The sequence below is a fragment of the Mastigoproctus giganteus genome, chromosome 14, assembly GCF_048544385.1.
Source record: "Mastigoproctus giganteus isolate SK-2022 chromosome 14, ASM4854438v1, whole genome shotgun sequence".
NCBI classification, from domain to species: Eukaryota; Metazoa; Arthropoda; class Arachnida; order Uropygi; family Thelyphonidae; genus Mastigoproctus; species Mastigoproctus giganteus.
Genome location: NC_143588.1, coordinates 67,971,838 through 68,220,530, shown reverse-complemented (window position 1 = coordinate 68,220,530; position 248,693 = coordinate 67,971,838). Strand labels below are relative to the sequence as shown.

At 37.3% G+C, this 248,693-nt stretch overlaps 3 protein-coding genes across 4 annotated transcripts; 2 read left to right on the top strand and 1 right to left on the bottom strand.

The window, feature by feature from the left end:
• Positions 1-27,236: 27,236 nt before the first annotated feature.
• LOC150075199 (cytochrome c oxidase subunit 7C, mitochondrial-like) lies at positions 27,237-49,778 on the bottom strand. Its single transcript, XM_090388692.1, has 3 exons — positions 49,630-49,778; positions 34,323-34,483; positions 27,237-27,332 (listed from the first exon to the last, which is right to left on the bottom strand). Exons 1-2 carry the CDS (start codon positions 49,717-49,719, stop codon positions 34,367-34,369), a joined length of 207 nt encoding a protein of 68 aa, XP_090244818.1. The 5' UTR covers positions 49,720-49,778; the 3' UTR covers positions 27,237-27,332; positions 34,323-34,366.
• A 29,701-nt stretch (positions 49,779-79,479) lies between these two features.
• On the top strand, positions 79,480-236,768 carry LOC150075197 (WD repeat, SAM and U-box domain-containing protein 1-like). 2 transcript variants are annotated; one of them, XM_090388648.1, is made up of 11 exons: positions 79,480-79,582; positions 85,636-85,779; positions 90,913-91,194; positions 103,136-103,281; positions 126,323-126,522; positions 143,092-143,269; positions 157,742-157,775; positions 172,011-172,051; positions 202,399-202,715; positions 224,378-224,536; positions 236,573-236,768. In XM_090388648.1, exons 3-11 carry the CDS (start codon positions 90,922-90,924, stop codon positions 236,716-236,718), a joined length of 1,494 nt encoding a protein of 497 aa, XP_090244774.1. In that variant the 5' UTR covers positions 79,480-79,582; positions 85,636-85,779; positions 90,913-90,921; the 3' UTR covers positions 236,719-236,768. The 2 variants fall into 2 exon arrangements, with proteins under 2 accessions (XP_090244774.1, XP_090244773.1); XM_090388647.1 differs by having other exon boundaries at positions 143,089-143,269.
• Positions 116,929-117,839, top strand: LOC150075198 (choline kinase alpha-like). The gene is given in 2 exon segments (XM_090388992.1): positions 116,929-117,698; positions 117,752-117,839. Coding segments are annotated over 2 exon segments (858 nt in total).
• Positions 236,769-248,693: the final 11,925 nt, after the last annotated feature.

Sequence of the window (248,693 nt, the reverse complement as noted above, 5' to 3'; positions counted from 1 at the left end):
TTTTGTTAAAGTTATAATTTATACTGGTATTTTTAGGGAATATGGTTTATTATGTTTTCGAGATTTAGGGTGTATTTTTTTGACTTCATTGATTTTTGCTGAAAAAAGCATAATTATTTATAGTTGGATTGTGAAATGGACTTTACTGTCTGCAAAAGAAAGTATCATTATCAGACTAAGTGATTATGTAACTCTTCAGTGCTGCTGCATAAGCATGTCTCATTAGTAACACTTAGTGCAGCAGTACATATGTAATACATAACTAATAAATACTGGTGTACCTTTTTGGTCAAGTCCCCAAGCAGAATGTTTTGCACTAGGATATAGATAGAAATTTAAATCCTTTGTTTGAAGGGTTGATATGTAATGGATTTCATGGGGGGGGGGGCATTTAAAAGTAATTATGAAAGCTTAGTTCCCCAACTCCGTTATAAGATAACTGAAAAGTTTTATCTATTAGAATTAGCGTTTTTCTGGATGTTAATTTTTTTTAAGTGTTTAGAAAGGCATCCACATTCCATTGTTTCCTGTAATGATGAATAGGCACTATTTAATTTATGATACTGAAAAACACAGAATTGGCATGAGCAAAACTAATTTTTATTCATTCAAAATCCTTTATGATGTGGAAACTGCAATATTTACTACCCTCATCTGATGAGAAAGTCTTCCACAGCTGCTCTGTCATTTTGTCATTACTCCTCATGGCAGTTTGGATATCTCATCTCTTGAGTGATATACAGGTTCTGTTGATAGACAATCCTTCATAAATTTCAGTAAAAAATCATCAAGAATTTACATAAAGTGGATAAATGACTAAGGATAGTATTATACAATTACCAGCATGCTCATAAAAAAAAAATCTAACAGTACTTTCAGCATATGGGACCATTCTCCATATTAGTGAGAAAATATTTCCTCAGTCAATTCCTAATCCATGTATTTCACATGAATTTTGTGAGGTTCATATTTGCACATTATCTTTGGGGGAGAAGTGTTCCCCTTCTGTGAACCCAATTTACTTAAATAAGAATTCTGATTTACAAGCGGTAAAATTTCATTGCTGAAATTCAGTTTCTCTTTATTGCTGTTCATCAACTGAATTTTGTGTTAGCTTAATTGCGTATCTATTTCATGTCATGTTACATTCAGAATAACGGCACCTTCAGGGATTCAAGGTGCCATTATTTACATTTTACCGTTATCTGTAAAGTTTTATTTTTAATATATTTAATGCAGAAATAATGAGGCTGAATATAGAGAGATTAAGAATGCAACTTCATTAACTGCAAATAAAAATATAAACATGTTGATGATCCAATGTTATATTCTGCCATTAATACACTCCTACTTATGCCCCATTCTTTTTTTTTATTATTATTATATCAAGTTTTTAGTTTTATCAAGTGCACAGGTAGCACAGTGGTATTGTCACCATCCTCCCCCACGCTAGTTGGAAAAGGCCTGGGTTCAAATCCCGTCGATGATGCAAGTAACTTTTATGGGCTTTTTTCACTCCGTGGCTAAGTTAGTTGGTCTCAGGTGTAAATAGCAAGCTTTTTTCCCCAGAAACTGGGGTTTTTCGTCCAGCAAAACAAGCAAATTAACCAGAGAACACACAATTTACAGACACGAACACGAGTGTATGAATTAACTTTCTGGGTGACACTAATGTAATAGTTTGGATTATATCAAGTTTATCACTAAGCTTTAATGTTGTTCTTCTTTTTTTCTCTGTATGGGGTTCATTAACTTTAGGAACCATAGTGAGAGGTTTTTAATTTAAAATAAATGTAAAACAGCAGTATAATCCATGATATCAGTACAGGATTCACTTTGAAAACAATGAACGTAAACAAATGCAGTAATCACGTGACTTGGCATTTTATTTTTCCAGCACTGCACGATATCTGCGCTATATATAAACATCCGATCTCAATGTGCTGTTAGCTCGAATGTTCTCTTATTTGGGATCCATTATTTTGACAGTCTACTGTATTTAATTTTTATTTAACTGTTTGTTATAGATTTGCTTTGAATTGTCATATACTTTTTTTTTTACTAAATTAAAAATTTTGTGCAAGTCATATAATAAACTTGCACAAACTGTCAGTTTGGTAAAGAAAATTTTCACTACAGAGTTATTACAAAGTAATTAAAAAAGTTGAAAAAAATTTTGCCCACCCACAGACACTATGTAGTGATGTATGGGGCTGCATCAAAGATCACATTTGATTCTCCTCTGTAAAACATTCTGCAGGAACTGAAACACAGAATTTGTCAAGCTGTGAAATTCATTCAAGAAGAGACTCTAAGCAAAGTATTAAGTTCACATATCATTTAGGTACTATTGGTTACCAGTGGAACCTGCATTAAACACTTATAGGTTAGAAAAAAAAACTTCTTTACTTATCTTCTCGAGAAATACAGTCGATTCCGGTTATTTGGGACACATCGGGATAGTGCATCTTGGCCCAATTATCCAAAGTTTCACTTAAAAAAAGTTAAAAATACAATGGACCCCCGCTTTACAATTGGTTCACTGTACAATCAAATCACATTACGATGGAGTCACCATAGTAAATTGCCGTTCACTATACAATGTGTAGTAAGCACTGGTCATTATGATCACGTTTGTGAATTGAATTTTAATTCTATAAACAGCGATTCTAATTAGCAAAAATAGGAGGAATATTATCCACAGACTATAAAAGTGAAGCTATATTAAGCACAAATTTACCCTTTATTACCTTACCAATTAAAAAAAATTAAATGATACGTGAAAATTGGAAGAATAGACGTGATAATCGAAATAATTAATACGTACTGTAATATGTACATACTAACTAGTTGACATTTCTGTTCACTGACATTTGTGGGTGGGGGTTAAAATTTAAAACAGTAAAAAGATAAGAAATCAATAAAGTACACGGCACACACAAATTGCAAGTAACACGATACGCGCAAGCGAGAACAGAGTAACAAGTTATGAATCATTAAAAATAAGAACGAAGAGAAGATTCTGGAAATTAATTTTTTTTATGTGATTGAAGATTTCATGGAAGTGTAAACACATTTCACCATAATAACCTGCAGAATTCCAGCTGTCGGTATTATCACAAATTCAATAAGATCGAGTTTACTATCCGTTTGATAGATTGCATTAACAGAAAAGCCCAATAAACAGGTGACTGCTAATTGTTTTATGGTTGTGACCTCCAGAAATCAGACTGAACCACGTGGTATGGTCGAAGACAATCGTAGGGTAATCTCTAGTGCTGCATCTTCTGCCCAGATTAAATGGCATGTTGTCCCAATTAAGCGAAGTAAATCCTGGCTATTTTCTTGATTGGGTTCTGTTTTTTAAGATTTGCCCGAAATAAATGGATGCCCCGATTAACTGGTGGCCCAAATAACTGGAATCCACTGTATAACTTTTGTTTCATTACAAACTTATTTAGTATTACTCGTAATACACTTTCAAAGTGTTTAGTTCTTTTGTAAGAATGCCATTTTGTTAACTATTTCTTCTGCTTGGAGTTGCACTGTATTGAACAAACTTATGGCATTGCCAAACAATTAGTAATGTGTATTGTTTTTGAAGTCCCTGTATAGTTATTATTACAACTTTTTTATCCTGTATAATTAACCATTATGTCATTTCTAATACTATATACATCTGTTTTAATATTTCTATATGAATCTGTTAGAAATTAATTCAGAAGAGAGAAATTTCTAAATAGAGTAAATTAGAACATTATGGAATTATAGAAGGATTTTTCCTTCTGACAGTTAGAAATTTATCCATATGTTTAAAATTTATTCTAAATTTTAATCTAAACTGTATTACACATCATTAAAATTTAGAATAAATTTTATGATATGTAATAAAATTTATGTTCGCTTGCAGGGTGTAGTGCTTCATGCTGTCTTTGGATTCTGATATACTGTTTTTGTTATTCATTTTTGGAATCAACCTGCCAAGCATGCTTTGTCATAAGTAGAAGTAACTCAAAGTGACTGTCATATTTGTCTCTATTACTTAATATAACCTGAAATGATTATTATGCAACGTATCAAGAGAGATAACATTATATAAGTATAAACTTAACTTGCCATGCTGCTGGGTAAGATTTAAAGTACTTTCTTGCATGTGAAATTTTGTAAAAATGAATACCAGACTTAACTATAGTACTAATTCTTAACATTTAATAGCACACATCCTCAAAAATCTTTCAGTAAAATCAAATTGAATTTTCAGAAATATTTTATCAGATTAAAGATATGAGTAATAAGTAATAAAAGGTCAAAAATAAGGCTCCAGTTTAATGTTCAATGATTAATTTACTTAATTAGTAAACTCCCTTCCTGGTTATGCTTTTTTATTTCATATGTCACCCATTCAATTTTTCAATAAAAAGAATCAAGGAATAGTGGAGGGAGAGGGGGAATGCCTTCTGATCAAAAGTAATCCTCTTCCCTTTCTCTCATTACTGATGAACATGAGCAGCATTATAGTTACCATATTAAAATTTTGCATCCAATATAATAGAATGGCATTTCTCCGTATCCCTATCATGTCAACGTTGACTGATTTAAACTAAAAATGTCTATTTTATTAAGTATACTTGCAACACTGGCATACAAAGTAAGAGACAGTCTTTTTGCATTCTTTGTATTCATAAGATGCAGCTGTAGCTAAAAATGCAAGTTACTCAAAATCCACAGCAGATTATTAAGTTTAATCAATGCCAAGCAACAGATCAATTAACCTCTGCATCTGGTGTGTGAACATCATAAGGCATCAATAACCATACCATGCAAATAACACAAAGGATCACCATGGGAGTAAGAGAATAAAGTTGCTCTGTTTGTGCCAAGAATGCAAAAGGATGGCTGAAAGAGGACAGGAGGCAAATCATATGGTCTGGCAAATCCTGATTTATGCTTTATAGCATCAATGGAAAAGTGCACATATGGAGTAAACCATGAGGCACTGGAATCATCTTGTTGTGTACCGGCAGTACAGGCTGCTGGAGGAAGTGGAATGATGGGAGGCATGTTTTCATGGCATATCTTTGATCGTCTCTTCCCACCGGAGGGGAACTGCAACTCCAGAAGGCGCACTATAGCCACAGCAGCTTGTGTGCCATTAAACTTCCATATCACACACACACACACACGCACGCGCGCAACTCCAGAGCATTTCTAAACAATTGCAAATCAGGAACACCCAGCAGCAATGATGCATGTTTACCATGTGAATAGGTACTTTCATGAAGACAATACAACCATTCACTATAGTTTCATAAATTTGGTGAAGTGCTCTTTCACCAAATATATGAGAGTGCTTTGAGCAACACAGACTTCAAGAATCTGTCCTAGCTCGGTCAATCCCCTGAGTGTGTGTAGGATGATCGTTTGCTCATGAGGATGGTTTTATTACATGAATGGCCAAGTATTCCTATTGTTGATTCCATGGCACATCATGTTGGAGTGAAAATTTGGGCCAAAGGTGGTTTAATATACAGTAGACTTTCAGAATAACGGCACTTTCAGGGAGTCAAGGTGCCATTATATCGATTATTCTGTTTTCTAGAAAGTTTTATTTTTAATATATTCAATGCAGAAATAATGAGGCTAAATATAGAGATTAAGAATGCAATTTTATTCACTGTGCATAAAAAAACATAAACATGTTGACAATCCAATGCTATATTCTGCCATTAATACTCTCCTGCTTATGCCCCGTTTTATTTTCTTTATTATATCAAGTTTAGTCTGCGGGTAGCACAGTGGTATTGCCACCATCATCCCCGCATGGGTGGAAAAGGCCCGGGTTCAAATCCCATTTATGATGCAATTAACTTTTATGGGCTTTTCTCACTCCGTGGCTGAGTAAGTCTGTCTCAGGTGTAGATAGCAAGGATTTATCCCAGGAAACTGGGTTTTTTCATCCAGCAAAACAGGTTCCTTAAACTTATGTTTTTTTTTTTTTAATTTATATATTTATTTCATTATAAAACGGTGTACGGTATTATCTTTTTAATTTTGTGGTGATCTTTTATTGATGTTTATTTAGTACCTCTATATAAAGAATAAAATTATATAAGTATATATAATTTGTATTATGAATTGTAATTTTGTTTATCTGCAATTTACAGATACATACGCATGGGTATATGAATTAACTTTCCGAATAATAATCCAAACTAATGTAATAGTTTGGATTATTATTATTATAATTAGCCATATGGTGCAAGGAAGCCTGAGGCTCTTGCTGCACCAGCCAAAAATAAATTTTTCTGAGTTACTCCTGAAAGAGAGAGAGAGTCAGAAATAGAAGGGAATCACCAAGAAAGAAGAATGATGGTATCCAACTTAGCACCCTGGGTGTGCCAAGCCCATACTCACCAGATGTGAGCCCCTGAGTTTGTCACTAAGCTTTAATGTTGTTATTTTCTTCTCTGTATGAGGTTCATTAACTTTAGGACCCATAGTGAGGGGTTTTTAATTTAAAATAAATGTAAAACAATGGTATCAGTGTTTTAATTGTAATAATATTGTATAATCTGTGATATCAGTACAGAATTCACTTTCAAAATGGTGAATATAAACAAATACAATAATCCTGTGACTTGCTATTTTCTTTTTTCGGCACTGCAAAGCACCTGCGTTGTATGTAAATATCTGATCTCATTGTGCCGTTAGCTCAAATGTTCTGTTATTTGAGGTGCCATTATTTCATCTGTCTACTGTATATATATATATATATATATATATATACACACACACCTAATAAAGTGGTTTTTGTAATACATGTATTACAAAAACATAATGTCCAAGGAAGCCATATGCCATTAAAACCTGTGCAATATTAGACCTTATTTATTGTAATAGCAGGTACTTTCTCTTTTATTTGCAACAAGGCAACTAAATTTACTATTCATCAGTATAATAGTGTCTGCAAATTGCACTTATTCCATGGTTGGTTTTTCAGAATTAAAAGTTTTTGGAGAGAAAAAACCATGCAACCCTTGCCAGACACCAACTACTAAACCATAGTATAAAAATAAACCTGCAAAAGTTCCAGCTTGAATTGAGGCTGTTTCTATTCAGTGCAAAAGGACATGAAAATAGTCCCTATGCTACTCATAAGGGCATGTGGGCTATAATGAAATTGGGAGAAGGGACACCAAACTTCTCAGTATACCAGAAACAATCCAAGGTCAGCATATTTGGTGTAGTTCCACACCACAAAGTAATCTAGTGCTGCTGGTTCACGCAGACTCTTTTGTATCCCTTAGTTATATGGCAGGCCCCTACATTAAACAGCTTGTTCTGCCTCATCCCATAGATGTTCAGCTGAGCCAAGATCCAATGACCAGAAAGGCCAATGTTATGGCTAAGTCACCCCATAGTCCTGGAACCAAATACTATGTGCCTTGTGAGAGCTCTTTATTCTACTGGAAATAACTTATTAGTTGGATAGTGTGAGCATGGAAGAGGTACCTTTTCATAACAATGTTCAAGTATGCTGTGGCATTCAGACTGATCCATCAGTATTAGGGGGATCTAACATGCCACAAAAACATTCCCCACACCCCAGTTCCACCAACTTGAAGTGCACAGTAAGTTTGATTCATATCACCACAGAACTGGGGTTTATTAGATTTTTTCACTCCTCCAATGGCCAACTGGTGCCCCTTTGTTTGCTGTATCTTTGTTTTTAGCTGATAAGAATGGAAACTGGTGGCATCATCTAATGCTATCTCTTATCCATTACAGAATTTGATGCATTGTGTATACCAGTGGTTTTCAAATGGGGTGCCGTAACAACATTCCAGGGGTGGCACGTAATTTGGATTTAAGTTGCTTAAACTTATGTTTTTTTTTTTTTTTTAATTTATATATTTATTTCATTATAAAAAGGTGTACGATATCCATTGTATGGTATTATCTTTTTAATTTTGTGGTGATCTATTATTGTTTATTTAGTACCTCTATATAAAAAATAAAATTATTATATAAGTATATATAATTTGTATTATGAATTGTAATTTTGTTTATAGTTATAACTATCATATAACATATTTTTTTATAATATTACACAGAGAGAGAGAGAGAGAGAGAGAATCTGATCTAACAGGCAGAAAATGGAGTGGGGGACACAAAGCAAAATAAATTACTTACGGGTGCCATTATAAAAAAAAAAAGGTTGAAAACCACTGGTGTATACTGATAATATCCCTTTGCACATTACTGTTGTGACTGAGTATGGCCTATTTGTTAAACTACTAGATATTCTTTTTTAAATCCTCCAAGCTTTCACATGAAAAGCTGTCTCTGGTCACAGGTTGGATATTTTGTGTGTGCTAGATCACTAGCACACACAATCAAACTCGGTATGCCCCTGATACTTGTGTGCAAATGTCTAGCAGGGCAGCAACAGCATCCACGAGCACTCAAAGTGCATGGATGCTGTATAAGTGCACTCCACGTAACTTATATTGTAGCTATTCATATTATGCCTGTATAGAAATAAAAATCATTCTCTTGCTGATTTATATTTCTGGTATAGCATGTTCTTGTTTATAATTCTGATACAGGCTGTTTTGTGTATTTTTGGGAATGCAACTTGTTTGCTAGACAGATAAGAATACTACTTAATGCTTGAGCTTGAGTATTTTTCCAGAATTTAGTATTTTTTGAATCTTCTGAATCAATCATAAAATCAGTGTAAAAAGTGTAATTAAAATAAAGACAAAATTATGTAAATTTCTCAAGTTAATTTTTTCTGCATTAATGAAAAACCATACCAGAGAGTAGTTGTTTACATTCCTGCCTGGCTAACAAATAAAACTACGATTCATAATTGATTTTGGAATATTAACTTTCAAATACAGTGCAACTTTTCAGCCCATCTGTTTCATTTTTCTGATCTAGCAAAATCAGATTGGCTGAGAAGTGGCAACTAAGGTTAAACAATGATAAATGCAAGTAACTTCATATGGGTAGCAGTAATCCCATAATAACATACCAATTGAGTGGTACTGCACTTAAAAGACCTGAGGGTAAGTGTAGAGTCTGTCATGAAGTTCTCTGAACAGTTCAGAGGCTGCTAAGACAACTCATGGGGTTCTGTCAGTAATATTCAGGAAATATAGAGTCTGTCGTGTAGAGTCTGTCATGAAGTTCTCTGAACAGTTCAGAGGCTGCTAAGACAGCTCATGGGGTTCTGTCAGTAATATTCAGGAAATATAAGGCAATGGTTAAGCTGCATCTTAAGTGCTGCATACAAGCCTGAAAGCCTCATTTTAGGAAGAGTGTGGATCTATTGGAATAAGGTATGAAGAAAAACACAATTAGTCAATGACACAATAGGATATTCTTACCAAGGAAGAATCCAGTCCTGCAAACAGGTACCTAGAAACTAGGCATCTGCAAGATCTGATTGAAGTGTTTAAGGCTATAAGTGGATTGAGTAAACTAGATGCTGATGGTATCCTTACTCTTTAGCTTAGGCATATGATGGAAGAAAGCTTACACAGTATCAGGCCGAAAAAAAAAAAAAACCTTCCCATTTCACCCATCCACTTGCTCCAAACATCTGTCTAGTCCTTCCTTGAATTTATGTAAGCTATCAACTTCCACAACAGATGGAAATTTGTTCTAGCAATCAATTACTCGCTGGCTAACGGGTAAATTTCTGCACATCTATTCTGCAACAGTGTTTCCTTAATTTGAATTTATGTCCCCACAGGTGTGTAATCTGAACAAGAGGAAGAATCCCATCAACAGTGAGGTTGCTCAAACCATTCAAGGCCTAATACACCTCAATCAGATCACCTTGCAGGTGCCTAATCTCCAGATGCTGTAATTTACAGAACTTAAGCCTTTCTTTATAAGAGCAACCCTTTGTTCCTCTCATCAATCTCCTTGCCCTTCTCTGCACTCATTCCAGCAGCTCTCCATCCTTCCTAAAATGGGGTCTCAATACTTGTATGCAGTATTCAGGTGTGGCCTGACCATCACCTTATATAAAGTGATAATCACCTCCTTTTGCCTGCTAGCAAAATTCCTGTATATCATTGACAAGACCCCACGACTATTCTTGCAGCCTGACAGTACTTCTAAGAAAACTTCATATCTGGTTCCACAATAACTCCCCCCCCAGGTATTTTTTCATTCTCCACTACCCTGAGTAGTACCGTGCAGTTCGCATGTTACTATGGGGTTACTGCTACCCATATGCAGTACTTTGAATTTGTCAATGTTAAACTTCAGTTGCCACCTCTCAGCCCATCTGCCCAACTTTTCTAGATCTTGCTGCAGTAGTGTTCTGTCATTAGCAACCCTGCCAACCTTTGTATTGTAGGCAAACTTGGACATTACACTTGATGTACCTTCATCAGTATCATTGATAAATACAGAAAACAAAAATGGGCCAAACACTGAATCCTGGGGGGACAATGCTAACATTACTCCCCAAAGAGCAGTGTCTATTGATCACCACTCTGTCTTCTCCCACTCACCATCCCTTTATCCATAGCAGCAACTTGCCCTTAATGGCATACTTCTCCAGTTTGTACAGCAGTCTTTTATGTGCAACAGCATCAAAAGCTTTCCTGAAATCAAATGTATATGATATTAAAATTATTTTTTGCATTCAGTTCTTTTGTGACCACATCATAGTATCCAATCAAATTAGACAGACAGGACATCCCCTTAACATACCCATGCTGTGTCTGAGCTATAATGCAGTCTTCTCTAGATCCTGCAATGTTTCTTAACCAGACTCCATTATTTCCCCAAAAGAGAAGTTTAATAAACAGGTCTGTAATTACTCGTGTCACCTTTTGATCCCCTTTTGTGAATTGAGGATACATTTGGACAAATTTAACCCCAGGGGCTCACATCTGGTGAGTATGGGCTTGGCAAAGCCAGGGTCCTTAGCTGGATATCATTCTTCTCTTTCTTGGTGATTCCTTTCTACTTCTCTCTCTCTCAGGGTAACTTGGGGAAATTTTTTTTTTTGGCTAGTGCAGCATAAGCCTCAGGCTTCCTTGCACCGTATGGCTCATAATAATAATCTCCAGTCCACGGGGACCTCCTCCAAATCCAAAGATGCTCTCGTAATAATGGCTAAAGGTTTGCTTACATCATTTGCTGCCTTCTTCAATATAACTGGATAGATCCCATCCACCGCAGGTACCTTTCTTATGTTTAACTTCAACAATTTCTCCTTCACTTTGCTCTCAGTTATTACAAAATGTTTTAGCTCCCTGTTAAGAGTTTGATAAATTTCTGGCATTCCCCTCCCGAAATAGCTCATGTGTGAATGTAGATGCAATACTCATTCAGTTTGTCAGCTACCTCAGCAGGAAGTCAACAGTCAACCCACCGATATCAAGCGGACCGATCTGATTCATCCCCTTCCTTCTAGAGTTTACGTAAGTAAAGAAGTTTTTGCTGTTTCTCTTTGCATCATTTGCCGGGGATTTCTCGTAATCTGCATTCACTTGACTAACGTCCTTTTTGAATTGATTACAGACTAGCTTATATCTACCATATACTTATATGCCACCTGATAATTTATATGCATCCCATGCATTTTTCTTCTCTGCCATGAGTCTCATTAGCTCATCTGACACTCATTTAGGTCTAAACCTTGTACAGTATTTGTTATTTTGTACAAAAAAGCCTAGTAGCTTCCAAGATTATTTCCTTGAATTCTTCCCATTTAGAATTTGCTATTGGTCCCACCATACAGAATTTAAAATCTGAGACCATTGTCATAACTGTTATGAAAGCAAAAATCCTTTCCTTTACCCTAGATGGTAGTTACACCTTTAAGTAAATCTCAAATACACTGTGATCACTACCATATGCTACCTTTCTCTGCAGATTCTTAATGCATGAATAATCTCTGCTGAGAATCAGATCCAGATTATTACTCTCTCTGGTTGCCTCTCAAACAAGCTGTATAGAAAACAGTCATCCAATAAATCCACAAAAGCCTTGATAGTGTGAGAATAACCAACCCACAAGTTCCAGACAATATCTGGAAAATCCCCCATTATAAGACATTCTGATTTACTGGCTCACTATTTCTCTGTACAGTTGTTCACTGTTACTCATCAGAGTCATTAGGCCTATAACACATGCCTACTCTCAATTCAACCAAACTGAATCAGCACTGCACTGTCCACCCATGTCAGCTGGATGTGTACTGCCTTAGATTTTGTGTTTCTTAATTAACAGCATAACCCTTCCTATCCTTTCTGTACACATTGTATTTCCCAAATTTCAATTCTGCATGCCTTATATGTGTGACACCACATCTCTGATATCCCAACAATATCCGCTTTCAATTTCTTGATCAGCACTTCAAACTCATCAAATTTATGTTCTATTCTCCCAGCATTGGTGTACATTGGTCCTTGAGGTTGTCACAGACATTCTCTCAGATATTCCAGAAAAGCTCTACTTGCTACCTGGGAGTCTAAAACGCTGATGGAACTAATATTCGGGTGACACTCAATTCAAGTGGACCCAATTTCGGCAAAGTCAGTATGGTCTGTGACAGCCAAATCCTCTGCTTCCACCTTCACGATGGTGGGACTGTTAGTAATCCTGGGTAAAACCACCACGCACAAGCAGACTGTAGGTGACCACCCAGGTGTGAACAAATGTAAGCAGGGATCGAGGTGTAATGCCCACACCACACAGAGGAGTGCTGCCCCTCTGTGTTACCAGGCAATACTAGGTGGTAGATGACTCATCAACTGGTGCAATAACACCACTTTGTTTATTGATGGCTTGAAGTGGTTGAACCCATGTTTAGTCTCCAGAGCTAAGTTCCAGTCAACCTTTCCCCATCTCTTCAATCATTCAGTATCACTGTTGAGTTTTGAGATTATGGCGAGATCCAATCTTCCTTACATTTCGAGGGTACAGCTCTAAAACTGTGTTTGCAGACCGGCCGCTAGTTAGTACGCCGGACCGAACCTATTCATAACTTTTTAGGAGGCTTCCAGATCAGATCAGCTAGTGCATAATCTTGCTACCTCTACTCTGCCAGACAGTGACTGGAGGGAGTCCAAGTAGTGTGTATACGTGCGGACATTGTCAAGGCCACATTATGTCAAGGATGTGAGTATATTCTTACCGTGTGTATGCCATATCCAAAAATTTCATTACTTCATACAGCATGTCCCCTCCCCACTTTTTCTTACTATTGAATACACCATGAATTGTCAAACTAATAGATCTTATCTGCAAAAAGATCTAAACCTCCCAAACACTTCCTAGTTAGTTTCTCAAATATACGCGGTCTCAATTCTAATCTCAATGATGTCCATTTCCACTTGCAGTCTGCCAAATCCCATGTACATTTTCTGACAGAATCTCAGTAATCGGTTGCCCAAATTATTCACTGTATGATTCCTTTCACCTCAAAGGTGGTACTTGTGCATATGTCCATTCCAATATTCCCTGTCACAGACTTAGTAATTTGGAATCTCCCCTTTTCGATCTTCTCTGGCTTAAAATATCTCTACCTCATTCTGCCAAATTCATCTGTTGTCTCTACCGTTCTCCCAACTCCACTAATCACTTGGAGCTCTTCAACTTCCTCTCTTTGCAACTTGACTTTCTCCAGTCCAACTTTCCTAACAGTGAGGTAATTTTAACGTTCACAACTCCAGCTGGCTTCCATTTTCTAGTCACACCGACCCAGCTGGTCAAGATGCTGAGGCTTTTGCAAAAAACCGGACAGTCAGTCCTAACCATACAGCCAACATGCTTGATTTTTTTCTCACAAACAACCCTTCTAAGTACATGGTCAAAGTGAGTGGTCCTTTAGGCACCTCAGATCACAAGTTAGTGATTCTCTTATCCAATAGAGCCTTAATCTCATGGCTATTCCCAATCTCATGTTGTTTGGCATTACAAGAATGCAAAATGGGATGACCCGCGAGATTTCTTTTCCTTGGTTGGACTACTGTTTCAGAACTTCTGATGTCAACGTTTGCTCAGATCATGTCAAATTATTCTTGCAGGAATGAAATCCTTTATCCCACACTCCACTTTAAAATCTTGTTCTTTATCCAAACCTTGGTTTTCCAATAAATGTGCTAAGGCCATTCAGGAGAAGAATGTTGCATATCGTAATTGGCTTGTTTCCAATTTTTCAGTTTCATTTTCTGCCTATACCAAAGCTCACTGCAATTGCAAAGTAGTTATTAATCAGTCCAAACTAGATTTTGAACAGGCTAAGTAGAAAATCTGCTTCCTGACTTAATGGTAGCTGAGCATTCTGGTCTCTTGCCAAAGTTATTGGCCGCAACTTTTGCCCAGCTCTGCTCCCACCTCTGTCAAAACCAGATGGTTCTGTTGTCGCTTCGGCCAAGAATAAAGCTGACCTATAAGCATCCCATTTTTCTTCCAACTCATGTATTAATGATCTTGATAAAACACCTCCCACCATTCCCAACCTGCTCCATGTATTAATGATCTTGATAAAACACCTCCCACCATTCCCAACCTGCTCCATTCAATGCTTCCTGTGGTCTTCCGTCAAAAGGATGTCAGAAGGATTTTGACGAATCTTGATGCTAAGAAAGCTCCAGATACTGATGGTATTTCTCCACTTGTTCTCAAAACCTGCAGAGGAAGCAATATTTCTATTGCTTCCTCTGCATCTAAAAAACTTGGTTTTCTCTTTCGCTCTTGGCGTTACTTTTCTTCCAAACAGCAGTTCACTCTGTACAAATCGCAAATCCATCCTACCATGGAATGTTGTTCCCACATCTGGGGCGGTGATCCCAAAACCTCTCTCAGGCTGCTAGATTCCATTCAGAAGAGGGCAGTTAGGTTAACTAATGACTCATCTTTAACAGTCTCTCCACTCGTCTCATAGACACTGTTTCTGCTGCATGCCTTGTCTACAGATACTTCCATGGGCACTGTTCTTCTGAATTGGCTTCTGTAATTCCCACTTTGAAAGAGTCTTTCAAAACAGTCCGAAAACGTGCTGCCACCAGGCAACATCCATTTACTGTCCAACTTCAAACTCACAGAACCAACTTTTCATCTTCCTCATTTATTCATTCAACTGCTGTTTTTTGGAACAACCTTCCTTCATACTTATTTCATGAAAATTAGTCTACAGAAGTTCAAATCTAATGTCAACAAACATCTTCTCAACCTAAGTACTATAGGTTTTAATACCACTCGTGTTTGGGGTTTCATAAAAAAAAACAAAAAAAAAAAACAACATACAAGTATATATGCACCTTTTCTTACTCTTAGTTACCCCAACACAGCCCTTATATTTACTTGTTCCGAGATGACTTTCAGCATTTCTTGAAATCCCCAGCCCTTGTTTTACAGGCTACTGCTTCTTCCAATAGAAACAGTGGAAGAATTACTTTCACCTCTCTAGTGGCTACTGTTAACCTATTAGTCCGCGAGTCCCCCCCAAGCTAGCAGTTTTCTGACACTGCCTCGATAGCATCAGCGAATATTCTTGCACTCTTATTATTTAAGTGTACCCAATCCCTGTAGAAGCAGTCTCTCCTGTTAACAAGCATGGACTACGATGAGAAATTCTACTACTCGAGCCTTACGCAATCTCTCCAGGGCCAACTTGATTGACAAGGCTCTCATCATATACTTCCTCCTGTCGTGTCTGGGCAGAATTGCAGACACTTAAATTCATTCCTAACTCACGACTTTTTTCAACATTGACCTGTACTTGTTAAGTAAATCCGCAGATGTCATTAGTGCCAACGGGTACAACGTCGCCTTTCTTGCCGTTAAAAGATGATATTTGCTCTACTTCATCAACTTTTGCCAATGGCAGATGTACCCTGGTCCTATTCCACCTATCCTTTTTAAACAATATATTTCCCTGACAATAGGGTCACCGATAATAACTAGCTCTTGTTAGATGAGCGCATTCTGCCTTGGCGATTGCTGTTGTGTTGGCTGATGCACAGGAGTGAGCTCTGACAAGTTCAGCTGCTGAGAGCTTGATGGGCCGACATTTTAATTCCTTCGAGGGCATCAACCCTGCTCTTCAAGCTCTCAGAGATGCCAAACAGAACATGATTAGAGCCTAAATTCTTGACACTCCCTGCACCTAGCATACAATGATATCCTTAGGTAGGTCATTTGCAAGAATATTTGCTGATGCTATCATGGCAGTGTTATGTGTTGGAAAATTGCTAGCTTGGGGGGGGGGGTACACAGACTAAAAGGTTAACGGTGGCCACAGGCAGAGGCAAAAGCGATTCTTGCACTGCTGCTATTAGAATGAGCAGCTGCATGGAAAGCAAGGCAATGGAGATTTCCAGGAGCGTTGGGAGTCATAGTGGAACAAATAAATACATGGGATGTGTTAGGGTAACTAAGTAGAAACAGGTGCATGTATACTTGCATGTACAGCAGTGCTAGGAGTATAGTTAATAAATTTGATGAGCTTGAAGTGCTAGTGCTTGATGTGCACAGAAAGGACAGGAAGGGTTATGCTGTTAGTTAAGAAACAAAATCTAAGGAAGTGCATCCAATTGATGTTGGTGAGCCAACATCAATCGGGTTAACCAGTGAATCAGAATGTCTTATAATGGGGGATTTTAACTTTCCAGATATTGATTGGAACTTGTGGGTTGGTCACTTGCACGTTAGCAAGACTTTTTGGATTTATTGGATGACTGTTTTCTACAGCAACATGTTCAAGAGGCAACCAGAGGGAGTAATATTCTTGAGCTGATTATCAGCAGTGATTATTCATGCATTAGGAATTTGCAAATAAAGGAACCACTGGGCGACAGTGATCACAATGTACTGATATAGGAATTACTTAAAGATGTAACTACAATCAAGGGTAAAGGGAAGGGCTTTTGCTTTTGTAAAGGTGATTACAGGGGTCTCGGACAGTTTTTAAATTCTGTACCGTGGGATCAACTGATGATGTTACCAATGTTGAATTCTAAATGGGAAGCCTTCAGGGACTTTATCTTGGAGGCTACTTTTCATTCCAATTAAGAAATACTGTTAAGGTTGAGGCCTAAATGTCAGATGAATTAATGAGGCTCGTGGCAGAAGAAGACATGTATGGGATGCATATAAATTATCAGGTGACACAGAAGCCTATGGCAGATATAAGCTTATCTGTAATCAAGTTACAAAAGAGGTTAAGTAGGCGAAGGCAGATTATGAGAAAACTTATGCAAAGAAAAACAAAAGAATTCTTTACTTATGTAAACTCTAGAAGGAAAAGGATGAATCAGATTGGACCACTTAACATAGATTTGGATGATCATGCTCAGGTAGCTGATAAACTGAATGAGTATTTTGTCTACATTCACACGAGTTATTCAATGAGGGAAATGCCAGAAGTTTATCGAACTCTAAAAGGGAGCTAAGTGATTTTGTAATTACTGACAGCAAAGTGGAGGAGAAATTGTTGAAGTTAAACATAAGAAAGGCATCTGGGGTGAACAGGATCTATCCAGTTATATTAAAGGAAGTAAGCAAACCCTTATGCATAATTATGAGAGCTTCCTTGGACTCAGGGGAGGTCTCCATGGACTTGAGGTGTGCAAATGTATCACCAATTCACAAAGGGGGTTCAAAAGGTGACCCAACTAACTATAGACTGGTTAGTTTAACTTGTGTTCTGCAGGAAATAATGGAGTCACTGGTTAAAGAAACATTGCAGGTTCATCTAGACAAGACTGTAGTAATAGTTAAGATGCAACATGGGTTTGTTAAAGGGAGGTCTTGTCTGACCAATTTGAGTGGATACTATGATGTGGGTCACAAAGGAACCAAATGTCAAAAATAATTTTGATATATATAGTAGAGTTGCAATTTTCCACGTTAGCCGAGGTAGCTCTTAGCTCAATTTTTGCATAAAGGCTAAGTGATGTCTTAAAGAGTTGTTTATGTTCATATATATATGAGAACAGACAGTGCTGTGCTGATTCACGGCATTTCAATGACTCATCTCCCTCCACCCACTCGCCACAAAACTTCATTATCTGTCAATTTCAGTTTGACATCTTGTTCATATGATTTCGCTTGTGATTTAAAAAAAAAAAAAAAAAAAAATTTCTGTTTATACTGCGGCACAACAACCAGGTCAGTAGAGTTTACAATAAATCGTGAATACAAATATTTATCGTATTTAGTCATGGTCTTAAACCCTGGTCCACACAAGGAACGTGTACTATGCACTCCCACTCCTGACCACTGCTACATCAGGCCTGCCACTAGTTTATTGGCTCCACGTGGCTTATTTTTTTTTTTTTTATGTATGATGAGTATAAAACGGAAGCGTGCCGTGGTTTCAATAGACTAAATTTGATGCCATGAAACGAGTAGACAGGGGCGAAACAAAAAGCTGGCTAGAGAGCTAGGTGTTGGTGAAGTGACTAGGAGATTGGGTGAGAAATCGATAGGACATTGAAAAATGGTGTTCACAAAGATCGTCTGAGAAAAGTGAAGAGCACATGAGAAAAAAAAAAAACAATGTAAAAGGGAGAGTTTGAACAAACATCTGAAGTACTTTTTTTGTGGTTCACGCTAATGAGACAGAAAGGAAGCCTGATTTCTGTACCGATTCTACAAGCAAAAGCTCTACAATTTCAAAAAAATATTCTTGATGGTGACGAAGAATTTACAGCTAGTGTGAGATGGTTAGATAGATGGAAAAAGGTATGGAGTAAAACATCTCAACATCACTGGGAAAAAATCTGCTTGTCAGGAAGAAGTGCAGTCTTTACCAAAAAGTTGGTGGAAGTCATAGAGGAGGAAAGTTTAAGTTTTAATCAAATTTACAACTGATGAAACAGATTTAAATTATCGAATGTTTCCAACCAAAACGCTCGCATCACAAGAAGAAAAAGCAATGTCTGGGTATAAACGTAGTAAGGAGAGACTGACAGTGTTGGCATGTTCAAATGCTTCAGGAAGTCGCAGGCATAAGTTGCTACTTATTGGAGAGGCTAAGAAGCCAAGAGCCTTCACACACGTACATGTGGAAATTCTTCCTTATAAGTATGCTAACCAATCACGTGCGTGGATGGATTCGTGTTTGTTGAAAAAATGGTTCCATGAAGACTTCATTCCTGCAACAAATTTTTGGCAGAAAAGAAACTCCCAGAAAAAGCAGTTGCTTCTGGCCAATGCACCATCTCATCCAGATGAAACTGAACTAGTCTCTGGTAACATTAAAACTTTTTTTTTTTTTTTTGCCTCCTAATGTAACATCTCTAATCCAGCCACTAGATCAAAATGTCCTGGAGACTTTGAAACAGAACTACAGATGACGACTTTTAAAACAACTGGAAGATCTCGAAAATGATGGAACTGTTGTTGAAAGCCTTAAAAACATAAATGTAAAAGATGTCATTTACTGGCTGGCAGAATCGTGGGAAGAAATAAAAATGTCAACTCTCGTGAAGTCCTGGAAAAAAATTCTCAGTGAAACTGAGGAAGATGATAAAGATAATCTTCCACTTGTAGAGCTAGTGAAAAGTCTTCCAAATTCAGAACCTATTATGGTAGAAGACATTCAAGATTAAATGAATGAAGTGAGCAACAAGAGATGACCGATGACTTGATTATAAATTTAGTGAGGGAAAACAAGAGTGAAGACGAAGATAACGCGTGTCCAGGAGAAGGCTCAAAAATTTCACATATGGAAGGCCTAAATGCAATTGAGACTGCACTGCGATACATCAAACAGCACAATGAGAGTATGCCCGCCGATCTACTGTGGTTGAGATGCCTGAGAAACACTGCAGCAAACAAGCTAGGAACTTCTTTAAAACAGAAGACAAAGACTTTTTATAAATCCTGATGCTGTAATCACGATTCATGTACAGTACAATACTATGTAAGTAAATAAACACAGGTAAAGAAAGCCCACATGAGAAGCAAGGAAAATTTCAGCACAGTTTAGCCGTGAAAGTTTGTTTTTGGATTTTTATGAGCATTAGTAACTAAGGCCATATTGCTCCAGGGATATGCAGTGGTCATTCCCTGACCTTTCCGCATCGTCCGTATTTGGTGGTCACTGGCTTGAACCCCGGTCTAATCAAGAAGCGTGTACTACGCGCTGCTGCTCCTGCCCACCTGGCTATGGAGGCGCCAGCCGTAAAAGTACAGTACTGTATATTGTACTTTGCCATACCACACTTGTAGTGTTGCTTGCTCAGTAAACAGACGGTGGATGTTATTGGTCTGTAGTAGAAGTTGAGAACGACATATTGATTGACAGGTAGGAGTGACAAACAACGTACTGATTGGTGCATGAACAGATAACGTCGGTTTAGTCATTGGTTGGCATTATGTGTATTAATGAATAAAGAACGGTGCATAATTAGTTTGGTAATGAATGGCATACAGATAATACTAATGAATCTTTTAAAGTTGGAAGGAATTTGTGGGGAAAAATGAAACAGCTTCACCTTCCTTGATTTTTTGATGAAATCTAAATTAATAAGACAAACTGTACTGTTTATTTTAAACTAATTGAATCACAGAGTCAAGTGGAAAGTTCTGGCATTGTAAAATATGTTCTGCGTGCATGGGTCTTTAAAATTAAAAAAAATTACAAAATAAAAATACAGTAATAATAAACAAATTATCCTCTAGTCCACCCATGATCCTATAGAAAAAGGTTAGGTTACTCCCCTCCACTTTGGGAGGGGTTCAAGATCCAATGGGATTCAATTTCTACTCCTGACAGATAACACCCAACGTGGGTTTACCAAGTAAGCAACAATACAAATGCCGTCACAGCAAACTAGTTCCAATGGTAAACCACTCCGAAATTTAACGTACTTGTCACGTGGGCTTTCTTTACCTTTGCCATAAACACAATTACAGTATGTAATTACATACATACATTCTTTTTCTTACAGTACATATACTTCCTTAATGGGAGGAATGAGGGAGATCCTAGAGGGAAGGGAACATTGTCGCAAAGTCAGTATATGAAAATTTTCCGTGTTAACTGAGTTTGACTAGCCGAGCTGTTCTTGGTCCACATTAGCTCATAATCTCTACTGTACTTGGATTTCAGGAAACCTTTTGATACTGTTGCACATGGAAGACTGCTGTACAAATTGGAGAGGTATGGCATTAAGGGTAAGTTTCTACAATGGATAAAGGGTGGGAGATGACAAGAGTGGTCATCAATGGACACTGCCCTTCGTGGACAAATGTTATTAGTGGAATTCCCCAGGGTTCAGTGCTGGGCCCATTGTTGTTTTGTGTATTCATCAATATCATTGATGAAGGTATATCAGAATTAATGTCCAAGTTTGCAGGGTTGTTAATGACAGTAAACACAGTATGCTACTCCAACTGGATCTAGATAAGTTGGGCAAGTGGGCTGAGAAGTGGCAACTGATGTTTTAACATTAACAAATGCAAAGTACTGCATATGGGTAGCAGTAACCCAAGAGAAACATACCAACTGTGTGGTACAGTACTACACTCAGGGAAGTAGAAAGTGAAAAAGACCTGGGGGTAATTGTGCAGTCAAATATGAAGTTTGCTGAGCAATGCAGATGGGCTGCCAGGGCAGGTCATGAAGCCTTGTCAGCAGGGACAGGGGGGTGATTATCCCGTTGTACAAGGCAATGGTCAGGTACTCCTAGAGAACTGTGTACAGGTCTGGAGGCCTCATTTTAGGTAGGATGTAGAGTTACTAGAACGAGTACAAAGAAAGGCAACAAGATTGGTGAGGGGAACAAAGGTGGGTGCTCTTACCAAGAAAGGCTTAAGTTCTGCAAATTGCAGCACCTGTGAAGTGATCTGATTGAGGTACATAAGGCCTTCAATGGGTTGAGCAGGCTGAACGCTGACGGGATTCTTCCTCTTGCTCAGATTAAAAATCTGAGAGGGCATAGATTCAAATTGAGGAAACAGTTGTAGAATGGATGTGCAGAAGTTTGCCTTTAGCCAGTAGGTGGTTGATTGGTGGAACAGACTTCCATCTTTTGTTGTGGAAGTTTATAGCCCAAATAAATTTAAGGCTGAGCTGGACAGGCATTTTGAACGATTGGGGCAGTGAAATGGGAGGTTTTTTTTGCTGATGCTGCATAAGCTTGCTTTCTTGCATTGTATGCCCCTACTAATGCTAATATCCTTTTCCAGAAAGTGTGCAAACATTAAACAAGTTGTAAATTTTTTATGCTGTGATGCGTTGGAGAATCATCCCCTTTGGTTCTCCCCAAGCCATAGCACTCTTGCTACTTTGTGCTCATTGCTTTGCTGCTCTAGTCTGGGGCATGTTTTCTGTTTAATTTAATGTAATTGATTACAATGAAAACTAATAAGATTAATAAAGTTTATTGATTAATTTGCAATACTACACTAAGCTAATAGTCCTAAATTCCTCTTGCTCAGGCAATGCACATAGGGTGCCAAATTTAAATTGAAAGAATGGTTGAAGTATAGATGTGCAAAAATTTGCTTTCAGCCAGATAGTAATTGTTTGAACAAACTTCTGTTGGTGTTATGGATGGTTTAAATAAATTTAAGGAAAGATTGGACAGATGATGTATTAGCATTAGTAGAGGCATATGATGCAAGAAAGCAAGCTTATTCAGCATCAGCCAAAAAAAAAAAAAACCACTACTCCCATTTCACCCCTCCGTTCGTTCGAAATACCTGTCCAGCTGAGCCTTAAATTTGTTTAGGCTATCAACTTCAACAACAAGCGATGGGAGTCTATTCCACAAACCAACTGCCCGCTGGCTAAAGGCAAATTTCCGCACATCTATCTGACATCCGTCCTTCCTCAATTTGAATTTATGCCCTCTCAGGTGATTATTCTGAGGAAGAATCCCATCGGCATTGAGCATGCTCAAGCCATTCAAAGCCTTATACACCTCTATCAGATCACCTCACCGATGCCTAGTCTCCAGGCTCTGTAATTTGCAAAACTTAAGCCTTTCTTCGTAAGAGAACCCCTTTGTTCCATTCACTAATCTTGTTGCCCTTCTCTGTACTCGTTCCAGCAGCTCTACATCCTTCTTGAAATGAGGCCTCCAGACCTGTATACAGTACTCAAGGTGTGGCCTGACCAATGCCTTATACAAGGGAATAATCACCTTCTTATCCCTGCTAGAAAAATTCCTGTATATCATTGACAAGACACCATGAGCTACACTTGCATCCCATCTGCACTGCTCAGAGAACTTCATATCTGCCTGCACAATTACCCCCAGGTCCTTTTCATTCTCCACCACTGTCAGCGCAGTACCACAGAGTTGATACGTTGATCTGGGGTTACTGTTTCCCATATGTAGTACTTTACATTTGTCAATGTTAAACTTCATTTGCCACCTCTCAGCCCATCTGCTCAACCTTTCCAGATCCTGTTGCAGCAGCATAGTATCAGTAGTGTCCTTAACAACCCTGCCAACCTTGGCATCGTCTGCAAACTTGGACATTAAGCCTGATACACCATCATCAATATCATTTATAAATACAGAAAACAACAATGGACCCAACACTGAACCCTGAGGAACTCCACTAATAACATTAGTCCACGTTGAGCAGTGTCCATTGATTACCACTCTCTGTCTTCTGCCACTCAACCATCCCTTTATCCATAGCAGCAATTTGCCTCCAATGCCACACTTCTCCAATTTGTGCAGCAGTCTTCCATGTGCAACAGTATCAAAAGCCTTTCTAAGATCCAAATATATAATATCAAAGTTTTTCCAGGTGGTAGATGACTTTCATCAACCGGTAAAATACCACCACTTTGCTTATTGGAGGCTTGAAGTGGTGAAACCCATGTTTAGTCTCTAGAGCAAAGTTTCCGTGGATCCCCCCCCCCCATACTTTTCCTTCAACCCATGCATGGTACTAAGTACTATAGGTTTTGATACCTTTCGTGTTTGGGATTTTCATAAAAAAAAAAAAAAAAAAAAATTCCCTGCATCCAGTTCTTTTGTGACTACATCATAGTATCCAATCAAATTGGTCAGACAAGACCTGCCCTTAACAAAACCATGCTGTGTCTGAGCTATAACTGAATTCTTGTCCAGATGATCCTGCAGTGCTTCTTTAACCAGTGCCTCCGTTAATTTTCCTGGAACCGAAGTTAAACTAACGGGTCTATAATTGCTTGTGTCAGCCTTTGATCCTCCTTTATGAATTGGGGTTACATTTGCACATCTCCAGTCCATGGGTACCTCCCCTGAGTCCAAAGAAGCTCTCATAATTATGGCTAGGGGTTTGTTTACTTCCTTTGCTGCCTCCTTTAATATAACTGGATAGATCCCATCCACCCCGGGTGCCTTTTTTATGTTTATCCTCAACAATTTCTCCTCCACTTTCCTCTCAGTTATTAGAAAATCATCTAGCTCACTGCCAATGTTTACTTCACCTACGACATTCCCCTTCCTGAATAACTCCTCATGTGTGAATGTAGATGCAAAATACTCGTTTAGATTGTTAGCCACCTGAGCTGGATCCTCAACTGTTGAACCATCAACATCCAGTGGACCAATCTGATTCATCCCTTTCCTTCTTGAGTTTAAATAGGTAAAGAACTCTTTTCTGTTTTTCTTTGCATCCTTTGCCAAGGATTTCTCATAATCTGCCTTTGCCTGCCTAATCTCCTTTGTGACTTGGTTACAGACCAACTTATATCTATCATAGGCTTCCATGTCACCCATTAATTTGTATGTATCCCATGCATTTTTCTTCTCTGCCATATGTCTCATTAGTTCATCTGACAACCATTTAGGCCTGAACCTTGAACAATATTTGTATGTGTGGTTTTTTTGCTAATGCTGCATAAGCTTCCTTCCTTGCATCATTTGTCACTATTAATACTAACCTAACCTCTCTGATATCTAGTCTATTGATATTTCTTGTACAGAAATTTTTTTCTTCTCTTTTCTAACCCTAATTGACTAGCTTCATAGCTCATTCCTTAAAATTATTTGCTTTTTCAAGTTAACTCTTTTCTGTCATTTGCATGTCGTGCAATGCAGCATTTTTTTCTTTTACCTTTTTTTTTTTTTGTTTCCTTCTCTCCCTTGGCTATAGTTTTCCATTTGTTGTTTGTGAACTATGATTAGGAGAGATTTCTGCATTTATTTTTATATATATTTTTTATTCTTTATACAAAGGAATATTTCAGATTTTTTCCCCTTCAGGCAAATGGGGAGAATATGTTAAATTTAGTTCTCCAATCAGCCAGTCATCTAAGCCAGCAGTTCCCAAACTACTGAGATTTATGGACCCCTTCAAAAATCAAAAGTTTGTGGATCCCTTAAAAAATCAAAACATATTTGCGGACCCCTATGTGTGTGTGTGTGTATATATATATATATATATATATATATATAAAAAATAACTTTATTTTATCATCAATTTGCTATACATAGAACGAATAATTGAAATATGAATAACAATTATATATACTAATCATATCGAAAATAAGTAATGTTGTATAATGAAATTTGTTGTGATTCTATCATATATTTTTTAAGAAAATAAACACATATTACTTGATACCTTCTGAAAGTTTTGCAGATCCCTAGGGGTCTGCGGAGCCCAGTTTGGGAAACACTGATCTCAGCAATGCACCAGAACTGACTGCAGGGTGAAAATTTCACCCTGGTATTATAAGTTTTTACTGAGCTGAGATCACAGCAGGAAATTTGTTAGGTCATAAGACTTGCTATTCCTAAACAAGATTGGTAGCTCACTGATAATTAGTGATGGATAAAGCATTTGCTAAACAACTTTTAGACTGTCATTTTTAAAAACAACTCTGACACAGAAACCTTCATCCAGTTGTACTTGTCTAAAAGAAAAGCAAGCAGAGGACCATGAGTTTTTCAATTAATTGCAAATATTCGTTATTATATCTAATATATCTCTCAATGGGGACTCTTCTTAAGCAATGTGAAATTGTTAGCATTGGTTTTTCAACCATGTATATTTTAAGAAGGGGAATTAAATATTTTTTACTGTTTTATAATACAATATACTACTTTTCCATGTCCTCTACTTTTTTGCTCGATGCAGGATGCATTTGTTACAGTACTATAAACAATTTGAAGTATAGATTTTTTTTTTTTTTTGTATTACTATAATATGACTGGCATCCATAGCCAAGTGGTCAGGAGCGAGAGTGCAGTAGCTGTTGTTGTTAATTGGTTTTTAGGTGCATTAGCAACTAAGGCCATATTGCTCCGGGAATATGCGGTGGTCATTCCCTGACCTTTCCGCATCCTCCGTATTTGGTGGTGACGGGCTCGAATCCCGGTCTAATCAAGAAGCATGTGCTACACACTGCTGCTCCTTCCCACCTGGCTACAGAGGCACCATGAGTGCAGTAGCACATGCTCTTTGAGTAGACTGGGGTTCAAGCCTCTGACTGCTAAATACATTTGCCAACCCACTAAGATTATAGTCCATTTTCCTCGAGATGAATTGTTGAGGAGGCTTCCATCCTGTAGTGGGTTGATAATGGCTGCAGCTTACCTTTTACATGACTGACTGAAATCCAGAAAATTCCAAGACCCTGCAAAAATTGGGTCAAGGTGCAAGAGGTTTGACCATATCAATCTTATCTATTTAACATTTATCAACAAATACCCTTTTGGCTATTCATTGATACATCTACAGTAAATGTTTTTCTTGATCTGGCTTCAGAACACATTGAGCACAATATGCTTCTGTACTACAATTCTGATTGTACTGCAAGTTTCTTGAGACTATTTGAAGGAGACTACTGCAAAGTTCCATCACTTCATCCACTTTAGTATCAGTCAAAGCAAACAATCTTCCTCTTTTTCTTGTCACAAACATTTCCACTTTAATTTATAACCCCATAAATCAGTGGTTCTCAAACTTTAATGAGGATCCCCTTCAGCTTGAAAAATTTCCTGCTTAGTAAAATTGTTTGTGTTGTCAATTCCTTCAGCTTTTACACACAAAAAATTTCTGACACTATTAAAGGATCCCCTGTAGTAACTTTTTTTTTTTCAAACTGTGGCCATCCCCTGGGGTTTGCAGCCAACAGTTTGAAAAATGATGTAAATGCTTGATTTGAAATGATATATTAAATAAGAATTTCACAGTAACTGATTCAACTTCAGTATGTATGCAATAAAATGGTATTACCCGTCCATTTCCCCGTTTTTTTGGTTGGTTGAAAAATAGCAAATGAAAGAAAAAAATATTTTTCTGTACTATTTATTTCCAGTTTGTTGCTTCTCCTACAGAGTTGAAATGTTTCATATCATATAATGGTATCTTCTGAATGTTAAACAAATCTGAAAAATGGAAAATAATATATTAAAAAACATAAGGAAAGCATTCCAAAAATTAAAATACTAATAATGTGTGTTAAAAAATAGTAGCAAATTCTCTAAATCTAAGGAATTGGTCTTAATTCTTTTCAGCTGCTGTAAGTTTTTACTTAATTTGCATTATTTTGATTTATTTGTGACCTAGTATTTCATCTTAGTTTTTTATCTCACTAATCACATAGCTGAATTTATTACTTAAATGGCAAGTATTTCAGATGATATATTTGTTTGAATTAACAGTTGTTGATGGCAGTGATTTTTAGGACTAAAATGAATCATCACAGTTACAATTCTTTTTGGAATTACAAATAGTATACAGTGGTACCTTGGATTGCGAGTAACTTGGTCTGTGAGTGTTTTTCAAGACGAGCAAAAATTTTTAATAAATTTTAACTTGATAAACGAGCGAGGTCTTGCAATACCAGTACAGTCAGTCCTCGTATAACACGTGTTTAAACTACACGAATTCGATCATACACGATTTATAAATACGGAACGATATCTTATATAACATGAACCGAATTCGCTTATGCACGATTTGCCTTTGTGTTTACAAGAAATGGCAGTCGAACGCAGAATCACCCCAACAGAACGAACACGATAGGAATGAAGAGAAGATTCTGAAAATGTATTTGTTTTTTATATCAGTGAAAGGGAAACACATTTCACCATAACAACGTAAAAACCAACACAATTCCAGCTATCAGTATAATCGCAAATGCAATTAGATCGAGTTTACTACCAGTTTATAACAGATTCCACTAGCAGGAACGCAACTGGAAATTGTTTTTATTGTTTTATGGTAGTAACCCCTAGAAATGTGCTTTAGTAAAATGTGAGGTGTTAATAGTGTATTTCTGCCTTTACGGTGTTGTTTATTCAGTTGCTACACGCGCGCAGCTTTGTTTATGTGTATCAAGCGTGCCTCCTCATTTTGTAATAGTGCGAGTGATGAATCTGTTTAATGACAATGCAATGTCATATTTCCATGAAATCCTCAAAAGGAGGCAAAGGCAAGTGTCATTGGATAGGGTCTTTTCTTTTTGTTAAAGTCACAAAAAGAAAACGTCAACAGATAGCAGTTATTCTGTTAGTGACAGTGAAAGTTGTCCTACCCAATAATTAATAAATTTGATTGCTTTATGTATATTAAATTTAAATATTAAAAGGTATGTATTTTGTATTAATCATTTTTACAGTATATGAATATTTTTGAGTTTTGGAACAAATCATCTGGGTTTCCATTATTTCTTATGGGGAAATTCGCTTTGATATATGAGTGCTTTGGATTACAAGCACGTTTCCGGAACGAATTATGCTCGCAAACCAAGGTACCACTGTTAACTGAATATAACAGTACTGTAAATTAAATTATAATCCTAATATAGGTGAGATTTTTTTATAGCTCAATATTTAAGAGTTACAGCTTAATTCATAATGCCTTTGTTATTAGTAACTTTGGAAGGAAATATGTAAATCAAAAGTAAGAATTCTCTAGTAGAACTTTATTTAGTGCCCTATACAGTATAATTCATACATGTACATACACAAGGAAATTAACCCATTAATGCCTATGAAAAAACTACCTATCAAAACTCATTTTACTCAATATTAGAGTGAGATAAGTCAAGGAAACAAATAATACCAAAATTTCAAAGAACATTTTATGTCATTTTCGGAATAACATTTCATCGTGCACAGCGCTGTGGGCGGAGAAAGGTGGTGAATGAATGTGGCCATCAAATGTCTGTCTTGCATTATTTCAGCCAACCAGAGAGCAACAGTGGCACAAATCACTGCCGACTTCAAGGGAGGTGCCAAAAACATCTCCACCAAGACCATCAGGCGATCATTAGCCGCGATAGGTTATGGGAGCTGGCGACCCACCAGATTCCCATTGTTAACACCATGCCACAACTAGGCGAAAGAACATCGGCACTGGACCTTGGATACTGGTCTCCTACTCTGATGAATCCTGTTTCCAGTTATTTCGAGGGGATGGGAGGGTGCGTATCTGGCAAAAACTGCATCCATGACATCAACAAGGAACCGTTGAGGTAGTTGGACAGTCGGTAATGGTCTGGGGCATGTTCAATTGGCACACGTTGGGACTTCTGGTGCATCTAGACACGTCTCTGAATGGTCCAGCTTATGCATCCATCCTTGCACACCATCTGCATCCCTTCATGGTCACCATGCAGCCACAGGAAAGACGCTTCCAGCAAGACAATGTGCTTCCCACAGAACCACGGTGACTAGAACATGGTTGGAAGAGCATTGGCCAGTTTTAACCACTGTGGAATAGCCTCTCCATTCACTGGACATGAACCCTGTGGAGCATCTTTCGGATGCTGTGGAAAGGCCTGTTTGAAGTTTGGATTTCCACCCAGGAATGCAATGGAATTATGGACAGTGGCGCAGCAAGCATGGATGGAAATACCTGTGGAATGCTTTTGTGCACTAGCAGACTCAATGCCTTGCTGTGTGACTGAGTGGACAGAAATCATGGGATACCATGATTTCTGTCCACTCAGTGTATATTAGTTACAGGAAATTTCAAAATTACACATGCACATTTCTGCATGTAATAAAAAAATATATGTATACATAACACACATAGGTCACTATATTATGTTAGTCACTTCCATTTTGAATCCTTAAGTGTTAAAACCATTAATCATAAAATCTTAAAATTATGCATACAAACATACACCGATGAGCCAAAACATTATGACCACCTACCTAATATGATGTTGGTCCTCCACATGCAGCCAAAACAGCGGATACCTGGCAAGGCATGGACACTACAAGATTTCAAAATGTGTCTTGTGGTATCTGGTACCAACACGGAACCAGCAGATCTTTTAACTCCTGTAAGGTCCGTGGTTGAGATGGCGCATATCGGAGTTGCTGTTCCAACACAAACCACAGATGATTGATGTCTGGGAAATTTGGAGGCCAAGGCAAAACCTGGAAGTCTTCCTCATGTTCCACAAACCAGTCCCAAACAATCCGGGCAGTGTGGCATGGTGCATTATCCTGCTAAAAAACGGCACTGGCAGAGAAGAAGACCATTGCCATGAAAGGGCGTACCTGGTCAGCAATGATGGTTAGGTAGGTGGTAGATGTCAAAGTGACTGGCACATAGATGACTGGACTCTGGGTATCCCAGCAGAACATCACCCAAAGGATGACACTGCTGCCACCGACTTGTTTTTGTCCCACGGTGCATCCAGATGGCATTACTTCCCCAAGTAAATGACCCGACCGTCAACATGGTGCAACAGGAAATGTGTTTCATCGGACCAGATGACCTTCTTCCAATCACTCAAGGTCCAGTTTCAATGCTTGCGTGCCCATTGTAGGCACTGTTGCCAGTGAACTGTGATTAGCGTGGGCACTCGGAGCAGGCTACGCAGCTCCATTTTCAGCAGGGTTCGATGTACTGAGTTCTGACACAGTACTCCCATCACCAGCATTCCAGTTACCAGCTGGTTGCACCACAGTTGCCCTTCTTTTGGCGCATACTATCCAGGAGAGCCTTTGCTCAGCTCGAGTATTGATGAGCCATGGTCATCCAACAACCTCACCGGCAGTTTGTGGGTTTTTCCTCCTCGAATCACTTTTGGTAGGTACTAACCAAGGCTGACCATGAGCACTCCACCAGCCGTGCTGTTTCGGATATGCTCTGGCCATTGCAATTTGTCAAACTTGATTAAGTCCCTTGCCTTTCCCATCTGAAGAACAAAAGTAACACTGATTAACAGAACTCAGTATCAGGTGTTTTTTTATACTGTGTCCCGACCTGTGCAAACACCGTGACCTGCAGTTGCATCGATTTTCATAACGACTCGCTGGTCATAACGTTTTGGCTCATCGGTATATTTCTGCTTATATATTATGTATCAAAATTAAATTTTAAAAAAATACAAACACATACTTTTATAATTTTTTTTAGGGAAGCACTCTGTGAAGTGCTACACAACTAAACAAGATGCAAGAATAGTTACGTGGCACCCCACAATGCATTTACACTTGCTATACAAAAGGTGTAAAATTTTACAGCTTTGTAAAGTTTTACTAACCTAAAATTACATTAGTAAAACTGCCTCTATAGTTAGGAAGGCAGAGAAAATTTTGGTCATTAACCTTAAATCAATTTTGGTGGAAAGGTTATTGTTGCATGGCTCCTGTGCATGGTCCAGTGAAACCAGTTCCAGGTTAGTTTGCTTATATATAATTTTATTTAATTTTTAGATTCACACTATTTATTATTCACATCAGAGCCAGAACTAGGGTGGGGCAAGCAGGACACCAGCCCCAGCATTTTAAGTGCACATCCGACCAGTTATATATTTTAAAAATTGATTCAATTTTGATTTAATTACAGTCGGACCTGTGTTTAACAAACTTCTTTATAGTGATTTTTTGAATTCCTTTTGGTAAGTGCATTTATTTCTGTAGAATGAAGAAAATTGCCATATAAAGAATGGATTACAAGAGACTTAACTTTGTATGCTTTGTTTCCATCTCTGGCCTTTAGGTAATTTAAGCAATTAGAAAACGCAAATTAAGGGTTAAAGGGATTACCGTTCCAAAATGTAAGTGGAACGTAAGACTTATGCAGCCACCTACCCACATACTGAGAAGTCATGCTACTCAACTGCTTTCTATAGCCAGTCAAAAGATTAAGGTGTATTCCCGACATGGATAACAGCTTCTGGTCAACTTGTGTTCTTTGTTTAAAATAAAAATTTTATTAAAAGAAATATCTTTGTATTATCTTTAGAAATATCATTATTATCTTTGTACGTGCTACTTATGATTCCTGAAAAAAAAATTATAAATTTGGGATTTATAATCACTTAAAAAATAAGAAAAAAAAATATCAGGCGGGGACAGTGTTTTTCTTTCGAAAATAACAGAGAAACTCCAATTAAAAACCTCTACAAAGTATGGCTCGTTTTGTGACATCACACCTCTGAGCTTTTTGGTTTGGCCTCCAGTGCTAACCACTGGAGGGCAAACAATTTTTCAAATATCTGTTGATATTTCAACAATCGTGTTTTATCAATTCTGCAACCCCTTTAAAACTTCTCCAATTCGTTCATGAGTATTGTGTAATAGAATCTTATCTAAATATAGAAATAGTGCTATGAATTTTTCTTACCCTGCCTGTAACCTTCTTGTGAAAGATCCTTCAAAGCGAGAAAAATTCAATTAAAATAATACACCTTCATTACATATTTTTAGTTTATGTTATAATATTAAAAGTACTATATTTCAAATTATTTTGTTTCTATGATTTTATACTAGATATATAAACAAACTATCTGGTTTTCTAATTTCTTTGTAGTTATATTTTTGTTGTTATATTCATTGTATTATTTAAATTATTTTATTAATAAAGATATGCAAATCATAGACTGCTGCAATAGTAATTTTTATAAATTCATAAAGTTTGCAGAGGTATAGCAAGGGGGTTAATTTTCCACCGGCGCCGAGCTTCAGGGGTGCAAACTGAAGGATTATCCATCACAATCAGGGATGCCAGGAAAATGTGTTGTCCCCGGGCGTCGATGACTCTAGTTACACTACTGAAAGATTGACTACCTGCATATAATAGGGGCATATTTATAACACTTTTACCCCAGGTGTAGGATTGCCTAGTTCTGGTTCTGATTCACATATTATTTAGTGGTTCCTGACTGGAGATCCAGACACAAAGTTGAACTGCTAAGTGTCCATGGCCTCTCAGTTTCGAACCACTGTACTAAGTACTGTATTTCAATTCCATTTTAATGAATACTTAGTGCATCCTCTTCAGAGGAAGCTGAACTGCATTTTTGCTAGGTGATAAACTTCAGATATTAAGAAAACATAATATGTTAGATTTTTAAAGCAAGGTTGTTAGTTGATGTGCATAGTTCTACCATTCCCAGTAATTGGATTTGCATCTTGCAAACAGAGCCAGGTTGTTTAGGGCCATTTGCCAAATACAGTAATGCAATTTTTAATCACCTCTTACTACATTATTCCATAACTCACTCCAATTCAAGTAATGTTTTTAATGAAAAACCTATCAACAGCTTTCCCACCTGTAACATTTATAACATTTTATTGGCCCCCTCCTTGAATTGAATAATTTGTGAATGTTCCTTTAGGATAATCAAAAACACCAGTGGGGGAGCATGGACCATACATTAAAAACCTCTTTGTAGATCTTTAGTAAAGTAGGAGAAAGAAGAATTTGCACAGGAATAATTAAAAGTTACTTACCTAATAAATAGACAATGAAATTAACAACATAAAAATATAAGATACAGTGAGCCAGCTATATATTTGTTATCAGTGCAAAAGTAATTTTTTACACTACTGAAAGATTACCGCCCCCCCCCCCAAACTAACAAAGAAGACCAACAAAGTGGCATCATAACATGTGGGTCCCCCAATAACTGTACATAAATTCTGATCAGTTAAACTTTTACAATGCAATGAAGCATTCACTTATTTCGACTACTGAGCACTTGAACCATGTCTTTCAACTGTCACATAAGAAACATCAGCATATCATGTCCATATTTGCAGGGGAAAAAAACTAATTAAAACTGCTTTAAAATGTCTGTAAAAGTGTTGGCTTGGCTGCAATCCACTAACAAGCAAACCCTCCCCTGCATCTTAGAATACATGTGAAACCTATACAAGTATGCTGCCAATCAATGAGCTTGCAAAATCAAAAAGAGAACAATCGCACAACTAATTGTTCTAAATAACAGGCTCCTATCGTGGTCTACACAGTCTCAAATACAAGATAGTTAATCTTCTCAATAAAAAGATCTTCTGTTCAAATATTTTAAGTTGTACACTGATTTTTTATTTGCACATTTTTCTGTTATCTGTGCATTATACAAATTGAAAATCAATACTATACTTCAATGAAAATAGCTTACTTACATCTACATAATTCAAGAAACCTTAGCTGAACTAAATGGAATTCCTCATTTCTTCAGCAGCTGATGTCTCAAAATCAGAAAGGGAATAGAAAATCCAGAGCCAAAAAATGCTATAAAATATGCTGTCAATTTGAAGCGGTTGTCTATTGAGAATGGAAGATTCTAAAGAAAAATAAGTAAACAATTCATTAAGTGAAAAAACATGACAAGTTACATTATTTTGATAAACAAAATATTTTTACAAATCATTTAAAAATGATTAGTATGGATAATACAAACTACTATTGCTCAGAACTGAAGCTCTCAACATGTACAAAGCCTTTAACTGTTCTATAGTACTGTGAAACAAGTATTCAAACAAATAAAAATCTGGCAACTGTTCAAAAAATGTTCTGTCCACATAAGATATATTATAGACAAATGCTCTGTATATGAATTACACTAGTTTTACAATTTGCATCAGTTCAGTTTGCCCTGTTTTGAAACTGCATTTTTAAAACTGAGTGGTGTTGCTTTTTTTCTGGAAATCCCCAATTTTTCTGCCAAGTGTGCATGCCGTAGTAAGGGAGAAAAAACATTACTGTGATGCTGTGAAAATTAAGGAAAAAATGCAATGGAGAATACAGACTGCTTCTTAACAGAAGCAGTCTTGCACTCTGTGGTGCCTTATGCTAAGGATTCCACTGCTGTTCCCAAAGAACAACTTTTAAGTGAAAAACGCATATCTCAAACAACTCAGTTAGTTGGAGAGGCTCTGGTAATAATTTCTGAAGCTGATCAAGACAAAACAAAGTTCCAAGACAGCATGGGCTGACGACAAACTGCTACAAACAAATTTTTATGTGGAGCAGAAAAAGGCAGTCTACGATGTTTTTTGTTTATGCTTGTTCAGTTGATAGTTGTTCATTTTTCTTTGAAATAATATGTTTATTTTCATTTAGTAATTTGTATTATTTACTTTCTTCAACTCAATAAATGTCAGAGAGCAGTTGTTTTTATGACATGTTTCTATATTATTAAAAGAACTAGTCTGGTATTTTCGACTTTTAATGTGAAAAATGGTATGCTTGATGTGTGTTGTCATTTCACTTGGAGTCTTGGGATACTGTTTTCTACAACAGCATTTCCTAGTTATGATAACATTAAGTATCCCACCAGCCGACTGGGCTAGCCAGGTGGATAAAGTGCCTGCCTGGCAACCCAAAGGTCGCGGGTTCGAATCCTGCCTTGGGCTTGGATCAGAGTAAAATGCAAAAACTTTGGGAGGTGCATTATGGCCACAGAAGCCAATGCACCAACAACTAACAAAAAAAAAAAGTGTCCCACCAAAAGACGTGTCTTCTGGGACCACCTAATTTCTTAACCAACGGCAGTTGTGTGGTGGTCATTTTGACTTTTATTTAAAGCACTAGAACTATTCTGTTCACTCTGGTAACTCTCGGTACTTTCCAAGGTAAGTTTTTCACCACAATTTCTCTACAAAAAATTTGAGAAATTAATTGAATAGGGTCAAAATGACTTCCCAAAGTGATATCTTTATGATTTAATATGAACATTTTGTAAGGCAGAATGCACAAGGATCTACACTATTCAAAATGACATTTTAATGACTTTTGGTAGCTTGTCAGCACATATCAATATCCTCCTGCACCAAAAAATGCAATTAAAAGGTCACTTAACTGATATATCTTTATGAAGAAAAAAAAAAGTTTAAAAACTTTTTTTTTTTTTAGGAATGCACTAAGTTCAGCTTATTCATTCATAGCCTGCATAACGAAAAATATTCTGTCTTAGAGGACACTATTAGATGTTTAAAAGAAGTAAAATTTTTGCATTTTAACTGTGAAATTCATTCTAAATAGGAATATATTTTAATACATGGCAAATATTTCATTAAGGAGCTGAAGATTCCTATCAGATTATAGGAATCAGAAGATTTCTATAATTATGAAATTAATAAATAACCTGATTAAAATAATAAATTTCTTCTGCAACAGTACGATAACAGAACTTAGTTTCAAAAGTAAGCATGCAATGGGACAGACCTTGGGTTAAAACAGTTGTAAGGAACATTTCAATAACAAAAATTTGTTAAAAAAAATTACCAAAAATGTAGTTTTACAAAGACAAGAGTCCTTATGCCATTCCACTGTAGGAAGCAACAATTGTTACTGGTGTTACAGTAGAAACAGACTAGCAAACCAACTATTGCACTGAAAAAGACAGTACTAAACTAAATACAGTGCACGGAATGAACCTGCTTACAGTGACAGGGATCATGTGAAAGAAGGTGTTAAAACATAAGATGTTTATTAACTGTCTTAACTGTTTATTTACTTGTCTCCAAAGATGATACAAATTTCAGTAAGTTATCCTCCTTGATCCATGGAGTGTGGAAAAACAGTGTCAAGTTCTCATTATCAACACTAATTTTGTCACTTTTTTTATTTTATCAGATGTAGCTAAAATTAGAACAGTTTTTTTTTTCTATTTTCTCAATTCATTGGTTTCTTCTTTAGACATCATAACGAATGGATGGGCAGATTTCACATAAGATACAATACTTCACGACTATAAACTAAATACAGTAAATGAAAAATATAAGAATTTAATTTTTATGACTAGGAGAAGCTTATAATTTATTATTGAATTGCTAGATAACATAGCTTTTATTGTATATAAGAAAAACAATTTGCAAATATAAGCAGTTTCACACATTTTAAATTCATTATAAAGCAAATGGAAGTAGATATTTCATGTTGTGCATGTGGGGTTATGGTTTTTTTTTTTTTTTTTTTTTTACGGTTAGCAATACTGCAGGTTTTACAAAAAAATATTATAGTACAGCATAACTATTTACAGTTCTTTTTCACCAATAATTTTGTCTGATCAGGCACAAGACATAATGGTCATGTAATATATGTTTCCTTACAATATTTGCTATGAATAATTGCAAGATTTATGAAATAATGACTTCTTTCAAAATTGTTGAGACTAGCCAGAAATAACTATTATAACCATGTTATTCTCCACTGTCAGAGAAGGTAAACATTGTATTGTTTTGAAAACAAATATACAGAACTTTAAGGCACCCAAGATCTTAGCAAGCTACTCAGACTATTGCTATGCAATTACTGGATGTGAAATACAAATTTTAGCCCCTGCACTTAGAATGATGTTAGAGGATAGAGTAGAAACCCTGCATAGCTTAGCAGTTGCATTTGTTACTTTTGAAATTGTAAATATATAGTCAGATGACACCATATTCAAACAATATATGCATGAAATTGCCATAAGTGTAAATTGCACTATTGAAAATGCATACATTTCCTTTAGGTAAAATGCTAATCAACCAGGAATTACTATGTGGATTGGCCTTTCCTCACATGAAATAATTAGACCTCACAGTTTCAATAGTGCTTAGAGAGCAAACATTTTTTTTTTTTTACTTTTTTTTTCTTTTGCCAGTCTACAAGGCCTGTGGCTTCCTTGCAATATATGACATATACTATTACTACTATAACTTACATTAAAAGGTAATGAATAATGCAAATAATAAACATGTTTCTAGACATACTTCAGCAGGGTGGTACACTGCCATCCCTTCACACTAACATCCATGTCTACTCATCTATGAGAGCTTCAGACGTACGGTAAATGCCCTCGAAGAAATTAATATGAGGGGTTCATCAAGCTCTCAGCTGCCCAGCTCAATGACAGAGCTCACTCCTGTGCATCGGGCAAAACAGAGGCAATCTCCAAGGCAGAATGCACTGGCCCCAAAGGAACTAGTTATTGTTGGTGACTATTGTCAGGGAGACGGGGAATACACTATGCAAGAAGGATAGGTGGAACAGGACCAGAATATGTCTGCCAGGGGTAAGTTGATGACGTAGAGCAGGTATCTTTCAAGGACACAAAAGGTGATGTTGTTGTACATGTTGGAACTAATGACATTAAGAGTAAGAGATCTGCAGATTTAACCAAATACAAGTCAATGTTGAAAAAAAGTCACGAGTTAAGGTTGAATGTGAAAGTGCCTACAATTCTGCTCAGACACGATAGGAGGGAGTATATGATGAGAACCTTGTGGATCAATTTGGCCCTGGAGAGACTGTGCAAGACTCAAGGGGTATCATTTTTTTCAGCCTGGTCTGTGCTTGTTGACAGGAGAGACTGCTTCTACAGGGATGGGGTACACTTAAATAGAAAGGGTGCAAGAATATTTGCTGACGCTATCAAGGCAGTGTTAGGTGGGTTGGAAAACTGCTAGCTTGGTGGGGTTACACAGACTAAAAGATTAACAGTGGCTGCAGGCAGAGGCAAAAGTGATTCTTGCACTTTTTTTATTAGAATGAGCAGCTGCCTGGAAAGGAAGGTAATAGAGATTTCCAGGACTGCTGGGACTAATAGGAGAAAAAGTAAATACAAGGGCTGTGTTAGGGTAACTAAGAATAGGAACAGCTGCACGTATACTTGCATGTGCACCAATGCTAGGAGTATAACTAATAAATTTTATGAGCTTGAAGTGCTAGTCAAGACATCAAAGGCAGATATTGTTGGGATATTAGAGATGTGGTGTCACACAGATATAAGCAGTACAGAATTGGAATTTGGGGAATACAATGTGTACAGGAAGGAAGGAGGGGTTATGCTGTTAGTTAAGAAACACAAAATCTAAAGGAAATGCATCCAATTGATGTTGGTGGACAATGCAGTGTTGAGTCTGTTTGGTGTGAAATAAGCATTGGGAAAGGAAAAATGAGTGTGTGATAGGTCTAATGAATCTGAGTATAATGACCAATTGAGTAGAGAAATAGAGTGGGCCAGTAAATCAGAATGTCTTATAATGGGGGATTTTAACTTTCCAGATATTGACTGGAACTTGTGGACTGGTCACTCGCACACTACCAACACTTTTCTGGATTTATTGATTGACTGTTTTCTACAGCAATATGTTCTAGAGGCAACCAGAGGGAGTAATACTCTTGATCTGATTATCAGCAGTAATTATTCATGCATTAAGAATTTGCAGATAAAGGAACCACTGGATGACAGTCATCACAATGTACTGATGTGGGTATTACGTAAAGATCTAACCACCATTAAGGCTAAATGGAAGGGCTTTTGCTTTCGTAAAGGTGTGCAAGAAAGCAAACGTAGCTTATGAAGAATCAGCCAAAAAAAAAAAAAAATTTCACACAACCATTCCCTCTAAATATTTGTCCAGTTCCTCCTTAAATTTATTTAACCTATCAACTTCCACAACGACAGATGGAAGTTTGTTCCAGCAATTAACTACCCGCTGGCTAAAGGCAAATTTCCGCACATCTATTCTACATCTGTCTTTCCTTAATTTGAATTTATGCCCCCTTAGGTTCGTAATCTGAGCAAGTGGAAGAATCCCATCAGGATTCAGCATGCTCAACCCATTCAAGGCCTTATAGACCTCAATCAGATCACCACGCAAGTGCCTAGTCTCCAGCCACTGCAATTTGCAGAACTTAAGCCTCTCTTGGTAAGAGGATCCCTTCATTCCCCTCACCAATCTTGTTGCCTTTCTCTGTACATGCTCAAGCAAATCTACATCCTTCCAAAAATGAGGCCTCCAGACCTGTATGCAGTACTCAAGTTGTAGCCTGACTGCCTTATACAGAGGGACAATCACCTCCTTTTCCCTGCTAGCAAAATTTCTATATATCATTGACAAAACCCCATGATCTGCCCTGGCAGCATTGCCCAGAAAACTTCATATCTGACTGCACAATTACTCCCAGGTCTTTTTCATTCTCTACCACCCTAAGTGTAGTACCACACAGTTGGTACATTTCTCTCGGGTTACTTCTACCCATATGCAGTACTTTGCTGCATTTGTCAAGGTTAAACTTCAGTTGCCACTTCTCAGCACATCTGCCCAAATTTTCTAGATTCTGTTGCAGTAGCACACTGCCATTACTGTCATTAACAACCCTGCCAACCTTTGTATCATCTGCAAACTTTGACACTAAGCCTGATATACCTTCATCAATATCATTGATAAATATACAAAACAACAGTGGACCAAACACCAAACCCTGTGGGACTCCACTAATAACATTAGTCGACGAAAAGCATCACCCATTGATTACTACCCTCTGTCTTCTCCCACTCAATCATCCTTTTATCCATTGTAGCAACTTACCCTTAATACCATTCTGCTCCAATTTGTACAATAATCTTCCATGTGCAACAGTTTCAAAAGCTTTCTTGAAATCCAAATACAGTGAAACTTCCCTTTAACGGACAGCCATGGGGAACGAAAATGTATCCGTTAGAGAGAAGTGTCCGCTAACAAGAAGTCTGAGGGAGAAAAAAAAAAAAAAAAAAGAAAGAAAGAAAAATCGTTAAACGTTTAATGTTAAATTGAAATATATACAGATTTTGAACAATATTTTTGTAAATAATATACAATTACATACACAAGAGATAAAGAAAAATCGTTAAACGTTTAATGATTTTTCGTAAAATTAAATTAAATTATATACAGATTTTGCACAATATTTTTGTAAATACTGTAATATACATACAATGGTGCTATGCATATTATGACTTTATCTTAAGAAAAATGTATACAGTAATCACTTATTTTCTTCTGCACCTTCTTCCGGCTGATAATTTTGTTTTCAACATTTGTTTGGAGTGAAGAAACCATCGAAAGTCCTTCAGTATCCTTTTCAGCAGCGAAAAACATTTTTAAATGATTGATTTGTATGAGCGCTTCTTCTATTTTCATCGGTGGTTCGTCGTTAATATGTTCTTCGACAGAATGACCTCCTTCCATTTCTTCATCCTCATGAGGAACTTCTTGAAAAATATCGATGATAATGTCGTTGATATTTAGAGCACCATCTTCTGTAGTGAGGTTCAAGTCTATATATTTGTAGCCAGGGTCACTTGTAGCTGAAGTATCGTACATTATCAATAGATGTTGAAGTTCTTGTTCTTCTTGGTGCTCCAACATTTCTGTTCACAACTTCAATTTTTGCGTTTGAGAAGCCAGACTTTACAAAACAGTTCAAGACAGTTTGTTTTCTAATTGCGTTTACTGAAGAGGAAATCCATTGAATCACATCTAGGATGCTGATTTTCTTTGCAAGGTCACTCGCACATGTTATATCGTTCATGTTTGCAATGAGATGTCTTAAAACACGTTTTCTGTAGTGAAGTTTAAATTTTTTTATTATCCCTTGATCCAAGGGCTGACACTCTGCAGATGTGTTTGGTGGCAGAAAAATGATTTGAATGTTGGCCAATTCAATGTGCGGGTGACATCCAGCATTATCCATGAAAAGGATAATTTTTCTGTTTTGACGAATCATGTTTTGGTTAAATTGACATCCATTCGCTCATGATATCTCGTGTCATCCATGCTTTTTTATTAGACTTCCAGTCAACATTCAAAAGATTCAACTTTATGCCCTTGAAACAACAAGGATTTTGTGGGTTTCCTATAACAAGAGGTTGTTCAAAGTCTCCCAGCATATTTGTACACAATAGTACAGTCAAGCGTTCCTGAGAAATTTTTCCACCCTGGCACTTTTTGTTTTTAAGACTCATTGTTTTTTCAGGAAGAACTTTAAAGAAACAACCCTGTTTCGTCACAGTTGTAAATATCCTTAGCTTCAAAATCACGACATAAATCTTCCAATTTGACGGTCCACTCTGTTACAACCCCAGTATCAACAGATCCACCTTCACCACTTACGGTTTTCCAAGAAATTTTATGCCGAGTTTTGAACTTGTCTAGCCATCCCACAGAAGCTTTGAACTCATTTACTCCCATAGATTTCGCAACCTCCAAAGCTTTTTCCCTAATAATAGGCCCATTAATGGGAATTTTTTTAGAACGTGCGCAACAAATTTGAAGTCCAACAGTTGTCGGGAATGATTTTTGAACCTGATCATTTCCGTGTTGCCAAAATTGTTTGAGCAGTTCCATTTTTTTTCATTAGGATGTCGCTTACCTGCGTCTTCCCAATTTTGAATTTTGCAGCGAGATTGCGAACATTATTTTTTTGCCGATCATACGCGTTAATGAGTTCGACTTTATCTTTTAAAGTTAAATGTTTACGAGAAGACATTGTGCACTTCACACGACACTGAATAAAACTGAAATTCAAATGACGAAAGGCCGACCATATCCCCCCCCCCTGCACGCACCGAATTCATCAGAAGTTTTACATGTGCCTTAAAATTCTTGAAAAAGGGTTTAGAACCGCGATGTAAACCTTGATAAAATTCAGAGAATCGGAAATAGAAAATAAACACACGATTGAGGCAATACGTGGAAGAAACGTTCCTATAAAAAGGGCCGTGAGCTCGCCCACTGTCCGTTATGGGGAGATCAAATTAAGTGCTAATCTAAACGAAACAGTGCAGATTGCCTGTCCGTTACAGAGAATGTCCGCTAGACAGAAGCTGCAAACACGTTAAAACCAATGGAGGTGAGTTGGGGAATTTGAAAATGTCCGTTGTAGAGAGATGTCCGTTAACGAGAGGTGTCCGTTAGGAGAAGTTTCACTGTATATGATATCAAAATTATTTTTTGCATCCAGTTCCTTTGTAACCACATCATAATATCCTATCAAATTTGTCAGACAAGACTTTCCATTAACAAACCCATGCTGTGTCTGAATTATTGCTGCAGTCTTGTCTAGATGATCCTGCAATGCATCTTTAACCAGTGACTCCATTATTTTACCCAGAATAGAAGTTAAACTAACTGGTCTGTAATTACTCGTGTCAACCTTCAACCCCCCCTTTGTGAATTGGGGATACATTTGCACATCTCCAGTCCGTGGGGACATCCCCTGAGTCCAAGGATATTCTCATAATTTTGGCTAAGGGTTTTCTTACTTCCTTTGTCGCCTCCTTTAATATAACTGGATAGATCCCATGCACCCTAGCTGCCTTTCTAATGTTTAACTTCAACAATTTCTCCTCCACTTTGCTCTCAGTTATTACAAAATCATTACGCACCCTGCTACAAATTGTTAACCTTCTGGCATTTTCAAACCTTAACTCCTCATTTGTAAATGTAGATGCAAAATACTCATTCAGTTTTTTTGCAATCTGAGCAGGATCATCAATAGTCTATAACCATCGATATCAAGTGGACCTATCAGATTCATCCCCTTACTTTTAGAGCTTATATAAGTAAAGAAATCCTTGCTGTTTTTCTTAGTATCCTTTGCCAAAGATTTCTCATAATCTGCCTTCGCCTGCCTAACCTCCTTTGTTACTTCATTACAGATGGCTTATATCTGCCGTAGGCTTCTGTGTCACTTGATAATTTATATGCATCCCATGCATTTTCCTTCTCTGTCATGAGTCTCATTAGTTCATTTGATAACCATTTAGGCCTCAGACATTTTTTAAATTCTATACAGTGGGATCAACTGATGATGTTATCAATGTCAAATTCTAAATGGGAAGCCTTCAGGGACTTAATTTTGGAGGCTGCTAGGCTTTTCATTCCAACTAAGAAATACTGTTCAAGGTTTAGGCCTAAATGGATGTCAGATGAATTAATGAGGCTCGTGGCAGAGAAGAATGTATGGGATGCATATAAAGTATCAGGTGATACTTCTGTTAAGTGACAGAAGCCTATGCCAGGTATAAACTAGTCTGTAATCAAGTCACAAAGGAGGTTAGGCAGGTGAAGGCAGATTACAAGAAATCTTTGGCAAAGGATGCAAAGAAAAACAGAAAAAGAAATCTTTGGCAAAGGATGCAAAGAAAAACAGAAAAGAGTTCTTTACTTATGTAAACTCTAGAAGGAAAGGGATGAATCATATTGGACCACTTAACATAGATGGGTTGACTATTGATGATCATGCTCAGGTAGCTGATAAACTGAATGAGTATTCTGCATCTACATTCACAAATGAGGATTCATTCAATGAGGGGTGTGCCAGAAGTTTATTAAATGCTAACAGGGAGCTAAGTGATTTCATAATAACTGAGAGCAAAGTGAAGGAGAAATTGTTGAAGTTAAACATAAGGAAGGCACCTGGTGTGGACGGGATCTATAAAGTTATATTAAAGGAGGCAGCAAAGGAAGTAAGCAAACCTTTAGCCATAATTATGAGAGCTTCCTTGGATTCAGGGGAGGTCCCCAAGGTCTGGAGGTGTACAAATGTATCACCCATTCACAAAGGGAGTTCACAAAAGGTGACACAACTAACTATAGATCTGTTAGTTTATGTTCCGGCAAAAATAATGGAATCACTGGTTGAAGAAGCATTGCAGGATCATCTAGACAAGACTGCAGTAATAGTTAAGACACAGCATGGGTTTGTTAAAGGGAGGTCTTGTCTGACCAATTTGGTTGGATACTACGATGTGGTCACAAAGGAACTGAATGCCAAAAATAATTTTGACATCATATACTTGGATTTTAGGAAAGATTTTGATACTGTTACACATGGAAGACTGCTGTACAAATTGGAGAGGTATGGCATTAAGGGTAAGTTGCTACAATGGATAGAGGGATGGAGTGGGAGATGACAGAGTGGTAATCAATAAACACTGCTCTTTGTGGACAAAAGTTATTAGTGGAGTTTCCCAGGGTTCGGTGTTGGGGGGCCCATTGTTGTTTTGTATATTTATCAATGATATTGATGAAGGTATATAAGGTTTAATGTCCAAGTTTTCAGATGATACAAAGGTTTGCAGGGTTGTTAACGACAGTAAAGACAGTATGCTACTCCAACTGGATATAGATAATTTAGGAAAATGGGCTGACTGAAAATGGGCAACTGAAGTTTAACATTGACAAATGCAAGGTACTTCATATGGGTAGCAATAACTGAAGAGAAACATACAAACTGTGTGGTACTACACTCAGGGAAGTGGAAATTGAAACAGCCCTGGGGGTAACTGTGCAGTCAAATATGAAGTTCGCTGACCAGTGCAGACAGGCTGCCAGGACAGGTCATGGAGTCTTGTCAATGATATATAGGAATTTTGCTAGCAGGGACAGGGAGGTGATTATCCTGTTATACAAGGCAATGGTCAGGCTAAACTAGAGTACTGTGTACAGGTCTGGAGGCCTCATTTTAGGAACGATGTAGAGTTGCTAGAATGAGCACAAAGAAGGGCAACAAGATTGGTGACGGGAACAAAGGGGTGCTCTTACCAAGAAAGGCTTCAGTTCTGCAAATGGCAGTGTCTGGAGAGTAGGCACCTGCAGGGTGATCTGATTTAGGTGTATAAGGCCTTGAATGGGTTGAGCAAGTTGAATGCTGATGGGATTCTTCCTTTTGCTCAAAGAACCTGAGGGGGCCAGTTTCAAATTGATAAACAATAGTTGTAGAATAGATGTGCGGAAATTTGCCTTTAGCCAGCGGGTAGTTGATTAGTAGAACAAGCATCCATCTTTTGTTGTGAAAGCTAATAGCCTAAATAAATTTAAGGCTGAGCTGGACAGGCATTTGTTTTAAATGCCTGTCCAGCTCAGCCTTAAATTTATTTTATTTAATTTAATTTAATTTATTTATTTTATTTAAATTTATTTTAAATTTATTTATTTAAATCACAGCAATGGGAAAAAAAAAATAGTGGTATATCAGCCTTTGATACAACTGTATTAAAGGCTGATATACCACTGTTTGATACAGTTGTATCAAACAGTAACTCGTTGGGGGGGGAGAAACTTGCCTTCCAAATTTTCAATAACCATTATCCTAAAAATATAAATTATCCTAAAAAAAATAACCATTATCCTAAAAGCAAACTTATGCGGCTGATGCTGCATAAGCTTGCTTTCTTGCATCATATGCCTCTACTAATGCTAACCAGAGAGACAATTTTCAGAATGACTAGGTTACTGGGGAAGCAATCACGAATACTCTCCAAGATTTCCAAATTATACAGCCTGGTTTTTTTTTTATTTTGTTATTAAGAGATATCTCCTAAAGTTACAATTAAAACCTAGAATCTAGATGTGCAGATATTAAAACAGTTATAATAAAATCACCTGTGTGCCGTACGTCAAGCTGACAATAAAAAATCCTGTTCATGTTTGCTGGAGCAAACGAGCATTCGCTTTGAATATCTGCTATTTTATTTCCATATTCACTGTGTAAAAATGTAAACATATTTTTAATTAATAAACTTGTAGAGGTATTCATACACAATTTGAGTTGCCCTGTGTAACAGCAAGAAACAATTTTTTTTTTTTTAAATCACAGCAATGGAAAAAAAAAAAAAAAAAATAGTGGTATATCAGCCTTTGATACAGTTGTACCAAACAGTAACTCGTGGGGGGGGGGGAGAAACTTGCCTTCCAGATTTTCAATAACCATTATCCTAAAAATATTTCTTGACAATGTCTAAGAGCATGAAAAAGGTTGTTTATGCAGAGGTAATGCACTTCAATGATTTCTACTATGCAGGTAGTATGCATCATTTAATTAGCATTAGCAGGGGGCATATGATGCAAGAAAGCAAGCATATATAGCATCAACAAAAAAAAAAAAAAAACACCTTCTTCCCATTTCACCCATCCATTCACTCCAAATGTTTGTTTAGTTCTGCCTTGAACTTATTTAAGTTCAAGGCAGAAGTTTATTCCAACTATCAACCACCCGCTGGCTAAAGGCAAATTTCTGCACATCTATTCTATAATTGTCTTTCCTCAATTTGAAGAATCTTACTGTTATGGGAAGAATTTTACTGTTATGTTACTAATGTTACTGACTAATGTTAAGTAACATTTGTCTTCTCCACTGGTGAAGTGTTACTTATTCAAAGCAGTGCAATACCACGGAAACTAGTTGAAGGTATTCACAATATGAGATATAAATAAATGATGCATGAATACTACCTGGGCAGTACAAATGATGAAAGTGCATTACCCATGCATAAACAACCTTTTTCATCATTATCTTCATAATTTCTCCATAATGGGTCAGGTAAATGTGCCAGATTCTCTTTCTAACTGAACATCAGCCAATATTATCACATAAAATAATTTTTTAAAAAAAGTGGGCACTTTTGGTTGCATACACATTACTACATAATATTCGATAAAGTGAAACAAAAAACATATAGTAGTTAGGCATGTGATGCAAGAAAACAAGCATAAGCTTATGAAGCAGCACCCAAAAAAAAAAAAAATTTCACATATCCATTCCCTCTAAAAGCTTGTCCACTTCCTCCTTGAATTTATTTAAGCTGCATCTATTCTACAACTGTCTTTCTTCAATTGGAATTTATGCCCCCTCAGGTTTGTAATCTGAGCAAGCAGAAGAATCCCATCAAAATTTAGCATATTCAACCCATTCAAGGCCTTATACACCTCAATCAGATCACCTCATAGGTGCCTAGTCTCCAGAAGCTGCAATTTGCAGAACTTAAGCCTCTCTTGGTAAGAGGATCCCTTCATTCCCCTCACCAATCTTGTTGCCCTTCCCTGTACACGCTCAAGTAAATCTACATCCTTCGTAAAATGAGGCCTCCAGAACTGTACGCAGTACTCAAGGTGTGGCCTGACCATTGCCTTATACAGAGGGACAATCACCTCCTTTTCCCTACTAGCAAAATTCCTGTATATCATTGACAAAACCCAATGACCTGCTCTGGCAGCCTGTCTGCATTGCTCAGAAAATTTCATATCTCACTGCACAATTACTCCCAGGTCTTTTTCATTTTCTATCACCCTAAGTGTAGTACCACACAGTTGGTACATTCCTCTGGGGTTACTTCTACCCATATACAGTACTTTTCATTTGTCAATGTTAAACCTCAGTTGCCACTTCTCAGCCCATCTCCCCAAATTTTCTAGATCCCATTGCAGTAACGCACTGCCGTTACTGTCATTAACAACTCTGCCAACCTTTGTATCATCTGCAAACTCTGACATTAAGCCTGATATATCATCATCAATATCACTGATACATATACAAAACAACAGTGGGCCCAACACTGAACCATGGGGACTCCACTAATAACATTAGGCCATGAAGAGCAGGATCCATTGATTACCACTCAACCACTGTTATCCATTGTAACAACTTACCTTTAATACCATATTGCTCCAATTTCTACAGTAATCTTTCATGCACAACAGTGTCAAAAGCTTTCCTGAAATTCAAGCATATGATATCAAAATTATTTTCTGCATCTAGTTCCTTTGTAACCAGATCATAGTACCTAATCAAATTTTCAGACAAGACTTTCGCTTAACAAACTATTTATTACTGCAGTCTTATCTAGATGATCCTGCAATGCATCTTTAACCAATGACTCCAGTATTTTCCCGGAACAGGAGTTAAATTGGTCTGTAATTACCCATATCACCCTTAGATCCCCTTTTGTGAATTGGGGATATTCACAAAATTGGCATCTGTACATCTCCAATCTGTGGGAAATCCCCTAAGTCCAAGGATGATATCATAAATAATAATAGCCAAGGGTTTGCTTACTTACAAAGTACTGCGTATGGTAGAAGTAACCTCAGAGAAACGTACCAACTGTGTGGTACTACACTTAAGGTGGTAGAAAATGAAAAAGACCTGGGAGTAATTGTGCAGTCAGATATGAAGTTATCTGAGCAATGCAGACAGGCTGCCAGGGCAAGTCATGGGGTTTTGTCAATGATATATATAGGAATTTTGCAGCAGGCTGAAGGAGGTGATTGTCCCTCTGTATAAGGCAATTGTCACGCTGCGCCTTGAATGCTGCGTACAGGCCCGGAGGCCTCATTTTAGGAAGGATATAGATTTGGTTGAGTGTGTACAGAGAAGGGCAAAAGAAGACTGGTGAGGGGATATGAAAGGATCCTCTTACCAAGGGAGGCTTAAGTCTGCAAATTGCAGTGGCTGAAGACTAAGCACCTGCACGGTGATCTGATTAAGATGTATAAGGCCTTGAATGGGTTTGAGCATGCTGAATTATGATGGGATCCTTTCCACTTGTTCAGATTACGAACCTAAGGGGGCATAAAAGGGGGGGTCAGATGTGCAGAAATTTGCCTTTGGGGCCGGCGGGTGGTTAATTGCTGGAAACAAAACTTCCATCTGTCGTCGTGGAAGTCGATAGGTTAAATAAATTTAAGGAGGAACTGGGCAGGAATTTGGAGGGAATGGTGTGATTTTTTTTTTTTTTTTGGCTGATGCTGCATAAGCCTTCTTGCATCACATGCCACTACTACTACTTCATTTGTCGCCTCCTGGATAGATCCCATCCACCCTAGGTGCCATATTACGCAAAATACACTGAAAAAAATAACAATAAAAAATAAACCAAAAAAAAATAAACCAAACCTCTCCAGGAACGCCTCCATGACCGGATCTACGCACGCTAGATGTAGAAAAGTTTCTAACCAGTACACCTAATCTTCCAACTGCAGACATTTTCGCAACTTATTTAACCTGCTAAACGACCTTATACAATTTCTATTTTGCGATTCAATTATAACTATATAGATGGCGCAATATTGCCTATGCTATGGGATTTAAAAAAAAAAAAATTAGGCAATCGTAATTTCCCTTCACATAGTCAAAAATTGCTGTTGCTAACAAATTAACCATTGATTATAGAATAGTTATGCTATTATTTATTATATATTTATTTATTAATTAAAAATAAATAATACATTTACCTCAGTTATTTCTTGTAAGACGAGGTAACCTGTTATTCATTTTTAATTAATTAATCTATAACGTAAAACACATTGGGCTTGGCTACTCTTACGCTTATTAATTATATACAGTATGTATGTAATTAATAAGTGTAATAATAATGTTGATTTTTTCTTCTCGTAATATGGTTTTGTATTGTTTTTCTTTCCGTTCCGCGACTGGTACCGATACCAGGTGCGTGGAGTGGCTGTTATGTCAAGTTATTATTGCTGGTCACTGAACTCTGTGACTGCCTTACAAGTGCTTAGGATCACCACTTTCTGTAGTTGCTTGTAGGTGTTTTTTGGGAGGCCTATTGCTGCTATGTTCTTAGGTAAACGCTTCGGCACCATGTCAGTGGTTGACAGGCGATCGGAATGGTCTCGTTAATTGCTCCACATACCATATCTCTCCGAACTCCAGGGGCTCACACCTGATGAGTATGGGCTTGGCACACCCAGGGTCCTGAGCGCTGGATATCATCATTCTTCTCTTTGTTGGTGATTCCTCTCTCTCTCTCTCTCTCTCTCTCTCTCTCTCTCTCTTTCTCTCTCTCTTTCTCTCTCTCTTTCTCTCTCAGCTCAGATTAACTCTGGATTTTTTTTTTTTTGGCTCATGCAGCATAAGCCTCAGGCTTCCTTGCACCATATAGCTAATAATAATAATAATATTATTATTATTGTTATTATTAATAAATAATAACTCTTTCGGTCTGTGTACTTCCTATCAGGTAGGTAGTCTTTCTTTCTTGTCAGTAAAGGGTATTTCTGGACTGTTATGTGGAATTATTTTGTCTGCTTTTATGCATTGTCCCAGGACAACGTGTAGGTAGATACATCTAGTACGGCAATACGGTATAGTTTATTTTCAACTGGTATTTCTTCGCTAGCTACTGATGTATTATCCTGGCGACCGGGATAATAATGGAGTCACTGATTAAAGATGAATTGCAGGATCATCTAGACAAGACCGCAGCAATAATTCAGACACAGCATGGGTTTGTTAAGGGAAAGTCTTGTCTGACAAATTTGATTGTTTATTATGATGTGGTTACAAAGGAACTGGATGCAAAAAATAATTTTCATATCATATACTTGGATTTCAGGAAACCTTTTGAAACTGTTGCGCATGAAGTCGACTGTACAAGTTGGAGCAGAATGGTATTAAGAGTAAGTTGCTACAATGGATAAAAGGATGGTTGAGTGGGAGAAGACAGAGGGTGGTAATCAAATGTGCCTCTCTTCGTGTACTAATGTTATTAGTGGAGTCCCACATGGTTCGGTGTTGGGTCCACTGTTGTTTTGTATATTTATCAATGATATTGATGAAGGTATATCAGGCTTAGTATCAAGATTGGTAAGGGGAATGAAGGGATCCTCTTACCAAGAGAGGCTTACGTTCTGCAAATTGCAGCGGCTACAGACTAGTCACCCGAGAGGTGATCTGAGTGAGGTCTATAAGGCCTTCAATGGGTTGAGCACGCTGAATTCTGATGGGATTCGTCCACTTGTTCAGATTACCAACCTAAGGGGGCAAAAATTCAAAGTGAGGAAAGACAGATGTAGAATAGATGTGCGGAAATTTGCCTTTAACCAACGGATGGTTAATTGCGAAAACAAACTTCAGTTATCGAGGCAGTGTTAGTCATATTTTTAATTAATAAACTTGTAGAGGTATTCATACACAATTTGAGTTGCCCTGTGTAACAGCAAGAAACAATTTTTTTTTTTTTAAATCACAGCAATGGAAAAAAAAAAAAAAAAAATAGTGGTATATCAGCCTTTGATACAGTTGTACCAAACAGTAACTCGTGGGGGGGGGGAGAAACTTGCCTTCCAGATTTTCAATAACCATTATCCTAAAAATATTTCTTGACAATGTCTAAGAGCATGAAAAAGGTTGTTTATGCAGAGGTAATGCACTTCAATGATTTCTACTATGCAGGTAGTATGCATCATTTAATTAGCATTAGCAGGGGGCATATGATGCAAGAAAGCAAGCATATATAGCATCAACAAAAAAAAAAAAAAAACACCTTCTTCCCATTTCACCCATCCATTCACTCCAAATGTTTGTTTAGTTCTGCCTTGAACTTATTTAAGTTCAAGGCAGAAGTTTATTCCAACTATCAACCACCCGCTGGCTAAAGGCAAATTTCTGCACATCTATTCTATAATTGTCTTTCCTCAATTTGAAGAATCTTACTGTTATGGGAAGAATTTTACTGTTATGTTACTAATGTTACTGACTAATGTTAAGTAACATTTGTCTTCTCCACTGGTGAAGTGTTACTTATTCAAAGCAGTGCAATACCACGGAAACTAGTTGAAGGTATTCACAATATGAGATATAAATAAATGATGCATGAATACTACCTGGGCAGTACAAATGATGAAAGTGCATTACCCATGCATAAACAACCTTTTTCATCATTATCTTCATAATTTCTCCATAATGGGTCAGGTAAATGTGCCAGATTCTCTTTCTAACTGAACATCAGCCAATATTATCACATAAAATAATTTTTTAAAAAAAGTGGGCACTTTTGGTTGCATACACATTACTACATAATATTCGATAAAGTGAAACAAAAAACATATAGTAGTTAGGCATGTGATGCAAGAAAACAAGCATAAGCTTATGAAGCAGCACCCAAAAAAAAAAAAAAATTTCACATATCCATTCCCTCTAAAAGCTTGTCCACTTCCTCCTTGAATTTATTTAAGCTGCATCTATTCTACAACTGTCTTTCTTCAATTGGAATTTATGCCCCCTCAGGTTTGTAATCTGAGCAAGCAGAAGAATCCCATCAAAATTTAGCATATTCAACCCATTCAAGGCCTTATACACCTCAATCAGATCACCTCATAGGTGCCTAGTCTCCAGAAGCTGCAATTTGCAGAACTTAAGCCTCTCTTGGTAAGAGGATCCCTTCATTCCCCTCACCAATCTTGTTGCCCTTCCCTGTACACGCTCAAGTAAATCTACATCCTTCGTAAAATGAGGCCTCCAGAACTGTACGCAGTACTCAAGGTGTGGCCTGACCATTGCCTTATACAGAGGGACAATCACCTCCTTTTCCCTACTAGCAAAATTCCTGTATATCATTGACAAAACCCAATGACCTGCTCTGGCAGCCTGTCTGCATTGCTCAGAAAATTTCATATCTCACTGCACAATTACTCCCAGGTCTTTTTCATTTTCTATCACCCTAAGTGTAGTACCACACAGTTGGTACATTCCTCTGGGGTTACTTCTACCCATATACAGTACTTTTCATTTGTCAATGTTAAACCTCAGTTGCCACTTCTCAGCCCATCTCCCCAAATTTTCTAGATCCCATTGCAGTAACGCACTGCCGTTACTGTCATTAACAACTCTGCCAACCTTTGTATCATCTGCAAACTCTGACATTAAGCCTGATATATCATCATCAATATCACTGATACATATACAAAACAACAGTGGGCCCAACACTGAACCATGGGGACTCCACTAATAACATTAGGCCATGAAGAGCAGGATCCATTGATTACCACTCAACCACTGTTATCCATTGTAACAACTTACCTTTAATACCATATTGCTCCAATTTCTACAGTAATCTTTCATGCACAACAGTGTCAAAAGCTTTCCTGAAATTCAAGCATATGATATCAAAATTATTTTCTGCATCTAGTTCCTTTGTAACCAGATCATAGTACCTAATCAAATTTTCAGACAAGACTTTCGCTTAACAAACTATTTATTACTGCAGTCTTATCTAGATGATCCTGCAATGCATCTTTAACCAATGACTCCAGTATTTTCCCGGAACAGGAGTTAAATTGGTCTGTAATTACCCATATCACCCTTAGATCCCCTTTTGTGAATTGGGGATATTCACAAATTGGCATCTGTACATCTCCAATCTGTGGGGAAATCCCCTAAGTCCAAGGATGATATCATAAATAATAATAGCCAAGGGTTTGCTTACTTACAAAGTACTGCGTATGGGTAGAAGTAACCTCAGAGAAACGTACCAACTGTGTGGTACTACACTTAAGGTGGTAGAAAATGAAAAAGACCTGGGAGTAATTGTGCAGTCAGATATGAAGTTATCTGAGCAATGCAGACAGGCTGCCAGGGCAAGTCATGGGGTTTTGTCAATGATATATAGGAATTTTGCAGCAGGCTGAAGGAGGTGATTGTCCCTCTGTATAAGGCAATTGTCACGCTGCGCCTTGAATGCTGCGTACAGGCCCGGAGGCCTCATTTTAGGAAGGATATAGATTTGGTTGAGTGTGTACAGAGAAGGGCAAAGAAGACTGGTGAGGGGAATGAAAGGATCCTCTTACCAAGGGAGGCTTAAGTTCTGCAAATTGCAGTGGCTGAAGACTAAGCACCTGCACGGTGATCTGATTAAGATGTATAAGGCCTTGAATGGGTTGAGCATGCTGAATTATGATGGGATCCTTCCACTTGTTCAGATTACGAACCTAAGGGGGCATAAAAGGGGGGGTCAGATGTGCAGAAATTTGCCTTTGGCCGGCGGGTGGTTAATTGCTGGAACAAACTTCCATCTGTCGTCGTGGAAGTCGATAGGTTAAATAAATTTAAGGAGGAACTGGGCAGGAATTTGGAGGGAATGGTGTGATTTTTTTTTTTTTTTTTTGGCTGATGCTGCATAAGCCTTCTTGCATCACATGCCACTACTACTACTTCATTTGTCGCCTCCTGGATAGATCCCATCCACCCTAGGTGCCATATTACGCAAAATACACTGAAAAAAATAACAATAAAAAATAAACCAAAAAAAAATAAACCAAACCTCTCCAGGAACGCCTCCATGACCGGATCTACGCACGCTAGATGTAGAAAAGTTTCTAACCAGTACACCTAATCTTCCAACTGCAGACATTTTCGCAACTTATTTAACCTGCTAAACGACCTTATACAATTTCTATTTTGCGATTCAATTATAACTATATAGATGGCGCAATATTGCCTATGCTATGGGATTTAAAAAAAAAAAAATTAGGCAATCGTAATTTCCCTTCACATAGTCAAAAATTGCTGTTGCTAACAAATTAACCATTGATTATAGAATAGTTATGCTATTATTTATTATATATTTATTTATTAATTAAAAATAAATAATACATTTACCTCAGTTATTTCTTGTAAGACGAGGTAACCTGTTATTCATTTTTAATTAATTAATCTATAACGTAAAACACATTGGGCTTGGCTACTCTTACGCTTATTAATTATATACAGTATGTATGTAATTAATAAGTGTAATAATAATGTTGATTTTTTCTTCTCGTAATATGGTTTTGTATTGTTTTTCTTTCCGTTCCGCGACTGGTACCGATACCAGGTGCGTGGAGTGGCTGTTATGTCAAGTTATTATTGCTGGTCACTGAACTCTGTGACTGCCTTACAAGTGCTTAGGATCACCACTTTCTGTAGTTGCTTGTAGGTGTTTTTTGGGAGGCCTATTGCTGCTATGTTCTTAGGTAAACGCTTCGGCACCATGTCAGTGGTTGACAGGCGATCGGAATGGTCTCGTTAATTGCTCCACATACCATATCTCTCCGAACTCCAGGGGCTCACACCTGATGAGTATGGGCTTGGCACACCCAGGGTCCTGAGCGCTGGATATCATCATTCTTCTCTTTGTTGGTGATTCCTCTCTCTCTCTCTCTCTCTCTCTCTCTCTCTCTCTCTCTCTCTCTCTCTCTCTTTCTCTCTCTCTTTCTCTCTCTCTCTCTCTCAGCTCAGATTAACTCTGGATTTTTTTTTTTTTGGCTCATGCAGCATAAGCCTCAGGCTTCCTTGCACCATATAGCTAATAATAATAATAATATTATTATTATTGTTATTATTAATAAATAATAACTCTTTCGGTCTGTGTACTTCCTATCAGGTAGGTAGTCTTTCTTTCTTGTCAGTAAAGGGTATTTCTGGACTGTTATGTGGAATTATTTTGTCTGCTTTTATGCATTGTCCCAGGACAACGTGTAGGTAGATACATCTAGTACGGCAATACGGTATAGTTTATTTTCAACTGGTATTTCTTCGCTAGCTACTGATGTATTATCCTGGCGACCGGGATAATAATGGAGTCACTGATTAAAGATGAATTGCAGGATCATCTAGACAAGACCGCAGCAATAATTCAGACACAGCATGGGTTTGTTAAGGGAAAGTCTTGTCTGACAAATTTGATTGTTTATTATGATGTGGTTACAAAGGAACTGGATGCAAAAAATAATTTTCATATCATATACTTGGATTTCAGGAAACCTTTTGAAACTGTTGCGCATGAAGTCGACTGTACAAGTTGGAGCAGAATGGTATTAAGAGTAAGTTGCTACAATGGATAAAAGGATGGTTGAGTGGGAGAAGACAGAGGGTGGTAATCAAATGTGCCTCTCTTCGTGTACTAATGTTATTAGTGGAGTCCCACATGGTTCGGTGTTGGGTCCACTGTTGTTTTGTATATTTATCAATGATATTGATGAAGGTATATCAGGCTTAGTATCAAGATTGGTAAGGGGAATGAAGGGATCCTCTTACCAAGAGAGGCTTACGTTCTGCAAATTGCAGCGGCTACAGACTAGTCACCCGAGAGGTGATCTGAGTGAGGTCTATAAGGCCTTCAATGGGTTGAGCACGCTGAATTCTGATGGGATTCGTCCACTTGTTCAGATTACCAACCTAAGGGGGCAAAAATTCAAAGTGAGGAAAGACAGATGTAGAATAGATGTGCGGAAATTTGCCTTTAACCAACGGATGGTTAATTGCGAAAACAAACTTCAGTTATCGAGGCAGTGTTAGGTGGGTCGGAAATCTGTTAGCTTGGGGGGAATCACAGACTAAAAGGTTAAAAGTAGCCACAGGCAGAGGTGAAGGTAACTCTTGCACAACTTCTATTAGAATAAGAAGCGACTTGGTGCGAGGAGTGGTGGGGTTTTCAGGGACTGATGGCAGTCATCGTAAAACAGGTGGGTATTTGGGATGTGTTAGGGTAACTAATAATAAGTATAGGTACATGTATACCAATGCTAGAAGTATAGTAAATAAATTTGAAGAATTTGAAATGTTGGTCAAGACAACAAAGGCGGATATTGTTCGTATAGCAGAAACGTGGTGTCACACAGAAATAAGGAATGCAGAACTGCAATGTGGGGAGTACAAGGTGTACAGAAAGGATAGACAGGATAGGAAGGGAGGAGGTGTTATGCTGTTAATTAAGAAAAACATAAAATCAAAAGAAGTGCATCCAGTTGATATAGGTGAACAGTGCACTGTTGAGTCAGTTTGGTGTGACATAAGCACTGAGAAAGCGAAATTAAGAGCAGGAGTGTGTTATAGGCCTAATGACTCGAATGAGTACAATGAACAATTGTACAGAGAAATAGAGTGGGCTAGTAAATCAGAATGTCTTATAATCGCAGATTTTAACTACCCAGTTATTGACAGGAACTTGTGGGTTGGTCATTCACACACTAGTAAGATTTTGTGGATTTATTGGATGATTGTTTTCGGCAGCAGCATGTTTGAGAATCAACCAGAGAGGGTAACACTCTTGATCTGATTATCAACAGTGTTCATTCGTGTATTAAGAATTTGCTGATAAAGGAACCACTAGGTGGAAGTGATTGCAGTGTACTGATGTGGGATTTACTTAAAGTTATAATTACCATCAGGGGTAAAGGAAAGGGTTTTTGCTTCAGTGAAGGTGAATACAGTTCTCTCAGACAGTTTTTTAAATTCTGTACAGTGGGATCAACTGATGATGTTACCAACAGCAAAATCTAAGTGGGAAGCATTCAAGTAATTAATCGTGGAAGCTACTAAAAGTTTCATACTTATTAAGAAACCTTGTTCAAGATTTAGGCCTAAATGGTTGTCAAATGAACTAATGAGACTCGTAGCAGTGAAGAAAAATGCATGGGTTGCTTATAAATTATCAGGCAACACAGCAGCCTATAGCAGATATAAGCTAGGCTGTAATCAACTCACAAAGGAGGTTAAGCAGGCAATGGCAAAGAATGCTAAGAAGAACAGCAAGGATTTCTTTATTAATATAAACTCTAAAAGGAAGGGGATGAATCTGATTGGTCCACTTGATATCGATGGTTCGACTGTTGCTGATCCTGCTCAGATAGCAAGAAAACTGAATGAGTATTTTGCATCTACATTCACACATGAGGAATTATTAAGGTTTGAAAATGGCAGAAGGTTAACAAATTGTAGCAGGGTGCTTATTGATTTTGTAATAACTGAGAACAAAGTGGAGGAGAAATTGTTGAAGTTAAACATTAGAAAGGCACCTAGGGTGCATGGTATCTATCCAGTTATATTAAAGGAGGCGGCAAAGCAACTAAGTAAACCCTTAGCCATAATTATGAGAGCATTCTTGGACTCAGGGAGGTCCCCACGGACTGCAGATGTGCAAATGTATCCCCAATTCAAAAAGGGGGCTCGAAGGGTGACATGAGTAATTACAGACCAGTTAGTTTAACTTCTGTTCCGTATAAAATAATGGAGTCACTGGTTAAAGATGCATTGCAGGATCATCTAGACAAGACTGCAGCAATAATTCAGACACAGCATGGGTTTGTTTATGGAAAGTCTTGTCTGACAAATTTGATAGGATATTATGATGTGGTTGCAAAGGAGCTGGATGCAAAAAATAATTTTGATATCATATATTTGGATTTCAGGAAAGCTTTTGACACTGTTTCGCATGGAAGACTCTTGTACAAATTGGAGAATAATGGTATTAAGGATAAGTTGCTACAATGGATAAAAGGATGGTTGAGTGGGAGAAGACAGAGGGTGGTAATTAATGGGTGGTACTCTTCGTGGACTAAGGTTATTAGTGGAGTCCCACAGAGTTCGGTGTTAGGTCCACTGTTGTTTTGTATATTTATCAATGATATTGATGAAGGTATATCAGGCTTAGTGTCGAAGTTTGCAGATGATACAAAGGTTGGCAGGGTTGTTAATGACAGTAATGGCAGTGTGCTACTGCAACAGGATCTAGATAATTTGGGAAGATGGGCTAAGACGTGGAAACTGAAGTTTAACCTTCACAAATGCAAAATAATGCATATGGGTAGAAGTAACCCCCGCGAAACATACCAACTGTGTGGTACCACACTTACGGTGGTAGAAAATGAAAAAGACCTGGGAGTAATTGCACAGTCAGATATGAAGTTTTCAGAACAATGCAGACAGGCTGCCAAGGCAGGTCATGGTGTTTTGTCAATGATATAGGAATTTTGCTAGCAGGGAGAAGGAGATGATTGTCCCTCTGTATAAGGCAATTGTCAGGCCACGCCTTGAGTATTGCGTACAGGTCTGGAGGCCTCATTTTAGGAAGGATGTATATTTGCTTGAGCGTGTACAGAGAAGGACAACAAGATTGGTGAGGGTAATGAAGAGATCCTCTTACCAAGAGAAGCTTATGTTCTGCAAATTGCAGTGGCTGGAAACTAGGCACCTGCACGGTGATCTCATTGAGATGTATACGACCTTGAATGGGTTGAGCACGCTGAATTCTGATTGGATCCTTCCACTTGTTCAGATTACCAACCTAAGCGGGCATAAATTCAAATTAAGAAAAGACAGATGTAAAATAGATTGTGCGCAAATTTGCCTTTAGCCAGCGGGTAATTAATTGCTGGAACAAACTTCCATCTATCGTCGTGGAAGTTGATAGGTTAAATAAATTTAAGAAGGAACTGGACAGGAATTTGCAGGGAATGATGTGATGATTTTTTTTTTTTTTTTGGCTGATTCTGCATAAGCTCATACACTTACTTTCTTGCATCACATGCCACTATTACTACTACTTCATTTGCCACCTCCTGGATAGATCCCATCCACCCTAGGTGACATATTACGCATCATACACTGAAAAAAAAAAAAAAAACACCAAACCTCTCCATGACCGGATCTATGATGTAAAATGTAGACAGAGGTTGAATAGATGTGCGGAAGTTTGGCTTTAGCCAGCGGGTGGTTAATTGCTGGAACGAACTTCCATTTGAATCCCTGAAAAAACGAGTGCTTGCCCTCGAAAATAATGCTTCTGGGAGCTCGTCAGGGACTCAAAACTCCAGCAATCTACCAAGTGATGCACACCCGATTCGAGCCTCAAAACAGAAAAACCAAGTGCAAACTACCCTGGTTAAAAAGGACATTGTTTTATTAGGAGACTCCATTGTCAGGGAAACGGGGAATATTTTTTGTAATAAAGATAGGTGGAGAAGAACCAGGGTATGTCTGCCGGGTGCAACTATTGATGATGTCACGAACAGACTGTCAGATTTTAAAGGGGGTAAAGAAAATATTATTATTCATGTGGGAACAAATAATATTAAACGTACACGATCTGACGATTTGTTGGAAAAATACAGGACCATGCTGAAGAAATGTCGCGAGCTAGGCCATAATGTCTATGTGTCTGAAATTCTGCCCAGACACGATAGGAGGGATTATATGTTAAGAGCCTTGTGGATTAACTCAAGACTTGAAGGAATCTGCAAGGCTTTAGGGGGTAAATTTCTATCAGCATGGCCCACACTTGTAGGTAGAAGGAATTTGTTTTGTAGAGACGGGATACACTTAAACAAAGGTGGTGCAAAAGTTTTTGCCAGTATTATTGAGGATACCTTAAAGGCTCAGGGAAACTGCTAGTTAGGGGGGATGTGGGTAATACTGACACGCGTTTATCTGATAATATTGGTCAATGTAACTCTTGCACATACCTTAAGAGTAATTATCTATTACTCCAACTGGACGTATTATCTAGATGTTCTGGGGCCAAAGACGTTTCACGTGAGCGGGTAGCTAATATCAGGGAAGAGAGCCTAAAAAACTTCAAGGGTTGTGTTAGGGTTGTTAAATATACAAGAACAGTAAATCTTAATTGTTTATACAGTAACGTTAGAAGTGTCGTGAATAAAATGAGCGAATTCGAACTGCTGGTTAAAACAAGTAACGCGGACATAATAGGGCTTACAGAGACGTGGTGCCACCCGGAAATTGGGGATGATGAGTTTCAGTACGGCTTGTATAATGTATTTAGGAAGGATAGAGTAGATAAAAGGGGTGGTGGGGTAATGCTTCTTATCAGAAGCAGCCTGAGTGCGACGATAGCTTTCCCGGATTCAGACATTTCACATGCTAGTATAGAGTCTGTATGGTGTGAGATAGTTGGAAACAAAGGTACAATGCGAGTAGGAGTAATCTATAGACCAGGTGATTGTGAAGACTATGACAAAAGCCTCTACATGCAAATGGAATGGGCAAGTAAGCGTCAATGTCTTATTATGGGTGATTTCAATTTGCCTCTAATTGATTGGAGTAAATGGGAAGGAAACTCGACATGGGGAACAAAATTTTTAAATCAACTAGATGACTGTTATTTGTATCAACATGTCAGGGAAAGTACTAGAGAAAAGAATATTCTAGACCTCATTATCACACATGAATCAGACGACATAACTGGGCTGACAGTAGAGGAACCAGTAGCAGGAAGTGATCATGGAGTTCTACGGTGGATGATGACGAGAGAGGTAGCAGAAGTAAAAGGCAAAGGAATGGGTTTTAATTTCAGAAAAGGAAATTACGATGCCTTAAGATACCACATGGCCTCTATTAACTGGGTAGATATCGCGCAGAGAATGAATACAATTGAACTGTGGTACGCTTTTAAAACATTAATCACAGATGCCTTGAATGCGTATATACCATTAAAAAATACTCCACGAGAAGGGTTCCAAGTTGGATGAATAGTGAAGTTACCACATTACTTGAGCAGAAAAAGGTGGCATGGAAAAGTTACAGAGCAATAAAAAGTACTGAAGCCTATAACAGCTACAAGGTGATGTGTAACAGAGCCACAGAAAAGGTTCGACAGGCAAAGGCAGTTTATGAGAAATCACTAGCAAACAGAGCAAAGAGGGGGGATAAAGAATTCTTCACATACATAAATGCCAAGAAGAGCAGGACAAACCAGATCGGACCTTTACGTAAGGGAAAGGGGATAGTAATAAATTCACCAGCTGCCGTTGCAGATGAACTCAACAGTTATTTTGCATCGATATTTACAAATGAAAAGCCTTTTGTGGCAATGGGAAATTGTGGGAGAGAAGTTGAAAAATATGTAATTAATGATATTGAAATTTCGCAAGATTATTTAATGAAAAAACTTTCAAGCCTACAGACCAGTAAGGCTCCTGGAGTTGATGGAATATACCCTATAATCTTGAGAGAGGCGGCAAGCGAGTGCATTGAACCACTGAGGCTGGTTATGCGAGCATCACTAGATTCTGGGGAGATTCCCTTGGATTGCAAAAGTGCAAATGTATCTCCCATACATAAGGGTGGCTCTAAAAGTGAAGTGGGAAATTATCGACCTGTCAGTCTGACTTCAATAGTAGGGAAAATCATGGAGGCAATGATCAAGGGTGGAATTCAGGATCATTTGGATCGAATTGAAATTCTCAAGGATACTCAGCACGGTTTTGTAAAGGGAAAATCATGTTTAACAAATCTGGTTCGCTATTTCGAAAGGGTCACTCACGAGCTGGATTTAGGGAATAATTTCGACATTGTTTAATTAGATTTCAGCAAAGCTTTTGACTCAGTCCCACATGAGCGGTTGCTTTATAAGCTGGAACAGGTTGGAATCACTGGGAAAATCCTTAGATGGATAGAAGGATGGCTTCAGGGCAGGAGGCAGAGGGTTGTGATAAATGCCTATTCCTCAGATTGGGTTGATGTAAGAAGTGGGGTTCCCCAAGGATCAGTATTAGGACCACTGTTGTTTTTAATTTTCATAAACGACATTGATGAAGGGATAGAGGGCGTGATGTCTAAATTTGCAGATGATGTTAAAATTGGTAGAGTAGTTAATGATCACTGTCAAGCTGAGCTTCTTCAGAGAGACCTCGATAGACTTCAAGAATGGTCAGAAAAATGGCAGCTGTGCTTTAATCCAACAAAGTGTAAGGTATTACACCTGGGAAACAGTAATCCCAAAATAACTTATTCACTTGGTGGAGTTCAACTAAACCCAGTACTGGAGGAAAGGGACTTGGGTGTTACGATACGGTCAGACATGAAATTCTCTGAGCATTGTAAACAGGTTGCAAGGAAGGCCCATGGTGTCCTATCGACGATCTATCGAACTTTTTCAAGTAGAGATAGGGACGTGATAATCCCATTATATAAGGCTTACGTTAGACCACACTTGGAATACTGTGTTCAAGTATGGAGACCGCACCTAAAGAAAGACATCGAGCTTCTTGAAAGGGTGCAAAGAAGGGTAACTCGCCTGGTGAGATCGGCAAAAGGGCGTCCTTATGAAGAAAGACTTCGAATATGTGGGTTGCAGAGTTTGGAAACTAGACACCTTAGAGGAGATTTGATTGAGGTGTTTAAGGCTCTGAGAGGCATCAGTAAAATGAATGAGGACAAAATTTTCAAGATTATAAATGATGCTAGAACTAGGGGACATAAATTCAAGTTACGGGGGGAAATGTTTAGATTGGACTGCAGGAAGTTTTATTTTAGCCAGCGAGTTATAAATTACTGGAATAAGTTGCCTTCATGGGTGGTAGAGGCCGACAGTTTGGGGAAATTCAAAGGTCATCTGGATTGTACTTTCGGGTAAGGGAAGCGCATAGGATGATAGGATTAATTTCCTTTTTATTTATTTTTTATTTCATTTTATTATTTTTATTTATTTATTAATTATTATTATTTATTTATTTATTAATTATTATTATTTATTTATTTATTAATTATTATTATTATTTATTTATTTATTAATTATTATTATTTATTTATTTATTTATTAATTATTATTATTTATTTTTATTTTATTATTATTATTATTTTTTTTTTTTTTTTTTTTTTTTGGCTGGTGCAGCATAAGCCATAGGCTTTCTTGCACCATACGGCCGTTACTAATACTAATACTAATACTAAATATGTCGTCGTGGAAGTTGATAGGTTAAATAAATTTAAGGAAAAAGTGGACAGGCACTTGGAGGGAATGGTGTGATTTTTTTTTTTTTTTTTTTGGCTGATTCTGCATAAGCTCATACATGTGCTTTCTTGCATCACATGCCACTACTACTACTGCGTCTCCGTGATAACTCTTTATCCGGCAGTGATGTACTGAACTGTTTCTGGGATACGTTGGCATGGTCGACATGTGTCGTATGTCACGCAAGGGTCTATGGCGATGTATATTCTATAGCTTCAGGTGTTGATTACCTGATCTTGGACGGCGAGAATGAAAGCTTCGGTCGCAGGGAAGAGAGACCTCTTAAGAGAAGTCCAGGACAAACGAAAAGCATTCCAGAGAGCCAGACGCTCCTGGCCTGCCCCTGAAGTGGATGCACTACGGGAAATCTACAAAGAGGCCAGAAACCAGTACACCTCGCTCATACGCAGAAGTAAACAACTCTCGTGGGAAAATCTGGTCGCAACCACTGGCAACACTGACCCCTGGGGGGTGGTCTACAAAGTAACCACTAATAAACTTCCCAGGGGAGAGGTAATTTCAACCACCATAACACCACAGGGAGATGCTACCAATTCTTGGGAGGCATCTGTTAACAATATTTTGGATGCAACCTTCCACCCTCATGTAGACCCACAGACACCCCAACAAATCAAGATGTGCACAGAGAATGACGACTACCGAACAGAAGACAGGGAACCGGATTTCACAATAGAGGAACTACAAGCGGCTGCGCACCTTATTAAAAGTAAGAAATGTCCGGGTCCGGACCTCTTGGAGCCCGAAATCATCAGGAAGGTGGTGGAGATAGCCCCTGACATGCTACTGAACCTCTTCAATCTATGTCTCCAAACTGGAACCTATCCGAAGGACTGGAAAAAAGCAAATATTAAACTCATAATTAAAAACCCGACAAAACCACCAGACCAACCAACTTCCTACAGACCAATAGCCCTACTAACAGTCTGCAGTAAACTCTTGGAACGACTCCTGTTAACCAGAATACAGGCTCACTACCTACAGGCAAACCTAATGTCCCCAAACCAGTACGGCTTTAGACCCGGAACGTCGACTGTAGATGCCCTGAAGAACGTCCTTGCACGTGCAGCTGCCACAGAAAACAAATATTTCCTGGCTATCTCTATCGACTTTGCTGGGGCGTTCGACACCCTTTGGTGGCCGAGCATCCTGGCCCGGCTCCGGGGGAGTGGGATGCCAGGCAACCTCTATCGAGTAATCCAAAGCTACCTCTCCAGTAGACTCATCATGGTGAATGCTCCATATAAAATACTCACCAGAAAAATCAACAGAGGCTGTCCACAAGGCTCCGTTTTAGGACCTACGTTATGGAACATCGTTTTGGATGAATTCCTAAATACCGATATTGGAGAGGCGTCTTCACAAGCCTTTGCAGACGACCTCATCCTGATGATAGAGGGAAACAGCAGAATCCAGCTGGAAAGAAAGGCAAATCATGCCCTTAAAATCCTACAAGAATGGACCAATATCCACTTCCTTAGGATCTCAGCAACCAAAACGGACTCCATTCTCCTCAAGGGTGCCCTAGATTACAGGAGACCCCCACAGATTAAGATTGATGGTATCACATTACGACTGTCCAAGGAACTTAGATACCTGGGAGTAATACTGGACCCCGCTCTCTGCTTCCAGGCACACTTGAAATACATCCGTAAGAAGATACGGGGATATACAGCCCTTGTTACCAGAGTCGCAAAAAGGGATTGGGGATTGAAAAAGAAGACCCTCAAGCTGTTTTACAAAGCCGCCTTCCTGCCGATAGCTACCTATGCTTCCGGAGCTTGGTACCCCAAAGTCACCATGGCTGTAAATCGCAGAATCCTCGACTCTATCCATAGAGCCATGCTGCTCGCTATAACCCGGGCCTGCAGAACAGTTAGCACCCACGCGCTGCAGGTGCTGGCGGGAACCCTACCTTTAGACCTCGAAGTAGCTAAATGTGGAGTATTATATGAACTCTCCAAGGGAAGAGCCTGCACCTTCGCCGGCTTCGACGCAGATCCTACCACAAATCGTTTGACTGAGAAAAAGAGACTTGCAAATCATCTCATGCAAACCTGGCAAACCAGATGGGAGAATTCCCCAAAGGGAGAAGTCACCAAACGATTCTTCCCCAACGTTGGAAAACTCTATCCAATGGCTCCAGCATGGTTCACGCCGGGACTCCACGCGACCTTCCTTCTAACAGGACATGGTGCCTTTAAGGCTAAACTTACAGCCCTGGGCATTACAGATGACCCTACTTGCTGCTGTGGAGAGCTGGAGAGCTGGCACCACCTCATGCATGAATGCCAGCTTTATGATGACCTCCGCTGCCAACTCATCACTCGGATCACTTTTTTGCCCAGAGATAGAGAACAACACCTCCTGGATGGGAGACAGGAATATATTGCCTTCTCAAAGTTCGCTGAAGCCCTGTACAGAAGAAGACGGGACCTGAATGCACATTAGCCACATAATGGCTAGAAGCCAAAATGTGCATAACACCAAAGATGGACTACTAAGCAACCATGAAGATAGACAAAAAATCTGAATGAAGGACGAATAGCAGCTGTTCTGGCGGCCTGAGCCAAGCACTAGCCTGGCTCTCCTTTAATATCCCTTCCTGGCAGGAGGACGAGATGACCAGTCGCCTCGCCCCCTGCTACCCCACCTTTCCTTCTGGTGAGGCATGGGCATGCCTCACTGACCACCTGGGGGAATCTCTTCTGTGTCCCCCATACTTCTGCCTTTTCCCCCCCAACCTTCTTCCTCCCCTCCCCTCCCCCACTCTATCTATACACAACTCGAGCGCCCTACACACTAAATTTAATCTAGCAAAAAAATAATCTTCGCCCAGTCTCGGCCTAATTATCCTACGCAATGCCCTACTCCTGCCATATGAATGCATGCACACGTGCTGTATGCAAACATCCAAAGTAATTACGATTGCATGGATGCGTATATATTATGTATCACTGTTGTGTATATGTGCATATATGTGTATGTGTACATAAGTTTTTTTTTTTTTTTTTTTTTAGGTCCTAGCTGCCGAAATCTCAGGAAATTAAGCGGCAGGACCTGCCAGAGTAAATCTTAGTCTACTGGTGTTTCCTGGTCTGCCTCCACGGGGCGAAGGTGGGGCAACGCTGGGCTCCAGCAGGGGTCCAGCGGCTAAATGACCAGATGAACAACGGTACACGACATTACACAGGCGCCTCCGTAGCCAGGTGGGAAGGAGCAGCAGTGCGTAGCACACGTTTCTTGATTAGACCGGGGTTCGAGCCCGTCACCACCAAATACGGAAGATGCGGAAAGGTCAGGGAATGACCACCGCATATCCCGGAGCAATATGGCCTTAGTTGCTAATGCTCCTAAAAACCAAATAACAAACAACAAACAAACGACATTACACAGGTACAATACCCACACACTTTTAAACCTCTGGCATTCCCAGGAAACTGGTACACCCACAAAGAAAGCAACGCGGAGATGGGGGAAACCCCTGGGGCCGCATGACAACAATATACCTTACACCTTACACCTTACACCTTAATGAGCCATGTGTTGGAAGCCTCCTTAGCTATGTAGTCTTGATTGCGGTCATTATAGTGCTTGCCATGGAATGCCTTTTTGTCCATTTTCTTTGCAGATGATACAAATATTCTCTGTCTGTTTTTTCGTATGTGTGGGCGATGTCTCGTTATTGAGGTTAAGCGGGGTGTGCTGTTTGTCCATTTTCCTTATGGACAAACAGCACACCCCGCATAACCCGGTAGATTTGCCCTCTGTTTTTCTGTAAGTAATCCTCGTGGTTTTTAATTGCATTATTCTATTCTATGAGGTCTATCAAGCCTCGTCGTCCTTCTTTCCGAGCTATGGTCAATCTTTAGATTGCCGCCTTCGAATGGTGTTGGCGGCTCTTCGTTATCTTTCTCCTATATCATAACATGAGTGTCCTCAGCTCGGTGTTAGCCCCATCTACGATCCGGAAAGAGTACATTCATACTCATTCAGAATCATAGCGTTAGTAGAGGCATATGATGCAAGAAGTCAAGTTCATATAGCATCAACCACAATAAAAAAAATAATAACAAAAATTAATTAAAACATTGTGTACGAGGTGCATAATGTGTCCTGCTGTTAGCATATTTAATGTGTTTTACATTTAACAGTCATCGGCAGACGCCAAAAATGTTTTAATTTTCAGATATTAATACAATTCATGGATAATAATATGATAATGTTTTTGTTTTATTAATAATCATTATGTATTGGTTACCGAAAGTATTGGTCTGTGATGACTAAAGTATGATATATAATTCTAACATTAAAGAGATTTTAGTTCACGACTAAATACATTAGTTAGTTAAACTAACGACCAGTTAGTTTAACTTCTGTTCCGGGTAAAATAATGGAGTCGCTGGTTAAAGATGCATAGCAGGATCATCTAGACAAGACTGCAGCAATAATTCAGACACAGCATGGGTTTGTTAAGGGAAAGTCTTGTCTGACAAATTTGATAGGATATCATGATGTGGTTACAACAGAACTGGATGCGAAAAATAATTTTGATATCATATATTTGGATATCAGGAAAGCTTTTGACACTGTTGCGCATGGAAGACTATTGTACAAATTGGAGCAGAATGGTATTAAGGGTAAGTTGTTACTATTATTATTATTATTCTTAGCTATATGGTGCAAGGAAGCCTGAGGCTTATGCTGCACCAGCCAAAAAAAAATTCATTCCCGAGTAACCCTGAGAGAGAGAGAGAGAGAGAGAAGTAGCAGGAAATCACCAAGAAAGAGAAGAATGATGATATCCAGCTCAGGACCCTGGGTGTGCCAAGCCCATACTCACCAGATGTGAGCCCCTGAGTGCTACAAGACAGAGGGTGGTAATCAATGGGTGCTGCTCTTCTTGGACTAATGTTATTAGTGGAGTCCCACAGGGTTCGGTGTTAGGTCCACTGTTGTTTTGTATATTTATCAATGATATTGATGAAGGTATATCAGGCTTAGTGTCGAAGTTTGCAGATGATACAAAGGTTGGCAGGGTTGTTAATAACAGTAATGGCAGTGTGCTACTGTAACAGGATATAGGTAATTGGGCATATGGGCTAAGAAGTGGCAACTGAAGTTTAACCTTGACAAATGCAAAGTACTACATATGGGTAGAAGTAACCCCAGAGAAACGTACCAACTGTGTGGTACTACACTTAAGGTGGTAGAAAATGAAAAAGACCTGGGAGTAATTGTGCAGGCAGATATGATGTTTTCTGAGCAATGCAGACAGGCTGCCAGGGCAGGTCATGGGGTTTTGTCAATGATATATAGGAATTTTGCTAGCAGGGAAAAGGAGGTGATTATCCCTCTGTATAAGGCAATGGTCAGGCCACGCCTTGAGTACTGCGTACAGGTCTGGAGGCCTCATTTTAGGAAGGATGCAGATTTACTTGAGCGTGTACAGAGAAGGGCACAAGATTGGTGAGGGGAATGAAGGGATCCTCTTACCAAGAGAGAGGCTTAAGTTCTGCAAATTGCAGTGGCTGGAGACTAGGCACCTGCGCGGTGATCTGATTGAGGTATATAAGGCCTTGAATGGGTTGAGCACGCTGAATTCTGATGGGATCCTTCCACTTGTTCAGATTACGAACCTAAGGGGGCATAAATTCAAATTAAGAAAAGACAGATGTAGAATAGATGTGCGGAAATTTGCCTTTAGCTAGCGGGTGGTTAATTGCTGGAACAAACTTCCATTTGTCGTTGTGGAAGTTGATAGGTTGAATAAAATTAAGGAGGAACTGGACAGGCATTTGGAGGAATGGTGTGATTTTTTTTTTTTTTTTTGGCTGATGCTGCATAAGCTCATACATTTGCTTTCTTGCATCACATGCCACTACTACTACTACTACATCATCTATAATTGTTCCATTACGTGTAGTATTTATCGAAAGGTCTCATTACATATCGAAGTTGAATAATGTTTTCATAAATGTGCAGAACTCTATTCCAGCCTCAGAGTTTAATTCTAAAGAAAAAAAATTATATTCAAACTGAAAACACTAGATGACTTCAAACCAGATGCGTTTTTGAATTAAGGCATTTCCCAGTTTTTTTTTTTTTTTATATCTTAAAACCTTAATATTTCTGTTTCTAAACGCCTTAGCTTTCCAACGATAGGCTATACGTCCATATTTTTATTATTATTAGCCATATGGTGCAAGGAAGCCTGAAGCTTATTCTGCACCAGCCAAAAAAATTCCTAAGTTACCCTGAGAGAGAGAGAGAGAGAGAGAGAGAGAGAGAGAGAGAGAGAGAGAGAGAGAGAGAGAGAGAGAGAGAGAGTCAAAAGTAGAAGGGAATCACCAAGAAAGAGGAAAATGATGATATCCCGCTTAGGACGCTGGGTGCGCCAAGCCCATACTCACCAGATGTGAGCCTGAGGTGATATCCTGTTTATTACGTGAGAAATAAATAGAATATCACCTCACATGTTTATATTTCCCACAATATGGAAAAACTACTGCAATTTTCAGAGGTTTGAAAGTTTTTTCCTCTAGTAAAGAACTAAGATGAAACTCCGTGCAAATTCTCATTAAATTTGATACAGTAGAAGATAAATTAATTAATAAATTATTTAATATCTACATCAATAAAATTCTTAACGAATGGAAACAAACAATTAACAATGGAATACAGTTGAACAACAAGAATAAAATCCAAATCATATTATATGCTGATGATCAAGTTATAATTGCAAAATCTGAAGATGAACTACAGATAGCAGCAAATGAACTGAATAAAACAGGTAAAAAGTACGACATGAAAATCTCCACCTCAAAAACAAAATCAATGGTATTATGTAGAAAAAACATACAAAGAGACAAAATTGTTATTGATGATAAAATAATAGAACAAATATCTGACTTCACCTATTTGGGAAATTTAATATCAAATGAAAGGAAAGTCATCCACACTAAACTACAAAAATATAATAAAACGAATGGAACGATTAAACGCCACTTCGGAAAACAAATGACAACTGAAACAAAATTACTACTGCACAACATTACTTCAAAACTAGCCCTCTTCTACAGCTGTGAGACTTGGGTGATAAATAAGAATAATGCACACAAACTAGAAGCAACACAGATGAGATTTGTAAGACCATTATTAGGCTTTCCAAGACTAGATTACCAAAGAAATTTTGATACCCGCAAGAAATTCAAAGTAGATAACACGGAAAATGACAAAAAACGGTATCAGGAAAAATGGATCAGCCACAAACAAAGAATAAACCCAGACCGGATCCCAAAATTAGCCTTTAACTACAAACCTACAGGCAAGAGAGATGTTGGTCGACCAAGACAACGATGGCGAGATCAAGACCATCTCCAAAAGCTACAACGGAACAGGTCTTAAAACGCCTAAGCCGGACCAAATTCATGATGATGATGATGAGATAAATTAAACTAGAATAATTGTTCGTAACGCTTTTCGCATGACGGTTCTTCGTTTCAAAATTCGTGGAACAACGCCAGTAGAAAAGTTTTTAACGAAAAATAAAATAACTCCCGTTTCACATATCCATCCACTCCAAAAGTTTGGCTAGTTCAGCCTTGAATTTATTTAAGCTGTCAACTTCCGCAACGACAGACGGAAGTTTGTTCCAGCAAGCAACCACCTGTTGGCTAAAGGCAAATTTATGCACATCTATTTTACAACTCTTTTTCCTAAATTTTAATTTATGCACTCTCTGGTGCGAAATCTCATCAAGAGGAAGAATCCCATCAGCATTTGAGTCTGCTCAAACCATTCAAGGCGTATACGCCTCAATCCGATGACCTCGCAAGTGCCTAGTCTCCAAAGGCTGCAATTTGCAAAACTTAAGCCTTTCTTGTGAACAGCAACCCTTTGTTCCACTCACTAATCTCGTTGCCCTTTTCTGTACTCGTTCCATCAGATTTGCTTTTTCCTAGAATGAGGCCACCAGATCTGAATGAAGTACTCAACGTGTGGCTTCAACATTGGCTTATACAAAGGGATAATTACCTCTTTATCCCTGCTAGCAAAATTCCTTTATATCATTCATAAGACTCCATGACTGTTCTCGCAGCTTGTCTGCACTGTGCAAAATCTTCATATCTGATTGCACAATTACCACCATGTTTTTTCATTCTCCTCTACCCTGAGTGTAGTAAAGCACAGTTGGTATGTTAATCTGGAGTTACTGCTAGCCATATGCTGTACTTTGCATTTGTCAATGTTTAACTTCAGTTGCCGCTTCTCATACCATCTGCCCAACTTTTATAGATCCTTTTGCAGTAGCATACTGTCAATAAAAAATCCTGGCAACCTTTGTGCCATCTACAAACTTGGACTTTAAGCCTAATATATTTTCATTGATAAATATCATTGATAAATATATAAAATAACAATGGACGAAAACCCTGGGGGACTTCACTAAAAACATTAGTCTGCAAAGAGTAGTGTCCAATGATTACCACTCTCTGTTTTCTCCCACTCAACCATCCTTTCATTCATTGTAGCAATTCGTACAGTATCAGATGACCCGGGATCATCGGCTGGTAGTCCAGTATCATAACCATTGGGTCATTGCGCCTCTTTATTATCTCGCTATACCTCTTGGTGATATTTATTGGAGACAATGGGAGAAGAGGGCGGGGCCAATTACGTAACTACAAATGAATAGGTAAATAATTACATAGACCATTTCCCGATTAGACTTCGATCAGTGCATCATAACGTTAGTATATTAGTATAATGTTATTATTATAAAAATAATAACATTAAATAATACAAATAATAACATTATACAATACAAAACTATACAGATAGTTACAAAAAACTAAAATATTTACAAAATACTAAACTATTTACAATCATACCTCTATGTTGATGAACGTTACATGGAAGGAACACAAATGGTTACTGGGTAGAATCAGACACTTGCCTAAATACATCACCCCATCCCGCAGTGATGTGTTGGATCCTTTTTAAGGCCCTGTGACATCGTCGATATGTGTCATCGAACACTCCGAGCTCCTTGGCGATGTATTTTCTATAGTTCCTAGTGTTGATTACCGGGTCTTGGATGCGAGCATGAATCCTTCAGTCTCGGAGAAGACCGTCCCGCGTGCCTGTGGGGAGCTTGAGTGCTGGGAGCACATTATGTATGATTGCACCCATTATGAGGACCTCAGGTGCAGACTGATCACTGCAATACACTACCTCCCCAAGAACTTGGAATCACATCTATTGGACTCACTTGAGGAATACAGGGAGCTAAAGGAATATGCCCAAAAACTATTTGGTAGGCGTAAAACATTGATAGCCATCTACAGAAGGTAAAAAAAAAAAAAAAAAAAAAAAACACAGAACATGCGTGGAGAGGACTCAAGGAGAACCTCTCCCAGGAACCTGCTTACTACTAATCATCTAAAACCAGCGATCGCAAGAATAACTCCATGGAGCTGCGGATCTTCCCATGATGAAGAGAACCACAGCCATAGCTACCAGACCAACAATGGACCTGACCAGTGTTCATAGCTGAGGAAAAATATGGCTACCAATGACAGAGAAGACCAACGAAGATAGAGAACTCCAAGTTGCTGCCTCAACGGAGCCATATTGGCTCTATGCTCTGCACTCTCTTGTGCAGTGCAATTCTTTTACTCCCACACCCGGCAGGGGTGGGAGGTGACTGCTTGCTGTCGCCCCTCTTCCCTGCCACACCATTTCTTCCCTCTGGTGGGGCATGGGCATGCCTCACTGAAAAATTGGGGGTTACCTACCCTATCGACCCTCTTCTTCCTATTTCACCCACCAGCCTTCATTCTCCCCTCCCAGCACATTTTCTTGCACAGCGTATAGCCCTACACGTCCAAATTTAAATACACCAAAAAATTTCGCCCAACCTTTTAGGCACTTCAGAAACAGGCTTTCAGCGTCAACCCCATATTAGTGCTTTAATGTAAGTGATTTAAAATCAACCGCGGTCGTTCCAATTTTATTTTAGGTCCTAGCCACTAAAATCCCAGGAAAGTAAGTGGCAGGACCAGCCAGAGTACAATTGACTCAATGGTAACACCCGGCTAGCCTCCATGTGGCGAGGTATGGACAACGTCTGGTCCCATTAGGGGCCTGGCGGCCAATAAGCCGGATAAACAATGGGCACAACATATAACACTACTCATGACCCACACACTTCTAAATCTCTGGCTTTGACAGGGTACTGTCACCGATACATAGAACATTCGCGGAGATGGGAGAAATCCCAGGAGCCGCTAGACCCTCAATATACCTCATACCTCATACCTCATACCTCATACGTAAGCCACTTAACCTGGGAAGCAACAATTGGCATTACACTAGCAACAAGAAACCTAGAGAAATATGTAACTGACTGGACTGTTCAAAATGAATGGACAACCTCGGACCACAAAACTACAACTTACAGTATCAGAAGAAATCTTGCAAGAGCGCCAACTGCAAAGCACATGCTATACAGATTTAATGTCCAGAAAGCCAACTGGGATGAATACAAGAACAACCTCCGCATACAAGAACAGCAACACATCGATATTCAAACAACTAAACAAGGGGGATGGGAAACCCTGACCAAATGCAAAGGAAGGTGACTAAAATAATTACCACAGCGGAGGAGACCTCCATGAAAAGAAAAATCCCCTTGGTAGGAGCAACGCCCTGGTGGACCCAGGAGCTCCATAGAATGAGGAAATTAGTCCAGGAAAAAAGAAAACAATTCCAGAGAGCTCGAAGGACCTGGCCGCCGGAGGAGGTGAGAGTACTGAAAAATCAATACAGACAAATCCGAAACCTATACAGAGACAAGATCAGAAAACCAAAAAAGAATCTTGGGAAAAATTGGTCCAAACAACTGGTAATGAAAACTCCTGGGGAGTGGTGTATGGGATCACCACAAACAAGCTCCCCAAGGGGGAAGTAGTAATGTCAACCAAAACTCCCCAAGGCACCATTACCACGACCTGGGAGGAATCTGTAGGAAACATACTCGATACCATTTTCCTGGAACCACCCGACCAGCTGTCATTGAAACAAAGAGATATATGCCAAGGCAATAAACAATACAGAAGTAATCAGACAGAACCCCCATTTACAGTGGATGAAATGCAGGAGGGAGCGCAAACAACCAATAACAGGAAATGCCCAGACCCGGACATTTCCTGTTCCGGGAAAAAGGCCATTGAATTCGTACCAGATCTTCTGCTCCGCTTCTTCAATACCTGCCTGGCACAGGACCAATTTCCAGTCCAATGGAAAATTGCAAAACTCAAACTAATCATCAAAAGCCCAACCAAACCTCTGGAATTACCAAACTCTTACAGACCTATAGCACTGCAATCCACGCTCAGTAAGATCATGGAAAGAATGCTACACAAAAGAATAAATCAACATTACCGCAATGCCAAGCTCAACACACCCAAACAGTTTGGCTTCACTCCCGGAATGTCGACGGTTGAAGCAATCCGAAATCTGCTCTGCAAGGCAAATCAGTGCACCAAAAAATATTTTCTGGCCATCACAATTGACTTTTCTGGGGCGTTCGACACGCTGTGGTGGCCAAGCGTCCTGGCAAGGCTCAGAGCGGTGCGACTCCCTCAAAACCTTTTCAATTGTTTAAGATCATACCTACAAAATAGAAAAGTCCAGATTTTTGCTCCTTATGCCAGCACCTGTAGAACTGTCCGCAGGGGGTGCCCCCAGGGTTCTGTTCTGGGACCGCTCCTGTGGAATACTGTTTTCGACGATTTCCTCTCCAAAGATCCCGTGATGTCGACGCCCAGGCCTTCGCAGACGATCTAATCCTGACGACTGCAGCGGACTCGAGAACCTGCCTGGAGACCCAAGCTAATCGGGAACTTCAGATACTTCAATGGGCAAATACTCATACTCTTAGAATTACGCCAGAGAAAACTAATTCTATCTTACTTCGGGGTACCCTGGACCTGAGGAGGCCTCCTCAGATCAAAGTTGCGGGAACCACAATCAAACTGTCCAAACAACTCAAATACTTGGGTATAATACTGGACAGCAACTTATCTTTCACTCTCCATATCACCAATTTAAAACAGAAAATAAGAAGCTATACGGCCTTAATTGCAAAAGTAACACGTAGGGACTGAGGGCTCAATAGGAGAACCCTGTCCCTCTATTACGAAACGCTTTTTACACCAGTCATAACCTACGGAGCCCCTGCCTGCCTGGTTCTTGAAGGCAGGAACCGCGGTCAACAGATGACTACTAGAGACAACCCAAAGAAACATACTCCTCACGATCTCCAGGGAAACAGCACAACAAGCACTGCGGCTCTTCAAGTCCTGAACGGGGCTCTCCTGCTGGACCTTGAGGTGCTTCGGTGTGGATTGATGTATCACCTTTCACGGAAAATTCCCATAACAACGAATGGATACACAATGGATATGACTAAGGAGTATAAAAAATAAAAAGCAAGAATATCGAATCATCTGACGCAACAGTGGCAGACTAGGTGGAGCGAGACAAGTAAAGACGAGATCACCTGTAAATTCATATACAATGTCACGAAACTATGTCCAAAGGCTCCAGAATGGCTTTGCCCAGGACTGAACACCAACTTCCTCCTCACAGAACATGGGCCCTTTAAAGGTAAGCTCCACAGTATGGGTATTATTGAGGAAAGTCACTGCCCCTATGGCGAGATAGAAACCTGGAAGCACGTTATCCATGAGTCCGAATTATATGAAGACCTAAGAGGAGAACTCATCACGAGAATAAGATACACTTCCATAAACCAAGAATACCGCCTACTTGACTCCAAGGAGGAATTTGATGCCCTCAGCAAATTTGCACAGGCATTATTCAGTAAACGAAAAACAATGATAATAATTTATCAAGAAACGCACTAAGAGACAAACATCAGATGTGATGTTGCGACACCTGGACATAACTATTGAGATGGGTGATCCCCTAATTATAGCAATCGAACAAGGAGTACGCTAAACAGACAAAACTGACACCCGGATATGACTGGAAGACTAATGATTCCCCAATCCCCAAAGACAGCGAATCAACGAGGAATACTTTAAAAAGACTCATCAGATCTGACGAATAGCCATATGGCTAACTGGACTGGACTGGATACCCTTGTCTCAGCCTGCTTTCTTTCCCCCTCCCTGGCAGGCGTTTGACAGCCCTGCTGTCTCTTTCCCATCCTGCCGCCCCCACTCTTCCCTCTGGCAGGGCATGGGCAGAGGGAAGAGTGGGACCTCCCAGTCTTCTGTCTTCCCACCCACTACTTTCTCCTTACACAAAGTAAATTTCTTTCCCCACAGGCCCAAATTTAAATACACCAAAATTATTGCCCGACTTATTAGGCTTCTAGAACACGTTTTTAGTGAATAACCCCACGCACTGCTAAAATCAACAACCGCATTTTGAAGAAACCGGGATCTAGTTTTTTTTTTATTATTTATAAATCAGGTCCAAGCCACTGAAATCTCAGGAAAGTAGGTGGCAGGACAGCCCAGAGGTACTATACAAAATACTGGTAACACCCAGCTGGCATCCCCGTCGGCGAGGTGTGGTAACGTCGGGTCACATCTGGGGCCCGGCGGCTAACAGGGCGGAAGAACAAGGAGCACAAGACACTACACAGTACAAATCCCACACACTTTTGAAATCTCGGGCTTGTCCGATACAACGGACACAACGGCGGACATAGGGGACACCCTGGAAACCGCCAGTAAACTACAAAAAATACTTTGAACTTTGAACAACGGACACAGGCGGAGATGGGAGAATCCCCAGGTGGCGCTAGAACCCAAACACACCTCATACTTCGTGAGCCATGTATTGGAAGCAATTTTATCTATGTGATCTTGATGGAGATCATTGTAGTGTCTGTCATGGAGTGTCTTCTCTACCCATCTTTCTAGTCTCCAACTTTTCAGCCGACCCCTCTGCCTAAGGCCCGAACGCGAGTGACTTTTTTTCCTGCGCCACACTCGATGCAGTATGAATAATATTTCTCTGTGACATCATCCATCTGTGGACGTGGACTTGTTTATCTTCGGATTATGTCCAGTGGTTTATTTTAAGTCATTTCAGTTCTCGAGACTGACTCCAGATGGCGCCACTATCTACCTCAGCCGTTACTCCGACCTTGGGGTAACAAGTCCAATGGGGTAACTTTCGCGATGTTTTTTTTTTTTTTTTATCACCATTTAATGTTATTATTATTATATCGGCCTCCCAGTGTAATAGAGCCGCGTTCGCTTCGACCAAGGCGGGATTCGAATCCGTGTCCATCAGGCTGGTAGTCCAGTGTCTTAACCACTGGGCCGTCGCACCCCTTTTTTATTATTAATATTATTAATAATAAAAAATCGCCAAGAAAGAGGACATTGATGATATTCAGCTCAGGACCTTGGGTGTACCAAGCCCATACTCACCAGATATGAGCTCTTCGATTGGCGCAACAAATAAACGGATAGTTCTTTATTTGTTTAAAACTTATTTCGCACACAGGAGCAAGAATACCTTTGCTTGGGCCTGGGAGAATATGTATATATTGTAGTGTTTGTAAATTGTGTGTGTTTTGTGATATTTGGAGTGTGTAAAAGGCGAACATCACGGAGCGGAAACCTATGATCGCAACGACTGACTCATCAAACGCCTGAAAATCCTTCAGAAGTTTCAAATTGCAATAAATCTTCATTGGTTGTCGTCGAGAACCGAACTACAGTATATGCTGTAATACCTTTCAAAATTGGGAGCAAACTAAAGAACCATCTGTGGGTGTGTTATTATTATTATTTTCCCGTGTTAGCATTAGTATTAGCAAAGGCACATGATGCAAGAAAGCAAGCTTATATAGCATCAGACAGAAAAAAAAAAAAAAAAAACTTATTTCACCCGTCTACTCGCTCCAAATGTTTGTCAATTTCTGCCTTGAATCTATTTAAGCTATCAACTTCTACAACGACAGATGGAAGTTTGTTCCAGCAATCAACCACCCGCTGGCTAAAGGCAAACTTCCGTACATCAATCCTACAACCGTCTTTCCTCAATTTGAATTTATGCCCTCTCAGGGATTATTCTGAGAATCCCAGGGCTCACATCTGGTGAGTATGGGCTTGGCACACCCAGGGTTTTGAGCTGGATATAATCATTCTTCTTTTTCTTGGTGATTTCCTTGTAGTTCTCTCTCTCTCTCTCTCTGGGTAATTTGGAATTTTTTTTTTTTTGTTGGTCCAGCATAAGCCTAAGGCTTCCTTATACCATATGGCTAATGATAATGATAATAACGAATCAGCTGATTATTCTGTGTTGCCATCTATCGTTGTTTCGCGAAATCTTTGTTTTTGTACTGTATTTTTGTCACATGTTTTTATTGTGATAATGAATCGATATGGTTTGTGCAGATGCCTACTGTAAATTATTAAAATTTTATCGTGTTTTCTTCATTTCCATTGAATATTTTTACACAAGGTATGTCCTAAAATTTACCTCATATTGAGCTTTTTTGTATTTCAAAGGATATTTATTTTGTGTGACCTTTATTATTATCTTTTACTATGAGTTTATTTATTTTTTAAATCATATACAGAAAAGAAAAGAAAAGAAAAGAAAAGAAAAAAAAAACTTCAGTACCAGAATTGAGAGCAGGTTTGTTGCAAACTACAACAAGGTGTTTAACTGTAAATAAATAAACAAGAAACAAATAAACAATTCCAAAATAAAGACTCGAAAAAATAAAATAAATAGTTAAATGATTTGGATAAGAATTTGACTTCAGAAACAAAACAAAAAAAGAAAAAAAAAGTTAAAATTACTTCACGTTAAAGTAACAGTATTTTCATTTTGTCTGCGACCCGCCTTTATACTGTCGGGGCATTTCTTTGGACAATATTTCTGAATTATAATTATTGAGCTATACAAACCATGATCTGCCTTTTATTCATATATACTCAATATATTATGTTATGATTAATATGCCATTAAAGCTTGCTTGCTTTTGTTTCTGTCAGGCTCTTGAACACAGCAAATCTGAATCTCCCATAAAAGTATTAAGTTTACGAGGAACCATTAGATTGATGAAAATGTGATTCAACTGATATGCAAGATTTCATAAATTGTAAATGGTTTAATGTTGAATTATGTTTTAAGTAAGTGAATGGTACAAAGGCGTTTGTTGAAGCAGTGTTAAATATTGTGAAAAGGAGAAAATAAAGAAAATACCTTTAGTTGCTTCTAGTTTGTCAACTTTTGAACATATGCATTTTGTTGTCTAATGTAAAAATTCTTCTTTCGATTTGTTATGAAATGCAGGCCCAGTACTTCTGTGTATCTAAATTAAGACAGGAACTTCTAATGTTTTTGAAAAAAATTATACTAAAGTGAGATCCCCAATTTTGACCAAGGATCTCCCAACTTTCAAACTATAACACAAAATAATATAGACGTGTGCTTATTTAATGATATGGGTCAAAGCAATACTTATATTAAGCCTTTGTTTTCTTGTCATAGCCATACGTCGACAATTTGTCACTGGTAATGATGGAAGAAACAAAGTGTCAGTACATAGCAGCACGTTGACAAAGATCTTGACATGTGAAAACTTGCTGCTCTCTGAGTTTTTTCATGTCAGAATCTTTATCAACATGCAAAAACTCCGGCTCACATCTGGTGAGTATGGGCTTGGCACACCCAGGGTCCTCAGCTGGATATCATCATTCTTCTCTTTCTTGGTGATTCCCTTTCTCTCTCTCTCTCTCTCTCTCTCTCTCTCAGGGTGACTCAGAAATTTTTTTTTGGCTGGTGCAGCATAAGTCTCAGGCTTCCTTGCACCATATGACTCATAATAATAATAACTCACTGCTCTCTGTGATCATTAGTAAGGATGCAAGACACAAATTTAGCTTAAACACATTGCATTCCCAAATATTTTGTTAAAATTGAATGACATGCCCCATAAGAAATATCAGTTTTAGTAGCATCTTTGTTGATAGTTAAACATTGATCACTCCGATCAGGTCACAAACACGAACAATGGATCATTAGATTTTGAAGTACAGCCAGAGCAAGGATCATTTTCTGCAGATAAGTGTACTTATTTAAACTCTGTGAACCACAGAAAATCCTTCAAAACAACACAACATATTCTCTGAAAGCTGTTTTTAATATTTCATCGGTTCTGTTACACTTTTCTTTAATTTGAAATAAAATTTGAAGCAAAATTGCTGCTCAGTAAAATCACTCATTTTAAAATGTGACACAGAACACACAGAACATCTATTCAACATATGCTGATTCAGACAGACTGGAGATAAAGGGGCAATTTATGCATTACTGAGTCTAGATGAGTCACCAAATGCGTGAAAAGTTGCAAATTGCAACAATGTTGCAATTGATTATGAAATTTCAAGATACAAAATTTCGGGGACTGACTAAAAGTCATTTCCTTGAACTTTTTAATCGCACCTCACTTCTATATGTATATGTACTGTGTGTGTATTAAAACACAAGTGCAGTATATAAATTAAAAACGTATTAGCAGAATGATAAGCAAGGAAAAAAGCGTATGTACCCAAAAAAAAAAAAAGCTATTTTCACATTACCTGCCCATCCCCTTTATTAATGTCTAGCTTTCTTTCTTAAATTTATTTCAAATTACCCACTTCCATAACAACAAATGTAAATTTCTTCCAACAGTTACCTGTTTGCTGGCTGAAAGTAAATATCCACACATAACCCCGGGGGCTCACATCTGGTGAGTATGGGCTTGGCACACCCAGGGTCCTGAGCTGGATATCATCATTCTTCTCTTTCTTGGTGATTCCCTTCTACTTCTCTCTCTCTCTCTCTCTCTCTCTCTGGGTAATTCAGAGTTTTTTTTTTTTTTTGCCTGGCGCAGCATAAGCCTCAGGCTTCCTTGCACCATATGGCTAATAATAATAATAACATTTATCCTATAACCATCCTTCCTCAATTTAAATTTATGCACTCTCATGTGTAATGCTTGAGCAAGAGAAAGGATTCCATAAACATGAGCTTACTCATTCCATTCAAAGCTTTAAACACCTCAGTCAGCCACACAATTTGTATATTAATCTGGCATTAATGATACCCATATGCAGTGCCTTGTATTTCTCAATGTTAAACTTCAGCACTGGCCACTTTTCAGCATATCTGCCTAATTTTTCTAGGTCTTGTAGCATACACTGATTGCTGTCATTAAACATTCTGCCAACCTTCATATCATCTGAAAACTTAAACATTAAGCTTGATATCGCTTCATCAGTATCATTAATAAGTATATAAAACAATAATGGGTCAAGCACTGCAATCTGGGGGATTCCACTGATAACATTAGTCGAAGAAAAGCAGTACCCGTTGATAACCATTTCTGTCTTCTCCCATTTATCCTTTTATCCATAGCATTAACTTGCCCTTAATGTCATGCTGCTCCAATTTATACTCAGTCTTTTATGTGCAACAGTTTCAAAAGCTTTTTTGAAAACTAAGTGTATAAAGTCAGAATTATTTTTTGTATCCAGTTCCTTTGTTATTGCATTGTATTATCCAATCAGATTGGGCAGATAATATTGTCCTTAAAAAAAATCATACTGTGACTAAGTATAACTGAATTCCTGTCTAGATGGTCCTGAATTACTTCTTTTACCGGTAACTCAATTATTTTACCTGGAACAGAAGTTAAGCTAACAAGTTTGTAATTACTCATGTCACCTTTTGATCTCCCTTTGTTAATTGGGAATATATTTGCACATCTCCAGTCCATAGGGACCTCCCCTGAATCTAAAGATGCTCTCATAATTATGGCTAAGGTTTGTGTACGTACCTCCTTTGCTGCCTCCTTTATTCATATTTGGATAGATCTCCTTTATTGGATAGATCCCATCCTTTATTCAATTTCTCTTCTGCTTTCCTCTCAGTTATCACAAAATCATTTAGTTCTCTGTTATATTTTGATGAACTTCTGTCATTCCACTCTCTAAAAAACTCCTCATTCATGAATGTAGATGCAGAATACCTATTTAGTTTGTCAGCAACCTGAGTAGGATCACCAACAGTTAAACTATTGACATCAAGTGGACCAATGTGATTCAATCTATTCCTCTTGATGTTAATATAACAGCATGGTTTTGTTAAGGGGAAGTCTTGCCTGACCAATTTGATTGGATACTATGATGCAGTCACAAAAGAACTGGATGGAGGGAATAACTTTGATATTATATACTTGGATCTTAGAAAGGCTTTTGATACTGTTGCACATGAAGACTGCTGCACAAATTGGAGCAGTTTGGCACTGGGGTCAAATTGCTGCTATGGATAAAGGGGTGGTTGAGGGGGAGAAGACAGAGTGGTAATCAATGGACACTGCTCATCGTGGACTAATGTTATTAGTGGAGTCCCTCAGGGTTCAGTGTTGGGTCCATTATTGTTTTCTGTATTTATAAATAATATTGATGATGGTATATCAAGCTTACTGTCCAAGTTTGCAGACGATACAAAAGTTGGCAGGGTTGTTAAGGACACTACTGACGCTATGCTGCTGAAACAGGATCTGGAAAGGTTGAGCAGATGGGCTGAGAGGTGGCAAATGAAGTTTAACATTGACAAATGTAAAGTACTACATATGGGAAACAGCAACCCCAGAGCAATGTATCAACTCTGTGGTACTACACTGACAGTGGTAAAGAATGAAAAGGACCTAGGGGTAATTGTGCAGGCAGATATGAAGTTCTCTGAGCAGTGCAGACGGGCTGCAAGAGTAGCTCATGGTGTCTTATCAATGAAATACAGAAATTTTTCTAGCAGGGATAAGGAGGTGATTATTCCCTTGTATAAGGCAATGGTCAGGCCACACCTTGGGTACTGTATACAGGTCTGGAGGCCTCATTTCAAGAAGGATGTAGAGCTGCTGGAACGAGTACAGAGAAGGGCAACAAGGTTAGTGAATGGAGCAAAGGGTTGCTCTTACGAAGAAAGGCTTAAGTTTTGCAAATTACAGTGTCTGGAGACTAGGCATCGGCGAGGTGATCTGATAGAGGTGTATAAAGTCTTGAATGGTTTGAGCATGCTCAATGCCGATGGGATTCTGCCTTGTGCTGAGAATAATCACCTGAGAGGGCATAAATTCAAACTGAGGAAAGAGAGATGTAGGATAGATGTGCGGAAATTTGCCTTTAGCCAGCGGGTAGTTGGTTGGTGGAACAGACTTCTATCACTTGTTGTGGAAGTTGATAGCCTAAATAAATTTAAGGGTCAGCTGGATAGGTATTTCGAACGAACGGAGGGGTGAAGTGGAAGTTTTTTTTTTTTTTTTTCTGGCTGATGCTGCACAAGCTTGCTTTCTTGCATCATATACCTCTACTAATGGTAATAAGCAGCTTTTGCTGTTTTTCTTTGCATTCTTTGCCAAAGACATCTCATAATTGGCCTTAGTTTGCCTAACCTCCTTCGTGACTTGATTACAGACTAGTTTATATCTACCATAGGCATTTTTCTTCTCTGCTACAAGTCACATTAGTTCATTTGACATCCAGTTAGGTCTAAGCCTCGAACAATATCTCTTAGTGATTCTAAAATTTATCAATTTTCAACTCACTGGCTAAAAGGATAAATTATTGGTTATAATTAAATTGCATGGATAAAGTAGAAATTAAGTCAGACATGTACAAGGAGGGTTAAGATTTTAGTAAGAAGGCCAGAAATTTAAAAATGAAGAATTTACATGGGATGTTTTAAAACAATAATGTACATTAATACCATAAAGAATTAAAAGGGATAACTTATCACACCAATATTTATGGTCATCTTTAGAAAACCACAGACATCATAATCAACCTGAGACATAGTGTCTCAAACCTCCATACCAATGTAGATACTAAAAGGCTATAGTTGATTAGCAAATGGCTAGCAAAAGAATTTAGCATGTCATCAATATACAAGAGGAGGGTAGTTCCAAAGCTATATGAATGATAATAGATTTTATTTTATTAGATGTGACTATAAAAAGTGTACCAGAAAACTTATCTATGTGATTATGCTTGCTCACTTAGCCCAGCGAGTTGTAGACTGTACATCCAATTGGTTTCCATCCTTGCCATGGAGGCAGGCCAGAACTATTTAGCAATCCTTTAAAGTAGCATACTGATCTTTTCAAGATCGTATATTATACCAGTGTATATATGATCCCTGTAACATATTGATCTTTTCAAGAATATATATACCAGTGTATTCTACCCTCTGGACACAGGGTCTGAGGGAGGGGAGGATCACTTAGGCAGCACGATGAGCCACCATTTGAGAGAAATGAAAAAAAATGGTTAAACTATTTTTTATACTTCTTTTTAGTTTTAATAGCCAATACAACCCCTTCCCCTCACAGAATTCACAGAATTGTCCTCTTCCTTACCAATGTAATATATATATATATTTATATTCTTTTTTTTTTGTTTTCCTAAATAAATTTAGATTCCTTCCACAGAATGAAAACTTTAATCTCTCTCTCTCAACAGGGACATGGTATTGATTTCTAGCAGGTTGAATGTTTATGCTTGTGGATAGCAACTGGTTGTCCTTAGTAACAGAAATAACATTATTTTCTGAAGGTAGCTCTGAAAAGAATCAAGTTGTAAGCTGTTTAAATGTAAAGTATTGAGGTAAGTTGCTTGCATTTCTTAAAATTAAATTTTACTGTTTTTGTAGAAACATTTACTTATATCTTGCTTTATGTTGCAAGACATTAGAAACCCTCTTTCTCTAATGTATCTTTTGCTTTAAATTTTTCATTTCAGTATTGACAAACCTTCTCCTATATTTGTAAGAAAAGATTTTTCTTCATCTGTATATTTTTATGTTATCTATTCATGCCTACTAGATTACCTACCTAGTAATCTATTCATGCTTTGTTTCAGGTTGTAAAATTGTCCTTTGATACAATAGCCCTTATTATAATCTGCCTGATTAATTATTTTTGAAATGTTGCTGCTTTATTATTATTATGCTGCTTTTGCTGCTTTTGCAATTAAATTGTACTTTTAACTATACATATAACCACTTAGGTTACGGAACATAAATAATTAGTAAAAATAAATAATTACTACATAACTTGATACGGAAGTTATATAAAGGGACTTCGTAGATAACACTCGTTACTGAAACGCGATACAGCATATCCGGCATTCGATAGCATTAGCTTTATATAGTATAGTGCCTAATATAATATTGTCAATTAATCAGTAGATCTATTAATCTTGTTAAACTTCATTGTCAATTAAATTGTTCTTTTAACTATATATATATATAACGACTTAGAGTACAAACGTAACAAATAATTAACACATACTTGATACTGAAGTTATATAAAGGGAACTCGTAGATAACACTCGATACTGAAAAATAAATATAGCATTATAACTGTGTTAAGATACAAGTTTAAGGTTTTAATTTTGTTCTGAAATTGTAATTTTACTGACATTTAAATCGAAATCATCACTCTGACCAGAGCAGCAAAGCAAAAGGCTCAAGCTAATGGGAGTGCTGTGACTCAGGGGAGAACTGAGGGGGGGAAGTTGCCCTCTGAATCACAGCCTTTTAAGATGCACTGTTTGCTTGATGTTTGCGGAGCAATCGGGTACGGGACATGATACTGCCATGGGGGATGTCTTTGTGTGTGCACGATGCAAGGAGTGCAAGGAAATTAGGCGACAACTCGGTGTTGTTATGGGCCTATATGAGACCTTGAAGGACAGGGTGGATGCCCTCGAAGGAAATAAATTGAGGGGCCCATCAAGCTCTCAGCTGCCCACATCAACGCCAGAGCTTGCACTTGGTCATCTTGCAACACAGAGGCAGCCCCCAAGGCAGAATGCGCTGGTCCCACAGGAACTAGTAGTTGTTGGTGACTCTATTGTCAGGGAAACGGGGAACATGCTTTGTAAAAAGGATAGGTGGAACAGGACCAGGGTATGTCTGCCAGGGGCAAGGGTTGATGACGTTGTAGAGCAGATATCATCTTTTAAGGGCACAAAAGGTGATATAGTTGTACACGTTGGCACTAATGACATTAAGAGTAGGAGACCAGCGGAATTACTTAACAAGTACAGGTCACTGTTGAAAAAAAGCCGTGAAGTAGGGTTAAATTTGAAAGTTATATATTTATAACTGCAATTCTGCCCAGACATGATAGGAGGGAGTATATGATGAGAGCCTTGTCGATCAATTCGGCCCTGGAAAGATTGTGCAAGGCTCAAGGGGTAGAATTTTTTTCAGCCTGGAATGTACTTGTTAACAGGAGAGATTGCTTCTACAGGGATGGGATACACTTAAATAGAAAGGGTGCAAGAATATTTGCTGATGCTATCGAGGCAGTGTTAGGTGGGTCGGAAAACTGCTAGCTTGGGGGGAGACAAAGACTAATGGATTAACAGTAGCCACTGGCAGAGGTGAAAGAGATTCTTGCACTGCTTCTATTGGAATGAGCAGAAGCCTGAAAAACAAGATGCAGGATATTTCAGAGACTGCTGGAAGTCATTGTGATACAAGTAAACACATGGGTTGTGTTAGGGTAGCTAAGAATAGAAACAAGTGCAGGTATACTTGCGTGTACACCAATGCTAGGAGTTTAGTAAATAAATTTGATGAATTTGAGGTATTGCTCAAAACATCAAAGGCAGATATTGTTGGGATATCAGAGACGTGGTGTCACACAGATATAAGGAATGCAGAACTGGAATTTGGGGAGTACAATGTGTATAGAAAGGATAGACAGGACAGGAGGGGAGGAGGGGTTATGCTATTAGTTAAAAAACACATAAAATCCAAGGAAGTGAAGCCAGTCGACATTGATGGACAGGGCAGTGTCGAGTCAGTTTGGTGTGACATAAGCATAGGTAAATCAAAATTGAGAGTAGGAGTGTGCTATAGGCCTAATGACTCTGATGAGTATAATAAGATACTGTACAGGGAAATAGAATGGGCCAGTAAATCAGAGAGTCTTATAATGGGGGATTTTAATTTCCCAGATATTGACTGGAATTTGTGGGTTGGTCACTCACACACTAGCAGGGCTTTTGTGAATTTATTGGATGATTGTTTTCTACACCAGCATGTTCGGGAGGCAACTAGAGGGAGTAATACTCTTGATCTGATTATCAGTAGTGATTCTTCATGCATTAGGAATCTGCAGATAAAGGAACCACTGGGTGGCAGTAATCACAGTGTGCTGAAGTGGGATTTACTCAAGGAGGTAACTACCATCAGAGGCAAAGGGAAGGGTTTTTGCTTTCGTAAAGTGACTATGATGGTCTGAGACAGTATTTAAATTCTATACAGTGGGACCAACTGATGATGTTACCAACAGCAAATTCAAAATGGGAAGCATTCAAGGAACTAATCTTGGAAGCTACCAGGCTTTACATACCAACCAAGAAATTTTGTTCAAGGTTCAGGCCTAAATGGTTGTCAGATGAACTAATGAGACATATGGCAGAGAAGAAAAATGCATGGGATACATGCAAATTAATGGGTGACATGGAAGCCTATGATAGATATAAGTTGGTCTGTAACCAAGTTACAAAGGAGATTAGGCAGGCAAAGGCAGATTATGAGAAATCCTTGGCAAAGGACGCAAAGAAAAACAGAAAAGAGTTCTTTACCTATTTAAACTCAAGAAGGAAAGGGATGAATCAGATTGGTCCACTGGATGTTGATGGTTCAACAGTTGAGGATCCTGCTCAGGTGGCTAACAATCTAAATGAGTATTTTGCATCTACATTCACACATGAGGAGTTATTCAGGAAGGGGAATGTCGTAGGTGAAGTAAACATTGGCAGTGAGCTAGATTATTTTCTAATAACTGAGAGGAAAGTGGAGGAGAAATTGCTGAGGATAAACATAAAAAAGGCACCAGGGGTGGATGGGATCTATCCAGTTATATTAAAGGAGGCAGCAAAGGAAGTAAGCAAACCCCTAGCCATAATTATGAGAGCTTCTTTGGACTCAGGGGAGGTACCCATGGACTGGAGATGTGCAAATGTAACCCCAATTCACAAAGGAGGATCAAAGGCTGACACAAGTAATTATAGACCTGTTAGTTTAACTTCGGTTCCAGGAAAATTAATGGAGGCACTGGTTAAAGAAGCACTGCAGGATCATCTGGACAAGAATTCAGTTATAGCTCAGACACAGCATGGTTTTGTTAAGGGCAGGTCTTGTCTGACCAATTTGATTGGATACTATGATGTAGTCACAAAAGAACTGGATGCAGGGAATAACTTTGATATTATATATTTGGATCTTAGAAAGGCTTTTGATACTGTTGCGCATGGAAGACTGCTGCACAAATTGGAGAAGTGTGGCATTGGAGGCAAATTGCTGCTATGGATAAAGGGATGGTTGAGTGGCAGAAGACAGAGAGTGGTAATCAATGGACACTGCTCAACGTGGACTAATGTTATTAGTGGAGTTCCTCAGGGTTCAGTGTTGGGTCCATTGTTGTTTTCTGTATTTATAAATGATATTGATGATGGTGTATCAGGCTTAATGTCCAAGTTTGCAGACGATACCAAGGTTGGCAGGGTTGTTAAGGACACTACTGATACTATGCTGCTGCAACAGGATCTGGAAAGGTTGAGCAGATGGGCTGAGAGGTGGCAAATGAAGTTTAACATTGACAAATGTAAAGTACTACATATGGGAAACAGTAACCCCAGATCAACGTATCAACTCTGTGGTACTACGCTGACAGTGGTAGAGAATGAAAAGGACCTGGAGGTAATTGTGCAGGCAGATATGAAGTTCTCTGAGCAGTGCAGATGAGCTGCAAGAGTAGCTCATGGCGTCTTGTCAATGATATACAGGAATTTTTCTAGCAGGGATAAGGATGTGATTATTCCCTTGTATAAGGCATTGGTCAGGCCACACCTTGAGTACTGTATACAGGTCTGGAGGCCTCATTTCAAGAAGGATGTAGAGCTGCTGGAACGAGTACAGAGAAGGGCAACAAGATTAGTGAATGGAGCAAAGGGTTGCTCTTACGAAGAAAGGCTTAAGTTTTGCAAATTACAGAGCCTGGAGACTAGGCATCGGCGAGGTGATCTGATAGAGGTGTATAAGGCTTTGAATGGCTTGAGCATGCTCAATGCCGATGGGATTCTTCCTCTTGCTCAGAATAATCACCTGAGAGGGCATAAATTCAAATTGAGGAAGGACGGATGTCGGATAGATGTGCGGAAATTTGCCTTTAGCCAGCGGGCAGTTGGTTTGTGGAATAGACTCCCATCGCTTGTTGTTGAAGTTGATAGCCTAAATAAATTTAAGGCTCAGCTGGACAGGTATTTAGAACGAACGGAGGGGTGAAATGGGAGTAGTGGTTGTTTTTTTTTTTTTTTTTTTTCTGGCTGATGCTGAATAAGCTTGCTTTCTTGCATCATATGCCTCTACTAATGCTAATGCTAATGCTAACGAGCACTGCTACCTGTCTTGTTATGCAGTTCATCACTGTTGATATAAAAATGAAATATTGAAATGAAAGAAGTATAAATTTTTTCGAGGTGTATCAAAGCACATACCTGGATGTTTTTAGTATAGCGCAGCTTTTTATTAAATATGTTTTTGAAGTTTCTAAGCAGAAATTTTTATTCAAGAAAAATATGTAGGATGGGATAAAGAGAAAATTTCATTTGAATGTTTCTAGTGATCTGTGACTCTTAACTCTATATATTAATAACCGTCAGATCTTTAATTTTAAAATTTTAGCGCAAACATAATTATTTACAAATTTATTTTTTTAGAATTTTGAAATGTCTGTGGAAGGTGCTACTTGCATACAAGTCCTGGAAGGGCATTCTAGTGATGTCACATGTTGTGACTTTTCAGGATCGCTTTTAGCATCTTGTTCAAATGATAAAACAGTTCGCCTGTGGAATCTTAATGAAGATGGAAAGTATACAGAATTATCATTTTCACCTCTCATTGAACATACCTATGGTGTTAATTGTGCTAGATTTTCACCATTTGGCACTGTGGTAGCATCCTGTTCAACTGATGGAATTGTGATATTCTGGAGTGTTCAAGTAAGTCCTATAATGCTTATTTCAATGTTGACTATTTGTAATGGAAATATGCAGAATACATGACTGACCGTTCTCTAATTCATTTGTCCAAAGTTTTGTAATATTTATTCTTAGTCAGGAAAATTATTTGCAAATAAAATTTTTCTTATGTTCAAATGATTTCTAAATATATATTGGTGTCTTTTGATAAAAATGAAATGGTGGTAGTGGTATGTATATGCTATAGTAATAGCCATATAGTGCAAGGAAGCCACAGGTTTTTTGCTGTACTGGCTAGGGGGGAAAAAACATGAGTAGATAAGAAAATACAAATTATTTGCTTCCCTCCTCACATAGATAACTATTATCCATTTGATCTTTGAATTTATTCAAATTGTCAGCCTCAACTACCTGTGAAGGCAACTTGTTCCAGCAATCAGTGACTTGCTGGCTAAAAGAAAACTTTACTACAATCTAGTCTAAACTTCTTCCCCTGTAATCTGAATTTATGCTCTTGTGTTCTGGAGTTCTCTATAACAGTAAAAATTCTGCCTTCATTCATTTTCTTCATTTACTAACCCCTCTCAGAGTCTTATAAACCTCAATCAGGTCACCTCTGAGCTGTCTGGTTGCCAAGCTCTGTAGCCCACATATACAGAGTCTTTCCTCTTATGGTTGCCCTTTTGCCGATCTCACCATGCATGTTGCCCGTCTTTGAACCCTTTCAAGAAGCTCAATGTCTTTTTTCAGATGAGGTCTATATATTTGAACACAGTATTCCAAATGTGGTCTTACAATTGCTCGGATAATGCTCGATAAATCATTGGTAGGACACCACGGGCTTTCCTGGCTGCCTGTTTACACTGTCAGAAAACTTCATATCTGCCTGTATTATAACTCTCAGATCCCTTTCTTTCTCTACTCTTTATAATTCAACCCCAACAAGCATGTAATTTATTTTGGGGTTGCTATTCCCCAAGTGCATTTTGCTGCATTAAAACAAAGCTGCCACTTTTCTGACAGTTCTTGCAGCCTGTTCAAGTCATCCCGAAGGAGTGCTTCAGGATGACGTAAAGATTTGTAGAGGACTTCTCTACAAATCTTTACATCATCTGCAGATTTTGACATCAAGCCTTCTATCCAGTGTCCTAACTAGAAAAAGTGGACCCCAATGCAAAGTTCAGTGTGGGCCCACTGAAAATATTGAGTAATACTATACTCAGTAATAATGACCCCCAATAAGTGTGCCCCTATTTGACCAAAGTCAAATAGGGGCCCACTTATAAGTTACTCAAAAGTCACAAATCCTTAAAAATTGCCCTGGAAGCAGCAGCTATGCTAATACCACTTCACCTCTATTCACTGCAGTTTTGCTTGTGTTCTGCAGCTTGCTAACAATAAACATTCTTCATGTGAAAAAAATTATTGTTTGTAGACAGTAAATTTTATTATAAACATAACTAAAAAACTTATATTTTTACTCAGTTAAATTTTTTTGTTTTGGGCAGGATGGCAGTGGGCCCCTTTCAGTTGCAGGCCCCATTGTACTGCATTGGCATAGTTATGCCACTGCTTCTATCCCATCACCGATATCATTTATGAAAATCACTTCAACCGCTTGGCCTCCGAGTGGCACTGCTCCTGCCTCCCCGTGGCGGGGCCGGTAATCTGGGGGAAAAGTTATCCCCCAGGGCTAAAAGGAGCAACAATGGATAAAAATGACTCTCCAGCTCTAGAGCCTTCAAACTCAAGGCTAGATAAACCAAATGATGAAGACCTGAACCAACCAAAAAAGCTCCGAAGAGAAGTGCAGTGCAATGAAATGCCAAACTTTCTGGTGATACACTCTCTCTCCAACCAACCTGTTGGCAAATTATCACCATTCGTCATCCAAAGATTTTTGGAATCGATTGCTGGAACACTAAAAATGGTTAAACAACTGCAATCCGGAGACCTATTAATTGAAACAGCCAACTCTAAACATTCCGAGTGGCTGCTCAAAACAACGATATTCGGTGGCCTGCCAGTATCTATTACTCCACACAACACCTTAAATTCCTCGAAAGGCATTATAACCAAATGGGACCTACTTACAATATCTGAAGAGGAATTAGTTCAAGAACTGAGTAATCAAAAAGTAATCAACGCCAAACGCATAATGACTAAAAAAGATGGAAATCTCGTCCCAATTAGGTCAATCATTTTAACATTCAGTACCCCAGATTTGCCATCCTTAGTAAAAGCTGGCTATTTAAACTGCTGAATTCGGGCTTATATCCCTAATCCCATTCGTTGTTTTAAATGCCAAAAATATGGACATTCCCAACAAGCATGCAGAGGAGAAGCTATTTGTCCTATTTGTGGTTCCAAGGAACATACACAAGCAGACTGTTCAGTATCAAGTCCCATTTGCCCCAACTGCCAAGAAAGTCACCCAGCATTTTCAAAATCCTGTGAAATGTGGAAAACAGGGAAGAAAATTCAAAAATATAAAATTGAACACAAAGTCACATACCCTGAGGCACGCAGACAGGTTATGTTGACCATGCCCAGTCATTCATATGCATCTCACACTCGAAGCTTTAATTCAACAGCAGTACAAACAGATGTATCAATACCCCCCCCCCAGCACATCTATGGCTAATTGGGTTAAAAATACATCATCTAACTCAGGAAAAGACACACATCAAACTAAAACCAGTGAATTGACCAACACTCCAATCAGCATCCCAACTGATACTCGGACAGTCTCGCATGACAAAGAAAAATTAAAAACTACTAAAGACATCAAGAAACCTTAGTCATCCACCAATAGTATGGAAGTAGATGTACACTCAGATCTTGAAGAACCCATACTAGAACTTCATGCAAAGGACACTATGGATCCTGGACGCCCCAGCTTCCCAAAAAAAGACCGGAAAAAGTGCTCAAACAAAAAACAGTCTGATGAATCATCCTCAACTAAACCTAAATGAACCACAGTATCTTACAATGGAATTGCAGAGGTTTTCGTTGCAACACTGACGATAATCAATATCTAATTAACCGATATTCTCCAGTTGCCTTCTGTCTACAGGAAACTTACCTGACCTCAAAAATTTCTCCTTTGATAAAGAACTGTTGCCTTTATCGAAGAGATCGAAATACCGCTAATGCTGCCCATGGTGGTGTAGCAATCCTAGTAAACTCAAAGATCCCAACTAAACATATCCCACTCCAAACTGAAATAGAAGCTGTTGCTGTTAGTATAACTCTCCATAGTGCAATAACACTTGTCTCAATCTACCTACCACCAAACCGTACTTACTCTTTAAAAGATCTTGAAGATCTCTTCATACAGATACCTCCACCTCTCTGTATATTAGGGGACTTTAACGGGCACCACCCATTATGGGGCTCTCCTAAATTGGATAGACGGAGCCGACTAATTGAAAGCTTTTTAGAGGCACTAAATCTCACTATACTCAATACTGGTGCACCAACATACATACAGCTCCCAGCAGGACACACTTCAGCAATAGATCTCTCAATTTGTTCACCAGTATTAGTCCCAACCATAGAGTGGCATGTAATAAACGATCCCACGGGCAGTGACCACTTCCCAATAGTATGCAACTTCCTGGAAGCAAAGACTCTTTCAATTCAACCCTGCAGAAAGTGGAAATTTGTCCGAGCAGACTGAGCAAAATTTCAATCATCAATCGACCTTGATGAGGAAAAAATCCGCCTCCAGCATATTGATGATGTGACAGATTACATCACGTCACATCTTCTAAATGTGGCTAAAGACACAATACCACTATCAAATCCCCCGGGCCGAAAGCATTATAATTACTGGCAGAATGACAAATGCACCACAGCAAAGAGAGCAAAAAATAAAGCCTGGAATTTGTTTCGGCAATGTCCGAGCACAGTCAATCTCATTAATTATAAGAAATTAAGGGCAAAAGCATGCTTCATACAAAAGCAAGCAAAGAAAGAATCCTGGACCCGTTTTGCATCCAGTTTTCACAGAAATACTGATCCCAAAATAATATGGAAAAAAATTAGACAGCTGTCTGGTAAGTTTTCTACCATACCTTCTCCAATCCTCTCCTGGAATGGGAAAGATCTCTCTAATCCTGTAGATATAGCTAATGCTTTAGGCAATACTTTTGCCGAAATCTCAGCAACATCAGCCTATACTACCTCATTCCAAAGAATTAAAAACACTAAAGAAAAGCATGCTATTCATTTTCAAACTGCCCGTCTTCTCCCATATAACAAACCTCTGCAATATTCTGAACTTTTACATGTCATTAAAACCGCCTGCAATGGTGCTGCCGGGCCAGATGGGATTTATTATATCATGCTACAACATCTTGATGACAAAGCTTTGCACTGCCTCCTGGTCTTTTACAATTGCATATTTTTAGAAAATGTTTTTCCAGCTTCTTGGCATCACTCAACAATTTTGGCATTCCTGAAGCCTGGAAAAGATCCATCCAACCCCAATAGCTATAGACCCATATCTCTCTCAAGCTGCCTCAGCAAAATTCTTGAGAAAATTATCCACAGAAGACTCATCTGGATCATTGAATCGGAACAGCTAATGAGCCATTGTCAATATGGCTTTTGTCAAAACAGGTCATGCTTAGATCTTATGGTCAAGGCTGAATTTGCCATCCTTTCTTGTCAAACACGAACATCTAGTAATGGTTTCAATAGACATAGAGAAGGCTTTTGATATCACCTGGCGGTATGGTATACTTAGTGATCTTTACCTTCTCGTACGAGGCAACCTTCCTATATTTGTACAGAACTTCTTACATACTAGATCATTTCAAGTTCAATATCAACATGCCCTTTCCGCAATTTTCATCTAGGAAGAAGGTGTTCCACAGGGATCAGTACTGAGTGCCACTCTTTTTGCTCTGAGAATAGATTCCAACACTAAGCAGCTTCCAAATACAGTTGAGACTTACCTTTATGCAGATGACCTTTCCATCAAATTGAGAGTAGGAGTGTGCTATAGGCCTAATGACTCTGATGAGTATAATAAGAAACTGTTCGGAGAAATAGAGTGGGCCAGTAAATCAGAGAGTCTTATAATGGGGGATTTTAATTTCCCAGATATTGACTGGAAATTGGGGGCTGGTCACTCACACAGTAGCAAGGCTTTTGTGGATTTATTGGATGATTGTTTTCTACATCAGCATGTTCGGGAGGCAACTAGAGGGATTAATACTCTTGATTTGATTATCAATAGTGATTCTTCATCCATTAAGAATCTGCAGATAAATGAACCACTAGGTGGCAGTGATCACAGTGTTCTGAAGTGGGAGTTACTCAAAGAGGTAACTACCATTAGGGGTAAAGGGAAGGGGTATTGCTTTCGTAAAGGCGACTACAATGGACTGAGACAGTATTTAAATTCTATACAGTGGGATCAACTGATGATATTGCCAACAGCAAATTCAAAATGGGAAGCATTCAAAGAACTTATCTTGGAAGCTACTAGGCTTTACATACCAACTAAGAAATATTGTTCAAGGTTTAGGCCTAAATGGATGTCAGATGAACTAATGAGGCATATGGCAGAGAAGAAAAATGCATGGGATACATACAAATTAACATGTGACACAGACGCCTATGATAGATACAAGTTGATCTGTAACCAAGTTACAAAGGAGGTTAGGCAGGCGAAGGCAGATTACGAGAGATCCTTGGCAAGGGATGCGAAGAAAAACAGCAAAGAGTTCTTTACTTATGTAAACTCTAGAAGGAAGGGGATGAATCAGATTGGTCCACTTGATATCGATGGGTCAACTGTTGATGACCCTGCTCAGGTAGCTAACAAACTAAATGAATATTTTGCATCGACATTCACACATGAGGAGTTATTCAGCGAGGGGAATGCCAGAGGTATATTCAACTCTAGCGGTAAGCTAGAGAATCTTGTAATAACTGAGAGCAAAGTGGAGGAGAAATTGTTGAAGATAAACACAAGAAAGGCACCTGGGGTGGATGGGATCTATCCAGTTATATTAAAGGAGGCAGCAAAGGAAGTAAGCAAACCCTTAGCCATAATTAATTAGCCATAATTATGAGAGCTTCCTTGGACTCAGGGGAGGTACCCATGGACTGGAGATGTGCAAATGTGACCCCAATTCACAAAGGAGGATCAAAAGCTGACACAAGTAATTATAGACCTGTGAGTTTAACTTCTGTTCCCGGAAAATTAATGGAGGCACTGGTTAAAGAAGCACTGCAGGATCATCTAGACAAGACTTCAGTTATAGCTAGGACACAGCATGGTTTTGTTAAGGGGAAGTCTTGCCTGACCAATTTGATTGGATACTATGATGCAGTCACAAAAGAACTGGATGCAGGGAATAACTTTGATATTATATACTTGGATCTTAGAAAGGCTTTTGATACTGTTGCACATGGAAGACTGCTGCACAAATTGGAGCAGTGTGGCATTGGAGGCAAATTGCTGCTATGGATAAAGGGGTGGTTGAGGGGGAGAAGACAGAGAGTGGTAATCAATGGACACTGCTCATCGTGGACTAACGTTATTAGTGGAGTCCCTCAGGGTTCAGTATTGGGTCCTTTATTGTTTTCTGTATTTATAAATGATATTGATGATGGTATATCAGGCTTAATGTCCAAGTTTGCAGACGATACGAAGGTTGGCAGGGTTGTCAAGGACACTACTGACACTATGCTGCGGCAACAGGATTTGGAAAGGTTGAGCAGATGGGCTTCGAGGTGGCAAATGAAGTTTAACATTGACAAATGTAAAGTACTACATATGGGAAACAGCAACCCCAGAGCAACGTATCAACTCTGTGGTACTACACTGACAGTGGTAGAGAATGAAAGGGACCTGGGGGTGGTTGTGCAGGCAGATATGAAGTTCTCTGAGCAGTGCAGACGGGCTGCAAGAGTAGCTCATGGTGTATTGTCAATGATATATAGGAATTTTTCTAGCAGGGATAAGGAGGTGATTATTCCCTTATATAAGGCAATGGTCAAGCCACACCTAGAGTACTGTATACAGGCCCGGAGGCCTCATTTAAAGAAGGATGTAGAGCTGCTGGAACGAGTACAGAGAAGGGCAACAAGATTGGTGAATGGGACAAAGGGGTGCTCTTATGAAGAAAGGCTTAAGTTTTGCGAATTACAGTGTCTGGAAACTAGGCACCAGCGAGGTGATCTGATAGAGGTGTACAAAGCCTTGAATGGTTTGAGCATGCTCAATGCTGATGGGATTCTTCCTCTTGCTCAGAATAATCACCTGAGAGGGCATAAATTCAAATTGAGGAAAGACAGATGTAGGATAGATGTGCGGAAATTTGCCTTTAGCCAGCGGGTGGTTGGTAGGTGGAACAGACTTCCATCCCTTGTCGTGGAAGTTGATAGCCTAAATAAGTTTAAGGCTCAGCTGGACAGGTATTTCGAACGAACAGAGGGGTGAAGTGGAAGTGGTTATTTTTTATTTATTTATGTTACTTTTTTTTTTTTTTGCCTGATGCTGCATAAGCTTGCTTTCTTGCATCAAATGCCTCTACTAATGCTAATGCTAATCTCCTGTCATTCTCAAAACATGAGGTCTATTGAAAGACAGCTGCAGATATCACTTAATAAAATTCAACAATGGGCGAGCCTCAACGGCTATCGGCTCTCGCAGCAGAAAACAGTTGCTGTCCATTTCTGTAGACAACGCAAACTTCATCCAGATCCTGAACTTCAAATTTTAACGTCTTTGTCCCGGTCACCAGCAACATCAGATTTCTAGGATTAATCCTTGACAACAAGTTAAATTTCCTAGATCATATTAAAAATGTACGGACTTCAGGTCTAAAAAAGTTAAACATACTCAGAGCTTTATCTGCCCAAACGTGGGGTGCAGATCGTACCTCCCTTCTTCGGTTATACAGGGCATTAATCAGATCCCGTCTCGATTATGGTGCTCCAATCTGTGATTCTGCCAGAAAGAGTGCATTACGCTGGCTTGATCCCATTCAGCACAGTGCTTTGAGAATTGCAATTGTTGCATTCAGAACTTCGCCAGCACATAGTCTCTACATTGATGCTTACGAGCCCCACTAACTTTACACTGGAAAACACTGTTACTGAAATATGCTGTCAAAATACAAAGTTATGCCTCTTGTCCCATTCAGTCATACCTTTTCAACCCACCATTAGAAATCCTATACAGAAACAAACCTAGCATAGTAAAACCAGCTGGTCTTCGCCTTCTTGAATTGGTGCAAGTTTGGAATATTTCCATCCATTCCGTAAAGCAGGTAGCAACCTATACTCAACCACCATGGACTCCTCCTCCTCTTCCAACCTGTGACACTTACCTCTGTCAATGGAGAAAGAATACTTTGCAAGCATCAAATGTCAACCAAATTCATGCAGTTCACACTCAAAGATATACTGATTTCTCCCCAATTTATACAGATGGCTCTAAATCTAATTCAAATGTTGGAGCAGCTGCAGTGTTTCCGAATACAATTGTATCAGTTTCCCTTCCATCAGAATTTAGTATATTTTCTGCTGAATTATATGCAATCAAACTAGCTTTAGAAAATCTCTTTAGATGAAATCGGAAGCTTATTAGTGCAAATTAAAGAATGCAACCAACTGGTCACTTTTTGCTGGATTCCAGCCCATTCCGGTATTTTAGGCAATGAACTGGCCGATAAAGCTGCAAAAAATCCAACTACCTTAGATTTAACCAACATCCCTGTTCCAGCATCAGATTATGCACTAGCCGTTCATTCTGCTTGCCTATCACAATGGACAGCACTCTTGCACTCTCAGACTAACAATAAACTCTTTCAATTTAAACATAATCCGAAAATTTGGCACTCCAGTATCCGTACATCGAGACGAGAAGAAGTAGTCCTTTCAAGGGCAAGAATAGGATATACCCATCTGACCCACCTTCATTTACTCACAGGAGATGATCCACCACAATGTACACATTGTTCTAACAATTTGACTGTAAAACATATTCTTATTGGATGCCTCTATTATAAACAAGCCAGAACTTCATCCTTGATCTCACTGGTTAATCTTCATAAACCAATAACTCTTGAAAATCTCATTGGTGATAAGGCAAATATTTCTGAATTTTTTGACTTTCTCAGGCAAACTGGGCTTTTTAATTATTTCTGATTTCAGATTTTCTTCTGATTTATGGAAAACTCATGTTTTAATATAATAAGTGAATAGGCACATTATAGCCTTAGCAGCTTATGTGCCATTAAGCCTCCAGAACAACAACATTTATGAAAATCAGAAACAACAGTGGTCCAAGAACTGATCATTGGGATCCCACTTCTGATTTATACCAATCTGAAGAATATCAATTAATCACAACTCTCTGCCTTCAGTCTTGCAGCCACCCAGCAATCCATCTTAGAATTTTTCCAGTAATTCCGACATGTTCCAGCTTATACAATAACCTCTCATGAGGAACTGAGTCAAATGCCTTGCTAAAATCCACTATGTCAAAATAGCTTACTAAGTTAGCTAAACATGATTTTCCCTTAACAAAACCATGTGTTATTCAGAATGCCAAAACTATCTAAATGTCCCTGAATTTCATTCTTAATCACTGCTTCTAAGATTTTTCCTATCACTGAACTAACCAGTCTGTAGTTACCAACCTCACTCTTAGAACAACTTTTATGTATTGGTGATACTTTGGCACTTCTCCAATCCAAAGGAATCCCTCCCAAGTCCCAAGATTACCCTCATAATTAACTTTAATTGCTCAATATACTCTCTGGCAGCATTCCTCAAAATTATTGGGTATATGCCATTAATTCCAGGAGCCTTACTTGCCTCTATACTCGAAAGTTTTTCTAATAAACAGTCATCTGTAATTTCACTAATCACTAATTTCATATGATTCATCTTCATTTACACAGCCTCTTAAGCATGAAGGGTCTTTCTTCAGTAAAGACAGATGCAAAGTACTTTTTCTCTTCATCTACAGTATCAGTTGGGTTGTCCAAGACTTTCTCATGCTCGGCGCACGAGAGTCCATTCTCATTCCGTTTTTGCTTCCTTGTATTCACATACATGAAAAATTTCTTCTCCCCATTCTTTGCTTTCTTAGCCAGTGCTTTCTTATACACTGCCTTGCCTCTAATGTTATCTGTGGTTCTATTACAAATTAAATTGTAGCTATTGTAGGCTTCAGTACTCCTCATCTCTCTACCTGTCCCATGCTGTCTTTCTCTGCTCTGTTTGACTGGCCAGCTCTGCATTCATCCATTTTGGCATCCTCCTCCTGCAATATTTTCTTAATGGTATGCTTTCATGGCTTCTGTGATTTAAGTGTTTAAAGATATTCCATAATTCAAGTGTACTCACCCTCACCCTGCAATCCACACAATTAATAGATGCCATATTGTGCCTTAAACTGGCTAAGATATCTCTTCTGAAATTAAAACCCATACCTTTACCTTTAACTACTGCAACATCTTTCTTCATCTCCCAACTGATGACTGCATGATCACTACCTGCCAATGGTTCTTGTATTTTAAGCCCTGTGATGTCATCTAATTCATGATTCTGATTCATAATTCATGATATGAGGTCAAGGATATTCTCACCCCTAGTATCTCTGACATGCTGGTACAAATAATCATCTAGTTTATTTAAAAAAATTTTACCCCAAGGTGAGTTTCTCTCCCTCATATTCCAAACAATATGTGGCAGATTGAAGTCACCCATAATAAGACATTCATGCTTGCTTCTGGAGTTAAGAAGAAAAATACAAAATATCTTTCTATATGTTATCTGTTGTATTTTTCTTATTTTCTTTTTGTAGTGAGGGTCAACATTTATTTATAGGTTTGCACATGTATTATGAAGTCCTTTCTTATTCCTGCTGTAGTTGCACCAACTTGTGAGCAGTTCTGTTGTAGTATTTCCTGGCATTAACAATTTCATTTTTTTTTTTTTTTTTTTTTTTTTCTTTTCCCTTTAGCATTTTCCTTTGTTTGTTCAATATGTTTAATTACTGCATGATTGCAGGTAGCAGTAGCACCCCAAAACATAAACCTGTTGTTGTAGAAAAATTCCTATGTGGAATTTTGTTCCAAACCACAACAGGTATAAAGTGTTAGTTGTAATTGTTATATTAGTTGATTACACCATATATGTAATCAACTCATCTCAATTCAAAATATTTATAATAAAAATAAAATTATTGTTAGTTAAGTTCACATTGCTTTTAATTTTTACAATACCAATGTGAATTTGATAAAATTAAAAAAACTCCAAAATGAACTTCTTTCTTCATTTATATAAAAATAATGAATACACATTTCTGATCGTTTGTTAGCAGTAACTTTGGATACATAAAGTACATTAATGGTGGTGTGAAGTCATCATTCCAAGATAACAAAATTTAATAATAATATTATTAAATCCTACTTGTACCGTGTGTGTGGCTATTGTTCCTGTACAATTCTGACCCACCTTCGATACCCTAAGTTTATGACCAGTAGTTTCTGTTTACTTTTCTGCTGTTCATTGTTTCTAGACTATTCTCGATATACCCCTGACACTTCTGTGGTCTTCATACCATTGCCCCAGTTGTTATAATGTTAGCAACTACCATCTAAGTCACTGTTGTCATTCCACTTTCAAATTTCAGATTGCTTACATCAGTTTCCAATTTTATTGTTGCAGATGTACCATAAACAATTGTTGAAGATCTCTGTTACCAGGCTTTATGTACAGTGATAGTTAACACTGTCAGTAGTAGTGTACTAAGTTCCTTAAGGGAAAAATGTTTCTTAATAAATTGTACACTCTATGTAAAAAAAAAAAAATTGCACTAGAAACTTAAACAGATGAAAATGTTAGGTCATGGAAATGAGCCTAAACTTTTTCTAATTTTTTTCTTTCTTTTTTCTTTTTTTTTTTTTTTCCCTCTGTACTAAAGACCGGAGAAAAAGTTAGTGAAATTCAACATCCTAGTGGATCAGCAATAAGAGTATGTTGCTTCTCTCCATCTTCTGCTCTTCTAGCTACTGGTGGAGATGATGAAAAATTGGTTTTGTGGGATATTAGTACACGTACAAAGATTAGGTAGGTATAAAAATAAGTATATAGCTTTAATGATTCTCAAGTATAAAAAGAACCATTTTAAATACAATAGCTAAAATTTAGACACTATTGTTTGGAACAAACTCATGAAATTCTTTTACTGTCAGTTTTTACCTTCTGCCTAGGAGGCCCCCTACTATTTTAATGGTTTTTGGCCTTTGCTTTTTAAAGAGCTTTATATTAGACAACGAGCTGATGTAATTTATGCCAACATATCTTGAACTTTTGAATCCATAAGTTGTCATAAATTTCTTCACAAGTTACAACAATGTGGCATTGGTGATTCTCTTTTATCCTGAATAGCCAGCTGCTTATTTGAATGCAGTTACTAAGTTTAATTAAGTGCACTTTGTCTCTTTCATAGTTTTACTCTAAGAGTAGGAATATTTTATTTTATTTATTTATTTTTTTTTGGTTCATTTCTTTTTTGCCATCTATCATAATTGGAATATCCTATGGATTCTGCCATGGTTCATGGCTTTTTTTTTTTTTTTTTTTTTTTTTTTTATCATATATCGTTAGTGGGATATAAGAAAAAAAAGTATAGCAGTGCTAAGATATGTTTGAAAGAAGCTAAAGGGAAGCCTTGGGAACATTTTGGTAAAATATGGAAAAACATGTATCAAGAAGGCAGAAAAATGTTTTGGCATGCTCATAAAAATCTCAGAGCAGGAGTTAAAAGACCATAACTAATGTAATCAAAAATGATAAGGACAAAGCCAAGAAGAATGTTTTAGAAGTATAGCATAAATACTTTGATGACTTGTTAAATGAAGGAGAAAAAGACATCACTGAACAAAAGATAAAGATTGAAATGGGAGAAATTTTGAATGTTGTGTCTATTATTGAAGTAGAAGAAGTCAAGGAAAATATATCAAGTATAGAAAGGCAGCAGATGTTATATTAAACTAGACCTGAAAGCTGGAGGGGAAATGGTGTCATGTTGTACATAACGCTATTCATAGGTTGTTTTCTGAAAGACAAGTTCTAGAGGATTGGAGCAGGGCATTGATTGCACTACTATATAAAAAAAGGGAAATAATATTGTCAAAATTGAAGTATAGTTGAATGCAGTCCTGAGCAAGAATGGTCAGGTTTGAGGCCAAACCGGGAATGTACAGATGCACTAAAACAAATAATAGTAAAGTCATGGACACATATAGTAGCACCCATTTATTTAGGATTTGTTGATCTTGAAACTGCACATAAAAAGAACCTGTGTTTAGGATTTATTAATCACGAAAAAAAAATATGACAAAGTAACCAGAAATTTATTCTTTTAAATTTTAGAAAAACATGGTATAAGGATAATCTTTTAAGGGGAATGAAAAGTATATATAAAAATGGCAAATTAGCAGTGAGCATAAAAGAAAGCATCGGAAAATGATTTAAAGTTAAACTTGGAATGAGGCAGGACTTCACTTTTTTGCAACTTTTTCTAATCTTCATGTACCATTTAATATAACAATATAAGTCATCAACCAAGGTTAGTGTAGGAAATTTAAAAATTGCATAGTAAATAGTAGCAGGCAAGGTCTTCAAGAATCTCCAAAGAACTTAAATAAGGGTTATAGAGAATTTGATATGAAAATTAGCAACATAAAAACAAAAGTTATGCATGTTTGGAAAGATGAGGAAAATTTAAGGGTGTGGTCTAGATAAGCAAATATTAAAGCAAGTTAATAATTTTATCTATATAGGACAGTGGTGTCGAACCTTTTCGCATACGGGGGCCGTATTCAAAGTTAGATTTGTTTCTCAGGCCGCACTGAGTGGTTCGATGAAAAATTGTGTCACATTTTCTATATCTTGTTGTTTTTAGGAGCATTAGCAACTAAGGCCATATTGCTCTGGGGATATGCGGTGGTCATTCCCTGACCTTTCTGCATCCTCCGCCTTTGGTGGTCATGGGCTCGAACCCCGGTCTAATCAAGAAGCGTGTGCTACGCACTGCCGCTCCTTCCCACCTGGCTACGGAGGCGCCCTATATCTTGTTACTTGTAAAAGGAAGTTTCTATTTTCATGTTACCGTTTTTTATTTTCAAGCTATATGTAAAAAAAATGCAAATTCCCAGCACTTTTATGTGCAACAAATCTATGGCAGTGATTTATTTTTTAGATTTTATAAAAATTATGAAAACAGGACTTACTTTTGTTTTGTTTTTTTTAAATACTTTACTTTTGTTTCTATTTGAAATACTTCACTTTTGTTTGTTTATTTTTTTAAATACTTTACTTTTGTTACTGTTTGAAATACTTCACTTTTGTTTTTAAAAAAATACTTTACTTTTGCTTTTAAATGCTCATTTTAGAAAATTTACAACCTGAAAAAGATCACTGCTTTTCAATGTTAAGGTGAATAAATAAATATAATGATAAACCTAAAATTGAAATATTCGAAAATTTTATTAAGTTATTAAATCTTATTAAATTAAAATTTTATTTTATATTATACACAAGAGCATTTACTGGACAAAACTTAACATTTAATGAGCTGATTGAGGCTGGATATTTTTAAATAATTGTTCAAAATTTGGTTGCAAATTTGTGATGCCAATCTCAATACATAATGAAGATTATGTCCTGATGGTATTTCTCCACTTGTTCTCAAAACCTGCACTCCTGAACTTACTCCTGTTCTATGCCACCTTTATTCACTTTATTATTCCAAAGGTGTTTTTCCTTCTGCTTCGAAATTTGCTCATATCCAGATAGTTCCTAAAAAGGGTGATAAATCCCTCCCATCCAATTACTTCTACTCTTTCTAAAGTAATAGAGAAATCACTTAACTGTCAACTCTTAAACTATCTAGGAACCTTCCTTCTGATCAACGATCGCCAGTATGGATTCCGCCAGTGTTGATCCACAGGTGATATTCTGGCTTATGTTACCCATTTATGGACAAATTCATTTGAAAAGTTTGGTGAAACATAAGCAGTTGCTCTTGACATCTCAAAGGCTTTTGATCATGTTTGGCATAAAGATCTTCTAAACAAACTTCCATCTGTTCTTTGTAATTGGTTATCCAGTTTTCTCTCTGACTGCTCATGGAGGGTGATGGTAGATGCCTCTCTGTCTTCTAACTTCTCCACTAATGCTGCTGTCCCCCAAGGTTCAGTTCTTTCCCTCCATTCTTTTCCTTTTGTATATTAATAACCTTCTTTCATTGATCGGAAATCCTATCCTTAGCTTTGCTGATGATAGCACATTGCATTCCAGTTTGAGAAACTTTTCCCTGGTCAATCAGCTTCAACTTCTCGAATATCTGCAAACAATTCCTTAAATGTCGATCTCCAGGTAATTCTCTAGTGGGGCAAAGACAACTTAGTTGATTTTAATCCTTCTAAAACTTAGTCCTGTCTTATATCTCGCAAAAGGATTCTTCTGCTCTTATGCTTATCTTTGGTGACATTCCGATTTCTAGGGAAAATGATATATCTCTTTTGGGGATTACCCTGATTTCTAATCCCTCTTGGCACAAGCATATTACAAATATTGCTTCCTCTGCATCTAAAAAACTTGTTTTCTCTTTCGCTCTCGGCATTATTTTTCTTCCAAATAGCTGTTAACTCTTTACAAATCGCAAATCCGCCCTACCATGGAATATTGTTCCCACATCTGGGGTGGTGCCCCCAAAACCTCTCTCAGGCTTCTAGATTTCATTCAGAAGAGGGCAGTTAGATTAATTAATGACTCATCTCTAACAGGGTTAGAGATGAGCTGTTAATGCTGCATGCCTTTTCTACAGATGTTTCTGCTGCATATCTTTTATACAGATACTTTCGTGGGCACCGTTCTTCTGAATTTGCTTCTATATTTCCCGCTCTCTCTTTCAAAACAGTCCGAACACGTGCTGCCACCAACCAACATCCATTTACTGTTCAGCTTCAAACTCACAGAACCAACTTTTAATCTTCCTCATTTATTCATTCAATTTCCGTTTTTTGGAACAACCTTTATAATGTCAACGAATATCTTGTTTAAAGCATGCATTAGCAGGGCATATGATGCAAGAAAGCAAGCTTATATAACATCAGCAAAAAAAAAAAAAAAAACACCCCATTTCACTCATCCATTCACTCCAAATGTTTTTTCTAGTTCTGCCTTGAACTTATTTAAGTTCCTGATCTCCTCTAAGTTGCTGGCTACGACAGATGAAAGTTTGTTGCAACTATCAACCACCTGCTGGCTAAAGGCAAATTTCCGCACATCTATTCTACAATTGTCTTTCCTCAATTTGAATTAGCATTGAGCTTGCTCGATCCATTAAAGGCCTTATACACCTCAATTAGATCACCTCACAGGTGCCTAGTATCCAGAAGCTGCAATTTGCAGAACTTAAGTCATTCTTGGTAATGCCAACCTTTTGTTCCACTCAACAATCTCATTGCCCTTCTCTGTACTCATTCCAGCAGCTCTATATCCTTCCTAAAATTAGGCCTCCAGACCTGTATACAGTACTGAAGGTGTGGTCTGACCATTGCACTAATACAAGGGGACAATCACCCCCCATGTCCCTGCTAGCAAAATTCCTGTATATCATTGACAAGACACAATGAGCTAATCTTGCATCCTTTTTGCACTGTTCAGAAAACTTCATATCCGACTGATAATTACCCCCAGATCCTTTTTATTCTCCACTGCCCTGAGTGTAGTACCACCCAGTTGATACGGTATCTGAGGTTACTGCTACCCATAATCAGTACTTTACATTTGTCAATGTTAAACTTCAGTTGCCACCTCTCAGCCCATCTGCTCAACTTTTCCAGATCCTGTTACAGTAGCATACTATCATTATTGCCATTAACAACCCTGCCAACCTTCGTATCATCTGCAAACTTAGACATTAACCGTGATATACCTTCCTCAATATCATTGATATATCCCAAAAACAACAATGGGCCCAACACCGATCCCTGGGGGACTCCACTAATAACATTAATCCATAAAGAGCAGTGTCCATTGATAACCACTCTGTCTTCTCCCACTCAACTATCCATTTATCCATTGTGGCAACTTTCCCTTAATGCTGCTCCAATTTGTACAGTAGTCTTTCATGTGATACGGTATCAAAAGCTTTCCTAAAATCCAAGTATATGATATCAAAATTATTGTTTGTATCCAATTCCTTTGTCACCACATCATAGTATCCAATCAAATTTGTCAGACAAGACTGCCCCTTAACAAACCCATACGGTGTCTGAACTATAACTGCAGTCTTGTCTAGATGATCCTTCATTGCTTACTTAACCAGTGACTCCATTATTTTCCCTGAAACAGAAGTCAAACTAACATGTCTGTAATTACAGACATGTTAGTTTGTTTACTTGTGTTACCCTTTGGTCTCCCTTTGTGAATTTGGGACACATTTGCACAACTCCAGTCCCTGGGGACCTCCCCAGAGTCCAAGGAAGCTTTCATAATTATGGCTAAGGGTTTACTTACTTCCTTTGTTGCCTCCTTTATATAACTGGATAGATCCCATCCACCACATGTGCCTTCTTTATGTTTAACTTCAACAATTTCTCCTCTGCTTTGCTCTCAGTTATTACAAAATCATGTAGCTCCCTGTTCAAGTTTGATAAACTTCTGACATTCCCCTCTTTGAATAATTCCTGAAGTTTATCAAACTCTAACAGGGAGCTACATGATTTTATAATAACTGAGAACAAAGTGGAGGAGAAATTGTTGAAGTTAAACATAAGGAAGGCACCTGGGATGGACGGAATCTCATGCCTTAAATGATACTCAGCAGATTTTTATAAGTGGTTCTTGGAATTTTTTTGCTATTCAAATTCTTTTAATTATATTCTAGGAAATTCATTGTAACCTTTTCCTAGTCTACAGAGTTGAAAAAGATCTTCCTTTGAGAGTGAATTCAAAGGGGTGGTGGAACAGTTTCCTTCAGTGGCCTAACAAAAGGTCACAACAGTTATTATAGTATTTATTTTATTTCTATAATTTTCTTTTGCTGGTGCAGAAAAAGCCCAGGTCCTTTTCTGCACCAGCAAAAAAGGTTTCTTTCACCATATTACAACTAACACTGAAATCAAATTTTGTACTGGGGCTCCAAGTGTTTGTTCTGTTGATGTTTTATTTATCAATCCTGTAGTTGTGGCACCCCATAAAGTAACAAAGCCAATGGCACCAAACTTGACAGGTGTCAAACTTTCTTTTTAATTTCTGAAAAAACATTTTGGGTTTTTGAATTTTTCTTGGAATACACTAATATTTAATCTTTTCTTAATGATTGCAGTATTTATTGTATGTAATTTTTTAGTTATTAATTAAAAATGCTGTTTCGTTATGCATTTTACTTTTAAAAAATATATTTTTTCTGAAATTTAAAAATAAAATATGAGCACTAAATTAACTGTTACTCTCTTCTATTTTCCAATTTAACAATCCATTAACCATGATAAATTTCACTTTTTTTTTTTTTTTTTTTGAAAACTCCAAACACGAGAGGTATTAGAACCTATAGTACTTAGTACCGTGCTTGGGTTGGAGGTTGAGAAGATGAAAGAAGATATCTGTTGACATTAGACTTGAACTTCTGTAGACTGTAATTTTCAGGAAATACATAAGAAGGAAGGTTGTTCCAGAAAACAGCAGTTGAATGACTAAACGAAGAAGATGAAAAGTTTGTTCTGTGAGTTTGAAGTTGGACAGTAAACGGATGTTGGTTGGTGGCTGCACGTGTTCGAACTTTTTTTTTGAAAGAGAGAGCAAGAATTATAGAAGCCAATTCAGAAGAACAGTGCCCATGGAAGTATCTGTAGAAAAGGCATGCTGCAGAAACAGTATATCTATGAGACAGAGAGTGGAGAGACTCTGTTAGAGATGAGTCATTAATTAACCTAACTGCCCTCTTCTGAATGGAATCTAGAAGCCTGAGAGAGGTTTTAGGATCACCGCTCCAGATGTGGAAAAAATATTCCATGGTAGGGCGGATTTGCGATTTATACAGAGGAAAAACTGTTTGGAAGAGAAGTAACGATGAGAGTGAAAGGGAAAACCAAGTTTTTTAGATGCAGAGGAAGCAATATTTGTAATGTGCTTGTGCCAAGAGAAATTAGAAGTTAGGGTAATCCCCAAAAGAGATATATCATCTTGCCTAGAAATCGGAGTGTCGCCAAAGATAAACATAGGAGCAGAAGAATCCTTTTTTGCATGATATAAGACAGAACTGAGTTTTAGAAAAATTGAAATCAACTAAGTTGTCTTTGCCCCACTGGAGAATTACCTGGAGATTGGCATTTAAGGAATTGGTAGCTAGCGGATGTTCTATAAGTTGAAGCTGATTGAGCAGGGCAAGGTTTCTCAAACTGGAAAGTGGAATGCAGTATGCTGTCATCAGCAAAACTATGGATAGGATTTCCGGTCAATGGAAGAAGGTCATTAATATACAAGAGGAAAACAGTTGGGAAAGAACTGAACCTTGGGGGACACCAGCATTAGTAGAGAAGTTAGAAGACAGAGAGCCATATACCATCATCCTCAGTGAGAGATCAGAGAGAAAACTGGATAACCAATCACAAAACACAGTTGGCAAACCATAAGGTGGAAGCTTGTTTAGAAGACCTTTATGCCAAACATGATTGAAAGCCTTTGAGATGTCAAGAGCAACTGCTTGTGTTTCACCAAACTTTTTCATTGAATTTGTCCATAAATGGGTAACATAAGCCAGAATATCCCCAGTGGATCGACACTGAAAGAATCCATACTGGTGATGGTTGATCAGGTGGAAGGTTTCTAGGTAGTTTGAGTTGGCGGTTAATTGATTTCTCCATTACTTTAGAAAGAGTAGAAGTAATTGCAATGGGACGATAATTGGATGGGAGGGATTTGTCACCCTTTTTAGGAACAGGCTGGATATGAGCAAATTTCCAAGCAGAAGGGGAAAAACCTTTGGAATAAGAAAGTGAAAACAGGTGACAAAGAACAGGAATAAGTTCAGGAAAACAAGTGGCGAAATACCATCAGGACCTGGAGCTTTCTTAGCATCAAGATTCGTCAAAATCATCCTAACGTCCTTTTGACGGAAGACCACAGAAGGCATTGAATGGAGTGTACTGGGAATGGTGGGAGGTATTTTACCAAGATCATTAATATGCGAGTTCGAAGAAAAATGGAATGCTAGGAGGTCAGCTTCATACTTGGCTGAAGAGACAATAGAACCATCTATTGTTCGTACATCTGGTTTTGACAGAGGTGGGAGCACAGATGGGCAAAAGTTGCGGCCAGTAGCGTTGGCAAGAGACCAGAATGCTCAGCTACCATTAGGGAAAGAAGCAAGTTTTCTATAGTCTGTTAAAAATCTAGTTTGGACTGATCAATAATTGCTTTACAATTGTTGCAAGCTTTGGCGTAGGCAGAAAATGAAACTGAAGAAGTAGAAACAAGCCAAATATGATATGCAACATTCTTCTCTTGAACAGCTGTAGCACATTTATTGGAAAACCAAGGTTTAGATAAAGGACGATATTTTATCGTGGAGTGTGGAATAAAGGATTCCATTCCTACAACAATAATTTCACGGACACGATCTGCGCAAACATTGACATCAGAAGTTTTGTCACAATTGTTGTTTGGTTTTTAGGAGCATTAGCAACTCAGGCCATATTGCTCCGGGGATATGCGGTGGTCATTTCCTAACCTTTCCACATCCTCCGTATTTGGTGGTCGCGGGCTCGAACCCCGGTCTAATCAAGAAGCGTGTTCTACGCACTGCTGCTCCTGCCCACCTTGTTGAAACAATAATCTGACCAAGGAAAAGAAGAAAAGAAATTTCATAGGTCATCCCATTTTGCATTCTGTCATCATGCCATGAGATAAAGGCTCCATTGGACAAGAGACAATCACCAAATTATGATCTGAGGTGCCTAAAGGACCACTCATTTACAACCAGGTATACCATGTACCTAGAAGGATGGTTTGTTAGAAAAAGAACAAGCTTGTTGGCTGTATGGTTAGGATTATCCAGTATTCTGGTAGGTAAATAAACAATCTCTGAGAGGTCATTAGTAATTACAAAAGCTTCAGCATTTTGCCCTGCTGGGTCTGTGTGACTATTGAATAGAAGCCAGCTGGAGTTTTGAACATTAAAATCACCAAGGAAAATTACCTCACTGTTAGGAAAGTTGGACTGGAGAAAGTCAAGTTGCAAGGAGAGGAAATCAAAGAGCTCCAAGTGATTAGTGGAGTTGGGAGAACGGTAGAGACAACAGATGAATTTGACAGAATGAGGTAGAAACAAGAGATGAATTTTACAGAATGAGGTAGAGAGATTTTAAGCCGGAGAAGATCAAAAAGAGGAGATTCCAAATTACGAAATCTCTGACAAGGGATATCGGAATGGGCATTTGCATAAGTACCGCCTTTGAGGCAAAAGGAATTATACAGCGAATAATTTGGGCAACTGAGATGAGCAGTGGTTGAATCACCCAATAACTGAGATTCTGTCAGAAAAAGTACATGGTGTTTGTCAGACTGCAAGTGGAAATGAACATCATTGCAATTAGAACTGAGGCCACATATATTTGTGAAATGAACTAAGAAGTGTTTGGGAGATTTAGATCTTTTTGCAGATAAGTTTTCTCTATTAGTTTGACAATTCATGGTGTATTCAATAGTAAGAAAAGGTGGGGGGGGATGTGAAGTAATCAAATTTTTGGATTTGATGTACACATGGTAAGAATATACCCAGATTCTTGACATAATGGGGCCTCGACAATGCTCCCCCCCCCTCGCATACACACTACTTGGACTCCCTCCAGTCATTCTCTGGCAGAGTAGAGATAGCAAAATTATACACTAGCTAATCCAGAAGCCTCCTAAAGAGTTACTAATAGGGTTCAGTCTGGTGTACTAACAAGCGCCGGCCTGCGAACACTGTTTTAGAGCTGTACCCTCGAAATGTAAGGAAGTTTGGATCTCGCCATGGTGTTCATCATAACCTCAAAAGACATCAGTCATACTGCATGATGGAAGAGATGGGAAAGGATTGACCAGAACTTAGCTCTGGGGACTAAACATGGGTTCCACCACTTCAAGCCATCAATAAGCAAAGTGGTGTTATTGCATCAGTTGATGAGAGTCATCTACCACCTAGTATTGCCTAGTAACACAGAGGGACAGCATTCCTCCATGTGGTGTGGGCGTTACACCTCGACACCTGCTTACGTTAGTTCACCCCTGGGTGGTCACCCCCCGGTGTGCTTGCGCATGGGTTATACCTAGGATTTTTAACAGTCCCACCATCATGAAGGTGCAAGCAGAGGATTTGACTGTCACAGACCGTCCTAACTTTGCCGAAATTGAGTCCACTTGACTTGAGTGTCACGCGAATATCAGTTCCATCAGTGTTTTAGACTCCCAGGTAGCAGGCACAGCTTGTCTGGTATATCGGAGAGAATGTCTTTGACAAACTCAAGGAAATGCACTTATATTTATGATTATTATTTTTTAAATAGCTTAAAAAAATTAAAAAACATATGTACAGTGAAACTTCCCTTTAACGGACAGCCATGGGGAATGAAACTCTGTCCATTAGAGAGAAGTGTCCGCTAACAAGAAGTCTGAGGGAGAAAAAAAAAAGAAAGAAAGAAAAATCGTTAAGCGTTTAATGTAAAATTAAATTAAAATATATACAGATTTTGAACAATATTTTTGTAAATAATATACAATTACATACACAAGGGATAAAGAAAAATCATTAAACATTTAATGTAAAATTAAATTAAATTATAAACAGATTTTGCACAATATTTTTGTAAATAATATACATACAATTGTGCTATGCATATTATGACTTTTTCTTAAGAAAAATACATACATACAGTAATCACTTATTTTCTTCTGCACCTTCTTCTGGCTGATAATTTTGTTTTCAACATTTGTTTGGAGTGAAGAAACCATCAAAAGTCCTTCAGTATCTTCTTCAGCAGCGAAAAACATTTTTAAACGATTGATTTGTATGAGCGCTTCTTCTGTTTTCATCGGTGGTTCGTCGTTAATATGTTCTTCGACAGAATGACCTCCTTCCATTTCTTCATCCTCATGAGGAACTTCTTGAAAAATATCGATGATAATGTTGTTGATATTTAGAGCACCATCTTCTGTAGTGAGGTTCGAGTCTATATCTTTGTAGCCAGGGTCACTTGTAGCTGAAGTATCGTACATTATCAATAGATGTTGAAGTTCTTGTTCTTCTTGGTGCTCCACATTGCTGTTCACAACTTCAATTTTTGCGTTTGAGAAGCCAGACTTTACAAAACAGTTCACGACAGTTTGTTTTCTAATTGCGTTTACTGAAGAGGAAATCCATTGAATTGTATCTAGGATGCTGATTTTCTTTGCAAGGTCACTCGCACATGTTACATCATTCATGTTTGCAATGAGATGTCTTAAAACACGTTTTCTGTAGTGAAGTTTAAAATGTTTTATTATCCCTTGATCCAAGGGCTGACACTCTGCACATGTGTTTGGTGGCAGAAAAACGATTTGAATGTTGGACAATTCAATGTGCGGGTGAGATGCAGCATTATCCATGAAAAGAATAATTTTTCTGTTTTGACGAATCATGTTTTGGTTAAAGTGACTTATCCATTCACTCATGATATCTCGTGTCATCCACGCTTTTTTATTAGACTTCCAGTCAACATTCAAAAGATTCAACTTTATGCCCTTGAAACAACGAGGATTTTGTGGTTTTCCTATAACAAGAGGTTGTTCAAAGTCTCCCAGCATATTTGTACACAATAGTACAGTCAAGCGTTCCTTAGAAATTTTTCCGCCCTGGCACTTTTTGTTTTTAAGACTCATTGTTTTTTCAGGAAGAGCTTTAAAGAAACAACCCTGTTTCGTCACAGTTGTAAATATCCTTAGCTTCAAAATCACAACATAAATCTTCCAATTTGACGGTCCACTCTGTTACAACCCCAGTATCAACAGATCCACCTTCACCACTTACTGTTTTCCAAGAAATTTTATGCCAAGTTTTGAACTTGTCTAGCCATCCCACAGAAGCTTTGAACTTATTTACTCCCATAGATTTCGCAACCTCCAAAGCCTTTTCCCTAATAATAGGCCCATTAATGGGAATTTTTTTAGGACGTGTGCGACAAAACCACTCATACGTAATGTTGTCAATTTGAAGTCTAACAGTTTTCGGGAATGGTTTTTGAACGTGATCATTTCTGTGTTGCCAAAATTGTTTGAGCAGTTCATTTTTTTTCTTTAGGATGTCGCTTACCTGCGTCTTCCCGATTTTGAATTTTGGGAACACTATTTTTTTGCCGATCATATGCATTAATGAGTTCGACTTTATCTTTTAAAGTTAAATGTTTACGAGAAGACATTGTGCACTTCACACGACACTGAGCAAAACTGAAAACTGAAACTCAAAAGACGAAAGGCCGACCAAATTCACCCCGCCCCCTGCACACACCGAATTCGTCAGAAGTTTTACATGTGCCTTAAAAATTCTTGAAAAAGGGTTTACAACCGTGACATAAACCTTGATAAAATTCAGAGAATCGGAAATAGAAAATAGATTGAGGCAATATGTGGAAGAAAAGTTCCTAGAAAAAGGGCCATGAGCTCTCCTGCAGTCCGTTATGGGGAGATCAAATTAAGTGCTAATCTAAACAAAACAGTGCAGATTGCCTGTCTGCGTCCGTTACAGAGAATGTCCGCTAGACAGAAGCTGAAAACACGTTAAAACCAATGGAGGTGAGTTGGGGAATTTGAAAATGTCCGTTGTAGAGAGATGTCCGTTAAAGAGAGGTGTCCGTTAAAGAGAGGTGTCCGTTAGGAGAAGTTTCACTGTATATATTTATTAGGTACTGTTATTCACTTCAGTCATCAAATTTTTTAAAAATTTATTACACATTAGGTTCATCATGAAGTGCATGAAATTTTATGTTGTTAACTTTCAGTGGTGGGTGAATATTTCCTTTTGTGTTTGAATGACAAAGCATTTGTTATTATTCAAAAATTATTATGAATCTTTTAAATAAATTGTTCAAAAATATCTCATCTAATCTGTGCTAATTCATTGCTACTCAGTGTTTATAGATTATATTGCTAGATCATGTAGAGTTCCATAAATAAATTACTTGAAATGGAAACAAATGCCATTTCACCTTTTTTAGTGTCAGTGAAGCATTGGTAGAGGCATTTGATGCAAGAAAGCAAGTTTATGCAGCATCAGCCAAAAAAAAAAAAAATAATAATAAATAAATAAATAAATAAAAAATAACCACTTCCACTTCACCCCTCTGTTCGTTCGAAATACCTGTCCAGCTGAGCCTTAACTTATTTAGGCTATCAACTTCCACGACAAGGGATGGAAGTCTATTCCACCAACCAACCACCCACTGGCTAAAGGCAAATTTCCTCATGTGTATCCTACATCTGTCTTTTCTCAATTTGAATTTATGCCCTCTCAGGTGATTATTCTGAGCAAGAGGAAGAATCCCATCAGCATTGAGCATGCTAAACGGTGATAAAGATGGGCAGTACCAGTTGAAACGCTGAAGTGTGTAGGTATAGCGAGTGTTTTAACATTCAAGCGGCGATTCTACGTTAAGCTCCAAGTTGTTTTTAAATCAACCATTTATGATTATGTCTAATTTCAGCTTACTGACTGACCCCAGAGCTGTGGAAATGAGGGACAAAGCTTATAAAATCTGCAGAGATTATCTGAGCGGTTCGTGGAAGAGCATTTCTAGTTCCGATATGGTCTTTAAGTCTATCAGTGGCGGACTTAGTAACCTGCTGTATTACTGCTCTCTTCCCAAAACTCATACACCATTGGTTGGTGAACCAGAACAAGTTCTGCTGAGGATGTATGGTCAGATACATGATGGAAAGATGGAGTCCACTATAACAGAAAGTGTCATATTTATGATGTTGTCAGAGCGCAGGCTGGGGCCAAAATTGTATGGGATCTTTCCTGGCGGAAGATTAGAACAATATATTCCTGCAAGAGCTTTAACATGCAAGCAGTTAAAAGAACCAGATATTTCCCTTACCATTGCTAAAAAATTGGCCAAAGTTCATTCCCTTCAGGTTCCAATCAATAAGGAACCTTCATGGCTTTTTGACCGCATGTTTATGTGGTTAAAATATGCCAAAGATGAAGTTAATCTAAAAAATTTGGACAGTGAGAAGCAAGAAATAGCAAGACAGTTACTATCTCATGATTTAGTAGGAGAGTTTAGCTGGTGAAAAGACTACTTACAGAAAATTCGTTCTCCTGTAGTATTTTCTCATAATGATTTACAGGAAGGAAATATACTTGTACCTAATGGAACTGGTTCAATTGAGGAGAGGGTTATTTTCATAGACTTTGAGTATTGCAGCTATAATTACAGAAAGATATACAAGGCATGGTCTTGATTTGTGGAATAACAGTCACTTCACTGCATAGCTGTAGAATAGTAAGAATGGCATTTGATATTGCCAATCACTTCTGCGAATGGTGTTTTGATTACTCTTCTTCAGATTATCCACATTTCACTTCAAATATTTAAAAAAAAAAAAAAAAACATATCGGGTTGTGATACAATGTGCAAAAGTAGAACAGAAGTGGTGGTGCAGAAACTGGTAGACTGTTTTATGCTATAGCTCTGTGATAATAAAAAAAAAAATGCAAAAGCCATACCAAGTAAAAAAAAAAATCAAATTTTTATCTTCAGCAAATGATTAACATGAGCTTGGTATTTTCAAGTGGAACCTCACAGGTCTGGCACCAGATTTAAGAATGCCATAAAAAAATAATAAAATAAAGCCATAAATACCTTTTCTGATTGTTTTAGAGAGCCTGATCTAAATTCTTATTCTGTCTGTTTGCCTACTTTATAGCTTTTTATTATGTAAACATCCAAGTTTTAATGATTATATATTTTGAAAGTTCTCATTTGAAGTGAGTAATCTTTATTCCAGTTTTATTATTATTATTATTGTTGCTCTTATATTATTTCTGCCTGATTGGGGGATTCCACTCTGATGGGTACTACTACCAAGTACACATGGTGGTTGTAATGTCTGGTGTTACTGTTGGTCGAGGAACTCTCTGACTATCCTACAGGTGTTCAGGATTGCTACTTTCTGGAGTACCTTGTAGTGTTCTCTGGGAGACCTATTGCTGCTATGTAGGGTCTTTGGCACCATAATTGTGGTCGACATGATAATCGGGATGGTCGTTACTTCTTGCATATGCCACATCACCTCGACCTCGTGTCTCAGGTTCGTGTATGTCTTAATTTTTTCTTCATGGGTTTTCTGGACACTGCTAGTGTTGGGCACTGCTAAGTCAATCGGGTAGGTAACCTTTCCCATCTTGCCCACAAGGGTTATATCTGGTCTGTTGTGCGGGATGGTCTTATCCATTATTATGGCGTGTTCCCAGTACAGTTTGTGGGTTGGGGTCTCTAGTACTGCCTGGGGTTCGTACTTGTAGTATGGTACACTTTCTTTGTTCAACTGGTATTTCCTCGCCAGCTTCAGATGTATTATCCTGACTACCTGATTGTGTCTATGAGTGTACTCAGTCTGGGTGATCACCTTGCACCCTGCAGTGATGTGTTGGATCATTTCTGAGGCCAGATGGCATTGTCATCTGACATTCCAGGCTCCTCTGCGATGTATTTTCTATAGTTTCTGGTGTTGATTACCTAGTCTTTCTTGGCTAGCATGAATCCTTCAGTCTCGGGGAAGAATATCCCACTCGTGAGCCATGCATTGGAAGCACTGTTATCGACGTGATCTTGATGGAGGTAATTGTAGTGTCTACCACGGAGTGGCTTCTTTTCCCATCTTTCTAGCTTCGTTTCTTGTGCCATTTGGGCGCGAGGAGGCTCCTCGCTTAGGTTGAGTGGAGTATACCACTTATCTGTCTTATGGCCTGGTGAAGTGGTGCTGTGTTGTTCTCGAAGTAATCCTTGAGGTTAACTATTGCTGTTTTCTGTTGCTCTATCAGGCCCCTTCCTCCCTCTTTCCGAGCTATTGTTAGTCTCTCCACTGCTGACTTTGGGTAGTGTTGGTGGCTCTTGGTCATCATTATCCTTGTATTTCGCATGATATCCTCTAGCTCGGTGTTAGTCCAATCTATGACCCCAAAAGAGTCTGTTAGTACTGGAGCTGCATAGGTGTTTATGACTTTAACTGTGTTTCTTCCGTTCAGTTTTGCTTTCAGCAGGCTTCTGAGTCTCTGATGATATTTTTCGGTCAGGCACTTCTTGATTTCCTTGTGCTCTAACTGCTGAGTTGTTATTATTATTATTATCATTATTATTATTGTTGTTACTCTTATATTATTTATCCCTGATTGAGGGAGTTCCACCTGGTCACGGGTATTGCTACCAAGTACACAACACTGGGTGGTTCTCGTGTCTGGTGTTACAGTTGGTCGAGGAATTCCCTGACTATCCTACAGGTGTTCAGGATTGCGACTTTCTGGAGTTCCTTGTAGGTGTTCTCTGAGAGACCTGTTGCTGCTAGGCTGTTATGTAGGGTCTTTGGCACCATTACTGGTGGTTGACATGATGATTGGGATGGTCGTTACTTGTTGCATATGCTACATCTCTTTGATCTCCAGTCTTAGGTTCGTGTACTTCCTGATTTTCTCCTCATGGATTTTCTGGAGGTTGCCAGTGTTGGGCACCACTATGTCAATCAGGTAGGTAGCCTTTCCTTCTTGTCGACAAGGGTTACGTGTTGTGTGGTATAGTCTTGTCCATTATTTTTTCAATTTGGATTTTTGGGGAACAAAAGTCTTCGAATGTCCATCCTCACTTTGAAGTGTGACAGTTTTGTGTTCGTTTTCGTCTACCACAGTTACAATACTAGAAAGTACTTTGCTTCTCATTTTACAGTATTTTTTTCATCCACAAATCCATGGTCACATTTTAATAATAATATTTCGAAATACAGTCTGTCCTCGTATAGCGATAGTTGTGTTCCTAGAAACCCTCGTGCAATGCAAAATCGTGCAATATAAACAACAGGCCCTATGGGAAAATTGGGGTTAGGTGCCGACCACCCAAGATTGAACACATATTTGGAACCAAAACATTACCAAACACAATAAATAATCGGGTAATTTTAATCGTTATAAAATACGTAAGTATTTTATAACGATTAAAATATGTAATAAGAAATATTATAATATAATATAATTTATTATAATATAATAAATAATAAAAAATATTTTTTATTATTTATTATATTATAATAAAGTATTTTTAGTATTTTTTTAATACTAAAAAGTATTTTTTACGAATAAAATACGTATTTTATTCGTAAAAAATTTATTATATATTTTATTACAACTATTACGTAATAAAATATTGCTAATGCTTTTGCTTCTATCGTAAGCAAACTTGTGTTTTGTTTGATTTTCTATCCAAACAGATGACAGCCATTCCATCTCTTCCAATTCTATGTCTTAATCTAATGGATTTTAATTACACTTTGAGTTGTTCCCGCTATGAAAGTTGTTTTTATTTTCTCCGCATTCTTTGTAATTCTCGGCGTTGCCTCATTTAGGTCTGCAGCACGTGCATTATCACATGGTCTTTCATTTCGCTCAAAGCGTTTCACAATGTCATATTTTTTTCTCTATCGACAGAGGCGGACTGGCCATAAGCCTTACCGGGGAAACCCCTTTGGGCTGGTGTGATTTTGGCCATAAACGCTAGTATGAGGCCACTATAAATTTTCCCGGGTAAGAATTTTTGACCCAGTCCGCCTCTGTTTATCGATATTGCTTTTTTTTTTTCTCTTTCTGAATCTGCAGTGTCTTCACCAGGATGCTTCCTTTTCACACCTTTTAAGTATAGCGCAATTACAAAACGAGGAGGCACGGTTAATACACATAAACAAAGCTGCGCGCGTGTAGCAACTGAATAAACAACACCGTATAGGCAGAGATACACTATTAACACCCCACATTTTACTAAAGCACATTTCTGGGGGTTACTACCATAAAACAATAAAAACAATTTCCAGTTTCGTTTCTGCTAGTGGAATCTGTTATAAACTGGTTGTAAACTCGATCTAATTGCATTTGCGATAATACCGATAGCTGGAATTGTGTGGGTTTTTACATTATTATGGTGAAATGTGTTTCCCCTTCACTGATATAAAACACATAAATACATTTTCAGAATCTTCTTCATTCCTATCGTGTTGCGTTCGGTTGGGGTGATTCCGCGTTCGACTGCCATTTCTTGTAAACACAAAGGGGAATTGTGCATAAGCGAATTCGGTTCGTGTTCCCCTATTTATAAATCGTGTATGATCGAATTCGTGTAATGTAAACACGTGTTATACGAGGACCGACTGTACTAAAAATTATCAAAAAAAGTTTATATAAGGAAGTGAGTTTAGTTATGATATCGGTTCACTTCCTCCTCTCCTTCAACCCGTGTACTCTAGGCTAAATCGCATACGAATGGGATACTGGATCACCACATTGCTACTTTTTCGTAGGTGTTATTACCTCTACGTATACTTCTCCACGCAAAGACTGCCAAAATAAAGTGTTCCGCAGTCTAATTGATTATTAGTCTGCCAGTATATTAATAACCGAAAAAAAATTATGTTAAATATTATAATGATACAAAAGTGGTGTATGCTACAAATATGCAAAATTTATTTATTTTATTTTTTTAATTATTAATTACGATTTTTCTTGGAACACAGTTTGGAAAACGCTGCTCTAATTAGTCTGTGGTCTGAATTAAATTTAAACTGATTGATCACTTCAAAATTCTGCAACATTTTTTGATATTTTAGTAGTATATAGTCTATTTCATTTTTGGTATTTCCATCTGGGGAGACCCAGGTCCATCTTCTCTGTTCGTTTTGAATAGTGAGTTACCAATTTTAAATTGCTGACTATGGGCATATTGTCGCAGTTTTTCTCACCCAGATCCATCTCTGTTCTTTTTGAATAGTAAGTTGCCAATTTTAAATTGCTGACTATAGGCATATTGTCGCAGTTTTTCTCCTCTATCATTCCTTTTTTTTTTACTTCTGTATTTCTAGTTCTTCCCCCTTGTGGCATCGTCAACACCTGTCATCTGACACTCCGGGCTCCATGGATGTATTTCCTATAGTTTCTCGTGTTGATTACCTGGTCTTGGATAGTGAGCATGAATCCTTCTGTCTCAGGGAAGAGCGTCTCGCTTGTGAGCCATGCATTGGAAGCCATTTTATCTATGTGATCTTGATGGAGATCATTGTAGTGTCTGCCATGGAGTGTTTTCTCTGCCCATCTTTCTAGCTCTGTTTATGCCGCCTAGGTGGGAGGGGACCCTTGCTTAGGTTGAGTGGGGTATACCACTTGTCTATCTTCCTTATGGCCTGGTAGAGTGCTGTTGTGTTTTTCTGAAGTAATCCTTCAGGCAAGTTAGCTATTGCTGTTTCCTGTTGCTCAATGAGGTCCATCAGGCCCCTTCCTCCCTCTTTGTGAGCGATTGTCAGTCTCTCCACTGCTGACTTCAGGTGGTGTTGGTGACTCTTGGTCATCATTGTCCTTGTCTTTCTCATGATATCCTCCAGCTCGGTATTAGTCCAGTGTATGATCCTGAAGGAGTATGTTAGCATTGGGACTGCATAGGTGTTTATGGCTTTAACTGTGTTCCCTCCGTTCAGCTTTGCTTTCAGCAGACTTCTGAGTCTCTGGTGGTATTTTTTGGTCAGGCAGGCCTTGATTTCCTTGTGCTGTAACTGCTGAGGCTGCATCTTCCCCAGGTATTTGTAGATCTCTCTCTCTGTCATGGCTTCGATGTCTTTACCAGTCTCCAGATGGTAGTTTTGGCCAACTAATTTCCCCTGATGAAATCTGTGGGTCTTGCATTTGTCTAGACCAAATTCCATCCTGATATCATTGCTGAATTCTTCCGTGATCCGGAGTAGTTGCTGGAATTGCTTCTCAGTTGCTGCATAGACCTTGATGTCATCCATGTACATCAAATGGGTAAGGGCGTATAGGTTTTTCCTTCCTTCCTTCTTTATAATCTTGTATCATCATATTATTGCAGAGTTACATTATGAATATTTCACTTGTGTATTTATATAATAATGTACTTCATAATGTACTTATATAATGTATTACAAATATGCAAAATTTATTTATTTAATTTTTTTAATTTTTTAATTTTTAATTTTATTTTTTAAATTATGATTTTTCATGGAACACAGTTTGGAAAACGCTGCTCTAATTAGTCTGTGGTCTGAATTAAATTTAAACTCAGAATGTACTTATATAATAATGTACTTCATAATGTACTTATATAATATTGGATAAGTATAACATAGCATACATCGCAAATTAATACTATGTACATTATTGTTGTCGAAATAATGGCCCCAAATAACGGAACATTCGAGCTAACAGCACGTTGAGATTGGATGTTTACATACAGCATGTATTGCAGTGCAGAAAAAAAAAAACGGCGAGTCACATGATTACTGTATTTGTTTATGTTCGCCATTTTGAAATAGAATTAAGTACTAATATCATAGATTATACTGTTGTTGTACATTTATTTTAAATTAAAAACCCCTATGGCTCCTAAAGTTAATAAACCTCATAGAGAGAAGAAAAGAACAACAACATTAAAGCTTTGTGACAAACTTGATATAAAGGGCTCACATTCTGGTGAGTTTGGGCTTGGCACACCCAGGGTCCTGAGCTGGATATCAGCATATCAGCTGGATATCTTGATGATTCCTTTCTACTTCTCTCTCTCTCTCTCTCTCTCTCTCTCTCAGGGTAACTCGGGAATTTTTTTTTGGCTGGTGCAGCATAAGCCTCAGGCTTCCTTGCACCATATGGCTATTAATAATAATAATAATAATCCAAACTATTACATTAGGGTCACCCAGAAAGTTAATTCATATATTCATGTGTATTGCCTCTTAATTGCATGTGTTCTCTGGTCAATTTGTGCCTGTTTTGCCGGACAAAAAACCCCAGTTTCTGAGAAAAAAAACCTTGCTATCCACACCTGAGACCGACTGACTGAGCCAAGAAGTGAAAAAAAGCCCATAAAAGTTCCTTGCGTTATTGACAGGATTCAAACCAGACCTTTTCCACCAGATGTGGGGAGGACAGTGATGATACCACTCTGCTACCCACGCAGACTAAACTTGATATAATGAGGCGCCTACGTAGCCAGGTGGGAAGGAGCAGCAGTGCGTAGCACACGCTTCTTGATTAGACCGGGGTTCGAGCCCGTCACCACCAAATACGGAGGATGCGGAAAGGTCAGGGAATGACCATCGCATATTCCCGGAGCAATATGGCCTTAGTTGCTAATGCTCCTAAAAACCAAATAACAACAACAACTTGATATAATGAAGAAAATAGAACGGGGCATAAGCAGGAGTGTATTAATGGTAGAATATAACATTGAATCCTCAACGTGTTTATGTTTTTTATGTGCAGTTAATAAAATTGTATTGTTAATCTCTCTTCTATATTTAGCCTCATTATTTCTGCATTAAATATATTAAAAATAAAACCACCTAGACAAGGGAAAAATCGAAATAACAGCACCTTGAATCTCCAAAGGTGCCTTTATTCTGAAAATCTGCTGTACTGATTAGCACCTACTGCATAGAATTCTAAAAGCCTTTAATCAGATAATGCTTTATGTCCTTAATGATGCATTAAGAATATAATATTGAAATAAAGATCAAGACAAACAAATGAGATTGAATAATTATAATTAAATTTCAGAACTAAATTCTCTTTATGAGTATTCGTATTATTAGTTATGTGGATAGTAATATTTAGAAAGAAAAAATTCAATTTTAAGTATAAAAATATTAAATAGCTCTTTTAAATTGTAGGCTGATAAGCCCTCTGATTTCAAAATGCTCCTTTTAAAATTCTTCTGAGAAGGGAAATTTAGTGCCACGATGTTGAAACTTGTTGCATTCGAAAGTCCACAGAACTCTCTAAGAGATGTTCAAAATTGTCACAATCAACCTCTGTCATGATTGTTAATATGCCAAAAGTGGATGATATTCGGTAGAAATACTAGTACATTATCAGTATACTCTATGAATTCCTTAGTCAAAATTCCATTTATACTGCACTGCTCTCCAAGAGACCGGAGGAATTCCCAATTTCATTGTAATGCTTTTATTGCATCTTATAAACTAATGCAAAAGTTAACAGTGGGTGGTGCATTTTTTGTGGCAGCTTATGGACTTGATCTCGTAATGTTAATAACATCTCCACACATGTTATCCCAGTTATTGTTACTCTTGTGGTAGGTAATATTTCACTATTTCCCAGAGAAACAAACCATGAGTATTAGATCATGTGAAATTAGATCAGGTGAGAAAGCCACAGGTCCATGTTGACCATTCAACTAGTTAGGAACTTGTAGAGGCAAAATTACTTGCATCATAATGTTTAATGCCAAGGAGTAATTTTGGCCAGTTTGGTTCTCCTTGACATTCTCCATCAACTCCTATAAGATTTGAGGAATATGTAATTTACAAGAAGAATCTGTCAAGTTGTGGTTTACACTCAGAGCCTCCTTTCTTTGCTTGCTGATTCATTATTGTGTGAACTTCTTTTGCTGCGTGGTGACTGCTCAGACCTTTTCCAAGTTCAGTATCTGTGCAGTGTCCTGTTCACTTAATGCAGAGAGTTTACCACTGCTGCCTTTTATGTACATATTGCCACCATACCTTCTGCATAATTTTTTTCCACTTCCGTCACAGTGTAAAAGATTCAAACTCATCTCATGTCCCTAATATACTGTATTTTTTTGCTGTCTCTAATTTCAATACTACATTAACACTTATTTTTGCATTTCTAAAGAAATCTGATGTTATCCCATTTGAGCCCTTTCAAATACAAGGCCCAACATCATGATATTAAACTTTTCTTTATAGGAATATGTTAGTGTGTGGTAACATTTTATAAGATGCCCTGCATATTTATTATAATTTGTGTACAGAAAATTCTTCAAATTGTTCTTTAAAGGATACTGGAAGGTCATGAGGCAATGGTGACTACTGCTGCTTTTACCCCAGATAGTGCATACTTAGTATCAGGTTCCACGTCAGGTGATTTAATGTTCTGGGATGCTCGATATGGCCATGGAAGGTGCCTAACAACATATACAGTTGCTCATGACCTAGGCATATTGGGATGTGACTTCAGTCCTCAGTATGAAGCTACTGGTGAGAAAATTTATTTTTTAAATAGTTTTATACAGGGAGGTTTTTTTTTTTTTTTGGAGGACTATCAGGCAGAACAATGTGCAGTGCATCGTGCACCAGCATTTTAGTGTGGTCAGCTCCATCAACAGCATGATGCAGGTGCAGTAAACTGCAGACCGTTAGCTTCATGAACTATTATGCTCCCAGGCAAATACATTGCCTGGCAGCATATTTTGCAGTTAATTGCAAATTAGAAATAAAAATTTTATTAAGTTATCTTGATTTTCCCAAACTATCCAAATATAACAGTTTCATCAGGGTAAGTTAGGTTAGAGAAAGTAAGAAATGAGAGAAAATGGGCAACTTTATTGGCAACATTAGTAACAACATTGTGTAGAATTCATTGGTAGCCAGTTCCCTCAGTATATTCAGGATCCTGGAGCCTTACTTTGATATAGAGTTTGGCTATTTTGTATTGTTATTTTTGTTTAATATTAAAATGTGTTATCAAAATCAGATTGACGAAAGCTAACATCAGCCCTATGTCACATGACTAAACATGCAAGGTCCACAGCAATGTTTTCCCATAGCAATAAAAGGGTTACTTACTTTCCCTAACTTATCTTAATGAAACTTTATCCCTGTGCAGGTTAAGAAAATCGGAATAAGTTAAAATTTTTATTTCTAATTTGCAGTTCTCTGCTGCTTATATTTGCAAAGGTCCTTTTTGCGTGCCTTTGGTGTAACTTATAATATTTTTTCTAGATTTTGATTCAATATTCTTCAATTGGATTATTTCTCTGGGGCGCTGGAAAAAGTCCTTTTAGTAAATGAAAAAGATTTCATCTGTGAAGGATCATTACTCCAAATAATGCTGCCATCTGTTGTTTGTAGTGTTGTAACGTCAACAGATGCTTTTGAATGAGATTCAGAATTCACTTGAATAGCATTTTGTTTCAGTATCAGATGTCATATTATTAAAAGCTGATTCAGTATCATCAGATTCAACATACTATCCATCCTTGTACCTTTTAAGTCCCGATGTCCCAGGCCATGGATCAATTATAACAACCCTTCAGGATTAAATTTTATAAGAAAACACTTTTTACCCAACATTTTATATGTAAACACTAAGGTTGATGTTTTTTTTTTTTTGCTTTTTAAAGAATTATAATTCAGCAACCATAAATTCAAAAAATTTTCTTTTTTTCTTGTATAAAATATTAAACTAGATAAAATAACTTCAATGTAGGCAAAGAACATATGAAACTGAACCAAGTATGCAGCTTTTATAGTGCTCTCTAGACAGTGTGATTGATTCTAAGCAAAATCCCAGCCTTAATGCAAATAGCCCATGGTTCAGTCGGTGTGCTGATATCGAGCAGTTGTTCTTTTTCGTGTCTTTCTTTTTACAGCACTCATTAATTGACCATTAATTAATTAACACAAATATGCACCCATTGAATGGGTGCATATTTGTGTTAAGGCACAACACTTGTAGTTTGTTTTAATTCAAGTTTGCATTCCAGCAGTGAATGTGTTAAAAGAAAACACTGTGCTTGTTTGTGAAATAATCAAGTTTCATTGGTTGTATTTTGTCATCTGCAGTTATGTTGTCAATGGAACTGATCATGCAAAAATGCTAGCAGCCACACGTCTATGTAGCATTGTATCAATGCACACTCAGGGCTAGATTTAAACTTGTCATGGCCCTAAGTTATAACATGTATGAGGCCCTTCTCTCTTACAGTTCGCCTATGACAATATTAAAAAAGGATTTTTTAAAACAGGGCAAGGCCCCTTGTAATGTGATGCCCTAAGCTGTAGCTTGTTTAGCATATATGTAAATCCGGCCCTGTGTGCACTCCTCAAAAAAAAAACTTTCTGCTATCTGTGTTGCCCTTCCAGAAGTAGCGTAAAGATTTTATATTGTGAAGATTATAAAAGTGTGCTGACCTGGCAGTAAAAAAATGTATTACCTATTTCAATTTCTAATTGAAATAGGTAATATAAAACAAATATAATAAGTACACACACACACATACACACACACACATATATATATAATGCATGAATAGGAAATGTAAAGAAAAAACAGGAATTGCACCTCAGTGCGCAAAACTGCAAAACAGGATACAAATATATATAGATGAAATCAGAATGATTTAATAGAAGAAAAAAAATACATAGATGGAGCAGTATTAAACAAAACCGAGACTAATAGAAAAAGAAAATAAAAAAGAATGAGAAAATAAAAAAAGAAAAAGAATTTTAAGAACCTAAAAAAAAATATATATATATATATAAAATTATCTGAAATTAAAGGCTGAATCAGTGAACCAATTAAATGTAGAGAAGCTGAAAGGGAAAGCAAAAATATATGATTAATTAATAAAGAAAAATAGTGAGCAACAAACTGAGGGTGGAAAGATGATGACTAAGGGGAAGAAAAATTTCGATGCAAACTAAAGAAAGTTGGTACATACACTGTGCTGCCACTTTATTAGGTACACCTACCTAGTAACGTGTTGAGCTTCCTTTAGCCTTCAAAACAGCCACCTCCATAGCCAGGTGGGCAGGAGCAGCAGTGTGTAGCACACGCTTCTTGATTAGACCGGGGTTCAAGCCCATGGCCACCAAATACGGAGGATGCGGAAAGGTCAGGGAATGACCACCGCATATCCCCAAAGCAATATGGCCTTAGTTGCTAATGCTCCTAAAAACCAAATAACAACAATAACAACAACAGCCTTAATTCGTCTGGGCATGGATTGAACAAGATGCTGAAAATGTGCAGGAATGAAGTTCCATGCAGATATGAGTGTGTCGCTCAATTCCTTGAGATTCAATAGAGGTGTAGGCCTGCAGCGAACAGCCCTTTCCAGCTCATCCCAAAGATGTTCAACAGGATTGAGATCTGGGACTCAGCGGGCCACTGCAGCAAAGAAAATTCTTTGTTGTGTTCCTGAAACCATTCCATAGTGATTTGAGCTTTGTGCACCACGCATTATCCTGTTGGAAGTAATCTGACTGAGTATAAACTGTCAACATGAATGGATGCACTTGGTCAGCAACGATGTTTAGGTACAATGTGGCATTCAGACATGAATCTATGGGTATCAATGGACCCAACATGTGCCAAGAAAACATTCCCCACACCATAACACTGTCCAAATCACCTTGCACAGTAGTTGTCAGACATGACAGGTCCATGGATTCATGTTGCTTTCACCAAATTCTGAGCCGACCGGGCTAGCTGAGTGGGTAAAGTGCCTGCCTGGCAACCCAAAGGTCGCGGGTTCGAATCCCGCCTCGGGCTTGGATCAAAGTACTGCAAAAACCTTGGGAGGTGCATTATGGCCACAGAAACCGATGCGCCAAAAACTACAAAAAAAAAAAAAAAAATTCTGAGCCTTCCATCAACATGATGCACCAAGACCTTCAACTCGTCAGACCAAGCAACTGTTTTCCAATCCTCAATAGTGCAGTGCTGGTGTTGCTGTGCCCACAGGAGGCGTGCTCTCTTGTTCTTCATTGATAACAAAGTTACGCGATGTGGCCATCAGCTGTTGTAACCCATTTGTGACAAAGTGCGACTAGTGGTCTGTTGCGATATTTTTTTCTGTGCACCAAGGTTGTATTCTGATGTGATGTGCGACATTGTGGCCCGTCTGTTTGCTTGCACAATTCTAGCTGTCCTCCTCTAACCTCTTTCATCAACAAGCGATTTTCTTCCACAGGAGTGCCATTGAGAGGATGTTTTCTGTTCATTGCACCATTCTCGATACACCCTTGAAACTGTGGTGCATGAAAAGTTCAGAAGATCTGCCGTTTCAGAGATGCTTTGTCCAGCATGTCTTGCGCCTACTACCATGCCACGTTCAAAGTCCATTAGATCACTCCTTTTCCCCATTCTTGCTACGGTTTGTACACTAAACTGATGCTAGAAAGGTTGTTCTGCTGCATTTATATCCACAACTGTGGTCATGTGACTTGCAATGTTGTGGGACAAACCATTTGTGTGCTCAACAGGGGTATACCTAATAAAGTGGCAGCACAGTGTAGATCAGACATTTCATCAGGGGACTACACCTGATCATGTACCAAACCATTATGTTTCTATACATACTTATGGTAATGGAGGAAAGATTAAAAATAATAGGGGAAAAAAAAACATGCTGATACAAATAATAACCATCATCTGATTTGTATCAGCGTGTTGTTTTTGGAGGATCTATCTTTTTCTCCCTTTTTTTTTTTTTTTCCTCTATTATTTTTAATCTTTTCTCCATTATCATAAGTTTGTATAGAAATGCAGTGGTTTGGTACATGATCAAGTGTAGTAGTCCCCTAATGAAATGCCTGATCTACGTACCAAGTTTCTTTAGTTTGCATCAAACTTTTTCTTCCCCTAAGTCATCACCTTCCCACCCTCAGTTTGATGCTCACTATTTTTCTTTATTAATTAATCATATATTTTTGCTTTCCCTTTCAGCTTCTCTACGTTTAATTGGCTCACTGATTCAGCCTTTAATTTCAGATAATTTTATATCTATTTTTTTTTTAGGTTCTTAAAATTCTTTTTCTTTTTTTATTTTCTCATTCTTTTCTCTTTCTTACTTTTCTTCTGTTAGTCTCACATCTTGTGTTTAATACTGCTCCATCTTTATGTATTTTTTTTTCTATTAAATCATTCTGATTTCATATATACTGTGTATATATATATATACATATATATATATATAAAGTACTGATGTTATACAAAACACAAGTGGGAAGCTAATGCTAGGGAAATAAACTTAAATTACTGTTAATAAAATGAGTGAATTTGAACTCCTGGTTAGGACAACTAATGTTGATGTGATAGGACTAACAGAAATATAATCTCACCCATAAATAGGGAATGATGAGTTTCACTATGGTATGTACAATATATTTAGGTAGGATAGGAAAGATAGATTGGTAGAGCCATGCTTCTTATCAAAAGCAGCCTAAATGTGACAAAAGCTTTTGAAGATTCAGAAGTTATGCATGCTAGTATTGAATCTGTGTAGTGTGAGTTAGATGGAAGCAAGGGTATAATGAGAATGGGAGTAATCTACAGACCAGATTATGAAGTTATGACAAGAGCTCTACATACAGGTGAAATGTGTGAGTATGGGTGATTTTAATTCATCCTTTATTTGGAACAAGTGGGAGTGGAACTCACTATAGGAAACAAAATTTTTAGATCAACTAGATGATAATTATTATTTGTATCAGCATGTTGGAAAAAGTACTAGGGGTAAGAATATTCTAGACTTCTTCATCGCTTGTGAACCAGATGACATCATAAGCCTGACAGTACAGGAACTATTAGCAGGGAGTGATCATGCAGTTCTAAGTTGGATTATTAGGAGAGAGGTAGCAGTTGTTAAATACAAAGAAATAGGTTTTAATTTCTCTGTGGTATGGTGAAATGAAACAGTGATGGCTTAAGGTGCAACTTGGCCTCTATCAACTAGGGAGATAGCATATGGAAAAATATATTATAATTATGAAATACTTTTAAAGCAGTAGTCACAGAAACCATGAATGCATAAATACCATTAAGAAAATTTGGCACAAGGAAGATGCAGAGATGGATGAATAACGAGTCAGCCAGTTTAATAGATCAGAAAAAGATAGCATGGGAAAGTTACAAAGTGATGAGGTCTGTAACACCTATAATAGTAGCACAGAAAAGGTTAGGCTGGAAAAGGCTTAATTATGACAAATTGCTGGCTAAGAGAACAAAGAATGTGCACGTGAAGTTCTTTGTGTATGTCAATACAAAAAGGAAAACAATGAAACAGGTCATGATAGGCCTGGGAAAGCCTTGATATCACAGCTGATGTTGTGGTGATGAATTGAATGGATACTTTGCACCGACATTTACAGATGAAGGACGCTTCATAATCAGAGCTTTGTGTGAAATTAGTGATTTTGAAATTACAGATTGTTTATTAGAAATGCTTTGAAACCAAAAGTAGAGTAATGCTCCTAGAGCTGATTGCATATACCCTGTAATTTGGAAGGAGGCTGTGAGTGAGTGCATTGATCCATTAAGTTTAATTATGAGGGTATCACTGTATTCAGTAGAGATTCTCTTGGATTAAAGCAATCAGTACTGTACTAATGTACAGGCAACTCTCGATTTAAAAACATTCGATTTACGAACATTCGCTATAACGAACATCAAAATTCATTCAAAATTTCTTAAAGTCCAATAGATAGAGTTCCTTATAAAATTAAATGCCAAACGTATAGTGAACATAATTGTAAGATTTAAATAAATAAACGTAAATAAACTTCAAAAATTTTTTTTATTACAATAATTATCAGAAAATTATTATATGATAATTATACTGAACTTTTCTTGATTAATAAAACTAATCTAGCCATTAAAAAACATTGGTTTATATGCCACGCCGCATAGAATGTTTTCTTGTGGGAAAGAAATCGATGATTCCCCCTATTGTTATAATATAATAGGATCATCACTTGCTTTGCCCAGGTTATCTTAGACGGTCAACTGTTGGTTCCCTTAGGGTCTGGGAAAGGGAAGCTTCCCCATCTCTTTCTCTTCCAGTTGCAAAGATACCTGAAATGGATAATAGTAGCACTGCGAACACACAGCAAAAAATGCACCCGACCGATCTTTTGTGTCACACAACAACAGACATGGTCAGTTGTTTTATAGACACCATTAAGTGTAGTTCTGCATTTGGTGACTTAAAAATATATTTTTAAAAATTTAAGCAATCATGGGTTCAAAGCAAAATGGTAGTGCTGGTTGCTGAGAGTGGTATTAATAAAAGATGCAGGATTAGTTTAGAAACTAAACTAGACATCATAAATTATCTTTAATAATCGTTGCGATACTTCATTATGGTGTGAACCGATCAAGTATCGCAACGATTATTAAAGATAATTAAAGAATTGTGGAGGCAGTTAAGGAAACAACTCCTGTTTTAATAAGTAGAATAGTAAAAAATAGTTTTTTGTTGTACACCTTTATCATACTTGTTAAAATTAACAAGTACGATATCTTGTTTTTTGTATTCTTTTCTTATTTTATTTTACGTTACATATCATATACAATAACCCATAAAGCATACATACATTATAATAAAATGTATTGTATAGACCAGCGGTTCCCAAACTACTGAGATTTGCGGACCCCTATATACAGGTAGTTCTCGACTTTACGAGTTAATTCGTTTCTAGCGCGCACCCGTAAAGTGAAAACTCGTAAAGCAGGAATTTATTTCCATAGACATAATGTTAAAAATAGGGGTTACATTATCAATAATGAAATTAATTAGCTAATTAGTTTGTTTAAAGAATGATTGATTTATTCAAAGAAATGAAAATGTAGCCTGTAAAATCAAACAAATTATAATAATAAAAAAATTATTTATGACTTACAAATGTTAAAGAATGTTTCTTCTTCATCATCATCATTGACTAAATGCACACGTGTTGATCACTCATTATTGGTTCAGCACTCGTTGGTTTATTGCACAAGGAAGTCACCTTCTTCAGAAATGCTTAAAGAGGCATTTATTTCCAAGATAATCTCTTTTCTTTGTAAATTTCAATAGCATGCATAAGCATTTTTTAACGGAACACACAAATTGCAACTAATATGATTTGTGTGGTGTAACAAGTTTATGAAGCTTAAAAAAAAAAAAAGGAACAAAGAGAAGATCTGAAAATTTATGTTTTTTATACGATTGAAGATTTCAGTAAAGGGCAAACACATTTCACCATAATAACGTAAAAACCCACACAATTCCAGCTATCAGTATTATTGCAAATGCAATAAGATCGAGTTTACTACTGTTTATAATAAATTGCACTAATAGAAAAGCCCAATAAACCGAAAAGTGCAAATTGTTTTTATTGTTTTATGGTCGTGACCTCCAGAAATGTACTTTAAAAAAATATCACAAAGCCGTTCAAAATTGGTTCTCATAACAGAATATATGATAATGATGAAAGTGTAGTGAATTTTTATGATTTGAATTGGTAACTAATACAATTTACGCTATAAAAACGACCTTTTAGAGAGTTATATAGCGAAAATTTCAACTTCTGGGGTCGTAGAACGAATTACCAAAAAACACATTATTGGGTTCACATTATGATATTTTCACGATACAGTGGTGTCTCTGGAACGGATTAATATCGTAAAGTGGGGTACACTGTATTATATAGATAGGCACATAGTTTGAAATGCAGTATTTATGAATGTTTAACATTCATTTTTTGCAATTAATGTTCATATTTTCGATTTTGTTGATACTTAATAAAAAAACAACCTCGTAAACCCGGGAACTTGTAAAGCAGAAACTGCCTGCATATATATGCACATATGTTTGTGTGTATATATACAGGGTGATTCAGGAGGGATGGTAAATATTTTGGGAGGTTATACTATCGATTATTCTGAGTAAAAAAGTTCATATAAACATGTGTCCAATTCTCAATGGATACAGAGATACAGCGGTTTGAAACTGGTGGCGCAGTTATAACCTGATGCTGTTTGGTGTTAGAAGTGTTGTTAAGAATGCCGCACATCTTCACACATGCTCAATATGCCAATATGGTGTTTGTCTACTGTTTTTGTGGTGGAAGTGCTACTGCTGCTTGTAGTGAATATTTATGTTTCCTAAATATTTTTCCTAACCACAGAATACCATATTCAAGAGTGTTTACACCAAACAGCGTGAGACTGATACAGTTCCCAGCACTCATATTTCTTCTGAACGTGCAAATGGACAAAATGTGGATGAAATAGAACACATTATTCAGTTGGTAGAATGTCCTACTATTAGCACACGAAAAATTTCTACGCTTATCGGTATTCCACAGACAAGAGTATAGTGAACATTATGTGACCACAACTTGTATCCATTTCACATACAACACTTTCAGCCAGGAGACGATGCCCAGCGATTGGAGTTTTTTTGATGGGTAAATGCTAATCGCCGATTAATTCCGTTAATACTCTTCAGCGATGAAGCTGCTTTCACCCTTGACTGTATCAACAACACCCATAACTCATAGGTGGTCAGATAAAAATCCACATGCCACTACGTAGAAACAGATTTTCAACATCACTTCTCTGTGGTGTGGTGTGGTATCATCGACAATGAGTTGATTGGGCCTGTTGTGTTACAGAATCATCTTACAGGGTCCATTTACCTAGAATTTCACCAAAACGAACTTCCACTATTATTGGAGGATTCTTTTTTTTTTTTTTATGTAAACCTCAAAAACGAGAGGTATTGGAACCTATAGTACTTAGTACCATGCTTGGGTTGGAGGTTGAGAAGATGAAAGAAGATATTTGTTGACGTTGGACTTGAACTTCTGTAGACTGTAATTTTCAGGAAATACGTATGAAGGAAGGTTGTTCCAGAAAACGGCAGTTGAATGAATAAACGAAGAAGATGAAAAGTTGGTTCTGTGAGTTTGAAGTTGGACAGTAAATGGATGTTGGCTGGTGGCGGCATGTGTTCGGACTGTTTTGAAAGAGAGAGTGGGAATTATAGAAGAATAGTGCCCATGGAAGTATCTGTAGAAAAGGAATTCAGCAGAAAGAGTACATCTATGAGACAGCGAGTGGAGAGACTCTGTTAGAGATGAATCATTAATTAACCTAACTGCCCTCTTCTGAATGGAATCAAGGAGCCTGAGAGAGGTTTTGGGAGCACCATCCCAGATGTGGGAACAATATTCCATGGCAGGGCGGATTTGCAATTTATACAGAGTGAGCAGCTGTTTGGAAGAAAAGTAACGCTGAGAGCGAAAGAGAAAACCAAGTTTTTTAGATGCAGAGGAAGCAATATTTGTAATGTGCTTGTGCCAAGAGAGATTAGAAGTCAGGGTAATCCCCAAAAGAGATATATCATTTTGCCTAGAAATCGGAGTATCACTAAAGATAAGCATAGGAGCAGAAAAATCTTTTTGCGAGATATAAGACAAGACTCAGTTTTAGAAGGATTGAAAAAACTAAGTTGTCTTTGCCCCATTGGAGAATTACCTGAAGGTCGGCATTTAAGGAATTGGTAGCAGATTTTCGAGAAGTTGAAGCTGATTGAGCAGGACAAGGTTTCTCAAAATGGAAAGTGGAATGCAATGTGCTATCAGCGGCAAAACTATGGATAGGATTTCCAGTCAATGGAAGAAGGTCATTAATATACAAGAGTAAAAGAGTGGGGGAAAGAACTGAACCTTGGAGGACACCGGCATTAGTGGAGAAGTTAGAAGGCAGAGAGCCATCTACCATCAGCCTCAGTGAGCGATCAGAGAGAAAGCTGGATAACCAATTACTAAAAACAGTTGGCAAACCATAAGATGGAAGCTTGTTTAGAAGGCCTTTATGCCAGACACGATCGAATGCCTTTGAGATGTCAAGAGCAACTACTTGTGTTTCACCGAACCTTTCCATTGAATTAGTCCATAAATGGGTAACGTAAGACAGAAGATCACAAGTGGATCGACACTGACGGAATCCATACTGGCTATCGTTGATCAGACAGAAGGTTTCTAGGTAGTTTAAGAGTAGGCAGTTAATTGATTTCTGCATTACTTTAGAAAGAGTAGAAGTAATTGCAATGGGACGATAATTGGAGGCAAGGAACTTCTCACCCTTTTTAGGAACTGGCTGGATATGAGCAAATTTCCAAGCAGAAGGAAAACACCTTTCGAATAAGAAAGTGAAAAAAGGTGGCAAAAAATAGGAGTAAGTTCAGGAGCACAGGTTTTGAGAACAAGTGGAGAAATACCATCAGGACCTGGAGCTTTCTTAGCATCAAGATTCGTCAAAATCCTTCTGATGTCCTTTTGACGGAAGACCACAGGAGGCATTGAATGGAGCGTGTTGGGAATGGTGGGAGGTGTTTTACCAAGATCATTAATACATGAGTTGCAAGAAAAATAGTATGCTAGCAGGACAGCTTTATCTTTGGCTGAAGTGACAACAGAACCATCTGGTTTTGACAGAGGTGGGAGCAGAGATGGGCAAAAGTTGTAGCCAATAGCTTTGGCAAGAGACCGGAATGCTTGGCTGCCATTAGGGCAAGAAGCAAGTTTTCTACTCTTAGCCTGTTTAAAATCTAGTTTGGACTGATTAATAACTGCTTTACAATTGTTGTGAGCTTTGAGATGTGGTAAAAGCATTGCTATCGTGGCACTGTTGAGCATTGCTATCATGGAAATATCATTGTGATATGGAGCAAATCAGTTATAGGAAGATTGGCTTTTTACTTATGCTTTCTCAGGTTCTCTGAAGATGTGTAGATTTTTTCTCCCAGGTTTTTTCTTCAGTAGGCAAAGTTGTATATTAAAAAACCCATTATTCATAATGGCATTGATCTCTCATATGCAGCTATAGTTACTTTGGTGCGGGCTCTAAATAAGAGGCATTTCCTTTTTGAGAAGTATTGCTTAGTTCAATCCTGCTCTAAGAGCTGCACTTCAGAGATCACTGATAATTCATATTAAACTTAAAGTGAATGAATAGATAAAATTAAAAGATTGGGATTTTCCATGTTCTATCCCAACCTTTTGAGTGGGAACATTTGAGGAAAAGAGTATTTTGAAAAAGAATCAGTTGATAAGTGCACCAATTGTAGTTTCAGCCTAATAATTCCTGTGAAAGATGGAGCCATATCATTAAAACAAGAATCAGCACAGATCAACTGAACTTGCAGCAATTGGAGTATTGGATGGCTTCCTTTTTATCAAAGAAGTTCACAACATACTTTGTAAAAAAAAATAGGTATTAGTAGTGGCAAATGAAGCAAGAAAGCAAGCTTATACAGCATTCTGTTTTACCTGAATGCTGTATAAGCATTCAGGTAAAACAGAACTAAAATATAACTGTCTATCTATAGTGACGGTACAAGATGCAATGGATCAGTTAAATGTATAAAAAGTTTGTAGCCTCATAGAAATAAGACAATAAAATTGTTAATGTAACTTTATTTAATTATTTGGTCTCCTTTGTATAAACAAATGCAAAAATATAGGTTCATAATTTGGTTTCATTTTTTTGGAAACGTTAAACTTCTGTTTTCTTTTTTTTTTTCAGATAATAGAAAAATTTGAATATCAGGCCCTTCATAAGATACCTGCAGAGGAAGGGTACACTGTTAAAAGAAACCCACAATGATATGGATGCATCTGCTTCATCATACCGTATGTCGTGGTGAAAAAATGGGATTAAGAATTCAAAGGGAGGAAGAGAGAGAGAGAGAGAGAGAGAGAGAGAGCGAGCGAGCATCAAACATGACTCTCAGTGTGGATAACCAAGAACAGCTAATTGCCAATAATTCTGGTAGGATTCAACCCCTGTCCACAGTATGGGTTTGAAACTTGTAACATTAAAAAAATAAAAAAAAGTTTTTTCCCTTTCTTATGGTATTCTTGAGGATGTCACAGACATTTTCTCAGATATGCCAGACAAGCTGTACTGGCTACATGGGAGTCTAAAATGCTGATGGAACTGATATTGGGGTGATATTCAAGTCAAGGAGACCCAAATCAGCAAAGCCCGTACGGTCTGTGACAGACAAATCCTCTGCTTGCACCTTCACGATGGTGTGACTGTTAGTAATCCTGGATATAACCTCCATGCACAAGCACACTGTATCTTGGTGACCACCCAGGTATGAACCAACGTAAGCAGGGGTCGAGGTGTGATGCCCACACCACATGGAGGAATGCCACCCCTCTGTGTTACCAGGCAATACTAGGTGGTAGATGACTCTCATCAACCGGTGCAATACCACTACTTTGCTTATTGGAGGCTTGAAGTGGTGGAACCCATGTTTAGTCTCCAGAGCTAAGTTCCGGTCAACCCTTCCCCATCTCTTTCATCATGCAGTATGACTGATGACTTTTGAGGTTATGATGAATATCATAGCGAGATCCAATCTTCCTTACATTTTGAGGGTACAGCTGTAAAACGGTGTTCGCAGGCTGGCCGCTAGTTAGTATACCGGACCGAACCTACCTATTGGTAACTCTCTAGGAGGCTTCCGGATTAGCTAGTGTATAATTTTGCTACCTCTACTCTGCCAGATAGTGACTGGAGGGAGTCCAAATAGTGTGTATGCAGGGGGGGGGGCATTGTCGAGGCCACGTTATGTCAAGGATCTGGGTATATTCTTACCATGTGAAAGCCATATCCAAAAATTTCATTACTTCATACAGCATGTCTCACCCACTTTTTCTTACTATTGAATACACCATGAATTGTCAAACTAATAGAGCAAGCTTATCTGGGAAAAGATCTAAACCTCCCAAACACTTCCTAGTTCATTTCACAAATATACTTGGTTTCAATTCTAATCTCAACGATGTCCATTTCCACTTGCAGTCTGCCAAACCCCATGTACCTTTTCTGACAGAATCCCAGTTATCGGTTAATTCAACTACCGTTTATCTCAGCTGCCCAAATTATTCACTGTATCCTTTCGCTTCAAAGGTGGTACTTGTGCATATGTCCGTTCCGATATTCCCTGTCAGAGAATTGGTAATTTGGAATCTCCTCTCTTCGATCTTCTCTGGCTTAAAATCACTCTACCTCGTTGTGTCAAATTCATCTGTTGTCTCTACCGTCCTCCCAACTCCACTAATCACTTGGAGCTCTTTGACTTCCTCTCTTTGCAACTTGACTTTCTCCAGTCCAACTTTCCTAACAGTGAGGTAATTTTCCTTGTTGATTTTAATGTTCACAACTACAGCTATCTTCCGTTTTTTGTCACACTGACCCAGCTGGTCGATATGCTGAGGCTTTTGCAATTTCTAATGACCTTGCACAGATTGTTCATTTACCTACAAGAATACTGGACAATCCTAACCATACAACCAACGCGCTTGATCTTTTTCTCACAAACAACTCTTGTAAGTACAGGGTCGAGTGAGTGATCCTTTAGGTACCTCAGATCACAACTTGGTGATGGTCCCTCCTCCAATGGAGCCTTTATCTCATGGCTATTCCCAACCTCATGTTTGTTTGGCATTACAAGAATGCAAAATGGGATGACCTGCGAGATTTCTTTTCTTCTTTTCCTTGGTCGGGCTACTGTTTCAAAACTTCTGATGTCAAGTTTGCTCAGATCGTGTCAGTGAAATTATTCTTGTAGGAATGGAATCCTTTATTCCACACTCCACTTTAAAATCTCGTCCTTTATCTCAACCTTGGTTTTCCAATAAATGTGCTAAGGCTGTTCAAGAGAAGAATGTTGCATATCGTAATTGGCTTGTTTCTGTTTCTTCAGGTTCATTTTCTGCCTACACCAAAGCTCGTAACAATTGCAAAGTAGTCATTAATCAGTTCAAACTAGATTTCGAACAAGCTAAGAGTAAAAAACTTGCTTCTTGCCCTAATGGTAGCTGAGCATTCTGGTCTCTTGCCAAAGCTATTGGCTGCAACTTTTGCCCATCTCTGCTCCCACCTCTGTTAAAACCAGATGGTTCTGTTGTCACTTCAGCCAAGGATAAAGCTGACCTGCTAGCATCCCATTTTCCTTTCAACTCATGTATTAATGATCTTGGTGAAACACCTCCCACCATTCCCAACTCGCTCCATTCAATGCCTCCTGTGATCTTCCATCAAAAGGATGTCAGAAGGATTTTGACGAATCTTGATGGATTTTTATGAATCTTGATGCTAAGAAAGCTCTAGGTCCTGATGGTATTTCTCCACTCGTTCGCAAAACCTGTGCTCCTGAACTTACTCCTGTTCTTTGCCGCCATTTTTCACTTTCTTATTCCAAAGGTGTTTTTCCTTCTGCTTGGAAATTTGCTCATATCCAGCCAGTTCCTAAAAAGGATGACAAGTCCCTCCCATCCAATTATCGTCCCATTGCAATTACTTCTACTCTTTCTAAAGTAATGCAGAAATCAATTAACTGCCAACTCTTAAACTACTTGGAAACCTTCTGTCTGATCAATGATCGCCAGTATGTATTCCGTCAGTGTCGATCCACTTGTGATCTTGTCTTATGTTACCCATTTATGGACAAATTCAATGGAAAAGTTTGGTGAAACACAAGCAGTTGCTCTTGACATCTCAGTCTTTCGATTGTGTTTGGCATAAAGGTCTTCTAAACAAGCTTCCATCTTATGGTTTGCCAACTGTTTTTTGTAATTGATTATCCAGTTTTCTCCCTGATCGCTCACTGAGGGTGATGGTAGATGGCTCTCTGCCTTCTAACTTCTTCACTAATGCTGGTGTCCCCCAAGGTTCAGTTCTTTCCCCCACTCTTTTCCTCTTGTATATTAATGACCTTGTTCCATTGACTGGAAATCCTATCCATAGTTTTGCCGATGATAGCACATTGCATTCCACTTTCCATTTTGTGAAACCTTGTCCTGCTCAATCAACTTCAACTTCTGAATATCCACTACCAATTCCTTAAATGCCAATCTCCAGGTAATTCTCTAGTGGGACAAGACAACTTAGTTTTTTTCAATCCTTCTAAAACTCAGTCTTGTCTTATATCTCGCAAAAAGGATTCTTCTGCTCCTATGCTTACCTTTAGTGACACTCCGATTTCTAGGCAAAATGATATATCTCTTTTGGGGATTACCCTGACTTCTGATCTCTCTCTTGGCACAAGCACATTACAAATATTGCTTTCTCTGCATCTAAAAAACTTGGCTTTCTCTTTCACTCTCGGCGTTACTTTTCTTCCAGCTGTTCACTCTGTACAAATCGCAAATCCGCCCTACCATGAAATATCGTTCCCACATCTGGGGTGGTGACCCCAAAACCTCAGGCTTCTAGATTCCATTCAGAAGAGGGCAGTTAGGTTAATTAATGACTCCTCTCTAACAGAGTCTCTCCACTCTCTTTCTCATAGACGTACTGTTTCTGCTGCATGCGTTTTCTATAGATACTTACATGGGCACTGTTCTTCTGAATTGGCTTCTATTATTCCTGCTCTCTCTTTCAAAACAGTCCGAACACATGCCGCCACCAGCCAACATCCATTTATTGTCCAACTTAAAACTCACAGAACTAACTTTTCATCTTCCTCATTTATTCATTCAACTGCCGTTTTCTGGAACAACCTTCCTTCATACATATTTTCTGAAAATTACAGTCTACAGAAGTTTAATTCTAATGTCAACAAATATCTTCTTTCATCTTCTCAACCTCGAACCCAAGCACGGTACTAAGTACTACAGGTCCTAATACCTCTCGTGTTTGGGGTTTACATTAAAAAAAAATATATATATATATATATATGCAGTTTTCAAGCCCATTTCAATTAAATGATATTATTCCTATTATCTGTTAAGCATTGTTGTAAAGAAATATAATAAGAAGAGGTCTGTCCAGTAATTCTGTAGATGAAAATATGACAATGATTAGTTTCATATTCTGTATAGTAGTTAATAGTCCCTTTGAGGAGGAATTTGGGCCCTATTCCTCTGAAAGGGTTGGTTTTCATTGAGTGAGTGAAAGTTAGTTGGCACTTATACTTAAAAAATTATCTGTCTTTAAGGTATTGGTAGTTATTATACACTTTATTTTTACAGCAGATATTGCAGGTTGTAATCGCTATTTATTGGCGACGTGTGGCACTGATGATCTTGTCAAATTGTGGCATTTTAAAACTGGTGTGATTTGCACATTGACTCTCTCTGCAACTCTTGAAGGCCATTCAGGAAATGTTATGTCTTGCAGATTTTCTACAGATGGGTCACTTCTTGCCTCAACGTAAGACTATCAGTTTATTCTTCATAAAATTGCTATAATAAATCTAAATATCCAATTACAGTATTATTTCATTAGCTGTTTAAAATTTTTATTTTCTATATTGGATGTTTGAAAAATAGTGAAACAAAATTTCCTTTTTGAAAGATATGAAAACATTCAAAGATGTAAAAATGCATGGTGACAACTCCATTATACTGGACATTAAAGATTCAGAATTTGCAAATATGTAGTAGTCTGCTGATTCATATTTACATAGCTGTTGGTTAACTAGTTCAGTTCAGTACTGTACAGTACAGGATGGTATACCCTTTGCCCATAAGCCACAGGACAAATAACAAATGTTTGAATATTCTTTAGGATGACCCTAAAGAATATTCAAACATTTGTTGTTTGTCCAGGCCTTTCCTCTACCTGCACAGTCACAGTGAGGGTGTAACTTTTGATCTGCATAATACACATTTGTTCTGAATTGGTCATAGTTATATTTTTTTATATGTGTGTATTTGTGTACATATTAAGGTAAGAATTCTCTTGTCCTTATTGCTCAATGTATAACAGAATTACACAAATAAAAAAAAAGTAGCATGCAAATTTAATACTGTGCATGCTCAAATCTTTGTTTTGTATTTAATGCCCACTTAACCGTATATATATTTTACTGTCCATTACAGTAAAATATGCTGCACATTCACATATGAAAGCACTATACAGTCTGTGCCCTAGCTCAAAAGTTTCATTATTTGCAAAAGGTTGGAACTACTGGTTTAGCACAGAGGCAGCTGAGGCCATTATATACTGTTTTCTGGATCATAAGATGCACTTCTTTTTTTTTTTTTTTTCCTGGAAAATGTTTAAAATTTTCTCACATCTTATGGTCTAAAAAAGTATACCGAGTTCATGGGGGTGTTTTTTTTTTTTTTTAATATACAGTAGCATATCTGAATAAGGCATTATGCATGTTTCACCAGAACTTTTCCTTTATTTCCAAGAAGCTTCAACATAGAAAAGGTGCCAAAGCTTATATAAATTAACTATTACTTAATAAATAAATTTCTGTTTATTCTCAGTATGGCAAAGGCCAGAAGAACTTACATGTTCATTATGATGGAATATACATCTTTGATTATTGAGGGCAGCTAAATTTTCCGTGCCAGTTCGCTAACGGCAACAAAAATCTGACAAAAAAATGCACAATGGGCCGTGCATTTTTTGTAACTGTGCATGCTTGCTTTTGAACCATGGCTAGCCCATGAGACTATAAAATTGGTAATAACGAGTGTGACAATGGCAGTGGCAAGTTTTTTGGATCCTGTGATGAGTAAATTCTTTGTTTGACACTAACATTTTGTTTAGAATAAAATATTTTTTCCCAGAATTTGCCTTCAAAAGCAAACAGCTAAGCTAACATACAACAAGCCTTTGTGCAAAAAACAAACATTATACTGATAGGTGTATTGGCAACTGATATTCTTTTTCATCTCTTTCTTACCAGATACAAGGTACAGATGTGTTGTTACAGTTTACCTCCTTCTGTATAGCTTATGGCTTTCATATATAGTGGCATATGTGAATGCTATATTTCTTACTACAGAAGAGAAGCACAATTTATTTTAATAAATTGTGCTTCCCAGAACTCCTTTTTATCCAAAATTAAGTTTATACAAACACCAGTTTGTAAACTAATCAGTATACACACAAACCATAAATAAACACCACAGTACAAAAGCTTGCAGTACCAAGTAAAGCCATTAATCCAGTTCCATCATAGTTCATTGCTGTTTATCTTTAACTGAAAACCTTCTATTTCCATAGCTAGGTTGCTAAATACTTATAGCTGCCAACATAAGCCATTCACTGCCCTTACCTTTGAATATAAGGATATTGCAAATATCACAAAAACTAGGATATATTTCAAGAAACACTTCTTACAGAATATGAGGTAGGCACAAGAAACATTTCTTTAAACTTTTTACAGACTGAATTAACTAAAACTTACTTTTCTATAAACAAAATTATAATCACACATTCTGTGCTAATGGTGGCTTTATGCATTTTATACATAGTTTACTGTGTCCTGGGGTAACATGCAAATAGTAGTATCTATGTTTTGAGACTGAACCCGTACATTACCATAAAATCTGCAGCTCTTTGTTAACTATGGCATTAGTTACTGTTAACTGTGGTGTGGCGACCTCATCTGAAAAAAGATATTCAGCTTTTTGAAAGGGTCCAAAGACAGGCAACTTGAGTGGTGAGATCGGCAGAGGGACGACTGTATGAGGAAAGACTCCAAATTATGTGGGCTACAGCTTGGCAACCAGGCACCTCAGAGGTGACCTGATTGAGGTTATAAGGCTCTGAGAGGAATTAGTAAAATGAATGAAGGTGGAATTCTCACTGTTATAAAGGATTCCAAAATTAGGGGTCATAAATTCAAATTACAGGGCTTGAGGTTTAGATTAGATTGTAGGAAGTTTTCTTTTATCCAGCGAATCGTTGATTGCTCGAAAAATTTGCCCTCACTGGTAGTCGAGGCTGACAGTTTGAATAAATTCGAAGGTCAATTGGATAGTTCCTGTCTGAGGAGGGAAAACATATAATTTGCATTTTCTTATCTACTTGTTTTTTTTTTTGCCAGTGCAGCAAAAGACTATGGCTCCCTTGCGCTATATGGCAAATACTATAAGATGGCCAGAGGAGTACTATAAGATGGCTAGAGGAGTACTATAAGATGGCCAGAGGAGTTCAGTTCATATCTTCATCATAGCTGGTTTTTTTAAATTTCTTTTCATTTCTTTTTTTTTTTTTTTTGGAGCCAATATTCTAATAGTAATATTACTATTACTATTAGAATATTGGCTCCCAAAAAAAAGAAAAAAAAGAAAAAAGAAAAGAAAACTTTTAAAAAACCAGCTATGATGAAGGTGTAAACTCCTCTAGCCATCTTATAGCTGTATCTTTTGTCTAGCTTTCACAACTTCCCTCTTCCTGTTCCAGGGGATGCTTCTCACTTTCATCCCCTTTCTGACTCTACTCTTACCCCACCCAAACTTCTCCCACTATCTACCCTCTCCTTTCAGCACCACTTGACACCCACAGATACTCTCTGTGGATGCTAGCAAGAGCCACTGATAGTAGAAACAGGAGCCACTGATAGTAGAAACAGGTATGCCTCCACACGGCTGGGGATGGGAGTCAAGGGATGCCAAACCAAGTGTTCCCCCCTTGGCTACTAAACACCTGCTTGCTGGCCTGCAATAAAACAACACTTCCAAACATTACACTTTCACAAATCTACACTACATGCACACAGCCGGCTTGAGTTCAGTCAAGTACAGATGACTCAGAGGTGTATGGAGACCACCACACAAAAACTCAGACATTTGATATTTTGTATCAGAGTAGAAAAAAATAAAAAATAAAATTTACATGGAGCATTGATAATAACATTAACATTATTATTTTTTTTATTTGACCGTTGTGTTATTATCAAGAAGGTTATATGGTAAGTGCAATATGGAATTCAACAGAATTTACCCAGGGGCTCATATCTGGTGAGTATGGGCTTGGCAAACCCAGGGTCCTGAGCTGGATATCATCATTCTTCTCTTCTTGCTTTTTTGGCAATTCCCTTCTCTTCCCTCTCTCTCTCTCTCTCTCTCTCTCTCTCTCTCTCTCTCTCTCTCGCACTCACTCACTCACTCACTCACTCAGGGTAATGTGGGATTTTTTTTTTTTTTTTTGGCTGGTGCAGCATAAGCCTCAGGCTTCCTTGCACCATATGGCTAATAATGATAAATAATAATCCCATAAACTACTTACATCTGCTGTTAATCCACTGCCACAATTAACAATTGGCTGTGCAATTTTGGGTTGCACATATTTGCTTGCACTATCAAATTGCATTGGTGACTATGTTACTGTGGGACTATTGCCAACTCACTTTCTGTAAAGTACTGTATTTCTGATCAGTAGAATATCAGTTTTTTAAAATATTTTTATACTTAGCTAGTTTTACATAATTTAGATTTTACTCTGTGCAGTATAGGGGCATATTTGTCATTTTTGCATTAGGACAAAAATAATGACAAATTGTTTAAACAGACATTTAGATATAAATAAATAAATATTCATTTATTGCATATTACAGCAAGCCCTTCACAACACATGACTGGAGCATTGCAGATAATTTAGTACAGAGGAAATAAAATAGTCAATAAGCAATATTCATATATACATAAAACAATGAATATGGATTATATTTTGCATATTAACAAAATAAGACTTACAGTACAGTACATTAAACATTCAGTTGCTATTTACTTGGTTGAAAGCAGGCTGCTGTTTGTATTTCTTTTCATCTGACTGGAAATCTGACTCCTACAAGCTTGAAATTTGATAAATCTTTGGCAATCAATGTTGTGAAGATTTATGAGATGAAAGAGCACATTCCAAAACATTTTGTCCATTTGCTTGAGTCTGGAGGTTACATTTGAATTTCATCTGTTGCGAGCTGCTGTTGTTATGTTGGCTATATTTGGTGAATTGCTTGTAGAAGTTATCAACTTTGCAAAAAAGCAAGAATGTAAATGGAATTCCTATGGCTATACAAGACAATTTTGTTAAGGGAACATCATGTTTCACTAGCCTGGCTAGCTATTTTGACTTAGTTACTCATGAGCTGGATATATGAAATAATTTTGGCGTTGTTTATTTGAATTTTAGCAAGGCCTCTCATGAGAGGTTACTCTAGAAACTGGAACATGTTAAAATCACAGGTTCTAAGATTAAATGGATTTCAGGAAGCAGATGGTTGTGATAAATGATTATGCTTCAGATTGACACCCACTATTGGCGTCCACTCTCTGTGGACGCCAATACCCTAACATTATGCGAGGGGTTTCCGGATTGGTTCTGATTTTTTTTAAATGAGGTCGAGATAGAGAGCATGATATTAAAATTAGGCAAACAATGTGAAAATTGGGAGAGTGGTAAATGAAGAGAAGTGGCAGCTGTGTTTTAATGCAGCAGAATGCAAGGTCTTACACTTAAAGAATAACAACCCCAAAACCTATGCACTTGGTGAATAAGTTTTGAATTAAAATCAATGGATGAAAAAAAAGGGATCTGGGAGTTAAGATATGGGTGGATATGAAGTTCCCTGTGCAGTGTAAACAGGCAGCCTAGGAAGCCCATGATGTCATCAATCATTTATCGAACAGTAACCTACAGAAATAGGAGGTCATAATTCCACAGTCTAAAGCAATTGTAAGACTACATTACCTACATTAGACTACATTTGGAATACTGTGTCCAAGTATGAAGACTGCACCTAAAAAAAGACATTGAGCTTCTTGAAAGAGTCCAAAGAGGCAACCTGCTTGGTGAGGTCACAACAAGGCACCCTTATAGAAGATTTCAATTATGTGAGCTATGAAGCTTGGCAACCAGGCACCTTAGAGTGTGTGTTGTGGGGGGGAGCTCGTGGAAGTCATTGCTCTGAGAGGAGTAGCAAAATGAATGAAGGCAAAATTTTCAGTTATAAATGATTCCACAACTAGGGACCATAAATTAAAATTAGGGGGAAAGAAGTTTAGAGTGGATTGTAGGAAGTTTTCTCTCAACCAGCAAGTTGTTAATTGCTGGAAGAAATTACCTTCATAGGTAGTTGAGGTTGATGAAGCTTGGGGAAATTCAGATGTCAACTGGTTAGCTGTGAGGAGGGAAACACAGATTTTTTATTATTTATTTTTATATTTTTAATATTTATTTAGTGCAGCAAAATTTTGTGGCTTATACTTGTATGGCTAATACTATTATTTGTGAGTTAAAATAATTTATTCCTTTTCGTTTTTTTTTTTTATAACATCATCCCATTCGATCTTTAGTAGCTTATAAGATGGCTGTGAATAGATATTTTCAAAAAAAGTTGTTTTCAGGTGAAGTATATGTGAATGAAAGATGCTGTAATGATGTTATTTTCAAAGAGTGTATTCACCAAAATCTGCATTCTAAAAGTGCAGAATTTTTTGCCCTTGCAAGTAATTTAAATTTTGGGGAACATGTTATTAGTCCTGTAGCCTTCAGCAAAACTGAAATTTCAGAATTAGTATTTGACCTCATTTTAGGAAGGATGTAGATTTGCTTGAGCATGTACAGAGAAGGGCAACAAGATTGGTGAGGGGAATGAAGGGATCCTCTTACCAAGAGAGGCTTAAGTTCTGCAAATTGCAGTGGCTGGAGACTAGGCACCTGCGCGGTGATCTGATTGAGGTGTATAAGGCCTTGAATGTGTTGAGCACGCTGAATTCTGATGGGATCCTTCCACTTGTTCAGATTACGAACCTAAGGGGCCATAAATTCAAATTAAGAAAGGACAGATGTAGAATAGATGTGCGGAAATTTGCCTTTAGCCAGCTGGTGGTTAATTGCTTGAACAAACTTCCATCTGTCGTTGTGGAAGTTGATAGGTTGAATAAATTTAAGGAGGAACTGGACAGGCATTTGGAGGGAATGGTGTGATTTTTTTTTTTTTTTTTTTTTTTGGCTGATGCTGCATAAGCTCATACACTTGCTTTCTTGCATCACATGCCACTACTACTACAACTACCTCTAACTGTGCCGTAATAAATATTACATAGTTACCAACTCTCTGAATTTATGATGGAGAATTCATCTTTTTTTATATGATTTGATTTGACCATTTTCTGTCTCACGATCATAATATAATTGGTGATAAAGAATTTCTCTGTTGTTTTGTTTGCAAAAACTCAGCTGTTCTCCATCTTTTTTTTTTTTTCTTTTAACAAAAAATAATAGAACTACATAAAAATTGGATTTTTTTGTTAATTTCAAATTTCTGCTTCTTTTCATTAACAAATTTACTGTTAATGAAAAGAAGTAGTAGTAGAAGTTGTGGTAGTCTGCATTGCAAAATAGAAACAGTAGCACAATAATAGTGTTGTTCTTTATTATTGCAGTTATTTAATAGCACTTGATTGTTGTTGTTATTTGGTTTTTAGGAGCATTAGCAACTAAGGCCATATTGCTCTGGGGATATGCGTTGGTCATTCCCTGACCTTTCTGCATCCTCCGTATTTGGTGGTCACGGGCTCGAACCCTGGTCTCATCAGGAAGCGTGTGCTACGCACTGCTGCTGCTCCTTCCCACCTGGCCAAGGAGGTGCCAGTAGCACTTAAGTTCAAAGCTAAATTAACAATGTTGTTGTTGTTATGGGGGTTTCATGGCGCATGAGCTACTTGGCTATAATCCGCCTATTAACAGTCTTTCAGTCAGATACCAAAGAAATACGTGCCAGAAAAATACGATGTAAAATTTCAGAAGACATATACATATATGCAAGATTTTCCATGTATTGTAAAATATGAAAAAAAAAAAGTAACATGCTTGCCCTGTTTACTGTGTGTAGATGTGATAATTCAGTTTCAAACAGCAGGAAATGTGATATAATCAGACATTTGCAAACAAACAAACAAACATAAAAACAGCATGAGTGTATAGGAAAAAATGCAAAAATAAATGTTTAAGAAAAAATTAACAGCATTGTTGGTGGAATTGCATGGATAAGGAAAGAAGAGGTAGTGTTGGCTCTGAAAAATTGGCCATTTTTGATTGCTACAGGTGGCAGTAATCAAAGTGATTCCAAGCTATATCCCATTGTGTTGACATTTAATAATAATAATAAATCATCAAATTGAAAGCAACTTCAACCTGTGTCAGCATTGGATGGGAACTTTACAGGGTACGGCATTAGATATCTTTTGAACAACCGGAAAATGTGGAATTTCTTCAAAAAAAACTGTTTGTCACACTCAGTGTTATAATGTGCCTGTTATTATAGTAAGCATAAAACTGAAGTAGCAAGGATATTAAAAGATGAGATTGGGCACTTTGTGTTAATAGGCTATCCTTGCCATCCTATTAATTGATGTGCTGATATAGGAGTTGCATATCTTCCTGTGAAACTAGATGAATACTCAGTAGGAAAATACTACTATCTAGTGAAAAGTGCTAAAAGGCAAGATAGATTTAAAAGTTCAACTGATGCATGCCACTGAATCATACATGATTCAGTGACATGCATCAGTTAAAGCCACTGGATCATTGAAGTAAGAAAGATTTTAGTGTGCGTGTGCACATTGCTTAATTTTGGTTAAATGTGTAACTAGATTGGCAGAACAGTGGCAACCTCTGACAAGTTTGTTTATAGAAGAGGTTAGAACTGAGAAAAGCAAGCAGTATGAGCTCTTTTCAGAGCTCATACCAAATTGAAAAGTTCATGTTCCAAAAGTTTTTTGAAAGAAGACAAATTGATGAACTCAAGAAAAAGAACTTCTGAAATTGCAAACCTCATAAAAGCAATCCTAAACAAGCTGAGCAAGTTAATAATTCTAAGAATGTTATCCTCACTTGTATAAAAGTCTGTTCATATTTCTGTCTTCTGGCTTGAATAAAGCAGTTTGCTTGTTTCTTTTAGATGTTATGCCAATGTTTGAAAATCAAAATAGCTCTTCAATCCAGTGTACCTCACATTCACATACTAAGGTCATTTTACTCCTAGATATGTTGAGGAATATTGTATGCAATTTATTTTACCAACTGTTTTCACATCTTCTGCTTCCATTTTGGAAATTGATTACCATAGTAGACTAAACAAGAATGATGAGTCTAAGACATGAGGGGAAAGATCTGTTCTTTTGCTCAGTGAGGGAGTACTTTATGGCTACATGTGACTACATGGTGCACAAGTTTCCATTGAAAAATGATGTTTTTATAAATGCTGAGTTAGCACAAATTTCATTAGTTGGCAGTGCATCAGTTTCGAATATGAAATTTTTTGTGGATGGGCTTTCAGTAATTTTTCGTGTTCTTAAAGATGAAGAAATAGATGAAGCAACAGATGTTTTGCACTATCAGTTCTGTTAGTTTGAGTGTGAGAATCTGTCAGATGCTATTATGAAAGAAGAAAAAATTTATGTACAGTGGGCCTTGTTTAGAGAACTGGCAAGTACACAGTGAAGCTTGCAATAAAATAAATTAACCCAAGATGTGCTTGTCATTTTAATACTTCTTCATAGCAGTGCTGAGCATGAGAGAATTATTCAGCCAAGTTAGAAAACCTGAGTTCAGATCCTCTCTTTCTGGTGAAACTTGGTGGTGCTGTCTACTGCCAAGTGTAGATAGCAGGGCCATTGTTATGAAGAAAACTTTGATTCAACATATCTGAAAAGGACAAAGTCTGCAACAGTATCTTTCTTGAGCAATAAAAGTTGTCTAATAGAATATTCAAATGAATGAAAAAACGTTAGATGAGCTAATGTTTGAAAGCATGCTCTATTGGTAAACAATCCTATTACTGTATTTTAATGTCAAATATGTATTTGCCAATGATATCTAATTTTTAGTGTAGTGTGGACTTTAAAAAAAACCATGTACTTTTTCTGAAAAATCTCCTGTTTTATGGGAAGAACCACTTTTTGAAAAAAAACTACCCTTTTCCTCATGCTTAAAAATGCCTAATCTCCAGCTTCTTGAAAGTTTTTAAAATTGGTAACTATAATTTATAACATAAAATAGGGTTGCCAGATTTAGCAAATAAAAATACAGGATGCCCAGTTAAATTTGAATTATTTCTAATTCCTATGCATATGTACATTGAGATAAAAGAAAAATATTGTATGGGATATACTTATACTAAAAATTATTCATTGTTTATCTAAAATAAATTATAAGTATCTAAATTACATACTTCTTTCTTTAATTATATTTCCCTGATGATTTGGCTCTCCTTAACAGTTCCTTGTTTTGCAGAATTTTCTTATAAAATTCCTTGCAGTTACAGTCTATGTTCCTTTTATATTGTAACATAGCTTCTACAATGGTCACATCCAACTTATTTCATTCTTTTGTCCATTGAACATTCATTAATGAGAAAACATGCTCAACATTAGCATTATGAGCTGGTATACTGAACATGTACTGGCATAAAGTTAACAACTCTGAGAATTGCTCTTCAAATTTGATTTGTTGAAGCACATAATACCATCTTTCATAGCATAACTTGCTTTTCCATTCTTCAGGATTACATTGCATCTCTTGATCAACGACTTTTTTTAAATGTTGTTCACTGACAAAAAATGACCATTGTTGTCAATTTTTTTCCTCTCCTTCTTCATCACCACATGTGATGATTCCACTCGTTCCCATGCTGGAAGAGTATTTAGTAACATCTATGTAAAATAATCAAATTCTTCAAGGGATGAAATCCATTTCAAAAGATAGTCATAGCAAGTGCTGTAATAATTATCCACTGCAAGTCAAGTCAGAATTTCTTTTCCCGTTCATAAGTAATGTTGTCCCTTTTAAGTAGAGGCTCAACACTTAAAGGGATAAATTTTTTGTCAATTCTTTCTTTAATGAATTCAACAAGTTTCTTTAAGCAATGGAGTACTTCCATAACACTGGTTACTCTTCTTTCAATTTGCATAATTCCTATTGCTAAAGAGATATTGAAAACTATGAACAAAAAATAAATAGGCTTCACTCAATGGATTATTAAAAAAGCCAACAAGAATTTTTGGGGCCTTTTCTTCAGAATTAAAGTATGATTTCAGTGCTTCAAATAAACTTATTCTCTCAACTGCATTTGTTAAAGAGAGCCAACAGGTTTTTGAATGTGAGAGATTTGAAGAATACCGAATGCCAACAAAATCACAAAAATCCTTTTTTTTTTTTTTTTTTTTTTTTTTTTGATTTGGTAGTTGTTGGCGCATCGGCTTCTGTGGCCATATTGCACCTCCCAAGGTTTTTGCAGTACTTTGATCCAAGCCCGAGGCGGGAATCGAACCCGCGACCTTTGGGTTGCCGGGCAGGTACTTTACCTACTCGGCTAGCCCGGTCGGCCCAAAAATCCTTTAATCGTTCAGTTTGAACAGTATAAATGCTGAAGTAAGAGAACAATTTCATGACAATTACTTCAACAGAAAGGACATCAAATGCTGTTTGAGCAGCATTATGCAGAATATGGACAGGACAGCCAACACCTTCCATAGAATCATTCATGCTTTGCTTCAACTCTGAATAAACATTGTTTGCACCTTTACGCAAACATCCACCAAAATTGGTATTTGTATTATCTCCAATAAAAGCAGTACAATTTTTCTCATTAACTCCTAACACCAATAAGCGAGTCTCTGCAAAAATTTGCTATTGTTTCTGAAGTCTCATATGGCAGAGATTTTACTTGCAATAGCCTTATAAGCAAGCCTTTTTCATGACAAAAATATTGCACAAGCAAAGGGAAAATTTTTTTTGCATTGTGATTACTTGCATCTGTGGCTATGCCATAAAAAGGTGAGGCATATAGATCTTTGATAAACTTTGCGATAGTAAGTGGAGCTATTACATTTTTTATTATTGCAGTAGATTTCGTCCTGAAGCACTTTAAAATTTGCTTGCAATTTTGGAATCAGAAAATACTTCTAGTAGTAGTATTATGTTCAAACAGTCATTTGAGCTGAAAAAGACTGCTGATAATATACAGTGTGGAAGGCCATTATAACTTCTGCAGCAATTATTTTATCTTCTTCATCTGAATTTCTCTTAATGAAAAAATTTGTTATTGTATCACTTTCTTTGGTACTAGTTGAGGAAACCATACATCTCTTATGCTTATCTGTTAGTATATGCTGGTTTATATCTGACTTTCCACCATTTTTGATATTGAATGAACACAGCTGCACAAGGACTTTCCTCATTTAATAAATATCCAATTTTCAGAAAATTCATCACAAAATTTACACTTGCATTTTGTCATTTTGAGGTTCAAATATACAAATATAAAAAAAATAGATAATAGCAACCACTGCAAGAATTAAAAAGATTGACTTTGATAATCTCACGGCTGCATCAGTGCATCTGTCACAAGTCCGAACTCATAACTAACCCTAAACAAGAGTTGAATTGTTGAAAGGATTGCAAACTAACGATAAATTGAAGTAGTGTTGCCATTTAAGTGATTTAAGCGGCAATTACTGTGGCAAAAAAATAGCTCTGGCTGCCGAATTTTTGTAATTTATTGAAAAAGCTGAATATAGTACATTTAGGGCATCCTGACAAAGTCAATACAGAACAAAGGACAAAATAATTAATTACAGGATGCCTGGTAACCCAAACATAAGAGGAACAAAATAGCTTTATCAAAGCAGTTGGTTGAGGCTCAACTGACATAAATACGTCTGTCATTAACTGAAATGATTTAGGGCTAAAGCCTCAATTTACGGAAAATTCACTAACAGGTAACAGGTTAGTATAAAACGAATGAACCACATTGGTCCACGTGATATTGATAGTTTAACTATTGATGATCCTGTTCAGGTTGCTGACAACCTGAATAGGTATTTTGCATCTACATTCACACATGAGGAATTCTTTAGAGAAGTGGATGTCAGAAGTTTATCAAACTCTAATAGGGAGCTAAACAATTTTGTAATAACAGAGAGGAAAGTGGATGAGAAATTGTTGAGGCTAAATGTAAAAAGGGACTTGAGGTGGATGGAATCTATCTAATTATATTAAGTGAGGCAAAGCAGTAAAGGAAGTGAGCAAATCCTTAGCCATGATTATGAGAGCCTCTTTGGATTTAGGGGAGGTCTCTAAGGACTGAAAATGTGCAAATGTATCCCCTATTCACCAAGGGGGGATCAAAGGGTGACATGAGTAATTACAGTAACTAACTTAACTTCTGTTCCAGGGAAAATAATGGAGTCATTGGTTAAAGAAGTAATGCAGGATCGTCTAGACAGGAGTGCAGTTATACTTTAGTCATGGCATGGGTTTGTTAAGGGGAGATCTTGTCTGACCAATTTTATTGGATGCTGTAACAAAAGAACTGGATGCAAAAAAATAATTTTGATGTCACGTACCTGGATTTCAGGAATGCTTTTGATAAAGTTGCACATAAATGAATACTGTGCAAATTGGAGTGGTGTGGCATTAAGGGCAAGTTACTGCTATGGATAAAGCAACGGTTGAATGGGAGAAGACAGACAATGCTTATCACTGGACACTGCTTTTCAGGTACTAATGTTATTTGTGGAGTTCAACAGGGTATGGTGCTGGGCCTGTTGTTTTTAATATTTATTAATAATATTGATAAAGGTATATCAGGCTTAATGTCTAAGTTTGCAGATGATACAAAGGTTAGCAGGGTGTTTAATGACAGTAATGAAGGTATGCTGGTGCAAGAAGGTCCAGAAAAATTAGGCAATTGAGCTGAGAAATGACAATTGAAGTTTAACATTGTCAAATTAAAGGTATTGCACATGGGTAGCAGTAATCCCAGAGTAACTTACCAGTGTAGTACTGCACTCAGGGTAAAAATGAAAAAAACCTGGGAGTAATTGTGCAAGCAGATATGAAGTTCTCTGAGCAATGCAAACAGGCTGTCAGGATAGCTCATGGGGTTTTGTCAATGATATACAGAAATTTTGCTAGCAGAGGATAAGGAGGCGATTATTCAATTGCATAAGGCAGTGGTCAGACCTCATCTTGAGTACTGCATGCAGGTCTGGAGGCCTCATTTTAGGAAAGGTACAGAGAAGAGCAACAAGATTCATGAGGGGAAGAAAGGTGTGCCCTTCTGAAGAAAGGCTTCAGTTAATTATTCCTGTTGCTCAGACTGTGCACATGAGGGGACATAAATTCAAATTGAGGAAGGATGGTTGCAGAATAGATGTGTGGAAGTTTGCATTCATCCAATGGGTAGTTGGTTGCTGGCACAAGCTTTCATCCATTGTTGTGTAAGTGTTGTGTTTGTCTAATTCTTCCTTAAATTTATTAATTTAAGGAAGAATTAGACAAACTGTTGTAGGAGATGGATAGGTGAAATGGATTTTTTTTTGTCGATGCTATATAAGCTTGCTTTCTTTCACTACTAATACTAAATATCCCCGAGGGGTTGGGTGTTCAGATTAAGAACAATTGGTCTTGTAATTATTCAGAGTTTATACATGAGCAAAATTATTACTTTTTTTTTTAAAATTGAAGCTATAAGAGCTTCATTATGACATTTGATCTCAGCTCTTTGCACTGTCACCTTATGTAAATCAATTTTATTGTATTTGATTGAAACTTCATACTGTGCCTCTATACGAGGTTCTTCAGCAGGGCTGAACACTGAATTTTTTGGGAGGAAAAAGGTCTAAAAAGTGGTAAAATTTTTTCACATGTCCTTGTTAGTGGGGTAATAATAATATTAGTATGTTTGTTTATAAAATTAGTTTTTCCTGAAAATAAACAAATTGTATATCAGATTTTCATTATAAAAATTAATTATAATGTATATTATATAATAATTAGTAAATTGTAATATTAGTCCTGAAACTACAAAACTAATATTAGAATGTCTGTGGCAATTTTTAAGTTTCTAATGATTTTTCTTTTTGATTACAGAGCCGGAGACAAGTTGATTAATATTTGGGATCCAGTAAGTTTCCATCAAATTTAAATGTATTTAGATTTAAATATATATGTGAGAGCTATTCAAGAAAAGAACAATTATAATTTTTTAATTATTTATTTACCTTAATGCCATCTAAATTTTGATGATCTTCTCAAAATAGTCCTTTTTTATATAATTCACCTATTCCAGCATTGTTGCTATTCTCCAAGGACTTGTGAAAATCCATGCTTTGATATGTCCTATTTCATAAGACATGTCAAAGAATAGGTTTTCACAAGGTTTTGGAGAATATCAACAATGACAAGGTTTCAAAGAATGGATTTTTGCAAGGTGACATTTAGTAAGCTGTTCCTATACTCAGAGGCATAGCAGGATTTTTCTTATGTTGTGGACTCTAAAGTTAATAATGCTGCATTAAAACTACATTTAAAGTTTTTTTTTTTTTTTTTTACATACAAATTGTTTGAAAAATGAAATAATAATAATTGCAGGATTTCTGTTTGTCTGATTTTAATGAAATTTGGGATAGCTCGACAAATCTTTCTATACAAAGCAAATATAAAGTTCATGGAAATCCATCCACTTGGAGCCGAGTTGCTTCATTCAAATGGACATGATGAAGACAATAGGTGCTTATGCATATATGCAAACATACCTAAAAGTAGGAGAGGGGAATAGGAAGAAGGCAGCTGTTGTACCTTCATATTCCTCATAATGTATTTCTCATTCTTATTTTTTTTGCATGATAATTACTTCCACCTTATTCCTCTCCCCCTCCCCCCCATAACCAATCCAAAATACCTTCCTCTGCAAAGACTTAATGTGCTTGCAACATTTTTCCGACAATCATCAACACTAGCATAGACTGCAGGAATTATATTACAGCAATACCCCGCATAGCGCTGATAATTGGTACCGAAACTGTTCCATATTATGTGAAACCGTGCTGATTGAGATATAATTATAATGGGTTTTAATTGAATGCATACCAGAGGAACAGTCTATAAACAAATTATAATAACTCTATAAACAATTTACACTTGATAGCCAATTTAAAGGATTTGAAATAAAAAAATATTGCAAAAATTTTATTAATAAAAAGGTAAAAAACTTTATTGTTTATTTAATTATTTCAATAATGGAGTCTGGTGAAACTGACTCTTCTTTTTCCCAGTGTACAAGTCTTTGTAGCATCGAATCCCATCTTGTAAAATTTTCCATATCTTGATGCTATATTCAACATTCAGATCTCCATTCATAATCACCTCACAGGCCATGTAAACTCCCTGAAAAACTTTCTCCAATTCTTCTCTTGAAAATTCTTTTGGTGCCACTTCAGAATTGTTTTCCTCTTCTTCATATGCAGTTTTCTCATCAATTTCAAGGAGAATTGCATCATCTGAGTTGTTTGCATGTGAGTCAGTGCAGTCACGTATATTGACAGTTTCCAAAGTTTCGAATCCCAAGTCTTTTCGAATCTTCACAATGTCTTCAGCAGTTGTCTGGACTTGCAATTCAAAACCAGTGAAATCATTTGCCAAATGGGGCAAAATATGCTGCCAAACAGAATGCATGTTGTTGGCAGTGATTTCTAGCCAAGATGCAAATATATTTTTGATCGTATTTAAAGGGATAAATAATAAATTGTGAAATGAGAAGTTTGAAAAGCTATCACATCGTCTTGTCAGGATGGAATTAAGAATACTGAACACTGTTGTATTTTGTTGCTGACTGCCTTAGGGGAGCTGTTAGCACATGTGCATGTGAGGCAGTAAAGTTGGTGCCACAACATATATGTATGCATACCTAGGATACGACAACGCAGCATATATGCATATATTTCACAGTGAGAATGAGTTTTAATATGTACAGTTAATTTGACTTAAACTTAATTGAAAACTGTGTTATAGTGAAACCCATGTTGTTCGAAGCCGTGCTAAGCAAGGTATTGCTGTATATTATTTCCAAGATAATTCCAAAATTATTTATATATGTTTTTTAATATATATAGTACAACCTTAATATAATATGCCTCATCCTATCGTGATTTCGGGTATACTGTAGTATGATCATGTCCTCCAAAACAAATTATAAAAAAAAGTAGTGTGATCAAAGAACTAGCAATTTCATATTGGAAACTAGAAAAAGTGAATACTGTGTATACACTGAGTGAACAGAAATCATGGGATAACTACCTAGTAATGGGAAGTCACACGGTGAGGCATTGAGTCCACTAGTTCACGAAAGCATTCCACGGATATTTCTGTCCATGCTTGCTGCACCACTGTCCATAATTCTGTTGCATTCCTGGGTGGAGGATCCAAAGCTCCAACAGACCTTTCCACAGCATCCCAAAGATGCTCCACAGGGTTCATGTCCGTGAACAGGGAGTCCATTCAATGGTGGTAAAATCTGTGGAATGCTCTTTGAACAATGTTCTACTCACCATTGCTCTGTGGGGAGGCGCATTGTCCTGCTGGAAGAGGCCATTGCCCTATGGGCGCACAATGATCACGAAGGGATGCAGATGATCTGCAAGGATGGACACATAACCTGGACTGTTCAGAGATGCATCTAGACATACCAGAGGTCCCAACGTGTGCCAGTTGAACATGCCCCAGACCATTACTGACTGTCCACCTGCCTGTGCAGTTTCTGCCAGATACACACCCTCCTGTCCACTTGAAATAACTGGAAACGGGACTCATTAGGCCTGGAGACTCGTCTCCAACCATCCAAGATCCAATGCCGATGTTCTTTTGCTCGATTGAGGCATAGAATCCTGTGTTATGGTGTTAACAATGGGACTCTGGTGGGTAGGCGGCTCCCATAACCTATTGCGGCCAACGATCACCTGATGGTATTCGTAGAGATGTTTCTGGCACCTCCCTCATTGAAGTTGGTGGTGATTTGTGCCACTGTCACTTTCCAGTTGGCTAAAACAATGCGAGATAGACATCACAGCCACGTTCATCAGCCACCTTTCTCCTGTCCACTTGAAATAACTGGAAATGGGACTCATCGGGCCAGGAGACCCGTCTCCAATCATCCAAGATCCAGTGCCGACGTTCTTTTGCTCAGTTGAGGCATAGAGTCCTGTGTTATGGTGTTAGCAATTGGACTCTGGTGGGTTGGCGGCTCCCATAACCTATTGCAGCTAATGATTGCCTGATGGTCTTGGTGGAGACATTTCTGGCACCTCCCTCATTGAAGGCAGCGGTGATTTGTGCCACTGTCACTCTCCAGTTGGCCGAAACAATGTGAGATAGATGTCAACAGCCACATTCATCCACCACCTTTCTCCGTACACAGCACTGTTCAAAATGAGATGTTATTCCGGAAATGGCATATTCCCAATACACTCTTGATACTGTCAAACAGGGATAGTGCAATTTCTGTAACCCCTTCACGTTAGAGTGAACCATGTGTCGGGCACCCACTATCATCTGTCTTTCAAAGTTGGTTAACTCAAGATTTATCCTTACTGACATCGAATTACTGTCTATATGAAGCAGTGATGCAGTGTATCTATGTACCTGCCAAGCGGTGGGTTCATCCACTAGCGAGAGGGGTGACAGCGTCGCATTCTTCAGGATCCAGGTATCCCGTGAATTCTGTCCTTTCAGTATACTCATTACCTACTATATATCCTACTACTGTATTTCCAAGAAATTAGCTAAAAATTGACTGTATATTCGCTTTGATATATTCAGTTGTGGAATAATTTTTGTAAACAACAGGATTCATCAGAGACTAATTACTGTAGACACCCGGTTTCTCCCCTCACCTAGAGATGTAATAAAAGAGTATATCAGTGGAATGCTAATTACAAACGATAGCCATACTCCCCTCGGGAGGGGAGTATGGCTATCGTTCATCAAGTGTGTTACATTAGTTAAAAATGAATTGTTGTAAACAACAGCACATAACATCCTTTCTTCAACTGGAAGTTACACTTAGGATAGCAAAAACTGTTAAGGTTTAAACTAGACAAAAATATACATGACTTGACAAGTGATTTATGGAGAAATTGCATGACTTCCCTTTGGCACTATGATAGGCAAGACAGTCTGGTTTTGATTGAGTTTTTCTCAAAATACAGTAAATTATATAGCATCAGAAATAAATGCACAGCAAAATTAGTAAATCAGCAAGACTGGAGTAATGGCCACCAAAAGAAAAAATTATACAGTTGAAAAAAAGTTAAAAGATTATCAGAAGAGTTAGGATTGGTGTAACAAAATTCAGTGTATTTTGTGAGTGGAATTCCAGAAGGAATGATCTGTAGTTGAATGAAAGAGGAAGAAAAATTGCGCTCATTTGTAGATTCCATAGAAGATGAAGTAGGCTTCCAAAGAAAGAAAATAGACTGTGAGAACAGTGATATGGATCAGTGCTTTACAAGTGGTTTCTACAGGAGTGTAGTGAAGGAGTACCAATAAATGGGGTAATTTTCAAAGTGCAGGCATTTAAATTTCATAAGCTATTTGGTAGAGATGACACATTTAAAGCTTCTGAAGAGTGGTTTGGAAATGGAAAGCCTGTCATAGGATATCCCAGGTTAGTCTTCTAGGCAAATCTGGTGACAATACAACAACAGAAACATTTCCTGGATTTCTGTGTAATGTAATTTAATTTGGTGGATTGGCAGATGAATGGTTATACAACTGTGATGAAACTGCACTGTACTATGAACTCTCTCTCTTATTGGATATTAAAATGGCACCCATCAAAGCGGGCATTGAAACCTAACAAAGAGAGAATTACAGTGTTGTTGTGCATAGATAAGACTGGAAATCACAATCTAAAGCCATTGTGCATCAGTAAAAGTCTAAATCCCTGGTGTTTTAAGACATCAACACGAAATTTTTACCTGTGATTTTTAAGAGTTCCAATGCTTGGATGACGAGTGATATTTTTGCTTCATGGTTTGAAAGTGAGTTTTGTACCATCAGCGAGACCCCACTTGAAGACTTGAAGAAAAGGCTCTGTTACTGTTGGATCACTACCCAACTCATCTTTCGGCTGATATCCTGAAATTGAAAGATAGCAAGTTCAAAGTCGCTTTCCTGCTGAGGAACACAACTGCACTAATTCAGCCCATGGATCAGGGCATTATTCAAGCCCTCAAAGCCTACTCTTATGGTAGGCTACTTGCCAGTGTTGTGAACTCAGAAATTCAAGTTCAAGAATTATGAAAACTAACACTATGAAAGACTATGATCTCCATGAAAGATGTTGCATATAATATTGGATTAGCATGGGAGAAAGTAAGCTCAACAGCAATTGAACTCTACTGGAAAAAAAAATGTATTGGAAAAGACAAAATCACTACTAATAAACTTGAATTAGCAGCATTTTCAGAACAAGAAGCAAAGGCTGCTTATTCTGAAAGAGAAGCTGCTCCATTTGTGCATTATCTAAGCGAGGAAGAAATCCCAACCCCTGGGAACAGGAGAAGACAATTCACAAACAGAAGGCTGGTGATGTAGGGAGTGATTTTTTTTTTTTTTTTTTTTTTTTGTAGTTGTTGGCGCATCGGCTTCTGTGGCCATAGTGCACCTCCCAAGGTTTTTGCAGTACTTTGATCCAAGCCCGAGGCGGGATTCGAACCCGCGACCTTTGGGTTGCCAGGCAGGCACCTTACCCACCTGGCTAGCCCGGTCGGCGTAGGGAGTGACTCAGAGGATAATGTGGATGACTTGTGTATGGAAAAAGCACCAGAAATTAACAAAGTGCTTGAAAACGTTAATTAGGTAATAGCATAGTTAGAACATCAGAATGATAGTGAACATCTTCATTTATTGCATCTGACCACTATTAAGAATTATGTACTGAAAAAATGCTGTCATCAGTTCCAGCAAACTAAATTACATAACTATTTCAGAATGGATGCATAAAATGTAAGTCTATAACAGCATTATGTATTAGTAGAATATAAAGGAAATGATATCACCTTTAATACTTTGTATTTTAGTCTGCATAAAACATTAGTAAATAAAGTAAAGTGTATTTATATAAAAAAAAATGGTAAATTTTTTTTGGCTGTAATGTGCTTTGCTTATAATGCTGGTATTAAAATTGTTGCCTGACACTTGCATTATGTCATTGGTGGGCAGAGGGGTAATATGCCCCCCCCCCCCACCAAAAATCTGAAATTAAAGAAAACAAACACAGGAGGCAGTCTAAAAAAAAAAAAAAAAAAAGCTAAAAAGCCTAGTCACCATTCCCCCCCCCCCCTTACAGTGATACCTGGATATGCCACTGATGTCAGGGTTGCACTGTATCCACTTATGTCTTTAGAGTTATCCAGCTTTAACATATATTTTCAACTATATTTTAATTTTTGAGCTGTATTTTCATAATATAAAATTAATTTATCAATGTGTAGTACTGTATTATTCTAACCACCATGTCCATACAGGGCTGTGCAGTGCCAGTACCCCTGACTACAAGGACTGGCAGTTAGTCCTGACTCACCCAAGTAAGTGCATGCTGCTTACTGTGAACGTGGATAATGTTATTATTCACATAATGTTATCATGAAGTTCTGATCAGATGTATACTAACACATGGAAAAAATGCTATTTCTTGTAATCAGTGCTTTGGTTTATGTTATGTACCGAAAAAATGCTGTGTGATTAAGTGGCATCCCAATTTGTCCTTGAACTCTGATATGTTGTGTGGCTAGTTAGCACTGTTACTTTGTGTGTCCTTGAGTGTTGTTACTCCATGAAAGAAAGTACTGTATATATACTCCTACCAGTCTAGCCGTTTTACAGTAGAGCAGTAATCTTTTTTGAATTCTTGATTTTAATAGTTTCTCTATTTGTTTTTAATGGGTGCATACAGATTTCCAAAATCATTGACAGTTTCATTTTTATTGATGGCTTTCTGGAAGAAATAGTGGACAGTCAAAATATTTCATATTACCTGATTTTAAAGTTTTCTTTCAGTACAGTTCCACCTTTTTATGTACACATTTCCTGCATCAATAAACAGTGCCAGGCAGGTACATTCTTGTTTCTTCTGTTATTGTTATAATTTTAGCTGAGTCCTGAAATGATCACAATAACCGTTATCCACTGTACTGCTTCATTTGCTTACTTTCCTCTTATATGCTGTCTGCTGATTTTTTTTTTTTTTTTTTTTTTTTGTGTTAAAAACATTTTTGCCGCCATTATTTGGAAAAAAGCATTATGTTACCTAGGAATCGTCATGAAACCCAATGTGCATGCATTGTACTTGTTGCTGCAGTGATGCAACAAGTACAATGCATGCACCCAAGAAAACTCAATTGTACACAACAAGTGCAGTGACACAACAAGTACAATTGAGCAGTGACACGCTATGTTATACCATTATATCAGCATAATGATTAATACGCAAATGACTGTGCCAAAATTTACAGCTCAGCATTCGAAGGAATATTGTGAAAGAAAGAAAGGGAAGTTGGACAGAAATGTGAATCCAGATGAAATTCAACAAGAGTGTTTCGTTACGCCTGAGAGTTTTCAAACTGCACCCAAAAAACTCGAGCTGAAATATTGAAGGAATATCGTGAACAGAAGAAAAGGAAATTGGAAATTCAAACTATTCCAAATAATAATGAAATTCAACCACAGAGTTCTACTATGTCTGATACTTATCAGGAATCTAAAACTCCAGCAAAACAAATGAATTAATATCGTGCACAAAAAAAAGCAAAATTAGAAATGGCTAATAATGAGATTCTTCCATGAGCTGACAATGAGTTTGAAAAACTAGTGTACAAAAACCCATTTGGATTTAGTTGTAATGTTTATGATCATTTATGGTTTCAGTTAGATTTGAAACCATTTCCAACAACTTCATATGAATTACTTCAAAACCAATTTCATTTACAAGAAGTGAGTACTTTCATGACGTGTAATACATGTCATAATTCATTAAAAGAGGGACAGATACCAACTATGGCCACATCAAATGTATTTATGTATCCAACATATCCTACTCATTTGCCTCCACTAGATGTTGTAACTGAGCATTTGATATCACCACGAATACCCTTTATGCAAATTTGTCATTTACGTTATGAACATGGACAATATGGGATCATTGGACAAGTAATAAATGTACCAGTTAACATAAATACAATGAATCATCATATCTACAAGGATGTATGCAGAAGAAAATAGTGAAAATATGGTTACGTTATTTGATAAATTCATCTTTGTATAAATTCTACAGCATAAAAGTGAGTGATAATTTCTTGGGGACAAATGATGATAGTGAACTGGACATTCGGATGAAATTGCGGAACCTGTCAACAATGATGATGAACTATTGTTAATTCAACAACAAACATTATTATGGTCTGAAGATAAATATTTATGTATAGCACTTGGTCAGAAATCATCTCCAACAAGTTTCATATTTGATATACATGAAGAAGAACTTTCTTTTCCAGCTATATATTTGGAACCTGCATGAAAATTTAAAAATGGATTGAAAATTACTCCCTTTATGATGGCATCGAGTGAAATTCATAGATCTGATCATTGTAGAGTAACTCCCCAACATTTGCTATATATGGCAATGCAAATTATGCAAATGCATACTGCAGAAAATTTGCAAATTGCATTTAAATCAGTAAGAAAAACAGGTAACGTTACTTGTTCTGTATTGGAATCGAAAGAATTTATAAACAAGTCATTAGAGATTGCTCCAGAATTATGGCATTCACTACAATTTCATAAATTAGTACAAGTTGTTCGACAGTCCAATAGTACATTTTCTAAAATTCTTACAAAAATAGGCAATGGAGAAGCGTTATTACCAGATGAACTTAAAATTATAGAATCGAGATTTGTTACCAAAGAAGATGCTACTAAGTTATGTTCGCAAGGGATTCAAAATAAAATTCATAAAATGTCACTAACTGAAACTGCAGGACTTTCATACATTCTACCATTATTGAAAGGAAAACCATACATGATTACTACAAATATAGATATGGTTGATGGATTGGTAAATGGTGCAATCAAACTGTGCCTCAAATTCGAAATATACTATTTTAGTATATTTCGAATTTGAGGACGACGAAACAGTTAAATGAGTATGGATGAAATTTCCTCAGTTAAAAATAGGACATAACCTTCAATCTCATTATAAACAATATGTGAAAGATAACATTTACCTAGTCAATCCGTACCTGTTATAAAACGATCAACTATGATTCTATTCAAGAACAATAGGAAATTAACATGTAAACATACACAATTTCCTTTAGTATGTGCTTGTGCTTTGACTATACATAAATCTCAAGGAGGGACCTTTGACAAAGTTGTATATAATTATGAGAAAGATCATCAACAGCAACTTGTATACGTGGCATTATCTCGAGTGGCCTCATTGCAAGGTTTATATATTACAAATCCCCACGACGATTTCACATTTCACCATGGCACAGCTACTAGTAATATAGAACTTCGTGCTGAACTAGATCACTTGAAAAATAATAAGCTACCATCTCTACAGGATGAACCGCAAGATTTCATACAAAGTGGTGTATCTATATTGGCAATGAAAGTACAAAGTTTATGGGCCCATGTTTGAGATATTGAAACGGACACAATCTTATAGCAATCCAAAATATTGATATTAAGTGAAGCGTGGTTGGATAATGATGAACATATATTACTTAAACCATTCCAGTGTGTTACTCAATTTAAAAGGTCGGATGTTCGTAGTGGTGGTGTTGCGATATATCAACGTGAAGTCTCAACTATCATCAGTACACCACATATCTTTGCACAACATAATAGCAGCAATGCGACAGTGGTATCAGATGAAATTGGAGACATTTATGGATCTTTGTGCAAATTCAATAGTGAATCTATTTTCATTGTTGCGATGTACATCACCCCAGGGATGTCGTTGAATATAATTAAAAAATTCATAAACAAGGATTTGATGCCGTATTCCATTGAAGGTGCAAAATTATTCTAAGAGCCACTGGATCGTATACCTTTAGTTCTTGCTGGTGATTTAAATCTAGAATTAAATTATGGGGCTGGAAAGAAGTTTTGTAAATTTATGAAAGATGTCTTCAATTTAGATATTAAGTCAAATACTTTAGTAAACACTACACATAATGGAACGACAATCGATGGAGTATTCGCTTGGGAATTAAAATCATTTGAGTGTCAAAATTATATATCTTGTTTCACTTTCATCAACTGGTGAAATACCACCACTTTGCTTATTGGAGGCTTGAAGTGGTGAAACCCATGTTTAGTCTCTAGAGCAAAGTTTCCGGCATCCCCCTCTCCCCATACTTCTCCTTCAATCCATGCACGGTACTAAGTACTATAGGTTTTGATACCTTTCGTGTTTGGGGTTTTCATAAAAAAAAAAAAAAAAAGTTACCATAGACCAATAATTTTAGTGTTATTATAATATATTTTATATAAATTATTTCATTATACACTAGTACATTGAAAAATTCCATTCATTGTATTTCATTTTACTGAAATTATTTTTTAAATAAAAATAATGCAGCAGTACTTTTTTTATTTATTTTACTGTACTAGTCTCATAATGAGTTCCTGCAGTAAAGATGTTTTTAACGGCTGCTGCTGTGACATTATCAGTGACACTATCAGTCTCAGAGTACAGTGGCAGCAACTCATTATATGCCTGGCACATAGTTTTTTTTATTTTTTATTTCACCTTCAATTTTATTAGTTTTACAAGGAATGTGAAGGCTTTCCAACTTCTCCTGTCCCACCTCTCTTACTTCTCCTGCCTTTTGCTTCACAGTTCCTTTTTACCTACACTTCACCCACAGTCTGTTCCCTTGCCAATATCATTCTCTACAAACCTTTCTTATTGTACCTACTGCCATCTGAGATGAAACATCGATTAACATAGTGTTGGAGCTACAATCAGAATTTTTACTGTTACAAAATTCCTTGTTTCTTACAGTTCTCTTCCTTCCTGGCCTCCAAAACTGAGAATCTTGATTATTGAAATGCATATCCCCAAAATAAATGTCACATCAATGATATTGATGAAGTTATATCAAGCTTAATATCAAAGTTTGTGGATGATAAAAAGGTTGGGAGGGTTGTTAATAACAGTAATGACAGTATGCTGCTGCAACAGGATCTGGAAAAGTTGGGCAGATGGGCTGAGAAGTGGCAACTGAAGTTTAATATTGACAAATGCAAAGTACTACATATGGGTTGCAATATCCCCACAGAAATGTACCAACTGTGTAGTGTTACACTCAGGATAGTGGAGAATGAAAAGAGACCAGAGGGGTAATTGTGCAATCAGATATGTAGTTTTCTGAGTAGTGCAGACAGGCTGCCTGAGTAGGTCATGGTGTCTTGTCAATGATATACAGAAATTTTGTGAGCAGGGATAAGGAGGTGATTATCCCCTTGTATACGGCAATGGTCAGGCCACACCTTAAGTACTGCACACAGGTCTGGAAGCCTCATTTTAGGAAGGATGTAGAGTTGCTAGAATGAGTACAGAGAAGGGCAATAAGACTGGTGAGGGGAACAAAGGGGTGCTCTTAAGAAGAAAGGCTTAAGTCCTGCAAATTCCAGCATCTGGAGACTAGGCACCTGTGAGGTGATCTGATTGAAGTGTACAAGGCCATGATTGGATTGAGGCTCAGTAGGCTCAGTGCTGATGAGATTCTTCCTCTTGCTCAGATTGCAAACCTGAGAGGAGATGAACTGAAATTGAGGAAAGACAGGTGTTGAATAGATGTGTGAAAATTTTCCTTTAGCCAGCGGGTAGTTGATTGCTGAAACAAACTTCCGTCTGTTGTTGTGGAAGTTGATAACTTAAATAAATTCAAGGCAGAACTAGACAAACATTTGAAACAAATAGCTGGGTGAAATGGGAAGGTGTTTTTTTTTTTATTTTTTTGGCTGATGCTGTATAAGCTTGCTTTCTTACATCATATGCCTCAACTAAAGCTAATGCCAACTTGGCAAGTGACAAGCTGCATGGTCAACATAACTACAATGTCCAGGGCTATTTGCTAGCATGGATAGGAAATTAGACTACCAGATCATCTGAATACAAACTTTGTAGTCTTCAGTTGTATAATTTTTACTTTCCTTTTACTAAATACCAACATTATGAGTTGTCAGGTCCTGAAAGTAGGAATGTCTATTTCTATTCCAATTTTTTACCTAATTTTGTCTCCTGTTAGCAAAAATTGCCATTCAACTGACTTTGACTGCAGCACATAACATTTAGAAGAACAAATACATAAAAGTGAATATCTACGTATTTCAAGCTCTTTATTGCAGCACAGCACAAGATTGACTTGGTGTCTTATTCCTATAACTCTATACCTGCATGTACTCTTAATACCAGAATATAGATATAAATATGTATCTGTATTAATCTCTTGTAAATGGAGGAATCCACAAAACATCAGGTTATGATATATCTTACTACTCTGATAAATAACCCACTTCTAGTTGAGAATACCTTCTTTATTTGCTAGTTCGGAAAAGTTTGGTGAAACACAAGCAGTTGCTCTTGACATCTCAAAGGCTTTCGATCATGTTTGGCATAAAGGTCTTCTAAACAAGCTTCCATCTTATGGTTTACTACCTGTTTTTTGTAATTGGTTATCCAGTTTCTCTCTGATCACTCACTGAAGGTGATGGTAGATGGCTCTCTGTCTTCTAACTTCTCCACTAATGCCGGTGTCCCCCAAGGTTCAGTTCTTTCCACCACTCTTTTCCCCTTGTATATTAATGACCTTCTTCTGTTGACTGGAAATCCTATCCATAGTTTTGCCGATGATAGCACTTTGCATTCCACTTTCCATTTTGAGAAACCTTGTCCTGCTCAATCAGCTTCAACTTCTCGAAAATCTGCTGCCAATTTCTCAAATGGCTATCTCCAGGTAATTCTCCACTGGGGCAAAGACAACTTAGTTAATTTCAATCCTTCTAAAACTCAGTATTGTCTTATATCTCGCAAAAAGGATTCTTCTGCTCCTATGCTTACCTTTGGTGACACTCTGATTTCTAGGCAAAATGATATATCTCTTCTGGGGATTACCCTGACTTCTAATCTCTCTTGGCACAAGCACATTACAAATATTGCTTCCTCTGCATCTAAAAAACTTGATTTTAACTTTCACTCTCGGCATTACTTTTCTTCCAAACAGCTGTTCACTCTTTACAAATCGCAAATCCGCCCTACCATGGAATATTGTTCCCACATCTGGGGTGGTGACCCCAAAACCTCTCTCAGGCTTCTAGATTCCATTCAGAAGAGGGCAGTTAGGTTAATTAATGACTCCTCTCTAACAATCTCTCAACTCGCTGTCTCATACATGATGTACTCTTTCTGCTGCATGCCTCTTCTACAGATATTTCCATGGACACTGTTCTTCTGAATTGGCTTCTATAATTCCTGCTCTCTTTCAAAACAGTCCGAACACATGCCGCCACCAGCCAGCATACATTTATTGTCCAACTAAAAACTCACAGAACCAACTTTTCATCTTCCTCATTTATTCATTCAACTGCCGTTTTCTGGAACAACCTTCCTTCATACATATTTCCTGAAAATTACAATCTACAGAAGTGCAAGTGCAACATATATCTTCTTTCGTCTTCTCAACCTCCAACCAAAGCACGGTACTAAGTTTCTGTTGTTTGGGTTTTAGGAGCATTAGCAAGTAAGGCCATATTGCTCTGGGGATATGTGGTGGTCATTCCCTGACCTTTCTGCCTCCTCCATATTTGGTGGTCATGGACTCGAACCCTGGTCTAATCAAGAAGCGTGTGCTGCGCACTGCTGCTTCTGCCCACCTGGCTACGGAGAAGCCACGGTTCTAAGTATTATAGGTTCTAATACCTCTCGTGTTTGGGGTGTACATAAAAAAAAAAGTTTCAATTGCAAAAATTGCAAGTTATTATTTATTTGTTTTTATTATATTTTAATTTTTGACTGTAGAAATCTTATCTAATTTTATCTAGGAATTGTAATTCCAAATAAACTGGCAATCGCTTGTATACTCTCTCTCCTTCTCTCTCTCTCTCTCGTGACTATTCAACAAAGAGCAATGTATAATTGTATGATTTTCACATGTTCAAAATTTGGCTTTTACTTTTACTTCTCTTGTTTCATAAAAAAATGTTATTGTCCAGTTCATTTTTGTACAGTTGCCTTTATTTATATATATATATATATATTAATATATTAAAGCTTGGAATTGTATTCCTACAGGGTACAGGACAATTGTTACAGAAGCTGGAAAAGCATAGCAGGTACAATTTAAATTCTTAACTATAACATTAATTTGATTTAATTCATTAAAATTTCAAATGACAAGGTCATTATTTGCCACTTGCAGTATTAATTTTGGTGTAATTCTATGTGTATTATTAATTTTATATCTCGTCTATTAATAATGAGGTTTTGGTATTTGTATTTTCCCAGTAATAAGAACATTCTAATACAATCCATTTTCAAATTTTGATCCCTATCAAAAATTACTATAAACATTACAATCATCTTCCTTCCTGAATAGTCTTGTAGCTTGTCACTTGCCCAGTTCACATGACTTTGGCCAAACTGTGATCACTTATGATTTAAACAAAGTGAAAGAGTTGTAAAATAATAAACAAGAAATCTTGGATAAATTCAGTAAAGTTGAGAAACAGACTAATTTAATATCAGGAATGGCATTTGTGTTTGTAATAGTGCTGTGCTTTCTTAAAGCAGGACAAAATTCTAAGTTGGATTTCATCATCCAATAGCATAACAATTTAGATATTTAAAAAAAAAAAAAAAAAAAAAGGATGATAGTGTAAGAAGCCAAGATATTAAATTATACATATTCAGGAACTGGGTATTTTACAAACTAGCAGAAACGTCCAAATGATTCCTGTGTACAGCCTTATCTTGTACACTGTGTCTTGTATCTTTAGTAACCCAAGTTTGATTCATTAGATAACCTGTTTGTTGTTTGTTATTTGGCTTTTAGGAGTATTAGCAACTAAGGCCATATTGCTCCGGGGGTATGCAGTGGTCATTCCCTGACTTTTCTGCATCCTCCGTATTTGGTGGTCACGGGCTCGAACCCCAGTCTTATCAAGAAGCATGTGCTACGCACTGCTGCTCCTGCCCACCTGGTAGATCACCTGGTGATCTACCAGGTGATCTACTGAATCAAGTGCATTGGATTACAGTTCTGTATGAACCTTTGCCAGGGGCAAAGGTTGATGACGTTGTAGAGCGGATATCATCTTTTAGATATTGTTGTACACGTTGGCACTAAAGATATTAAGAGTAGGAGACCGGTGAAATTACTTAACAAGTACAGGTCACTGTTGAAAAAAACGCTGTGAATTAGGGTTGAATTTGAAAGTGTCTGCAATTCTGCCCAGACACGATAGGAGGGAGTATATGATGAGAGACTTGTCGATCAATTCGGCCCTGGAAAGATTGTGCCAGGCTCAAGGGTAGAATTTTTTCCAGCCTGGTCTGTACTTGTTAACAGGAGAGACTGATTCTACAGGGATGGGGTACACTTTTTTTTATTTTATTTATTTATTTATTTATTTTTTTTATGAAAACCCCAAACACGAGAGGTATTAGAACCTATAGTACCGTGTACTTAGTACCTATAGTACTTAGTACCGTGCTTGGGTTGGAGGTTGAGAAGATGAAAGAAGATATTTGTTGACATTAGACTTGAACTTCTGTAGACTGTAATTTTCAGGAAATACGTACGAAGGAAGGTTGTTCCAGAAAACGGCAGTTGAATGAATAAACGAGGAAGATGAAGAGTTGGTTCTGTGAGTTTTAAGTTGGACAATAAATGGATTTTGGCTGGTGGCGGTATGTGTTCGGACTGTTTTGAAAGAGAGAGCGGGAATTATAGAAGCCAATTCAGAAAAACAGTGCCCATGGAAGTATCTGTAGAAAAGGCATGCAGCAGAAACAGTATGTCTATGAGAAAGAGAGTGGAGACACTCTGTTAGAGAGGAGTCATTAATTAACCTAACTGCCCTCTTCTGAATGGAATCTAGAAGCCTGAGAGAGGTTTCGGGGGCACCGCCCCAGATGTGGGAACAATATTTCATGGTAGGGCAGATTTGCGATTTGTAAAGAGTGAACAGTTGTTTGGAAGAAAAGTAATGCCGAGAGTGAAAGAGAAAACCAAGTTTTTTAGATGCAGAGGAAGCAATATTTGTAATGTGCTTGTGCCAAGAGAGATCAGAAGTCAGGGTAATTCCCCAAAAAGAAATATATCATTTTGCCTAGAAATCGGAGTGTCACCAAAGATAAGCATAGGAGTAGAAGAATCCTTTTTGTGAGATATAAGACAAGACTGAGTTTTAGAAGGATTGAAATCAACTAAGTTGTCTTTGCCCCATTGGAGAATTCCCTGGAGATTGGCATTTAAGGTATTGGTAGCGGATATTCGAGAAGTTGAAGCTGACCGAGCAGGGCAAGATTTCTCAAAATGGAAAGTGGAATGCAATGTGCTATTATCGGCAAAACTGTGGATAGGATTTCCATTTGATGGAAGAAGGTCATTAATATACAAGAGGAAAATTGTGGTGGAAAGAACTGAACCTTGGGGGACACCGGCATTAGTGGAGAAGTTAGAAGACAGAGAGCCATCTACCATCACCCTCAGTGAGTGATCAGAGGGAAAACTGGATAACCAATTACAAAAAACAGTTGGCAAACCATAAGATGGAAGCTTGTTTAGAAGACCTTTATGCCAAACATGATCGAAAGCCTTTGAGATGTCAAGAGCCAAACTTTTCCATTGAATTTGTCCATAAATGAGTAACATTAGCCAGAAGATCACCAGTGGATCGACACTGACTGAATCCATACTGGTGATCAAAGATGAGACGGAAGGTTTCTCCCATCCAATTACCTTCCAATTGCAATGGGAAGATAATTGGATGGGAGGGATTTGTAACACTTTTTAGAAACTGGTTGGATATGAGCAAATTTCCAAGCAGAAGGAAAAACACCTTTGGAATAAGAAAGTGAAAAAAGGCGGCAAAGAACAGGAGTAAGGTCAGGAGCACAGGTTTTGAGAACAAGTGGAGAGATACCAGGACCTGGAGATTTCTTTGCATCAAGATTCATCAAAATCCTTCTGGTATCCTTTTGACAGAAGACCACAGGAGGCATTGAATTGAGCATGTTGGGAATAGTAGGAGGTGTTTTACTAAGATCATTAATACAGGAGTTGGAAAAAAAATAGGATGCTAGCAGATCAGCTTTATCCTTGGCTTTAGTGACAACAGACCCATCTGGTTTTAACAGAGGTGGGAGCAGAGATTAGCAAAAGTTGCGGCCAATAGCTTTGGCAGGAGACCAGAATGCTCGGCTACCATTAGGGCAAGAAGCAAGTTTTCTACTCTTAGTCTGTTCAAAATCTGGTTTGGACTGATTCATAACTGCTTTACAATTGTTGTCGGCTTTGATGTAGGCAAAAAATGAAACTGTAGAATTGAAACAAGCCAATTACGATATGCAACGTTCTTATCTTGAACAGCCTTCACACATTTATTGGAAAACCACGGTTTAGATAAAGGATGAGATTTTAATGTGGAGTGTGGAATAAAGGATTCCATTCCTACAAGAATAATTTCACTGCCACGATCTGAGCAAATGTTGACATCAGAAGTTTTGAAACAGTAATCCGACCAAGGAAAAGAAAAAAAGAAATCTTGCAGGTCATCCCATTTTGCATTCTTGTAATGCCAGACAATACGAGGTTGGGAATAGCCATGAGATAACGGCTCCATTGGAGAAGAGACAATCACTAAGTTGTAATCTGAGGAGGTGCCTAAAGGACCACTCACTTTGACCGTGTACTTAGAAGGGTTGTTCGTGAGAAAAAGATCAAGCGTGTTGGCTGTATGGTTAGGATTGTCCGGTATCCTTGTAGGTAAATGAACAATCTGTGCAAGGTCATTAGTAATTGCAAAAGCCTCAGCATCTCAACCAGCTGGGTCGACGTGACTTGAAAATGGACGCCAGCTGGAGTTGTGAACATTAAAATCACAAAGGAAAATTACTTCACTGTTAGGAAAGTTTGACTGGAGAAAGTGGCCCCGGGTGCCAAGCGTTTCCGTGGCCAAGCGATTCTCGTGCGTTTAAAGAGCGTTTTTTGGTAAGCGACTAGGTTCTATTTTGCTTTCTCCCTTACTTATTAAACCTTTTCGTTAAGTAGCTTCATTTTCTTAAAAGTACTAAGAGGTGAGCCCAGAAGAAGGAAAGAACCTTTTTCTTTAATTTAGTACTCCTACTAACTATATTAACCTATACGCTTGGCCACAAGCGGCACTGCTCCTGCCTCCCCGTGGCGGGGCCGGTAACCTGGGTGGTAAAGGTAAACCCCCAGGGCCAAAAGGAGCTAACATGGATAAAAATAATTATCCCCCTTTAGAGCCATTGAGCTCAAGACAAGAGACTCCCGATATTGACCATGACTCTGTTCACCCAAAAAGGCTTCGAACAGAAGCAAAATGTCCAAATGAGATACCGAATTTCTTGGTGGTACATTCGTTATCTGCCCAACCTGTAGGCAAGTTATCACCATTCTTGATACAGAAGTGTTTAGAGTCTATTGCAGGGTCACCAAAAATGGTGAAGCGACTACAATCCGGAGACCTCCTGATCGAAACAGCCACCTCAAAACATTCTGAGCGGCTGTTAAATACAACGTCTTTTGGGGGGCTAACAGTATCCGTTACTCCCCACAGAACCTTAAATTCATCAAGAGGTGTGATCAGTGAGTGGGACCTAACTTCAGTCTCCGAAGAAGAACTACTCCAAGAACTTAGTAGTCAAAAGGTAACAAGTGTAAAAAGAATCATGACTAAAAAAGATGGGAATCTAACTCCAACTAGAACCATCATTTTAACATTCAGTACTCCAGACTTACCATCCTCAATCAAAGCTGGCTATTTGAATTGCCGTATTAGACCATATATTCCGAATCCCGTTCGTTGCTTCAAATGCCAGAAATATGGTCATTCACAGCAGGCATGTAGAGGTGACTCCATCTGTCCCATATGCTGATCTAAAGACCATACTCAAGCTGATTGCTCAGTGGCAACCCCTGCGTGTCCAAACTGCAAGGGAAGTCACCCTGCCTTTTCCAAATCTTGCGAATTATGGATTACAGGGAAAAAAATTCAAAAATATAAAGTAGAAAATAAAGTTACGTTTCCTGAAGCACGTAGGCAAGTAATGTTGAACATGCCTAGCAGTCGATCCTACGCTGTTCGCACTAGAAACTATGTATCTACTGGAGCACAAACAGATGTATCAATCCCGCCTAATACCTCAATGGCTAATTGGCTTAAATCTACCCTTTCAAATTCAAAAAAAGAAAATCCTCAAAATAAAACTAGCGAAGCTACAAATACCCCAATCAGTATCCCTAGTGATACTCCATCGGTCCCATATGACACAGAGCAAAGGAAATCTGACACAGGTTCAAAACAAATGGAAACTCCTACCAACAGTATGGAAGTAGATGAGCGTTTAGATAATGGGGAACCCATTTTGGAACTCCATGCAAATGACACCATGGATTCAGTACGCCCCTATTTTCCGAAAAAAGATAAAATAAAACAAGACAGACCGAAATGCTCCACTTCTAAAAAACAGTCAGACCAATCGAGCACAACTAAAATCAAATAATGTCTAATATCATACAGTGGAACTGCAGAGGACTAAGAAGCAATTCTGACGACATAAAAGATTTACTGATTAAATATAATCCGATAGGAGTATGTCTACAAGAAACTTTCTTATCATCTCAAGCTTCACCAAAATTTACAAACTATACAATATATAGAAAAGACAGGATTTCGGAGTCTCCTGCTCGCGGAGGAGTAGCTGTGCTTATAAAATCAAACATACCGTCCAGGCAAATTCAATTACAAACTAGTCTAGAAGCTGTGGCAGCACGTATTTCAATCGGTATATCAATTACCCTAACTTCTATATATATATCCCCTTCTCACCCATTGTCAAATACAGAACTTGATAATTTGGTTATGCAACTACCATCTCCAATCTGCCTTTTTGGTGATTTCAATGGCCACCATCCATTATGGGGGTCGCCTGCGATTGACACAAGAGGCAAATTAATAGAAACATTCATGAATAATAACAACCTAACTATACTAAATTCTGGATCTCCCACTTATATTCACCTATCTACAGGATCTACTTCTGCAATAGACTTGTCAATCTGCTCACCAGCAATTTTCCCAAGTATGACATGGTCAGTGCTAAACTATCCTCTAAACAGTGATCACTTCCCAATCCTTTGCTCATTACAAACACGAGTAACTGCAAATCTAGAACACCGATCCACCTGGAAGTTCAAGAAGGCAAACTGGGAGAGCTACTGTACCCAGGTCCAGTTAGACAGGAGTTATGTTCAGCAACATCCAATTGAAGACGTAACTAACTACATTACCAATCAGATACTAAATGCAGCAAAAAATTCAATTCCGAAGTCACGACCCCACAAGTGCTCCCACCATAACAACTGGTGGAACACAGATTGTTCTAATGCCAAGCGTGAGAAAAACCGTGCTTGGAACAAATTCCGTAAGTTTCCTACAACCAGTAATCTGATAGAATACAAAAGACTTAAAGCCAAAGCAAGGCAGATTAGGAGAAAAGCCAAGCGTGACTCCTGGCTCTCATTTGCCTCAACTATCACCAAAGACACTGACCCACGATTCATTTGGAGAAGAATTAAAGCGCTAAATGGAAAATTCACTCGACCACCCTCTCCAATACTCTGTTGGAATGGAAAAGATCTCTCGGCACCTAAGGAAATCGCCAATGCGCTAGCAGAATCATTTTCTTCAATATCTGCTTCTGCTTCCTACTCCATCTCCTTTCAGCGCATCAAGGCAGATGCAGAACGCCGCAAAATTAACTTTTCCACACGGCTCTCACTTCCATACAATCAACCATTTAATATAACAGAACTCAAAGAATCCTTAAATAAATCTTCAAATAGTGCTGTCGGCCCAGACGACGTACATTACATCATGCTAAAACATTTACTTGAAGAGGACTTACGTACCCTATTGATCTTCTATAATCGAATCTTCTCAGAAAATGATTACCCACTTTCGTGGCGTCACTCTCACATACTTGCCATACCAAAACCAGGCAAAGACCCTTCTTTGGTTAACAATTATAGGCCAATATCTCTCACAAGCTGCATGGGGAAAATTTTTGAGAGAATGATACATACGAGGCTTACCTGGATCTTAGAAGCAGAGAACCTTTTAACAGATCATCAGAGCGGCTTTCGTAAGAACAGATCCACTCTTGATGTACTTATCAAAGCTGAATCGAATATTCGGAATGCCTTTGTCATGAAGCAACATCTAGTCATGGTCAATTTAGATATTGAAAAGGCATTTGATACTACCTGGCGACATGGTATTATTATGGACCTTTATCACCTAGGACTAAGGGGTCATCTCCCTCAGATAATTCAGAATTTCCTGCGCCACCGCTCTTTTCAGGTCCGTTATCAGAACGTACTGTCTACACCCCATATTCAGGAAGAAGGAGTACCACAGGGATCTATACTCAGCGCAACATTATTTGCAATTCGAGTCAACAGCATAACTAAAGACATCCCCAAAACTGTGGAGGCTTATATGTACGCGGATGACCTAGCAATCTCCTGCCAATCTCAAAGCATGAACACCATTGAGCGTCAACTCCAACTTGCCATTAACAGAATTGAATCCTGGATGTCACGCAACGGATATCGACTAGCTGAACAAAAGTCTACCACCACTCACTTTTGTAAGAAGCGTGCTGTCCACCACCATCCTGAATTACGGCTAAACAATTGTCCAATACCAGTTGTAAACAGCATCAGATTTCTCGGTCTGATATTAGATAGTAAGCTTAACTTCCAAGCACATATCACATATCTACGAACTACTTGTCTAAAACAGTTAAACATGCTTCGATCAGTCTCATCCATGTCATGGGGAGCTGATCGGTACTCCTTACTTCACCTCTACAAATCTCTGATCCGTTCACGCTTAGATTATGGTTCTCCCGTATATGACTCAGCTAGGAAAAGCACATTAGATCGGCTAAATGTCATCCAGCACAGTGCCCTGAGGACTGCTCTGGGCGCATTCAGGACTTCTCCCATGCAAAGTCTTTATGTTGAAGCCCACGAGCCGCCATTACATCTTCGTAGGAAAACATTATTGCTTTTCTATGCTTCTAAGATCCAGAGTCTTCCATCGCACCCCAGTTGGGAGTATCTTTATCACACTCGGTGGGATTCTTTTTATGAGAATAAACCACATGAAAATCGTCCTGCTTCACTCAGGATCAGAGATCTTATTCACAGTTGGAATATTGATTTAGCTGATATTTTTCAGAACACAACTGCACCTGTTCCACCCTGGACGTATGTTTGTGCCTCACATGATACATATTTTCTCCAGTGGGGGAAGAATGTCATACCTCCCAAAAACATGAGACAGTTGCACTCAGCCCATGCTACCCATAACTCCGATGCATGTAAAATATATACCGATGGGTCGAAAACTGATAGTAAGGTAGGTGCTGCAGCTGTTTTTCCTACATGTACAATTTCAGCCACACTACCTTTATCATGCAGTGTCTTCACTACTGAACTTTATGCCATCAAGTTAGCACTTAGTAAGATTATTGAACTTTTCATCTCACCCGCAATAATCTACACGGATTCCCTCAGTGCTATCAATGCCATAAGGAAGAATTTCTCCTCTCCTCATCCTACATTGAAAGAAATTCATTCCCAACTATTTTCCTGTAGTGTGTCCAATCAGTCAATCACATTTTGCTGGATCCCTGGCCATTCTGGCATTCCGGGAAATGAAAGTGCAGACTTTGCCGCTAAACATCCTCAACCCACTCTCTCACAACATCCTCAGGTTCCATACACTGATTTTAAACCTGTTATTCATAAAGCATGTTACAACAACTGGTCACAGATATGGAAAAGGAATACTAACAGCAAACTTTACCAAATAAAACAAGAACCAAAGCTGTGGCTCTCCTGCTTCAGACCAAACAGACGTGAGGAAGTGGTGTTGGCAAGGCTAAGAATTGGACATACGCATCATACCCATCTATACTTGCTACTGGGAGAAATCCCACCTCAGTGTTCATCCTGTAGCAGTCGGCTTACGGTCCGCCATTTTCTGCTTGATTGTCCCTTGCATTCAACCATCCGGTCAAACACGTTTCAATCAGTTTCTAGGCTTAATGTATCACCTGATTTATCCCATATTCTAGGAAACAATGCAAATATTGAAGAACTTTTAATATACTTAAAATGTATTGGCCTATACAAAAGTATATAATTTAACAATCATAAAGATAGGGTCATGCAATTAAACGATGAATAGACACAATTTGGCCTCAGTTGCCCTTGTGTCTTTAAACCCAATCACAACAACAACTGGAGAAAGTCAAGTTGCAAAGAGAGGAAGTCAAAGAGCTCAAAGTGATTAGTGGAGTTGGGAGAATGGTAGAGACAACAGATTAATTTTACACAATGGGGTAGAGAGGTTTTAAGCCAGAGAAGATCGAAAAGAGGAGATTCCAAACTACCAAGTCTCTGATAGGGAATATCGGAACGGACATATGCACAAGTACCACCTTTGAGGTGAAAGGAATCATACAGCAAATAATTTGGGCAACTGAGATGAGCAGTAGTTGAATCAACCAATAACTGAGATTCTGTTATAAAAAGTACATGGGGTTTGGCAGACTGCAAGTGGAAATGGACATAGTTGAGATTAGAATTGAGACCACGTATATTTGTGAAATGAACTAGGAAGTGTTTGGGAGGTTTAGATCTTTTTGCAGATAAGCTTGCTCTATTAGTTTGACAATTCATGGTGTATTCAATAGTAAGAAAAGGTGGGGGGGGGAACACATGCCGTATGAAGGTTTTTTTTTTTTTTTTTTTTGGTAGTTCTTGGCGCATAGGCTTCTGTGGCCATAATGCACCTCCCCAGGTTTTTGCAGTACTTTGATCCAAGCCCGAGGCGGGAATCGAACTCGCGACCTTTGGGTTGCCAGGCAGGCACTTTACCCACCCAGCTAGCCCGGTCGGCGCTGTATGAAGTAATGAAATTTTTGGATATGGCGTACACATGGTAAGAATATACCCAGATCCTTGACATAACGTGGCCTCGACAATGCCCCCCGCATACACACTACTCGGACTCCCTCCAGTCACTATGTGGCAGAGTAGAGGTAGCAAGATTATACACTAGCTGATACGGAAGCCTCCTAAAGAGTTACCAATAAGTTCGGTCTGCTGTACTAACTAGCGGCCTACCTTCGAACACCATTTTAGAATTTGAAAGAATTTGAAAGAATATTTTAGAAAGTACCAATAAAAGGAAACATTTTGTTTACTGAGGCTATTTTGTCTCCTCTGTAGTTAGCATATTCAGAGGGTGCAAAATTTGACTTAAAAAATTAAATGCTAGCGAAACATAAATTCCTTGAGCATTATTATAGAAGGATTTTGTCTACTGAACTGAGATTGTATCTCATTAGGAATCACAAGACTTTAGTGAACAAAATAAGTACAGGGCACAGCATTTATATAATATTAGTAATAGCCATATAGTGCGAGAAAGCCACAGGCTTTTGCTGCACTGGCTGGGGGGTGGAATAAATAGATAACAAAATACAAATTATTTGCTTCCTCCTCACTTAGGTAACTATCCAGTTGACCTTTGAATTTATTCACTGTCAGCCTCAACTACTGTGAAGGCAACCAGTTCCAGCAATCATTGACTTGCTGGCTAAAAGAAAACTTCCTACAGTCTTTTCTTTTTTTTTTTTATGAAAACCCCAAAATATGAGAGGTAATAGAATCTATAGTACTTAGTACCGTGCATGGATTGGAGGTTGGGAAGATGAAAGAAAAGAAGATATTTATTGACATTAAACTTGAACTTCTGTAGATTGTAATTTTCAGGAAATACATATGAAGGAAGGTTGTTCTAGAAAACAGAAGTTTAATGAATAAATGAGGAAAAAGAAAAGTTGGTTCTATGGGATTTTTCTAGTTGGACAAGAAAAAGAATGTTGACTGGTTGCGGCACATGTTCGGACTGCTTTGAAAGAGGAAGTGGGAATTATAGAAGCCAACTCAGAAGAACAGTGCTCATGAAAGTATCTATAGAAAAGGCATGCAGCAGAAACAGAACACCTATGAGACAGGGAGTGGGGAGACTGTGTTAGAGATAAGTCATTAATTAACCTAACTGCCCTCTTTTGAATGGAATCTAGAAGCCCAAGAGAAGTTTTATAGGTACTGCCCCAGATGCGGGAACAATATTTTATGGTAGGGCAGATTTGCGATTTGTACAGAACCGTTGTTTGAAAGTAAAGTAACACTGAAAGCAAAAGAGAAAACCCAGTTTTTTTAGATGCAGAGGAATCTAGTCTAAACCTCTTCCTCTGTAATTTTAATTTATGACCCTGAGTTCTGGAATTCTCTATAACAGTGAAAATTAAATTCCACTTTCGTTTATTTCATTAATTCCCCTGAGAGTCTTATAAGCCTCAATCAGATCACCTCTGATGTGCCTAGTTGCCAGCTCTGTAGCCCACATATATGGAGTCTTTTCTCATATGGTCACCCTTATGTTGACCTCACCATGAGAGTTGCCCATCTTTGGACCCTTTCAAGCAGTTCAATTTCTTTTTTTCAAATGAGGTCTCCATACTTGAGTAAAGTATTTCCAGTGTGGTCTTACAATTGCCTTATACCATGGGACTATTGATCTCCATATCTCTACAGGATAATGATTGATAAATCATTGGTAGGACACCATGAGCTTTCCTGACTGCCTGTTTACACTACTCAGAAATCTTCATACCTGCTCTTATTATAACTTCCAGATCTCTTTCTTCCTCCACTGATTTTAATTAATTTTAACCATGTGTATAATTTATTTTGGGGTTGCTATTATCCAAGTATATCTAACCTTGCATTTTGCTGCATTAAAACAAAGCTGCCACTTTTCTAACCATTCTTGCAGCCTGTTTAAGTTATCCCGAAGAAGCGCTGCTTGTTACTGATCATTAACTACTCTATCAATCTTTACATCGTCTGCAAATTTTGACTTCAAGCCTTCTATCCCATCATCAATGTCATTTATGAAAATCAGAAACAACAGTGGTTCAAGAACCGATCCTTAGGGACTCCACTTCTGACTAATACCAGTCTGAAGAATATCCATTAATCACAACTCTCTGCCTTCTGCCCTACAGTCACCCAGCTTATACAATAGCCTCTCATGAGGGGACTGAGTCAAATGGCTTGCTAAAATCCAAATAAATTATGTCAAAATTGTTTCCTACATCCAGCTCATGAATAACTGTGTCAAAATAGCATACTAAGTTTAACTGTGCTATTTTAACTATGTTAAAATAGCTTACTGTGTTATTTAGAATGGCATATCTATCTAAATGTCCCTGGATTGCAATCTTAATCATTGCTTCTAAGGTTTTCTCTAGGGTTTTCACTGAAGTCAGAATAATCCATCTGCAGTTACTTCCTGTGCTCTTAGAAGCACCTTTATGTAGTGATGATACGTTGGCACTTCTCCAAACCAAAGGAATCTCTCCTGAGTCTAAAAATGCCTTCATAATTAACTTCAATGGTTCAATACACTTCCTGGCAGCCTTCCTCAAAATTACTGGGTATATGCAATCAAGTCCAGGAGCCTTACTTACCTTTATGCTTGAAAGTTTTTCTAATAAACACTCATCTGTAATTTCAAAATCACTAAGTTCATATGACTCTACTTCACTTGCATGGCCTCTTCTCAATTTGAAGGGTCTTTCTTCAGTAAAAACAAATACAAAATACCTGTTCAATTCATCTGCAACATCTGCTGGGTTGTCTAAGACTTTCCCACGCCCAGTGCACAAAAGTCCGATCTGATTTACTCTCTAATGCAGAAACTCTATGATAAGTCACGGTTAAATTTTTCAGATTCTTTATTCAACTTTTTTCCTAGTTCGATACAAATGGAAATAAGGTGCAGGATGCTGTTTCAAAAGCTTGGGGTTTTTTTTTTTTTTTTTTTTGATTTTTTTCTTCCACTTAGTGCTTTTTTTTTTTTTTTTAGAGCTTTGCTCCCTCGCATCATGTTGTCAATACTAATACTATTTCAGTTAGGGCTATTTTTATGAAACCCAGTCAGATATACATTGAAATAAGATACAGTAATATTTTTTTTTAAAATTTGTTTATCCGAATTTTCCAAAAAAAAAAAAACTGATTTCCAATTAGGAATCAGTTTTTTGCAACATTAATATTTGCATAAGTATGTTTAATCCAGAAATTGATATTTTTTAGATTAAATAGACAGCTGTGCAAACATTGATGTTAATTTTTTTATTCATTTTTCCCTGGTCAATAATATTATAAACACTATAGAAATAAAATATTATGTTCATAATGTAATTAAAATAACCCTTCATAATCCAGCTGGACTGAACAAAAAATTAGGCAACAAAAATATGAAATAACAAGAAATTTAACTACCAGAAAAAGTTGGTTAATGTTCATAACGTAATTGAAATAACCCTTTGTAATCCTGCTGGTTTTCTAGACTGATTTTTACATATCATTTGGGATTGAGAATGAGATTAGCTCAGTGCGGGTGATGTTTTATGGCTCCAGAAAATAGAATTTTTCTTAAATTTTTACCATTTTATTGACCAAATTGGCATATTAATTTAATTTCTAGAAGTAGCTTTATATTCCTAGTTACAATACTTAGTTTATTTTGAACTTAGATAGAGATTTTGTGGGTTATTACTTAGTACAGCAGGCCCTCATTATAATGCAGTTTGCTTTACGCTGATTCGCTATAACACTGTTCTTATATTATAACCTGTATCTGACTATAATGATGTCACAACTATAATGCTCTTTTACAGATTGCATTTTTGGCATTTTTTGGCAAAATAATTTCATTTGAAGGAAACGATAGCTTGAAAATAAATAGCAAAACAGCATTAAAATGTTTCCCATGCTGACTTGAGAAATTTTCCCATAATCAGTGAAATTTTCTCGCATGCTAATTTAATTTCAGTACAGTGACTTGTTACGTAGTTCCGAGACAATGTTTTAAAAAAAATTATCAAGTATATTGCTTGTAATATTTGTGTTATAAGCATTTATCCGAAGTTAGTCATCACTCAGTACAGTATTACACATTGTGTGTAATGGACAGTTTACTCGAACATTGTATCATAATTAAAGCAACCAATGCAGTTACATTTTCGGAGAGTTAATAATGGCGGATAAGAATGAAAAAGAAACAAAGTCTGGATGCAGTACGAAGACTATAAATGTAAGAAAAAGACTGAATTTGAAAATTAAATTAGTTGTTTTGAAGCGAATCGATTCCGGTCAACAACAAGCAGATGTGTGCCATAATTTAGGACTTGCAAGTTTAACTGTAAGAACAATTATAAAAAAATAAAGAATTAATTTTAGCAGCAGGAAAGACAGCTGTTCCACTGCAAGCAAATAGGGCTAGGGAGAGAAATTAGCCTACATGATGATCTGAAGAAAACTCACCTAAAAAAATGTGGACCATTTAAAACTAGTAAGGGCTGATTGAATAGATTTAAAATCCAGGGAGAAGCCACAAGTGCAGATCAAGGAGCTGAAACTTTCAAAAAAGAACTTATTTAAGAGGGGTATTATGCGTTATACTTTGCAGAATATATTTTATATGTACAAATATTTGAATATTAAATATTTTGACCGACATTTGTGCATCTTTTCACTACCGTTTATTATAGGAAATATCCTATGGCACCTACCACAATTCACAAATACATATGTTACCTTATGGGAATTCGGTGCTCACTTAGCGCTCTATTTTTCCGGAACAAATTATCAGCGTTAAGTGGGGATCACCTGTATTGGTAGAACTTGTACTGTTCGAAACTTGCTGTATTGTGTAGTATTGATATGGAATAGCATTACGTGTAGCTTGAACTTGATAGTGTAAGGCATAACATAAAACTAGATAGTGAATACGTAGTAGGACTGTAGTACAAATCTGTTAGCTTAGTATAGTATTGGAAATTAATCAATTAAATTTATCAACCCTTTTAATTTTTATTGTTAACTAAATCGTATTTAAATGGAAATCACGACCCAGACTAGAGCATCAAAGCAACTTGCGAAAAGTAGCAGAAGTGCTGTTGTTTGCAGGAGAACCATAGGGGACGATTCTCAAACGCATCACAGTCTAAAAAAATTTGCAAAATGCAACATGTTTGCGGATCTCTCTCGAATAGGACATGATCTAGCCATGGAGGATGTCTTTGTGTGTGTGTGTGTGTGTGTGTGTGTGCGCGCGCGCGCGCGCGTGTGTGTGTGTGTGTGTGCGCGCGCGCGCGCTAGGTGCAGAGAATGTGAAGAAATTAGGCGCCGACTCAGCGTTCTGATGGATGTCTATGAGAGCTTGAAGAGTCGTGTGGATGCCATCAAAGGAATTAAAATGGGGGACCCCCATCAAGTTCTCAGCTGCCCAACTCAACTCCAGAGCACACTCTTATGCACCATGCAACCTTCAGGGCAGAATCCGCTGGTCCCACAGGAGGTAGTCATTGTTAGTGACTCAATTGTCAGGGAAACAAGAAATGTACTGTGCAAAAGGAATAGGACCAGAGTTTGTCTGCCAGGGGAAAAAGTTGATGACGTTGTAGAGCAGATATCATCTTTTAAGGGCACAAAAGGTGATGTCATTGTCATTAAGTGTAGGAGATCTGAAGATTTACTAAGCAAGTACAGGTCAGTGCTGACAAAAAGTTGGGAGTTAGTGTTAAATTTGAAAGTGCAATTCTGCTCAGACACGATAGGAGGGAGTATATGATGAGAGCCTTGTCAATCAATTCGGCCCTGGAGATATTGTGCAAGGCTCGTGGGGTAGAATTTTTCTCAGCATGGTCTGTGCTTGTTAACAGGAGAGATTGCTTCTCCAGGGATGGGATACCCTTAAATAGAAAGGGTACAAGAATATTTGCTGATGCTATTGAGGCAATGTTAGGTGGGTCAGAAAACTGCTAGCTTGGGAGGATTCACAGACTAATAGGTTAACAGTAGCCACAGGCAGAGGTGGAAATGATTCTTGCACTGCTTCTATTGGAATGAGCAGCAGCCCAGAAAGCCAGTTGGTGGGGATTTCAGGAACTGCTGGGGGTCATGAAACAAGTAAATACATGGGCTGTGTTAGAGTAACTAATAATAAGAACAGGTGCATGTATACTTGCATCAACACCAATGCTAGGAGTATAGTAAACAAATTTGATTAGGTCTATACAGCAGTACCAACTGATCATGTTACCAACAGCAAATTCTAAATGGGAAGCATTCAAGGAAGTAATCATGGAAGTTACTAGGCTTTTTGTTCCAACTAAGAAATACTGTTCTAGGTTCAGGCCCAAATGGATATCAGACGAACTAATGAGACTCTTGGCAGAGAAGAAAAATGCATGGAATGCACATAGATTGTCAGATGACACAGAAGCCTATGGTAGATACAAGGTAGTCTGTAATCAAGTCACAAAGGAGTTTAAGAAAAAAAAGGGAGATTATGAAAAATCTTTGGCAAAGAATGCAAAGAAAAATAGCAAAGACTTCTTTCTGAGATAAACTAAAAGGAAGAGGATGAATCAGATCGGTCCACCTGATATCAATGGTTTGACTGTAGATGATCATTCTCGGATAGCTGCCGAACTGAAAGAGTATTTTGCATCTACATTCACATGTGAGGAGTTATTCAAGGAGGACAGGCCAGATGTTTATCAAACTCTTAAGAGGGAGTTAAATGATTTTGTAATAACTGAGAGCAAAGTAGAGGAGAAATTGTTGAAGTTATACATAAGAAACGCACCTGCAGTGGATGGAATCAATCCAGTTATATTAAAGGAGGCAGCAAAGGAAGTAAGCAAACCCTTAGCCATAATTATGACAGCATCTTTGCACTTGGGGGAAGTCCCCACGGACTGGAGATGTGCAAATATATCTCCAATTCACAAAGGGGGGTATCAAAGGGTGACACAAGTAATTACAGACCTGTTTGTTTGACTTCTGTTCCAGGAAAAATAATTGAGTCACTGGTTAAAGGAGCATTGCAGGATCATTTAGACAAGACTGTATAAATAATTCAGACACAGCATGGGTTTGTCAAGGGGAAGTCTGACCAGTCTGGTTGGATACTGTGACGTGGTTACAAAGGAACTGGATGCTTAAAATAATTTTGATATCATATACTTTGATTTAGGAAAGCTTTTGATACTGTTGCACATGGAAGATTACTGTACAAATTGGAGCAGTATGGCATTAAGGGTAAGTTTCTACAATGGATAAAAGGACGGTTGAGTGGGAGAAGACAGAGAGTGGTGATCAATGGGTACAGCTCTTCATGGATTAATGTTATTAGTGGTATCCCTCAGGGTTCGGTGTTGGGCCCATTGTTGTTTTGTCAGGTAGTTCCTGACTTTGAGTTAATTTGTTCCTAGCACATGTTCAGAAAGCGAAAACTCCTAAAACGGGAATTTATTTCCCACAGACATAATGTTAAAAACAGGGGTTACGTTCTCAACAAAGAAATTAGTTAAGAAAGAAATTAGCTAACTAATTTATCTTAGTTAGCTAATTTTTTCTCAACAAAGAAATTAGCTAATTAATTTATGTTTAAACAATGATTGATTTATCCAAAGAAATGAAAATGTAGCCTGTAAAATCAAGCAAATTATAATAATAAAGAAATTATTTACCACTTACAAATGTTAAAGAATGTTTATTCTGTATCATCATCATCATCGACTAAATGCACACTCGTTGATCACTCATTATTGGTTTGGCACTTGTTGGTTTGTTGCACAAGGAGTCATCTTCTTCAGAAATGTTTCAAGAGGCGTTTATTTCCAAGATAATCTCTTTTGTTTATAAATTTCGCGATTGCATGCATAAGCATTTTTTAACAGCACACACAAATTACAACTAACATGATTTGCACAGAGTACAAGTTTATGAAGCTTTAAAAAAAGGAATGAAGAGAGAGAAGATTCTGAAAATTTGTTTGTTTTTTTATAAGATTGAAGATTTCAGTAAAGGGGAAACACATTTCACCATAATAAAAATAAAAAAAACCACACAATTCCAGCTATCGGTATTTTAGCAAATGCAATAACATCGAGTTTACTACCTGTTTATAATTGCTTGCACTAACAGAAAAGCCGAATAAACTGGAGAGTGCAAATTGTTTTTATGGTTTTATGGTCAGAACCTCCAGAAATGTTCTTTAGAAAAATATCACCAGGGTGTTTATTAAAATTGATTCTTATAATAGAACATATGATAACGATGAAAGTGTAGTGCTTTTTAATGATTTGAATTGGTAACTAATACAATTTACAAACCACACTCATGACCTTTTAGATGGTCTTAAGGTTACGCTAGTGACCTTAAAAATGACATTTTAGAGAGATAAATAGCTTAGTTATACAGTGAAATTTAACTTCCGAGGTCTCGAAATGAATTACCAAAAAACAATGTGTTGTTGGGTTCACATTACGATATTTTCATGATACGTTAGTGTCTCTGGAACTGATTAATATTGTAAAGTGCGGTATGCTGTATTGTACAGCTATGCATGTGGTTTGGAATGTGGTATTTCTGAATGTTTAACATTCATTTTTTCCAATTAATGTTCATATTTTCGATTTTGTTGATACTTGATACTTGGAAAAAAAAAACTCGTAAACCTGGGAACTTGGAAAGTGGGAACTGCCTGTGATATTGATGAAGGTATATCAAGCTTAATGTCAAATTTTGCAGATGATACAATGGTTGCTAGTGTTGTTAATAACAGTAATTATAGTATGCTGCTTCAATAGGATCTGGAAAGTTGGTTAGATGGGCTGAGAAGTGTCACTTGAAGTTTAACATTGACAAATACAGTACTGCATATTGGTTAGCAGTAACCCCAGAGAAATGTACCAACTATGTGGTGTACATTCAGGGTAATGGAGAATGAAAGAGACCTTGGGGTAATTGTGCAGTCAGATATGAAGTTTTCTGAGCAGTGCAGACAGGTTGCCTGAGTAAGTCATGGGGTCTTGTCAGTGATATACAGGAATCTTGCGAGCAGAGATAAGGAGGTGATTATCATTATAATTAGCATTAGCATTAGTAGAGGCATGCAAGAAAGCAAGCTTATGCAGCATCAGCCAAAAAAAAAAAAAAAAAAAAAAAAAAAAAAGCTCCCGTTTCACCCCTCCGATCGTTCCAAATACCTATCCAGTTCAGCCTTAAATTTATTTAAGCCAGCAACTTCCACAACAAAAGATGGAAGTCTGTTCCACCAATCAACTACCCAATGGCTAAAGGCAAACTTCAACACAATCTAACCTACAACTGTCTTTCCTCAATTTGAATTTATGCCCTCTCAGGTGATTATTCTGAGCAAGAGGAATAATCCCATCAGCATTGAGCAGACTCAAACCATTCAAAGCTTTGTACACCCCAGTCAGATCGCCTCGCAGGTGCCTAGTCTCCAGACACTGTAATCCGCAAAACTTAAGCCTTTCTTCGTATGAGCAACCCTTGGTTCCATTCACTAATCTTGTTGCCCTTCTCTGTACTCGTTCCAACAGCTCTACATCCTTTTTAAAATGAGGCCTCCAGACCTGTGTACAATATTCAAGGTGTGGCCTGACCATTGCCTTATACAAGGGGATAATCACCTCCTTATCCCTGGTAGAAAAATTCCTGTATATCATTGACAAGACAGACACCATGAGCTACTCTTGCAGACCGTCTACACTGCTCAGAAAACTTCATATCTGCCTGCACAATGATCCCCAGGTCCTTTTCATTCTCTACCACTGCCAGTGTAGTACCACAGAGTTGATACTTTACTCTGGGGTTACTGCTTCCCATATGTAATATTTTACATTTGTCAATGTTAAACTTAATTTGCCACCTCTCAGCCCATCTGCTCAACTTTTCTAGATCCTGTTGCAGCAGTGTACTGTCATTAGTGTCCTTAACAATCCTGCCAACCTTTGTATTATCTGCAAACTTGGACATTAAGCCTGATATACCATCATCAATATCATTTATAAATACAGAAAACAACAATGGACCCAACTGAACCCTGAGGGACTCCACTAATAACATTAGTCCATGAAAAGCAGTGTCCATTGATTACCACTCTTGTCTTCTCCCACTGTACCATCCCTTTATCCATAGTAGCAATTTGCCTCCAGTGCCAAACTGCTCCAATTTGTGCAGCAGTTTTCCATGTGCAACAGTATCAGAAGCCTTTTTAAGATCCAAATATATGATATCAAAGTTATTCCCTGCATCCAGTTCCTTTGTGACACATCATAGTATCCAATCAAATTGGTCAGACAAGACTTCCCCTTAACAAAACCATGTTGTGTCCGAGCTGTAACTGAAGTCTTGTCTAGATGATCCTGCAGTGCTTCTTTAACCAGTGCCTCCATTAATTTCCCTGGAACAGAAGTTAAACTAACAGGTCTATAAATATTTGTGTCGCCCTTTGATCCTTCTTTGTGAATTGGGGTCACATTTGCACATCTCCCGTTCATGGGTACCTCCCTTGAGTCCAAGGAAGCTCTTATAATTCTGGCTAAGGGTTTGATTACTTCCTTTGCTGCCTCCTTTAATATAACTGGATAGATCCCATCCACCCTGGGTGCCTCTTTTATGTTTATCTTCAACCATTACTCCTCCACTTTCCTCTCAGTTATTACAAAATCATACAGCTCACTGCCAGAGTTTAAATTCCTCTGGGGCCGACCGGGCTAGCCGAGTGGGTAAAGTACCTGCCCAGCAACCCAAAGGTCGCGGGTTCGATTCCCGCCTCGGGCTTGGATCAAAGTACTGCAAAAACCTTGGGAGGTGCAATATGGCCACAGAAGCCGATGCGCCAACAACTACCAAATCAAAAAAAAAAAAAAAAAAAAAATTCCTCTGGCTTGGCACCTCTGTAGCCAGGTGGGCAGGAGCAGCAGTGTGTAGCACACGCTTCTTGATTAGACCAGGGTTCAAGCCCATGACCACCAAATGCAGAGGATGCTGAAGGTCAAGGAATGACCACCGCATATCCCCGAAGCAATATGGCCTTAGTTGCTAATGCTCCTAAAAATCAAAAACAAACAAACCTCTGGCATTCCCCTCCCTGAATAACTCCTCATGTGTGAATGAAGATGCAAAATACTCATTTAGTTTGTTAGCCACCTGAGCAGGATCATCAACATTTGAACCATCAATATCCAGTCGACCAACCTGATTCATCCCTTTCCTTCTAGAGTTTACATAGGTTTCCAAAACATTAAAGTATGCAGTGAAGTTGCCAGGGCCGATTCTTCAGCTGCAGAGAAATTACGTGATTTGTTGGAAAAATCCCCTTCTAAATCTCCATAACCCTCAACTTCTGCAGTGGCGTGCTTATCAGCTGGAGAGTTATAAGGTTCCCCCTCCCCCATTTTTCAGCTTCCAACTAGACACAAACAAAACAAAAGTGTATCACAAAACCCCCTTCCAAGTTTCTGATTAATAATAATGATTATATAGTTAACCATCTTAAATATTAAAAATAATGAAATAAACACTCTTATAACATGTGATAATGTATTAAGAATTTTACTGACAGCACTCGATTATATACTGTTAATGATTAAAAGACTACATTTTGACTGGCAGATAGAGTCCACTGGGTGCTGTAACATGTTCGTCAACTGCAAGATATAATGTAAATCAGAGTGATACTGGCCTACTTCAAAGCACTGAAGGGCTGTATTGTACTTTTTTGTATCTATTCATAGGCTGCATAATTTTTTCAATATACTGATACAAATATCTGCCTGTAATGACTAGATCTCTGAATTTGATCCATAAGAATTAGAATTAGAGGAATTAGATCCATAAGGTGTTCCACACTATTTATTCATATTTAAGATACTGTAATATTATATACCAAAATTAGAAAAATTTAAGGAATTGCTTCTGACAAAAATTATTTAGTAAACACTTTTAATAAAGCTGTCACAAGGACCACTGCTTTTTTTTTTTTTTTTTATCTGAAGTACATGTATGTATTTTAAGAAATAAAAGTATATTGTGGACCACACAAAAACCAACTGGAAGGTCATATGAAGTTGAGTAAGACACTTGATGAGATGAAGTTGAGTAAGAGCATTTTCAAGGAAAGTGTGCTGCATGAGATTAATTTTTTTTTCACAGGGCTACAATTATGCATTGACATTTGGTAAATATTCTAAAACCATTAAGTTCCTATCTAGTTTGGGGATGGCAATATTACTCTGAATTAGGGATGCATTACAAATGGTACAGTTTTTAAGTGGGAGTTTAAACTGAATCTTTACAAGTTTCCTGACCATTAAACAGTTATAGTATCTGTATGGTAATGTCAAATGCTGCCATTTTCTCTCTGCATGCTTATGTAGCCAAGTGATCAGGAGCACAAGTGCAGTAGCACATGCTCTTTGAGTGGACATGGGTTCAAACCCATGACTGCTAAATACGATTAATATATATATATTGATTGATTTAATGAAAACTCCACTGACCTGGTGGTTGTGCCGGAGTATAAACAAGAACTTTTTTTTTTATTATTATTATTATTTTGGTAATGTTTAAAATGTGCTCTATGATTTTGGTAAGTATACATATTTGGTATTTTTTTTTGTGAATGAAATTATTATTTTAACTATTTTATCTTACTGTAACCTAGTTTTTAACTTTAGGCAGTTTTTTTCTCCAGTATATAACAACACTGAAGAAAATCAGTGACATATTTATGCATACACATAAACATGCCACTAATTTTGTAGGCATAAATATTCTGTTTATTTTTGGGGACACAGATGTGCACATAAAGCTCTCAATATTTGGTGCCCCAAATGGTTAAATATTTTTAGAATTTTATTAACATATCACTATAGTAAAAAAATAACAGTACAGAAATAAATTAATGTAGTAAGATTGTATATAATAAAACAATCTGAAGTGTATGTGCATATTCTCATTTATTATTCAAATTACACAAAAATATTTAGCAGTAGCAGCCCAAAATCCTACAGTGCCTTAGGGTCCCAACATAGATAATTGCACTGTTAAGGAAATGCAGCTTATATAAGAGGATGATCAGGCCACTGGACATCAGGAAATGTTCTAGTGCCTGCCCATAGGACTCAGAGCTGCAAAAGACTTACTGAATAGAACTTTGTACTTGTTATTCTTAAATTTATCAGGGAAAAAAATACTGGTGAAAGATATAAAGTTTTGGACATTTTTGGCATAGTCCCTGTTTTGGTCATAGAGCATTGTTTTGCACAGTTTATTGTGTCTACAAGTGTAGATTCATGGGCTGACATATTTGCAGAGCCACTGAAAAGCCTGAAACTGATATATTACCTCACAGTGGCATACCCAGAAATTTCATTTGGGGAAGAAATAAAAAACCCCATAAATTTAACTACATATGTAGTGTAAAGGCATTGATTAATTTTATCTCATATTGTGGGGTAGGCTTGGACCTTCCACACACACAAACTTTGCTACCTTTAGCAGGCATCAACACATGACGGTTTAGTTATATACAATAAATAAAATGTTCTTTGGAGGGGGCAGAAGTCCACTCTTTTGGATGCACCTATGTTACCTTAAACAAATTTAAAGGAGGGATGAGAGGCTTTCATTAACACAATTCTTGAATCTAATTTCTCAGTACATCAAGTTCTTCCATTAATGTATATGGTCTTTTTTGCAGTACTGGTAAGTTACACAAAAATATGATTATGATTAATACACACAAATATTATTTATAAATGTAATTATATTACTAATTTTGCCATTTATATTGTTTTTAAAAATTGCATTTCTGTGTTTTCCAGCTTGCTTGAAACCTAGCCTATTTCTTATTTAAGTATATAATATCAGTGTAGATACACCATAGTTTACCCATAAATTTAACTACATATGTAGTGTAAAGGCATTGTTTAATTTTATCTCATATTGTGGCTACCCTCACAACGAGATACCAGGTATTGCACTACTTCGTATAAATAATGCTTCTCTAGTAGAGGAGACTACTGTTATTTATTCTCAGTGGGCACCACCCAGATGGCAAAGTTTCGAAGCTAGTTGGCTTCATCATCGGTAGGCGGGCAGGTACCCCGATAATGTAAACCTGTCATCACAGTTGCGAAGTTAATTCCACAATATGAGAGATGCCTTATGTAGTTGTCTGTCCAAAATGTCTAATAAAGTTTCGAGTCTATAGGATTCTCATAATTTTTTTACACTATGTCAATGTCTCTGAGTCTAGCTATTTGGTGTTTCATAGCTGTTAAAATGTGTCGGACAAATGCGTCAGTGAATAATCCATTGCACTATTTCAAAAGCATGCAATTCCCATTATGCGAACATGCCAACCTATATGAAGTAACCTTGATAAGGTATTTTATACAAAAAACACACGTAGCTTTCTTAAAAAAATGCATACATTCACAAATTATTCTGAAATTCACACAAATAAAAAAAGCAAACTATAGAAATTTTAGAAGAAAGTTCAAAAGAGCCACCATATCCATAGTAAAACATACACTAAAACAAAGGAACCACACAAAGAAAAACCTTCTGCACTATATTCACAGGGTCAAAAATCAATTAAAGTCACTTGTGAAAGTCCAAACAGGTTTACATAGTCACAGCAATAGAAAAAAATGATTAAGCAAATAAATAATGTAATAAATAAAAAAGAACTAAATAAAAGAGAACTAATAGAAAAAATTCCAAAGAACAAAGAGATATTTCTAATGGGAGATTTCAATGCAAGAGTAGGAACTGAACAAAATAGCAAAGTTATTGGAAGATTTGGAGAGAAAGAGAGGAATGACAACGGAGATAGACTATGCAATCTTTGTGAACAGTTCGACTTGAGAATAAACAACACATTTTTCCAACACAAGGATATCCATAAATATACTTGGTCATAGGAGACAAGACAAATTAGATCAGTTATAGATTACATTATTTCAAAACATTCAGGGACATATGTATTGAAAGATGTCAGAGTTTATAGAGGAACTGAATGTGGATCTGACCATTTTCTTGTTAAAACAACACAGGTGGAACTGAATTAAGAAAATATGTGTGGACAACCAACAATGCAGGGAAGGAGAAATGCTACAAGTGGATCAATTTAACATTGACCTACTCCAGGACAACAGCATTAAAAACAACTTCACTCAAAGACTGGATGCTGCAATTAACATAGAGATAAAAGGTAATACTGAAGAAATCTACGAATATTTAAAAACTACTGTTAAAAAAATAGCTCATGAAATCCTAAGCAAAAAGAAGAGCCAAGGGCCAAAAAAAGACCTGGATTACAGAGAAAGTAAGAGCTGCTGTAGAGGAAAAGAAACTTGCATATCAGAAATGGCTGGTTGATAGGAATGATTCATATAGGAACATTTATGTTGAAAAAAAGAAAATAGCCAATCGGTTGGTAGTAGAAGTGAAAAATGAAGAATGGGAAAGGAAATGCACAACTATTAATAGCAAATTGGGCTTCAAGCAATCAGCGGAATTGTGGAAGGTCCTTAAAGATTTGAGAAAACAGAATAAACACAATGCTGGTTTGCAATTAATAACTTTGAAAGACTGGACGGAGTACTATGAAGGACTTTTAAAAGAAGACCGGGAAGAGTTCAAGACAATGGAGGAATTTGGTGTAGAAGACTCAGGCTTAAAAGTTTCTGTTAGGGAAGTGGAACTCCTGCTAAAGGAAGGAAGGAATGGCAAATCACCTGGACCTGGAGGAGTTTACATGGAACTTCTGAAATATGGAGGAAGAGGAGTGGCTGTTCTGATACAAAAACTATTGAATAGTATACTGAGAGGAGAAGAAATACCGAAAGAAATGATAACAGGATATATTACATCAATTTATAAGAAGGGCGATCGGAAAAGCTGTTCAAATTACAGAGGAATATGCGTCCTGAACCCGCTGTTAAAGATCCTTGGAAAATGGATCAGGAACCATTTAGAAACCCGAATCGAGGTATCAGAAGAACAAAGTGGTTTTTCAGCTGGGAGATCACGTATAGATCATATCTGAACAGTATGACAGATCCTTGAAAAATGCCAATTAAAAGGAAAAAAAATCTTTATGGTTTTCATTGACCTTGAAAAGGCATATGACAGTGTTCCAAGAAAACTCTTATGGGAAGCACTGAAAGAGGCAAATATTGATGGACAACTGATTAACATTATTAAGGCAATTTACAGGAATAATAGATGCAGAATTAAAGTGGGATCAGCTTTTTCACCTAAATTCCACACTTCAAAAGGCTTATTACAAGGTTGTTGCATGTCACCAACACTTCAAAATTTATATCGACATCTGCCTAAGATCCTGGTCAAAAAAATGTAATAAAATGGGATTGCCGATTAATAAGAACACCTATATTCACAATTTACTTTTTGCAGATGATCATTAGCATTAGTAGAGGCATTTGATGCAAGAAAGCAAGCTTATGCAGCATCAGCCAAAAAAAAAAAAAAAAAACCACTTCCGCTTCACCCCTCTGTTCGTTCGAAATACCTGTCCAGCTGAGCCTTAAACTTATTTAGGCTATCAACTTCCACGACAAGGGATGGAAGTCTGTTCCACCAACCAACCACCCACTGGCTAAAGGCAAATTTCCGCACGTCTATCCTACATCTGTCTTTCCTCAATTTGAATTTATGCCCTCTCAGGTGATTATTCTGAGCGAGAGGAAGAATCCCATCAGCATTGAGCATGCTCAAACCATTCAAGGCTTTATACACCTCTATCAGATCACCTCGCTGGTGCCTAGTCTCCAGACACCGTAATTTGCAAAACTTAAGCCTTTCTTCATAAGAGCACCCCTTTGTTCCATTCACTAATCTTGTTGCCCTTCTCTGTACTTGTTCCAGCAGCTCTACATCCTTCTTGAAATGAGGCCTCCAGACCTGTATACAGTACTCTAGGTGTGGCCAGACCATTGCCTTATACAAGGGAATAATCACCTCCTTATCCCTGCTAGAAAAATTCCTATATATCATTGAGAATAAACCATGAGCTACTCTTGCAGCCCGTCTGCACTGCTCAGAGAACTTCATATCTGCCTGCACAACCGCCCCCAGGTCCCTTTCATTCTCTACCACTGTCAGTGTAGTACCACAGAGTTGATACGTTGCTCTGGGGTTGCTGTTTCCCATGTGTAGTACTTTACATTTGTCAATGTTAAACTTCATTTGCCACCTCTCAGCCCATCTGCTCAACCTTTCCAGATCCTGTTGCAGCAGCATAGTGTCAGTAGTGCCCTTGACAACCCTTGCCTACCTTTGTATCGTCTGCAAACTTCGACATTAAGCTTGATATACCATCATCAATATCATTTATAAATACAGAAAACAATAATGGACCCAACACTGAGCCCTGAGGGACTCCACCAATAACACTAGTCCACGACGAGCAGTGTCCGTTGATTACCACTCTTTGTCTTCTCCCCCTCAGCCACCCCTTTATCCACAGCAGCAACTTGCCTCCAATGTCACACTGCTCCAATTTGTGTAGCAGTCTTCCATGTGCAACAGTATCAAAAGCCTTTCTAAGATCCAAGTATATAATATCAAAGTTATTCCCTGCATCCAGTTCCTTTGTGACTGCATCATAGTATCCAATCAAATTGGTCAGGCAAGACTTCCCCTTAACAAAACCATGTTGTGTCCGAGCTATAACTGAAGTCTTGTCTAAATGATCCTGCAGTGCTTCTTTAACCAGTGCCTCCATTAATTTTCCTGGAACAGAAGTTAAACTCACAGGTCTATAATTACTTGTGTCAGCCTTTGATCCTCCTTTGTGAATTTGGGTCACATTTGCACATCTCCAGTCCATGGGTACTTCCCCTGAGTCCAAGGAAGCTCTCATAATTATGGCTAAGGGTTTGCTTACTTCCTTTGCTGCCTCCTTTAATATAACTGGATAGATCCCATCCACCCCGAGTGCCTTTCTTGTGTTTATCTTCAACAATTTCTCCTCCACTTTACTCTCAGTTATGATCAGGTGGTGATAGCACAAGACTTAGAAGATGCAAAGTATGCATGTCGTCAATTGTTTGAGGAATATAAACAATGGGATCTAAAAATCAATTTTAGCAAGACTGAAATGTTGTCTTCGGGGCCAGGACACATTCTAAATATTGCAGGTTTTAAAATCAAACAAGTCGATAAATTCAAATATTTAGGATCAATCTTACAAAGTGATGGATCATCCCAAGCAGGGATCAATAAGAGAATTACAGACGGCAGAAAGGCTATCGGCATGTTAAACTCTGTTCTGTGGAGCAAAAATATCCTAAATAAAACAAAGAAACTTATATTTCAAACGATTGTACAAAGTCTTCTATTGTATGGAACGGAAACCTGGACATTGAATAGGCGAGCAGAAAACAAATTGCTCTCCACAGAAATGGATTTTTGGAGACGCTCAGCAGGAACTTCTAGAAGAGACAGAAAATGGAATGAAGACATAAGATAAAAATGGAAGTGAAAAAGACTATTATTGACACCATCAAAGAAAAGCATCTAACATGGTATGGACATGTAAAACGGATGCAAGAAAACAGATATCCAAAGGCTATCCTGGAATGGATACCTCCTGGAAGAAGGAGAAGAGGAAGACCTAGGAGGACATGGATGGATGGAGTACGGGAGTGCATGACAGCCCGAGGCTTAACCTACCAAGAAACCTTGAACCGCATTTTATGGCGGGAAAAAATTCCTAACAAGAAATAACTTGTAGGCTGAGGAAACCCATTGTAAATGGAAACACTCCTCTTGAAGAAGAATAAATAAAAAACCAAATCTTACTCCTAACCTTTCAAAAGAGGAATTTCAGTGCATCAAAAAATTACCCACAAATAAAAACATCATCTTCAAAAGGCTGATAAATGTGACTCAATAGTATTAATAAACAAATCCGATTATGACAACAAACATCCTACAAGATACAAATACATACAAGAACTAGAAAAAAACCTATCCCCACCATCAGATCAAAAATAAAAAAAAAAATTAAAAAGATTACACTAAATAAAATTAGCGGGTCTTGACTACACAAGTTGTCTGTCCAACGTGTCATATACTCTGGCTGAAAGAAAGAAGGTAATCAATCATTGGACATCTAACAAATTTTCATACATCTATCCTGCAACCATCTTTTTTCGTTTAAATTTATATCCCCTTATGTGTGTCATCCAAGCAACACTAAGGATGGCATCAGCATTTAGTTTACTGAATCTATTTAAAGCCTTAAATATTTTCTTCAATCAGGTCTTCTTGCAGGCACCTATTTTCAGGATGCAACAATTTGCAGAATAGAAGTCTTTCTTGGTGAGCATACCCTTTTGATCTGCTGACTAATCTTGTTGCTTTTCACTACACCTTTTCCAACAGGTCTGCACCTTTCTTCAGTGAGGAAATGCTCAAGATATGGCCTAACCATTCCTTTATACAATGGGATGATCAGCTGATGACAAATTTTGCTGCTGGCAAAATTCCTGTATATCCTGACAGAACCCCACTGTTCAGAGGAATTGGTGTTGGATTGTACGATTACCCCACGTTTTTCATTATCCACTGCCTCGGATATGGTATCATCCAATCAGTATGTTATTCTGGAATTATTGCTACACATATGCTAAAATGTACCCAACACTAAACCCCAAAGGACTCTGCTAATAAAATTAGTGTGAGAAGAGCACGGTGCCTATATGCACTCTTCTTCCACTCCACCATCCCTTTATCGATAGCAGTAACCTGCCCTTAATGCCACACTGCTCCAGTTTGTACAGCAATCTGTCATGTGGAACAGTATCTAAAGCTTTAGTGAAATGTAAGTATACAATGTCAAAATTATGTTTTTTGTATCAAGCTCCTTTGTTAAAGTTGATCCTTGTTAAAAGATCACCCCTAACAGATTCATGCTGTGATTGCCATATGACTGCATTCCTGTCAAGGTGATACTGCACTACTTTTTTGACCACTGACTCCAATATTATCCCTGGAGCAGAAGTCAAGATAACAGGTATGTAATTACTCATTTCCATGCTCTGATTGGAAGCGCATATGATCTCTTGGACAAATATGCCCTTTATGATAACAATAATTAAATGATACAGTATCAATATTATGATGTTATGTATATGAATTATTATGTTATTGTAAAAATTAACAAATTGAATCATTGTTACAATGTTATCAGGTATTGTTACATTACAGTTTTAATTCTTGGAAATGTGTATTGTAGTGTGGTTAGAGTTCAGAGTCTTTCAAGTAAAGCAAAAAATTTTAATTGCCATGTAAATTCTGATCTGATTCTTTAATTTATAATTGCTTTTTCTTTTCTTTCTTTCCCCCCCCTAGATATGTTACTTGTTGTGCCTTTTCTTCTAACAACAGAATACTGGCAGCAGGCTCTAATGATAAAAATATTACCATTTGGTCTCTGGATAGCAGCAAACTTCAAGAATCTCAGTATTCCAACCAAAGTAGTGCTACACGATATTTAATTAGTACTCAAGGAGTAAGTACTGTGTCTCAGTGGTCTGTTGAAGAAGTTTGCGACTGGATTGACAGACTAGGGCTTTCTGAGTATGCAGATACATTTCGTAATCATGCCATAGATGGATGGGAATTGTTGCATATGACACATGAAAATCTCTTGACTGTGATGAAAATTGGTATCAAATTTTTTAATAAGTTTATTTTAATTAAATTGTAAATGAGTATAATTGTTCATTTACATAATTATGTTCTATTTTTGAAATTCCTTTCTACATTCACTCTTGTTTTTAAAAATATGAAAGTTTTAAAAATACGCCTTTAAATATTTATTTTACGCTAATTAATGTTTTTTACCCCCAGGACATTACCAATATATGAATATGCATTAATACTACTACTCATAAAATTTACAACTATAAAAAAAAAAAAACTCTTTGACGGAATAAATATCTTTATTTACAAATAATATTAAAGATGGGAAATATCTACATATCTGAAACTATTTTACATCATTATTACATTGAAGCGTAGTATTTTGCTTGGTGCTATCCACATATTAACTTCCTGCAGTGTTCAAAGCATCCTCCGTGGTCTTTATGGGCGGAAGGTACACATTATGTTAGCAAAAAAAAGTCTGTATCTTTGTAAATATCATCATAAGGAAATATCACTTCTGGATTTTTTCTAAAACATTATTGAAAAAAAAAAAATTTATATAAAATTAAGTTACAAAATTTATATGTTATAATTTCCAACATATGGTATTGCTGTTGCTATGTAACATTGACTGCCCAATACTAATTGGAGAGAAATGAATAATTACTAACAAAATATGATCAACCATTATATACAAGACAATGAAGTAAGAGAATATGTTCACGCCACCTTTTTTGGTATTTCAGTATGTTTGTTTAAATTGAGGGAGATTATTACTGCTTTGTACATTTTATGAAGCAATCTAGGGTTAACATCATGTTAGTTTCAAAAAGAAGAGCAGTGCCAATATATATATATATATTGGCACTGTATATATATATATATATATATATATATAGATATATATAATTATACATATATTTGAATAACTTTTAAAATAGTTGGAAACTGAATCTTTCATGATAAAAAATAATTGAGTCTGTTTGGTGTGACATAAGCACTGGGAAAGGAAAAATGAGAGTAGGTGTGTGTGTTATAGGCCTAATGAATCTGATGAGTATAATGAGCAATTGTGCAGAGAAATAGTGGGCCAGTAAATCAGAATGTCTTATAATGGGGGATTTTAACTTTCCAGATATTGACTGGAACTTGTGTTTTGGTCACTCGCACACTAGGAAGACTTTTGTGGATTTATTGGATGGCTGTTTTCTACAGCAACATGTTCGAGAGGCAACCAGAGGGAGTAATACTCTTGATTTTATTATCAGCAGTGATTATTTATGCATTAAGAATTTGCAGATAAAGGAACCACTAGATGACAGTGATCACAACATACCGACGTGGGAATTACTTAAAGATGTAACTACCATCAAGGCTAAAGGGAAGGGCTTTTGCTTTCGTAAAGGTGACTACAGGGGTTTCAGACAGTTTTTAAATTCTGTACAGTGGGATCAACTGATGATGTTATCAACAGCAAATTCTAAATGGGAAGCCTTCAGGGACTTAATTTTGGAGGCTACTAGGCTTTTCATTCAAACTAAAAAATACTGTTCAAGGCCTAAATGGAAGTCAGATGAATTAATGAGGCTTGTGGCAGAGAAAAAAAAATGTATGGGGACGCATATAAAGTATCAGATGACACAGAAGCCTATGGCAGATGTAAACTAGTCTGTAATCAAGTCACAAAGAAGGTAAGGCAGGTGAAGGCTGATTACGAGAAATCTTTCGCAAAAGATGCAAAGAAAAACAGCAAAGAGTTCTTTACTTATGTAAACTCTAGAAGGAAAGGGATGAATCAGATTGGACCACTTAACATAGATGGGTTGACTATTGATGATCATGCTCAGGTAGCTGATAAACTGAATGAGTATTTTGCATCTACTTTCACACACGAGAAGTTATTCAATGAGGGGAATGCCAGAAGTTTATCACACTCTAACAGGGAGCTAAGTGATTTTGTAATTACTGAGAGCGAAGTGGAGGAGAAATTGTTGAAGTTAAACATAAGGAAGGCACCTGGGGTGGATAAGATCTATCCAGTTATATTAAAGGAAGTAGGCAAACCCTTAGCTATAATTATGAGGGCTTCCTTGGACTCAGGGGAGGTCACCATGGACTAGAGGCTTGCAAATTTATCACCAATTCCCAAAGGGGTTCAAAAGATGACACTAGTAACTCCAGACCTGTTAGTTTAACTTGTGTTCCAGGGAAAAATGGCACCTCCGTAGCCAGGTGGGAAGGAGCAGCAGTGCGTAGCACACGCTTCTTGATTAGGCCGGAGTTTGAGCCCGTCACCACCAAATATGGAGGATGCGGAAAGGTCAGAGAATGACCACCGCATATGCCGGAGCAGTATGGCCTTAGTTGCTAATGCTCCTAAAAACCAAAAAACAAACAAACATCCAGGGAAAATAATCGAATCACTGGTTAAAGAAGCATTGCACGTCATCTAGACAAGTCTGCAGTAATAGTTAAGACAGCATGGGTTTGTTAAAGGGAGGTCTTGTCTGACCAATTTGATTGGATACTATGATGTAGTCACAAAGGAATTAAATGCCAAAAATAATTTTGATATCATATACCTGGATTTCAGGAAAGCTTTTGATACTGTTGCACGTGGAAGACTGCTGTACAAATTGGAGAGGTATGGCATTGAGGGTAAGTTGCTACAATGGATAAAGGGATGGTTGAGTGGGAGACGGCAGAGAGTGGTAATAAATGGACACTTCTCTACGTGGACTAATGTTATTAGTGGAGTACCCCAGGGTTCAGTGCTGGGCCCATTGTTGTTTCGTGTAGTTATTAATGATATCGATGAAGGCATATCAAGCTTAATGTCCAAGTTTGCAGATGATATAAAGGTTGGCAGGGTTGTTAACAACAGTAAAGACAGTATGCTACTCCAACTGGATCTAGATAAGTTGTGCAAATGGGCTGAGAAGTGGCAACTGAAGTTTAACATTGACAAATGCAATGTACTGCATATGGGTAGCAATAACTGAAGAGAAACATACCAGCTGTGTGATACTACATGTAGGGAAGTGGAGAGTGAAAAAGACCTGGAGGTAATTGTGCAGTCAAATATGAAGTTCTCTGAGCTTTGCAGACAGACTGCCAGGGCAGGTCATGGAGTCTTATTAATGATATATAGGAATTTTCCTAGCAGGGATAGGGAGGTGATTATCCTGTTATACAAGGCAATGGTCAGGCCACACTTAGAGTACTGTGTACAGGTCTGGAGACCTCATTTTAGGAAGGATGTAGAGTTGCTAGAACGAGTACAAAGAATGGCAACAAGATTGATGAGGGGAACAAAGGGGTGCTCTTACCAAGAAAGGCTTAAGTTCTGGAAATTTCAGCGCCTGGAGATTAGGCACCTACGAGGTGATCTGATTGAGGTGTATAAGGCATTGAATGGGATGAGCAAGCCGAATGCTGATGGGATTCTTCCTCTTGCTCAGATTAAGAACCTGAGAGGGCACAGTTTCAAATTGAGGAAAAATATTTGTAGAATAGATGTGAAGAAATTTGCCTTTAGTCAGCGGGTAATTGATTGGTGGAACAGACTTCCATCTTTTGTTGTGGAAGCTGATAACCTAAATAAATTAAAGGAGCTGGACAGGCATTTGGAATGATTGGAGGGGTGAAATGGGTTTTTTTTTTTTTTTTTTTGCTGATGCTGCATAAGCTTGCTTTCTTACATCGTTTGTCTCTACTAATGCTAATATTTTTTTTTTTTTTTTTTTGAGCAGTTGAGAGAATTTCTGCAGCATAAGTCATCAAGTCTAAACTTTTATGAAGAATGGTCATCCTATCATATATGTCAAGTCACAGAAGCAGATTATGAGAAATCTTTGGCAAAGGACACAAAGAAAAATAGTAAAGACTTCTTTACTTATGTAAACTCTAGAAGGAAGGGGATGAAGCAGATTGGTCCACTTGATATCGATGGTTCGATTGTTGATGATCCTGGTGAGGTAGCTGACAAACTGAAAGTATTTTGCATCTACATTCACACATGAGGAGTTATCAAGGGAGGAGAATGCCAGAAGTTTATCAAACTGTAACAGGGAGCTAAAGGATTGTGTAATAACTGAGAGCAAAGTAGAGGAGAAATTGTTGAAGTTAAACATAAGAAGGGTACCTGGGATGGATGGGATCTATCCAGTTATATTAAAGGAGGGAATAAAAGAAGTAAGCAAGCCCTTAGTCATGATTATGAGGGCATCCTTGGACTCATGGGAGATCCTCACAGACTGGAGATGTGCAAATGTATCTCCAATTACAGGCCTGTTAGTTTAACTTCTGTTCTGGAGAAAATAATAGAGTCACTCGTTAAAGAAGCACTGAATGATCATCTAGATGTGACTGCAGTTATAGTTCAAATACAGCATGGGTTTGTTAAGGGGAAGTCTTGTCTGGCCAATTTGATTGGATGCTATGATGTGGTCACAAAGGAACTCAATGCAAAAATAATTTTGATATCATATACTTGGATCTTAGAAAGCCTTTTGATACTGTTGCACATGGAAGACTACTGTAGAAGTTGGAGTGGTATGGCATTAAGGGAAAGTTGCTGCTATGGATAAATGAATGATTGAATGGAAGAAGACAGAGACTGGTAATCAATGGATTATGCTCATCGTGGACTAATGTTATTAGTGGTATACCCCTGTGGTCAGTGTTGGGCCCATTGCTGTTTTCTGTATTTATCAGTGATATTGATAAAGGTATATCAGACTTAATGCCCAATTTTTGCAGATGTTAAGAAGGTCGGTAGGGTTATTAATGACACTAAGAACAGTATGCTACTGCAATAGGATCTGGAAAAGTTGAGCAGATGGGCTGAGAGGTGGAAACTGAAGTTTAACATTGACAAATGCAAAGTGCTGCATATGGGTAGCAGTAACTCTAGAGTGACATACCAACTGTGTGGTACTACACTCGAGGTAATGGAGAATGAAAAAGACCTGGGAGAATTGTGCAGTCAGATAAGAAGTTTTCTGAGCAGTGCAAAAAGGCTACAAGAGTAGCTCATGGAATCTTGTCAATGATATATAGGAATTTTGCTAGCAGGGATAAGGAGGTGATTGTTCCCTTGTATAAGGCAATAAAAAAAAAAAAAGGTAAAGTCAGCCATTATCAACCCACTGCAGGATGGAAGCCTCCTCAACAATTCATGCTGAGGGAAATGAACCATAATCTACCACGCTGGTCCATTGCGGGTTGGCAGATCGACCATATTCAGCAGTCAGGGCCTTGAACCCCGGTCTACTCAAAGAGTGTGTGTTACTGCACACAGGTCTGAAGGCTTCATTTTAGGAAAGATGTAGATCTGCTGGAATGAGTACAGAGAAGGGCAACGAGATTAGTGAGTGGAGCAAAGGGTTGCTGTTACTAAGAAAGGCTTAAGTTCTGTAAATTGCAGAGTCTGGAGATGAGATACCTGTGAGGTGATCTGATTGAGGTGTATAAAGCTTTGAATGGCTTGAGCAAGCTCAATGCTTATGGGATTCTACCTCTTGCCCAGATTCTGCACCTGAGGGGGCATAAATTCAAATTGAGAAAAGACAGTTGTAGAAGAGATGTGAGGAAAATTGCGTTTAGCCAGTGGGTGGTTGATTGCTGGAACAACTTCAGTCTGTCGTTGTGGAAGTTGACAGCTTAAATAAATTGAAGGCTGAAGTAGACAAACTTCTGGATTGAAAGGATGGGTGAAATGGGAAGGTTTTTTTTTTATTTATTATTATTTTTTTTTTTTTTTTGGCTGATGCTATAAGCTTGCTTTCTTGCTTCATGTGCCTCTACTAATGCTAATGTGCATTTAAATTTATATCGGTTAAATTATTTTAACAAATAAAGTAAAATTAATTACTTTAGAAGGCTGCATTCCCTTAGCAGTATCAGATGATTAAATCTAAACATGAAAAGTTTTTTGTCTTAGGAATATTGTATTTAAATAGTATAACTGAAAAAGGTCTGCGAGGCCCAGTTTCATAATTCTTAGTCAAACTTGAATTGAAGCTGGTTAGCAGTATTGCAACACAGGTGTAAAAACTTTACCAGTTAAAAGCCATAAAATAATTAATACAAAATAAAATGTACACTGTATGCAGATTTAAAAAATCAATTAAATACAAATAAGCACTTGCACTGAATATATATAATAATAATGTTTTGATGGCACAGTGCTAAAACAGTTTTGAAGGCTGGCTGATAGATAGTCCATCAGACTCTAAACCTGTTGGTAACTCTCTAGGAGCCATCCAGATTAGCTAGTGTATATTTTTGCTGCCTCTTCTCTGCCAGATAGTAACTGGAAGGATTCTTAATAGTCTATATGTGGAGAGGGGCAGTTGTCAAGACTACATTATGCCAAAGAGCTGCGTATATTCTTGTATGCATGCCATATCCATAGATATTGTTACTTCATACATGTCCCCCACACCCTCTACTTTACTTTATCTACTGAATGCATCATGAATAGTCACAAACTCACAGAACAAACTTATTTTCAAAAAGATCTAAATTCTCACGAAAACTTCATTTGTTTCACAAATATATGTTGTCAGTAATGTCCTTTTCCAACTACAGTCTGCCTGACCCATTTACTTTTTCTGAGAGAATCCCAATAAGCAGTTGCCTCCACCACTGATCATCTCAGCTGTCCTAATTATTTGCTGTATGGTTCTTTTCACTTCAAAGGTGATAGTTATGCATATGTTTGCTCTGATATTCCCTGTCAGAGACTTACTAATTTAGAATCTCCTCTAGCTTCAAACTAACCCCATTTTCTCAAATTTGTCTGTTGTCTCTGTTGTTCTCCCAGTTCCACTAATCACTTGGAACTCTTTGACTTCCTTTCTTTGAAACTCAGTTTTCTCCAATTAAACTTTCCTAATAGTGAGATAGTTTCCCCTTGGTGATTTTAATGTTCACAGCCAATAGCATAACTAGAAAACTTGCGCCCCAATGTAAAGTTTAGTGTGGGCCTCCCTGAAAATATTTTTTTGGTAAAAATAAAAAATTAACAATACAATGGTAAATGTATATTTAAAATCTTTATCAATACAATATAAAAAGAAAAATAAACATATCAAAAATAATATTAAATCTTGTAAATATAAAAATGAAAAATAAATTCTGAAAATTAAATGGAAATCATGAATTTGCTACTGTACTATGGGAGAAGGTTGGGAGAGGGGGTGCTAAAGTTCAGAGTTGCATTGCTTTCTACGATGGCTAAATTAGCTTCTATGAAACAGGAACTGCAAAGCAGCTCCTGTAAAAACTGCGGCGACAAAAGTCCCTCCAGGCCCAACACCATGGCCCCTCAGTAAGTAATACTCAGAAATATTATAGGTACAATAGTAATACTATACTCAATAATAAGGACCCCAATAAATGGGCCCCTACCCCCAATAAGTGGGCCCTTATTTGACTTTTGTCCCTGCAGTCACAAATCCTTAAAAATTGCTCTGGAAGCAGCAGCAATGCTAATACCATTTCACCTCTGTTCACTGCAATTTTGCTTGTGTTGTGCAGCTAGCTAACAGTAAACATGCTTCGTGTGAAAAAAAATTATCGTTCATAGACATAGTAAATTTTACCATAAACATAATTAAAAAACTTAGATTTTTACTGAATTAAATTTTTTTCTGTTTAGGAGGGCAGTGGGCCCCAAAGCAACATAACTATGCATTGGCATAGTTATGCCACTGTTCACAGCTCCAGTTGGCTTCAATTTTCTAATTACATGGATCCATCTGGTCGAGAAACTAAGGCTTTTGCAATTATCACAGATAATTGTATGACATCACAGATTTTTCGCTTACCTGCCAAAATATTAGGCATTCCTAACCACATGCCCTACACCAGTGGTCTCAAACTGGTGGCCCGTGGGCCGCATCCGGCCCCCAAAGCAATTTTACATGGCCCGCGAATACATTTCAATTATGTATTTGTTGTAAATACGGTGTTTATAGTTTTAGAGACATAGAGATATGGACTGAGCTTATGTGCACGACTGCTATTGAAGGAAAAAGAGATAGAATGAATATGTTGGGGTTTTGTCTTTGTCACTGTATGCTTGTATGCCAGGCCACGTGACTGGAGTAAGGTGAGAGAACTTCCCACGTCAGTACAATCAGTAAATTTAGTTCGCCAGCCGACAATTGGCGGCGCTTCAGTATTGCGGTGTTTCCAATTTTTTCTATTGAGTTGGTACTTCTGATATATATTTTCCTTGAGTCAATCACTAGTTGGTTAGCTGGATGCACAGCTGCGTAGTTCATATTGCTATATAGATGGAGACAAACTAACATACAGCTTATAAAACCTGTTTATTTGTGCTTGTTGTTAGATCTACAATGTAGATCTAACGATAAACGATAGGTATTGATGTAATGAAGATTCTACATTATATCAATACCTATCGTTTAGAATTGTGCATAACTTTTGAGTGTTGCTTTCATACGAAAATTCATCTTAAATTAAAGTTGTAAATAAAATTATAATAGTGATTTTAATTAAGAGATTAAACTGCAAGTCTTTAACAAAGAGTAAAAGAAAAGTGGACAAAGAAGGATGTGTTTTTCAAGATAAATGGGAAATTATGTCCTTTTGTGGTGTGCGCAATAAAATTGTATGTTTTATTTGTAATAAAGGAATATCAGTTCCAAAAGAATACAATTTACGTCGCCATTACGAAACAAATCATAAAGAAAAATTTGATGAAATATTGAAAGGCAAATTGAGGGAAGAAAAGTTACAGTTTCTGAAATCTGGCTTACAACGACAACAAAATTTTTTTACTGAAGCAAATAAATCCAGTGAAGCAACAGTTCACGCAAGTTTTGCTTTCGTGCACATCATTGCAAAACGATCAAAACCATTTACTGATGGCGAATTCCTTAAAGATTGTTTGATTAAGTCTGCTGAACTTCTTTGTCTTGACAAACAACAATTATTTAAAAATATTAGTTTGTCAGCCAACACAGTAGCGGAACGTATTAACGAAATCGCTAGTGATTTACGATGTCAATTAAAAGAAAAAAGTATAGATTTTGCAGTATTCTCAATAGCAGTTGATGAGAGTACTGACATCATAGATATAGCACAACTTGCCGTTTTCGTACGAGGTGTTACTGATGAAGTTGAAGTAATTGAGGAATTATTGGAAATAATTCCTATGAAAGGAAAAACTGGTGCACAGGATATTTTTTCTGAAATAAAAACTGTAATAGATAAATATAAATTAAGTTGGGATAAAATAGTTGGATTTGCAAGTGATGGTGCAGCTGCTATGGTTGGTAAAAAAAATGGAGTAGCAGTAAAATTAAGAAATATAGTGAAAGAAGAAAAATTTCAGAATAATTTTTTCACTATACATTGCATTATTCATCAAGAAGCACTTTGTGCCAAAAGTGCGCAGATGGATAATGTTATGGAAACAGTAAGTAAACTTTATCCGTTGACGAGCTCTGAATCATCAAGAATTTGTTGCATTGCTTGAAGAAATTGAAAGTGAGTACGGAGAAATGATTTATTATAACGAGGTGAGGTCGTTAAGTTGAGGAGCTGTATTAAAACGGTTTTTTGATTTAATAAATGAAATCAAAATTTTCAAAAAAATAAAAAATAAAACCATCGACGAGCTACATAATGATACATGGATACCAGATTTAGCATTTCTTGTTGACTTAACCGGCCATTTAAATATTCTCAATAAAGAGCTGCAAGGAAAGAATAAACTTATCACTGACATGTATGCTTTGTATTAAAGCTTTTAAAGTTAAATCGCAATTATGGGAAACACAACTAGAATGGCGCCTCCGTAGCCAGGTGGGCAGGAGCAGCAGTGTGTAGCACATGCTTCTTGATTAGACCAGGGTTTGAGCCCATGCCCACCAAATACGGAGGATGCGGAAAGGTCAGGGAATGACCACCCATATCCCCGGAGCAATATGGCCTTAGTTGCTAATGCTCCTAAAAAACAAATAACAATAACAACTAGAATCAAAAAATTTTGTACATTTCCTACATCTTAAATCCTGCCCTATTATTTAAAATGAAAAATCTCAAGAATATGCAAGAAAAATAGCATTATTACAACAAGAATTTGAAGAAAGATTTAAAGATTTTAATGATTTGGAGTCCGATTTTACATTATTTTCACTACCATTAAAAACGAACGTGAATAATGCACCAGAAAATCTACAAATGGAGCTAATTAATTTACAGTGTGATATAAATCTTATTCAAAGATTTGAAGATACAGATTTGATTAACTTTTATTCGTACTTGTCAAAAGATAAATACCCTCAGTTATGAATTTTTGCAATAAGAATAATCGCTTTGTTTGGGAGTACATCTATACGTGAACAGTTTTTTTCGCAGTTGAAAATTAATAAGTCTAAGAAAAGAACCCGATTGACTGATGAGCATCTACAATCTGTGATGAAATAGTATCTAGTTATTTTTCTCCAAGGCTACAAACGTTATCAGAATCAAAATGCCATAAAGTGTCAAGTTGTAGTAAGAAATAAAGAAGTTTATAATTATTTACATACAAACATATGTATTTTTTCTGTATGTGTCGAAGAAAAATTTAATAAATAAAAGAAAGAGAATAGGTTGAGAAAGAGAAAGAGAATTTCCAAACGTATTATAAACTTACACGCAACACACCACACACACACGTGTCACACCAGGTTATAAAGAGGTGGTATCCATACATTAGGGGTAAGTACAGTGCAATATATATATATATATATATATTCACTCTCATTTTGTTAAAAAAAAAATTCCGGCCCGTCAGCTGCTTTCGGAACGTGCATTCAGCCAGTATGCAATTTGAGTTTGAGACCACTGCCCTACACTGTTGATTTTTTTTCTCACAAACAGCCCTTCGAACTACATAGTTGTGGTGAGTAGTCCTCTAGGCACTAAGATCACAACTTGGTGATGATCTCTTCTCTAATGGCCATCCTCACGTTGTTTGGCATTACAAGAATGCAAAATGGAATAAACTGCAAGATTTATATTCTTTTCCTTAGTTGGATTACTGTTTTAAGTCTTCTGGTGTCAGTGAAATTATCCTTGTAAGAATGAAATCCTTTATACAACATTCCACCTTATCCTTTATCTAAACCATTGGTCTTCAATGTTTTGTTTTATAGTGGGTCAATTTTTTTTCAATTTGAGTTCCTGGGTTTTCAACTAATGTGTGAGTATCGAAATTCAAACAACTTTTTATCTGTATATTTACTAATCCTTATATTATGATATTATAGAATTTGTACAAATTACATACATATATGCACTGTAGTAATCTTATGTGTATAAAATAAAAAACAGACTTTTCAGTGAATAGATTTTTTATTAACATTTAATAAATATTTTTCTCATTTTTATATGGGTAAATTATCTGATAGAATTTAGAAAAAAGTATCATTTAATGCATATGAATTTGCAAACTACTTTAACAGTGTAATGTTACATGATTTGAGTTTTAGAAAGAAACTGTAATTTCTCAAGTAGGTCAAAATGTTCTCATGGATGATTAGCTGAACGTGGGTCATAGGTTAGTGACCACTGATCTAAACGTTTGTTTTCTAATATGTGTGCTAAAGCTATTCAAGACAAGAATGTTGACTTTGGCTTGCATCCAAATCTCTAGGTTCACTTTTTGTCTACACTAAAGCTCACAACAATTGTAAAGCAGTTGTTAATCAATCTAAACTAGATTTTGATCTAACTCTTGTATTGACAATCTTGATAAACCACCTCATGCCATTGCCTGTACACTCCACTTAATGTCTCCTGTGGTTTTCTGTCAAAAGGATGTCAAAAAAAAATTTGAACAATCTTAATGCCAAGAAAGCTCCAGGTCCTTATGAATTTCACCACTTGTTCTCAAAACCTGTGCTCCTGAGCTTGCTTTTGTTCTGTATCTCCTGTTTATACTTTCTTATTCCACTGATATTTTTCCTTCTGTTCAGAAATTTGCTTATATACAACCAGTCCTAAAAATGGTGACACCATTTTTAGGACTGGTTGGACAATAGGTGGATAAGAGTCCTAAAAATGGTGACACCATTTTTAGGACTCTTATCCACCTATTGTCCTCTCTACTTGTTCCAATATAATGGAGAAATCGATTAACTGCCAATGCCTAAATTATCTCAAAACCTTTCATCTGATGATTGACCACCAATATGGATTCCATCAGTGTTAATACATTGATAATATATTGGCTTATGTTACCCATCTTTGGATAAATTCAATGGAAAAGTTTGGTGAGTCTCAAGCAGTTGCACTTGACATTTCTAAGGCTTTTGATTGTGTGTGTGGCATAAAGGTCTTCTAAACAAGCTCTATAGATTACCAGCTGTTTTTTTTAGCACTTGGGTATCCAGTTTTCTATCTAACTGCCCTTTGTGAGCGATGGTATTCCTTAAGTTCGGTATTCCTCATATTCCTTAAATTCAGTTCTTTCTCCCATTCTTTTCTTCTTGTATTAGTGACTGTCTACTGACTGGAAATCCTATCCGTAGAATTTCTAGTCACCAGAAGATAAGTATAGCATATCGCATTCACCTTCCAGTTTGAGAAACTTTGCCCTTCACAAACAACTTCATCTTCTCATATATCCACCACCAATTCCTTAAATTCTGATCTCCAGGTAATTCTCCAGTGGGGCAAAGATATCTTTGTTGATTTCAATCCTAAAACCTAAAATTTTAGAAAAAAGAGAATCTACTCTCCTGTGCTTATTTTCAACAATGCTCAGATTTCTAGACAAGATCACATACACCAGTTCAAACAAAAACACTGACTCAAACAAAATAAAATAAAGCTTTAATATAAATCTGTATAATAAAATATAAACTGAGGTTAAAATAAAATAAAATAAAATACAATAAAATAAAAGTATAGTTTAAAGCGCTAAAGATTTGGGAGACTGGACATGGTATTTCAGCCAAAGGAGCAGTGGTTGTTGATAGAGCCCATGGTTTCTGGAACCGGAAGTGGCTGGAGAGCTTATTGATATGCTCGTCCGGATGCTAAAGTATTAACAGGGATAAGGGCTGCCGTATTCATCCATCCTTTGAGTCTCTTATCTTAGGGAGGGACAAACGGTTTAGAATGGTTCATACCCGAGCCACCATCGGTTCCAATGTACATGAAGTTAATAGTGATTACATGCTGTGAGAGGAGGGGTGCATCGCGGACCTGCTGGGAGGTATGTATATATATATATTATTTGGATAACCCGTAACCATTTTAGCTGATGAAGGCACTGCTGCTGAAAGCTCTTGTTGTATAGTGGTTTTAGTGATTTTAAACTTTTTAGCCCCTTTAACTACATTTAATCTTTTTTTCCCCTGTATCATGCTGGCAACGACTCTGTACTTTGTGGCTTACTGCATGCTTTCATTGTTTCACAAATATTTTTCAAAAAAGAAAGACACCAGAGTTATGTTTGAAATGAAAGGTTTTCAAAATTCATTTTGGAAGAAGAGAGAGTGCACGTAATTCTCATTTGTTAATGCCAACATTAGTTGTACTGCTGCAGTGGATATTCTTTAGCAGTTTTCCGATTACTGTTTTCATCTTATTTAATAAAAATAAGGTTCTTTATTAGCTTAAATTATGTACATTCGTGATTCCTTACACAGATAACACAGAATCTACAAATAAATTGTCTCTGCAAGTGAACAAACTTGTATTTCGTTAACTAATTTTTTTTTTTATGAAAACCCCAAACACGAGAAGTATTAGAATCTATAGTACTTAGTACCATGCTTCGGTTGGAGGTTGCGAGGACGAAAGAAGATATTTGTTGACGTAGACTTGAACTTCTGTAGACTGTAATTTTCAGGAAATACATAAGAAGGAAGGTTGTTCCAGAAAACAGCAGTTGAATGACTAAACGAAGAAGATGAAAAGTTTGTTCTGTGAGTTTGAAGTTTGACAGTAAATGGACATTGGCTGGTGGCAGCACTTGTTCGGACTGAGGTGTATAAGGCCTTGAATGGGTTGAGCATGCTGAATTCTGATGGGATCCTTCCACTTGTTCAGATTACGAACCTAAGGGGGCATAAATTCAAATTAAGAAAAGACAGATGTAGAATAGATGTGCAGAAATTTGCCTTTAGCCAGCGGGTGGTTAATTGCTGGAACAAACTTCCATCTGTCATTGTGGAAGTTGATAGGTTGAATAAATTTAAGGACGAACTGGACAGGCATTTGGAGGGAATGGTGTGATTTTTTTTTTTTTTTTTTTTTGGCTGATGCGGCATAAGCTCATACACTTGCTTTCTTGCATCACATGCCACTACTACTACTGTTTTTAAGGAGAGAGCGGGAATTATAGAAGCCAATTCAGAAGAACAGTGCCCATGGAAGTATCTGTAGAAAAAGCATGCAGCAGAAACAGTACATCTATGAGACAGCGAGTGGAGAGACTCTGTTAGAGAGGAGTCATTAATTAACCTAACTGCCCTCTTCTGAATGGAATCTAGAGGCCTGAGAGAGGTTTTGGGGGCACCAATGTGGGAACAATATAGGGCAGATTTGCGATCTGTACAGAGTGAACAGCTGTTTGGAAGAAAAGTAATGCTAAAAGCGAAAGAGAAAACCAAGTTTTTTAGATGCAGAGGAACAATTTAATGTGCTTGTGCCAAGAGAGATTAGAAGTCAGAGTAATCCCCAAAAGAGATATATCATTTTGCCTAGAAATTGGAAGGTCACCAAAGATAAGCATAGGAGCAGAAGAATCCTTTTTGCGAGATATAAGACAAGACTGAGTTTTAGAAGGATTGAAATTAACTAAGTTGTCTTGTCCCACTGGAGAGCCGACCGGGCTAGACAGATAGGTAAAGTGCCTGCCTGGCAACCCAGAGGGCACGGATTCGATTCCCACCTCGGGCTTGGATCACAGTAAATGCAAAAACTTTGGGAGGTGCATTATGGCCATAGAAGCTGATGTGCCAACAACTAACAAGGAGAACCCACTGGAGAATTAACTGGAGATTGGCATTTAAGGAATTGGTAGCGGATATTCGAGAAGTTGAAGCTGATTTAGTAGGGCAAGGTTTCTCAAAATGGAAAGTGGAATGCAATGTGCTATAATTGGCAAAACTATGGATAGGATTTCCAGTAAATGGAAGAAGTTCATTAATATAAAAGAGGAAAAGAGTGGGGGAAAGAACTGAACCTTGGGGGACATCGGCATTAGTGGAGAAGTTAGAAGACAGAGAGCCATCTACCATCAGCCTTAGTGAGCGATCAGAGAGAAAACTGGATAACCAATTACTAAAATCAGTTGGCAAACCATAAGATGGAAGCTTGTTTAGAAGACCTTTATGCCAAACACGATCGAAAGCCTTTGAGATGTCAAGAGCAACTGCTTGTGTTTCACCGAACTTCTCCATTGAATTTGTCCATAAATGGGTAATAAAGCCAGAATATCACCAGTGGATTGACGTTGATGGAATCTGTACTGGCAATCGTTGATCGGATGGAAGGTTTCTAGGTAGTTTAAAGGCTCCTCTGTAGCAAGGTGAGCAGGAGCAGCAGTGCATAGCACATGCTTCTTGATTAGACCGAGGTTCGAGCCCATGACCACCAAATACGGAGAATGCGAAAAGGTTAGGGAATGACCACCACATATCCCCAGAGCAATATGGCCTTAGTTGCTAATGGTCCTAAAAACCAAATAACAACAGCAACGTAGGTAGTTTAAGAGTTGGCGGTTGATTGATTTCTCCATTACTTTAGAAAGAGTAGAAATAATTGCAATGAGATGATAATTGGATGGGAGGGATTTGTCACCCTTTTTAGGAATGGCTGGATACGAGCAAATTTCAAAGCAGAAGAAAAAACACCTTTGGAATAAGAAAGTGAAAAAAGGCTGCAAAGAAAAGGAGTACGTTCAGGACCATAGATTTTGAGAACAAGTGGAGAAATATCCTAAGGACCTGGAGCTTTCTTAGCATCAGGATTCGTCAAAATCCTTCTGACATCCTTTTGACTGAAGACCACAGGAGGCATTGAATGGAGCATGGTGGGAGGTGTTTTACCAAGATCATTACATACATGAGTTGGAAGAAAAATGGTATGCTAGCAGGTCAGCATTATCCATGGCTGAAGTGACAACAGAACCATCTAGTTTTGACAGAGGTGGGAGCAGAGATGGGCAAAAGTTGCAGCCAATAGCTTTGGCAAGAGACCAGAATGCTCGGCTACCATTAGGGCAAGAAGCAAGTTTTCTGCTCTGTTCAAAATCTAGTTTGGACTGATTAATACTTTCTTTACAATTGTTGCGAGCTTTGGTGTAGGCAGAAAATGAAACTGAAGAATTGGAAACAAGCCAATTATGATATTCAACGTTCTTCCCTTGAACAGCCTTAGCACATTCTCTTCGTGCAGTGACTACTGCTTGAATGAGTAAACCAGAAATTTTCCCTCTCGCGAACTGATGAACAGTGCCGTCTACCGACTTACGGTGACGTTTCCGGTTATGGGTTCCTGTGCGATTCACATTCCTTTAGATGTTACCTACCTCCCCTAAACATTTGTACCAATATTTTTGAGACGCCCTGTGTTTGTGAAACGAACTAGGAAGTGTTTGGGAGGTTTAGGTCTTTTTGCAGATAAGCTTACTCTATTAGTTTGATAATTCATGGTGTATTCAATAGTAAGAAAAAGTGGGGAGGGGATATGCTGTATGAAGTAATGAAATTTTTGGGTATGGCGTACACATGGTAAGAATATACCCAGATCCTTGACATAACGTGGCCTCGACAATGCCCCCCACATAAACTACTCGGACTCCCTCCAGTCACTATCTGGCAGAGTAGAGGTAGCAAGATTATACACTAGCTCAGGGGTGGCCAACGAGTCGATCGCGGATTTAATTTCAATCGATCACAACGAATTTTAAATATACAGTCATCCCTCGATTTGTGCACCTTGTGCAATGAAATTTTTGAGATGGTAGATCGCGGCACATTTTGAAGGAAAAAAGTAGATTGCATCACAAATTAAGTTGGCCACGCCTGCACTAGCTGATCCGGAAGCCTCCTAAAGAGTTACCAATAGGTTTAGTCCAGTGTACTAACTAGTGGCCAGCCTACGAACACCATTTTAGAACTGTACCCTCGAAATGTAAGGAAGATTGTATCTCCCTGTGATGTTCATCATAACCTCATAAGTCATCAGTCGTACTGCATGATGGAAGAGATGGTGAAGGGTTGACCGGAACTTAGCTCTGGAGATTAAACATGGGTTCCACCACTTCAAGCCTCCAATAAGCAAAGTGGTGGTATTGCACCGGTTGATGAGAATCATCTACCACCTAGTATTGCCTGGTAACATAGAAAGGCGGCATTCTTCCATGTGGTGTGGTCACTCACAGTGTGCTTGTACATGGAGGTTATACCCAGGATTATTAACAGTCCCACCATCGTGAAGGTGCAGACAGAGGATTTGGCTGTCACAGAACATCCGGACTTTGCCGTGATTGGGTCCACTTGACTTGAATGTCATCCAAATATCAGTTCCATTAGCGTTTTAGACTCCCAGGTAGCAAGTACAGCTTGTCTGGCATATCTGAGAGAATGTCTGTGAAAACCTCAAGGACCATAACCAATAACCTATGAAACAGTACTAAAATAGAAGTAATATTTACAATAAATGTAAGGTTCAGAACTGAGCTTTCTGATTCTTCTCATCATTACACAGTTCATCTCAGTTCAGAAACATTTCTTTTCCAATTTTAATACAACACTTTTATTTTAATTCTTTGCTGGAGTAGTCTTTTAATGGCATGTTGTACAAGGGAGGTCTCCTTTCCACCTCACAAATAAACTCCTGTGTGTCAAACATTCTCTTCCACAAAGTATAATAAACAAACCAATTAAGGGCAACCACCCTATGCACGGGGAGAATGTTTCCTCAGTCTATGCAAACGCCAAGGCATATGCACTTGTAACGCGTCCGAAGGTGTTGGCAGGCATTTCATGCACCGTTCGAAGTGCTCATGTAGTTTGTATGCCTTTACTCTCTGCTTCCTGTAAAACTGAGCATTGGAAGGCATCGCTGACGCAACGCTTTAAGCACTCATCTAGTATAGCCCTAAGTGTTTAAGTGTCTCCTTAGAAAGTGCTGTACAACAATCTAGAATCATCAAAATGTTCCTTTTTTCTGAAGCCATTCTGCTGTCCACTTTTGATAACCAAGCCTGAAAAATTTTGACTGTAAGCCAAGCACTTCTATTGCCCTCATAATCACAGGGAAGTTGGGTAACTTCTTTAAAACATCTTGGCTTGGAAAACTTACTGATCACAAGTAGGCATAGTTTTGTACTGCCATCTGAATTGCAGAAATAAAGAACAGTTAGTCTTTGTTTACTTAATTTTCCACCATGACAAGACTCTCCTCGAACAGCAAATGTTTTGTTTGGGAGCAAATTATAAAATAAACCTGTCTCGTCAAGATTAAAAATATCCTTTGCCTCTATTTTTCAGGAATGGACCATACAGAATACAACAACTCTGTAGCCTTTTCTTTGTCGACTAATCCGGACTCACTGCAAACATTTTGTGAAACCAGTTATTCCTGTCTTTAAATATTTGGAGCCAGCCACTGCTGCATTTGAAGTCCATGTTGCTGAGCTAGATAATTTGACTTTTCTTGCAAAATCAGACCCAATATTGACAAATTAGATGCATACATTTGTTAGTACCACTCGAAAAGTTTTGTTTCAAGCTTCTCATGTTTTCCACCATGAATTCATTTCCTGTTTTTTATCGCTGCTCCAGTGTCATGTACTTCTTCAAGTTTTGTTTGGTTTTTCAGTATAGTAGTTAAAGTAGATAAAGGGATGTTGTATTCCTTTGCAATGTCTGATTTCCTAAGTTCCATCCTATCAACCTCTTATATAATTTTCAGGCTTAATTACATATGTTTACATTTTGTCGCTATAACACTGCTAGATGAGATGTAATATAAACAAACTTTAAATTAATTTAAACACACAAGTTCAAAAAAGATATCAGCTCATTTAAAATAGCACAAAAAATAAGATTATACTATAGCAAAAGACTCTTTGAACTGGCATAACAATTGCAACCAATCTTAATCCTGTGGAGCATGAGGTAGTGCATGTTAGCAACTTAGAAAAAACTATTTTTATTCTTTTGTTAATTTAACAGCTATCCTTCGCAGTGATGTTTTTTCAGAATGCACTTACGTTTTAGCTACTATAAACTGGTTTTGTTTACACAAAAGTAAATTCTAACAAGTCAATCCATCCTTTCGGAAGCAGGGAACCAGGTAGCCAGAGGCAATAACCATGCCAAGATTTGTATTAAATATACAAATATAATATTGGTGTGTAGATACACCATAGACAACTCTTAAGAAACTACAAAGTAGTTGTTGTAGGCATCATTTGCTCTTTCTCATATTGTGCTCTGCCTTCATGACGAGTTGCCATGATATTGCACTACTTTGAATAAGTAACGCTTCACTAATAGAGAAGACTATTGTTACTTATTCTCAGTGAGTACCACCACCCAGACATGTTTCAAAGCTATTGGCCTATCATCAGTGGGTGGGCAGGTACCCTGGTATTTCAGACATGACGACCCAGTTGTGAAGATAATCACACAATATGAGAGATGCCAAAATCATACAATATGAGAGATGCCAATATGCCTACAACAACTACTTTGTAGTTTCTTAAGAGTTGTCTATGGTTTATCTACACACCGATATTATATAGATATTAAACTCTTAATGTATTATGCCTTGTGCATTTAGTTATTTTAAATATTGTCATATACACCTTTTGGCATCTCTCATATTGTGTGATTATCTTCACAACTGGATCGTCACGTCTGCAATACCAGGGTACGTGCCCACCCACTGATGATAGGCCAATAGCCTTGAAACATGTCTGGGTGGTGGTACTCACTGAGAATAAGTAACAATAGTCTTCTCTATTAGTGAAGCGTTACTTATTCGAGGTAGTGCAGTATCATGGCAATTCGTCGTGAAGGCAGAGCACAATATGAGAAAGAGCATATGATGCCTACAACAACTACTTTGTAGTTTCTTAAGAGTTGTCTATGGTGTATCTACACACCGATATTATATAGATATTAAACTCTTAATGTATTATGCCCTGTGCATTTAGTTATTTTAAATATACAAAATAATAATATTTATTTCTCACAGGGTGAAAACGAACTTTGTAATACATATTAACAAAAATTTTGTAATAAACGAATATATATTTACATATAAAAGCCTGTCCTTTCACGGGAGAATGGCATGTGCTTCATATAAACAAGTATTTTGTATAAACCGAGTTTGTATTAATGAAATTTTACTGTATTACTATAAATATTCCTAATTAATACTAGTCAGATTGCCCTCATTACATGCCATGTGCCACTACAGCATACTCCAATAATATATAACCCCTTTTGCCATTCTGTCATGAATGTCTGTGCTGCAAAACCATCTCAAGAACAGAATGCATACTTGAACCTGCATCATGATTTCTAGTGTATTCTTCAGTGGTCTTAATTGGCAAACTTCCAACTCATACATTTACATTATCTATTGTATAGTATCTTACATATGATTTCACGTGACTACCAATTGGTTAAACACAGCAACATAATTCTGAAAAACAGCAAGTCAGTCACATTTTCAGTTGCTGCTGCTGTACTATAATTTATTTATGATGTGGAAAAGTGTTGATATTCAAAATTTTGTTTTTGCAGAATTTTTACGCAAAGTGAAAAATATTTGTGTTTTTTTGTGGGAATTGACAATATTGCATTCAGTATCATGAACAAGAATAGCCAGGTGTATATTCCCCTTTGTTTATTTTTAAGTGAGACTGCCCTATATTGTAATTCATGATTACATTTAACTTGTCACCACTTAAACTTATTTTTTTTGCTCTTTTTGACTGAAAAAAAATCAGTCTGAGAGATAAATGTGAATGCTACCCATCGGTGACAAAATTGAAGAAAGGTGTTAAACGGTACCAGTTTTTCAACCAAATATGGATTAGGGAAATGAACAATTTTGGACATTTAAACAGAATGAGGAATCAGAATTAATTACCTGTCAAATATATTATCTGAAACTGAGCAATCCTCATTTAATTAATTGATGCCCCACTATATTTATTAGTTTCTATTTCTAACCAACTTAAGCAGAAGTAAACACCTAATGAATAAATTAAAATGATACTTTAATGCTAATGATGTTGCTAAATTATGACAAAAGAAAACTCAAGACTACACAAGATTAAAATCAAAATAAACAGGCTTAAACACAATGTGAGAACTTTCAGCACTCCTTTCATTATCAACTCACTTTGCATAAATGACAGCATTATAAATCAAATACCATATGTGCAGATTGAGTAAACAAAAACTTTTTCAGATTGAGGCACAATCTTGAAGTCTGGGTACACTTCACCGTAATGTGAAAGATATTAGTTAACTTTATTAACTTGAAAGAAACTAAGTTTATTTATATAAATGTGCCTTTACTGGTTTATCACAATAACCATTTGAAATAGAAAAGATAATTATATATATTATTTATTATTATTTTTTTTAACACACACTAATTTTGAATGTTTTAGAAGCACTTGGACATAGAAATAAAATACTCCGTGGTATTCAAGCTCTGAAGAATCCACTCTGGCAACACAGCACCCTTGATAATGAGGATGCCTCAATACCAGAAGAATTTTATTGTCCTATTACCCATGAAATAATGAAAGATCCTGTTGTGATAGCAGGTAGGAGTATCAAGTTTTAGTTTATAAGCTTATTGTGTATACAATAATAACTAATAGGGGGCTTTGCTCGCCAAACCCCCGCACATGCTTTTGTACGTAAGATGTAGATGTATGACGGAGTAAGTCAAATCTTTTCTACGTAAAAGACACACCTGTCGAAACACACTGATCTAATCAGGTGTTGACCTGTGTAATTATTTATCTGTGCATCTGTAGTGACATAATTGCCCCGCCCACTTGTACCATGTGACCCACATCCCTCTTCTCCCGTTGGCTACCCCACCATGACATTCTCAAGGTGAAATAAATATCACTATGTAATTATTTACCTGCATTTACATAGGTCACTTAGGAAAAGGCCTTTTGCTTTGGGTTCCATAATATAATGCATGAGGAATATTGTTGCATCCAAAAGAGCAGAACTAAAATATTTATAATCATACCTCTACTATATTGGGACAATGGGTCCTTTCATCAGCTGACAGTAATATACAAAAAAAGTGCCGACTGGGCTAGCCGGGTGGGTAAAGTGCCTGCCTGCCAATCCCAAATGTCGTGGGTTCGAATCCCGCCTCAGGCTGGATCAGAGTAATCCAAAAACCTTGGGAGGTGCATTATGGCCACAGAAGCCGATACGCCAACAACTAACTAAAAAACAAAAAAAAAAAAAAAAAAAAATTTACAATAGAACATCAAATGATGACGGGCGTGGTCATGTATTAGACAGTGAAGCATGTGCACGAGGTTGGTGAACATTCTGGAGGCAGTTGTCTTGCAATGCGACAAACATTGGCAATTCGTCCCACATATGCACTCTGCATTGTCAACAGCTAGTGTCTAATTCTGCCCAGTAATCCATTTGTGTTCCTTCCATTTAACGTTCACCAACCTTGTCCACATGCTTCACTGTCTAATGTATGACCATGCCCGACATCATTTGATGTTCCATTGTAAAATTTTTTTGTATATTAATGTCAGCTGATAAAGGGACCCATCATTCTGATATAGTAGAGGTATGACTATAAATAGTTTAGTATTTTGTATATATTTGTATAGTGTTGTATTGTATAATGTTTGTATTGTAAAATTTGTATAATAATGACATTATACTGATATACTAATATTATAACAGATTGCTGATCAAAATCTAATCAGGAAATGACCTATGTAATTATTTACCTGTGCATTTGTAGTGATGTAATAGCCCTGCCTCTCTTCTCCCATTGGCTCAAATAAATATCACTAGGAGGAATTTTTTTTTTTTTTTTTTATGTATAATAGCTAATAATAATGCTTACTGTGTATTTAACTTACAGAAAAATAGATATTTGTCTTCATTTGGTCTTTGTTTAGCATGACAGATAAAATTTGTTAAAATATATGGCAGAAGGGATTACTAATGCTCAAAATAATTAAGAAATTTTGGATTAAATGGTTAATTCAGAATTTAAATGGTTAAGATTTGTGGGCCACATATAAAATTAAGAGCAATGTAAAAGAATGTTAAGCATATTATGTGCCACTTAAAATATGCATTGCTGTTGTCTCCACTGCCAATATTAAAATCTTTGAAGTTGGTTATGTAGAGGAGGTGTCACATTGCCTTGTGAAAGGAGTGGTAGACAGTGTAGGTTCTGATTTTGAGCCCTGGGATGACTCAGACGAGACAGCATGATGAATGCTGTATTAATTAGGCAGAATATCAGTGATAAGGAATTTTTATAAAATTGTTTTTTCCTGAGTGTAAACTAATAGTGAAATAGTCACTATTAGCCTTTTCACTTTATGAACTGTTGAAAAAAATACTGTTTTTGGCATACTCAAAGATTGCTGTAGTACTTACACTATGTTACACATTTCATCTTCCAATCTGAAAGTGGAGATTCACAAACTAACCAGAGAAATTCCTGTGATCAGAGCATAAACAGAAAATTTATTTATTTATAAATTCAACCTTATAAATTCCATTAGGCTGATTTTGAAATACATCAGGTTACACATATTACATACTAGTGATATACAGTTAATGTACTCATCAGTTTTACAGAGCCTATCAATAAATATACAGAATGGAAAGATGAGGAAAAACCTAAATAAGTAATGCAATAAACAGAATAATTTTCAGTGAAAGCAGTAATGTATTGGTATTTGCTGGACCATCAGATGCATTTTTTTCCCCCTAAAAAGTGTTGCCTAAAATTCTCCAACATTTTGTGATCTCAACATATACTGGAAGCATGCAGTTTTTTTTTTTTTTTTTTTTAAATCAGACTGTATATTGCAGCGGTAGCTTATGAATATACCCTTAGATGGCATGCAGTACACTTTCAGTGTTGTGTGGCACACTCCAGGAAAAGGTTAGCAACCCCTGGTTATTGCTTAGCATATTCAAGTGAAGCCTTACATGTCTCACTAGAACTTGTCCTTTATTTCCACAAAAAAAAAAAAAAAAAAAACGAAAGAAAGAAAGAAAATATAATTCTACTTTGTTGAAATCTTTTTCTAGAAAGGTTTACAGGAATTACCACATAGAATTACCAAATACAAACTACCACTCCCTTGCCCTGCCATATACGTATGCAGCAGTCAACACTATGATCAGCCTGAATTTGTGGTATTAGTACAGGCACTCCCCGGCTTATGTAATACTTGACTTATGGAAATTCGATTTATGCAAGTTTTTGCCGGTCCGTTCAAACTTTAAAAAATCTTGGAAACATATTTTGCATCCCATAGGAATAAATGGAGGTATTGTGAAAATATCATAATGTGAACCCAATAACACATTGTTTTTTTTTTTTTTTTTTTTGTTTTTGGTAATTCATTCCAAGACCTCGGGAAGTCGAAATTTTCACTATATAACTAAGCTATTTATCTCTCTAAAAGGTTATTTTTATAATGGAAATTGCACTACACTTTCATCGTTATCATATGTTCCGTTATAAGAATCAATTTTGAACACCTTTGTGATATTTTTCTAAAACACATTTCTGGAGGTCATTACCATCAAACAATAAAAACAATTTGCACTTTCCAGTTTATTAAGCATTTCTGTTAGTGCAATCATAAACAGGTAGTAAACTTGATCTTATTGCATTTGCGGTAAAACCGATAACTGGATTTTTACATTACGGTATTATGAGTTCCCCTTCACTGAAATCTTCGTTCATATAAAAAACATAAATAAATTTTCAGAATCTTCTCCTATTTACTTATTACAATGGTGAAGGGAAAGGGACCAATGGAAATTGCAAGTTCTAGGAAACAAAACAAAATTAATTTAGAAATGAAGATGATTAATTAAGAAGTGCGAAGTAGGACAAAGTTTGTCATCTATTGCACGGAATTATGCCTTGCTGCTTCAACAGTGAATACTATTTTAAGGGACAGTGCACATATAAAAGAACGTTAAAGGATCAACACATTTAAGATCAACAGTAATCACAAAACAGCATTCAGGTGTTATATCAAAGATGGAAAAGCTATTAATAATATGGATGGAAAATCAGATTCAGAAGTGAGTGCCCCTGAGTCTAACTGCCATTCAAACTTTGTGATGTGTTGGGAAAAAACCCTTCTAACTCTCCACAGCCCTCAACTTCCGCAGCAGCATGTTTATCAGCTGGAAAGTTAATTCTGGCAGCGATGCTCGAAAGGTAAAACTTGCTGACATTATTCCAGCAAGTTTTACCTTTTGATATTATGTAATTTTGTACGCTTTTGTAATTTTTCCTGCACATGAGATAAAAAAAAATTGAATAAATAATTCTATTTACATATTCATCGAACATTTCTTTTTTTGCTTCCATAAAATTCAGTGTGCATAGTTGCGAGTGTTGCATAAGCATTTAGAGAAATTCCGACTTATGTAAAATTCAATTTACATAAGTGTTCTGTGGAACGCAACCCTTACGTAAGTTATGGAGTGGCTGTAATCATTTGATTGACCTTTTCAGTGACCTTTGAGAATCAGTATTCCTTTTATAAGTGAAGTAGTCATCACTGGAAAACAAAAAAACATTTTAAAAATTGCTTATATTTTTATGTTTTGTAAATTATGGTAATTTTGTTATAGATTTGTAGTCCTGATGAAATGGATACAAGGCAGAGGAGGTTTTCATTATACACTAATTGGAGGTATTAAATTATGCCAAAGAAACAAAGCAGCTGAAAGACATTTTGGTTGTCCTCAAACTGAGAAATTCTTATGTTTCCCGTGAATTTATATTATAAATATATGCAATAAATTTTTTTTCCCCAAAATTCTCCTTCTAAAATCTGGGTAATCTGGGTGTCCTGCAAGTATGGTAATTTAGAATATCCATATCTTTGATATCTTTTCATATAATATTTTTTAAAAAGTATATGTTCTTAACTTAAATTTAGCTCTAATGTATTTAAAATTTACATAAAATAAATATAATAAAACATATGCCATGGCTTTAAAAGTATTCTTTTAATTATAAAAACAGTTTATTTTCAGACTTATCAAAACAGACGTTTGGATTTTTTTTTTGCTTGATATATTATTTTTATTTTATTTTTTTTTTATGTAAACCCCAAACACGAGAGGTATTAGAACCTATAGTACTTAGTACCGTGCTTGGTTTGGAGGTTGAGAAGACGAAAGAAGATATTTGTTGACATTGCACTTGAACTTCTGCAGATTGTAATTTTCAGGAAATACGTATGAAGGAAGGTTGTTCCAGAAAATGGCAGTTGAATGAATAAATGAGGAAGATGAAAAGTTGGTTCTGTGGGTTTGAAGTTGGACAGTAAATGGATGTTGGCTGGTGGCAGCACGTGTTCCGACTGTTTTGAAAGAGAGAGCGGGAATTATAGAAGCCAATTCAGATGAACAGTGCCCATGGAAGTATCTGTCGAAGAGGCATGCAGCAGAAACAGGACGTCTATGAGAAAGCAAGTGGAGAGACTCTGTTAGAGATGAATCGTTAATTAACCTAACTGCCCTCTTCTGAAGGGAATCAAGAAGCCTGAGAGAGGTTTTGGGGGCACCACCCCAGATGTGGGAACAATATTCCATGGCAGGGCGGATTTGCAATTTATACAGAGTGAGCAGCTGTTTGGAAGAAATGTAATGCCGAGAGCGAAAGAGAAAGCCAAGTTTTTTAGATGCAGAGGAAGCAATATTTGTAATGTGCTTGTGCCAAGAGAGATTAGAAGTCAGGGTAATACCCAAAAGAGATATATCATTTTGCCTAGAAATCGGAATGTCACTAAAGATAAGCATAGAAGCAGAAGAATCCTTTTTGCGAGATAGTAGTAGTAGTAGTAGTAGTGGCATGTGATGCAAGAAAGCAAGTGTATGAGCTTATGCAGCATCAGCCAAAAAAAAAAAAAAAAATCACACCATTCCCTCCAAATGCCTGTCCAGTTCCTCCTTAAATTTATTCAACCTATCAACTTTCACAACGACAGATAGAAGTTTGTTCCAGCAATTAACCACCCGCTGGCTAAAGGCAAATTTCCACACATCTATTCTACATCTGTCTTTTCTTAATTTGAATTTATGCCCCCTTAGGTTCGTAATCTGAACAAGTGGAAGGATCCCATCAGAATTCAGCGTGCTCAACCCATTCAAGGCCTTATATACCTCAATCAGATCACCGCGCAGGTGCCTAGTCTCCAGCCACTGCAATTTGCAGAACTTCAGCCTCTCTTGGTAAGAGGATCCCTTCATTCCCCTCACCAATCTTGTTGCCCTTCTCTGTACATGCTCAAGTAAATCTACATCCTTCCTAAAATGAGGCCTCCAGACCTGTACTGCGTACAGGTCTGGAGGCCTCATTTTAGGAAGGATGTAGATTTACTCAAGGCGTGGCCTGACCATTGCCTTATATAGAGGGACAATCACCTCCTTCTCCCTGCTAGCAAAATTCCTATATATCATTGATAAAACCCCATGACCTGCCCTAGCAGCCTGTCTGCATTGCTCAGAAAACTTCATATCTGACTGCACAATTACTCCCAGGTCTTTTTCATTTTCTACCACCTTAAGCGTAGTACCACACAGTTGGTACGTTTCTCTGGGGTTACTTCTACCAATATGCAGTACTTTGCATTTGTCAAGGTTAAACTTCAGTTGCCACTTCTTAGCCCATCTGCCCAAATTATCTAGATCCTGTTGCAGTAGCACACTGCCATTACTGTCATTAACAACCCTGCCAACCTTTGTATCATCTGCAAACTTTGACATTAAGCCTGATATACCTTCATCAATATCATTGATAAATATACAAAACAACAGTGGACCTAACACCGAACCCTGTGGGACTCCACTAATAACATTAGTCCAAGAAGAGCAGCACCCGTTGATTACCACCCTCTGTCTTCTTGCACGTAACCATCCTTTTATCCATTGTAGCAACTTACCCTTAATACCATTCTGCTCCAATTTGTACAATAGTCTTCCATGCACAACAGTGTCAAAAGCTTTCCTGAATTCCAAATATATGATATCAAAATTATTTTTTGCATCCAGTTCCTTTGTAACCACATCATAATATCCTATCAAATTTGTCAGACAAGACTTTCCCTTAACAAACCCATGCTGTGTCTGAATTATTGCTGCAGTCTTGTCTAGATGATCCTGCAATGCATCTTTAACCAGTGACTCCATTATTTTACCCGGAACAGAAGTTAAACTAACTGGTCTGTAATTACTCGTGTCACCCTTCGATCCACCTTTGTGAATTGGGGACACATTTGCACATCTCCAGTCCGTGGGAACCTCCCCTGAGTCCAAGGATGCTCTCATAATTATGGCTAAGGGTTTGCTTAGTTGCTTTGCCGCCTCCTTTAAAATAACTGGATAGATCCCATCCACCCCAGGTGCCTTTCTTATGTTTAACTTCAACAATTTCTCCTCCACTTTGCTCTCAGTTATTACAAAATCATTAAGCACACTGCTACAATTTGATAACCTTCTTCCATTTTCAAATTGTAATAATTCCTCACGTGTGAATGTAGATGCAAAATACTCATTCAGTTTGTTTGCTATCTGAGCAGGATACTCAACACTTGAACCATTGATGTCAAGTGGACCAATCAGATTCATCCCGTTCCTTTTAGAGTTTATATAAGTAAAGAAATCCTTGCTGTTTTTCTTAGCATCTTTTGTATGGAGCATGACATGATCTAGCCAAAGAGGATGTCTTTGTGTGTGCTAGATGCATAGAGTGTGAAGAAATTAAGCGTGAACTCAGCATTCTGAGTGTGTCTATGAGAGTTAAGGTGTAGGATAGATGCCCTCGAAGAAATTATATGAGGGCCCCATCAAGCTCTCAGCTGCTCAACTCGATGCCAGAGCTCACTCCTGTGCATCAGGCAACACAGCGGCAATCTCCAAGGCAGAATGTGCTGGTCCCACAGGAGCTAATTGTTGTCAGTGATTCTATTGTCAGGGAGATGGGGAATATATTCTGCAAAAAGGATACATGGAACAGGACCAGGGTATGTCTGCCAGGGGGCAAACGTTGATGACGTTGTAGAGCAGATATCATCTTTTAAGGGCACAAAAGGTGATATGTTGTACACATTGGCACCAAAGACCTTAAGAGTAAGAGATCCGCAGATTTACTTAACAAGTACAGGTCGATGTTGAAAAAAAGTCATGAGTTAGGGTTAAATTGAAAGTGTCTGCAATTCTTCCCAGATACGATAAGAGAGAGTATATGATGAGAGCCCTGTCAATCAATTTGACCCTGGAGAGACTGTGCAAGGTTCATGGGGTAGAATTTTTTTCAGCTTGGTCTGTACTTGCTAACATGAAAGACTGCTTCTACAGGGATAGGATACACTTAAATAGAAAATGTGCAAGAATCTTTGCTGATGCTATCAAGGCAGTATTAGGTGGGTTCGAAAACTGCTAACTTGGGGAGATTCACAGACTAAAAGATCAACAGTAGCAGCAGGCAGAGGCAAAAGTGATTCTTGCACTGTTTCTATTTGGAATGAGCAGCAGCCTAGAAAGCAAGTTGCTGGGGATTTCAAGAACTGTTGAGAGTCAGCATGGAACAAGTAAATACATGGGCTGTGTTAGAGTAACTAAGAGTAAGAACAGGTGCATGTATACTTGCATGTACACCAATGCTAGGAGTATAGTAAATGAATTTGAAGTGTTGGTCAAGACATCAAAGTCAGATATTGTTGTGATATCAGCGACGTGTCACTCAGATATAACCAGTGCAGAATTGGAATTTGGGGAGTACAATGTGTACAGAAAAGATTGACAGGACAGAAAGGGAGGAGGGGTTATGCTGTTAGTTAAGAAACACAAAATGTAAGGAAGTGCGTCCAATTGATGTTGGTGGACAATGCAATGTTGAGTCTGTTTGGTGTGACATAAGCACTGGGAAAGGAAAAATGAGAGTGGGATTGTGTGGGAGAGTGGGATATAGGCCTAATGAATCTGATGAATATAATGAGCAAGTGTGCAGAGAAATTGAGTGGGCCAGTAAATCAGAATGTCTTATAATGGGGGATTTTAACTTTCCAGATATTGACTGGAACTTGTGGGTTGATCACTCACACACTAGCAAGACTTTTTTGAATTTATTAGATGACTGTTTTCTACAGCAGCATGTTCGAGAGGCAACCAGAGTGAGTAATACTCTTGATCTGATTATGAGCAATGATTATTCATGCATTAAGAATTTGTGGATAAAGGAACCAATTACAGAAACCTAGTGAATTACTGACCAAACTGTTGGTCAGTTTGGCCCTTTGGTGTTTTTCTGATGGTGCTACAGTAGGATTGCTAACACTGAAGAAGTGGAGGAAAAAACATTCAAGAAAAAACATGATTTTCAGACATTAATAAGTAAAAATATTATGGTCATCAACTTTCTACATCCAAATATAACCATACAACTGATCTTGTGATAAAAAGTAAAATTCAACAATTATGTCTATATAATAGATGTACTCATACTTTTTTTTTTTAACTGGTGAGCTGTGTTCCACATTATGAAGGGAGACTCTGGTGCATCCTGTAGTCATCTGGAGAGTAGGGGGGAAGGGACTGCTATAGGGAAGTCATTCTGATAGCCAGGCACAATGTACAAAGCTGCATCACTAAGAGAGGTAATGACTGCTTTGAGGTATAGGGATGAATCTTTAAACCCTGTATAAAACTTTAGGGCACAATGTGCCTTCAGTTCCTTCTGATCACTAATAATGTTCTCTTTTACTCTGATGGAAGTGGAGGATTTTCTTCAAATTTGAGAATATTTCCAACACCAAGTCTCCAGACCTGAATCCCATTACACATGTATGGGATGCCCTGGGCAGAAAAATTAAGTTATTATTATTATTATTATTATTATTAATAGCCATATGGTGCAAGGAAGCCTGAGGCTTATGCTGCACCAGGAAAAAAAAAAAGTTCCCAAGTCACCCTGAGAGAGAGAGAGAGAGAGAGAGAGAGAGAGAGAAGTAGAAGGGAATCACCAAGAAAGAGAAGAATGATGATATCCAGCTCGGGACCCTGGGTGTGCCAAGCCCATACTCACCAGATGTGAGCCCCCGGGGCAAATGAATTGCATTCTGGGAAGAATGGGTTTCAGTATCACCAGAACACGTGAATGCTCTTATTAGCACCATGAGCAGCCATTGTGAATCTTTCAGCTATCAGAGAATACTCTATTAATGTCTCCTCTGCTGGAAGTTGTAAACATTAACAGAAGATGCACTTTTGTCATTTATACTTTTATTCACCCCGTCTAGCCTCTAGTAGCTAATTTGGGTTAATTTAATATCCAGGATGCAACCAACTTAAAATAATTGAAAATGAAAAAGATTTAGAGATAATAATTGTCTTTCTTCATTCAAGTTGATAATTATTAACCCAAATTGCTCTTTTGTAATATCTTTTGATGGGTAATTGGTGTTACCCATCAAAAGGACTTATTTGTAGTACACTGTTACAGAAAAATATATTACATAATTTAAAACAATTATATTCATCGTGTTTTCTGATGATACTGCATTAGGATATATATATGTATACCTGTCTCACAGTGGCACCAGGACTATTCGTCCATCTCCACCAATTGTCATGTAAGAAAAAAAAAAAAAAAAAATTCCCCCTAAATCACATCAGCCTGAAGTGTAAATGTGTATTTACCAGGCCTCTCTGCCATCAGGTGGCAGCCACCAACATGGGCAAATACCACTCGATGCTCGCCCTAGCACAAGGAGCCGAACCTGGGTCTACTCCTATGTCAGTGCTAACATAGCACCAGAAAATCCTACACCCACCAGTGGCCGTGCAAAACTGGCAGGTGCCTGCAAAATCCTGCTCCCAGGTCGTCCACACCCAAGAGCCAGCAAAAAAAAAAAAAAAAAAAAATTCCTGCATCTAGTGGGGGGGGGGGGGGGCAATCAGATGCCAGCAATCCCACTCAATCAATTGCAATGTGCACATATTAACCAGCATGCAGATTGCAATTTAGAGCCAGCAAAAAAATAAAAATAATAAAAATAATATTAAATAAATAAAATAAATATAGTGCAAGTGCATCGGAAATACATAGCTATATCTGAATAAATCAGAATATTAGTAAAATGGCATCGTTTTAAGTTATATCTCATAACTCATTGTGATAAATAAATAAATAAAAAATATATAAATTAAAATTACCTCGAAACTACAGGCCAGCAAAAAACATAATAATAATAAATAAATAAAAAATTTTTTTTCTTTTTTACTGCTCAGCAAGACCAGAAGTTGACATTACAAGGAAAGACATCTGTCTCTGCTTATTAAAGACCAGTCTTGCAAAATCTTGCGAGGCATTAAAATACCTTTTATTTGCAAGGTATAATTTTTCATTTCCAGGACCTAACTCAACAGTAGTATTTCTTAAATTTTGTCTGTACTGCTCATAAATAATGCAATCATACAGTACATGATACCAGGTTTCAACACATGTACAGTAGCAAAACGGGTCAGGTTTTAACCCAAAATAATGCAGCTTATAATTAAAAGATCCATGTCCTGTCATAAAATACGAGGTTTCCATTTCTGGAAAACAACCGGGTAGCCTGACCAGTCTCACCACTGCACCATCTGGCTTGCCACTGAGCCAGATGGTGCAGTAGTGAGACTGGTTTCTTAGCCTTAGACTTAGTTATATCTAAATTATTAGTAATACCCATGCCACTAGATCTCTATGCTGCATACTATCAGATATAACCTGAACAGCATTAGTGGAAACAGTTCTACATATTTTAAACAAAGATAGTATCATTATCCATTATATAGACAATAATTTCTGTCTGAATTTCACAGTGAGTAACCTTGAATACCAAACATTAACTCCATACACAATGATAGGCAGAAATACTGCCTTATAGTATAATACAAGAGTCTTCTTACTCCAGCCCCATTCCTTTCTACTAATCCTAATAATAGAGGAGGAAAAGTTTTTAATTTTTTCACCTAAATACTCTAAATGCTGCATAAAAGTCAACTTACTCTCAATTAATATCCCTAGATGTTTTGTTGTCTTAACTATAGGGATTTGTTTCCCATCAATTAATACACTCGGAGGCCTTCCCACATCTAATCTACCTTTACATAACATCATTACAGTTTTACTAATAGATATCTTTAACTTATGATCTGATGCCCAACATACCAAATTATCCATTACAGTAACTGCCTTAATCTCTAAATCCCGTCTTGACATGCCATCAAAACCCAGCGCCAAATCATCTGCATATGCAATTTTTATGGCATTGCATATCTGTGTTTTGTAATCATAAATTCAATACTATGTTCCAGAAAGTTGGCCCCAAAACAGATCCCTGGGGACAACCTCTGGAAATATTCTTTGAGTACACCAAATGCTGAGATCTTACCAAAATCTTCCTGCCATGCAAATAATTTGGCAAACATTTATATGTATATATAAATTAAAACATAATTTAAAATAATTATATTCATTGTGTTTTCTGATGATACTGCATTAGGATAATGAAACCTGAGTTTAAACTTGTGTTTCCTTTCAGATGGTTATAGCTATGAGAATTCTGCAATTACTGAATGGATCAGTAGTGGCCAGGAAACAAGTCCAATGACCAACGAACCACTTAGTCATACTTACTTAATACCCAATAGAGCACTACGTCTACTAATTCAAAAACATCAATTGTAATAAATTATCCTATGCTTAAGAATCAACAAGGTAACTAATTGTCTTTAGTTACTGTGATGAATTCTTTAACACATTGATCAAATTATCCAGATGTTAATTATGTTTATTTTCATAGTTAAGTTCAACCTAACTAATTCATTTTCCACAGCATATTGATATCTGGAAAATGTGTCATATAAGACTCTTAATTAGTTGAAAAATTTTTTAATATTTTAAAGGTATGTTCTTTTAATTATTGAAATTTCCTTTTTGATAAAGTCTGTTACATTACTAGTCTAATCTGTACATGTACTTCATTTATGAAGTGTTTTAAAGAATGCCAATTTTTCTTGTATTTCATGATACACATAAGAAAAATAGTGTTGTTTACAGTGCTACAAATTATCAAGTTCCATTTGGTAAATTATTCATAACCTTTCCTGTTTTTAAAACTATTTCATACCAAATATTTCATGTTTTTCTCTTCCCATTGTATCCTTATTTAAATAATTTTTTTTAGAAATAAAAAAGGAGTTACCTTTTATTCAGTCAATAGGATTTCTTCTTTACCAATTCTCCTTATGCAAATAAATTACGAAATGATACGTTAAAACAATATTACATAATTTAAAACTCATAATGTGTTTCTCACTATGGACACATGGGCAGTCCAACACCCCAGGATCACAGTGGAACCTCAACCCGACCCCAGAAATATCAAACCCCCATGTAACCTTTAGTGAAGGAAGACATTGTCATAAACCCAAATTTGAAATATGAATGAAATACTATTAAAATGAGATAAAAGTACGATAAAACAATAAATTTAAAATCCACTAAAATTTCCTCCCTTAAGCAGACCAAAACTTTTTGACAAGTGTCATGTTCACAGGGTGGAATGAAACGTGTGTGTTCGGAATCTTATAAATAGGAGATTAGTCTTTGGTATGCATTGGTTCGAATGACCATGAATCAGATGTGAGAAAAGGACGACGAATGTTAATAGAGTTTTTTCGTAATTTCATTTCTAAAGTTTTGGCAATCAATAACTTAGTTTAATTATGTTGAATATTTTGGCTTCATTAAACAGGAATGTGTGGTTTTTGTTTATCGCATGGAATGCTAGTTCTGATGCATTCGCACTTGATGCATGGACTGATGCTTCATGTTGCTTAACCTTCGAGTTTAAAACACATCTGGTAGATCCAGTGTAAGAAGAATCACAATCCTTACATGAAATGTGGTAGATGAGGTCATGTGTTCAGCAGTCGATAGTACCGTGTGATTTTTTAGTGTTGCTTATAATTTACAGCCCAGTTTTACTACTATTTTCATTTCTGTACCTCTAAAAAGGTTAATTTGTCTATACCAGTGTTCAACATACAGCATTGAAATAAAATATTTTTTATTAATTCTGTCATTTTTAGAGGTATAGAAATGAAAATAGTAGCAAAACTGGGCCATAAATTATATGCAACACTAAAAAATCACACGTACTGTTTGGCATCAACTGCCAAACAAATACACGACGTCATCTACCACATTTCATGTAAGGATTGTGATTCTTCTTCTTCTTACATTGGATCTACCTGATGTATTTTAAACTTGAGGGGTTAAGCAACATGAAGCATCAGTCCGAATGCATCGGAACTAGCATTCCGTGTTTGAATGGTTTGAGCATGCTCAATGCTGATGGGATTCTTCCTCTCGCTCAGAATAATCACCTGAGAGGGCATAAATTCAAATTGAGGAAAGACATGTAGGATAGACGTGCGGAAATTTGCTGGAAATTTTATTTTGAACGAACAGAGGGGTGAAGTGGAAGTGGTTTTTTTTTTTTTTTTTGGCTGATGCTGCATAAGCTTGCTTTCTTGCATCAAATGCCTCTACTAATGCTAATGTGATAAATGAAAACCACAATTCCTGTTTAATGAAGCCAAAATTTTAAATATTTTCAACTTAATTATAGTAAGTTATTGATTGCCGAAACTTTAGAAATTAAATTACAAAAAAAAAAACTCTTAACATTCGTCATCCTTTTCTCATATCTGATTCGTGGTCATTCGAACGCATGCATACCAAAGACCTCTTATTTATAAGATTCCGAACACACACGTTTTGTTAGTTTCAATTCATCCTGTGAACATGACACTTGTCGAAAAGTTTTGGTCCACTTAAGGGAAGAAATTTTAGTGGTTTTTAAATTCATTGTTTTAGCTTTTATCTCATTTTAATAGTATTTCATTCGAATTTCAAATTCACATTTATGACAAAATGTCTTCCTTCACTAAAGGTTGCATGGAGGGGTTTGATATTTCTCGGGTCAGGTTGGGGTTCACTACTGTGATCTTGGAGTGTTGGGCTGCTCGTGTGTCAATAGTGAGGAACACATTATAAGTCTTAAATTATGTATTATCGTTTTAACGTATCATTTCGTAATTTATTCACATAAGGAGAATTGGTAAAGAAGAAATCCTACTGACTGAATAAAAGGTAACTCCTTGTTTATTTCTAAATTATTAATAGAATGTAGGAAAAATTGAGCATATGTAAGCTCTCGTTTATGTAGTTATTTAAATAAATAAAATACCAGCATGTTGATAAATGCAGTGAAATAGTAATATCATATCACAAATTTAATAGTTTCAGAGTAGTTTTCAATAGATACGTGTTTATTATCACTTCTAAATGGCGTGCAATGACTGCCAATATGCACATATGCAAAGTACATTTAAAATAATATAAATATGCATTTTACATTAAGTGAAGAAAATCAATTCCCTGTATAAAATTAGAAATGTGATAAATCGATTACAAATATGAAGAAGCAAATTTTTCAGTACTGTAAATTTGAGAAAGGGTATTGTACGCATTCAAATTTTGAATGATTGCCATTTATAAAAATAAATAAATAAAAAAAATGAGTTCCAATTGTTTATATGTTGAATATAAAAATGCATTATTTTATGTCCAACCTCATTATCTATTCTGAATTAAAGGAGAATATTTTACAACTGTATTATACAGTGTAGCCAAGACTCTAGTCAGTGCAAATGAACAATATTCAGCAACCTCACTATAAAAATTGTTTGTATGATGAGATGTGATATCACAGATTATCACATAGTATTTTAAGTGTCTTTTACAGAATGTTCAAAGTATACTATTTCAGATATGCTATATAACTATGCAGCCTAACAGTTCACTCAATTATGCAAAATATAACAAACTTAAATACTGTTACAGGTGTAATAGTAAAGTATGTGAGTAGATTTAAGTATTGCTCACTATTTAATATGCAACTTTACTAATTCATGCACAAGGGATTTAAATGTTTTCCATACTTGTTAAAGTTAATTACTGCACTTATGTAACTATATGTAAAGTACAAAAGATATTTTATTTTTGAGAAAGTGGTTTATATGTATCAAAAAAATCTTGTAAACTGTTTCATGTAAAAGTTAGTTGTTGATGTTCTATTTTCTTATTCTGATCACAGATATCTATTTTGACAAGGTTGTATATTCCCACATCCAATACTTTAGTTTGTAAGAATATTAAAATGACTGTCGAGGCACTTTTATTAGCATTCCATGCAGTGTCCAGAAATATATTTTGCTGGATATGCAGCTTTCAGAGGAAGGCCCTTTAATTTAGTTGTACAGATTTCGTGAGTTTGACTAAGTCATTTCCTTATCAAGAAAGAATCATTGTTTACCTTTAGAATTATGAATAAAAAACAATGTACTTCTCTTTTTAGAAGTCTCTTATCCATATTGAATTTATGACAGCTAATTTTCATTGCACATATGAGTGAAGTTTGCTTGCTATCTTCAGAGAAAAAATATCTTTATGCAATCTCAGTTCAAGCTTAGTCCAGATAAGTTACAAATTCACTTTATTAAAAATTTAAGCTTACTGTCAATTGGGTTCCCTTAAAACATTAGTTTTGCCATGTGGTGCACTAATTGCCTACTTCTCAAGAAATAGCAACAGGCTACAAGATTCCTTTATGAATATACAAGGTACAGTCAGTCCTCGTATAACAATGTAGTTATGTTTCTAGAAGCCCTCGTACAATATAAGTAAAAAGTAAAGTGCAGCCATTATCAACCCACTGCAGGATGGAAGCCTCCTCAACAATTCATGCTCTGCCACATAATCTGCCACGCTGGTCCAGTGCTGGTTGGCAGATCGACCGTATTCAGCAGTCAGGGGCTTGAACCCCGGTCTACTCAAAGAGCATGTGTTACTGCACTCCTGCTCCTGACCACTCGGCTACGGAGGCAACAACAGGCCTTATAGGAGAAATAGGGTTAGGTGCTGACCACTCAAGACTGAACACACACATTTATAACCAAAACATTACCAAACACGATTGTTAATAATCATAATAAAATATTGCTAATGCTTTTATTGTATGCAAACTTGTTCCTGATCTCTTCTTTGTTTGATCTTCTATCCAAACAGATAACAGACGTCCCATCTCTTCCAATTCTTTATGTCTTGATCTAATGGATTTTGTTACACTTGGAGTTGTTCCTGTTATAAAAGTTGCTTTTATTTTCTCTGCATTCTAATTGTTCTCAGCGTTGCCTCATTTAAGCTTGTAGCACACAATATCACATGCTCTTCCACTCAAAGCGTTTCACAATTTCATATTTTTTGAAAATATTTTCTTTTTCTCTCCGAACCTGCGGTATTTTCCCCAGCACATTTCCTTTTCGCACTTTTAAGTATTTCTCATTTTTAGGGAATATAGCACAATTACAGTATAAAAAGAACAGAAATGAGGAGGCACGCTTGATACGCACAAACAAAGCATCGCACATGCAGCAACTGAGTAAACAACACAGTAAGTATTGCATTCAGTTGGGATGATTCCACCGCTTTTGACTGACAATTCTTGTAAACGCAAAGCTGAAATTGCATAAGCGAATTCGGTTCATGTTATCTGCGACATCGTCTGCTACATAAAATGCAGCATTAACTGCGTTTTATGTACAGGTGTATCTCCCCTTCAGATACAAATTCCTTGTGAATTCCCTTTGTTGAAAAACATGATCAGCATAGTCTTCCTAGACTTCTGTAAATGAAGTTTTTTGGGCCTTGGTGATAATTTTGAAGTGCATTGCATGCTCTGATGCTTTGTCTCTGGGTCATACTGAAGCACCCAACATCCATCTGCAGTGACAGTACAGTCAAAGAAATTAGGATTGTCTTGACAAATCTGGATGATGTCTTCACATGATGACACTTTTTGTTGTTCTGCTCATTCATAAGGCTGTGGAGCACAAATTTTGCACAGACTTTCCTTATTCATATCTAACTCATTGGCCACTATTCTGAGGGTAAAACGACTATCTCTTTCCACAATTTCCCAAACTTATTCTGTCCTCATTTTGAGAGGTGATGGATACCCACTTTTTAGGTCATTGCTACCATCCTCGTGTCTATCTTTCAACTACTCATACCATTCAAACACTCTGGTACAAGTTAATATTTCATCACCATGAATAGTTTTTAACATTTCTTACGTTTCTGTTGCAGATTTTCCCAGTTTAAAGCAAATTTTGATATTTGTTGCAAAATCATGACACATAATGTTAACATTACTAATGAAACTGGTTGTTACTTATAGTCTATCAGCCTTCCAGATAATCTCTGTACTACTATCTGTTGAAGAAAGTTTGAACTACAACATACCATTTCCATTTTATTTTCAAACTCATCAAACATGACTAAAACAGCACCAGTTCAGGAACTTTATTGCCATAGCTCATATATCCTGCCATAAGGAATGGCAGGATATATATACATAAATAATCTATATAATATCGGTGTGTAGATACACCATAGACAACTCTTAAGAAACTACAAAGTAGTTGTTGTAGGCATCATTTGTTCTTTCTCATATTGTGCTCTGCCTTCACGACGAGTTGCCCTGATATTGCACTACCCACTGATGATAGGCCAATAGCCTTGAAACATGTCTGGGTGGTGGTACTCACTGAGAATAAGTAACAATAGTCTTCTCTATTAGTGAAGCGTTACTTATTCGAGGTAGTGCAATATCATGGCAACTCGTCGTGAAGGCAGAGCACAATATGAGAAAGAGCAAATAATGCCTACAACAACTACTTTGTAGTTTATTAAGAGTTGTGTATGGTGTATCTACACACCGATATTATATAGATATTAAACTCTTAATGTATTATGCCTTGTGCATTTAGTTATTTTAAATACATAAATAAAGAATCTTACAGCCTGTTGTTTGTAATTCACTCAGAGCAATTTGTGGTGATTGCCACAACAGAGCAAGATCACTCAGAACCTTGTTGAGAGGTACTTGTTTTTTTCTTATTTAAATTAGAGTTTGCTTAATTCATTATTATAAAATGTATAAACATCCTGTTTTAATATTATGGGCATGATGATGCTTTAAAGCTCTTTTGTTTTAAGTTTTTCAATTTTTATCTTAAATGTATATTTTTTCGGATTAAAGATCATTACAGTATATTAAATCAGAAAAAAAAACCCCAGTGTGTTAATTTAAACTCTGAAGATAGTCACATAAAGCACATATGTGAATTAATTTTGTGTGTGGAAATAAAGGTCAAGAATTGGATAATATAACTTAAATCTCAGTAGTTTATAAACTACTGAGTTTATAAACATATTACATTAAGTAATGTCCATCTTATGTGAAGGACACTTAACTCCATATTTTAAACAAAAATTTAGTTTATTGGAACTTAAGTAAATTTCTTTATTAAATTAGACTACAAAATGAATTTCCAGTTAATTAGATAATATTTTCTAAAATAGAGGACATTTTGAATCATTCTGGCATTTTTAAAGTTAGATGCATAATGCAAAACATTAACATCTTAGGTAATATGCTTTGCTTTTTGTTTATTAAAAAGTTAATTTAGATTTTAAATCACCAGATAAGCAACCTAAATTCGGTATTAATTCAAATAAGAAAAAGGAGCAAAAATTACTTTGCTTAGGAGACTAAAATTTTTCTGTTCACTAACAAAGTGCAACCAGAAGCTGTATAGAGCATTTCTAAGAATAAGATTAAATTCTCATTGGGAACAAGATGATTGAGCAAGCTCAGACTGATGGGATTCTTTCTCTTGCTCAGATCACACACATGAGGCACAAATTAAAATTGAAAAGGGACAGTCTGCAATACCAGGGTACCAGTTGCAGAATAGATGTGTGGAAGTTTTGCCTCCAACAATCAACCAACGGGTGGTTGATTGTTGGAACAAACTTCCATCCATTGTTGTGGAAGTTGAGAGTTTAAATAAATTCAAGATAGAACTAAACAAACTGTTAACTATTGGAGGGAATGAATAGGTGAAATGGGAGGGGTTTTGGGGGGGGGGGGGCTGATGCTGTATAAGCTTGCTTTCTTGCATCATTTGTCACTGCTAATGCTAACCCTCTCCCAGCTGTGTACTAAGCATATTTGTCACAAACTTATAAATGTGCCTATTGCACTTTTAGCTAGTTTTTAATGGTGTTCCAAATTATGGAGCACTTGCAATATTTTAGGTTCTTTAAAGTGAAAAGGATTATGAGGAATTATTCAAATACAGTGGATTCTGGTTATTTGGGCCACCGGTTAATAGGGGCATCCGTTTATTTGGGACAAATCTTAAAAACCAGAACCCAGTCGAGAAAATAGCCAGGGTTTACTTCGCTTAATTGGGACAAAATGTCGTTTAATCGGGGCAGGAGACAGCAGCACTGGAGATTACCCTACGATTGTCTCCGACCATACCACATAGTTCGGTTGGATTTCTGGAGGTCACAACCATAAAACAATAAAAACAATTAGCAGTCACCCGTTTATTGGGCTTTTCTGTTAGTGCAATCTATCATAAACAGATAGTAAACTCGATCTTATTGAATTTGCGATAATACTGACAGCTGGAATTCTGTGGGTTATTATGGTAAAATGTGTTTACACTTCCACGGAATCTTCAATCATATAAAAAAAATAATTTTCAGAATCTTCTCTTCATTCCTATTTTTAAAGCTTTGGAACTCGTTACTCCGTTCCCACTTTCGCATATTGTGTTACTTGCAATTTTTGTGTGCTGTATTTTTTGTTATTGATTGCTTATCTTTTTATTGTTTTAAATTTTAACCCCCACCCACAAATGTCAGTGAACAGAAATGTCAACTAGTTTAGTTAGTATGTACATATTACAGTACGTATTAATTATTCTGATTATCACGTATATTCTTCCGAATTTCATGTATCATTTAATTTTTTAATTGGTAAGGTAATAAAAGGTAAATTTGTGCGTAATATACTTTACTTTTATAGCCTGTGGATAATATTCCTCCTATTTTTGCTAATTAGACTCGCTGTTTAATAGAATTAAAATTCAATTCGCAAACATGATCACAATGACCGGCGCTTACTGCACATCGTACAGTGAACGGTACTTTACTATGGTGAGTTTGTCGTAACGTGATTTGGTTGTACAGTGAACCAATTGTAAGGGGAGGGGATACGTTGTATTTTTAACTATTTACGTGAAACTTCGGATAATTGGGGCAGCTGCTTAATCGGGCCAAAATGCACTAGTCCCGATATGTCCCAAATAACCGGAATCAACTGTATAATTAAAGGCAATGTGAATTATAACCATCTAGTGGCAATTTCATTTTATTTATTAATTTTTTATTTCCCAGCAATTAAGTTCAAATTGTTGATTTTCATTACTGGTGAAATATATTGTACAATTCCCAATATAATCTTGTGATGTATGTAAATATTTTTAATTAAAAGAAATGTTCTGTTTAAATTCTAAAGTCAATGAAATCAAGAAGAAGCCCAGAAAGTTTTTTTCTGGATGTTTCTGAGCAACTGAATCACATTAAAAAGTAAATACATACTACTCTACTAGTAGTACTACAATGTGAAGTAGTACTGAACATATTTCAAAATGAATAATTTTGTGTTGCAAATACATAGTGTAAAAATGACGTACAGTCTGGAAAATATACAAAACAGAAAGAAATTGGTGTTTGGAAATTATTACTGGACCATACAGACACCAGGAAAAAAAAATTGGTCACTTGTATTATTTCAGGAATATAACATTAAAATTTACCCTCTATGCTTGTAGCACTGAAATTAGAATGTAAGGTTAATCCATTTTCTCTACTTACAGGTAGAACAGCTGTGACTGAAGAAGCAAAGGTTTCTACCATGAAAGTACCATTTTTTTATGTGCAACTAGTGCACATAAAAAAAGTGCAGAAAAATATGCTAGTGAGTGGAAAAAAGGAAAGATAGCATTTAGTGGATCTGAAAGACATCCTGTTAAAGAAGTAGCCAAGTTTCCTGATGTTTCAGAAAGAACAGTAATAAGAGTTTTTAAGGAATGGTGCAAGTCAAAACTAATCATAAATCAGCAATACATTTGTGGTTGAAAGTTTGCACTTGAGTATCATGCTTGGTGATGAATTTCATGTCTAGGAAAGAAAAAATTTCAAACAGGACCTCGTGGTCAATTGATTTCTAGAAGAATACTGAGAAGAGGATTGCATAACATGAAAATCTGGTGTAGAGTCCTTTGAAGAAGACCAGTGTTAACAGTTGCACATAAAAAAAGCCTGGCTAATATGGGCTGAAAGGTATAAAAACTGGACTGTCAATGATTGAATAACTGTGATGTGGTCTGATGAATCCAAATTTTGCCTATGCTCTTAATGATGCCAGGCACGAAGTTCACAGGAGAGGCAATGAGGCATTTTATCTAGACTATGTGCAAAGTGTCATATGAGCTGGATGGGTTAGTGATGTTTTGAGAATGTTTTAAACATTATAAACTGGGTCCCCTACTTAATTCCAACCAGGATAAATCAGATTGGCTATTCAAATATTCTGGGTGATCAGATCATTCTTTTTTTTTCAAACATGGAGGGATGCCTATGATTTTAATGCTCCTGTTTTGAAGGAGAAATATTAAAATAATGGCCTTTACTGTTTTAAACTGACATGAGGAACAGGGAATGGTAGGACATTTCAGTTGGCCAGCCAAGCAAGAAAACTCTTAAATGGAAAGTGAAAACATAGCATCCATGAAATCTGAATGAATTATGGGCTGAAATGTTTTCAGAAAAGCTTAATATTGATATATGTTATGTAAGGGTATAGTTGAATCCCTACCAATGGCAATTCTTGAAGTGCTAAAGGAGGAGTTGCACATTTTTTTTATCTTGAAGTGCTAAAGGAGGAGTTGCACATTTTTTTTATCTTGAAGTGCTAAAGGAGGAGTTGCACATTACTAATTTAAAAAGAACATAAGTGACTAATTGTTTATCTGTTATGCATAAATAATTTGGCACTTTTTTTTTTTTTTTTTTATATGACCAGCCTAATTTTCCTCTGCCCTTGTATGCTTGACTACCATCAAAGAAATATTCAAGTGCCAGAGTTTTGAGGTTTTGTTCTAATTTTACAGGCTCTATTACAACTCAGGGCAGCAACTGTTTTATATCCAGGTGGAATTGGCAAGTTAATTAAATACATTTAAGCAATAACTTTATTCTCAACAAAAAATTTAATCATGCTTTTAGAAATGCTTGGTACTGCTTCTGGTTGTTACCAGCTCTGTTTGAGATTTTTTTGGCAAGCAGGTAGCATTATGACCTTCTGCTTTTAAAGGAATTGTTTCATCCCTTGTAAGAAAAGATGTTTTAATTGGTGATTAAAGTGTTATTAATTTACCTTTCCATTTATTAAAGTGAATTAATTTTGAAATTAATTTAGCTAACTTTTTTTCTTCTTTATATTTGTTTCCAGTGTTCAACATTAATTCTAAAGTGAATTTAAAACATCTGTTTAATCGGCGATTCATCTTTTAATCTAAATTACTTAAGTTCCAATAAGCTATTTTTGCTTAATTAATATGGAATTACATTCGAAACAATAATTCTAGTCGAAAATACCAGTCTCTCCTTCCCATCTTTTGTTTCAATAGAGAGAACATTTTACAAAACACAACTGTATTTTTTTATTTTTTTTATCATTTCCTCTAATTTTTTGACAGTTCTCTTATTATCTTAACAAAATGTATAAAAGGTTGTGCATTTACTTATATTTATTATTTGTATAAAAATGATATAAACAAATTTTAAGATATTGAAATGTTTATCATAATAATATATTTTTTAATTTTACTCCCTTATGTAAGTTTCTGCTATCAGGTTTCACACAGATAATTTCATAGCATTTCTTTATGTTTCTAGTGCTTACTGTCAATTTATGCAATAAAATGAGATTATATCCAATATTCTACTTATTTGCAATAATATTTCAGTATATTAAGAAATAAAGTTCTTTTGCACCACAGTTTATCAATTTTTGCTTTACTTGACCTTGTAATCCACCCTTATCTAAATTGAATATATATCAGCACTAGAGCACATATAACATCTTTTAATGGCACAAAGGGTGATACTGTTGTACATGTTCGCACCAATGACGTTAAGAGTAGATCTGCAGATTTACTTAACAAGTACAGGTCAATGTTGAAAAAAAACTCTTGGGTTAGGGTTGAATGTGAAATTGTTGTAATTCTGCCCAGACACGATAAGAGGGAGTATATGATGACAGCCTTGTCAATCAATTCGGCCCTGGAGAGATTGTGCAAGGCTCATGGGGGTAGAATTTTTTTTCAGCATGTTCTGTGCTTGTTAACAGGAGAGACTGCTTCTACAGGGATGGGATACACTTAAATAGAAAGGGTGCAAGAGTGTTTGTTGATGCTATCGAGGCAGCTTTAGGTAGGTCGGAAAACTGCTAGCTTGCGGGTGGAGGATTCACAGACTAAAAGGTTAAAAGTAGCCACAGGCAGAGGTGAAGGTTATTCTTGCACTACTTTTAGAATGAGCAGTGGCCTGGAGCAAGGGGTGCTGGGGGTTTCAGGGACTGATGGCAGTCATCATGAAACAAATAAATA

Coding starts and splice junctions, on each gene's coding strand:
- LOC150075199 (XM_090388692.1), bottom strand. CDS start 49,719: ATGTCTGCAGTTGGAAGATTAGGTGTACTGGTTAGAAACTTTTCTACA. Junction 34,484..49,629: donor ATGGAGGCGTTCCTGGAGAG/GTTTGGTTTATT, acceptor ATTTTTCTTTAG/AATCTTCCATTCTCAATAGA.
- LOC150075197 (XM_090388647.1), top strand. CDS start 90,922: ATGTCTGTGGAAGGTGCTACTTGCATACAAGTCCTGGAAGGGCATTCT. Junction 202,716..224,377: donor CTTGACTGTGATGAAAATTG/GTATCAAATTTT, acceptor TGAATGTTTTAG/AAGCACTTGGACATAGAAAT. Junction 224,537..236,572: donor AGATCCTGTTGTGATAGCAG/GTAGGAGTATCA, acceptor GTTTCCTTTCAG/ATGGTTATAGCTATGAGAAT.